A 249,237-nucleotide genomic window follows, 5' to 3' on the forward strand; every position below is an offset into this window, starting at 1 on the left:
ATGGGCGCTTCCATCTACCGGGCGGGGGAGGCCGGGGTGGTGGAGCCGGAAGATCAGGAGGAGGAGGTGGAGGAGGAGGAGGAGGATTGCCAATGGGGGAAACAGATCAAGAAGGAGAAAGAGAGGGTGGTAGACAGGGTGGGCGTGGTGGCCTCACAGACACCAACCTAGCCCACTACCTCTCAGAAGGGTGTGCTGAGCTGCTGCTGTTTGGTCTCATCGTTGCTCTCAAGTTGGGTTACGACCATCGTCTCGGTAAGAACCACCTCTGTTTGGCATGCTGTAAAGTAGTTTCTCCAATTTATTGTCCATTGAGTATTAGAATGCATTGCGGTATATTGACTGCACAAGTTAACACTGTTAGAAATAACATTATTGTACCAAATTGGCTGCTGCTTATTCCACCACAATTCAAATTTGCATGACTTCTGTCATTTGATTTCTTCATCACATTTGATTTTTTTTTTTTTATTCAGTTGTGAAAACAAATTGAATGAAAATGAAATGAAGCATATCATAGAAAACAAAGAAATGAAGTACAAGTGTATGTCTAAGGCTATACCATGTAGTATCTTTTTTTTTTTACCCATTTGATCTGTTTGATAGTGCCTAAATCGACAGAATAATATTAAGAGCAATATCTGAATTTTAATATTCTTTCTTACATGTATGCTGGGGGAGGGGAGGGAAAGGGGAAAGGAAATTCCAGTCTTTAGCAACTATCATGTAATAATAATACTCAAAAAGAGGTGAGGATCACCTCTGTTGCTCTTGAGCATTAATACTGGACGAGTCTCTAAGTACATCTTCTTGAGATAGAATTGAAATCATACCAGTATCTTTTTCCGATCTTGACAGAAATGCTTTTTATCTTGCTGTTCATCATTGGTCTGAATCTCAGTTTGTGCGCTATAGATGATTGCTTCCATTAATTGTACAAAATGTTCTCTGTGACATGGCTGTGTGACGTCTTTCCTTGTATCATCACCGTGTTCTATCCGTGTGCAGGTCTAACAGTCTTTCTGGGTCTAATTGGCACATTCCTACATCACAGCGGCAGTGTCAAACGAGAAATTGACCTGAAGGTAAGTGCTTCTGAATCCACACACAGTATGTCAAGAAGCTGTTGAATGATGGGAATAAAGAGCAGCTAGATCATGTCAGTTGTGTTAATAGCTACTGTGATGAATTTTTAAGACAGCTTACTGTATACGCGGAATATTTCGCAAGGTTTTTATTTTTTCTTATTTTGGTCTTCCTGTATGTCTTCATGTGATTCTTTGCTTTTACTTTGTGACTTTGAATGTGAATTTTTTAGTTTAATAAAATCATGATGAATAATAAACATGCAAGAAGTGCATATCACTAGACAGCTGAAGTTGTGTGCAACAACTTCCGTGTAGAACAAAGGTTGTAGCATCACTATTATTGCAAGGTTACTGTGCTTTTGTTACACAAATGAAATATTGTTTCTGCAGAAATTACCTGGCCATTTGGTCAGGTTGTCAATGCCAAGCAAGTAATGGTCAACTGACTCTACTTTGTATGAGCAGTGCTCTTACTGGTACTTGGCTGTAGCAATGTCTGTTTTTCACTTTTCATTTCCTCTCCTACACCAGGAGAAGAGGAGTGTTCCATCGTTACTGTTGAGGCTTGGTCTCCTTGTGGTCAACATCGCCTTCATCTACTACGTACTGGAGGAGCAGCAGCTGTACAAATGGTGAGTTTGTTTGTTTGTTTGTTTGTTTGTTATTTTCATTTTCCATCTGACAAGATGGCTGGATAGCCCATCTTCTGCTGCACTAGTTGGTCTGTGTTTGGCAGACATAATGGCCCACCTGCAAGAGATTCATGGCCCTCTGGTTGAGAAGCGCTGGTCTAGAGTGTATTTCATCAAAAAGAGGTGCATATGGCTGTGGTACATGCCCCCAAACTACCAGTATATCTAGTAATGTAGTAAAAAACATAAATCCTTTCGATCACCATGCTTCTCAAATTATAATAGTACAGTATGTAGTACTTGATGCACAATACTTGACTCAGGCCCTGGCAAGATTTGTGTTACTGTAATACTCTCCCATCCTCTCATTCTGTGTTAGTGAAAACAAAAACAAAAAAATTTTAGCAATAGCATTTTACAACTTATTCAAGGGTTTGTAGTCATCACATGTTTCTTGCATGCCTGATGTTTTTTCCTTTTTTTTTTCTTCCCTTTCTTTAGTTTGATCTTCCTGAATCCAAACATCGAAGAGATGACTCTGTGGGCCGTGCTGTGGTGTGTGGGCATCTCAGACTTTGTCATCAAGTACTCCACACTGTGTCTCAAGTGCCTTGTTACCCTCCTGCCCGCATCAGTACTCAGCTTCAAGAAGAGGGTGAGTACCCCTTTGGGTGTGGTCAAGCTTAAAGATCTAGAACTCCCCTGTGTGATTATAAAGCTTATGGGAAACACTCCTGAGGCATGCACACCATGTGGTTTCTATCTGGACGGATGAATTGCTGTAAAACGAGGAATGTTCGCATGCTTTTTAATTTCGCGAGAGCCAAGATTCGCAAAATTAAAATGCATGTGAAAGTTCTTGTTTACACTGCACACATTGAATGTTAGAGGCAGCTCGCAAAAATTTCATGCTGTGAAAATATCGCGTTTTACAGTATTCTGCACTGAAGATTTGAGGAAAGAATGAATCCTTTGCCATCTTAGGCAAGGCCTTCCAGTTCACAAGATCAGAGTCACCAACAGCTTTGGTATAAAAAAAAAAAGTGAATGGTATATTTCATGTATAGATCTTTACAGGAATGTTTCAAGCAGTTTTTATGCCTCCGCCACGAAGTGGTGCCGGAGGCATTATGTTTTCGGGTTGTCCGTCCGTCCGTCCGTCCGTCCGTCCGTCCGTCCGTCCTTCCGTCCGTCCGTAATGAATTTTGTGGACAAGGTAACTATCAAAACCCGTTGAGGTATCCTAATGAAACTTGGCATGTATGTGTATTAGGGGGTGAAGTTGTGCCTATCAACTTTTGGGTGCACATGCTCAAGGTCAAAGTTCAAAAGGTCAAGGTCAAATACATAAAATTTCACTATTTCCACCATATCTATTGAATGCCTGAAGATATTTTCTTGAAACTTACTGTATACATGTATTACCCAATTAAGATTCTCTGGTGAAAGTTTGGGTCATGAGGTCAAAGGTCAAAGGTCAAAAGGTCAAGGTCAAATACATAAAATTTCACTATTTCCACCATATCTATTGAATGCCTGAAGATATTTTCTTGAAACTTAGTGTATACATGTATTACCCAATTAAGATTCTCTGGTGAAAGTTTGGGTCATGAGGTCAAAGGTCAAAGGTCAAACGGTCAAGTAAAAATATTAAAACTTTTTTTTTCTCCATACCTTGGAAAATTGTTCAAGGTATCTTCATGGAACATAGTATATACATATACTGACTGGAAGTGATTATCTAGAGAATGTAGGGTTCATGGGGTCAAAGGTCAGGGGTGAAAGGTCAAGTGCAACACTTCAAAATTTTACTATTACCCTCCTATCATGCAATGCCAGCAGGGTTATTTTTTTACACTTGGTGTATGCATACATGTGTAACCTAATAGAAATTCTCTGGAAAGTTTTTTTTTTCTTCTTTTTTTGCCTCAAAGGTCAAAAGGTCAAAGATCAAGTGAAAGTGCTGATCTAACTTTTTTCTCCATATCTCGGAAGTGGCTCAAGTTATCTTGAAACTTAGTACATATTATGCATGTTCTACCTGAAAGTGATTATCTTATGAATTTTAGGGTCAAGGGCCAGATGAAAATGGTAACAATTTACTATTCAATTCAGAAATTGCACTTTTTCTCCACACCTGTACCTTGAAAATTACTCAATGCCTAAATGTATGAATGGGTCAAAGTCGAGTTAAAGTCCTTAAATCCCTAGATACATGCTCTCCTATTCATCCAATTAAACCTAGGTCAAGGAAGGTGAACATTCAACACATTTGTGACAAACTTGTCATTTCAATATTTTGCCAATTTTGTGAAAATGTAATCACACATTGTCCACATGTACTATCTAGACCTATTGGGAAAATCATGCATTATGGCGGAGGCATACCAGTCGCCAAAGCGACATTTCTAGTTTAAGTTCTAACTTTTGACAAACATTTCAAACTTTTTCTTCTGGTGAATTGTCTGCATATTGGTGATTCTCAAATTTTGATCCTTTGATTGTTTATAGATTCATCTTCGTGTAATGCTGGTTGCATTTGAAATGATCTTGAATTAAAAGAGCACTGGCTGTTATATCTCTTTTGTCTTTATGTCTATACATGTCTGTATTACCCATCCATCTTTCCATCCATCCATCTATCCATCTATCCATCTATCTGTCTGTCTATCTATCTATATATCTATCTATCTATCTATCTATCTATCTATCTATCTATCTATCTGTCTATCTATCAATCTATCAATATATCTATCTGAATCTCTGTCTATTCATTTTTTTTTTAATTGTCCATCTATTTATTCATCTGTCCATATCTGCATCTGTCTCTTTGCTTCACTCATTTCACCAACTCTTTTTTTGTGTGTTTTTTGTTTTTCCTGCAGGGGAAAGTGTATCTTGCCATTGAGGAGCTGTCCCAGATCTATCGCATGTTACCGCCGTTTCCTCTGTGGCTAGCCTACTTCCTAGATGACAGGGACTCACACTGGATTGTCAGCTATGTCCTAACCTTTGCATATGTTATTTTAAAAGTGAGTATGATCCAGCAGGAAATATTTGATTTATGCAACAATCGGGATGTAAAGGAGAAGTGGAAAAAAGTCTTGTGTGATTTGATTGATTGACGCTTGTGTTTGCATGTATTGAAGAGCAGATGGTGGCATTTGTGCTTGCTGAAATGCTCAAATTATTGCTCCAGAAGAGGCATACATATATTTTTTTTTTGTTTGCTTGTGTATGTGAGTTTGAAGAAGATACTGTGAAATTATATTATATTTGATTCTCAAATTGACACTCAGAAGTGTTCTCCAGTGGAATTTTTAGTCATTGTCCTTATATGAATTGGGATTTTTTTGTGTGTATTCTTTCTCTAAAAGCAGTATGGTTTTGTTTGCATGATATTGTTTTCATGACCACTAGTTAAGACTCATTATATGACAACCAGATCATCTGATTTTCTGCCCTTGTCCATTCCCGTTGCAGGCTTTTACTATTTACAGAAAACAATCAGAAGTGAGAAAAGCTGTGAGGAACATTTTTAGTGAAGTGGTGAGTTCTTACATTTATTGCATTCGGTCCACATTTTTTTCATAGTCATTCCATAACATCTTCCCTTTCTTGCTAGTTGTGTCACAGACATAACTGTATTATGCGGGAAAATATGCACATGGTAAATCACCTAGTTGATGTAACTGTATTTGCAACAAGTTGATTCCAGTAATGTCCAAGCCAGGGTAACAGCAACTTAGAGGAGTCCAGTTTAAACCATAGTTATGTGGCTCAAGCTGAGAATAAATTAATTATCTGTACTTCATGATTATCTCATGACAGTGCATTTGTTTTTCATAGACCATTGACATGTTTCTGGCAGTCAACCAGATTTGTTTGCATAGTTAAACACAGCTTTTATCTTGACATGGTGATCCTCTTGTATGGTAATCCCACTGATTTGTGTGAAATCCTGCTCTTCTTGCGTATGATGCAAAACACAGCAAAAGACCAAACAATTAAACAGTGACAGGAGTTTTGCAGATATGAGAAGAATACCATTCCAGTGCAGTGTGTTTTATCTTTTAACTGACTAAGGAACCTCAATAATCAAGACATAGTAATCAAAACTTGATTTACGTATTTGCTCTTTTTGTATGGTAGTGAACGTTTGTCTTGATTTGTGTGTTTGTGTGTGTTTGCGAAGGTAACTTTTTAATGGTGTTAATGATTAAGAAAAGACTAAAATTATGGTAAACATGAAATGAAAATTATGATTTGTAACCTGTTAAATGAAGAAAATAAAATAGAACTCCTGAAATGATATCCTGTGCAGCATTATCCATCTTTAGATTACTATACTTGTTCTCTGCATGATTTTTGCAGCTTTGTGTCACTGTGGTCAGTGCCGAAGGAAATGTGAGGAATTTATGTTGTAAAATCTATATCTAAAAAGAATTTAAGTTACGTTCATGAAATACATATTTATAACCAAAACTTCTGTCGGAACCCTTAGTAGCCACTGGTCTACATATATTTCTCACTTCTCCATAGCATTGATCCAGATGTTTCGGCGCTTGATGTTGAGTACCACAATATGAACGTCAAATGCTTTCAAATGCTTCAAAAAGCTGTCACGATAAACGTAATCCATTTCTTCCACTTTTGTTCTCTCTCAACCAGCAATACGGTACTACCCCCTCACAGGACCAGATGAGGAGAGTTGGAGAGGCTTGTCCCATCTGCCAAGACACCTTCCAGGAACCAATCCAGCTCGCTTGCAAAGTAAGAGTCAAACTATTATTGAGTGAAAAAAAAAAATCAACATGTATAGCTTATGAATGGGTATGAAACCAAACTATCGGAGCAAGGATCATAATGCAAAAGAAAAAAAAATATAAAAAAAAAACCAGAGAGATGTGAATTCTGTATGCAATTAGAGTATATGCTTGTCTGAAATTTAGTAGTCTTGGATACAATTTAAATGTCTGCATGAAAGTACTCTCACCGGGGATAATGCAAGAAATTAATTCCATGAGTGGTTTTATCCATAAAACTGGGGATGACTGCAGGTGAAACATCAAGGTTCCATTTCGTAAAAGATGTTAGGATAACATCATTTCCATGGCACTTGCCATCTCAGCAAGTGTTGGTAGCAACTTTTCATAAAATGGGGTTTAGAAGGTCAATACCAAACAGTGGTGGGCTGATGATCAGGGGACTCCCCCCCCCCCCCCCCCCCCAAGTTGTCTTTTCTTTTCTTGTCAAATGCTTTCAAATGCCTTCAGACTTGCATTACTGCCTGTCATTTATTGATAATTAGATTGGCCTACTCTATGTGCATATACCAGTCCCTATCATAACATTTTGCAATATTTCAATTTCAGTAGTTTTAAAAGAATATCAAATGCTATATATACTCCATTGAAGATGACCTGTAAAGGGAATAAGAATCATGATGTTGGCCATGTTCTTGTCAAACAGCAGATAGTTAGTATCAAGGATATACATGTAGATGGATTCTCTTTCCACCTCTCTGGTCAATATTATTTTTCAAATGTGAGAGAGGTTGCTAGGCTTATGCAGATACTGATGGAAAGAATTCATGAGTAATAAAGAAATTCTCCAACTCTTAAAAGTTGCATGCTCATGTGGTACACCTTGCTCGTACTGCCTTTTCCTCTTTCTTCCAGCACATCTTCTGCGAGGACTGTGTGGCGCTGTGGTTCGACCGCGAGAGGACGTGCCCGATGTGCCGCGCCCAAATCGCCTCGGCGCCCACGTGGCGCGACGGCTCCACCGCCATGTCCATCCAGCTCTTCTGAAGCGGAACTCCTCGCAATCGATGCCAAGAAATCAGCAGCTACTTACATGCTCATGTGGAAGGGGCAATTCTTTTTCCTCCTTTTCTGTCTTTTCCAAGAAAGACATTGAGCGACATGTAGCAAATTTGTTGCTATGGAGATGTTGACTGCAGTCAACCCTTCCAATTAGGCGTGCTGTTGCAAGAGTAGCATCCACTAACTGGCAGATTGTTTGGGCTGTCACCAAGGCTCTGCTTTTGCAGTCCACTTCAGACTACTACTTTCTCCAAAAAAACAGCTGTGGTAATTGCTTCCTTGTAATATTCCACGTGTGTGTGATTGATTGAAGCTGTGATGATGGACTACTTATACCGTACAATCAACGTCTCGCCACATGCACCGAGGGGTTCCAGCAGCACACTGGTGTGACGCCATCCAGACGCCATCCAATCAACCAGAGAAGAGTGTTAATAATTCTTAGACTGCACACAGTGAAATCACTAGATGAGGTGATGAAAAATAAGGATGTAGATTAACACTCTTATGCCCATATTTAAAGTGACAATGAGGTTTAAAGGGATAATACAGGATCGGTGGAGATGAGAATTGGGCTTTTAACTTTTTGCGAGATACCAAGAACACACTTATGACGTAGTACAGAACATACCATCTTAAGAGGAATTCAGTTCGTTTGATGAAGGTCAGGTTTGGAATGGTTGAAACATCCAAAAACAAAGTAAAACAAAGCGATTGTAATAAAGTGAGGGTCCCACACTTCATTAGAATCGCTCTTTTTTGGATGTCTCAGCCATTTCAGGACCGGTAGACGTTCAAGTAGACATTGAATTCCTCATAGAATTACATGCTCTTTCATATTTCATAGAGGTTTCTCATTATCGTACCAAAAAATGGTAGAAACCTGAAATTAGGTGACAACCAAAACTATACAATCCCTTTAACAGAAGTTACAATTAAACTCTTTGCAGACATGCTGAAATAATATGCTCGATGCGTCTTAAAAGATAAATACGAATACATAGCTATATAAAGATATTATATATGATATAGATATTTTTCCAGCAGTGTTTCTCTTTGTTTCCTATTTTCCGTTCAAGTTGATTTACTTTATGCATTTTCCTGTGAAGTAGCCCTGTCTAACTTGTGAATATGTATCCAGTAACCATACATGCTATGAACTGAAAGATCTGTGTCATATGTAGCAGTTTCTTATCACCAGATCCAGTCACAGAGTAGAGAGAAATCTTAATCTCATTCACTTCTCGATGGCTTTGTGGCAACGTCAGTGATGCGTTTACGTGGGCTTCCATTCAGCAGACAGCACCGTTGCCCTCATTCATGAAATATTAGTGGCATATGCTTTCTAGGCATAACATGAAGCCATTAATCTACTTGACGTCCTACACACTGATAATGTACAAGTTTCCATGATGGCGAAGTTGGAAAGCCTAAATTTGGATACTCCCTGCATTCATCCCCAGGGAGAAATGAGAAAGATACCTATCTGTTGACTTGCATTACCATCAAACATGAAGTATTCGACCAATGTAACTTCATTATTGCACCTCTCAGATCTGTGTATATCAACACCAAATGGTAAGCATGCATAGCATAGAAAAAGAGAAAACAGTTATTTAAAAATGGAAATTGGTCAAGCTTAGCACCTCATGTCTGTATCAGTTGATGTTTTCCTCTCAAACTGCTCTGTTAAGCAAGTTTCCAGATTCTTATATTTCACGTCGCTTCCTTTGCATTCCTTTTGTGTCAATGTGGAAACACACTAGACGTTTGCACTGAAACCTGGTATGTATTTTGTCGCATATTTGGTACAACTGGAGTACAAGTATCGTATTTAAGAAGATATGTATAAACCATTGACAATAACATGTAGTGCTGCTAGTCATAAAGAGACAGAGATATTTGGGTTGCATGTTGTTGTTTTCTTTTAACTTATAGAGCTTCCATGGGGAAGTACTATTGTAAGTATCGAAGTATTTAAAATGGTATGTTTCTCGCTGTCTGTGTGTGTGTGTTGGTACACTATGTCTATTTTCAAGGTGCTCAAAGTTATTTAAGCCGCTACTCTTAAAGGTGAAACAAACTTACAGTGTGACGCACTGACCATTGCTGCAATACAAAAAAAGAAAAAAAAAATACCACACTGGCTAGAATAGCAAATATTCAAGTTCCTTTATCTGTCAAAACATTCATTTCCAAATTCCATCCTTATTTTTTATAGAGAGTAGTGTAAGTGCTTTTCGTCATGATAGAGTGAATGCTTTTTCTCATTAGAAATAGAGAGCTTTTTCGATGCATTTATTGAATTCCTGGAAAAATGCAACAGATTGTTGGTACATACACACTCCTTAGTCGATAGTGCCAAAGGCAAAGTTGATCATGAGTTAGGAACACATGTACTGGGACGTGACCGTCATTTATTTAAAGGTAAATCATGAGATGCATGACTTAAAAACTGCTTACAGCAAGACAGAGTTGAAGAAGTGCAGTCTAAGTGTTCAATTTATTGTAGCTATGGCACGCTACTCATCATTACGTCACTGAGATTAGGAAGTAGTCAACTCCATGGATGTAGACGAGTATATTCACAGTGTACTGTAGAAGTGAAAATTTTTGCGCATTTCCCGCAACCAGAAACTAGCGTTAAAAAAAAAAGCACACAAATATTTTTACCCATATTGATTCCGTGGCATGAAAACGTTCCAATTTTCTTTTTTTTTAAATCATCTTACACAGCCATGCACGAAAAATTACTAGCATGAAAATATCCACTTTTACAGTACTGTAAAAGTGGATATTTTCGCGCGATTAATTTTCCGCGCTTGGCCGGTTCAGAAGAGTTTCGCATGTTTTTAATTCCATGGAATCTAGACATCACGCACAGGAACGTATGGCAAGCAAAAATATTCGCGGGCTTTTATTTTCGCGCTAGTTTCTTGTTGCGCGAAATGCGCGAAAATTTCCACTGTTACAGTAATATGTATATTTCATTGCACCCCAAATGGTGCAAAGCCAGCATTATGTCAAGCTCCTCCCACTAATGTAGGGGAATCGCCATCTAGTCATCTTTAGAGGTCAGTTTTGATAGGAGATTGTTAGTGTACCATCTTTCATAGAAGGATGCGAGTTCACAGAGCCAGTTTATCCATCCTAGATTGGGGCTTTGATAGAACATATGAATAATGCATTGCCCTGCCCATGGGGATTGTATTGTATCGTCTGTTGAGAATGAGAAGGACGGTAAGTTGTCCCGAACACTATGGGTTTAGAGGCAACTTAACGCCCTTATCATTCTCAACTGACGGTATGTTGTACAATGTGCATACCTTTTGGAAGTACAGGACAACTAATAGGCTGTAACTGCAAGCACACTGCATGACTGTTGTCACAGTTTTTAACACCATCTCAGACTGAGAATAAACGTGTGTGTGTTTTTTAATGCATTGTACAATGTAATTGTATTTCATCCCAATTCCTATGTAGTTCACACCTATGTCACCCTAATATTGGTTTAGTTTATACAATTACACAGAAAACACTACATCAATGTTGAAATATGGAAGGTCATGTTTTTGCGGATGAGAGAAAGTAATTGCTTTGTGGAAGATATAAATATATTAATATGTGAGATATGAAACCCATTGTCTTCAGGCATTTCTTCTTCCTTGCCTTGTCTATCTGTGTAATAGGAACCAGAGGGACGGTAGTGATCATCAATGAGAGTTTTGAGGAAAATTAGACAGTCACTTCAAATGTAATCAAAAGTTTCAAAAACTTGGTTGGAATAATTCCATGTGCTCCTCTCTCTTGACGGGAATTCTACAACAAATTCTGGTGTCACAATTCACAAGAAGATATAAATGCAATACAAATCCTAGTATCTTTTTTATTGGGGGGGGGGGGGGGTGACAAGTAAGTAGTACACAGTCCCTTAACCCATTGTTACCGAGATACGTTACGGCAAAATTTGTTTCCCTATCTTCAAGGTCAAGTGTTCTTTCGATATCCTACAAAAATCAAGTTTCTATACAATTTTTGTTGTGCTGTCTTGATCTTTTTTTTTTTTTTTCCCCTCCAATCTCCACATCTCAGATCAGCCCCACGTGCAATACACTCACCATGTCACACACCAAATATCTCACACTAAATAATGTGTAGAGTTACGCTGAATAAAAACATTTGCATCAAGTTTGTTTTTTCTTCACATTTTTTGTCTTTTTTTCGTAATTTGTGATCATTATCATACACTTCTACATTCAAAAGCAAAATGTTACATAGTTCAAACGAAGGTATTGGTTGTGTACACATGTAATGCATAAAAGTACAATTCCAAAATATTCACAGTTCCTTCTGTACAACAGAATCGGTTTTGCTTCTTTCACGGTTCAGTAAAGTAGAAAACAAAAATGTGGGTTTGTCTTGCTACAGTCCCGTTTCTCTTTCATGTTGTTCAACAAAAAAATTAAGAGAAAATATTGGGCAAGAAAACAACACACAAATGGATAATCAACACAACTCTAAATATGCAATCACACATAAAAAAAAAAAAAAGGTGTGACCATTTTGTCAATTCTCAGTATTCACGGGACATTGTACACAGTGTTTGAAAAGTGAACCGACAGGAGGAAAATGAACTTGACAGAATGCTGTTGTCTCGGTATGCTGGTATATCATTATGTTAAGAAAGTTTTCATAAATAGTTTTCTGTAAGGCACTTGGAACCACAGCGTTCTCAACATCTCGGGATCCTCCTCGATCCGAATTGGAGCAGTTCACTTCTGTCTCTGAAATACTACAGCACGACATTTGAGCACATTTTTCCATTTGTTATATTACAGCACTCAAGACATGAGAGCGCACGGGCGTGTCTTGCCCTGTGTCACTGTTTAGCAAACAAACAAAAAACAAACAAAAAACCTCTTTAAGCAGCATTGGTTTGTCAAAAATTTCAGATTCTATCTCCAAGCACATGCAAACATATTGCCCTTTACAATAAACCAAAAAAAAATCAACAAAACAAAATTGATGAAGTTTTCATTCACATGCCTTATCTGAGAAAAATTAAAATATACAAAAACAAAGTGGGCAAACAAAAGAAAACCAAAGAAAGGTTCTGTTAGTATTAAGGGAGGTCTTTCAGAAGAGATATGATGACCGTAAGCCTTTGATTATGTCATAAATACTAGCACAAATAAATGTGGGATGTGCACACACACTTCAACTGATCTGTACATTCCATTTACACATCCTGAATACAATTTAGAAAACGGCGCATATACACATTGGTACAAAAACAGAACAAAACAAAGGAACAGATTTATACCCTTTGAGATACCCCATCCACAATTGCAAGCTTGAATAAAGTCATTGTCCAACACTGTACATGATGAACCATCTGTACAAATGGCAAAAAGAAAAAAAAAGTAAGGGGGGACCAATAAACACCCCAAAATGAAATAAAAACTCTCTGAAGTTATATGGTGCCCCACCACTGTGCATTTCTGGTGAGATTGAGTGTCTGCTAAAAGAAACCTCAACAAACAGTAAGGACATATAAAATCCTGTGGTGCTTTGTGGGGAGTGTAGAGGCAAGCCATGTGAGGAAATTAGTCCCGTGACCATCGTCTGGGTGAATAGTCTTAAACAAGAGGATCATAGCCACATGCAAGTTACTGCATATAACAAGAGAATCATCGCAAAATACAAGTGAGTTGCACAGGGACTCCCCATACTGTCCTGAAAATTTGGCCAATACAAGTATCAACTCATGTTACACCCAGTGGGTACAATGTAGCTGGTTCCACCATTATCATACCTTTGCAATAAATGTGTAAAATTTAGTGTAATATTGTGAATTTTACTAGTCTTACACAGTTGTCACATACCGTGCACAAGTTCGGTGTACCTTTCATTCCTAGAGTTGAATGAATCAACGTACTGTGTTAGATCAACCACAAGACCCTACAGGAAGAGTTAGAATGTTTTGTTGTTTTTGTGTGTGTGTGTGTTAATGAATATTCAAAATAGAGATTGTTTATGACAATGATTTTCTTTCGTAAGTCATGAATGATAACCAGTCAATACAGGCCCAGCCATACAAGGAGTTAATACCTGTGAAACCCGTGTGCTTTGATTTGAAATAGCACTGATCACTAAATCAACTTGTGCGAGCAGAGTAATGGAAAAATTCGACAAGAAATATAACATCCGTCTATAAGATCGTGATCTGCAACAGAACCGGTCGTTTGCGTGGCGTTCTCATACACAGCGTCACTAACTTCACAGCGCACAGTTTCCCCCACTCCCAAGTAGTACAAGACAAAGAATTAAGGATATAAACATAGAATGTATCCATGGTTTCAATAGCTAAACTATGAGTCACAACAATATACTTTCATTTTTTCTCCCCACCCCCCCCCCTTTCTTTTTTTTGGGGGGGGGGGAGAGGGGGAGAGGGGAGGGGGAATATTGAATACACAGCAGAAAAATAAGCATTACAATGCAAATGCATGTTTAAGAATAACCACATCCTACTCTTGGTAATACTTTTTTTCACTCATGAATGAAGAGAAGACTCCGATTTTGAGGTCCTGCCTGAATTTTTAAATGATATGATTACGTTTTGATGGATGACACAATATTCACATACCAGGAACACAGACTTGACCCCTTAACACTTGCAGAGGTAAAAAGCTAAAACACTTTTACTGAAACCGCAACAGGATAGAGCTCAAGATTCTGACACATCCTATGATGGTGGGGAATGCTGGGCACCGTTTCACGACAAGTTGTCAGTCTCTGACAAATTCAGAAAAAACAAAACAAAAAATCCTTGGTTTAGATTGGCTGAGAAGCTCTGGTCACCGACTGTCATTATGGTACATTGTAATTGTCAGAGACTGGCAACCTGCCAGAGCTGACAACTTTCACGGAACAGTGCCCTCGTTTGACCCAAGACAGACTGAACAGTGCCCTCGTTTGACCCAAGACAGACCGCACAATAACATGATTATGATGCTCACACGGTCTTCACCCAACATTGTTGCGCACAAATATGGCTGACAGCATTCAAATGATGCTAGGATGTCAGTTTTTATAGGATCAAACAAGAACAATCAACGACACATAAAGATTTACATCTGATTTTTGGTGGGGCCATGAACCCCCCCCCCCCCCCCCCCCAAGGAAAAAAAAAAATGAACTGACCTCCCTAACTCCATAACTTGCATAATTGTCATGGTTTTGTTTCAATACATAAATCTCACAAATCTTATGGAACAATTTATGTCTAGCTTTTATCTCTGCTTATTTTTTTTTTTTAAACATGAGGGTCAAAATGTGGTTCAGTGTCTGAAGGGGAAAGGGAAGGGGTTGAGAGAGAATAAAATAGTCATATGTGACACTTATGACTGCTTTCTTTGATGAGAAATGCACAGAAAAGCATGAATTTGCAAATCAACATGCAAATTCCTTCACAATACCACCCACCCCACTAATACTGACAAAGAACTCCCCAGAGTTTGTCCTCAAAGACGTCAAGGTAGAAAAATGATCTACAGCACTCTCTTCGCAACGAGATCGCATTATTACCTATGATTACAATCCCTGCCATGAAATTCTAATTTTACAGCAATGCAGTTAATTGAGTACATACTTACAGATTGTATCAGCTATGCAAACATAAATATGTCCAAACACAACTACTTTCATGTTTTGAAAAAAAAAAAGAAGATAGACACACTGTACAGCAAATGCAGCAGAATTGCCTGATTTTTTTCAGCAAAAGAAAAATCATCAAGAAGTAAATTGTACACTGCATTTTGCAAACTGTAGTCTTGTTTCTGGCATACCGTCTTATGTTTGATTTGTGGGGTAAACTGGGAGAAACATTCATTTAGATAGAAAAAGGGGGGGGGGGGGCAATTCCATACATCTCGTCCATTTCAGTGAGTGAGGCACAAATCACAAATTCGTTATCAGAGTAATAACAGCTGTATACAAAAATATGGGGGAAATATCTCTACAGAGGCATTTTCGCACAGTACTTCAGCTCATTACATGTTTTCCTGTGCACACAGTTTGGCAAATATCTAAATTCAACATTTAAGAGGCCAACTGTATATAACTTCTTAACTCTTCCAATACTATTGGGTACCCATCTCTGTGTGATGTCTATGGCAGTATGCTGTGTGGTCAGTTTGGGGTTGTGAGAAGGTTACGTCTTCAAATTTGAGGATACCATACCACATTTCTCACTTTGGGGGGTGGGTTTAGTTGATCAATGGCATGTGAGGTTTGTGAAAGTTTGGTCTCACACATTCTTGTGCTTTGTGAGATGGACATAAATCTCTATGTTATACAACTTGCATCTGGCTTTATTTGGACATATTTAATAAAAAGCTTGAAGAACGTTTTGGAAGCTGTGCGGAAAACATGTTCAACTCGAGTTTGACTCTATGTCAGAATCACTCTGCGGGATGTTGAATCGACAATCCTTTCAAGAGTTTGCAATGCTCTTTTTGATTTTTCATGTTCCAATGGAAAAAGTGAACACTGATCTCAAATCCACAATATAACTGACATGCTATTGTAAACCTGGCTGTTGACATATCAGTTTTTGTTTTGGTTTTGTTTGGTGTTTTTTTATCCTTTTTTTTGCAAAGTTTCTCATGCTCTATGTTTGCATAATACTGCTGGTTTCACATGGTTTCAAATTTTGCTCTGTCCTTTCACACTAATAATATTAGAATACTTCTGTCTGTTGCATATTTAAACACTAGACCATCATCTCTTGAGCTACGAGACGTTCAGCAATTCATCACCTCATCTGATCTAATGATGGATTGCTACACAGTTTTCTTCTTCAAAGGTTTGCTTTTTGATTCTGTGTCTGAACCAAGCTGGTATGAAATGTAGTCATGTCCCAAAAAATTCTTTGGACAAAGAGGAATAGCTATGGAAACAGAATAATTGTGACACTTTAACTTCCAGCTTCATCTCCAAGAAGGGAGGGCTTAAGAAAAAAAAAAGTTTCAAGCCTTCGGGCATTCATGCAAAGAGACAAAATTGCATCCAGAGAGCAATAACTGGTGAGGATCTAGATTAGCACGTAGGCGTTCAGAAGAAAACACTTTGCCAAACGCACATGCTTCTGTCTTGATTCTTCGTAGACGTGCAAATATGGTGTGGGCCAAAGTATGCTGGCGTATAACTGCGGTACAAATGTAATTTTACAAAGCAGACTCACTTTTCATGCTTGGAAAGTATGTGAAATAGTGGTATTGCATCAATGACAATCAATACGGGATCTACCTCTTGTTGCATTGAGAATGAGTTTTTCATCTTTTGAGTTGCAAGTCTACCATATTGGTCCCCCCCCCCCCACCACCTACTTTTCCCTGTCCCTTGTCGATCAAATGAACCCACATTAATTTATTGCTTTACGGGTGGGTTGTCCATGTTCTGTTTTGCTGGTCCTTCACCTAATTTATTTCAGTTAATTTTTTTTTTTTGAGACTAACAAAATCTTACTCTCCACCCTTCAAAAGTTGTTCTACAAATATCTTTGGGATCAGTGTCATTCCTGAAAATACATGCCTGCATGTGTGACTGCGTGCACCGTGTCTCGATCGAAAACATCAAAACTTTGTGACGCCAAATACAAAGGGTTGCTCTCTACGTGACAGCGACAGTCTTAGTACCACAATATACACATCTAATTTTTTTCTTCTTAATTGTGCTTACTTCAATTGAATATATATACACACAAATATATATATATATATATATGTTTGTCTTTGTACAAATACCCAAACACACATTCATACAAATGTATGTGCAGACAAAATTATATGCACAAACATAGCAAATCTTTTTGCGCTAATGATTGATAGAAGAAAGAAGGCATGGACCACACGGTCTCCAACGACCATCGGCTAATGGAAACATGTCTATGGTGCCACATAACACTAGATATCCAAATCGTTGATCTATACAAGTGCGCGAATTACAGAGAGAGACACAGTAAGGGTCAGCTGTACAGAGATATCCATTCCCCAATCTCGGGTGAACTTGCAAACAAATCATGAAGTCAAACGAATACATTTCTTCTCTCCATCCATACATTACAAACAAAATCAACATTTTTTTTTCTTTCTTTTTGTCTGCATGATTCCCTGGTCCCCGACCACCCCTCCTCCCCCCCCCCCCCCCCCGCAACAACAACAAAAAAAAAACCCGACAACAAATATAACAAAAATAAACACAAAATATCAATAATACAACAGTAGTTGTTGAGAGACTCAAGTCGTAGTGACTACGCACATTTTTACAGCACATCTTTGTTTGCTTTGTACAATTTTAGCAACAGTACTGTACACATGAAGACACAAAAGAGACTCATATTAAACATCGCACAGCTTCCGTGTCAAAATGGGAATACTTGCTTCAACCTCTTTCTTTCTTAGCCGTCCTACACCTCACGAGCAAAAATATATTGACTGCACTCTTTACACATTCGCCGGAATTCTCCGCTTGAAGCTTGACAAATAAATGACATGCAAACAAATTTATACAGCTCTATTATCAGACAAGGTGGTGTACTTGCACTATCAACAATTCACATCAAGGGATGCCTTTGCATAAAATCTCTGACGGGCAACCCAATTGTGAACAGATATAAAGGGCATGCAACCAGTGCGGGGTTGTAATACCTGATAGACACATGTGTTGGACACCAGGCATTCCGTTACAATAATGAATATACCCCATTCTGACTCACCATGCACTCAGTCAAGCTGACTGTACACCCCCCTCCCCCCCCCCCCCCCCCCGAAAGAAACAACAACACCTGACTGTAACAACTGACTGTATTCTGAAAGCAACCCACATGGTATCAAAAAACACATAGTCTGTAACCAGTCAAGCAAGATCAGCTAAGTTCAAAGCTGTGCCCCTCCCACTTAAAAACTTATGGAGGCATAAGGACCAATCACAAATCACCTTGTCAGTTTTGAAGAGCAAAGCAACTCCCAAACAAAACATTCCACACTCCTTGAACTGACCCCAAAATGCAAGGTGGTGGAAGAATCTTGCAAATGGGGCCTTCTTTGAGTGCAAAGAACCATGTCTGTTCCTCTGAATGTTGAACTCTCTCATAGAGCTGTGTTTGTGGTAAAAAATCACAGGTTGACCCACTATCATTTACCTGAGCATTTCCTGAGGCAAAGTGTCAGAATTCAGAACAGAGTAAAATTGCATAATATGCACCTGAAGATCTTCAAAATACCTCCCCCTCCCCCAATGTTTCAGAAATTTCATGGAGAGAGAAGCCTCTGGAGGCCAGTATCCTGGCCCACTGCCACCTCACATTTGGTATCTGGACTGGGAGTGTGTTTTGCATACCAGTCATCATAACATAGCTGCTGCTAAAATGCATACAGTTTATCACTTGGGTTCAAGAGACCCATCAACCTCCTTTCCCCTCAACAATACATGGAAAGCACTGGAAACATTGTCCACCTTGCCAATAGCTGGTTGAGAATGACAGAAAACTCTAATCATGATAAAAAGAATGAAATAAATGGTGAGTTTCCCTGGCTTGTCATCATTCTAAATAGCTCTGTGCCACTGCTGACAATGAAATTGAATTAAATCTTTAATTCTCAGAAAAAGATAAGGAATGAAGACTTGTTTGATTTACGAAATGTCCTTGACAACACTGGGCCAAGCGAACTGATTGATGTACAAAATCATTTTTTTTTTTCTTTGCAGCAAATTGAAAGCCTTGAGATAATCAACAGGCCTAGTCATAACAAAACAAAGCATACATGTACATCTTTATACTGTACACACATGAAAACTGTCCTTTAACACTTTTCACATGCTGTAGATGACTTCCTCTCCCCCCATCATTCACAACCTTCCTTCTTCGTGGGTTCTATGTATGAAGTGTTAGTCCCATGTTAGTCTACTGCCACCTTGGTTTAGCACACACACACTAGGGGTTGGAATCCACTGCTAGAGAGGACTGTTGCTCACTCGACCCAAAACACAAGACAAATATTGACGACTGCTACCATTCAATTCTCCTGCCGTATTGGCCAGAATAACGTGGACTGGACTAAAACAGGGAAGCCACGGGGAAACTGAAAACAAGCACACTGATCTAGGTGTTTGCATCTTGCATTGACAGCATTAGGGATGAGTCAGAAACAAGGGATATGACGAATACAAATTATATAAATAAAAAAGTTTTGCAATCCCCGTCACTGATGAGTAAAAAAATAAATGAAGAGCAATAACAGAAGACATCTTCCCTGTCCAATCAAGGCAGGCGGGCAGGCGGGCAAGAGGACTTCTTTTGCCAAGTGCATCTCCTCATCTCGTCTTCCCCTCGAGATTCTTCGTAGACTCTTGGGCGAGGAGGAGTGCACCTGCATCAACAGGGCGTGGCTTTGGCCAGAGGGAGGGAGGGGGGGGGGATGCTTCTTGGCCCTTCCCTGATTGGCCCCCTAGTCGACCTCCTCTTCCTTGCGCGTGACGGCCTCCACGGCCTGCTGGGGCATCTGGGTGGGGTCTGAGAGGATGGAGGTGGTCCTACTGAGGAGGGTGAGTGATGAGAGCACAGCTGTGGAGGAGAAAGGGGGTTGGATGGGAGAGAGAAGACAGAAGCATGAATACAGTGAGGTGCTTTCAGGAAATCTTCCGCAAAACTTGTCCATTCTCACTTGTGGGTTCTTCTACAAACCTGCCAGATTTTGAACAGATGCAAACAAGTATCCATCGTGGATGATTCCATGACATTTGCTTCTGCGACGATTGCTCCCATGAAATATCTGCATGCTGAGACAAACATTAATTCTACCTACAAACAAACCCTAACATTAATAATAATCCTCACATCAAACTAAACCTAAAACCCCATCACAACCCTAACCTGAAGTCCTTCGAAAATATAAGAATGCAGCAATTGTCACAGGAGCAAATGTTGTGTCACCCCCACAAACACACACAGAGAAATTTTAATAATACCAGGTACATGTACTGCATCTTTGGTGCCAATGGAGGCAAGTCTTTGCAAAGAGCAAGGACGGTCAAAAAGAGCAAAACAGTCTCTGCATCACGTCCTATACTATCCACAACAAAATCTGTCTGTCTGTCCATCTATCCATCCATCTTTCCACCTATTCATCTTTCTTTCCACCTATCTATGTATTCTTCTATCTGACCACCTATTTGCCTGTCTATCTATTCATCTGTCTAATATCTATCTACCTATCTATCTTACTGAATGATATTGTTCTTACTCTGTATATCATATATCTCAGGTGATATTAACGTACATGACAAGTAAGAGATAGTGAGGGGGTCTTACTGGGTCGGAGGGTGAGTAATGAGCAGTGCTGATCCAGCCAGGACTTGACGGTCAGCGTCAGCTCCTCATGGCTCGACGTCGACACCGTGCTGTTGAACGACTCAAAGAGGGGACGGATGATGATGCTGAACTGGATGTCGGAGAGGAGGATGATTAGGATGATGATGAGGAGGAAGAGGCAGAGTTAAGGAAAAACCTCCTTTCACTGCAGTAATATCACATCATAATGTACATTGTAACAACAGCTTCTGCTGAAATAATAAGGCTTAAAACACTGTCGTATTCACAAACTATAATTACCCAAACTACCCATGCAAGAATTCAGAAATCCTACAATTCACATAGTTGCTGCCACAGCAAATAGGATTTCTATACTCTAGGTAACAATTTGAAACCCTATAATGTATGTGGTTGTTGCAATGATATTTGCAACTTAAACTATAGTTGCATTGTTTACAGATACTACACCTACATGACATTGCAAAGTGCACAATTGCTAATATGGCAAGTTTCATATGCAAAGAGCATGTGTATCATTTCCATGAATTCACTACCTAATAAGCATGATCGCTTTGTCGAACTCATTATCATACACAGACAATTGCCACAAAGAAGTTTTCAAACAAATCCCAACCCACACTCTTCCCTTTTTTAATCTGCTTTGATTCTTTGTCATTCCTTCACAAATCTATCATATTTCTTAGACTCCCGCCAAAAAGTCTGCAAATAGTTTTCTAATGATCCTCACTTCTACAGATCTTAATTTGCCCAATTTTGCCCTAAGGCCCAGTCCAAACTTTCCAGTAATTTTCTGACAACCTTCTGCAAAATGTCGCCTTCATCTTCGCATGGCATGGAAGCTGGATTTTCTTTTTCTACAATGATTCAGCGGACTCTCTCTTTATACCTACATGAATCCTAAAAGAAAAAGAAGGGTGCAATATCACCAATTTCCTTTCTTCCACAGTAATACCATCACCATGAGTTATTCTGAATAGTTAAGCCCTATAGAATGTTCTAAAGTCACTGGCAGTTTATGGAGCATGTCTTCAAAGGATACAATCCAGAATTTCCAGTTCTGCGTCGTCCTCTCCCTTACGTAGCTGTCGAAGACGTCTCGCATCATGTCAACACGCTGCCGCGTGACAGGTACTCCGCTGGCCGGAAGCTGTGATTGGCTATCACTAAGGGGGGAGGTAGAAGTCAGTGTATTCATTTTATGTCTCATGTACAAACAATATTTAAGCACTATGTGATGATATAACTCACATCTATTTTAATTAGTCATGCCCTTTCAATGACTACAACAAATTCTAACATGAGCAATCTATCTCCGTTGATTAGCAGCACTACTGTTTATTTTACACACTCCAAATTCATCTTTAATTTGATTATTTCATAATGACATATTATGATACTTGAGAACAGGCTCTTACCAATTATCATACTTCAATCATATTTTCTTCTTCGTGTCACAATCACTGTATATTCAAGTTTTCACAAAACAACAGTGCAATGTTTCATTACCACCTGAAACACCACATAAGCATATGGTCCAATGCAGCCATTTTCAAATCATGTTTGTAACCTGAAACTAGCAAACCGCTCCCTTTGAATGAAAACAGTTCATTAAGAAAAGAAAAGAAAAAAATCAAATACCTCTTTCTGTACCCAGGTAAAATGTTTATGGTGTAATTGCCTAAGGGCTATACAACAGATTCTATCTCAGCATGCAACATTTTTTTTTGTCATATCATGTAAAGCTGTGAAAAAAAAAAAAAAAGAATCAATAAACCAGGCTAAGTTTCCCCCAATCATCAGTACAAGAGGAATGCTTACTCCAGAGGGAAGCTACACAGGAGCTCAGCCCATAGAAACAGGATTCCAATCCCTCAGACAAACTCACCTGATGTCCGCGTGGAGACCCGCTATCTCATCGCGGAGGACACCGATCTCGTCCTTCATTTTCTTCCGATCCGCCTGCAGCTTCTTGGTGTACTCCACCGCTACATTGCCGAAGAAGGGAGAGACGTGGGAAGAAAATGAGATTAGAGTGGAATGATAGTGACAAAATTCACAGCGGGGCTAGGCTGGGATGGGCAAAACTCAACATGAAACTCCCGAGTCTTCATTCATTCTGCAATTATAAATGACCCTTCCTTTCTCTTTTTACAGCTTTTTGCCATCTTCTCAATTAAAGGCCCGTTTACATACATCGAGCACAGTAACAGCAGCGGTCCGCTTTTTGCCATGGTGCACCAAAAGGAACCATGTCTGGTTCTGTAACAATATGTTACAAAATTAATCTTCAACTGGTGATTTTGTTGCTCTTGATTTTGGCATAAGAATAAAATTTTGGGTGACTGTGCACTGAATTACTATTTTTTTTAATGTAACAGAACCAGACATGATTCCTTTTGGTGCACAACAGCAAAAAACATTACTGTTGCCGTTACCGCGCTTGGTGTAAACGCGCATTAACTCTTCTCTTTCTGAATCACCCGAGAGATGGAGAATGACAGACTGGAAGCTTCAGATTCTGGACAACTCTAAAAATGAATTTCCGACACCAAGCACAAACACAAAACACAAACACACACACACACACACATACACAAACACACACACACAAAAAAAAACCACACACACAAGCAAGCAACCTTCAAGGAGGATGGTGTTACCTTTCTGAAGCATGTTGGCCTTGCTGATCTTAGCGTTGGGGTTCTGAGCCAGGGACGGGATCATGGAGTGAAGCTGGTCAAAGCCGGACTGGAGGAACGAAAGACGAGAGAGAGCACAAGATGAGAGAGGAAAAAGAGAGAATGAAAGAGAGATGTCAAGATCATTTGTATGTATATATAAAGAGAGTTTGACACATGCAAAAATGTTTGGTTTTACAGTATACTGCTTACAGGTTGTTTCCTTTGTATTTTTTGAACACTTGACTTGGTAAATGAATATGAAAATTTGAAAATGATGGGAATATCAAATGCTTACTTTCAGCTTTCAGGTGATTTTTGTTACTAGTCATTTTCTGTCTAATACCCAAGGTCACTGATTCATGCAGTAACGATGAAGCTAGAAAATTCTTTTATCAAAGGGACGGTATTGTATTGATTGATATGAGGATTTAGCTTTAAATTTTTGCAAGATACTCAGAAACCACTATATGAAATGCTACAGAGCATACAATTCTAAGAGGACTTCAAAATTTATTTGATGAAAATCTGTTTTGGAATGGCTGAAATCTCCAAAAACAAAGGAAAGCAAAGCGATCCTAATAAAATAAAAGGTGGATCCCACCTTTTGTTAGGATTGCTTTGTTTTGGATATCTCAGCCATTTTAAAACCAATTGTCATAAAAAAATGTTAAACCTAAAGCCCTATCTGAACCGGAACTATACCGTCTCTTTAAAGCTACATGTACATCTGTTTTGACTTGTACTCCTATGTTGCTGAAAGCTGGTGCATTTTGTCAAACACTGGGCCATCTCTAAAAACAAATCCATGGACAGGCTTTGCTCCTTCAGAAAATTTGACCCAATTGCAGAGATGCATTTTATGCCTGAATGAAGAAGGTATGACTGGGTAAAAAAGAAAAAATAAACACAAAATACTAACAAACACACAGACAGACAAATTTACAATGAAACAAAACAAGCTTTGTCATGACTGACTCACCCTGATGTTCACTCTCCTCTTCTGTTCAGCTGAGATGTGAGACAGCTTGCCACCTTTCTCCTGCAGCAAAGAGACAGGAAACATAAAATTACATGAATAAAGAAAAACTATTTTTGTCACAATCATTCAAGCATGCAGAAAACTCTCAAAGGAAGAAAGAAAGAGAAAGAGAGTTTAAGAGACAAATACAAGTTATTGTAAGAAGGTGAGAATGGGGAGAGGAAGAAAGGGAAGAAGAGAGAGAACAGAGAAATATATCATTTGATGAATTCATCAAATCTACCCTCGACATACACAATGCAATATAGTGCGTGTGCACGAGCATATTGCCTATGGAATATAAGAGATGAAGCATACCCACAAAATCATATCACATGACAACCTATGATAACTTCATGATCAATGACAAACATGTTACAGCAAGTCAGAAAAAAAACAAAACAAAAACAAATCAAAATCTTTTCTTCTCACTACATCTGCCCAGATATACAAGTATAGCTGAAGAAAAGTTCTTCTATTGTCAAAGGAAGAAAAATAAAGATGATTCTTTCATTTCATATTGACAAATGGTTCTGTACACTAATGTAATCTCCAAATAAAACCATATGGAAATATGGTATAAGTATAGCTACAACAGACTCAAACTAGGGTGAGATGGTCACGCATCTGATCAATACGACCCTTCCCATTCAATTATGCAGCCACTATGTCAAGCACGACAAACATCACATATTGTACTGGCAACCGTTCTCGCTACTGAAATAGACTATCAAGCATATTGGGCAAAAGGTATTTTTACCAGCATTTAGGTGTAAATGAGAAATGTAATAACAATTCTGCTCATGTGTACCGTATGGCGCACATTGTTTAGAAATGTAGCATCATTTGATCTGTCATCAGACCACTATTCATGTGACTATCAGAGCTTTTGAATATATTTGGAATCACTGAAATGAAATACCAAAGTATGTTTCATACAAACTGTCATTCTGGTGTACAATGTCACACATGTTACACTGTGACTTTTCATTTCTTTGGTAATGGTACACCACCCAAAGGCCAACAGAATCAAACTTTTATGTTTGATAATGTATCACTGAATCAAGTCAGACAAGGAGTCCAAAAATAACCACATTCACAGAAACACTGCAAATCAGTAAATCATCAGAAAAGACTCAAGACAAGAAGAAGAAAAGAACAAGAAAAAATTATCCATCTTCCAACAGAAAAAAAAAAAGGAAACAAAATTTTCCTCAAATATATCATTATCATGCTGGAAGGCATTCTTTTTCTACTGTCTTTTTAATACAAACATTTTTTGTTTTTGTTTCATTGCGCATATTACCCATCACCAAAGCTTCAAACATACAGTAAAACCAGAAACTTTCTCAAATTTGGTGAGGAGCCATGATTTGCAGGAGTAAAATGCATGCCAAAGTTTTTGCCTACACAGTCCATTACATGAAGTGTACTCGTAATGTTTTCATGGTCGGCAATTCGCGAAAGTTTCATGCTGCAATTTAGTGTTTCTGGTTTTAGAGTAATTGACATAATGAGACTTTTCTAATCATGGGTTTGGACTAATTTGCACATAATAGCAAGACAATGAACGGTTTTCAAAGTTTCAGCTCTACTCATTCAATGCAAAGCTATGACGAATGATGCTTCCATATACATAGGGCACTACATTTCAAATCAACCTCACCGACTCTCAGCACCGAGTGTTTTAAAAATTGCTGCAGCATTCCAATTAAAATTGGAATTTTACAAAATGAAAAAAAAAAAACACCACAAAACACAAAACAAATGTCCTGCTTTAGACATAGGGATGAAGGGGTTAGTGGTGACTGGCAAATTAGTATGTTCATTCTTTCTTGTTTTATGTTTATGAGCAAATGCATGTTGTGTGGGAGGGGATGATCTGTATGGTTTATGAGCTGATCTACATACTGTAAAACGTGTTATATTCGCAGCAGTAAATTTTCGTGAATTGGAGCTGATGGCCTGTTTCGTGGCATGAAATTTTCGCGAATTGCCACTGGCATTCAATGCATAAAGTGTAGACAAGAACTTTCGCGTGCATTTTAATTTCGCGAATCTTGGCGCTCGTGAAATTAAAGTGCACACGAACATTCCTCGTTTTACAGTATTTAATTTTCGGGTTTCAATTTGTGATACTAAAGTTTTGAAGCTTGAATAACTGATTTTGAATTTTGTCTTTGGGCTCTGAACATGGGGATGAAAAGGTTAGCAATGACTGGCAAATTAGTATGTTCATTCTTTCTTGTTTATGTTAATGAACAAATGCATGTTGTGTGGGAGCGGATGATCTGTATGGGTTACGAGCTGATTTTGAATATTGAATTTCGAATTAAGAATTTTGACGTTTTTAATTTTGAATTTTGTATACTAAGTTTGGAAACTTAAATAACTGATTTTGAATTTTGTCTTTGGACTCATACAAGCACCCCTAAGTGGCTTCAAGCTCATCTGAGCTTCAAGATGAATAAAATATATCAGTAGTCTGGAACTGTAAATCTGCAAGGTGAGAAACTGCCCAATTCCACAATAGTAAACTTTAAAGGGATGGTACAGTATTGGTGGAGATGAGAATTATTGGGCTTTGAACTTTCTGAGATACCAAGAAAACACTTATGAAATAGTACAGAGCATACCATTTTAAGAGGAATTCAAACTTCATTTGATAAAAATCGAGTTTGGAATGACTGAAACATCCAAAAACAAAGTAAAACAAAGCGTTAGTAATAAAAGGTGGGTCCCACACTTTATTAGAATCACTCTGTTTTGGATATCTCAGCCATTTCAAAACCAATTTTTCTTCAAATAAACGTTGAATTCCTCATGGAATTACATGCTCTTTCATATTTCATAAGAGGTTTTTTATTATCGCACCAAAAAAATTTAGAAACCTGAAATTAGGTCTCAACCAAAACTATACGATCCCTTTAAATGGCTACGGAGTATCACAATCAACCAAACATGCACAAAAAAGAAACCAAGAAAAGAAAGGCTAATTCTAGCCTTCAGCCATAAGAGAAATTAATCTGATACAAGCTTTGAGAAACATGTCTATTTGCATTCTGTTTTATCAATATAGCAGCACAGCTTGTTTATTAGATTCATTTAGATTAGCTCACCAGTAAAGGGATTTGTTGAAGATGAAAAATATAACATATTTTCTTTCAATACATAGTAAATTTAATCATACATGGGATTCTTATTTCTAACACTCACTGACACGAAATAAATGCAGTCTGCCTATAATACAGAAAAGCATGAGATCCTAACCCCTAAAAACTACATTTTGCCAACAAATCATGTTGCTCATCAAACCTCATATTCATCTACAATTCTGAACCAACTTCTTGGGACGCAGAAATCTAGTGATAAGTATCTTCAACGGTGGCCCAGTGGCCCGGGGCCACCAAATTTCAGGGCCTTGGGCCCTCAAAATTTTTTGAAAAGTAGGGGCCTATGTCAATAAATTCGTAACTTTTTTTGCCGGAAATGCATAAATGCATGCAGTGAGTGTGTGACTCATTTAAAAAAACAGGACTTTTAATGTTTTTATTGTTTTGTTTTATTCGGGCCACCAAATTTTTCTCTCGGGCCACCAAAAATTCGAATTTGATGATTTTGGTGGCCCCATCAGGCCACCAAAAAAAAAGTTAGTGTGGAGCCCTGCAATACATCACCTATGTAACAGACCTCTCTGGATTCAACTGAATGTTCCTTGCACAATTAGTATTTTTCTATACAGATACTTTGTTCAATTTTGAAAAGGCAGGTGTTCTGATGCAGTGGCTTCAACACAATTGGGACAGGTAGGGATACAAACCTTTTTCCCATTCATTCCATACTACCACTTTAATAGGCAGTGGCCCATATATGGAACCGCGTAAGTCCCCCAACACGTCACCCATTTTAGTATGTAGGTAGGCCTACAATATTAGACTGCTGCATTTGGTCTGGGATATATGTCCAAACTAACAGAGTTGTGGTCCAAATAATAAGGTCTACTTCCTAATATGGGACAATGCGTTGAGATGATGACTAGTACTGGTCACCTATAGAGCAGACCATAAAGGGAAGGGATCTGTTGCCTGTTTTCTGGTAATAGGTACAATTATTCACTGGGTTTGTACCCTGCTCACTGTAAGAAACTCAGCTAGACTCAATGATTCTCCAACCCAAGCAACTTGATTGCAAAACACACACACTAGAGTCACCTCATCACCCAATAATGAGGTCAAAATAACACAATTTGCTGCCTGGAATTTTGTTCTACCTATTCATGTGTATCAGTGTGTATGTGTTAGTTTTTTTTTTGTTTTTTTGTTTTTTTTTTTGCTTCTGCATGTACGTACTATTCCTGCGGTATTTGCACTTTGATGCATGCTTACTAAACAATAACTTTCACTATTAGAGCATGATGAAAGTGTGCAATTATCATGTACACTTGAGCAATAGGGTGACATGAAAAGCTGATAACCTAATTCATGAAAATGATGTCACATCCTGGACAGCCAACTGCCAAGTTTTACAATGCATTGTACATAGTTCTCAGTGTGTTTGTTTTCCCGTAACCAGGACAGTCAACCACTGCAGATCAAAGAAACACACAGCAGAACAGAAAAAAAAAAAACACCAAATCTTAAGGCCATCCCATAAGCCCCCCCCCCCCCCCCCCAAAAAAAAAACACACACACATACGCACATATGCCATATTCGGTTTTAATAAAAGCAAAACTGTTTATGTCAAGTATGCCTTTTCGATGCTACAAGTAAGAGAACACATTCTTTTCAGCTTAAAACTATATATCTTATTCTTTACGAAAAAATAAAAAATAAACATGCTAAACACTGTAAAAGCATACTATTTCACAGCCCTGGATGTTACTTCAGTCCCTAAAGTTCAAATCTATCGATCTCCCTTCTGATTTCCACACCTGCAAAAGATATCTGCTGATCTGCGCTCACCGATACACCACAGGTTTGGTTTTTTTTTCTTTTGGACACTGTTGTAGACAGAAACCAATTCTCTACATAGTTTTGACTTTTGAAAGGATAATTTGCCAAGTCCAGATAAGAATAAATGTTATTCTTTTCTGACTTGAAAGCTAACTTTTTGCTAATTAACCCCTGCTCCCAGAAATAAACCTCAACAGTCTGGGACCATCTACAAAGAAATTATATTTTCCATACCTCAAGGTACACAGATACTGCACAAACTGGATTCTAGCTGTCATGGATCAACGAGAAGAATTCTGATAGATAGATAGATAGATAGATAAATAGATAGATAGATAGATAGATAGATAGATAGATAGATAGATAGATAGATAGATAGATTGATCCTTTTTTTCAAATTCTGATTTTGGGGGCAAGATTCATTGACCTTTTTATAAAGAGGAACCTTCTGAAAAGTATATCAAAAATATGATTCCATGTGTGATACCTGTTAAGTTGGGTGAAAAATAAAACGCCAACTGTACAGAATTCTTCAAGCATATCAAGGAAATACAACATCCATTTAATGCTCATAACTGTTGGCTTTTTGACAACCGCATTTGTGCCCAATCTCTACAAAGCTGTGGCTCAGAGTGACTGGAATGAACCCAATATGATTGAATCCTATTCCTCAATTATCAAAAGCAGCTTAACGTCACATACTTGGCTGGCAAATCAACTCTGGATCTAAGGAAGGACTATTTGGAAAATGAGTTGCAGAACTATTTCTTTTTTTTTTCAGGGGGGAAAAACATGGCAATCCTAAAGCCAATAAGTTTTAGTTGTAATTCACAAAGGCGCTTTCATTATCTCTCTCTCTCTCTCTCTCTAGAAATAATAAATAGATGACATAAAAAAGAAATAATTGCTCGAAAAGTCATGGAACCAAAATAAAAAAAAATAACGACAGGATGCTAATTTGAAAATCAACAGGTACAACTTGAATGGGGCACCATTCCTAGATCGATGATCCCCCATTTGGAAACCAATTTAAATTTCCCACTTTGATTTCCCAATCAGTTTGCTTTAATAGAAGCCATCTGTTTAGTGTCAAGATTACACTACGTCTAATATATATATATATATATATATATAGATAGATATATATATAGATATATATATTATATATATATATATATATATATATATATATATATATATATATATATATATATATATATATATATATATATATATTCCTGTGTATATACGCACAATGCTAAATATATGGCATGTGATGTGAGTCTTAGGCTCAGGTGAGCCATCACAGGAAAACCACATCCTGCAGCAAAAAGCCAATACATGCTCATTTGTCTGGCTTTCTTTCTCCGCTTACGAAACAAATTTGGATGCAATATAATCATGCAAACAAATGGCAATACGATATCTCAATGCAACACTGCCAAGGCTGATATTATGTTTAGAATATCATAGAGTAAAGATATTTTTTTCTCTTTGCAGTTTACCAGAGAAACACTCAAATGTTACGACAACTGATCACTCTGGGGCCTGTTTCATAAAACTTGTCATCAGTGACAACTGCCACATTTCTATGACAAATTTGCTCTCAGCCAATCAGATGCAAGGATTTCAGTAGCTTGTCACATCTATGACAACTTGTCACTGATGACAAGTTTTATGAAACGGGCCCCTGATGGCTCTCAATAGGAAACTCTCAGTGCAAAAAGGTACTGTACATGTAAAGAGGTGCTGATGTTTTGACCCTAACTGAACTAAACAAGGCTGGGGGTGTGGGGGAGGGCACTTCCACATGACCTATGACTTTTTGACACAAAATGTTGAGGAATTCTAAATTGCAAGCCAACAGATACTCAGAAACCAAATATTGTGCTGCAAGTCCAGCTTTTCTTCCCCCCCCCCCCCCCTCTTCGTTTGTGCATAGATGACATACAACAAATCTATAGTCTTACCCTCACTTACAACATAACCCTTCACTTTACAAAGTGTTGCAGTAGCAAACAAAACAATGTGTTCTCCATATTCCTTGTTGACCAAACATTGTGAGACACTGCAAGCATTGCAAATTTGAAAGGACAGGTTCACCTTCATAGACATGTGGATTGAGTGAATCCAGCAATATTCATAGAACACATCAGCAACAGTTTGAGGAAAATCGGACAATCCACTTAAAAGTTATGAATTTTTTAATTTTGTGCTTAGTCACTGCTGGATGAGAAGACTACTACAGCTTGTGATGTCATATGTGTACAATGATATAAAGAAAATATAAAGAAAATTCAAGATATTCTCACTTTTCTTGCATAATGAAAGAACACTTGACTTCCCTCTTTCAGAAGGCAAGGGGGAATAATATTACCCTTAACATACATCAGTGACAAGTCAAGGAAATATGCACTTTTGTCAAAAAGTAAAATTTTGTGAAATTCTCGTTATATTTTCCTTATATTGTTGTACGCATGTGACATCATACACTGTAGTAGTCTTCTCATCCAGCAGTGACTGTGCAGATACTTTAAAAATTCATAACTTTTGAACGGAATGTTCGATTTTCCCCAAACTTTCACTGATGTGTTCTACTAATATTGCTGCATTCACTCAATCCACATGTATATGAAGGTGGACTTGTCCTTTAATCTCTCTCCAATTGGCAGTCTAGGGAGACAGCTGCATCTTTTATCTCCTCCAATACAGAATTTGGCTTTTAATTTCAGTACACTGCATTTTACTGTACATGTGTCATTCCTCCTAAATCATAAAGAAAAAAAAAAGAAAAAAAGGTAAGTAAGATGCCATTTCTATGCAACATTCATAAAGACATGCATGTTTTCTCCGTCAACATCTTTTTATCCCAGTGAAACATAAGCCATAATAGCTATTTTTAGCATCATATGCCAATTGTATCACTTGACATTATCAAATACTGGCATGCCAGATTAGAGCAAATTTGGCATCGATCTCTTCATTATGTTTTCGAGATGAAAATTCATGAAATGGAAAAAAACCACAAAGTTCATCATAGTCATCACATCACTTGCTTTAAAACAACAACAAACAAGGTGAAGGGGAGACCCATCCCTCCCCTGCCAGTGCAGCTAGGGCCAAGAATTGATGATTATCAAGACATGTTCGCTCTATTCAAGAGAGTTTGATCATTGTAAGTATGACCACCAACTTATTCAAAAGAAAAAATTTGAATTGTCACACACACACACACACACATACAGAAAAAAAGGAGAGAAATTAGGCATCGACACGGAAATGAATGAAATCACCACAAAAAAAAAAAAAAAAAAAAAAAAAAAAATCAAATAGTTTGTGTTAGTGCACAGTATGTGATGGAAGGATTTTGACAGAAAAAAAGATGATACCAATCAAGAAGTTAGCGGGCAAACAAATCAGGACATTCACATCCTTAATTCATTGCCTACCTCTTCCTTTGACGACATGTTCACATCGCTCATGCTCTACGGAATGAGACAGAAGAGAGAAGAGGCTAAAAAAATCTCCTCTCTGCTGAAGGGAATTCAATCACATGTCTGGGATTGTCTACAAGAATTTCTCACAAGACTGGATAACACACATTTAAAGGTTGGACGAAAGGTGTGAAAAAATTTACTGTCCATAGCACATGCAAGGAGCCTATGATCTATGCAATAACTATTAACACTACTTTGTTTTAAAGAGGGCATTATTAGAGGGGGTGGGAGGGGATTACAATGTATTTTGAACAATGAATTTGTGTGGATCTGTTTTATTCCATTTATGATGTCGCACTGTCTGCAACCCATTGTGATTGGCTCGGAGTGGTACATCACGGATGTGACCCACCAATGAGAAACAATGACTAAATCTCCTTGGAAAGACTACTGGTACCGCCCCTCCATGGCAGCCACCTTAATGTGCTGCCCCTGGATTCTCACAAAATTTGGATTGGTATTCAAGCGATGATGGAACACTGTCAGAATGGCAAAGGCTCAATCTTAGATCACAAAGCCCGAGTCGTAAGGTTTCGTGAGAGATGATAAGATTTCTGGATTTACCATTCATTTTATTTTCTTTCAACTGCCTCTGCCTCGAGAAGCTTCTCTTCAAGTACAAATGTAAAGGAGTTATGAATGAAGAGAGTGTGGTTCTATGACGATATCAGATGATGCCTTTTGTCATATATTAGAGATGCATGGTGTTAGACTAGGATGGGTGACCTTCGACCTAAAGCTGCCCGCCCACTCTGTCTTACAAGGGCTCCTAGCTTTTGACAGGTGTTTGCCATTACTGGTAAACGTATAGCAGAATTCACAACAGTCTGAGGAACACACTTGTGTCGGCAGCCAACCATTTGGCACTGGCAGTCCAATTTCATGAGGTAAGAGGAGTAAAACTTTTAGCAGCTGAAATTTGAAATTCTTCATTTTAAGCTTTTCTTGTGGGGATGAAGGTGGATTAGTTATGCTGTCACAACAACAGGTAAGAAGCTCATGGATGGCCAACCTTAGCATTAATGTTCTCCAAGGAACATAGCATGTTGAGCTCTTAAAAAGCAGGTGGTAATGATCGGGTTAAGCTTAATCTTTTTGCCCTCCATTTCATCCATTGAACAGTACACTGTCCATCCATACAGACGGGGACTGTTAACCCTCATACTCACAAATCAACATCATGGCAGAACTGAAACCCACAAGTTTGTGAGCTGTTGAAAAACAGTACAAACAAAAACTTTTTGACTGTTTTGACGAGTAATTCCAATCTAAGACATTCATCAGTTCATTCAGACACCTGCTCCCAATTCTGCCCCCTTCCTCCTCCCCTCACCGCCCCCCCCCCCCCCAGCTCCCATCCCTCCAATTCCCCTAACCTGATCTACACCATATTTCCATGTATAGTGTGTAAATGGCTAGAATTTAAGGCACAACTTACATCCATTTCCTCCACGACAGACATAGGGCTGCCCATGGGACTGAGTCCCCCAGAGCTGGTGTTGATGGAGAATGTAGGCAACTTGGTTATCGTTTCTTGCGGTGGTGTCTCAAGTCCTGTGGGCAAGGACAAATGAATGAGAACAATGACATGAAAATAATATACAAAACTGATAATGCAAATTCCGTGCAATATATATCCACAAGAAAATATAATGAATAAGCTGTTATTTCCGCGTACAGATATTCTTGTGATTGAGGTCACAGAAATTTTCGTAAGATGTTGTTTTTCGTGAAGTGACATCAACGCTATCGGGTAAATGCGCTATTACCGTAGCGCATGGCGACATTTTCAAGTTTTGTTAAATTCGCGATCCAACTGTGATTTGCGAAATTTGCGAAAATTAAGCCCTCGCGAAAATAACAGCTTATATACAATGTACAATGTACTTGTACAAACACACATATTCGTGGGTGGGTGAATTTGTCCGGTACTTACTCGGCACAGGTTTGGGTGGGGTGATATTAGCAGCGGCAATGGTGATCACGGGACTCGGCGAACTTGAGGTCGTCGTCGTGCCAACAGGCGAGGAGCAAACTGAGGATATGGCCGACGTGAAGAAGCCAGTGGCTGGAGGCCTTGGTGCACTCGGCTTGGACGAGTCTTTGGTCTACAACACAGGGCATGCACCAAAGAGGTTTGAAGGTCACTCACCAACATGATAGACAATGGAATACTGTGTAATTTTCTTGGTATACACTTCATTTGTTCATTCAGAAAGAATTCAATGTATCACAAAAGAAAAAACTTACATGAGGCAACTGTAACACAATTTGAATGTAGCAATATATCTCTGATAGAGGTAAGGGAGTAGTGATAAAAATGCATAAACCCATTAATTAAAAACTCTTTTTTTTATCTATTAACATCAAAGCAAAATGATGTAAAATGAAGTACCATGAACATGCTAAACTGTACATGGCATAACGTAAAATACTCCCCAAACATTCGACTATGGAAGTTACCATTAAAAGAAAAGACTTGTATGTCTACAACCTGATTTTGCCGTAAAGTGATGACATGTACAGTAACTCTCCACCAAGTAATTTGAGAATCAGCACATTTGGCCAAAAATCTGCAGAAACTGTGTCACTCACAAAATCAGGTTTCCTTTAAGAATACATAATAATACCTTGACAGAAAAACAAACAAAAAAACAAACAAAAGAGAAAGAAAAGAACAAGAGACTCGCAAATCTAACCTCTCACCTGAGCAGTGCACTTTGCCTTGATTGGAACTCCACCTTAGGCAAACTATTTCAACAATCTTGTGATTCAGGGACTGCCGCAAGCCCCATAGGTACTGTAGTATCCTCTTAACTTGGGGTATATGGGCCCACATTTGGGGCCCCTTGGGGCACCAAAACCATTTGTACAAACTATTCCCCTAACCTAATAAGGAGTCCCTCCCAAGTTTATTCAAACTCTAGCCACCAGTATTCAAGGAGAAGATGAAAATGTAAAACATTATGAAAATTGGGCCCCGCAACATGGCCACCATTTGGAGCACCACCACCATCTGTACAAACTATAATTCCTTCCTCCTCATTCATGATTTCTAGTAAATTTGGTCAAACTCCAGCCACCGTTTTTGACAAAGAAGATGAAAACACACAAAAAGCTGATGCACGATGCACAAGGCCAAAGCAGGACTCATGCTGGATGGTGAACTGGAGAAATTTGGCTCAGGTGAGTTAAATGCGAATACACTATAAGTATAAATTTAGTACTATGAGAAACATTTCAATGAAAGGGGGTGTATGCACTACTTTCAAAAGAGAGAGAAAATTACTTTGTTCGTGTGCACCACACAATAATTCTCCTTTGACTCACCACCATGCTAATGGGGGACCCGCTGATTTTGGGTTTGACACTGGCCACTGCCTGCGAAGGGGCGGCCAGGGCAAGCGTCAAGGCACTGGTCTGGGGAGAGGGCGCCTTCGTCGTGCTCTGCGGCTCCGACTTGACGGACTGCAGCACCAGGGGGCGCACTGGGGTGCAGGTGCTGTTCTCAGAGCGAATTGAGATGCTGGCTGGCGATGTGTCATATTTTTCTGCACAGAATGGGGGAAAGAAGCTGGCTATTATAGGATAGGAGGTCAAAACAACACAACACATTGAGAAAAATTGACTTAGCAGTAGCTTATTTCTGGACTACGTATTCTGAAATTAATATCTATACAAAACTATAATCAATGCTACAATTTAACCTATACACATTACACGGTGCTAATTATTTTGGTTTGAATAGGCTGGAGTGGTTCACATACATGTGTATCTTTTTGCTGTTGTTGTGTTAATTGACCAATAACCAGACCTGTGCACTAACCCATTTTTTCTACTGGTTCAACCTGTCCCTGTAGGACCAATATATATATATAGGTACCCATTCTTCCCCCATTTTTTACAGGTCCATTTCTGAAAAGTTACTGGTCTGACAGTGATTTTTACGGGTCTGGACCATTGGACCAGTGCAAGTGTGCAGCAATGCCATAACATGATGATTTTTTAAAAATAAGACAAAAATAAGCACACAAGGCTTTGTCTATGAGCAAATGATTTGGCTTTAGTGATATTGCATGATATATGTTTTGAATATTGACTGTATATGACTTAACTTGTTATATGGCACACAAACACTCCTCACAAAAGACTGTCTGTATCTGTCTTTTGCCGATACCCACTCAATGGGAGAATTTACAACATATGAATGTCTGCACAATATGCAGTAAAACAACCAATAACATGCATGAAGCTCAAAAGAGTCTAATCACCCTGAAATTGACAAGCATTGTGATGAAAGCTTCACATACCTATTTTCTGAGCAAGCAGCTGGGTGAGCAATGCAGTGGAGGTGGTAGCAGTACTGGTCACAATGGGGCTCTTGGCTATCACTGGCTGGGGGTCGGGGGCAGGGGCTGGCGCAATCTTGGCCGGTATCTTGGGTTTGATCAGCTGCTTGGATTTCAGTGTCGCCGTCTTGATGGTGCTGCTCGGCGCAACCTTGGGCCTGCTCTGCAGCTTGAGGGCTGCCTTCGGTCTGGCATCCAGGATTGTGGGGAGGTCCTGCGAAGGCTGTGGCGGGACAGATGTGATGGTGATGGGTGTCGTGAGGGCAATCTGGGACTGACCCCCAGAGATCTGGATGGTCTGCATGGTCGGGATTGGCCGGATCTGAGCCTGCTGCTGTTGTTGCTGTTGCTGCTGTTGCTGCTGCTGCTGCTGCTGCTGCTGGGCTGACTGCTGTAACTGCTGAGCTGAAAAGAACCTCGCCTCAGCAAGGGTGGTGGGCTGATTCTGCAGGGTCGTCGCTGTGGTGATGGCAACATGAGGTAGTCCTGTAGTGGTGATAAAATTTCGTCCCAGGATCTGGGTTATGACGGGCTTGCTGTCGGCCCTTGCTTCAATCAATCCTTGCACTCTCGGTTGCTGCTGGGCCTCGTGCTGTGTCTGCTGCATCGGTTGTGGGACAGACTGTTGCACAGGCTGTTGCTGTTGTAGTTTTTGTTGTCTTGATCTCTGCTGGCGGGCTGCTTGTTGCCGCTGTTGCTTCTGTTGTGACAGCAGCTGCTGTTGAGGCTGTTGCTGTTGCTGCTGCTGTTGCTGCTGCTGCTGCTGTTGCTGTTGCTGTTGCTGTTGCTGAGATTGTTGCACAGTATTCTGTAACATCTCACTTGCAGACACATGGTTAGCAACTTTCTGCAGGAGTTTCAAGGCCTGAGTCTGTTGAGGTGTCAAGCCAGTAATGCTCAAGTTTCCACGACATCCACGGGCCTCCTGCTCCTGCTGCTGTTTCTGAACTTGAGCCAGTGTTGATGTAAGAGTGTGAAGCAACTGTTGAGCTTTTGCCTGTGTTTCATTGTTGACACTGGGAAAGTCCTGTGACTGAGGTATTGGAACCTGCTGCTGTTTTTGTTGTGACTGCTGCTGTTGCTGCAATGCGTTCTGCAAGACCGTGTCACTAGTCAATGTACTCACATTCTGAGTGCTCTGCAGCAGGTCAGCCAGGCTTCCCTGAAACACATTGCTGTCTTGGCTTTTGCTGGAACTTTGCAAGGCACCGGCCGACAAACTCCTACCCCGTGGTAAGGAGCCACCTCCGGTCCTCTGCTGCTGCTGCTGCTTCTGTTGCTGCTGTGTTCGGTGCTGCTGTTGTTGCTGCTGCTGAGGTTCTTGCTGCAGTTGCTGATTGAGGCTACCGACAGCTTGCAAGGACATGGGCGCCACACTCTGCAACTTGCCAGACCCGATGGACGTTTGGACGATGGTGTTCTCTGTGGCTGCCTGTTGTTGGACAGTAAAAGGTGGGCTGATCTGGTTGATCTGCACCTGGAGGGGCAGGTACTGGTTGATCACCTCTGTCTGAGGTTGAGGAGCTTGCTGTGAAATCTGTGGCTGTTGCTGCTGTTGCTGCTGCTGCTGCTGTTGCTGTTGTATCTGTTGCATTTGCTGCAGTTGTTGCAGCTGTTGCTGCAGTAGAATATTGCTCTGCAGGTTGCTCAGGGAGATGCCACCACCACTCACGGCACCACTGAGCTGCTCCAGGGTGTTCTGGGACAGGGAGCCAATCACATTCTGCTGCATCAGTTGGGCCAGTCCCACCTGGCTAGACGCCCCCTGGATCTGGTTTAGAATCAGGTTGGCATTGCCAAAGTCGCCGATGAGGCCGCCGGGAATCACGTTCATCAGGTTAGGCTGCGTCTCCCCCTGGATCCCTGCAGGGCTGAAAACTGGGAGCGTGGACTCTGTCGGCATGCTCTGCTGCTGCTGCTGCTGCTGCTGCTGCTGTGGCTGAACCTGCTGCTGTGGTTGCAGCTGTGGGGATTGCAGCTGCTGAAGGGTATCTTGCTGGTACATGGAGTTACTCTCACTAGAGATGAGGGAGGACAAGTCGTCCATGGGCATCGCATCCACCGGGTCCTCAGTGCTGATGATACCTTGTGTCTGAAATGACGGTATGGTGCTGGTATCAATGTTCATAGCGCTCTGGAAAGAGAAATGACAAACATACAATTGAGACAATTATTAAAAGTTATCTAAACTGGTTCTTGTCAACTGCCTTAAAGGCATTATTCACCATTTGCAGATGAAACAAAAACCCAGCTTTAGTGCTTTAAAATAGTTCTAAGGGATAGAAACAACAAATGTAAAAAATGTTAATCAGTCTAATCAATGTTTAGTGTTGTTAAATATAAAAAATGTGAACAATAGTTATAATAGAATTGTTTCTAGAATAAAATGTATACAGTTATGGTTTATTGAGAAAAATAGTGATATCTCCTTATTATTTAGGCTTCATTGCTGAACTTTTATATGGCAGGATGTTTTGTGATACAGCTGACCTACACTTGTATCAAATGTGACAACTTGACCATATTTAAAATCACTGCTCCCAATGGTAAAATAGTACCTTTAATGTCATTTGGAGTTCATCAGAGTGAAATACTTTTTTTTTCACATGAACATCCCTCAATTTACATTTATCTTAGTTGCCTGGATTTTGTATGGATTTGACTACAGAAGTCCTTTTGAAAATGCAATACAACCATTCTCTTTAAATGCACCACATTGTCAAATAAGTAAGTGATAGTACATAAAATCAAGTTAAAAACAAATCATAATACAAAAATAATGCATGTGTACAAGTATGCAGCCATCACAACTGCCTATAAATCTATGACAAGGCAGAGAGAAAATACACACAAAAATGTCCACAACAGTCAATGATTGAACTACATTCCTCCATACCACCAATTGACCAAAAACAACAGACAGGCAAATATACACCATGTATAGCTACAATTATTACAATTCATTTACACGGGCACTTTAAACCACATCTTTTTTTGCATTAACTCTTTATGCACCATGGTGTAAACCCTGTGTGCCTCACTATTTTGAGACTGCAACGTACACATGCTTTGGGTAAACTTTCCGTGTTTCCAATCTATGTAAGTTTGATAGGTTTTTGCAACGCTGGACACACAATGAGCAAAATTGTAGAGAAAATGCAAAGCTTTGCTTTGATGTAAATTTTTCATCACAAATCAATGATTACTTTCATTCGAATGATCAGTAGCTACATCATTGTCCAGGCATGACTTTGCACACAAAACAGTGTCAGAAACTTAGAATTTACTCACAAATCCAATATGTAACACCACTTGATATTTACTCACGACATTTAAATATGCAACCTACATGTGACAGGAATGGAATCGCGAGTGATGGTTTCATTGTTCTGTATCATGTGGTGATTTATCAATCGATTTGGGCGGGTTTGTGGGTTTGAGCAAAATATGCGAACTTGGCATGCCGTAAAATAAGTCGGGTGTGCGAGTGTGACACATAAAGAGTTAAGAAGAGAAAACAAACAAGTCCCTCCTCCTTTTTTTTACACCACCGACTTCACCAAAGCACCAAACAAAAAGCTTCTAGGTCACACTCTTGACATTTGAAATAAAAGATAAACATATACATACATATACCAACATAATAAACATGAATGCATGTTTACCCTTCCGTCATAATGCACGCAGCAATTGCACCATAAATGTGCTACATCAACATAAGAGTGAGCTTGATTTGCTATGCTATCTACTAGACGAGTATGAATACCATCTATATTCTCACTGACATGATTTTTGTTTTGTTTTGTTTTGTTTTGTTTTGTTGTATCAGTGGGTGGGGAGAGAGGTGACACTGAAGGGGGAGGCACGGGAAAGGATTATATCTCTCTCTAAAATCAAAACAAATCACAGTATAACAGCAAAACTAACACCATAAACCCAGTAACAGTCTGATATACATGTACACACTGTTTAAACAACCATACAGAATGCTTGAAGAAATTAGCATACAACAGGAACAGAGAGTCCTTCATTCGTTGAAGGGCAGGCACAAAGTCATTCCCTCGTATTACGACCCAAACATTCATCACCATGTTTTATGCACCAATGATGAACTGTCAATTTCCTTTCCGACAATGTGGCCAAAATCATACGGACAAGAATGACGATGATGCCACACGTAATCGTCTGTGTGTACATCAAGGGCACTGGTGAGACATGAACTCATTTTTATTTTGTAAAATTCCAGCTGGACAACTCTTCCGGTGGGCCCATGCCAGGGGTCCATTCTATAAATAGGGACTGTAGTCACTGCAAGTTGCAATATTTGTGGTTACCATGGTAGCAGCAGGGCAGTAACAAACCTGCTGCAACAGTTTTCAATTGTTACCATGGTTACTACCATCACTGGAACTTACACCCCTTGTAAACTTCTCTGGAAGCAGGTTAAAGAACACAGGCTGGGTGGGGTGGGGGGGGGGGGGGGATGGGGAGGAGTTGAGTGGGGGTGAATGGATATCTTACCTGCTGCAGAAGCTGAGACTGCGTCTGGTTGCCCGTAAAGACAAACGTGTTGGGTGGCGCATTGTTGGAGATGCTCTTCATGATGTCTATGGGAAATTCAAGCAGAGATCAATGCGAGGTTAAGACCAGATGGAGATGATCAAACATCTGCAGCATTCTTGCATAAACAATCTCTACAGAGGAATCTTCAACTATTAAATCCCTATCGAGAAATCTCTGCATCCAGTTGAAATGCCTCCAACAATTTGGATATGAAAGACTGTTCAATAACCTTTCATATCTTTTTTTTTTTAAATCATACACCCACAAGCTATTTACAAATTATGAAGACTATCATAATCAATATTACTGTATCATTTATAATTAGTAGTGTCACCATGATTATTTCCATTATCTTGTAATGTTTTCATGACAAAAATGAAAATGTCATTAGTTTGAAGCAATTGGTAATGGCAAAGACAGTATTCTGAAACCATGACTACTTTTCCACTTTTAAATTAATCATAATTATGCTTGTTTGAATTTGTTTCAATCTTTGGTCATTGGTCAATATATTGAGATATAGTCTTGGCTTTCTAAATCAATAAGAATGTAAAATCATGCACATTATTGCAAGACTGAAACAAGTATGGAGTGCGATGCTGATAGCTAAATTTCTTTTAATATGCCCAATGAAACTTAGAGCTTAAAAGAGATATCACAAGGGAGTGTGAAGTTATAGCAACCATTCGCTACCTCACAAGACTGAGAAGGAGGAGTCAGAAGTTTGATTGATGGATGACGCCATGTATTCAGAGTAAAATATGTCATTTGTTTGCTCTATTTGAGTAACATTTGATGGTTTACATGGGCGCTTTACCTGGGAGAGGCTCAAATGTATCCATAACATCATCCAGGGAAGGCTGGAGCTGAACCAGGCCGGGCTGAATGATGTCCGCATTCATCCCAGCGTGAGCTGAATGCAGGAGGAAACAAAATAATGGGTCAACAAATTATGCAATTATGAATAACAAAATTGAAAACATACAAATTGAACTGCACCCCCACCTCTACCCCAAGAAAGGATGTGTACAAATATATGAATATGAATATGTGTATCATATGAATATATGATACACAAATAGCACATTCAGACACACATACCTACATACTGTATACATACATATGTACATATAAAAACTTCCAAGGAACTCGCACACAATGAGTGTCGTAGCTCTAACTATCAGGCTTTGAAAATCTTGGCCCAAGCCGACTGGACAATGGTCAGTACTGGCACTCACCGATCTCCCGCGGGTTGGGGAAGGGAAAGGTCGGGTTCAGACTGGTGAAGAGGGTGTCAGAAAACTCGGACAGCAGCATCTCCTCGTCCATGATCATGGGTGTGCCCTCCTCCGACCCCAACAGGTCCTTGCCAAGGCTGCTGCTCTGCTGCTGCTCCATGGGATAGACATAAAAGAGAACATTATAATTGAATTTGAATTTATTCCCATATTTCACATGAGAACCAAATACAATACATGTCACTGGACAGAAAAAAAAAATGACATCAAAATTATTATGTTACAATACAAAACATGAAAAAACAATGTATTGCTACAAGACTGAATGTAATGATACAAGGATGAAAAGAAATCCACGTCAGTAGTGTATGGAGTGAGAGTGAGGGGGAAGGGAGAGGGAGAGGGAGGATGGGGGCAGGGAGAGGTTTGATCATGAAATGTCAGAATAGAAATATGAAAGGGACAGGTACTATTGTACAAGTTTTATTGACATATGGTAGCTTCAGATTTAATGATGATAATCTCATTGCATTCATGAAGCTTCTCTTTCTGGAAGGAGCCACAGTACTTCCCTATCAAAGTGATCCACTTTTGCTTCTGACAACACCAAAACTGAATTTGTTAAGTTATCTATACAAACCCTTGCATGGGGGAAGGGGAGGGGGTAGGGAGAAGATGGAGGGGTAGAAAAAGGCGAAGAAAGGAAATAGGGATGGAAATGTCCACACTTGGTTTTGTGCCATCCATACCTGTCTCCAATTTGGATACCAGGGGTCGTCCAGGTCGTCCTCGTCCAAGATGTCCGAGGAGAGCTTCTTCTTGTAGAAGATGCGCCATTTCTGGTACTCCTTCACCACGGCACACAGGGTGCGCTTCCAGTACTTCCCTTCAAGGATCACCGCCTGTTTGATTCAAAATTTTGTGGTTTGCAGAAAGGCATTTTAGGACAGATGGTTTGAACACATTATTAGAAAACGATGGGGCTTAATCATGGCACATGAATACAATCTGAACCATACATAATATACTGGTACACAGAATGCATCTTATAACTTTACTGGGGGTTGAATATCAGGTTACTGACATGTTAAGCTCTTTTATGCAAGTACACAACTGTAGGTTGACTTTAATACTACGGGATTTTGGCCAAACATTTCTGTCAGGAGGTTTTGCTGGCAATGGCAAAAATAGATATACTGCCCGTCCTGTGTAGCATACATCAAATCGCAACATCACATCATACAGAGGCTCCAAACTGAACTGGTAAGGGTTTGGAGATGTGCTCAGCTCTCCTGTCTATGCAAGACTACTGTTCAAGTGGTGATCTGTGTTGACCCATGTATATCACCCCACACAAAACCCATGTAGGTATGAGATTGGATCATTTTCATATGTAGTTGTCATGATAACACACTCAATATCTATATCAACAAGAATATAGAAATGTATGCACTGTAACATCAAGAGAACAATAATATGACACACCACTGCTTCTTCTTCTTCTTTTTTTTTTTTGAAGGATTACATCATCAACAACTTTTGTTTTTATTTATCTATTTATTTTTATGCTCTCAAAAATTAACCCACATACCATGTAAACATACAAAGTATGTCAGAATGTTTACAATTCTGAAAATGCTGAGGCACAGGCTACACTCATAAATATAAGGTGTGTTATGAAACATGACCCTATCAAGCAGATTTTAGTTTCGATGCAGTGAAAATATTCCATGACAGATCTTTAAAGGGAACGCAAACCCAAAGAGCAATGTGGATTGAGTAAAAGCATTAACATTAATAGAACACATCAGTGAAAGTTTGAGGAAATTCAGACGATCGATGCAAAAGTTTTGAATTTTTAAAGTTTTGGTGTTGGAACCGCTGGATGAGGAGACTACTAGGGGTTATGACGTATGAGTGGACAACAATACAAAAGAAAATATAAAAGGAATTCCACAAAAAAAAAAAAAAATCATTTTTATAGCAAAGTGAAAGAGTACTTGACTATCCGCTTTCAGAAAGCAGGGGGAATAAGCGCTACCCCTAACATATGTCAGTATCAAGTTGATGGAATGTGTGATTTTCATGAAAAATGAATTTCTGTTGAATTCCCTTTATATTTTCTTCATGTTGTAGTCCTCTCATACGTCATAACCTCTAGTAGTCTCCTTACCCAGCAGTTCCAACACCAAAACTTTAAAAATTCATAACTTTTGCATCGATTGCCCAATTTTCCTCAAACTTTCACTGATGTGTTCTACTAATGTTACTGCTTTCACTCAATCCACATTGCTCTTTGGGTTTACGTTCCCTTTAACAAAGAATTTACTTATATGTCAGCACAGATCCCCACTACACCAGTTCACAAATGATATATCATGTGACGACTACAACAAATCAAATGGTTATAATAATACAATATGGACTGGCCTTGATGGGGATACAACATTTACTGCCTGAAGTAGAATTGTATTGCCCGAGTCGAAGATGATGAGGGCAATATGATTCCAGTGAGGGTAATTAATGTCATAAATGCCATGAAAGCAGCCAGTCCATAATATTGTTATCTTAAATTATCATTAACTTAATAACAAAATCAGACATCTACAGCGAACTTGAAAATACTGACAATTAATGTTATCACATCTTGAATTGCATTTCAAAGAAGGAAAAACAGATAGACTATAGGGCAATTTGTTATTACTGGCTGCATGGATGGGCATCTCTTGCTATTATCGTGCATGACGCTTGCCAAGTGCGGGAACACTTGCCAACTATGCATGAACTCAAGTACGCGATACCATGTTTACAGCAAGCACCTATCCAACTAATTGCCCTCTAATTTTACACGCATATTGTCATTGACCTTTTTTTTTGGTGGGCAATAACAAAATCGTGGACCAGTCAATAATTGTGATGGTAAAGATGTCTAATACTGTTGATAATGTAGTCTTTCTTTTCAAAATAAGGGACTCTCCCTATCACAATCTGTATGACTTTGTTTGGGTTTTTGTGTGGGTTTCTGCTTTGCTTTTTATTGAGCTAGTGTACATGTTGTCTAGGGAAGTGGCCTTCCTACATTTGTTGTGCTATCAACTGGCACACCTGAATTTTCTCCCCTCGGGCCTAAAATATGAAGCTCTCTGCTTCAAGGGGCAATTTGAGCTTACAGTGCCAATGCCATACTTGGAATTTGGGGCATTTTTAAAACCTGGCAAAACTGTTCAAAATAATGTCTTGGCCCACTTCCAGCCTCATCCCCTTTGTTGGATCTCCTCCCCTCAACTAATTTGCTGCTACATGCGATTTGATGTTGCTAATCGCAATCAAAGTTCCTTTTTAGTAAAGAATGGAGTTCCTTTACATTATATTACATTACAAATTACATGCTGTTTCATATTTCATAAGAGGCTTTTCATTATCTCACTTAGGAATGTTCAAAACATGAATCCCCACCTCAACCAGTACTGTTTGGTCCCTTTAATGTATTGCAAAAAAAAAAAAACTCACATGAACGACAAAAAAAAAAAAAAAATCATAACAAATCACTGCTACTGATCAGCATCCTGCTGATCTCTAGCACAACTTTCCAAACGCTAACCTCGAACACAAATAGTTTTACTTGTTAATTCCTCTTTTCTATATCTACACGTACAATATTGTATACATCAGGATAATTATCCAGAGGGGTAAAAAAAAAAAAAAAAAAAAATTCAGGTAATTTTAATACAAAGAAATAACAAAATGTGTACAGACTTGAGAATTAAAAAGAATAGAAAATCAGAGTTAAAGCTACAGAACATCATGCCTGATAAAATGTTTATGCCTAGGATTGTGAATGATATTATGGCATAGGCAAACTCACACAGGAATCTTACCTGAGGTGAATGGTAGGTGGAAGCATCAACCAGGGGTGATGAAAACTGACAAATGAGAGGTTTCCGCCCCAGAATGACTGTGAGTGGGAGATAAAAATCAACAAAACATTATTTTAACATTACTGTCAAATATGCATTAACACACAATGCAGAGCTACTAACCTCTAGAAACTGTTTTGTTTTTGTTTCAGAGCAAGAGTTCAGTTCTGGCAAGGTAAGTCTGCATTCATGACCACCTTCAAATTCGGCATTTTATTTTTATGAAATATATGTTCTACTTGAAATTCGCTGATCATGTGCATAAACACAGGTTTTTATAGGTGTCTGTAGAGCGGTTTCATGGGAACATCAGTTCATTTCATCAATTAAGCTGCAAGAAGACCCCTAATCTACATTCAACATCCATTTTCTTCTTTGTTGACAATGTAAACACTTTTATAAAAAATAAAAACGACTGTCACATAGTCCATCAATTAATGTTTACAAGCTCTCAATAAGAGAATGCAAGCATTAGCTCAATACATAATGTAGTACTGAAATGCATTTCTTGACAATGTGGAGCTAAAACTTTCCCAATCAGAACCACATGAAAAAATGTTGGAACACGATCCATATATTCACAATGGCCATTTTCATTATTTATATGTTTGAAGCATATAACTTGGATGATATGCACTATAATGTGATCGCATCATCATCATTCCATTGCACAAATTAAGTTACAAAAATTGTATGTAGCGTATTGCAACACATGTTACAAAGGATGGTTACAGCTCCCAGGTACTCACTACCACAGGGGGTCTACAATGGTCGTAGGTCATAGGCACATGACCCACAACACTGATACAAACTCTGCATCTCACCACACTTATCAGATTTGATGCATGGCACAAAAGGGTATTCCTATCAATGCCCACCTTGAATACTACTGTAAAACCAGATATGTTTTAGTGTGCATTCTAATTTTGCAAATTTCACGAGAGCAGAGATGCGTGAAATTAAAATACATGTGAAAGTTCTTGTCTACACGTTATTCATTGAATGACAGTGGCACTTGGCGAAAATTTGATGCCGCGAAAAAGGGTGTCTGCTCCAATTCGTGAAAATTTGATGCCGCAAACATTTCTTGCTTTACATCATCTAAGACACCAGAAATATAATGCATTTTCTTACTCGGCAATGCAATTCATATTTTGTTTACAATTATGCAGAATGTGTGTGGCATGGTTCATACAGCATGTACATCATTGCATGATGATTTCACCCACCAAAGAACCTTGTATACTGACAAAATGGGGCCTAGAACCAGGTGGTACGCGGTTATCTTTGGAGAGCTATAGTATGACGATTTCCCCCCACCCCTGCTGACGATTTCCCCCCATCCCTGCGACCAGAATTCATTACCCATCACATATCACAAGGGTTGGTGGTAGGTTGAATCCAGGAATTCTACAATCTGTGATCCCTCGGTTGCATACAACAACAGGAATAAGAGAAAAAGATAGGAAATGTATCTGGAAATGATATACACTTGTTTCTTGAAGGGAGGTCAAATAGTTTCTTTCAAATCTACTGTCTCTCAGTGCACATTATACACACACAAACACACATACACACACACACAAAGACACGGGCACAGGTGATCACGCTCCCCACGCATGTTCATTCACTGGCATTCATATCAAAGTTGGGAGCGAGCAAGTTTACATACATGTCTGTATGAAGACAAATAAGGTCAAAACCAACAGCTCCAATACTCCAGTTATCAATTGTGAGTATTATGCAAATAAATAGAGTACAAAGTGTCAGATTACAGGTAGTGAGATCATAAAATCTCAGTTTTGGACAGCATATGTACTGCAGACAATACCAGGACCCTGGGTACACGAGTAATTGCTTTTTCTAGATGTCTTCACTGTATGGAACCATAATTTTTCCAAGGCTAAAGCAGATTGCCGATGGAAATGAGATGGTCCTCTATCCTGCGCCACAGAGTCAGAGGTCAAACATTTAGATACTGCCGTATCTTCGATGGGGGGGGGGGGGGGATGCTAACGGACAGAAAATTCATGTCGAGGGCTGTATACCGATTCATGTCAAATCAGTGCATATTACAGTAACATAGAATTGATAGTATAAAGAGAGACAAATATGAAATAGAATTCTGACTTGAACACCTGCTGGCAACTTCTTTCTTGAAATGAAATCTATATCTTTCTCTAAATCATTTCCCCACCCCCCTAGAGAACTGAATGACTCTTCACTGTGACATAGGAAGTGAGTTCTAAAAAAAAAAAAAAAAAATTCAGTCTCTAATTTGTAAAAAGCAATATAAGAATGACAGATGTACATGACATACTAACAAGTGTGTGGGAGTGACATGATCAAGACAGCTGTTTTTAAATACCACTCGTACCCCATATGTTGCAATGACTGATGACATGATCACAGTCAATATTTTTCTCAACATATGTCCAGTTTTGCTGAGAACTTTGATGATCTGTAGCCCTACTGTTTATGCTATGAATACAAAATAAAGAAACCAACACAACTATACACAAACAAACACGCACACATGTACACATAGATTGATCAATACCTGGCACACCCTAGCATATCCTCCTAACTTGTGTCAACATTGTTAAAAGTGCGCACAACTGCGCCATTCATCTTTTGGAGCCGACCTTTTTTTTTTTTATTGGCGTAGGGTTTTACCAGGTAATCGAGGAGCAATCAGCACACAAGATATGAGCATGGGGTTTATCTGTCTGACAACTACAAGTGCCTGGTAATCAAGTGGATGATGCTTATTGGGAATTACTGAAGTAATTGGTGGGGTAGACATCACATTCACCTCTCTAAATTTTAATTTGCAACTTGTCCCACAGTCTGTTCTAGAAAGCTGCTTGTCTACTACTGGCGTCTAATTCATAACTTCAGCACAATGTTCATTTTGAGCTTGTGTGTTTGTTTTACAATAGTGGTATAAGTGTAACATAGTGTTTGTGAATGTGTATTTATTTGGGGCTTGTGTGTTTGTGTCAGGGTATATGAGTGTAAAATAGTATTTGCATGTTTGTTTTGAGCTTGTGAAGCAATTACTGTTTGTCCAGTCACAAGTTTGCATGAATACAAAATGTATCTTTAGGACCATAAGAACCTCCTTGATGCATCAGGCTTTTTTAATCATATCCAGAGGTAAAAAGAAAGGAACATAATAGAGTCAGGACCAGCACTACAAGGAATTAAAACTCAAGTGCGATGGTGATTTTTAACATATTTGTACATGTATATGAATATCCTTGAATGATCATGTTTGCTTCTGTCCAGTATGCATACAGCAGTTTCATCACCATGTCTATATGTTTTCTTTGTTTTGCTTTGTTTTGTTTTGTATGTATGAGTCTTGTTTTCATTTCTGATACATTCATGCTGTATTTTATCCACACGGACCTGCCAAAGAACAGTCTCCGTACTGAAGTATACTCATGTGTCATGCTTGAATAAAGTAATGAACAAACAATAATATCTATCACCATCATCGTCATCATCATCATCATCATCATCATCATCATCATCATCATCATTATTCATGATCATGATCATAATCACCATTGTCGTCATCATCACTAACAGCAACAGGAGCACCTTTTGATATCAGGACATCTCCAGAGATCTGTAGTCCCCATTTCACCAATGTCTGGGATGAACTGCTGCTACACTACGGAATCAGTGCTGTGAAAATCAGATGTGATGGTACAGGCACCCGGTGAAAGGTCTACTTCAAAGCCATCAGGAAAAATATTTCTGGAAAAGGGCTTGGCACACAAACTAGTTGAACTCTATGTGCTATAAAATAATAGGATGTCTTTGTGTAGACATGTGTCCATACAATCAAAATCAATGGGGGGGGGGTGGCAGCCTTGGTGGGTAGGTGGAATATTCTTCTTCAACTATGACAGAATTATGGTGCACTATAATTCCATTGCTATAAATGAAACGGAAATTATGAAGTAGAAAAAAGAAAACCACCCCCCCAAAAAACAAAAACAACTTGTAGCAGAATAAGCGGACAATGTACTGTAAACGTGGACATTTTCGTGGTGTTGAAATTTTCGCGCATTTCGCGCAATCAGAAGTGAGCGCGAAAATAAAAGCACACAAATATTTTTGTGTGCCGTATGCTCCAGTAGTTGACGTTTTGAATCCGCAGAAATAAAAACACGCGAAACTCTTCTTACCCGGCCAAGCACGAGAAATTAGGCACGCGAAAATATCCACTGTTACAGGATTATATTCCAGTTCACACACATTTTTTTTTTTTTTTTTCTGACTAGGGCTTCTATCTTTAACTGACTTTCCCTCTTTCCTGTCATGACCTGAGGCATTCGGAAGGAAATCCAATGTGCCCATGTACTGTGAGAAAGGATTAAATCCACTGTGTATGCTGGAAAACCACAATACATATATGACCACAAAGTGTCAGGTGCGTGCCTGCCCACATGGTGAATAAAATGAGCATGTGGACCATCAAGATCGAGGCACGCCACAGGGCATGGGAGATAGGTCGCAATAGTTCACGTGAATTTTTGTCATCGGTAGGTATGAAAGAACTTCCCTTTTCGGACGCTATGCAATAAGCACTACAGCTTTCAACACAATTTGAATGCAGACATCGTACAGAGAATCTATCTTTTGAGAAAGCACATGTCGTCAGAGACATTTGATACACACAACAAAGGAAGAGTTTGGGCGGATGATATCATATGCATAGCCATGTGACCTTGAGAGCTATTTTGAGGCATCTACTAGGCACCATGTCAGATGACTTTTTAATGTTCAAATGGTTGCAGCCAAACTCTCACTGGCTGTTGTGTGTCTCACCTCCCTGGTTAAAGCATGTTTCAATGTATTTGCATTACATATCACAATAAAGACTGCATTTTGAATAATACTCTGCTCTCAACTGCTGTTAACTTGAAAATTGTTTCAGGTAAGGGCAGTTAAGTTTCTGGCATCGTTTATTGGTACACAACAGAAATTCAAGCTTGGTAGGTGTTATTAAAAGGAAATATTCAAACTTAGTAGATTTATTGCTGACTTTAAATAAACACTCCCCCTGAATTCACTCATGTAACAGGATACAAATCTTGAGTTCTGTATCATGATCCAAAATGTTTGCCTGTGTGGACATGAAAATCTCATCAGATAGCGGCAATCACTATCCAGATCCAAACCCAAGAAATCTTGCAAATTTAATACTTGGGAATCATTGTGATAATTAGAGATATAGTCTCAAGTAAAAAGCTAGAGTTTTGTTTTGTTTTGTTTTGTTTTTTGTTTTTTGGATCCTGTCCTGACAAATTATCACGATCGGCAATTAGCTGGATATTTCTCTTTGTCTTAACAGACAAAAAAAAAACAAGGAAAAGTAGAAATTACGCGGTGCGTAATATATGTCCCCGCCGGAAGTAGCATTTTGTAGCAAAATGTGCAATATAGGTAAAAAATCAAGGTCAAAGGTCAAAGAAGGCAAAGGTCAAAATTCTGTGTAAAAGTTTTGAAGCCCTCACCTAGTGCCATCACATAAAGTAAACGGAATCGAAATCGGGTTAGAAATGGCAAAGGAGTAGCATTTTATAGCCAATGTACAATACAGGTCAAAAATCAAGGTCAAAGGTCAAAGAAGGCAAAGGTCAAAATTCTGTGTAACGTTTTGAAGCCCTCACCTAGTGCCATCACATAAAGCAAACGGAATCGAAATCAGGTTAGAAATGGCGAAGGAGTAGCATTTTGTAGCCAATGTACAATACAGGTCAAAAATCAAGGTCAAAGGTCAAAGAAGGCAAAGGTCAAAATTCTGTGTAGAAGTTTTGAAGCCCTCACCTAGTGCCATCACATAAAGCAAACGGAATCGAAATCGGGTTAGAAATGGCGAAGGAGTAGCATTTTGTAGCAAAATGTAGGTCAAAAATCAAGGTCAAAGGTCAAAGAAGGCAAAGGTCAAAATTCTGTGTAACGTTTTGAAGCCCTCACCTAGTGCCATCACATAAAGCAAACGGAATCGAAATCGGGTTAGAAATGGCGAAGGAGTAGCATTTTGCAGCAAAATGTACAATATAGGTCAAAAATCAAGGTCAAAGGTCAAAGAAGTCAAAGGTCAAAATTCTATGTAGAAGGTTTGAAGCCCTCACCTAGTGCCACCACATAAAGCAAACGGAATCGAAATCGGGTTAGAAATGGCAAAGGAGTAGCATATTGTAGCAAAATGTACAATATAGGTCAAAAATCAAGGTCAAAGGTCAAAGAAGGCAAAGGTCAAAATTCTGTGTAGAAGTTTTGAAGCCCTCACCTAGTGCCATCACATAAAGCAAACGGAATCGAAATCGGGTTAGAAATGGCGAAGGAGTAGCATTTTGTAGCAAAATGTACAATATAGGTCAAAAATCAAGGTCAAAGGTCAAAGAAGTCAAAGGTCAAAATTCTGTGTAGAAGTTTTGAAGCCCTCACCTAGTGCCATCATATAAAGCAAACGGAATCAAAATCGGGTTAGAAATGGCGAAGGAGTAGCATTTTGTAGCAAAATGTACAATATAGGTCAAAGGTCAAGGTCAAAGGTCACAACTGAAATTCTGTGTAGAAGTTTCAAAGCTCCCATGTAGTGCTATCATATAAAGCAAACAGAATCAAAATTGGCTCATAAATGACAGAGAAGTAGCAAATTGAAGATTTTGATCACACACGGACGCACACACGGACACACGGACACACGGACGCACGGACGGACGCACGGACGGACGCACGGACGGACGGACGGACACACACACGTACGGAGCCCGTTTCATAGTCCCCTGCTCAAACTCGTTCGGCGGGGACAAAAATCTTGCTATTTGGATCACAATCCGCATCCCTCAATTTTGTCCACATGAATAAAACTACAGTTAAAATGTATACTACCTTGCCACCACAGTGCAATATCTTTCATGATACATACAATTAGATCTCAGTTTCTCACTTACTGTATACCTATTTTAGCATATTGTCAAGATTCCTTTGCAAAATAATTTCACAGAATTACTTTTCACAAATTTGCTATATCTGGACAAACTTCACTATCTGGTATTGCCAAAATTATGATGCAGTGGGGTAAATTCCCCGATGACAGAATATTGTACATATTAAACTAACACTATAGGGAAGTATGACTAATACCCCTTTCAGGTAATCGCGGTTCAATTATCCGCATCCAAATAATGCGGATGAAGTGATCAAAATCGCGTTCATATATCCCATGAAGTGCGCACTACTTTTACGAGCGCCCGTTCATATAACGGTGCGAAAGACGGGAGTATTTGTCATGGTTACTGCGCACGCCTCTATAATGACGTAATGTTTCCGGTGTATGCACAGCTCTCGCTCAAGCTCAGCAATCAGCGGTTGTGCGGGAAATCGAGTGACCTTTGACCGAACTGTGGAATGTTAGTGCGCATAAGTCGTAAAACGCGTTCATGTCTTCTCGATCAACTCCTCATGCTGCAATAATGCGGATAATAGCAGCATCAAAATAATGCACACTTTTTTACTCCTCTCCCGTTCATGTAATCAAAATTTTACAACTTAGTGCTCCTATTATCCGCATCCACGATTACCTGAAAGGGGTATAAATGTCATTCTTCAAAATCCCCCCCCAAAAAAAAAAAAAAAATTGCAATATTCACACAACCAAGGGAGGTGAACCTGACAGCAGTTTGCTACCACATAAAACCTGTTGCCCATCTCCCTTGAACATACTGTAAAACGGGGAATGTTTGCGTGCATTTTAGTTTCGCAAATTTCGCGAGCGCCAAGATTTGCAAAATTAAAATGCACATGAAAGTTCTTATCTACACTATATGTATTGAACGCCAGTGGCAATTCACGAAAATTTCATGCCACGAAAAAGACCATCGGCTCCAATTCATGAAAACTTAATGCCGCGAATATATCATGTTTTACAGTAACTGGGCTATGCAGAACAACTTGCAATACAATTTTTATCTTGATTATTTTTTTTTTACACTGTCCTAAAAGCATCTTCCAATCATTGAGATACTTCAGAACCTGACTTGAAAGGGGTACAAAAGGGGCAATCATAATACAAAGTGTACATCTCTGACTGGGGAAATGGCACTGTAAGTTGGTCAGGAAGCAGACGAATGATGGGTCTTTACTGGCTGGAGCCTAGCTGCTATATTTCTGATTCAGGAAGTCAGTCCAAGTTTGATATGGCCTCTCAATGAGCTTGACATGTGCTTGCTCCAAAGGTATCAGCTTCATTTTTGTGACAGCTAACTATGCTGATCATACTGGTAACAGGAGATTTTAGAAGAAGATCATTAGATCTGGAATAAACATTTCTTTCAAATGCTGCCTACACTGCATTTCATCATGAATATTAGTATCCTTCTATTTTCTGACTAACTTTTTAACAGTATAAACTCCCACCTTTCTCTGCAACATTCCCCCCCCCCCCCATTCCTAGGCTTAATTATAGAACCATGGTCTACAGTAATTTATTCATCTAATCATTCAGAAATGGGTACCAGTAGAAGGCAATTCATTAGTCTAATGGTATTTTAACATGTTCTAATGTTTCAGTCACCATTTGCGCTAATGCCCTATCAAAATTCCAACCTGTTAAAAGAGAGAAAGAAAAAAACACTTTCCTGAATAGGTCCTCTACACAGTAAACAATCACTTGCTTAAACAGACAATTTGAAAACAGTTCAAAACAGTCAGTTATAAATCAAGATGCAGGTTGTGAGAGTCTTTGATACTAGGATAAATGGATCGCATGACAAATTTTACATGTCTTCTCTAATATGTCTACAAGCATTCAATCTTGGGGAAATCCCCACTGTGCTGCATAGCACCTGACTTGTGAAATTCGCGAAATTCGCAAAATATTCCGCGTATACAGTATTGATACTGCTTACAAATCATATATCCAGGACAGATAGAGCCATGTGAATAAAAAAATATATATATATTGCAAAGATAAAAATAGTAGATATACAGTGTATGTCTGTGCAACTGTATCTTTCCCACTATAATGGACAAAAGAAAATCAAGGTTTTCATTCACCATCTTGGTTCTAGCAGAATCCACTGATAATCTTTCACAAAATATTATCATCTTTATCCTGCTCTGATGCATGTGAGGTGGAATTAGAATACAGCCACCCCACATGGCCACGATCTACTAATGACTACATATGATACCATAATCCCCCTCTCTTCTCTTTACCCAGTTTGTGGTTTATCAGGCCAGAAGGTGACTTTGGAAGAGATGCCTGTCAGTTGCCAGTCAATATAATCTCAATACACCCGTGATATCGACTGGGAGATAAGTGACTGCTTCCGGAAAAAAAAAAGAAAAGAAAAGAAAAGAAAAAAAGACTAAAGCACAGGGAATGAATATGAAGTTTCTAAAGGCACAGTGTGGGTAATACCTGGTTAAACAGTATCATCATACAGCATGTAATCTCTCCCCTATATAACAAGCTGTATGCAACAGCAGGCTGTATCAATAAAATTGTCATGAGAGGGGACAAAGCCATCCAGAAAAGACAATGACGGCATCAGAAGCTCATATAAAGCTACCCTTAATCAGACAAAGGCAACTCACTGGGAAAATGTGATAAAGCCATCTCCTATAGGTTGTGTGCATGACAATACCATGCACACAAAGTATGACTTACATCATGAATTTTTCTTACATTCTCCTATTGTTGCATCTTTGTCTTTTATTTTGTTAAGTATACAGTGTATACTATGTACCATTCCATTTCATCACGGGTTCATGATTTCTTTCGCCATACAAAGGTGTAGTGATAGTTTATTTTGGGCAGCAGAAAAACATCTTTAGAATTGCCAATTATGCAATTCTTAAATACAATGAGGGAAACAATTTCCTGTGGGTCACACTAGCTAACAAGGAGACATGGAGTTGTGTATATGGGACTATAATTTAAAGATTTCCATATCCATGTGTTTCAAAAGTATGTCAATCTTACAGTTGTATGTACATATAACTGGCATTATGTTCACTTACTAGCGAAAAGACTTTTCCATAATTTTATCTAGCAGTTTTCAAACAACATACTATGCCCACATGGCCTTCAGACTGACTCAGTAAACCACAACCACAATATTTACTCAGTCAAAGAGTCACAATGTGGAGTAGGTGGTGCTGTGACAGGGTGTGCAGGCAACAATCATTCAAATATACAGCAGCTACTTTGCAAGAGACAGAACTCCAAAATTAATGCTTTACAAAACAATTTGATCGCATTCTGTGACAAAGAAATTGACATCTTCTTGTCAGCATACAGTTGACTGTGGAAACACTAGGCACTTAAAAGTAAATCATGGTACATTTTCCTCGTGTACATGGTATTTGTAGCTAAATGTACACTAACTGGGTATAATAGCAAAGTCACACGGTATGAGAACATTAGTATATTATCATGTAGTATGCTAACAAACTGAAATTATCTTTCAAGCTACAAAGTAGAAGACATTACTTTGCGGACTACTTACAAGTTTGATAAATGATGATAAAGTATAGAGGAGATCAATATGAGAGAATGTGTTTTACTGTGTTTAAATTAGAGTACAATAGGAGTTAAACTCAGTTGTTAACGATAAACTGTATTAAACTTGTGGTTTCACTCTTCCCTACATGTGCCCTATGGGGCAGTGGATCTTCAAGGGAGTTGTGCTACAGTGTAGCTCTCCCAACATTTCTTAATCATGGTGAATCGTTTTACGTATGATAATGGGTTTTTAATGAAAGGTACTGTAAAACACGGAATGTTCTCGTGCAGTTTGATTTCCTGAATTTCGCGAGAGTCAAGATTCGCGAAATTAGAATGCATGCCAAAGTTCTTATCTCTACTATATAGATGCATTAAATGTTAGAGGCAACTCGCAAAAATTTCATGCCGTAAAAAGGCTGTTGGCTCCAATTTGCGAAAATTTCATACCGCGAAAATATTGTGTTTACAGTACTCATCACTTTTTGTTTTTGCTCTGCTTTCCTTTTTCCACATGACTGCTACTGTAATCATTTGCAAATTTTCTGATTTCATGTGATTGTGAAACAATGAAACATACAACTTAAACTAGAAATGTCGCTATGGCGACTGATGCCTCCACCATAATGCATGATTCTCCCAATAGGCGTATAGTACAATGTCTTCACAATGTGTGATCCATGACAGTTTCACATAACTGGCAAAATATTGAAATGACAGGTTTGTCAGAAATGTCTTGAACTGGGTTTGCTATAATTTTCTAAAAGTGCAGGTACACATATTTGGGGAATTTTGGGGAAGTTTATGCATCGAGTAATTTCCAAGGTATGAAGAAAGAGTGTGATGACAGTACAAAATAGATTTTTTTTTTTTTTTTTTGGGGGGGGGGGGTATTGAAACCTGGCCTTTGACCCTTAACCTTAGACCTTTGACCTTCTGGCTGGAAATTTCCCGCAGAATCTCCATTAGGTAATGCATGTATTAAGTTTTGAAACTAATAATGCAAGCATTGCATATACTAGTATATGAGGGAAATAGTAAAATTTTGAGGAGTCGACCTTGACCTTTGACCCCTGACTATTGACCCATGACCCCTAAATTCCCTAGATAAGCCCTGCCAGACAGTACATGCGTATGTACCAAGTTCCACGAAGATACATTGAACCATTTGCGAGAAAAGTGATATTGCAACATTTTCACCTAACCTTTGACCTTTTGACCTTTGACCTTATGACATGAAACTCTCTCTGGAGAATCTTTACGCAGTAGTACATGTCCACACCAAGTTTCAAGAAAATACCTTCGGGCATTGCATAGATATGGGGGAAATTGCAACATTTGTAGCATTTGACCTTGACCTTTTGACCTTTGACCTCTTGCCAATGTCATTAAAATCTACTCAACGAATTGTCCCATCATACATCATCCTTGGACCAAGTTTGGTAAAAGCTGCTTCATCCAGTTTTGAGTTATCACGTAAACAGATAAATTTTAGGATTTGACCTTGATCTTTGACCTTTGACCTCTGTCCGATTTCACTGAAAAACTAATCAAGTAATTGTCCCATCATACATCATCCTCAAACAAAGTTTGGTGAAATTTGCTCCATCCAGTCTTGAGTTATCGCGTAAATGGATACAATTTCATGATTTGACCTTGACCTTTGACCTTTGACCTTTAACCGAATTCAACCAAAATCTAATCAAATAATTGCCCCATCATACTTCATACTTGGACCAAGTTTGGTAAAATTCCAGTAAATATTACTCAAGTTATCGCGTAAACGAAAGCGGACGGACGTACGGACGGACGTACAGACGTACGGACGTACGGACGGACGGACGGACGGACAACCCGAAAACATAATGCCTCCGGCACCACTTCGTGGCGGAGGCATAAAAAAGGGAAATGGTGATGAGACTAGTATTACAAGCATAACCTCAAATTCTAACATTGATGATGGCCTCGATGCTATAAACATGTGTAGCATTATTCCCTGTAGCCATGAAATAAGTCATTTTTAATACATCATTTTGCAGTTCTCCTATTTTTGGGTGACATTTTTAAAGAGTATTTTCTCTGAAAGTGAACTGCATCAAGAAAGTTAATATCACAGACACATGGGAGATGGTGATAAGATATTCATATTTTAACATTTCTGATACGTACAGTACATGTTTAAATGATAGCTTAATACACTAAGTAGTAGTATTTCATGTTTTCAGTAAATAAAAATGTTGTTAGATAAATTCATTTTGCTGTGCCCTGTAATTTGGGTGTTGTTTTTATCGTGAGGGTGAACTACAACAGCCAAAAAGTCTAACTGGATGGATGATGCACAGCTTTCAATAGTGGAGCTACAGTGTATCTTCTTGTTGCGTCTAGTGTTTAAGACTAATGTTGCTGAGTTCCTCCAGTGCCACAATCTCCAATGTTTCACCTACATTTATGTGAATGTTTGTACACGTAGTGGTAGAGTAGTCAAACGTCCTTTATGCCTTGTTTTGTAAACATATTTATTCATATATGTTATTTTCACATGTACATGTACATTATCACTTATAGTTTTGTATTCATATATTGTAAATATGTTTGTACTCTCATACCCCGAGAGGGGGTCGATAGAGTCAGTAAAATCTTACAATCTTACAATCTTACAATCGTGGGTGAAATAATACAAATTTGTAGTTCCAGAAATGTAATTGTTGACAAGACTGATTGATAAAATACATGTTTTGTATTTTAAGCAGTCACTTTTGCACAAATGATGTTTCACCCTGGCTCAAAATAACAAATAAGATGAATATCAGATTATAACCCTGCTGATTGCCAAATGTTCATAAAGATAATACAAATTCATGAGGACAACATAGAGCCAACGATATCATGCCATTTTACTGATTGTTGTTTTGTGGCAGTATCACATCATGCAAACTTTCAAGACAATATACTGTATGAGCTGAAATTTTCGCGTACAGATATTTTCGCGAATTGCTACTAGGAGGACATTTTCACGTGTTGTTAATTTCGCGGTTGCGAGGTCTAACTGTACTTATCTATTCGCACGTTGCTATTTTCGCGTGTTGTTATTTTCGCGGTTCAAAGGCGATTCGCGAAAATAAAACCACCATGACAATTTCAGCTCGTACAGTACTCCACTGCTGCTGGAGGCTCCATGTCATATCAATCTTACTCATCTCTGATGAAGCACGGAACAGATCGCAAGAGCACACTAATGAATCTTTATACATCACAAGTAACGTCCGCAACATTTTACACAGCAAGCTTTGAATAGACTGTCCAGATCTCATACATGGTACCTATACTGCATTCTACATGCCACCTACAGTGTACTTACAAATGAAATATTATTAACTTTCTGACACTTGTATTAGATGAACAAGGCACATGTACTCAATATTTCAGTCACAGAAACCTTGTGTGAACAGCTTTGCCACAGTACTAACAAGAGACCCTGTCGCAGCTGAGTGGGACGTGCATGGAAGCAGTCCATTTGGCATGAACAATGGACACACCCCTCTCACACCCAGTGACACACAGTCTTTCTTAGACTACAACACACTAACAGTGAAGCACAGGACACACTGTCACTCTACTGCATGCACAGGCATTTGCATACTATATTGTGCAAATGCCCCTATGCTTGGACACAAGTATGTACGTACGCAGTGCATGTGCGCGCACACACGCACAGACACACACACATACACTGTATAGGCCTTATAATGAGTCTAATTTTATACAAAGCGGGACTTCCCAAGAATTTAAAGAGTGGCCAGATTTGCGGCAGTGGAGAATAGCAATTAACCAAGAAACACACATACAGTATACCACTCACATTCATGCTGGCATCAGAATTAATGTCTTTGTGTGTTCTAAAATTCACAAATAGCACCCGACTTGCAAGAAAATAAAAACCCCACAAAATAAAAACACTCGACACACACATAGACACATACATGGCAATCATACACCCACACATAGGCCTACACACAGTACGCACACACACACACACACACACACACACTGATTAACTCCATAGCCGCCACGCAGACAAGTCATAATACACTTCTCCTGATACGCTTGTTCAAGTTCACTGTATGATAAGGTAGGGGAAAACAACATGTGGAAATACCTCCGAAGCCACAGCTGTTGGTGCCATCTTGGGGAATGACTGGGATTTAGTCTGTGCTTGCAGACTACTCAACAGATTGTTTTGCATCAAAATACATTCAACCTCTCCTGTCAACTAGTACCAAAACAACAAAGCAACAAAAGAAATGGAATAACAGGACCACTCAGGCAACCCATTGCTCCCTTATAGAAAAGTGCAAGAAATTGTGAATCACGCAATCTTAATACACACTTTGTCCACTGACTGTGGTATACATAAAGGGAGATTGACAACAGAGTTCACACACGTGCATAGGCATGTGTGTTGCCCTGCCTTTACTATCTGTGGCAACGCAGAAGGGACATCAATACCTATGCCGTACCTTCACAGAGCTGACTGATACACATGTAACTTGAGATGTAGAAAAATATCCATCAACGATTTAGTACCGGTGACGTTCCTTGTACAGTGTAGCGTTAACCTCTCTGCTCTTTGATGGTAGCAGTCGATTTCATACAAATTTACATGGGTTAACACTAAGGCATCTTGTATTCAATTTCATGGAAACGACTAAGGAGAGTGGGGTGATACAGGGAATATATACATGCATGAACCAGCCAAAGAAATAGACAGTAAACACTGTCCATACTATAATCCCCACCTATAACACAAAAATACACACACAGGCAAACAAAATTAAAAAGCATACAGTTGAATATTGTATGTATATATGTGCATGAGCAGTGGCAGGCTGTTCAGTGAAAAGTAGCAAGAAAAACAAAGAAATTGACAAGGGCTTTACATTTACATCCCTATCAACATGAATGAAAAGCAATCGGTAGTCACTTCAAGCAGTCACAGCTGACTACTGTATACATGACAGTTTGTGGCTCTATTCATCTTGGTTTCAACAAACTCGCATTTCACTGCTGATTTTGAAGCATCCAAAGCTGATTTCTAAACACAGTGCCAAAACTGTTTGTCTTCCCCTATTAAAAAGGAAAAACATAAACAAACAATAACCAAAAAAAAAAAACCACTTTGTCTGTTTTAAAGACTGCATGCTAACACTTAGTCCCTTGATTATCCTCAACAACAGCACAAAGATAATGTCTCAACAGGACTTACAATATGTCACCCATTTCACCCATAACAAAATAGAGAATTCTGCACGAGCCTTCAATTCATTGGCCGGGACATGGCTCAGTTCTGGCAGCCATCAAATGGCATTAAACAAGTGAGGCATGACTACTTCACTGATACTCAAGCAGTCGCAACTGCCTTTGTCTACTTTTGCAAAAGTAAGCACTGGATCTGACATGGGTTATGGTCTGTTGGCTGCATCACTTCAACTTGGGAAGTGATACGCCTCCCTCCTTGTACTGTATTTGAGGTACACTTTGTGCAATCGCCGCTACACGACTACTGTGAGAGCACTGTATGTCACAGTGCCGAAATGGCAAAATCTACAAATCAAAATGAGTACTGAATCAAGCATGAAAGGGATCGTATAGTTTTTGTTGAGACCTAATTTCAGGTTTCTAACATTTTTTGGTGAGATAATGAGAAACCTCTTATGAAATATGAAAGAGCATGTAATTCTATGATGAATTCAATGTCTATTTGATGAAAATCGGTTTTGAAATGGCTGAAATATCCAAAAAAGAGCGATTCTAATAAAATGTGGGACCCACACTTTATTAGGATCGCTGTGTTTAACTTTGTTTTTGGATGTTTCAGTCATTCCAAACCCGATTTTCATCAAATCAACTTTGAATTCCTCTTTAAATGGTATGCTCTGTACTATATCATAAGTGTTTTCTTGGTACAACTGTATCTCACAAAAAGTGAAAAGCCCAATTCTCATCTCCACCAATACTGTACCATCCGCATGCAAGAGCAATCAATCTCAACACTTATTCACACAAGAATACCCTGATTATGAATTGCATGTTGTCAATAGGTGCTCATGACAGTTTTTAATTGCTGTTTCTTTATATCTCATATAATTTTATTGCAACTTTCCTTCTTGCCTTTAATGAATACAATGTACACTAAATTTGAGGTCATCTAGTGATCCGCTTCGTCTCACATACTCTGTTACTCGCACCTTAGCCGGTGATAGGACATTTACTGTGTCTGCTTCAAAGCACTGGAACAATTTACCACTTACCGTTAGACAGTCTCCATCAGTCAGTGTTTTCAAAAAAGCCTTGAAAACACATCTTTTTGGCAGCAACTAGTTCGCAGCTGTAACATTTATCCAATTACACATACTGACATACATGTTTTGAATTGATTGTAAGCGCTTTGGGCCTTGTGGGAAAAGCGCACTATAAATAATAATAATAATATACTAAACAGCAATAGGATGTGAAACCACATCAACAAATGGATGTATGATTGGTGATGATGTGTATTAAACCAAATCCCCTTCGTTTGCAAACCCAAACGGAAAAGACACAAGAAAGGCACAAAACGTTTCAAGCTGTAGAAATACTAAGAGTATTAAATGGCACCCAATTAAAATCCATTTTCAGTACAATCCATGCACCTGGGTGTTCTACACTGTACAACTTCTGCCATGATGAAGGTACTTGTAGATTTAGACAGACCAATTCTGACTGGATCAATTTCATTCCCACTTTGTGCACATTTTGATAGGATTACTGCTTTTATTATGCAGTTCAGTCTGCCATTTTCATACACCTAACCAATAAAAAAATCTATGGCAAAGTGAAAGAATAAGCTTTCACAGGGAAGGGCAGTTTGAAATATTCACAGGGAAAAACCAACACCTTTCAAACAAAAGCATTCACAATGATGTTGGGCAAAATAATTATGCCTGACCTGGGAAACAGCCAGACTGCAGGGCACACAACAGGGCAACCTGGCAATGCAGTGTGACACATGTGTGCAAGTATTGCAACAATTTTTACAAACTGTTCACTGACATAATATCTGAGTCAGTGACACACATACACACACAGAGTTCAGTACACCCTGTCTTGCACACAATTTCTTTTAGCGGATGTCCATAATGCACTTTGAGGACAAGGGGGTTGTTTTCCCCCTCTGTTCTTCAGAATCACAGTGCGTGGGCAGGAAAGATAGTCCCACCTGTACAATTTATTGCACGGGCAGTGATGCAAACAACCAACACTTGTTTTGTTGGCACAACCATTTTTTTTTTTAACCTTCTAAAAGTAACATTCACATTCTTAGTCACGAGCAACATGTTAATTCTTTTTTATCTTTTAATGGCACGTCCACATTGGCCATTTGCACTATGAAGAGCACACAGTGCTGATGTTGTTGCGCACAGATTGTGCAAGCTGTCCTCTCAACAATTTTATGAGTGGTTAAATTCCTGATCATGGAGTACAGTAAGGCCAAAAAATAAAAATCATTGTATTGGCGTAACCCGCCCGACCCTGAACTTTTCCACAAAAAAAAAAAAAAAAAGGAAATACATCGTTTTTACCGAGAGAGGGCGCGATACGGGTTTGCGAATTATCAAAAACAACAACAACAACAACAGCTGGTGTCGGAAAATGGCCGCGCAGTACAGCGTGTCGGCAACCGACAAGTCCGGTTCGAAGATTTTATTTAATATTATTCGGAGAATCGATTTGTCTGTGGCGCTGGGTGATTTAGCCCAGGAATTTGTTCGTTTGTATTCTGACCGGTATGTCATGACGGCTGTTAAAGTGGGGAAGGTGGAAACAGGTCCATTCAAAGATGTCATATTTCATCTCAGAGTACTGTACGCGACTTTTAAATTTAACTACGCAAATTTAGGTCCCGCGCAATATTTGATCCCCTGACCATACTGATAGACAAATTGGACTCCTAGAATAAACACGGCTACAAAGTATATAATGTTTCTATGATGTTTTATTTCACTCTATATTTTTCCATGTGAATACAGTAAAATATTGTCGTAACAAAAACTCTGAAATAACAAATGCCTGTCACAACATCGGGTGGAATTCTCGAAGGTGCCTTCATTTTAGACCATGGTTCTCACAGCCATGGAGTGGTTTAAGTTGGAGGCGAGTTCATTGGACCACTTTGAAAATACGCGCTTGATTTAGCACATATTTCAAAAGTGGTCCAATGAACGCATCTCAAATTTAAACCACCCCATGGCTTAAACCAAAACCACCTTCGCGAATTTCACCCCCCTATTTTGGGTGGACGCCTATACTTGTTCCCTATTTTCAAAAGACCCCCCCCCCCCCCCATCTAGGGAAAACATTCAGAAAATGACCCCCCTATCTACAGAAACTGACAAAATACCCCCCCCCCCCTTTTTCATAAATTTCTAGGGAAAATCTTCCGGAGATCAGTCCAATTTTTTTTTTTTTTTTTTTTTTTTTTTTTTGGGGGGGGGGGGGGGGCTCTGACCCCTATCTACGGAAGAGTTTTCAACAGACCCCCGTCCCCCCATCTACGAAAGAATTTTCAATGGACACCCCTATCTACAGAAAAGACTAAAAAACACCCCCCCCCCCCCTTCATAAATTTCTAGGGACAAATCTTCCGTAGATAGACGTTGAAAACGGGAACACGCATGCGGTCTCCTATGGGTTCGAGTGGGGGGCCAGGGTGTTTTTCCATGTCCAAAATATGATTCTCTTTTAATATTTATTGCTTTTAAACCAGTGATATAATAAACTTTGGAAGCAACAGACCCTCTCTATCAAATGGGGTTTTGTTAAATATGAGTTTTACACGTAAAATACAGGTAGCAAAAAAATAAAAAAAAATAAAAAAAAATCCGCCGCCCGACCCTAACGAACAAAGAAATGCATGGGTGGATGTTGCATTTATGTCCAAATCAATGTTAATAATTTTTTGCGCTGCTGAACTCGCAAAGAGCATCCAACTCCAGAAATTCACAAAATATATGGCATATCACGTATTCTCTGAGCTAAAAGTTTGTATTTAAAACAAAAGCCCCTTCCTTATACCACGACACAAGTTATCTATTCCAAAAAGGTCAACAACAATCATACAAATTGCATTTTTGTACATATGTGTATGTCCGATACAAAAAAACATAGTGTGTAACTGTAGTTTCAGTTTTGCTGGTAACTAACTGGCAAATATTGACATATGTAACCGTTTTCTGAGCTGTGAGAGTACAAACAGAATGCTTGTGAAAGTAGAAAATTGCTTTACACAGATTAATTTGCAAGAACAAAAACTTTGCCTACTGATTAATGTGTTTTTCTGTTTTTCTGTCTGTCTGTCTGTCTCTCATATTAAAATGTTCACATCTTAAACACAAGAATATATCTGCATGCTTGAGAATAATGACTGCCTTTCAATCAGAAATATCACAGTCACAGTTCTATAATGTATGTGTACCTGCTAAACTTACTAAGTTCTGTCATTCATCTACACGTTTACTGCACACTGTAAAGCAAGATATTTTTGAGGCATAAAATTTTCACGAATTGGAGCCAATGGTCTTTTTCACAGCATGAAACTTTCACTAATTGCCTCCGGCATTCAATGCATTTACACTGTAGACAAAAGCTTTGGCATGCATTTTTTAATTTCCGGAATCTTGGCTCTCACAGAATCCCAAAAATTAAAATGCACATGTGAACATCCCTCGTTTTACAGTATACTGGTAGTATAGATATACAGAAGTTGGCACCTGCAGTGTACTTGCTTTGATGTATTCTGATGAAGGTTTATTGACAATAGGGTCATATTTGACTTCAAGACAACACACACAAACACACAAGAGCTACATGTATTCCACATCTACTATACTTGAATGCCTATTCTACTTTGTCTTGCAGGCTTCAAACACAGGGGTGTGAGGATACTTGCAGAAAAAATTTAAGAATTGAATGAAAAATCTGAAATTTATGAAAAAAAATTATTAGTGGGAAACTGTGCAAAGAAAATGGGATTCCATTGAAAATGGGATTCCATGAAAAAAGTCTGAAATGCATCAAACTGTGAACATTTTAATGCAATTGAAATGCCATAAAGTCTGAAAAGTGACTTTTGGGGAGAATGAAAAAAAGTCTAAACTCAGGTCTCCGAACTCCCACATCACTGCAAACACCACAAGGCAACTACACTGTAGTGATAAACACAGGTGTACATCATTGTTTTTTCTTTGTGAAGAGCATGCAGTTTCTATTACTGTGTCAGTTGTCAAAGACACATTGACACACAGCTCCACAGGATGATAGGTCTAGTTTTTTTTATACTGTTTGTTTGTTTGTTTGTTTGTTTGTTTGTTTGTTTGTTTTACTTGTTTGTCTGTCTGTCTGGCTGTTGGTTGGCTTGTCTGAATCAACAATTTAGCACACTATCAATTTGGAGCTCCCAGAGGGTGTAGACTTTCTACTACCGTATGTCACAGATTCTGTTTAGTTTCACGCTAACCCTGCCCTATCCAATGTCTGTACAAGCTTTCAATCTAAATATTTCTCACGCTTCAGAACTCCCTTTTTGCCTAGTATCCAAGAGAGGTCCCACCTCCCAGGTATAAATGGGGTAACAGTCACTACCTGGGACTCCACACTGCTCTGAAAGCACATCAAGCACATCATTACCATTATGACTGCCCATTTTTTACAGTCATTAACCTGCCAAGGATGGGCTGAGTTTGCTACAACATGCATTTCCCATCTACATGTATAGACACTTGCCCGAGTATACTCGGGATTCTTCCTCAATGGGTTTAAATTCCAAATCTTAAGCTATGACTTCAGGAGAGAGATCGTACATATCAACAACAGGATGGAGAAGATATGGACTGTTCAGTGCAGGTCTCAGCAATTTTAGTTCATGCTCAAGTGCAAGCCAAAATAAGAAATAAAAAACAAACAAGAAAAACAAAAACATAATGCCTCCGGCGACACTTCGTGACAGAGGAATAAAAATGCAGCCATTCTATTTTCTTGATGGAGTCACTTCAAGATGATTCATGAAAATATGATGCAGCAATGTTCTGCTTTGTATCTATTTTTTTTCTTCAGAACTCACTATTTCACTGTGAGCTCCTGTCGCTTCTCCTTTCAAAAGAATGAATTGCTCTAGCCTTTTTCCTTAACCTGGCAGCCAAACAAAGGTAGAAATGAAACTGAAAGAAACATGCAGCATAATCATTCTGCTCAATATGACAATACATTTGCTTAAATAAAAACTAACAGCATTTGACTGCAAATAGAAACAACCTAACATGAATACTACTAGTAGTTAAAATGGCACCACATCCCTGGATCTACATGTATCTTCACTGTACCCTGCTTTGTGTTGTCTTGCACCCCCCCCCCCCCCCTTGGCAAAATAAATCAGTGCTATCTTTCAAAGCAACTGGTACTTGTCCATGACTTCATGAAAGCAACAGTGCTAAACCTTTAGTCCAGGCGCAGCGACCCAGAAAAAATGACTTCGTTCAACCCACCCCGCAGAAAAGGTTTGACTGCATGGGGTGGTCGGTTGGACCCTCTGGAACACCTCAAGGTAGTATGTGATATCAAATTGTGGTATCAATGAAATTTTACAGGCCATTTTCGTTGCGACATGACCATATTCTTCGAGGAAGCGTCTGCGCACACTAAGACTACTACACGTACCACTAGCACTGCTACAGGCGCCAATGCCAGTGGTGCGTGTTATAGTCTTAGCGTACAAAGACTTTTTCCGCGACAAACATCGGTTTTTGCCTGCAAACTACTACACAGTAACTTTTCACGCTAAGCTGGGGTCGGTGTAGTGTAGTTTCCAGACGTTTTTATTTCGTCTTTATTTCTCCGAGTTGAAGCAAGCCAAGTGAGAGTGCATACCCAGCGATTGTGACGCCCGAACCGTTTTTTGTGGCAATCATTGAGCATGCACCCTCACTCGGCTTAGCGCAATGTAGCGGGCTTCTGCACAATACACAAGCTGAAATAAAAACAGCTAGAAATTAAGACTAGGGTCGGTAACGCTTGTTGCTATTGTGGCACTAAAAATGACAAAATTATCACAGTTTTTGCATTTATTTTACGAAGGATTCATCAAAACGCCTTAAAACTATATATGTGCATGTTGCTAGTGATGTCAGCAATACAATGGGATACATTGTAAGGTATAATATTGTGCATGGTTACCATGGTAACCGGATGCATACAGGTGATTGGTAACTCCCAAAAATATCTGGAATTTAGACAGGTTTGTTTCTTTTGCTTTTCGTGCACATCACTCATTGAAGATGAGCTCTACACTGTAAAATTAGTCTGGATAAAAAGGGAAAAGACGCCCAAGATTTTTCCCCCATTCTCTCCTCAGCATTAATTCATTACTGCACGTTTTGAATAAAATTTACATATTATGATATTTCATTTCATTCTATATATATATATATATATATATATATATATGTATATACATTTTTTTTTTTTACAACAGCTGACGAACACAAAAGTACGCTTAATTCTTTGATGGATAATCCAGCGCACGTGTATATTCCTTCTTTAGAAAGGAATTTATCAGTATTCTTGAATAAGCTTCCTTTAAAGGGTGTGTACAGTTCTGGTCGAGGTGAAAATTTAGCGTTTAACATTTTGTGAGATATTCAGAAACCATTCTATGAGATTTCAAGGAGCATGCAGTTCTAAAGGGTATCAAAAGTTTATTCGATGAAAATCGGTTTTGAATGGCTGAGATATCCAAAAACAAAATGAAACAAAGAGATACTAATAAAGTTGGGGCATGTCGCCTTTTATTATTAGCACTTTCTTGGATACTTGAGTATCTCAGCCATTTGAAAACCAATTTTCATCAAATAAACGTTGAAACGTTCTTAAAATTACATGTTCTCTCATATTTCATAAGAGGCTTTTCACTATCTCACTTAGGAATGTTCAAAACATGAAAGCCTACCTCAACCAGTACTATACAGTCCCTTTAAGAACAAAAACAATCAATTGCTTTCCTCTGCTCTTTTCCAGGATTGTTTTGAATAACCATCGCTCTGTAAATACTCGAAAGAGCTACTATAGAATATTGGCTTTGCTTTCTGTATTCATCTTATTTTTAAGGGAAATTTGTGTCCATACATTATTAAAAACTTTGCATATGCTTTGAAGTCAAATTTGTGTTGAAAGTACGACGGATGCAACTTTTTCATGCATTTTACTATTCGAAAATGATATTTTTCTTTCAATGGCCGTTTATTATGCCTTTGCTTACAAATTTTGCTGTAACTTGAGAATGCTTCAAAATATTCTTCACATCTGTATGTCGTACACTTCATGCAGAAGGACGGACATGCTTATTGAGCTTTTTGAAATTATGGGCTTTAGTTTTTGAGTTATTGACAACTTAATTCTGATTGGATAATACTGATTGCCATGGCAGCAGGGAAAACTTTTTAATGAAAATCAAAAAAAAAAAGTGTGTGTTTCTTTTTATTGCATCTATAAGATTAAAAAAAAAAAACAATGTTTGCAGCAGCAGGAGGCATTTTGGGGGTTACCAGTCACTTTTAGGCATCCGGTTACCATGGTAACCATGCACAATATTATAACTTACAATGAATCCCACTGTATGGATGACATCTCTAGCAACATGTACATGTATAGTTTTATGCAGTTTTGATGAATTCTTCATGAAATAAATGCAAAAACTGTGTGAGTTTGTCGTTTTCAGTGCCCCAAATAGCGACAAGCGTTTACCGACCCTAGTCTTAATTTCTAGCCGTTTTTTCGTCTTTATTTCTCTGAGTTGCAGCTTGTGTATTATGCAGAAGCCCGCTGTATATATTGCGCTAAGTGGAGTGAGAGCACACACCCAGTGATTACGATTCGGTCGTCACAATCACCGGGTATGCGCTCTCACTCGGCTTGCTTGAACTCTTGAAATAAAGACGAAATAAAAACGTCTAGAAACTACACTACACCGAACCCAGCTTCGCGTGAAAAGTTAGTTTGCAGGCAAAACCCTTGTTTATCGAAGAAAAAGTTCTATGCGCGCTAAGACTACTACACGCAGCACTGGCACTGGCGCCTGTAGCAGTGCTAGTGGTGCGTGTAATAGTCTTGGCGTGTGCAGACTCTTTTACGTTTGTTCCAACAAATCATGATGAAAAGTGGCCAGTAGAATTCTACTGACACCACAATTTGGAACCACATACTACCTGGGGATGTTCATAGAGGTCCCATCTACCACCTTGTCTGGTCAAACCTTTTCTGCGGAGTGGGTTGAACGAACTCCTTAATTAAGCCTCTTACAGGAATTAGCGCCTTGACTACTTGGCCACAATGTGAATAAAACAGGTAAAATGTCAATGTCCAGCATACACAATACAGGAACTATGCAAGGAGATACATATCAACACTGGACAGCTGGTCGTAAAATGCACGTTAGATGCATGTAGGCCTATTTACGCTACAAGGTGCTGTAGACTTTGAACACTGAATATGATAATACTTTTATTTTGAAACCTAATACCTATATCCTGCTGGCTGTCTCGAGAGCCACTAGGAGTACAGCCTTTTGTCAAGGCCCTCTCACTGTATGATGGCTACAAATGTATAACGGGCAAGCAAAGCCAGCCAAGCCACGCACGACAATGCCAGCCAAGCCACGCACGACAATGCCAGCCAAGCCACGCGCGACAACGCGAGGGCCTTTTGAGATCTGCTTCACACATTATTATTCATGGCACACTGAACCTCATACTGAATAGTCATATTAACAGGCTACGGTCAACCAAAGGAATGGCGCGCTCCCCACAACCTCCTTGTCGGCGTTGTCCAGCCTGTTCGCATGCATCACTGACCACACGTGGAGGTGTGTGGCATGCACTCGCCGTATGCAAAGTGGGCTAGGGCAGACAGACTCACGGATCGGTCGACTTTTGCTCCCCACTTCGGGGAGCAAAAGTTGGTAATTCAAAGGCAGGGCTCCACACTAACTTTTATTTTTGGTGGCCCAAAGGCAAACATCCGACCTTTTTTGGTAGCCCGATCAGGCCACCAAATTCTTCATTTCTGAAATGTTGGTGGCCCGACGTGCGTTTTTGGTGGCCCCGGGCCACCGGGCCACCGTTAGTGTCGAGCCCTGTCAAAGGGCTAACATAGGGATGTGAATCAAATCTCAAAAGGCTCTTGCGCAGTCCACAACTCAGCTCACTTTGTTTGCCCCATTTGCTCACAACCATACAGCGAGAGGGCCTTGGCAAAAGGCTACTACAAATACTATAGGAGCTCAAAAGGATTATCTTTTCACTACCACCACCTTATGTGATCCAAGAAGTATTACCAACAAAACAAATTACCACTCAAAGTTTATCATCAGTTACCACTTATCAGACAGTTTCCAAGACACCTGATAAGAATGGCAGGTGTCCAATAGGTCTATAGCAATTCAAGACGCAACAAATGTTCACAAACACACACACACTCTCACATACAAAATCACTGGTACACATGACTTTTGTAAGTGTACCTTTACTCCCACACTGAACATACCAGGTATGGAGTGGGACATGTTAAATTTATACATTTTACCTTTGCAATCGTGTTGATAGTGGTTATATTGATATTATCGCTACATGTTGTCAAGAATCTATGCATTACAACCGGGCATATGTTTGATTTAGTTTGATATAAGTTTGAATATCTATAATGTAAATCTATCTCCATGCCATGGCCACACATTTTGAGCCTATAATGTGGCTGTTCTTCTTGGTTCATGTATATGGTAACAAATGCAATCACAAGACCATTTGCAATGTCAAAGTACAGAGTACTTTTTAGGTGCTGTTGACCTTTCATTCACTTGACTGCTCATACAATGTCCATCTAGATGGTCGTTGACATGGAGGCATATATTCACTGATAAGACTGCATACTATAACAAGCCTATCACCTCAGAAAAATAGTGTGGGGAGGGAGGGGTAATATGGGGATCACTTCTACAGTCAGACTGCTACAGTGGCTACCTGTGTACTTTTACATTGTAGTACTTCTTCATACATTTGGATAGCACAATGTGATGAGTTGATATGATTTGCTGACTACCAGTAGTGCTGGTGATCTGGTGCAATCAAGGTGGAACTACATGTAGGCGAGCACAATTAAATGGCTCGGCACATTCACCTGTTTTTTGGTATTACAATGCGGACTGAACCACTTCACCGGGTTTGCACCCTTCTTTTTGTGAGGAAATGAAGGGGTTTACACTCTGCTCTTTGCAAAGAAGTGATGTGGGACTTTTACTTACCAGAGTCGTGATTCCCTTACACATGGGACCACCATTTAGATTGTTCTTGCATCCCACTAGAGGAGACAGCATTACTACACACAATATTGCTCAGCTAAAGTATAACTGTAAAGTTCCGTGTATAAGACGCACCCGTGTATAAGACGCACCCCTACTTTCAGACCTAAAATTAAAAAAAAAAAAAAAACACACACACACACGCAAATTTCCACGCAAATATTGTGTGTCATCAGCTCAAAATTTCCCTAGAATGCAGCATGTATTTGCTCAATTTTTTGTTTCCTTTTAAACTTTCTTTTCACGGTATTCATCAGACATCGGTAAAATATGGAAGACGCAAAATGTGAGACTTGTCTCGGTACTCACTTGCTATTGTTTTGCCTTTCTATTGTGGGGTAGAAGGGTACGGTATCATCAAAGATCATTCTCAGAGTGTACGGTACGATCTTTGCTATCACACTCGCATATTGGCATGTGTCAGACTTGGAAGTACAATGTTAGAGGGATCGTACGCCGAGACGTACGGTGCGTACGGTTCACTCACTGTTGTTTCGCCTCAGATTACCAGCAACACATGTGTCTCTTGTACCATGCTTGTATGTACTGTAGTGATAGCCTTTTGCAATAAGGCAGCTCGCTATCAGCACACGCGCACAGACAGCAATGTAATGGACTTGAACGCGCTCCGATCCGATCACTGTGTGCATGCAAGTCCATTGCGAAAGCCTCCGCTACCTTTGCAAAATTAAAAGGCTATGTAAACAGCAAACGAACGTCATGGATATGCATACTTTTAATAGTACATGCTTGGCACCATCGTTCACATTTTACGGTGACATAGGGTCGATCCTACTCCGTATTTTACAGCTTTTGTCTATGGCCAGATTGATACTATTACATCGATAAGTTTTACGGTATCGGTAATTTAGTAATGATACCTGTACATCGCGTATTTACAGCTACACGTTGTACTAGGTTGGCTGTTGGTAGCTTGGTAGACTGATACACATCGGTAAGTTTTAATGATACATCACGTAATTACAGCTGTTGTCTATGGCCAGATTGATACATCGTTACTACACAAGGCCAATGTAAGTTTATCCCGTATTTACAGCTGTTGTGTGTGTCCAGATTGATACATCGCTCGTTTAACTCCGTACGTTTTAATGATTGCTTACCCTCCGGATGTCGATGGGCGTAAATGGCCCCAAGTTGACCTTATAAAATTGGGTGTAGGTCTATGTGACAGATTTTTTTCCGTGACTTGACTGTACCCGTGTATAAGAGGCACCCCCGATTTTTCATATTTTCTGACGGAAAAAAGTGCGTCTTATACACGGAACTTTACGGTACTAGTACATGTGTGTACACTCAACAGGACTCCAACGCAAGCCATTTGATTGCAAGGTAGATGCGCTACCCACACCTAATCGCCATGCTAACATGTACCTGTGTAGAATGGCCAACGTCTTGAACTGGTTTTATATTTAAAGAGCTCCCATTGCAGACTTGCATGCAATATAGCAGCCTGTCTTATGCAACCAGCAGCCACCAGTCTGTAATCCCTTGCCCAGTTTGTGATTGCAGACAATGGCCAGTGTTTTCATGCCTATGGGCGCAAAGTCATGATATGACACTGCTTGCACACAATAGGACATCTGCTTACAAAAGAATTTGGACTAACAGAAGTGTAAATAAAAAGATCAGCAGGTCATTCAGTCTGTACTTCAGCAGGTTATATCATATCAGCGTACACTGCATTCTTGCAGACATTGATAAATTTGTGCTATTGAATTGATATTATGCACGTACATACAACCTACACGTAGCAGGTACAATTGTATACACATCTATGAACAGTGTAGATGATACAACCGTGGTATGTTATCCAATAGTAGTGCATGAAGGGTCTGCTAACATATGAAAAACAAACCAGCACCACCCCTTCCAGAAGGGTCACCTCTCTGAAAAGGTCACTGTTGGGATATCCTTCCATTGTGGCCCCTATGGCACAAATTTGACCGTTCATGAACCCAGGGGAGGGGAAAGGATAATCGTTGCAGGAGACTTACATTGGTTGTGCCACTCTCTCCAGATGGCATTGTTGAGTCTTATTTTATCCTTCCACGACAGCTTCAGTCCCTTGAAAGTCTTCCACTTGGGCGAGACGATTATGCACCTAGGAAGAGGAGAAGGAAATGACACAAACATTTACTACTTAAACTAGCTTCAACAGTCCAGAGTTGCAATAGAACTTGTAGTAATAGAAAAACCAGTAGCTACAGTAGGGATAGTGATTACAGGGGCAGAAAATGGACAAGAATGATATTGGTAATAATGAATGAATGAATAATTGAGTTAGTAATTATCACAGCAACACTACCACTGGCAATTATGGAATAACAATAATGAAAAAAAGAATGTACTACAGTACTACTACTATCATTGCCACTACTACTTCTACAATTACTTTACTATCATCAACATCATCATCACCAATATAATTTAACAACAAAAGGAAAAACTACCATAAACTATCAAAATAACATTATAGTGCCTTCTGCTAAACTGAGACAGAGCTTAGCTTCACACTATTTGAGTATTGTAAAAGTTAAAATTTTTTTGACTAACCTCACAGTTGCATACATTATACTAAGCTTCCCACACACAGAGTCTGCACCAAACATACTATATAATTGTTTGTAGTGCTTATATGTGTACGTCTTCAAAGAATCATTACACCAGTGTCAAATGAAGACACAAACAAATCCAATAGATAATGCACAATCTGTTCAACATTTTCAACACATTATATAGATGATGACTGGTGGGGGAGGGAACATACCAAATGTTCCATCCGAAGGGTTTGAAATGCTATTGAGGGAGGTTATAAGTCCCGAGACGAAGTCGAGGGACTTATAGCCTCCCGAAATAGCATTTCATACCCTGAGGGTGGAATGTTTGGTACATGTTCCCGACAACCAAAGTCATCATCTGTTATATCATATGGGTTAGTCAAATACGATCATCTGTTATCGGTTGATATTATATTTGCGCAGAATTTTCCGTGGAAGCCATGTTCGCAGCGTCAACCACCAGCATAACGCACTCGATCGCTCGTGCAGAGCCAAATTCACTGTGCGCTGGTCATGGTATCGTTTGTCACTTGTTACGTGAAAATGTTTTCCCAGAGGAGAACATTACAAAAATGTTCTGCCCATGGGCGAACATAACCAATGTGCCTCCATCACATGACTGTGTTTAGCCAATCACTAACCAGTATTTGACTGACCCATTTAATAATTATATACACTAATATAGGGCCTACCCTACTCCTCACCCCCACATGTATACACACAAGCACACATATTATAAAACTATGCAGATGCTATGATTTCCCACTGACTCCTTGAGCAAAACAACACAGTCGACATTGTATGCCTGCCCCCAAATATAGCCTCCTGCAAGCCAATAATGTACAGTATTTCACAAATAATTTGTACATGTAGACTTCCCGCTTTTCTCGGTCTGGTAAAGACCTGAAAGCAGTATTTATTGTCAATAATACATCTGACTTTTCAAACTTGTTCCGGATCATTTGTGCTCTTGAGCATAAATGCTGCCAATCAGCAATCACCCATAACAAAAACCTATTATGCCGTGAAGGGCAATCCTCTGCATTGTGTACAAGTTGAAGGCTTGCTTTTAAAATGAGGGCAAGATACACCTGTAGGTATGGAGGTGATAACAGCAGGGAGGTGGTAAGCAATGTGCCTTCCCTGTTCAATGAATGCCTGCATGCCCCCTGGAATGACCCCAATACATCAGCCTCTCTTATTTTGTCTGCAAAATTCCTCCTCTGACTCAATACACCCTAATAACTCAGTATGAATGCAACAAATAAAAAAAAAAAAACAGCTACTCAGCTCTCCATCTCCAAATCCATCATCAAGAGTACAATTCTAAACATTTATCACGTACAAATGAAGCTCGATGTCAACATGACATGCCTGCAGAACTATATTTCAATGAAGCCTCTTAGTGCCTAGCACCATACACTGATACATTTCATAGGCTTCATAAAGTTCCAGTGTTTGTACACAGAAGTAGAACACATGGTTGAGAACGCCACAAGGTAAACAATGTTTAATGACGAACATACTGTATGTGCACTGTAAGCAATATTCTGTGGAATACATATCTTGAACAATGATTTACTTCTACGACACATGTAAACATCTTCCGACATGAATTTCTATGACACAACGTTGTCCCTTATCTCTGCACCTTGCTCAAGAGCATTTTCATGTATGGCTAATACAGCTATTAGCTCCCTAAGTACCTTTATTGGAAGAGCTGGCAGAATAAGCTACACAGTTCGGGGTTCCAGTTTGTGCATGAGCAGAAAAAAAAAAGTCATTTGTACTGAAAGACAGGTCAGTTTTAATATTCACTGAGATAAACATCTGTCTGTGATGTTCTAATCATTCATGTAATCCTTATACATGTAGATGGTGCTTGCCAGTACATCCACTAGACAGCAAGCCTGGTGTTTGGCAACATTGATATTAAAAGAAAAAGTTTGTTAACGCATTTAATACAAAACATTAAAATAGATGCTTCCCCCGAGTGTTGACTGACGAACCATTCTGGTCACCTGGTCGATGCAAGTTCATTCTTTGTTTGAATACGAATTCCATGAATTGCTATGTTGGGCAAGCTGAAGTACATGTATTATGTCGCTTTAAATCAAGTAAAGTGCCAAACCAGCTGAGAAAAAAAGATCATTTGTACCCAACAGCACATGAGCTATCTCCGAACTGGCTTAATAGTGGATATCGCGTCTCTTTTTTTGCTCAGTGCGTGGTATTGAACATTTGGAATTACATTGAAACAATTAAACAGTTCAGGCTCACCATGAATGCTCTTTAGCTTGCGTACAAAATATATACAAATGACACCAGCCACAGTTCTGACTCCTTCATGAAGGTGAATTCAAACAAGATAGAATATTGCACTGATAAGGCGAATGAAAGTGTACGCAACACTTACTGGTTAGAAAACAGAGAAGACTTAATGGCACAAATATTGTTGAGAAATCTAATGGATCTTTGTTTGCCAGTGATCAGCCAGGATTCAAATTGCATAACATCATAGCAGCTCAATAAAAAAAAAAGAAATCATTAAATTTTGCTATGTGACTGCATAATTATGTCCAAAATCAAAGAGATGAACCAAAACTCAAGCATACAGAAAATTCTGCAATAATGCTATCAAATAAGATACAAAGCTAATGAACAAACACTGTCATGTAAGAATAAATTGTTTTAGAAATGCTTCAACCTCCATACAAGTATACCGTCTACATGCAATTTCATTTATCAAACTATTCAGTAGGTCATTTTGTACAATGATTGCAACAAGTGGGCTCGGCATAATAGAGTAAAAATTGATTAAATTTGCCGAGTACTCCATTCATCCATCGACGAGTAGCCGGTGCCAATCTTACAATCAATATGTGCACTGTACTATGAGAGAGGGTACAAATCTTGCTGTGTAGATGCTACTGTGTACTTCAGGCACTACTATGATACTATTAGGCCAAGTAAAAAAAGAAAGTAGTTTCTCGTCCGCGTTTTTTGAGCAAGGCGATGAGGGAGGTCCTTACTATTTGATATCTTACTATTTTTTCGAGGATTGTCAAAATGAAAGTAACATGTGTTTCTCGTTCGGTAATTCTGAGAAAGGTAACGAGAGAGGGCTTTACTATTTTCTATATCCAATTTATGAAATGAAATATCACTCTGGTATGCGGTAGCTGTGTTATGAGAGACCAGGTCCCAAGTGTATGTCTTGCCAGCACTCTGTGCATTTTCAAACAAGTAGATATAAATATTATGTACCATACTTGAAATGAAACTTCATGCATGCAGAAATACATTTGCTTTTCTTTCCACTACAGATGTCAAGGGAAAATGACCATCTTAATACTGGTATTTAGTGTTGTAATGGCATTTCTGATACCAGTGTACTTGCAATTCTGATGTATTGTGCTAGTGATTGAAACAGGTATAAAACACTCTATCAACAAAATAATGTACGACTGAAATAAATTCCATGATATTCAAAACACTGCTTTATTAATCATTGGTGTTTGTGACTTTTTGTGTCCACACAGCTGCGCTGTGGGTATCTGCATCTCTTCACAGTACAATTGTAGCACATTCAACTGGAAACTGGCTGGTACATGGATGTCAAAATGATACTGTTATGGCATTATAGCATTAAACATTTAAAGATGTTTCTTCATGTTCTAAAAAGACATTTGATAATCACTCATCATTTGCACTGGATGATGAATGATTCAATCACACTACAGGTGATACGACTCACGGCCGTGTCCATGAATTTACATCGTATAGAAAAGTATCCCGCAGAAATACGAGACAAACCAGAATCCGTGGAAGAGTTATTCATTTTGTAGAGACACTCATTTAATAATTCTACATTTGCTGGAAAAGCGCATTCATATTCTCTTCAAAATAGAATACTAGTATATCGCTGTCAGATGCAACGTTACAGAGCAGAGTGTTTGGGCCTCCACACATTCGAATGTGTTTATGCGTGCGTGCAGACAGCTGACAGACCAGGGGGATGGGGACCCTGACAGCTGCAGACACGCATACGTGGCCGGCACGGCCACTGCACTGGCACCGTATACCTTCCGACACTGCGCACACATGCACATAGTCACAATGACATGAAAATGTAAACTCGATACAATCCTCACAAGCATTTGCACAGTACATGTACCATTCATCCGCTTAAAATATGAGAAACGGGGAAAAATACGAACAATGCGCGAAATATGCGTGGAATATCAGCGATTGTTCGAAAAAATGTTGCCGCTATCGCGTTCACAACATACCGAGTGCGCTTATACATCACAGCCCAGGCAGGCCCGCCGCGCGCCAATCCAACTACAGTTCGACTGCTTTGTGGGTCATTCCTTCTTGCCGAGCTCGCGCAGTGTGAAATGCATGCGTTTATATACACACTACAGAAGCTACAGCTGTACTAAGTAGAGGACGCAAGCCGTATTTAGCAATGAGAAATCACGATTGGTAGGTGAATTGTCGATATTCTTTTTTTTTCGGCGGCCGAAAAAATAGTAAATACCAAAAAAGTCGATGCGGGCGGGGAGCGGGCTGGGACGAGAATTATGAATTTCTTGGTATTTTCAGCGCCATTTTGAAAATAGTAAATAGTAAAAAAATCGATGCGGCGGCCAAAATCGATGCGGCGGCCAAAATCGATGCGCGCGAGGACGAGAAACTGGTTTCTCTTTTTACTTGGCCTTATACACCCATCAAAGATTGTTCTAAATGCAATCAAATTTGTAAGACAATGCATCTACTTAATAATGATCACTGTCCTTACAAAAATGTGTGTGTGTGTGTGTGTATGCCCCCGTATGTATGTTTTTTCAACAGCTCTTTTTTCTTTGTTTTGTTTTCTTCTTTTCCTTTCTTTACAGATATGCAATGTCTGTGACAATCTCAAAACAATGTACTACAGTACCTGGAACTGGCTATTTCACATTCTCATGCACTGGCTACATCTGGTTGTGGTGTACACTGCATCTGCTATGGAACAGTACAATGTACAGTAGGTGTACACAACCAATGTCAATGGGCACGGCTCTCTGGGAAACCAAAGCTTTACGTACAGTAAGAGGCTGCCATGGGTTACATGTACTACCATATCATTAAACATGAACTTTGTGGATGATGGCTAATGAGGCTTATCCGAGCCTCTCAGTACAGGGTGTCGTACATGTATTGTGCCAACCTGTAGGCCTACAGAACACTATCAATGTCTTTTAATAATGAAGAAACTAATCTGTACATTTTGTAATGCACATGAACTGAATTGTGTCATATTCAAAGTACAATGTACAATACTCCACTGTGTGGTCACATCAGGTCTACAAAACTGGCAATAAATGCACTTTTAGTCTACACAGTTCTAAGGAAATGCATACATGGAGTATATAAATGACTGTAAACCAAAGCATAGTAGTCTTAAACAAATGGGTACATATTGAGGTGAAGATGTCGCGTACATGTAGTGCACACTATTACTGGTGAGTCTTTTTAACCTCCTTCACAACAGTGAGTCCTGACAATCTGCCCTTCCCCTGATTCACCTGATGGCCTAATTCCGGGTCAGTGTCAAGGTTCCTTCCAGGCCATTGTTTATCCTGCTAACGCTATGGCCTGACTTGGCATTCCCATGACCCCATGGGTTCACCGGAATGCTTCAGAGTCTATGTGTGGCTACAGAGGAGAGTACAATCAAACAGGCATGCATCGCTAAAAGACAGAGAATCATCTACTTTTGTACATACATGTATAATTAGAATTTGGCACTTTGTGCTAAACCAATCAAATAAAACAGCAATAATGTGCCCTCTTTAAATGAAACTAACAATGCAGAAAATCCATTTATTAGAATGAAATATACTGCTGCATGCAAATTGTACAAGTACTAGTATATGCTGGAGTACAGTACATCTCATAAGACATCACTTAAGAAATTGTGATGACTGTAAATATGTGCAATAAACACAGTATACATGTACACTGAATTATAAAGTGCTTTTCATGCATATAATTAATTGCTGCACCACAGGAGCTTTCAGATTACAAGCCAATATGAACAAAATAACAATTGAAGACAATCATGCCATGAAAGACAGGCTGCCATCCTGATTCCTTGCACACACAGTAACACTTTCTGGATGACAACACACATAAATGGCTCCATCCTGTTTTTAAGAATGGACAGTACTTTCTGCCGAGATCTGTTTCAAAAATCAACAGGACAGGGGTCATTCAGCTTCTTTCCCCGCACAGATTGATATTTAAACTTGACATGGCATGCTTTTTGTGGACCATCCACCCCTGGCAATAAGTTCCTCACAATTGAGATAAAACAAAAAGGAAGGGAGCATATTCCTAGTAACCTTGAATTCTTACACTGTACTTTCCTAAATCTGTAATATCTACCATAGTACAGTCTATGATTCAGCCCCCTCATATTACATGCAATTCATTTACATGCAAACACTCCATACTTATCAACCCTCTATTGAAGTTTGAATGTAACAGATCCAAAGATGGCAAAATAAAATGATAGTGAATTACTTGGTACTAATCACTGATAAAAATTATGGCACTGCTAATGATAATGGTAATCATGATTATTAGTACATCATCATCGTAGATCAATCATACTGTAGATCATTACTATTATCACTACAACATATAGTTTGATAGTTCTTAGTCCTCTAGTTTGAATGGAAGCTACAGCTGCAGTAATGCCGTGTTGTCTGGCTCGCTCGTATAATTGCTATTGAAAGATACAAAGAAGCATGCACTGCACATACAGAAGCAGGTCTCAAACAAACATTGGAAACTTATGCATGAAGTGCTTTACCTTATGCTAAAAATAATTTCAATTGTACATGTACATATATGTACATTCCGTACATCTATAAATGCAGGGAATAGCACAATTTGTTTGTTGTGGTTCAAATTTATTTCAAAGTAGTTTTAAACCCCTTACTCAGAGACTTTGGTTCACTGTACTTTCCCAGTGCAAATGTGATATGCCCTTGAGAAAGGTCAAACCCAAGGCATGTACAATGTACCTGAGTAAAATGTTTTGTAAAAATTTGAAGTCTCTACTCATGAACAACCTCTTTTATCCCACATAACGTTGCTTTTTTATGAGATCAATCTCATGGATTTTAACGAGTGTTATTGATTGTGGTTACTACAATTGTGTAGTGTGGTGGCTCAGACAGCCTACACATGTACATTGTATACAGTACATTTAAGTTTTAGTTCGGGCTTGATGGCATGCCAGAGAAGTCTGTTAGCTCCTCTTGTCTTGACTTGAGGAATACGTCACAACAAAATGGTGTCATGTGTACGCCATCTGGCAAAGCTATGTACTGAATGTTAGACCCTCTCTGAATTGTACATGTACATCAAGTGCACTATGGACTCAGATTTCGGTCCTACTCAAAGCAGACTGTAGTGATACAGAAGGAGCATGGAATTACAGACTGTAGTAGACGAAGAAAGTCGCTATTACAAGACATGCGCAGGACCTCTTGTCATCAATAAAGAATACGGAATGATTATGATGAAAATAATGAATACTGGCATGTCAATGTGATGTCACTTAAAATCCTGCTGGTTTGATCAAACATGCTACCACATACAGATGTTTCAGGGCAATACTGAAGTCTTTATAACACCTTTCAGTGATTTTCATTGTATACCTTAAAGATAATAAAAAGTTTTGGTACCTCAAAAGTTTCCTTGAATTTCCTTGTCTTAGTTTGTGTTCCAGGTTAAAGTACCTTTCATATAACTAACACTGTGAGACTTACTCGCCCCAAAGTGCTCTCATGTCTTAGTAATCATGCAATTAACTGCGACCAGCAGCCCCATACGCATAGCGTAATCGGGCTTCGCATTGTAGCATTCAGGATCATGACAGATTTAGTATCGCAGGATAAATGTCAACTTCAAATCCCCAAAATTCTTCAATTTGAAGACTTACCAATTAAGGTGAAGTATTGAAAACAGGCTTCGGGCAACGTTTGGTTCTGCTTATAGTCCCTTTCTGTTCGAATTGATGACTGAATGTGACTCGGCCGAGAGGACCTTGGGAGAGCTACATACGCTGAATACTACAGCCAGTGCATGCGAACACATCACATGCGCACAAATTTCAAATCCATCAACGGATAAGATGTTTGTGGGCGCATGCGCTGGCCGTAGTAGTCAGTGTATGTTATAGCTCTCCCAAGGTCCTCTCGGCCGAGTCACATTCAATCATCAATTCGAACAGAAAGGGACTATAGGCAGAACCAAACGTTGCCCGAAGCCTGTTTTCAATACTTCAACTTAATTGGTAAGTCTTCAAATCGAAGAAATTTTTGGATTTTAAGTTGACATTTACCCGCGATACTAATTCTGTCATGATCCTGAATGCTACAATGCGAAGCCCCATTACGCTATGCGTATGGGGCTGCTGGTCGCAGTTAGCTATGCGTACAATGGGCTGGTTTCGTACAATATTTATCGACGCTGTACGGCGACGGCTCTGGTACGAAACCATTATTGCATGATTACTAAGACATGAGAGCACTTTGGGGCGAGTAATTCTCACAGACAACGTACTTTAACGTGAAACACAAACCAAGACAAGGAAATTCAGGGAAACTTTTGAGGTACCAAAACTTTTTATCTTTAATCAAGAACAAAATAATTGTGCACATTGTTACTTGATAGTACTTGACTTTCTGCTATGTAATAAACTATTGGTAGTTTTACGCATTTGGAATAAGTGCTTGCCTGGATCTACAGTCTATTTAAGATGGTGGATACACATAGTATGCTTACAAAATCATAAACTTCAAATGGAGGTTCAAAATGAACAAGACTGTGGATAAGACACATGTGGCTGTCTAATACACATAGGCCTACATGTACAACTGTATGGTATGTGATGCCACAACATGTTAAAGGTAGGGGATACCTTTTACAGACCTCCCAAAAAGCAGCAAAACATTAAATATGAACCTCAGGGGACTTGTTTACAACTGTAGGCCACTGCTGAGAAATTTGGAAGTCAACAGTTATCTAAAATTTGAATAATGCACAAAACTCAACTACTCAGTAGTTCTGTGTGTCAGCCACACCTAAGCCTTTTTGTTGCAGTCTTCTGTATTTTTTATCTATAAACACAAATCTAAAAGTATAAGAGCTGATGAACATATAGAGTGTGTGGCAAGAATGTAGGTTATATAGAGATGTTTGTAAGTTTTGATGAACTTTCTTCACAAAATATACATGATGGACACACATGCAGTGCATGGGTCTGCAAAGGTAGCCTAGTAATGTACTGGAATTTATGGTGAGCCCCGAAAAAAATTCAATTCAAAATCTTACGGTCAATAAAAATGTACTAAATGTTACCTTCCACATTCAATACTTTATGGGAATTTCTAAAATGATACTCTCTTCAACATACCACTGTATTTATACAACTCTTCATTTAAGGCATGCAAATGGGATTCCCTACCTTTAAATGACAAGTTGTTTACTATTTAACATCTAAGAACCATTAATATAGCACTATAGAACTAAGAAGAAATAAACACACCTGAAATCGACAAGTAACAACCCACCAGTAAGTGGGACGACGATAGCGACAATTTTGAGAGGATATACCTGGAAGCCTGACTGCTGCTACACAGCAATCTGCCAGTATTTTTGGTATAAAGGTAAAGGTATGACAAACATGCATCAGTACATAAAAAGTCTTTCAAATGTAGCAATGTTGTTATACAGGTACTTTAACAGCATTATTTTCATAGCCTTTAAACATATACCGTACAGCAACAATAAGGTAGCTCATTGTGGTCAGCTCCAACCAATTTTGTGAGCCATCTACTGTATTCAAATTCTGAGACATTTCATTACTAGAACTTCATCATTCTGACCATTATAGGACTAGAGACCAGTCTCTCTGATCTCTCTTCCTCTCTTCTACTAAGCATGGGCAAAGTAGCATATCTTTGAAGTTTATATTGAATAAATCCTTGAATGAATTAACACAACATACACCACTTCTTATGTAGGTTTAGTTTGATTTGAGGATTTGGATTTGGGTTATGGTTATGTTTTGGGGGAGAATTTATGTTTGGCTTAGCCTGCATATATTTCATGGGAGCAAATGTTGCAGTCGACTTGCAGGAGCAAATGTCATGGAACCTTCTCGACCGGACATGTGTGCCTCAAAAATATTTGCAGGAGCCAAAGTAGGCCTTGAGTTTAGAGAAGTAGGGCCATAGACTACATCAGGTAGCCAGAGCATGAAACAAGCAGCTTAGCAGGGGGTGAAAGCACACTCAGAGCTACTCTAGAAACAGAAAACGGCAGGAAAATAGAAAAGAGGCACTTTGAGGCAAGCTTTTACTCTGGCATGTGACAAAGGGGTCTCTGTCTTTGGCACGCAGATGTATCTACTCTCACATATCAAAAACGTAAGACATGAATGGTACCTAGTATTAGGTCTATTAACATCTAAATGATAAATCCAATTGATGCCAGAATTTCGTGACTTCTAAAACTACCCTGAAGTACAGTTTGAGGAAAACTGGTCAATCTGTTCATTAGTTCTTAGTTTCTAAAGTTTCAGTGCTGCCATGCATTGTTGGATGAGAAGACTAGAAGTATGTAGAAACTACTTTTATAAAACCATATATTTTTGTGGCATGAACCTTTCACCAGTAGGAGCCAACAGCCTTTTTCTTGGCATGAGATTTTCATGCATTGCCACTGGTATTCAATGCATCATGAACCACTAGAAGTGCACTATACTTAAAATCTTCCATGAATCTTCGCTCCTCGCGAAATTTGCAAAAGTTTCCTGCACAAGAACATTTCCGGTTAGACAGTAAACAGACTCAATAGACCCCTCTAATTCACAATTCATGACATCATGCATGGACGATATACTGTCTGTATAGGTCTACAGCATAGATGTCCATATTTAGCGGGTTTAAATTTTCACGAACTGAGACTTCTCGACGATTTCGCAAGTGGTAAATTTGCGATAGCACAGTACAGTCGATGTCTACTGAATGGAGAAAATATGCCTGCACGTCACATTCATGTCGGGATCAGACTATGATTCAGACTAGTGTTAAGAGTCAGTAACTTACACTACAGCTGTATCTAAAGCAATAACGTTAGACAGTCTATTCTTTTTGTGTCTTTAATTCGCAAATAGAACCTGACTCTAAAATTCATGAAAATAAAAACCTCACAAGATATTCAGCATGTGCAGTAAACACAATATAAAAAGCAGATTCTAAACAAAACTCCAAGTACGGTAACGTCAGGATAGATAGTGTGTCTGAGTGAAACATTCCCTCCTTTCAGTTTTCATTTTGTGTTTAATGTCAAGAGTTTGATTTAGATACCCATAAAACAAAGATCTATGACCATAGAGGTTTTCTTAAAGGGGATAATCAAGTACCTTTTTATTCCGGCAGAAAAACAAAACAAAAAAACAAAACAAACAAACAAAAACATGCTGAACTTCTAGCGTCTTACTCATGGTATGCCAGGCTCATGCATTCAAACAGTTTGGTGAACGATGCATCAATTTCTAGCGGTGCATCTTCGTTGCCAAAACGGTAACTCCCAGCAGTTTCCTTGTTAGCGTTATCAAAGTTGTAACCAGCACTCTTTTTCACTTTGTGTGGATTGCTGACCATGAAGTGGCCAGAGTGAATGGTTTCTGTGGAAGTCGAGGGACTCCTCGGCTCCTTGGGTGAGCCCAAGGCAGTGTTGCTGCTCGAGCTGGAACTCCGACGGATGCGTGTCGAGGCATTCCCAGAGACGTTCCTGCTTCTATCAGCGAACACAGCACCAGCTGCTGATAATCCCTGGTCATAGAGTTGATTTTCCCTCGCTGCTGAGGGATCTCTCCATCTCATTTCGTCGAATTGAGCCATTCCTGCTGTGTTGTGAAGCACGGGGAAATCGTCTCTAGCCATTTCAACGGCAAACATTTGACTTAAGTTGTCAGTCGGTCATTCCTAATATCAGATATATCCACATATGTCTACGACAAACACAGCGCCATTTTACGTGTTAGATAGTTGTGTTCATAACTCCAATGTGTTGTGAAGCTATAGCACTGGCTAGCCGTCACATCAGTCCATGGCCGTCGCCCATGCCATATGCATGCACAACAACGTACCGTCGATCCCTCATACACAGAAAACATGTATGCACAGTACATACGTACGGATACACACAGGTGGATGCCAAAGAACTGGACATGGAGGATTGGAGCATGTACCGTGCTATCAAAGTACAGTACGTGAAGCCATGGCCAGCTACTAGCTGGACGCGCGCTCAGGTCTCTTCACACATTGTATAATACAACGCGTTTGAGGCACCATAGCAATACACAGACACACACGCGTGGATGGAAGAAGCCATCCAGTCATAGATTTATTATGGATCGACCACAACTGAACGATAGTCGATACTATCGCGACAACTTTATCGCATATCGATACTTCGGAAAAACAACCCAACACTGTCCAAAGCAAAGAGCGTTGGGTTTCGGCGCTCTTTGATCCGAAGGCCCGTAACTGGGGAGGGGTTCAAGGAGTTCGTGGGAGAGGATTGTTAGAGGAATAAATTTGTACCCTTCCCCTCACCCACAAACCGCTCGGTCACTGTGCTTAGCTTGTTTTATATAATATATAAAAAAATATCGGATAACCAAGTTGTTGTCTGTCATATCTTTTAGATTGAAAATTATCATGCTCAAAAAAAGTGTGCACGAGATCGTAGAACTTCAAGCTCTCTCATGTAGGAGGGTGAAAAAAACCCGTCCATTTACCCCTCCCCCTGCTTACATGATTTTAAAGCAATATGATCAAAGGATTTAAAGAAATATGCAACAATTACAGAATTTAGTCTGCTCATGGATTTTTTTTACAACCTACATAATTAATTTATCAGACTTACCTAATGTTTTTATCAAAATTATCCAAATATGTCACCCGAAGTGTGCTTCTAATCGTTGCATTTTTAATATGCAACCCTTCCCCCATTATACTGTACCCTCCCCCTGCTCGGTCGTTGCACTTTGGGGATTTTCATGTGATCAGTAAATGAAAAGAATCATGCAACAACTGCATCTCCGGAGTCTGTTGTGTGTTTTTAAAGATCTTGAAATAAATTGCATATATCTTCTTATATTTTTTTTTATTAATAACTGTCAAATATAGTAAAAATCATGTTATGTTGCACATGTCGATTCTTCATTAAGTTTCCAAGTAAGTTTATGAGATGTGACTCACAACCAAATACATATATATTCCTGTCATCATGATCATAGCCTAATATTTGTAACTCTCAGGGGCCAATAACGAAATATATCATGTATGTTATATATAAATGAACACTAGAACAAATTGGTAATGCATTTTTGGCCAATAAAGCATGAGTTTATTCGACTCAAATTTTTGGCGTCCTATATGCCTTCTTCAGAAATCTTGACAAGACTCCTGAAGAAGGCGTTATGTTTACAGTTCTCACCCAAGCTTGTTGCCACCTTCATCTATTTTGTTTTCATTGGTAGTCTTAATGAACTTTTTTTTTTCACTTTAGTTGGTCTCTTCCATTCCTGTTACTCATATTGGTCTTCTTAGTTAATTTGAATATGTGAATATGTAAATACAGTTTATGCAAATTACTTTCATTGTTTTGAGTTTTGCTGGGGGCGAGTCAGCCTGAAAATAAACCAGTTCTCCTCAGGACTTGAAGTGTGCAGGACTCATGTTTACAGTCTGCGTCCCTGAATCTGTAGCTACCGTACAGTTAAAAAAAACACACAATTAAAAACCGATTTTGTGCATCATACAAATGAGAATGAAGTAGGCCCTATAATAATAGCCTTTGTGATGTCGACACCAGCAAGCAGTCTATTTAACAGTGTCGCCCTGTATATTATTATCAGCCACATAATTTCCGTCCCCTTTTACCTGTTTTGTAAAATTGAAATAATATATGTTGTTGCGATGTTCCTCACCATGACCCCCCCCCCCCTTATTGACTGGTACACAAAAGTTACATCTTGTGGGATAAAATCATATAATATTTATTGGCATAAAGAATGAAGATAATTTTACTGCAAGGTCGAACTTCCAAATAGAGAGTCCTATCCCAGTTTCAACTGTAGTTGATACATCAAAACGAAACTAAAACCAAAACCAAAAACAAAATAATAATCACTGGAAATTCCATCCCTCATATCATTTACTGCACCTGGAATTTGCATACTGATAATGTTATTTACATTGTCAGTATAATACCACCATAGCAGTCGATCACAGTATCTTATTTTCCTCGGCTATTTCACATTTTCAATGATCGACGATAGCTATGATCGATACCAACAACAAAATCCTGATCAGAGATGGTGCATCGACCCTACAAAACATGAGCCGTTTAATCTCGTTCATTGTCAATGTCCAGGCCGTTTTTCTGAAACTTTGTTGACACTAAAAATGTATACTATTATGAATTTGAAATCACTGAGTTTGACATATTTTACCTCTTCTTCGAGAAAGGTTCCTATATGTCATGTTTTCTTCAGAGCACGTGTCCGCCCGTGCGCTATCTTTGGTTACACAAGAGTCACGTTTCGGTCGAAGTGGTTTGTCCCGCCGCCCGCTATTGTCAAGACGGACAAGACCGAAATACCATTGGTAGCGAGCGGTTCACCTCTGCGTTGAAGCGGTACTTATTTATCCACAACAAATAACCAAGTGTCTACACTCACAGCTGAATGTGGTGGGGCCGCTGAGTGTGTGTATTGGTTTGGTTTCCAAAACTGAGATCATTTTCTTTTTCCAATCGATATGAGTGGTTTTAAACAAAATTAACAGAAAAAGGAGTGCGAAAGGAGCACGATTCGTGTTCACCGTCGTGTATCGATCTTTTTGTCATTCCACTGGTCCAGACCAGACATGTTACCTCGATTATTTGAAGGCGTTATTTCTTCCTCGAATGTGACTCTCAAACCAAGAACCAAACAGACAAATGGAAACCATGTAAAACAAACAACAGAAAAGTAAAATCAGGGAGATGGGATTCCCACCTGTCGTACATATCATATTTGAGTCTATTGCATTATTTGTCTTCAGCTGTTTAATCTTGCGTTGTCGATGCATGACCATCAAGTTGAGATATCATATTTTGGATTAAAAAAAAAAAATCTTTACTGATTGGTTGAAAGAGTGATTGCATCATGTGTTATCATTTCAATTACTTCAAAAAATTGGCATGTGTAACAAACCTTGGCACAAGATTTGGAAAATGCCGTAACTGTTTCTGACGACATTTTCTGAAATAGTTTACTGTTTGTAATTTTATCGCTGTCATCATGGCGCGCTGTATTACGCCCTATCCCCCCCCCCTTCCACAGCATCACACCAACCACATGACTTCTTGCCTCAGTTTTCCTATTTCTTTTTTATTTTTATCCAAAATATGAAACAAATCACTCTGCCTAGCTTTGAGTTTCTGCCTAAAACTATGGGCCTCTATGGTACTGCAGTCAGCTTCACGTGTATTTTCAGCTATTTCAGAATGTTGTCATGTTTGACACTGGCATGGCGGAGTACAGTTGTATTTGCAAAATAACGTCACTTTTATGACGACATTTTCTAAACAGTAGGCCAATGAAATTGTGAAATGATGTCATAAAGCAACTGTGACATCACAAAGCAATTCCGACATCGCGCGCTGCATTGTATCGCCACTATTAGCCCCCAAAATGACATCACAAAGCAATTCTGACATCGCGCGCTGCATCGTATTGCCAAAAACAACTGTGACATCACGCACCTGACAGCTTCGTACAGTCACTGTGCATGGGAAACGTATTAACATTGTCATTGATAACATCATTTTTTAAATTTTAATTTTTTTTTTTTAAATCAAAAATATAAAACAAATATACTCTCCCTAATTTCGAGTTTTGGGCCTCGGTGCCTCCAAAAGTACTATTCACTTCGGGGCTGCGCTCTTCACTATCATTGAATAGAACTATTTTGGAGTCAACTTTTCTCATAGTTTTATTCAGAAACTCTCAATAAAAGTATTTCGTACGCATTATTCTAACATAACATGATAAAACAAAATGTAGGGCGGTGAGCCCTCCCCCTCCCCCACACGCACGCACACTCAACACTTTCTATATTTCAGCAGCAGTAAATCAGCAGAACAAGAAAATAGATAAAAGCACAACATCCCGGCCCTGAAGTTCTTACGACCGTAAAGGGAAGGGACGGGTGACGTAGACCTTGATATGCATAATTATACAGATCGTTTACTTAGTTCTGGTCATGCTGGTAGACATGGGGGCGGTGCCCCTGTCTGTTCCTTCAAGGGAGCAGGGAGGTGTGTCGTACCAGGGAGGTGGGTCACCTCCCTGGTCGTACTCATAGAGCTCTACAGCTCTATGCCATGGTCGTACTGTAAACCCCAGGGAAGAGATACACCTGTCTGTAGTGTCGTACCTTCGAGACCTCTCTTTGTGTACTATACTCAGCTGTGTGTGTACATGGAGCTAGCCGAGGCGAGGCTAGCCTTTTGTCAAGGCCCTCTCGCTGTAATGGGCGAGCGAAGCGAGCCCAGCCGAGCGCGCCAGCGCGAACCCCACTCAGCCGGGCTCTCTTCACCATACAGCGAGAGGGCCTTGACAAAAGGCTAAGGCGAGGCAGGCCCACACAGAGCTCTACTCTGTGTGTAGAGTTATGTGGGCAGGCCACATGTAGTTTGCAGGCACAAACCCTTGTTGGTCGTAAAGGAGTCTGTGCCAAGACTACTACATGCACCACTCCCGCACTGTTCCATAGGCCCTGTGTTGTAGCTTCTCCTGGGATAATATGGAGAGGCTGCAGTGTAGTGGTGCGTGTATTAGTCTTGGCGCATGCAGACTCCTACGACCAACAAGGGTTTGTGCCTGCAATTAGGCCACATGCACGTGCTGTCGATCGTCGCGACGTACTGAGCTGAGTACGTACGTGTACGTGTAAACGTACGTGTACGTGTGGCTACCAGCAATACGAAACAACATGGCAAGTAGAAAGCATGTGGACGACGATGAAGGGCAGCGCAAAAAGCAGAGAGTCATCAAAACTCTGCACGACAAAAATCAAAGGAAGAGGCTTATTGTTGTTTTGGAAAATGCGTCACTTGAAACCATCAAGGTATTTCTCAAGCAAGCTTACTGTATTTCTGTTTTCATTCATTAAGTCTTTGACATATTTTGGTTTTCAGAAGTTCAGAACAATAAAACGTTAACGTTGTCCCGCATATCTGTGTTCGTGTAAGGTTTTTCTATTTTGTTGTGTCAGCAGCAGAGGTCGGTCAGAGCGAGAGCAGAGTAGATTCTAGACAGAAAGATCCGTCTGTCCGGAGGACTCTTTTATATTTTGCCATTGACGCTGTCCTCCGTAGACAGACGGAAGGTACCAGTAAACTTACCCATTGCTGTGTGGATATTCTTAACCACTGTCTCTATACTATGGAAAATTGGGTGAGGTACCTCACCCTTCTCGATTGCGTCTAATTCACGGCCCTAGGTCGGCAAATTTAAGCTTGTATAGTTGTATCAACTATTCAAGAATAGACTACACTCACCAGATTAATGAATAATCCAGGAGGGGATCCGTGAAGCCAGACGCAGTCTCCGCGGAACATTCCCCGACGGACAGATACAGACCGATCTTTCGGTCAAAGTAGATTCATGGTAGACTCGATAGTTTAGAGCTGGTGCCACTTTTCCATGGGAGGAACTGTTCCATGCAAGTGCACGTTGACTTTTATTGCATTCCTTCTAAACCATTGCAAACAGATTTGATAAATATGTGGAGACAAAAAAAAAAAAACACGTCAAAATGAATCCAGTGAGTATATTAGTGAGTTTAAACTAAGTTATGCATTGTTGGCACAGCACAGCACAGGCTAGGATAGTAGATACCGATAGATATAACTGTTAGATAGCACTCGACCATGACAGTATTAGTAGCTGGTAGATCTAGTAGTAGCCGACAGAAAAGTCTGTCTGTCCAGAGCAGAGGAGTTTGATAGCATTGTTTTACTTTAACGGTCCTGCTCCTTAAGGGATTCCTAGAAGCCAGATGTATTCTCTGTGGAACATACATTGTATGTATCCCCGATTATAAAATACACTGTACAGATTGATCTGTGGTCAAAGCAAGCAATTCAGTTACTGTTAAATTTGCTTTTTTTATGTGTAATTTTAAAATCCCTGTCATTCTCTTATTATTTGTCAATGATCATTGGACAAAATTGTCTTTGAAAAGACAGTGATACACAGTCAGTTTCCATTGTTTTGCAGACATCCAAGGGATATGAGTTGCTGAATTGTGACCATCACAAACATCTGATGAAGAAGCACAAGCGAGAGCCTTCAGACTGTAGGCCAGACATCGTGCATCAGGTATGATGTGCACTGTCTTTACAACCTCTGATTTAAAGACAGAAACTTTATAATTCTTTAAATTATGTGCTCTCTCCCTCTCTCTCTCTCTTTATCAGTATTTCTTTGCAATAAAGACTCCCTTCTTACTGTATACAGTTGCCCATCTTTGTGTTTTTAAAAATGTGTGGACAAAAGGGAAGAATGATTTTTAAAAGTAAACTCTGGTGCCGTATATTTACTTCTGTTGATCCTTTATTGACATATTTATTCATTTATCTGTTCAGTCATTAATTTGATTATTCCTTTGTTTTTGGTCTTGGTAGTGCATATGGCACACAGAACAATGTAATTTACATAAATTCTTAGGCTCATATGGCATCGTAGGAAGAAATCAAAACCTTATGTGCCTTTGGGTCATCAGGACAAGACCTTATAGAAGTAGCGGAAGCCTCTCATGGACAGCACTTGATGGTGTTTTAAGGAGATATTTTCGTCAAGAATCAAGAAAAGCAGACATTTTCCATCCAGATGGTTTCAGAAAAGTGTGGAACAATGCTGATTCCTTGAAACACAAGATCTATAAATCTTCTCCATGAGAGAATTTGTCCCAGTGCAAATATCATATGAGTGTGTTGCATTTTGTCTGCAAACCATGTACACACTGTCCCTCTTCAGAGGAGTTGAGCGCTTGCAAAAGGGAGCCATCACTCCAATGTGTCTTGTTAACTTTAATGGCGAATTCTGAACTAGTTAAAAGTTAGTCTGGAAAGAAAAAAATGTATTCACATTAGAGAAAATTTGATCAAAATTGGATACGTATTAGGATGTTGGACTTGGACATAATTGCATTTGAATGATATAGCTGGAAATACCAAGATTTTATGTTCAAGTTATGTGGCAAACTGTGAGGTGATGACAAACTCGTTATTTGCATATATTCATTTTGACTGTTATGAAAAATTAAGGTTACTCAGTTCACAATTTTATAGCTTCCCAAATTTTATCAAATTTCATGTTTCCTTCCTCTTGAAGATTCCTTCATCCACAAAGTGTCATTCATATACTCAATAAGAAAAAGCTTGAAGAAAAGCTCCAAAAAATAGAAAACATATTACTATATTTCCCCTAAGGATGCCTTATACACATACAGAAAACAAAAAAGACTCCTTAAAAGGACATAATGTCTCTTTTCAAAACCATGTTGCAATTTAATTGGCCAAAATCAACCTTGATAATAAATGATTTTAGATTTTTAGGGCTTTAGAAAGGACACAGTTTCAGAGATTAAACAAAAACACATCATCAGTTCAATGGAATTTAGATATTGTAGTTAAAAGCAAAAATGTATTTAGATCCTCCTCCACCTCACACCCCCCCCCCCCCAAATCACACAACTCAATCCTACACTAAATCTGGCAGACAGTGCTTTCTGATGGTATGTATGACGACATATGCATTGTAAATCATTAAGTAGGATCTGCCCACAAGTTCTACCACTTTAATCAAGAAGAAGTCCTGTCTCTTCTCCTCCAGTGCCTGCTGATGTTGTTTGACAGCCCCCTAAACAGGGCGGGGCTACTCCAGGTCTTTGTCCACACCCAGCGCAACGTTCTCATCCAGATCAGCCCCCAGACCAGGATTCCACGGACGTTTGACCGTTTCTGTGGTCTTATGGGTGGGTAAAATTTTCACTTAGTTTAATCCATTCCTAGAAGTTACCTAAGCCTGCAAGCACCCTAAACCTATGTATTTTGCTTAGGAAGCATTTTATTATACAGTGGACTCTCCTTATGACACATTTTTCATATGAGCATTTTGTTATATCATAGTTTACAAAATATATCACTTTATCATATTGGAATTTGTTTATATCATGGTTTAAATATACATCACTTTATCATATTGGAATTTGTTTATATCATGGTTTAAATATACATCACTTTATCATATTGGAATTTGTTATATCATGGTTCAAAGACTCTAGAATTCAGTGCAGCTTATGAATTTTTTGGTAAGATAAAGTTATGTTTGTTATGATTATCGAGAGATTTATAAATCAAGTCAAATGTTTTCATAAGGCAGAAATTCTAGAAAGTGTGACTAAAACGATATATTTGTTACCTATTTCAGTAAAAAAAAAAAAAAAAAGATCTCTGTCTGTGTGATATTGGGCTGAATTATGCAAATAAAACATGAAAACTTGAAATCTTGGAGGAGTTCTGTATTGACTCATTCATCACTCCCACCCCCATCTTATGCAGTGCAACTCCTTCACAAGCTGAGCATCCATGCAGCCGATGGACCCCAGAAACTCCTCAAGGTCATCAAGAACCCAATCAGTGATCACCTCCCAGTTGGCTGCCGCAAGCTTCTCACCTCCTTCAGTGCCGACAAGTGTCTTCATCCCAGAGAGCTGGCCACAGAGGAGGAGGACCCCATCGTCATAGTGATCGGTGCAATGGCTCATGGGAAGGTCTGTGCTCGGGGAATTTTATTACATTTTTCTGAAACTCCTTATATCAGTTTGCTTGTCCTGTGTATTGAATTTGTGTTGCACTCGGAGTACACCTTGTGTTGGTTGCCTTTCCTATCTATTGAATATGTATTTTACTCTCTAAACACCTTGTATTAGATTCCTTTCCTGTCTAGTTGGACACCAGCATATGACGCGATTTCCATGTGTAGATTTTAACATTAATGATCAAAGAATCTTGTATGAATTTTGTTGGACAAAAATTGATGAGCTTTGTAATATGCAGTGACAGCATGAATGTAATTTTCAAATTGTTGGTCGAGTGCTCTGAAATTCCCTTTGCTGTTCACTGTTTATTTTTTATGAACATTCATATCTCTTTTAATTAAACTGTATACCCCAAATTACTGCCATTCTCCACTTGTAGTGTAATGTTTGTATGTGAAGATTGAAACATGCCACAGATGTGTTCATGGGTTGCTTATTGCTCTACATCCTGTAGGTCAATGTGGACTACACGGAAGGAGAAGTGGCAGTGAGCCAGTACCCCCTGTCTGCTGCCCTCACATGTGCCAAAGTTTGCTCGGGGTTCGAAGAGGCCTGGGACGTGGAGAGCCTTGCGGGAACATGACCTGAAGTGCGGGACGAAAATTGGTCGAGATGTGGAACATTCCAGAAATACTTGATTCACAGGGGGAAGCCTTGTGCAACAAGGTCTACGACAGGACTTCAAGTTGAAACTGTTGCTGTTGATGTGTCACATGTTAATGTGTCACATGTTTGGGGATGTCCCTTTACTGACATATTTGCACTCGCTCTTCTGGAACAACAGTATTTCTCATACATTGTCCCTTGTTAGGCATGAACACTTGTGCCGTGCCCAAACTGTGGAAGAAATTTTCCAACAAAGTAGACATTCAGCATTACACTACACTTTCATATCAGAATTTGGAAAACATATTTCAACAACAAGATCGTGGTTATCGATTTCCACGACAAGATCGTGGTTATCATATAACATCAAGTAAATCAGGAGCTCTTGGAATGCAGTAGTATAAAATGTAGATAGTGCAGCTCTTTAACCACCAGATATTTGCACAAAGAATGTACTTCCAAGACAAAGAATTTTGTCATCAACTTCAAAACTGGTTCAGGAGAGCAGCATATGATACTTGTGAGCAGTATCGACATTACTCATGATTTTCTCATTTGTCATTAGTTGCTGTGTGGTTAAGACAGGCAAGTTGTAAAAATTTGACGATTTTTTACAGCTGCTAGTTCAGACACCTCATGAGGATAGCATCTTGTGCCCTACTCTGGCTGTTTGAAGTCATCTTCTGCCCCACTCTGGCTGTTTGAAGTCATCTTCTAAGGATTATGCTCAGTCATGGAACATTTACCAAAACCTTGTTCTTAGAGCTACCTTCTTCTGCTGCTAAACATTTCAAGAGAAACATTGTACCGTTTGTCAAGCAATGCTTTTATTTTTATTTGTAATACAGGCAGTTTTTGAAAACTAGAAATAGGATTAATGTAATACAAGGAGAAAATTATAATTGATATGAGAGGTGAAATTGACTCGGTTATTATGACTTCCCATCAATTTTCCTATGAAATTATGTTTTTTTATTGCAACCATTGCAATCAGATGGGAACGTCACAATGAACAGGCGTATTACCATATCTCCACTTGTGCACGTACAGGTTGATTTTGTTGTTTAATTTTCAACAGTTGGTGAAGTTGAATTTTTAGCTCACCTGAGCCAAAGGCTCAAGTGAGCTATTGCGATCGCCTTCGTCCGGCGTCCGTCGTGCGTTGTGCGTCGTGCGTCGTCCGGCGTCCGTCGTGCGTAAACTTTTTACATTTTCATCTTCTTCTTGAAAACCCCAAGACCGATTTTCATCAGACTTGGCAGGTAGCATCCCTAGGGGGTTAGGAACTCAATTTGTTAAAATGGGCACCATGCCCCACCCAGGGGGCCCCCAAGGGGGCCCAAACCCCCCAAAATTAAGGAATCTGTAAAAATCTTCTTCTCCAGAACCAGAAGTGATAGAGCTAAGTTAATACTATGAGTTAGTACATTGATGACTATATTTTCAAGTTTGTTCATGGCAGAATCAGGGGTGCCCCCCTTGGGACCCAGGGGAGGGGGGTGGGGAGGGGTCCTAATGGGGCCTAAATTGTACATTTTCATCTTCTTCTTGAGAACCCCATGACCCATTTTCACCAAACTTGGCAGGTAGCATCCCTAGGGGGTTAGGATCTCATTTTGTTAAAATGGGCACCATGCCCCACCCAGGGGGCCCCCAGGGGGGCCCAAACCCCCCCCCCCCCAAAAAAAAAAAAAATGAAGGAATCTTTAAAAATCTTCTCTAAGATAAGCTAAGATAATACTATGAGTGAGTACATTAATGACTGTAGTTTCAAGTTTGTTCATGGCAGATCCAGGGGTGCCCCTCTTGGGGGCAGGGGGGGGGGGGGGGTTGGGAAGGTCCAAATGGGGGCCTGAATTGTACATTTTCATCTTCTTCCTGAAAACCTCATGATGGATTTTTGTCAAACTTGGCAGGTAGCATCCCTAGGGGGTCAGGATCTCAATTTATCAAAGTGGGCACCATGCCCCACCCAGTGGGCCCCAGGGGGCCCACCCCCCCCCCCCCCCCCAATGAAGGAATCTTTAAAAATCTTCTCTAAGATAAGCTAAGATAATACTATGAGTGAGTACATTAATGACTGTAGTTTCAAGTTTGTTCATAGCGGATCCAGGGGTGCCCCTCTTGGGGGCAGGGGGGAGGGGGTGGGAAGGTCCAAATGGGGGCCTGAATTGTACATTTTCATCTTCTTCCTGAAAACCTCATGATGGATTTTCGTCAAACTTGGCAGGTAGCATCCCTAGGGGGTCAGGATCTCAATTTATCAAAGTGGGCACCATGCCCCACCCAGTGGGCCCCAGGGGGCCCCAATGCCCCCAAATTAAGGAATCTTTAAAAATTTTGGCCCTTATTGTACATTTTCATGTTCTACTTGAGAATGCCTGGTCAAATTTTAGTAAAGCTGTGAATAATTTAGATTAGTGACTGCGTGAAAGGTGAACTTGCGATACTCAGGTGAGCGCTAGACCCGCGGGTCTCTTGTTTTCTTTCTAAGTGAACACTGCACATGTCATTGTCAACTGTCGTGCTTCAGGTATACATTTTCCACCTTCATTACTCAAATGTGTTAGTGAAAATTGTTGAAAACCTTTGAATATACACCTGAGATGATAACTGAAGATATTTATATTCCCTTCTTGTCTACCTAGTGATGAATAAATAGTTTCAGCATACTCCAAATCTTGTGCAAAAATTAGATTCTACTCCTTGCAAACATACCTAGCAGTGATTCCTATATATTGAACAGATGCAAGCATAGTACACTAAATTGCCTTGTGGCAAGTTCAAGCATTGATTTAGTTGATAAACCTGTGATACAGATTTTTAAGCACACTTTATACTTATGTTAATTGTATTTGCCTGTTGAGAGTGTGATATGAATGATACTGTTTGATGTGAGCAGGTTGCTGCTTACCTGAATGCATGGGGCAGCCAAAACTCTTTGTTGGGCAGGTAATATTAATGGGTATGCGAGACTCTTTCGTGCCTTAATGACTGTTTGGGCAAGTGAGAATATAAATTTGTTATGTCTTGGTAGGTTTTTATTTGTTTATCCACTTAATAATCTTTGCCTGTATGAATAAATGTATCATGAGTATGCTTGTATGTATGTAGACAAGTATGTAAGTAGGTACGTGGTTATTAATTTTTGATCAATTTCAAAGCATCGTTATTAACATCGTTAGTATATATTTACCCAATCAATTAATCATAAGCTAGCTGAGTGATGGCGCGATCCCAAGAAAAAAAAAAAAGGTCTTTTTTTTTTTTTCGGGTGCAGCAATTCCCCGGATCGCACCATCACTCGGCTTAACGCTTATAGTCGGTGAAAAAAACAAACAAACAATCGATAAAAGGGTCCAGAGCTAGACATAACCAATTGCAGACAAGGGTTTGATTATACATGCTTTACAGATTCATGAACATGAGCAGGTGTGAGACATACTGGATGTGCGTATCGTACTATCATGGCAACAAGTTGCAAGCATATTATATACACATTACATAATCATACATACATTGGGAGAGAATTACACATGTATGCCTACAGGGGAACCTTGTTATGTTGGGGACCTAAAAACCATGACAAGTACCTTTTCATATTGAGTTTCTCACTCTATCATGATGCAAAATCAAAGAAATATAAAGAGTGTTCACCATCATATACATGTGAATTAAGAAAATGCAGCTATATTAATAGAACACAGTGAAAGTTTGAGGAAAATATTAGTGGACAACCCGTTCTAAATTGATGAATTTGTGAAGTTTCAGTGTCGCTATCGCTGGACTACTGGTACATGTACTACATCTTGTTATGTCACGTGTGTAGAACAAGATAAAATATGAAGAATATTCAACATTTTCTCACTTTTCTTGCTTAATAAAACATCACTTAATTTGCCTTTTTCAGAAGGCTGGGAAAATGATATTCCCCTTAACATACGTCAGTGAGAAGTCAATGTGTACTACTTTCAAAAATTAAATCTAGTGGAATTCTCTTTATATTTTTCTTATATCATTCTACACATATGACATCATACACTGTAGTAGTCTTCTCATCTGACAGTGAATGCGCAGAAACTTTAAAAATTCATAACTTTTAGATGGATTGTCCGATTTTCCTCAAATTTCCACTGATATGTTCTACTTAATTTGCCACATTTACTCAATTCCCATTTGTAAGAAGGTGAACTTGCCCTTACTTGTCGCTGATATTGCAAAAACATGCAGAGTAACACAGAATTACAGTATGCAATGTGTCGTTACAATTTATGTATGTAAATATACATGTGAGTACATACCAATGTGCATTGTATAGATAAGTGTGTGTGTGTGTGTGTGTGTGTATGTATGTATGTATATATATATATATATATATATATATACACATATATATATAAACATACATGATGCCATTTCCAGCCATGGGGGAAATGTGGAATGAATGATAGTTTGGGGGTAATTTCGATAAAAAGCATAAAGATAGAAAAAATGCAAATATTGCCCTTTTTTTGAAAAATTAGGTGTTAATATGGGCTCAATCAAGCAACGAATTGACAAGAGCAAAAAATGCATCTTATACCACTAAATTTTGTATGTTGATGAGAACATACAACTTTTTTGAGGAAAAGTAGATATACATGTACCTACATTCCCCCAATGACCCGTTTTCCATGCACATCGGATATGTGACCATTTTTTTTTTTCGTCGCTGACAATCTCCCCTAAATTGTAATGATAGCACAGTCCTCAATCTACACACACTGCACCATATATATATATATATATATATATATATATATATATATATATACACAGTATATATATATATATATATATATATATACATATATTTCATTTCATTTGCTTCATTTCCAACCAACAAAAAACAAAAATATGATGACAATAACATACTATTATTACACAAAATAGACACAACATTGTAGGCCAAAAGAGAGAATTACAATGAACTGAAGAACAATGTATAATCAGTGTAGCCTTGATGAAAATATAAATCAAAATGCCGGAATGGCAAGGGGGTTGTATTTTGCAGACTATGTATTTAATTTGTCGCCGTTTCTTTCTGTTAGGTCTCAGTAATTCACTTTGTTGTTTGACCGGGCTTTCGGTGCATGTGCTTTACCCTCTGAACCACTCGCCAGCCTTTTTTCAAAGCCTATAGCCCGGCCTATAAAGAGTGTAATATCACTCCATTAATGATTAACTTCTGTGGGATTCCTAAATGTTGACGAATGTTTTTATCAATGGCGTCACACATAAGAGCCCCGCATGCGGGTTTGTAGATAGTCCAGATACTGGACGATTTTTATCATCCGCAGTCCCCACACACTCGGCACCCACCCAATGCGCCCAACCGCTGATTGCGACACTCCACCAATTGGTACTCCCGAAAAAAATGTATTCAGGAGGGGTGAATTGTGTAATACAGTGTGTACATGCAGACACCATCAACGTACGTCCGTACACACGCGGGCACACTACGAATACAGTCCAGGAAGTGGACTAGTTTGTAGAACGCAGCGGAGCGCAACTTGCTTTGAAGCAGAGAGAGATCTTTCGCTTGGTTGATCGCTTCCCACACTGCCGCCACGAGACGGGAGATGACCGAGTGTATGCGTGGTGGGAGGTTTTGAACGCTGATCTGTCTAACAAGATGAACAACTTCGTGTTTGTAGCAATTCTGGCCGTTTTCGTCTACTTCATGCTCATGAAGTCGACCTTCGAAATTAAGGCTGGAATTTTCATTTACCAGGAGCCGAAAAAGGTATACGAGTCGATCTCAAGCATGGACACGATCCAAAGATTTCATCCCTTTGCGTGAGTATCCACCGGTGGTATAAACCACCTTAATGATTGACCATAACCCCACCAGAATCATGGGTGAAGGTACGTGCTGGGTATTGCTGGCGTGGCCCTAGCGTTGTAAACCCCAGGGGGTGTTATGGAGCCTCCTGTGTGTGACTTCAGTGATATTTTGATATCGTACACGTACAGTTTAAAGTTAAAGGACAAACTTTAAGATTTTTCTTTTGTGTCAATTTTGATGATAATTTGAAGAGGATAAAACTGAAAAGAGGAACCTGTGGCACGCAATAATTTTAAATCAATCTTAACTTTTTCAATTTGACTGAGTTAAATTCTTTGTCCCAAGGGCCAACAGCGTGTTGGAGCCAGTAGGACCGTATTATGGTATGCTATTGCAAAGCTCACCGATCGATCTCTAGAATTTGGTTATGTTTCTGTGTGGAGAGAAAGTTAATCTCTAGCTGTTTTTTGTCTCTCATCTATTTGTGTGTTTTGCTTTGATTTGTTAATAGTACAATACAAACTAACATACACACACACACACACACACAATATAGGGGCAGATCCTGGAATTTTGTAAAGGGGGATGCCTTTTGCAAAATATTTAAAATATTTATCATTCATATGGCCAGTGGCAATAACTATACATTTTTGTCTAGGCATGACTTTTGCACACATAAACAGTGACAGAAACTTTTAGAAGTAACTTGAAGTGCCACTCTGGGAACATCGCTTGATTTTCAATTACCACGCGCTGCAAGATACATGTGAGAGAAATGGGATGGCGAGTGGAATGTGGCATTTAGCCATTTATCGATCGCCTTGGGTGGGTTTAACTGCGACCGGCTCGAATGAGAACTGTACACAAAGGGGTTAGGCGGGGTTGTGTGTTTGAGCAAAGTACGCAAACTTCGGATGCTGTCGACTGAGTCTGGTGTACGAACATGTTTTCTGCCAAATGGTCATGGTGAAAGAGGATCTTAAATGTTATTGTATTCTGGTGATTATCCATTGAAACTATTGGCAGCTTATTGTCAGAAATGTATCAACGATGACTTTCATGTTTCATTGTCTTCCACATTCAGATTTGATAGATGTCATCGTTCAACCATAAAACTGATTAAGCCTTCGGAAGGGAAAGTTTAAAAGAATACTGCACTGTAACAAAGATGGATACAGTTGGCCTTGAAAAAGAAAAAAAAACTACCAATACATTTGCTTTGATCTCGTGATCATCTCTTTCTGCAGTGTCTCGACAAAGCTTGTGAGGAAAGAAACATCGCCAGAGGGAGTGGTGACAGAATTTCACAATATGGAAGAGCATATTCCAGTGATGTGGAACTGGACTTTTCCTCTTCTTTTTGAAGTCAAGATGGAATTCACAAAGTAAGTGGTGCGCTACAAATTGTACCTGTGTAGTTAGAGGATGTCACCATTATCAGCCCTATTCTAGCAGTAGGGCATGGGCAGCAATATGTCATCATCAGTGTTACTTGTCGCTGTCAGTGTAGCTGTTCACTTATGTTAGTAATACAAGTGTAGTGCTTAATGATTATCATTATAAGTAGTAGTAGAAGTAGTATACTGGTAATACTAGTAGACCCTTTATAGTCATCATTGTTATGATTATTATTAGGCATATTACCATTGTTGTTGCTATTATCAAAGTCTTTGTAACTGTTAATTATTGTTATTGCTGTTAAAGTTTTTGTAGTTGATCTAAAATCAAAAGTATGTATGCTGTAGTCAATCAAGCTATTGAGGAGAGATGAATGCAGTTTCCATTCTCGCTGGTTTTTTGTCTGACCAGGTTCGAAGTACTGTTTCTTTGACACAAGGATAAACCTAAAAAAGGAAAGGCAGGGCTGCACAGTAACCTATTTTTTTCTGCTGGTTTGACCTGTCTTTAATATATATATAAATATATATATATATATATATATATATATATATATATATATATATATATATATATATACATACATACACACTTACACATATACATACAGTGCACTCCCGTTACAACGAACACGGTTATAACGAAATTTCGTTATAACGAAATAAAACTGGTCCCGAAATTATCACCATTAAAGTCTATGGTACAAAATTCGCTTTTAACGAACACGATTATAGCGAAATTTCCGTTATAACGAAGTCTTTTCCGAGCGCCACAGACAAAGAAAAACAAGATAAATGTGCTCCGTTATAACGAAATGCGAATGCTTTCGAAAATACGTAGCGGAACAAGCATTTACAACATCTCTGCATGGGCGAATGCTTCACATCACTACGTGTTCGCTCCTTGTGTCACGCACAGTTTCTGAAGGGAGCGTTTAATATAGTAATACAATGATCCCAAGGCACATTTTACATAGCTTTCCAGTGTATGCTAAGGATTCAGCAAACAGAATATGATATATATGCATGGTTTCCTTGTTTTCGTTATATATTGTAATGTTGGGTTATAACGAAATTTCGTTATAACGAAAGAAAACTGGCCGGTCCCGAGCATTTCGTTATAACGGGAGTGCACTGTATACAATGTATACCAAAGAGCTCTTATTGGCAAGCTCTCTTTGGTATGCATTGTATATATATATATATATATATATATATATATATATATACTAAATATATATATATTATATATATATATATATATATATATATATATATATATATATATATATATTCATTTTTATCTTGTCCATTCCTGAAAAAGTTACTGGTCTGACAGTGATTTTTACTGGTCAGGGACAGTCGGACCAGTGCCATGCAGTGTGCAGTGCTGATTATGGATGTATTTTCCAGCTCCCTAGGTAAGACTTTGCATCAGTGAAAAATGCTTCAATAGCTCCTAGGCATTTTTCTTTCCTTTTTTACTTTTCGTGTGCAGACCTGACGAGGTCTTGACCTTCAGCTACTCCGTTTGGTATGGCACCGTGATTGGTCAGGTGACTTGGACGATCGAGCCGCGGAGGGGCACAAGGGCCCCGGTGTCTACTTGGGCTCCACCAGCAGGATAGCATGCCCATGGCCAACAAGCTCTTTCACGGAGCAGCGAGCCAAGGAATCACAAAATGAGATCCTGCAGCAAATAAGAAATGTTGTAGAGTACATGTCCAAAGTAGACTGATAGTGTGTGTATGTGTGTGTGCTTTTTTTTTGTGTGTGTATGGATGAGTGTGTGAGGGAGTGAGAGAAAGAAAATAGAAAAATCAATTTGTCCATCATTGTAAAAGTTCACCAAATACATCTGAAGTGATAATAATTGTTTTGTCACAAATGGTGCACTTTAATTTCACATAGCTGGATCTTAAAAAGAAAGAGCTATTTGTATGTAACTGAATTCATCAATAGTTATTACATCTGTAGACATTGCTTAATAACAGCTTCCTTTAACAATGAATGGATGGAGCTAATGACATGAACTAGTTAGAGTCCCTAAAATGAAGTTTAGAGTCTGTTTTTTTTTTTGTGCTGAATGTGTATTTCATCTTTGTATATTCACAGAATAATTTTGTGTTCATGAGAGCCTCATTCTGTTCCAAGAGATTCCTCTTAGTTCAAAATCAGCTTTACAATGTTCTAGTAGGTTATGAAATTTAATTCAATCCCTTTTCTACCTTCTATTAAAGGGGTGGTATAGTTCTGGTTGAAGTGGGGGCTTCATGTTTCCAACTTTTTGTGACATAATAAAACACCTCTTTGAAATGATTTATTATCAAAGAGCACACAATCCTAAAAGAGTTCAAAGTTTATTTGATGAAAATGGGGTTTGAAATGAATGACATATCCAAAAACAAAGAGGTGCTAATAAAAGATGACCACTTTGTTTTACTTTGTCTTTTGATATTTTGGCCATTTGAAAACCGATTTTCATCAATCCATTTTTGAATTCCTCTTAGAAGTGTGTGCTCTTCAATATTTCACAAGTGGTTTCTGATTATCTCGCAAAATGTTAAAACCTGAATCGCCCATCTCAACCAAAACTATTCCATCCCTTTAAACTAGCCACATACTGTAATTCATAGCCCACTGTTCAAGACATATGATGTAATCAAACTACTCAGGGGTGAAAATTGTGTTAATCATTCATTATTGATAACAATGAAATAGTGCAATACATGGATTATCACGCCCAAAGTTTTTATCTTGGACATCATTAAGTGCCTTGAGTGAAACCACAGAGATTTTGTAAAATATGCGTAAGACTTCTTTTTTTTTTTAGGAATGATAATTATAGTGTTATTTTACATCTTGTATTGATATTGAATCTTTACAAATTCAGATTGAAAGACAAAATTTAGTGCACCAACTTGTCAAGTACTGTGTGCTTTTGAGAAGTGTCAAAGTAATCCAGAGTTATAACTGAAGTAAGAGTTACATTCAACAGATGCATTGATTTCTTAACTGGCTCATAATAACTCAAGTTATTGTATCAAAGACATTTGATGCAAGGATGGCAAAAAGGGACACTAAGAATGTTATGCATTGTATACTACTATTTACACAAGTTATTTGCTAAGATTGAGAGTGCAATCATATTCACAGCAAAATACCAACTTTCATGGGACTGATTTCCCCCTTCAGGCCAGTTTCAAAAATTGTTTGTTTCAAAGAACATCATTTGTTTATAACATTTCAGATTTCTGCACCTAGTATTTGGATATGTTTCAGAAATGGTTACATGCATACCTGCTCTTATTTTTGCATTTCTTTGATTTGTTCAATGGAGTTCAAAATTCACAAACATGATCCACCCACAAAGCATTCCAGTTGTATCATGAAACACGCACAAGCAAGTTTCAATCTTGGACAGTGATTTAAATGCTTCGCAGAGCAGCGTTCACAGTTTGTAATGGACTGTATGTATTGTGAACCCCCCCCCCCCCCCAAAAAAAAAAAGAAAAAAAAAAAAGAAAAAAAGAAAAAGTGAATTAAAGGAGAACTCTGGATGATTTTCAGACTTTTACAATTGAACATCTCTTAATTGGTTGTGCTGGGTATTTAGATATGGAATTCATAGTGATTTGAATAAGGAAAAAGAATGTTTTCAAAACTCATATAGTGAACAAGGATGATGACCTTAGCTAGCAGCTTCACAAAAGAATGCATGTTTGGGTGCTCATTAAAGCAGAACAAAAGAAGAGAGCATGCATATATTCTACACAGGTGAAGTTGTAAAGCAAGTGGTATTGATGACATGGCATTGCTACACCAGCATATGTGAGCCTCCTATGTCATCCTTGTTCAGTGTATGTTTTTTTTAGACTTTGATAATCTGAATAATAATTGATATAATTATGAATAAATCAACTCTATATTCAAGGTCAACTAAAAGCCACAGCCATTTGCATATCAAGTTCATGAGTTTAAGTTATATATAACAATGTCAAAAGGTACATGCTATGCCAGCTTATCAGAAAGCTATGTCTTGCGGTTCTAACTGTTGAAAAATTTGGCAGAATGAGATTATTGAGCAAGTGTTTATATTACTTTGGTTTCTTTGTGTTAATGTGTTGGTCATGTGATTTTTTTTTGTCACTATTTCATATTTCATTTCATAATTAATTTATTCATGTTTAATTTTGTTTCAGATTCCATTGTCTATGGACACTGAAGTTTGTTGTCACAATAATAAAAATGAAATGTGTTTTGATAATAAACAGAAAAGTTTAGACTATAATCATGCATCATTGTGTAATTTTCTGATTTTTGGATGGAATATGCAAGTATCTCAACAAAGGCATGATACACCATGATGTATGTTTGTGATTTTATTTTGTTAAAACCTACTACCATTTCATAATGGGGATATGCTTCCATACCTCGTGTACCACTGAATTGACTCCATTGTACTCTCTAACAAAATCGAGTGAAAATATTCACTCTTGAAGGAGTGAATACAGAAAAGAGTGAATTTAGAGTGAAATTGGAGTGAATTTTGAGTGAAAATGTTCATTTTCACTCGTTTTAGAGTGACCTCAGGGATCACCCCAAAATCTTCGAGTGATCCCTGAGGTCACTCCAAAATGAGTGAAAAACATTTTCACTCAAAATTCACTCCAATTTCACTCTAAATTCACTCTTTTTTGTATTCACTCCTTCAAGAGTGAATATTTTTACCCGATTTTTTTTTAGAGAGTAGAAAAGGGAATATAATTTTTCGATATGTCAACAAATAAATTCTAATTTGAAATGACACAGATACTTCAGAGGATTTTACCTTGTCAAAGTCTTACGTAAGGATGCTCCACATAAATATACAGTCTAATCATGATACAGGTGTCCTACATAATACATACATACATGCATACATAAACCATTGTACATTTAAAAAAAGGGTATAAACAAACCTATACATTCTAAGACATATGGGAATATATATTCATATGTGTATATAATATATATATATATATGTGTGTGTGTGTGTGAATATCTTTCAATCATGTAGTTAGCTAAATACTGTACTTCTATGTTTTACATTGTTTTTATTTTCACAAAATTTTGAGAGTCAACTGATTTGTGAAATTAATGACTCGCTATAAAAGTATTGCCTCCCATCCCACAGGTGTGCTGTGTGTCCCATCCGATGTAGGATATTGATTCCTTTTCTAATGAAAAGGGAGATTACTTTTTTCTTGTTTATTCAACGTGGTTTTCAATCACAAACTCAATCACCTGCAAAATTTATCTTATATGTCAAATGCCACTCTTGGGAAATAAATGGTGTATACAGTTCAGGGTTTACAAACTCTGTGATTTCATCTGATGTTCTTCGAAAAACAAAACAAAACAGAAAGATGAAATCTACTGTTTTGCTTATTGGTAAAGCCTGACAGATTAAGATTCAGACGAGGATATAATGATGTGAACTGCAAAACTTGATCAAAAGTGTAGTAAACATGTGAGTAAAACATTTGCAGTCTACATGTAGAGGCCGTGGAACATTTTCAAGAGACAAGGGGGGGGGGGGGGCTGTTGGCCCTGGATGGGGAAAGGATCAACATCCCCCCCCCCCCCAAGAAAAATCTTTCTGATTTTTTTTTTTCGATTTTTTCCCCCACAGGCCGAAAGCGGGAGGAAACTGCAGTCCTCCCCCCCCCCTCCCCCGTTCCCGCGGCCCTTGCGCCCCCCCCCCCCCCCCCCTGTAAAGCGTGATGCATTCTTCTCCCAGGATAAGGAAAAGCATATTGTAGTTGGGTGTATTTATAGGGCTCCAAGAAGTGATATTGAATCATTTTGTGATAATATTGAAGAGCATATGCAAACGTTATCTAGGGAGAACAAGTTTGTTTATGTTATGGGTGACTTCAATATCAATCTGCTAAATTCTGATTATGATGATAGTGTGAAGGGGTTCTTGGATCTTATGTATTCACATAATATGTTCCCTCTCATCACTAAACCTACTCGCATTACTGACACCTCTGCTACCCTGATTGATAATTTTTTCACAAATTGTATTCAATATAATGTTGAGAGTGGTCTTATATTTTCAGACCTATCTGATCATTTGCCTATTTATTGTATAGACAAAGGAAAAGTAAGCATATCAAATGGTGAAAGAAGTATAAAAACTAAGCACGCAGTCAAGTCTGAGAACATATCTATTTTCAAACAGAAGCTTTTAGAAGTTGACTGGCATGACCTATATAGCTTAACTAGTGCAAATGATTCATACGATTATTTTATTAATGTATTTGGTGATGTGTATGACAAATGCTTTCCTGTTGTTAATCATGTGCCAAGAAGGGATGTAAGAAACCCTGGATCACACATAGTTTGCTTAGGTCCATTAGGAAGAAGCATAAGCTCTATAAATTATTCATTAAACATCCAACCTGGATAAATAAGAAGAATTATGTTGATTACAAGAATGAATTGACAAATGTTGTGCGCTTTTCAAAGCAAAAATATTTTAGAAATCTATTCCATGATATAAAAGGGGATATCAAAAAAACATGGTTCCATATAAACAAATTGATCGGAAAGGGGAAATGTCACAACCTTCCCTCAGAAATGTATAATGGTGATATTTCATTAAGTACAAATACGCAAAAGGCTGAACATTTCAATCAGTATTTTGCAGGAATTGCTGCTAAGATAAGTGAAAAGATCCCAAGTACATCCAATACTTTTCAGGATTATTTGAAACCTACAAAAAACAGCAAATCTTTATTTTTGAAGCCCACTACTGCATCTGAAATAATAATGCTAGCATTATCACTGAAATCCTCTAAGTCATCAGGTTCTGATAATATAGCTCCTAGGGTTGTCAAAGAGTGTATCCATAGCATTGCTGTCCCATTGTGTGACATATTTAATAAATCTCTGTCGCAAGGAATAGTTCCAGACAAGATGAAAATTGCCAAAGTAGTTCCTGTGTATAAGAAAAGTGATAACAGAAACATTGAAAACTACAGACCCATTGCCTTGCTGCCTGTATTTTCTAAATTGTTAGAAAAGATTGTATGCTCAAGAGTAAATAATTATTTAGCTGTAGAAGGCATTTTGATCCCCGAGCAATTTGGTTTTCGCAAATATTCTTCTACCAGTATGGGTGTATTGCATTTAACTAACATTATTGCTCATGCACTTGATGAAGGGAAATTTTGTCTAGGCATTTTCTTAGATTTGTCCAAGGCGTTTGACACCATTGACCACCACATTCTTATCTGCAAACTTAAATCTTATGGTATTCGTGGAGTTCCTTTAGACTGGTTCAAAAGCTATCTGCAAAACCGAATGCAGTTTGTGGTTGTCAATGGGACCAAATCGCTTTCCACCCACATTGATTGTGGAGTGCCTCAAGGCTCAGTGTTAGGCCCACTATTATTTCTTATCTATATCAATGATATCATCAGTGCTACATCATTGTTTACTTACTCACTGTTTGCTGATGATACAAGTCTTCTGTCCTCCCACAAGGATGCGTACAGTTTAATATCTTCAGCAAATGAAGAACTTAACAAACTTTATCGTTGGTTTTGTTGTAATAATTGTCACTTAATCTTCAGAAGACACAATGTGTTATTTTCAGAACAAGGAATAAGAGGATACCTGTAAACACCCCTTCTCTCAATATTGGTGGACATCAGGTAGCTACAAGCGAAAATGTATTATTCCTTGGTTTTACTATCAATGAATTTCTGTCATGGAAGCAACACATACTAAATGTATGTTCCAAAGCTTCTCGGGTGTTGGTGTGATGCATAAGCTAAAATTTATTGTTCCTAAAAGTGTCTTGACTACACTGTATAATAGCATCATAATGCCTCACTTGATGTATTGTAATGTTGCCTGGGGTAATACTTATAACAGCCATCTTCATAAATTGTTTATTGTACAAAAGAGAGCTATCAGGCTAATAACAAGCTCACACTTTACTAGGCCAAGTGCCCCCAGTTCTTACAGCTGTGTTGTTTACCTCTAAACGAGTTAGTGTGTTTTAACTCATTGGCATTCATGTACAGCTTCACATGTCCAGTTCTCCCTCCTTATTTCTAGATTTGTTCGTCAAAAACTCAGTTGTTCATTCCCATAATACACGACAGAAAAACCTTCTGCATCTACCTCGTGTAGCTACCAGTATTGCCCTAAATTCTTTTTATGTGTCTTGCATAAAAGAATGGAACATGTTGCCCTCAGATGTTAAAGATAGTACCACTTTTTCCAGATTTAAAGTGTTGGCTCGGAAGTATTTGCTTCATCGATATTCTCAGTCTCATTGATGCTGCTCCTTTTAAATTCTACATACATGACTTCATCTCATCGCTTTCCATTTGAGTAATATAGTCTAATGCCAATTATGTTTTGCTTTAAAATTCCATAGGTAGTGTGTGTGTCTGTGTGTGTGTGTGTGTGAGGGATAGAGGAATTCCACTAGAATTATTCTATGGCTTTAATGTTTGTATATAGTAGTGAGTTATTATATTACATGTCTTAACTTGCCTTTCCAGGGGTTCTCATTATACAAGCTTGCTTTTCTAAGACCCTCCACTTTACATCTATATGCATCTACATCATGCATTGTCAATTTATATTCAATTCTGCAAATTGTTTTAATCACATATTCAACAATGTATTCCTTGTTACATATTATTGTTCTTATGTAATTTTGTATTGTGGAAACTTTTAATAAACTTGAAACTTAAACTTGAAACTTGAAACTTGAAAACAGTACGCTTTATGCCTACACCACAAGGTGGCCTGTACTTCATTGAAAGAAGAGACTTTGCGATAAGTGAATGACAGAAATTAGAGTGTCTAAAAGCTAGACTAGTTCTTGTCATTCACACACACACACACACGTCTACACACACACACACACTGAACGAAAATATCGCGCGCTGTCTGTCATGACATGCATCCCATGCGCATGCGCTGCGAAGAAGTTTGCCGAGGTCGGAGGGAAGCGCGCGACTTTCAATTATAAAATTCGATCCGCGAAGTGATGGCTCCAGTGAAGCTCAAAAATGTCGTTTCTTTCAGCTCCCAGGTAAGTTTATTTTAGAAAATAATCCATCTGACCGTGGTCTATGTTACTGAGTGTCTATTTGGCAGATCATTGACCGAGTATACCCCATTAATTCTCACATTAATCATTTTGGGTTGTGTAATGTACGTGTAAATGAGTCTGGTTCTTCAATATTAGTCCCACCTATATGAATATCTGTGGGCGCACCAAGTTTCATTATGATCATGTAGGCCTACAGAAGGTCTTTTACTATAGTAACAGTTAGAGAGCAATATTATCAGTACCACTGGTAGGCCTACTTGAGTACAAAAAGTAAAAATCCAGAGTGTATAAATGTAACTTGTCGTCAGTCATACAAATTCCAATTTGTATGCTTCCGTTATAGAGAAAATCTGCTGTTTGTGATTGTGTTTGATGACCATGATGACTTTAATGAGTAGGCCTATGATTCTTAGTTAAACTTTTTTTTTTTTTTTTGGTCATCATAAGGACAAGGGGCACATTTTAATGTTTTTATCGTTAGGGCAATCAGAGTCCAGGGGTTTCCATAGGGGCCACACAGTCCATTTGTATGGACAATAATTGGATAGACAATGCAAACATTCTGAATTCTGTGCTTTCTGAGTTGCCATACCATACATCGTCACAAATTGTAGACATGGATTCACCTAACTGCGACCAGCAGCCCCAACGTACAACGTACAGTGTTGGGGCTGCGCCGTTTTGGCATCGAGATTTTAATGTTGTACCAAACGGGTGCCGTTCCGGCGCTGTATTTCCTTAATTTTTCAACAAAAACTACTAGGAATATTTACATGGGTCGATTAAACCTAAATGATTCTTATCGGCGACTGTTTGATGCATTTCATTACTTATGATGCAGAAAATGCTGTCTTATAAGGCAAATATCTTCAGCTCACCGATGCTCACTAAAACTCACAATCACTTGCACATGCGCACAGCATGCATTCAGTCGGTCCACCATTGACAGCTGTATCGCTCCCTACATGATGTATATTCATTTCACCTTATATGCACCGTGCGATGATGCATTATTCATATCCTTGAGCATCCGTAACAGTGACGTCACTGTTTACGCATGCGTAGATGCGTACAAATGGATATACACGTTCAAAATAGCAGCAAAGCTCCCCACTAGGGCAGGCCGCTTACTCCTAAAAAATGTGGAATATTTTGCAGTTTCCAGATAAATTGGTGAGAAGAAACAAGGCAATGGGGTAGTGTATATTTCATTTTTTATTGTCACTGTGTTTATGATAGAAATTTAGCCATGGTTTATTTGTGAAGTTGCCGTATATGTGGCAATAGGGAGTTGTTCGTGATTCTCACTTTAACGAAACTGCGAGGTAGCCGCCAGGACCCCGCCGCAGAGCGGCAGGTCTCCGGGGCTAGGATTCACCCAGCCCAAACCAAGCAAGAGGCGAAAGAGCACACAAGTTTCATACATGTTTAAGACAAGTCTCATGATAGTCATACTCCTTGGGGGTCTTTCTCACACTCCACATGCCTGTCAAGCTTTTTCTCACGCCTCAAAAAATGACCCCCCAAAAAAAAAAATAAATAAATAAATAAATAAAAAATGACAACAACACAACAACAACAACAAACACGTAACAAAAACATGCCAAACAAAAACAAAGGCAACAAAACAAAACATGGATTTTCAACCACCAATGGCAATAGAGTCACATTTTGAAACATTTTTTTTTTCTCAGGATATTAAAGTCAAAATATTACATTTAGTATGCACCAGATCACCTAAATACACTTAATGTTAAAGCTCCTTTACCCCCTCCCACATGTACCCTTACCCCTCTCCCCATTTTCTCGCTTTGCTTGTTTGGGTGGTGGTGACGCATCACAAAATATCACTCCTTGCTGCGATGCTGGTCTCTGGCCTTGACATCTCTGAAGTTTTCATCTCACAATCAAAAAAAAAAAGGCTACTAAAATAAAACATTGCTATGAAATTACAGTGTGTTGAGAGCAAGTTTATAGTGTCACCGTCAGTTTGAAAGAGGTATGCAATCACTACATAGCTGTGCATCACTGCTTGCCTTGGAAGTTGTTCGCTGTTTGTTAGAAAATTTTCTAGCACATTTAAAGTAGTAATCTGTCATTACCTAAAAGAATTAACTTTAGGATTGGAAAAGTTGTACCCCTTTCATCACTTTTTTCCGTCTTGTGATTATATATTTATTCATTTATTTGGGGGATAAAGATTAGCTTGTCTCTACTTATCAGTAAGTGTGGTGCATTCAGAATACATTGTATATGTTTCACATTGAATTGACATACCCTCGGCATTCTAATTTTTTGAAGTAAAGGAAGAAAGGAATTAACATTTATTTTGCATTTGATATAAAGAGTCTAAAGGAGAAAATTGAGCAGTGAGACCATCTTGTTTTAAAAGCAGTTGTTACTCTATTCAATATATATTTTTTCATCAATTCCAGTTTGTTTGTTTTTTTACATCTAACAATAGGATTCCATCCATCGAGCAGAAAATTTACTTGGACCGAGTCAATGGCGTCGTTGGCTCTGTGCACCAGGGGATCGATCAGGGTCAGTCCAGGTAGAACTTCAGCTGGAAAGGGCGGTCAAGATCGGTTTTATTGATATAGGTAAGGATCGGCTTTTCTTATCATGGCAGTTGCTTCAAGTGTCATTTATTTGGCTGGCATGCGCTATCTATCTTTCTCTGTCTCTCTGTCGTTACAAACTCATCACTTGCTCAAATTTGTTAGTACCTTTTAGGCCTTGGTATTCCCTCTACAGGTATACAAGGGGAAAAAAACCCCAAACACATTTGCCTAGAGGCCACTTAAAGAAAAGAGAATACATAGCAGTTATGGCATTTCAAGCAGTCATAATGCATGGGCTGAACACTGTGAAACCAGACATTTTCGCTCGCATGAAAATTTTGTGAGTTTTGCAAGGAGCCGAAATTTGGGAAAGCAAAATGCTCATAAAAAAGTTTCTTGTCTACACAATTCATTGAATACCAGTGGCAATTTCCAAGAGTTTTATGCCACAAAAAGGGCCATTGGCTCCACTGTAAGAAAGTTTCATGCTGTGATTGTTTCTGATTTTACAGTATAATGTGCAGAGAGAAGCAGATCTCATGGCCTCTATGGATTGAGTCATTCATTTCAGCAGTGTATTACAATGTTATGTCCTCTATTATATTTAGTTTTGTTTATTTTTCCCCCAGTGCAGGCTGGTTAGTGGTAAGAGTTATGACATTCACTTAATTTACCCTTTTATTTCTTAACTCACCTCCTGCTGTGCAAAGCATAAGTGTGACAACACTTTGTCATCCTTACCCATTGATATTCCAGGTAACTATGGCTCAGCCCTGATTGAGATCCAGGTACGAAGGTCATCTGCCGCTGACATGGACTTCCAGACAATAGTCCCGACCACAAGCTGCATGACCCCAATGGACAGCAAGCTGGGCAAGAACAAGACTGGGGTGAAAATGTTCACCAGAGGTAATGTCCTGCAGTGCATTTGAGTGCACAAAATTAAGTATTCTGAAGTACTGCAGCATGAATAAACTTTCTCATTCATTTTCATACGAGTTTTCCACCCATAATTTTATGACATGCAAATAAGTTTTGTGAAAATAAGGTATTGAAATGTTTGCTAATCGTCCCAGGTGTCCATAAGTCACATACCAGGTTTTAAAAAAAAAAAGGTTTGACAGTGACATTTACAGAAGATATCTAGGTTGTTGTTTTAAGTTCCCAGTTGTCATAGAAGTAGAGGTAAAATGAATTTATCAAAACAGGATTATCAATGTCGGTATAATAATCTAAAATGTTTTGCCCCAAACTAAATTCACTTGAATGAGGGCATTTTAAACAGGTGGCACCTGAGTACAAACATATGAGACAAAAAAGATATATGAGTTTGTCAGCATGTAGCAGGGCTCTGTTTTTATTGTGCATATATGTGCATTATTGTGAAAAGAAATACTTCTCGGTTATTTTGGTAATTGAGGAGCTTCTAACATAATTCATATATTGTATCACCTTTCTATGAGAGAAATATTCAAATCATAACTCCACTCAAGATATATATTCATGTTATATTTGACACATCATCCAAGACAAGGGACATCAAGTCCTATTTATACTGATCAACAGAAATCATAGTTTTCATCTCTCCAACTTATGAACAACATTGCAATAATTCTGTGCAGACCAGCTTTGTGCGGACGTGCGTGATGACTACTGGGATAGGGTGAAGGTCATTTGCCGCCAGCCGTTCAAGAAGGATGCCCAGTTTGGACTGGCATTCATCACGGTCAGCTCAACGGGGGACAGGACGGAGGGGTCAAAAGCCCCACGCCAATCACTCAACAACAGGGTGAGTGGACTCCTTGGTAGTCACTTGTATGCTGTCCTCTCTTCTAGAGCCAGAAGGAAGTAAGTCATTTTCAGGATTAATTGGGGCACTCAAATAATTAAGTTAGCACCTTAAGCTGCTTGATCTTTTCCTGCTTGGCTTGATTCTTTTGCTGTCATGCACTCTGTTTATCAGAAACTTACAGTTGGTGCTAATTAATAGATTTTGATTATTTGTGAAGGTCCAAGAGGGCACTAACCAGCAGTAGCAATTTGAGCCAAAAGGGATCTTGACAAAGGAATTGCCTCGCTAAATAGTTTCTCGCCAACAAAAGAAAAGAAAACTACACTAAACTAAACAAAGTTTCAAAGGTAACTGGTGGGTGTTCTTCAGGAATGCAAAATTCAGAAAATTCTGAAAACCATTTTCAGAGGATCACGCATATTATACTAGTGCTACTGCATAATATGTTGATTCAATCCTTACAACACAGAGCAGGAGGACACATATCGTCGCTGGGGCGACAAGACCTCTTACCTACAAAATGTCAAATGTTCAGGAGAGCCAAAAAACATGGCGGCCAAAGCACTGTGGCGAATGGGATAGCCTTTCCTTTGACATGCCGTGGTGGCTTCATTTTTGGAGTAAGACAGTTGGGATTTGGACAGGACATCACTTAACCCATTATTTGACCATTAATCCAAAAAAGTCATTTTCACCAAAATTGCAGATACAAGGTCTTGTCACCCCAGCGACGATATGTTCCTGTCCCTTCAAGTATTTTTATTCCAAAGAGGGCAAGCTGATGTCTTATGCATGCCTATTTTGCAGATTTTTTCTTTTCTTTTTGCAATAAACAAAACAGGAAACAAAGCAGTCAGTCCGGGAAGCTCCAAGCCTGCAGAAGAAGTCCCAACACCTCACCCCGTCGTGGAAGTCAAACACAGCTTTTAAAAAGACATTTGCTGCGATCAACAAAGGAGAGTAAGTGCAAGTGTAAGAAGTATCTATTTTCAGACAATTTGAAGTTAATGTAAATGCTATACCCTTGTATTTCAGGAATCATAACTTGTTAGACATATATACCGTGTTGTTTATCGACAACCACTGCGCCAAAATGAGAAATAAGCGTTGTCCCTTTTCAAGAAGTAAAGGTAGCTATTTCCTGCCCAACAGACAGTATTCACTGCATCTCTGTTGCAGGAGGCAATATTTTGGCATGTTGTTACTTCTGTGAATATCAAGGGAAGTTTAGGAAATGAAAATGTGGCATGGACAGTTTCAGCCCAAGCACTTTTCAGTAGAAGAGTTTTCAGGTGGTATGATGAATTGTTGGCTTTGTGAAAGGTGTATGGCTTTACTTCTCATGAATTACGTAAACACCCTGTGAATCAAAATTGCAGTCAAAAAGACCTTTTAGAAACTTTTAAGAGAATGTACTTCCTGGGTTGTGTTTCCAAAGTGATTCCATGCTTCTTGCGACCTCTGGATTTCCCTGATATTTTAAGCATATCAAGACTGTATACAGGGGAAGCACGACCACACATGCCAGTCATATCCAATGTTCTTTCCATGGGGTTCTCCTTTACTGTGCAAGCCATTAGACGGTTTCTATACTTTTGAGGTGTGTAGATGGTATTGTGTCCAATCCTTGATACTACCATGTGTCCATGTCTCCCTTTGACAATTTTTTTTTTTTTTAAATTAAATGTCTTATATTCCAGCATTGTTTTTACCCTCCAGTCTTTTGAATATTTTATACCCAGTTTATCCTTTTTGACTTAAACTTTTGAGTTAAAATGTTAAGTTTGTAATCAAGAATTATGACATTAATGTAACTTATGTGCAAACACTAGTTTCTTTTGCTGGTATAATTTTTTTCCAAGAGTGGACAGGCTCAATCTAATCACATTTATTACAATGTTGGATACATTCCATTGTTATAGTGGCAGAATCCCGTATTTATTTTTGATCATTTAATACTTGGTAGTAATAGTGGGACAATGGCATTTTTAGAAGGATGCCCTCTTGTGTTCATGTGCTTGTGCTTTTGGTTTGCTGAAATTCCTTTTCGAACTCACTCAACAGAAGTGCGGCAGCTGCTGACCTGAAGAGCCGCCTCGTCCAGATTGAATCAACATCAGAGGCAAAGTCCCTGAGTGGCCAGTCTCTCGGACGAGCCGCAAAGCTGATACTGGCAGCCTCGGAAAGAAAGGGAAGCCCAGGGCCCACTTCAGCTGCATTGAAGTCATCGCTGAAGGAGGAGAACGAAAGGGCGAAATGCGCAGCAGCAGCATCAGCACCGTCGTTTTCGCGTACATCACCCCCAGAGGTCAGGGCACAAGCTCCGACTGAAGAGACCGTCCCAAAATCCTCCCATTCAAAAGGAAGACGGGAAAAGAGATCGGTTCTGGATGAACCTCCAGACGAGGCCAGGAGATTGCTGGAGGATCAGCTTAGGGAGTTTCTGGCCCACGTGGGACCAGCCTTGAAAGATACCACACTGGCAGGTGAGACTGGTCATATGGGTTTGTGTTATTTATGTTTATGTGCCATGGAAAATAAAAAGTGTGAGAGGTGCATATTTGATCCGACACAAACAAATATTCAAATTTAGATGGCTTGGATGGTGTGTTTTTATTGTTTTTAGTGTGTGAAGAATCTTCAGATGCTGAACTGTGTATGCACATACCATTTTATTTTACAGAAATATAGAATAAACCCCTACAATATTTATTCTTTTTTTTTTACTGCATTATTTTCTACAAGACTATTTCATTGGGCTGAAGGGTTCTAATGATGAACTCTCAGAGATTTCTTAGACTAGGAGACATTTTATTAGAGTCTGCATGCACACACATACACACACATGAACACAAAAAATACTCATAAACAATGAACTACACCAACAAAGAACAACTCAAAACTAATAAGCTGTTATAAAACCTAAAGTTTCTCTTTCTGTTTACTGTAAAACCAGAAATATTTGCATGCACTTTCATTTTGCGAAAGCCAAAATTCATGAAATTAAATGCACACAAAAGTTATTGTCTACACTACATGCATTGAATGCCAGTGGCAATTAATGAAAATTTCATGCTGCGAAAAAGGCCATCGGTTCCAATTCGCAAAAATTTGCGAAAAATATTTTGCTTTACAGTAGCTTTTTTTTTTTTTGGGGGGGGGGGGGGGAGAGCTCTCTGTCAAGTTATCATACAGCATGCTGTTTTGCATGATGTGTTATTTATATATACTATGTGAATATGACTTGTATACTTGTATAGCCATATTTGATTTAGCGAATCCAATTTTTCACGAATTGGGACTTCCCGACAGTTTCACAAGTGGTTCAATTCGTGATTGGTGAAATACAGTCGCTGAATGGAGAAATGTATGCGTGCATGTCACATTCATTTCTGGACTAGAGTTAATATTTTTGCGTGTTTTTAAGTTCACGAATAGCTCCCAACTCCCAGAATTTGCAAAAATAAAAAACCTTGTGAAATATTTGCCGTGTGTAGTAATACCTCTGTCTGTCTCCATTCTCCGTAGAGCTGAGACCAAAGTTTGAGAGTTGCCTCGGAAGGAAGCTAGACAAGAGTGAGAGGGCAGTTTTCAAGCGGCTGGCAATCCATGCCGTTGAGGCCATAGAGGACCCATCCCGAAGGGAGCCACCTGACCTGGAAAGGTGGGATGTCAGCAACAAAGAGAACGGATGGCTGGCAGCCAAGCCAGGACCGTCCAGCTCTTCAAGCTCATCACCAGAGAACGGGAGATTAAGAAATCATGAAGTGTCGTCATCAAACATTGCCACCAGAACACTGCCATCCTCATCGTTTTCATTTTCAAACTCTACATCCAAATCATCAAAATCAAAATCGTTATCATCATCATCATCATCATCTCCGTCATCATCATTATCATCTCCTTCATCACTCCCCACCCCTGCATCTACCAAGTCATCTCCTCTCACTGCAGCAGCTGTGACAAAGAGAACTAATCTCTCATCCTCATCATCATCATCCTCGTCGCCATGGTTACACAGAGACAGGAGGTCTAGTGAGGAGGAATCTCCCAACGAGATGATGAGATTGCTGGAGGGCCAGCTGAGAGACTTCCTGGCACAGTTTGGTCGATCCTTGAAAGATGCCACTCTGACTGGTTAGAAATGGCAATACAAATTTTATACTCTTCCTGGTATATTAATTATAATTCTGCTTTTATGATGAAAGCATATGAAGGTATGCTGTCATAGAATCTTTATGAGTTCTGTTAGGAGCAATAATATGAGATAATATTTTTCCCAGTTATTTATAAATTTTGGAACTACAAACAAAACTAAAGCATTGTATGAACATGTCAAAAATGTTACTGTTCTTGAAAGAGTGAGAAATTTCAGGTGTTTGTCAAAATACATCAAGGCCTTTAGTTTATCCTTGTGTAGGCATTGCTAGTTAGTTTCACAAACCTTTCCTGAAGGAATGGTATTGTTCTCATCTCAAAATGAGATATGAAACCCATATTGTCTCTGCTTCTCACAAAGTAGTATTTAATAATACAATGTATAAAATCTGAAGCTTTCATTTCACTACTCTTGTCCCTTGCATGTAATTTTGTGTAACCAATGGTTTTGGCCTTTTTGTTATTCATTGACAGAGCTGCGTCCAAAGTTTGAAAGCCGCCTTGGAAGGAGACTAGATAAGAGTGAGAGGGCGATGTTCAAACGTGTGGCAATCGGTGCTGTGGAAGCGATGGATGACCCACCGGGCACAGACCTGCCAGACATGGGACTGAGGAGAACGAGCAACAAGGAGAATGGCTGGCTCCAGGCTAAGCCGACACCACCACCCTGTACTGGAAACAAGAGGTACAGTGCTTTAAACCTTTTGCTTACTGGAAACTGCTGGGTCCTGTACAGTTATCAGGCTCTCACGGGGAATGCATTAAACTAGTCACCCTGTTGGTTTGTCAGCATTCATTTTATGACATGGAATCTTATGTCAGAGCATCAAGCTTGGGGGTATGGAAAAGAAAGTTTGTTTCATCCAAGATTCTGATTGTTTGTAAGTGTTGATATTTTATAATCTGTATTGATTGTAGCAAGGAGGTTCAAGAGATTGGATTCACAACTGTTTTATTCCCTGTGAACCCATGTTCAATGCAGCCACTCAAAAATATTTGAAGTATGTGCCAAACTGAATCTGCTTCACAGATAGGAAGGCAATTGATTCATGTCTCATTGCATAATAACCAGCTGGTCTCTGAGGAAGATACGTCTCTATGATGGTAATTCAAAGATGAGTGATACATAATCTTTAAGACATGAGGATGCGTGAATAGAAATTGCGCAAATATTGATGAAATTAAGATCAAAATTACTTGACTGGGCATGACCCGGCGCGAATCAGATATATTAATCAACAGATCAATGAATGTGTTTTGTTGAAAAACTTGACAAATACAAAATATAGGGGCAGTCATGATGTCTGCTAATCAACAGGTTAAAGCTCTGTTCATGAAAATATCTTATATTTTCTCTTTAAAAATCCCCTCAAATTGCGTATTTACAGTTACCAGATCGAAAGTCTTCCACTCTCACTAAAGTGGATATTTTGAGTCTTCTCTAAACACCCTACAAATATGCTCAAATCAAATAGCAGCCTCATCACAACAGTTCTTTGCTTCCTGTCACATGATCTAAACTTGCAGCACTGGTCGTCAGCTCCCAGCATGGATGAACAGTCCAGTACCAGCCAGTCAAGGGAAACCATGTCCCAAGTGTCAAGGTAGGCCATCATTTTCTGTATTTAAGGGCTGCATATAAAGATTATCTTAACTGAAGGGCAAAAAAACCAACAACAACACAGTGTTCAATTCACATAGCAAAAACAAAATTATGCATATCTTTGAAGAAAATATGTGGGCACAACTTTGCTTCGCAGCTGTCTACTTCAAGCTAGAAGCAGTATAATTAATGAATCCATTTCTGCTCGAGATTTGTAACGTTTACTGCAGATAACAATTACACCTCCATCATTGAATTTTTGTTTGTTTGTTTAGGATTGTACCCTGCGTCCAGAATTAACATCCACATCTTAGATTGCAGAGGAAAGAAGCCGGCCACTCAACACACGCCACTGAACTCAGTAAACAATCTCAAGCGACATGCAGACAGTCCCAATGTACAGCACCGCGAGGTCTCCAAAGTGGCAAAGCGTAATGTAGATCTCCAAGGCCTCACACCAGATCCCTTAGGTGGGACTATGGAGGATGTACCCTCAGTTGGAAGGGGTGGGCGAGGGAGAAGAGGAAGGGGTCGTGGGGCTGGGAAGGTCCAAAGTGAAAAGAAGAGTCCTGATGGATCTCAGAGGGGGTCAAGGGGTAGGGGAAGAGGTAGAGGTAGAGGGAGGGGTGGGAATGCATGGGGTGGTGAACACACGGACCAGAACAGGGTTGCCACGAGGGGTAGAGCACAGGGCGGTCGGGGGAGGGGTTCGAAAAGGGGAAGGGGGCGAGGGAAAGCCCCTGCCATGAATGCCCCATCCTCCAGTGCTTGGCTTGATTCAGACAGTTCTAGTGACAGTGGCAACAAGTGGATCCCTGGAGGGGACATTGCGCCCTCGGGTTCGGCAACACCTCAAACCATTCCCACAGCAGGAGGGCGTGGCACTGGAGGAGGGAGAGGTAGGGGCAGAGGTAGGGGAAGGGGTCAGGGGCAGCGTGCTACCCATGACTGGCAAGATTCAGACAGCAGCCACAGCAATGAGAGTTTGCCACATGGTTTAAGTTACTTAGATGGATCCTTCAGTCTCACAGATGCCGCTGCAGATGACCCCATGACGTGGGGAGGTGATGGAGGGACTACCTTTGACCTCGTGCCCTGCCCCATTTGCATGGAGGAATACCCACAGAGCTGTATTGCAGTGCATGCTGCCCTCTGTGGCGAGACTGGGGGAGCTCCATCAATGCAAGACGCTGGCTTTGTGAGGGATGTCGCACCTGCAGTGTGGGTAGATTGATTGCAGTCTTGCATGTATCATATTAACCCTTTGTGTTCGATCTTTAAAGTGCCATTTGATGCAGAAAACTCCAGAGTTATGCACACTGTCAGAAGTCATTGGTACAGAAAAGATTAATAGCATGGCAGACTTCTTGTGCTATACTGTATATTAAGTGGTTATTTTCGCGAGGGTTTAATTTTCGCGAATTTCCCGATTTACAGTTGGATCGCGAATTTAACAACACGCGAAAGTGTCGCCATACACTAGAGTAACAATGCATGCAAGATAGCGTTGGTGTCAATTTGCGAAAACAACATCTCGTGAAAATGTCTGTAACCTTCTAATTCGCAAAAATATCTGTACGCGAAAATAACAGCTTATACAGTAGTATTGATGCTACGATTTCACTGAGCAGACACTGGAGAGATGATGACCATTGCTTTACACCACAAGTCTTTAGAAGAGTCATGTGGACTATATGTACACAGTGTGCTTCAAAATTATTTCATTTGACAGGTATGACTATGTATATCCATTTTGTGTCAGATTATAAACTGATTCCATGTAGTTTTTATAGGGTTTTTAATTTTGAGTAATGACTGTATTCAAACTTTGTGTAGATTAGATTAAGTGACTTGTGTAGACATTAATCTGCAAAATCATTAATTGTCATTATCAAAATTATGTTATGAAATAATTTTTTAGTGTCGTTTGAAATTGGTGTTGCCACAAACCAGATGAACTCGACATTGTTTCCATTGTTGGAGGGTATGACCATTACCTACATGTTGGTTATAAATAAAGGAGGCATCCATCTTATTCTGTATAGGGAGTCTTTACCAATGTCTGTGGTTGGTTATCTTGAAAGAGCATGTTCCCTTTTTCTTGAACTCCCTTCTCTTTTTTATTGCAGGTCATACCAATTAAAAGGAGATAACCCTCAACGCATGACTGAGTAATTGCCGTTTATATATCTTATATAATGTCATAAAAACCTCTTGCCAAAAGTGATGTCATGATGTAAAGGTATTCAGCATTCTAAGTCAACGTAAGACACAACATACATGTACTGTATACTAGTATGCCATATACATGTATTTAACCCTAACTAGGCCGGGGGGGGGGGGGGGGGGGGGGGCCTCCGAGGCCCCCCCCCCTCGACGTTCCGCGCGATGTATCGCAATCGCAAAAAGCTATCGCCGCGATGTTTCATGACTTTTTTCTTTCGAGTCTCCCGCATCTTTTGACACCAAATTTGCGACGCCCGGGCGCGAGGTTCCGAAGTTACGCATAAATACATACATGCATGTCAGACCTAAAATTGCTCAAAAACGTAAATTCGTGTACTATTTCAATGCAAACTGTGCTTGCTGGCAAATTTCATAAAAGCATGATTATTTTGGTTTTTTGTTGATTAAAATCAATGATTAACATATTTTCTTGTTCGGAGCGATGTCACGAACGAATTTCATCGAAAAAACAATGAAAAACATAAAGTCGAAAAACAAAGAAATACATAAGAAATTCAAAAAAACAATAAATACTTAAGAATTTTTTCTGATATCACAAATTTTTTTTATTACATTTGCTAAGGACAGTAAAAAGAATATTTACACAAAAAATGTGTCTGTTTTGATCTTTATTTTGTGATTTATTCCAAATAGTCTGATTTCATGCATCATTATGCATAAATTAGCATAATTTAGCATAAATGATAATTTTTTGAAAAATTAACTTCACGGTATTTTAGATTACATCATAGGCAATGTGTGTGCCAATTTTCATCGCGACTGCGCTGTCGACGGCCGAGATCTGGAGGGGGGGGGGCTGGGAGGCCCCCCCCCCCCCGGCTCTATCAACTACCTAAATAGCCCGGCCTAGTTAGGGTTAACAAAGTCTAATTTTTTGTGAATTGGGACTTCCCCATGGTTTCATTAGTGGTTAAATTTGTGACCTTGGAGTAAAGGACTGAATGGAGAAATGTATGTGGCATGTCACATTCATGCCGGGATTACACTCAATATTTTCGCATGTCTTCAAATTAGCAAATAGCACCTGACTTGCGAAATTCGTGAAAATGAAAACCTCACGAAATATTTGGCGTGTACAGTTATAGTCTAGACTGCACCTGTATTCTTTTAAAAGTTGTTTATGTGTATACTGTAAATAGCTGCACAAACATATACTACAGGCAGATCCCCTTTGGACTTCACAGATTTTTGTGTCGACAAAATCTTGTTAATTTGTATTACAGTTGTCAGTAGGTTCCTGCATGAGTACGCACATGTAGAAATTTCCATGCAGTAGGCCTTACTTGTAGGCGAGAGTTGTCACATTAGCATATTTGTTTGTCAGAGTATTTTGAAAAGTCAAAAGTAAATTTGTAAACATGTGGATCTACAAACTAATGGTGAAAATATCCGACCTTTTGGCATGAATATTTGGTGGATTTGTGGGTCTGTGAGTGTAAACTTCCTGAAGAAAGAGATAGGAGAGTTGTTGAGAACGTTATATGTGTTTCAAATGATATGCTTTCTGCAGGCCTAGATATCCTACTGCTACATACCCTGCAGTAAAGCCCGCTGCACACTATACGATCTGACCGGTCGTACGACCTGAAGACCGGAAGTGTGACGTCACCAGTCTTGCCAGTTTCCAGTCATACAACTGGGTCTTAGCGCCAGTCGTAGAGATTTGACATGTTGAATTTCCACGACTGGTCATAGGCTTTCGTGATACGGTACGAAATATTATGCAGAGCGTAGTGAAGCACAAAGCCCTGCGTGCGCTTCTATACTCACTGGCAATGTGCTGAAGCCAGAATGGTCGTAAGCCTAGTTTTGTAGTCTGATCGTATAGTGTGCGTTGCCAGGTCGTTTGACTGGGTGGACTCTCATGGTTTTAAGGTCGTATACTCTTGAGTCGTATAGTGTGCAGCGGGCTTTAGTGATACAGTAGGAACTCAGCATAAAGAGATCATTGGGGCCAAGACAATTTGTTCTTTATATCAGATATTTTGTTATATCAGTAGTAAGTAAACAATACAAAACAAAGAAAATGAATACACTGGGACTGGAGAGGAGAAATTATGTAGTTTGTTATATCAGGTATTTTGTAATTCCAGATCTCTTTATATCGAGTTTTCACTGTACATACAAGTGTACCTCTCTATTTACCAGACTTACTAGATGCAACATACATGTTTGTGTGTAACACAGTATGTATGACAGTGGCGGATCCAGAGGGGGGCACACCGGACGCATGCCACCCCCTTTATTTTTCGTTAAAAAAAAAAAAAAAAAAGACAGACAAAAAATGAAATAAGTGGCATCAGAAATATTAGTTGCCCCCCCCCCCCCCCCCCCCCTTTACAGAATTCCTGGATCCACCTCTGTATGAGATATGCATGTGATTGTGAATCCTGAAGGCATGATGTTTGAGCTTTTTCCTTTTTTTTCCCAATCTCGTAACCCATACAGCAACCAGGTAAAATAATAACAATTTATACCAGTAAAATCCTCTCAAAATGATGAAATCTTATGCATTTCAAAAATTATGTTGCTGTGAGTTGTGCCAAAGACGTGTGCTAATAAAGAAATGGTAGGCCCCTACTGGGGACAAATCCTTTTGTGATGAGAGGGTTCGGCCTGTATTTTGTTTATTTTGTTTTTATTGCTACTTTTCAAAGTACATGTATCAACATGTGTGTGATATATAGTCTTACAGTATATCATAGTGTCTATTATGCAATGATACAAGTTTATGTCTAATCCACCTTCTTCAGGTGCAAAACCTGGGGGGTGTCAGTCTCTGACAATTTCAGCAAAATCCTTGGTTTTGATTGGTTGAGACGCTCTTGTCACTGACTGTTACTATGGTTATTGTCAGAGACTGATAACTTGAAACATCCCCCTGAACGTCGCTGCATAGCAACTGTATATTCATGCAGCAGTCGTATGAAGTACAATAAAATTTTTTACATGTCTACCCTCATGCAATAATGCAACTACAGTGTCCTGGTAACACTTGTACACATTGCATGGAGATATTGCTTGGATGCGCACCACGGAATACCCTTACCATCATTAAAAGAAGCTTTTGCTTCTAGAAAAAGTCCACTCTGTGTTTTCAATCAGTTCTGTCATTTCCCAGTTAGCTGTTGTATATTGGGGCTATGAAGGGAAATCACACTGTACTGGTTACTGCATTCATATGATATGCTCACTGCCTGTCACAAAATTGTATTCTTCATTGTTGTTGTTGTTGATAATTTATTTTGTAATAATTTTTTTATTATTTATTTATTTAAATTATTCATTTAGTTATTCATTTATTTTTATCACTATTTTTTTATTTTCATTATCATTTCTTTTACATTTTATTTGTTTATTCTTATTATTTATTTATTTTGTTAGTTTGTTTGTTTTTTTGCTGTATATACTGCAAATACTAGAGACGTATCCTGCAACCTAAGGCTCTTTCATCTGACTTGGCTAAGTAAAATCTTGGACAATGTGGAGCTTTCATAGAAGTGTACACTTCACTTGAGGTCCCGATTACTGGACCTACAATGTATTTATACACAGGAGCATCTAGTAAATAGAACATGTACATGTGCACATGTTACAAATGCATGAACACACACAAGAAATAGATGCACAAACCAACAGAAGACACTGGCATCTTCTAGAGCAAAATAGTGTATTTCTGAAGATCTTACACAAAACAATGTGTACATGCATTAATAAATTCCTTTTCTGGCCAAGTCTAAACTTAGCACACATAACATTAAGTTCATCGATTTACACCTACCAGTTGGTACATATGATTTACAGTTTTTAGCAGCCCTGACAGTGTTGAAAGTCAGGATGACTTTACAAGTGAAGTATAAAGTTCATGTCTTGCATCATATAGTCTGGAAACAAGGAATGTTCAATTTTTGTGAAACAAAAAGACAATATATACTGTAAAAGTGGGAATTTCCAAGCAACCAGAAGCTAGTGGGGAAAATAAAAGCACGCTAACATTTTTACATGTCATGTGTTCCAGTCCTGATCCCATGGAATGAAAAACATGCGAAATTCATCTTACCCGGCCGAGCTCGAAATATTCCTCAAACGAAAATGTCCACTTTTACAGTGCGAGATTGCTACTTTGCATTGGCCGTATCGTCCGCCTGATTTGCTTTTAATACAGATACAGTATTTAAGCTTTCCTTGAACATTACTAGATTATCCTGAAAAACTATTTGACAGATGTTGTAGAATAATGTGTACTGAAAGTAGTAAGAGGGATCAGGTTAGTTTAGAAGAAACAAACACTTCTTGCTTAATCATACAGTATTTTTCTTTTCTTTCTTTTTAAGAACATTAACTTAAAATCACAAAGGAAACTCTTCTTTTCTTATTAACTCAGTTTTGGAAACATCACTGCTTTTCTGATATTGAAGCAGGAGTACCCTTCCCATGGAGTTCGAAAAGGAGATTTAAATCAAAGTTGTAATAAGGTTCATCCTGATGATACTAATTTCCACCATGCACACTAAGTCAGGTTGCTGACCCAAACTAATTCACTGTTCACACGTCCCAACTATTCTGAATTTGCACGAAAGAATCTAAATTTTGACTATTTCCAGCTCTCGTTTCAGTAGGAGTTTCCTATTTTTCTGGATAATTTTACTACACACTCCTATGGAAACTGCTGTTTCTTTCCTACTTTTAAACAAATATCATTGCGAATGATAGAGATGCATTCTACGTGAAGATCCTTTAAATTTAAAAGAACACACAATACAGTCACAGTATTACAGATACAGGAAACTGTAGACCTGACCAGCTTAGACAATACAAAATGAAGAGGAGCCATATCTAGCATACCTGTGCAAGGCTGACTGTGTATCAGAAAATTGGTATTGTATATTACATGTACTTAACTGCTTTATGTGGGAACCCAACTGATCATACATCACATAAAAGGCTTAGATACAGTGATCTCAGCACAAGTTACCAGAGTTAAATTGTAAAAAAAAAAAAAAAAAAAAAAAAAAAAAAAAAAAAAAGTTTGTTAGGCCCCATCACATATTTCAGTTGAATATTACGTCGGACGCTTATTCTCAAGTAACCGATAAATTCACCTTGTGCAAAATTGATTGTATCTCAGTCAATTTTTAATTCTCTTAATCTGATAAAATACTCTAGGATTTTGAAGGTGCTTACTCTGGTAGGCACTTTGTTTTCAAAGCATTATCACCTAGTCATAAACTCAAACATACAAAATTGTGTTCCGCATCAGTCTACTTTGTGTGCGTTCAAGCTAGTTTGTATTTCACTACTGTAACAAGTTGTCTGACAACTTTACACAAACACATTTACCCGTACACCATGCTTGTATAACTAATGCACGCAGAACTTTGAACTTGTCACACTAGCTGTCATGCCCCTTGAAAACCTACACATTACTAATACAGGTCACATTGCATTGCACATAAACATAAACATATTACAAGACTGCACTTCAGCAGTCATCATTCTGCTTAAAATTTTAAAAAAAGACATACAACTGTACAAAAATAAAAAAATCTTCCCCTAAACAAAGTTCTGCACGTAGAAAGAGGGGGGAAAACTCACTTTAAGCAAAGCACCGTGAGTGACAAAATCCTGCAAATGCTTGACAGCTACAATGCCTACTTTCCTGACTGACATCACCCGGACTTCTGGCAGGGAAGGACGAGACAATTTTCTCAGTGCTGTCTTTAGCTACATTTTATCCTGTGCGTCTCTCTCTCTCGCTGTGTCAGCGCCCTCACTCGCAACCCTCGTTGACATCACTGGAATTGTTGCTGCCGTCGCCGTCAGTTCGATGGGTCTCCATGTAGTGCTTCACCTTCTCCAGGATGTCGAGTGGCAGTCTGAACCACTGCAACTCCTCCAGGGCCAAATTGTCTGCCTCTCTGTTTGGCCAAGGATAGGAGGATTGGAGTTGGAGAGGGGGACGTGAAAGGGTGATGGGGTGTGGAAAGGTGGGGAGTGGGGTGTGAAAGGGTGGGGAGTGAGGTGTGGAAGAGTGGGGTGTGGAAGGGTGGGCAGGGTTACAGGATTGTCGGTTGGGTGTGGACTCGGGGGGGGGGGGGTGCAGAATTGTTGGGAGTGCGTGGAAAGGGGTGTTGCAGAATTGTCGGTTGGGTGTGGAAAGGGGGGGGGGAGGTTGCAGAATTGTCGGATGGGTGTGCAAAGGGTGTGCATGGGGGGGGGGGGGGAGAGAAGAAAGAGATGGATGAAGGTTAGTGCCAAAAGCATACACAGCTTGTCCTACTGAGTGTTACTAAAGGGGAGACCCTGGGTAGATATCTGACATTAACTCGATGCAGTCGGCTCTGCTTTACAGAAAATCTACTGAGACCAAATGATTAGTTTTGACTTCTACAATAACTGAACTTGCATGATATAATTACCACACACGTGAGATTGATGTAATTTCAAATAATTTCATTATAAGACTGACTGTGCCTGAATTATCAAATTACCTTTTCTATTATCTGTCTGTGCACAATGATTGGTCTGGAAGGAAAGTTACAGAATGTTCCATCTAAAGGGTTTGCAATGCTTTTGAATTTCCAAAGAGCGTTTCAAAACCATGACGTTTAGAATATTTTGCATATTTGTAACAGCAAAACACTTTGTCTCTTTTATCACAATTGGTTAAAAGACATTGAGAACACACATTTCTGTGTGGGCCGACAGCAAGCTTTAGATCTGCAGCAATTACAATGCACCTCCTCCCAGGTTGGACAATGGAAATCTCTGTCTTGCGCATAAGCCAAATAGTTGCCTCATAGGATTAGTGTTGCAGATCTAAAGCTCACTATCATCTCAGCAGCACCACCTCTACTGAACTTTGAAAAAAAAAACAACAACAAAACTTTGCATCACATATGATGCAATACAAACAAAACAAATGCCTCTAGCACAATTCTATGGTCTACCAAAGTGAATTAGCTTTACAAGTCTGCATTTCATCAACTTGATACAATAATGTGATTGTGATATATCGTCGCTGGGGTGACAAGACCTTGTATCTCAAATTTTGGTGAAAATGACTTTTTCGCATTAGTGGTCAAATAATCGGTTAAGTGATGTCCTGTCCAAATCCCAGCTGTCTTACCCCAAAAATGAAGCCACCACGGCATGTCAAAGGAACGGCTATCCCATTCAGTATAGTGCTTTGGCCGCCATGTTTTTTGGCTCTCCTGAACATTTGACATTTTTGAGATACGAGGTCTTGTCGCCCCAGCGACGATATGGCAGGGTGCTACATAACTCTATTTCACCACTTGCCCGGTCAGGCAAGCAGATTTTCAAATTGCAGCAGAACACTTGCTCGGGCAACTAAAATCAATGTTTTCAATCATTCAACCACGCACACTGTGCCATATGCTTGAATGAATGAAAACATTGATTTTAGTTACCTGAAAAGAAAGTCCAAAATGTAAGAAAATAACATAGAAGATCATGTGTAAGTCAATGGCTTAATAAAACACATATAGGCCCATACAGAGATGTACCATATACAATAGAAAGATTATCTACAGTCATATCTACAATCTTCTGACCTGTACTCGTCGGTTTCGGCGAGGTCTAAGACATCATCAAGCAGCAGTATGTAAGCTTTTCCCCCAGTGGCAGGCATGAGGTGTCCGTCGTATAGCCACTGCTTATCATCTTGGTCGCCGGCATACTATGTGTGAGAGAGAAAGAGAGAGATTCTTTCAGCACATACTGTATACCAAACTTCCTCCATAGCTAGTATAACTGTGCAATCTATACGCAACTGAAAATTCTATGCAAGGCACTACTGAGCTCATGGCTGGCAATGCTCTTGGCTATAGCATAAGCCCATGTTCAGCACCTCCAATACATCTTGCATGGCTATGACATTTAATGGGCCAATAGTGGCTTATGCTTAGTGGAGGTGGAATCCAATAAATCAAATCCCACAAATCCCACAAAAGACTACAGCAGCTACACTGCAGCATTGCAACTGACTAGTATGCCCTCTGCAATTACTATTTTTTGGCCATAAGGTATACGGCCCTTCCTTGACATTGTGATGAAGTCCATCGGCCTCGACCACTGACTTTGAGGATTGGCTCTCTCCACACAAAGCAAACATTTCCCACATTATTTCTATCCATTACAATAAAACACATAACTTGATTCCCTGTGGGAGTTAAGCTTGTTAATGACATTCTTTGTTAGATTTCTCTGTGTTCTTTGACCTTGACCTTTGACCCGTCATTTTTTTGAAAACTAACTGTTTCTTAATTTCCATCCATCCCACCATTATCATATTACAATTTACATTACCTTCAGGATGGAGGTATGAAAAGAGGAACCTGATAGGCATTTAGAAGTCTTGAAGAAATTGTGAAGACGACTGTAACAATGTTAAAAAGAAAAAAAAAATGTATCAATCATGATATTTCACTGTCTGTCACTGTCTCTTACCTTGAAGAGTTCTGGATGTTTGATGTACAGTCTGCCTCGTGTTGCACCAAGACCAAGAGCTCTGATCGTACAAAGAGGCAATAATTGGATATTAATTCAAGCAAGCTTATTTCAAAGGAAGCTTACAGTAATGCAATGCAAATAGATCATGAGTCAGACTCTCAAGTTGCAATTTCTTTCAATATCTTAAATCTATTTCCATCTTTGATTGACCGAAGGATACCTCATCTACATCCTCATCTTTGGATAATATCTGGAGAAATCTTTATTGCAAAACTACATTAATTTTGAATTCGTCAATTAGTGGATACTAGCCACCTGATCTCAAATTTCTGACAGTGATCAAATGTTAACTAGCAAATCCATGCCTTCTCTCTTTTCCCACAAACATCTTAACTTTCCTTGAACTACCATCCTTGAAATGGTTAAATTGATCCCTATATTAAATCTTTATATCAACCACAGATTGGTTTATCAAGCACAATGTTTTCTTCTTCACTCAGTCATTATAACACACCTACTGAAAAAAATACATACAATGTTATACATCTGTATGGCTTCTCAAAAAGAGCTCCAATGAAGAGATCCACATGTTAGTTTCAGAGAAGAGCATATTTTCAGTGACTACTTCACCAAGAAGGGAAAAAAAAATTGTGGGAAAAACATTCAAACTACATTCATGTAAATATAAAGAGTTTGACTGTACAAATAAACCTCAATCTCATTTTTTTTTCTTTTTTGAAGTAAAGTAATGATAAAATAGAGTAAAATCAATTTTTTTCAATGACACTGCACTTGTTACATAACAAAAAAAAATGAAGATATTATCAAATTCATCACATATATGAATTATATTCCTTATTTTTCAGCTATTAAAATCTCAAATATCTCAAATTGAGAAAAAAGGTAGCTATCATCTTATGCATTTAAACTCTTCTCATGTTGAGGGGAAAGCGTACAAGGTCTGTACTGATAAGAAGCTTACTTGTTTGCCTTGGCCCCCATGACAAATTTGGTGTCCGACTGGAGTCGACCGGGGTCCCACTTTGGGCCCTCTCTCTTCACTGGCTCCACTTTCACCTTGTTGGGCTTGTAGTTGCCTGATGACGTCGTGATGACGTCGGTGTAGTCGCGGTGATGAGCTGGTGGCCGGCCCTTTCTCTGTGGGTGGGTTGGAGAGAAATTATGATCAGTAAGAGCCACAGTGCAATGTTCATTAAGAGAAATTAGTACAATCTACTTGAACTTCATGACTATTTTCACCTTCATTTACTTCTCATTCTCCAATTTCCATGTACACATCACTCACCATCCTATAAACTGATCATATCAATGTCACAAAACTTCCCTGAATGAAAAAATACAGCGGTAAATGTTGCAGGAGACGGAATAGCATCCAGAATGGGGATGCATAGTATTCTATCGCACTAAAAGTCAAACACTTTCAATCTAAAGCAACACCACAGGAATCATATCAATATTACAAGCACATTTCAAGAAGGCAGTATTAAATAGGCATATAAATTTTGTTTTTGACTGCATTACTGTTCTAATCTTACCTTCCGTGTCTGAATCGTGGGAGTCGGCCTCAGGGAAAAGGTTGTTGATTCATCACTGTTGTACTTTGACCTCTGTGGAAGACACATGACTTGTTTCATTTCCTTACAGTTCTGAAATCATATCCTCTCAATAAAAACTTTGTTTTAATGTAATGTCATGGGCACATGTACTACAAGCAGTAGATTTTGATTTTTGTGACATTCTCACTACAAAAGAAGACAGAAGTATGTAGTTGCTGATACATATCCCAAGGTGAGTATCCTGTAACTTGTTGCTTTTAGGAATCTGATCTCTACAAAAGAAATTTGGTTCAACACTGTAATCCACTTGGTCAAAAAAAAGTCTAGTTCGGTCATTAATGTAGTTTGCTTTTTGAGAGCACCTCAATATTCTCGATTGGTAGACTTCTCCATTATTGGAATAATTAACATGTCCCAATGCTGCCAAAATTCACACAGCAAAAGTCAAGGAAGTAACAAAGACTATAAACCAGGGAGATGGTTGTGTATCACACACATCTTAACCCATTGAGGACAGACTGATTTTGCTACAACACGCATCCCCCATGAACACCTGCAAGAGTATACTCGCAACTTGTCCTCGACAGATTAATAGGCAAAGATGTTGCTAAAAGTCAAGGAGGCTTTCATATCCTCTCTTTTCATTTTTCTAGAAGCCTGCTGTAGAATCAATGAGACTTGTCAACTATGCTTAGTCTCCACAGGAGGATCTGTATTCATTGTGCCAAAGGCTTATTGTAAAATTTGCAGGAAATGCATGTATGGTCTAACAGCAATCATATCTTCAAAGCTTTCCCCTCATACGCACAAAACCATAAAGTGGCATGCATGCTGCGAAGGAAACAACACTCCAAGTTCCGGGGGGAGGGCTGAGTTCCAGGGGGAGAGTGGAGGGAGCTCACCTTTCTGTCGGGTTCATCGCAGTCGTCCTCGTCATTACGCCTGAGAGCAGCGTCTGTCGTCCTCATGCGGTCAAGGTGCATCTTAACGTCGTTGGCATGGTGATGCTCCCTGGCGTCCTTCCCTGACACATGCTTGGTAGGCTTGAAGAGGTCCTTAGCCTGGCAATGAGATGAACATTACTTCAATTTTAGATGATGGTCGCCATAACAACTCATATGAATAGGGCAAAGCTGAGGAAGGGGGATGGGGAAAAGAGGCAAGTAGAGAAGACAGAGGGACACAATATCAAACCATGAAACACTTATAATGTCAAACACAATCATGAGCCAGAGACAGACTGAGAGGGAGAAGATAAGAAAAAGAAAGAAAGAGAGATGGAGAAAATACAACAGAAGATATATCTATGACAAAGGGTGCGTTCCAGCGCTCTAAAGCGAACCAAAGTGTACCGTACCGAACTGTGCCAGATTTGAAGCGTTCGAGGGCTCTACTTACAGCTGTCCCGAACAAAGAGAATGATGTCTTTGCATTCTGACGTATGCACATGATACGCGCATGCTTTACAGCGAACTTTTGGTACGCTTTTGGAGCACATCGGGAAGTGGTCCACTTTTGGCTCGGTACAGTACGGTACGGTACACTTTAGGAGCGTTCGAGCGCTCCTCTGGCGCGGGTACAGTACGGTACAGTTCGCTTTAGGAGAGTGCTCGAACGCACCCAAACATGCAAGGTAAACGTTGCCTGGCTAATTGGTGCAACCAAAAACAATTCAGCTATGCTTCTGTATGAGCATAATCACCGTTTGTAGAGTTCATGCTTCACACTCTCCATTAGTACCTGTATCACAAGTCATTAGCCTGTCAAGGAACACATGCAAGCTATTAAACTTACCGCTTCCAGGCTGTTCCTGAATACAGTCAAGACATGTTCCTCAGTCACACTGTCAGTTCCATAGTTCTCTCTCATGTTCTCAACAGCCATGTAAAAGAACTGCAAAACACAAATTGTATGACAGGCACAATGTTTTAAGCTACTGAAATCCTTGCATCTGATTGGCTGAGAGCAAATCTGTTCTAAAAATTTGTCAGAGCAAACGCTTCATGAAATGTCCCCCGATTAACACAAACGAGAGTTGGGGAATCTTGTTCTCATGTGTCATTCTCCTAACATTCTAATATTGGTCCCTAATGAAGATAACTTATGGTAACTTATTCTTCATCTTACCCTTTGGCCCGAATTTACGAAGGTGGTACAAATGAAACCATAGTTTAAACCATGGACAAAAACCATGGAGCGCTAAGTGTCGCACGGAATATTTCATTACGAAATTGGTCATTTCGTCGACAAAATGACAGTTTCGTTAATGAAATTATCATTTCGTGGACGAAATGTTCATTTAGTTACAAAATGTTGTCATTTTGTTACAAAATAATCGTTTCATCGACGAAATTACTGATTTCGTAACGAAATATTCCATGCGACACTTGGCGCTCCATGTTTTTTGTCCATGGTTTAAACCATGGTTTCATTTGTACCACCTTCGTGAATTCGGGCCTATGAGTTTATGATGCATTAATTTCATGTTAAGTAAAGTGTTATACCCTACACATGTTCAAATAACATCAAATGCATGCCACTGCTCTAGCATAAATACAAATGGATGATACAGATAAAGAGTTCTCTATATCTATCAACCATCCTTATGAACTTATTTCGCAATAAATGGATGATGTATTGAAGACCACAGCACAGAAAAACAGTTTAACCTACTATGCAGATTTGGAAAGAAGAGCAATTGTTAAACAAGCAATATACTCGTAAGTTTAACTGGTCTTTTAGCACATGTACTTTCTACACTGCACAGAGCAAAACTGAGTATATTGGACAGAGTAAAGTTAAAAAAGTGTGAGCTTTGGTCGCTCCCAGCAATCAGCATCTATAGGTGTCCAGCACCCCTATTACAAAACTTCAAACTTGAGCAAAACTTTAGACCTTTTAAGTTTCCACTGCGGAAATGACATGAACTTGTTTTGTAGTAAATTAATGCCAAGATGTTATTTCTCTCACCTGGGCATAATACTGGAATATACAGTGGATGTCCTTGTTGATTCTCTTCTGCAGTGTTTCTCGCAGAATCTCCAGGGGCAGAATGGGTTCAAACACCACCCCACTCCTGATGAAAGTCAACAAATTAAGAGAGATCAATTACATGACTTATTTTCATATGATTACACATTACATTGCGGAAACAGAATAAAAAGCTTCAGGTGCATGTTTATTTTCGAGATGTATCATTCACTCACTAACTTTTACTACCAATAAGAAAAAACAAACAAACAAAAGGCTATAGTCTTTTCTGCCTCTGCCATAATAGATTTGCAACACCTAATCTTATATAGGAAATAATGACAATCAACACAGTGTAATTTAGAAGGCAAAATGCTAAATAAGAACATCCTTTGGGTGATCACTAACATACAAAGAACAGATGGGGGCCAAGTTATGTTGATCATCCAAGAACATTATGCTTCAATGTATCAATTACAATAAGAATACCATCTAAAGAAATATTTAGATGATAAACCTTATTAAAACTTGTACCTCATGAACATATCAAGCAATACAGGGTCCACTTCTAAAAGGCATCATATATTACAATACCAACAAGTCTTGACCTCTGACCTTGTTTTGAAGTTGACACCAGGTTGTCTGGTCAGTCTCTGATGCTTGCTGGTTGGAAACGTCTTCAGAGACATACAAAATGGGTTTTTCTGCAAAAGGTAAACATGAAAGGATAGTTGGAAAGAGACTTTTTTGCAGTCTTTTCATGATCTCACAACAAACTGAAAACTGCACGCGTAGTTCAACATATCCATTACAGTCTATCATTCTGTGTACCTCAGCACTAGCCATGGACTTTGCCAAGTTTGGTATGAGGGCAGTTTAGTTTTGCAAGTCCTTGTGATGAGATGTATGGCAATAGACATTACCAATCACTTAGGACTACACCTAGCTGGTTTTTCTTACAAAATATAAAGGGGAAAAATACTGTACCAATAAATGAAATTTCAGAATGCAGGTTGAGTAGTAATAATGACTGCAAAATAAAGTCTACATATGTACTCCCAACTGATGGTATGTTTTGAACTATGATACTGTATATATATGGCAAGAAACAGAGATATCCTATTCTTATATAACAGATGTTCTTTTCTGAGTCTCATTCCTATCATTTCACCACCTGCAGTTTTCCAGATATAAAATGCCCCAATTCAACATCACACTTGCAGTCACAACTTTTCTTTGCATGGGTGACAAACTTACATTCTAAATGCCTATATCTTGATCTTTAATTCAAATTGAAAATATACATCCCCTCCACACAGTGAGAATTATGTGCATTTAACTACATACCTTCTTCTTCAATAAACCATCCAAATAAAAATTCATATCTTTCTTTTGGAGTTTACACAGTTCATCATACTACAATATGGCAGCATCCTGTATCTTCTAAATATCATAAGTTATTGTTTTTCTCTAAGTGTGGTCCAGCTGATACAAGGGGGAAAAAATAGAGACACAGGGCTGCCAACTCTCACTCATTGAGAGTGAGACTCACTCATTTTGGTCCTTTCTCACTCTAAAATTTTATTTCATTTGCATGCATTTCTATTGATCTCACTCATTTTGACTCCTGAATTATAGCATTGGCCTATGGGAGTCTCACTCTCAACTAGTTTCCAATGTTGGCAGCGCTGGAGACATCTCTTGTTTTGCTGTGCAGAATTATTGCATTTTTGCAATACTTTTCTTCTTTAGGAACAAAAATAATATCTTATTCTAGGCTGGACAACAACAAATAATGTACTGTGGTGAGGGGGGGGGGGCTGAGAATCAGTCAATGCACAGCATCATGAAATTGACCATCCATAACCAAAACAAAACAATACATAAACAACAATCCCCTCTTGAATGTGAAGATGTCTGGCATCAAAGGTCTCCACATACAGTAGATAGTTTAGTGTCTACTTGGGTTTATGCAAAATTTCTCTATCAGCACGGGACCAGACTAGCCCACAGGGTACTTGCTAAACTGTAATATATTCTAGTATCTCTCTGTGCCTGAGAGGAAAACTTACGATTTTGTGGCGAAGGAGTGCCTTCTTCTTAGACAGGCTGTCATTGGTCCAATGAGGAGGGAGGCTTTCTACGAAACTCATCGTGAACTGTTGTTGCTGCACTCTGGTACTGCTCTGCAAAGAGGCCGGCTGGGGTAAAATAAACAAAAATTGCATACAAAAAAAAAAAAAAAAAAAAAAACAGAATTAGGCAAGAATAAAAAACATCAACAACAAACTCTGGTCCTAGAAGTCTACTTCAATATCGAGGTCTTTTAAAAAAGTTGAGGTATCATTAAACACAATAATCCTGCAGTGCCAGTGACCAAGTGAAGAGCAAAAAGGAATGCGATATCGCAATCGCACAGTGTTCAATGTGTCAGCTCCGCAGAAGCGCAGTGAGGGAGGAGGCCGGAGGCTGGATTTTTAGTGACCATATCACTTTTTCTGAATTACCTGTCAACAAACAGCGTTCCATACAGCAGGAGAAGCTCTCCAGCAGCTCAGTGCGTGGTGGTTCATAAATGGGACATAACCTTGGCGTACAGCAAATGAGGTAAATTACCGATAATATGGGGCCGTTAAGTGCACAATTGCCATCATATTCATAATAATGACATTACAATTTGTTAGTCACTATGCCTATGGCTATGGTCTATGCCGGGTATGGGAACCAACCCAACAAGAGTACCAAGCCAACAAGTTAGCCAGAGGCAGAGACACTACCACAAGTATATTGGCTGCAAGAGGTTTCTTGCCGTGAGTACACAAATTCACAATTTATACAAAGTTCTTATGATTTCTAACCAGTAACGTTAGCTTGTGTGGTGCAGAAGACTGCAGAAACGGATGAGAACGAATACCGGTAATGGCAAGTGTGAAGTGCCACACCACAGACTGCAGAGTAACTTCTCCATAAAACTATCGGTCTTCTCGGAAGAAAACCCTAACATCAGAGATAAACTTACCGAGTTAACACGCTCGGACAGATGAGTGGCCTAAAAGGAATATGTTCGCGTTGATTCTCGGGAAGTCTAACACTTTTGCGATGTCTGTTGGCAGTAGAATTGTCTTTTTAGCCGGCTGTCTGTATTTGTCACGTATAGGCAGGTCGTGCGTGGTGTGTAACATGTAGTCAAGTCTCGGATGGATCCCGGGTACGTTGCAGCAGCAGTGTTTTCGCCCGAGCTCTCTTGTCGTCGCGTCGTCGGATGTCCACTTCTTGCATGCACACAACTTGCACACAACTACACAATGGTTGATCACACCAGTACCACAAGAGGGCAGCCTACTAGTACTAGTAATTTGAGCTGCCGACTGACATGCAGTGTTCATGTTGCAATGTGTCCGATTATTATCAATTTTCTTGGGAAATCCCAATTTTGACAGTGAAGAGAAGAAAACATCCCCCGCGGAAGTCAACACCTATTCAGCGTTCAAGAGCTTCTCATCCAATGAAAAGTGCATTGTATCACCATGAGATGTTACGTCATACGGTACTTCACTTGGTATAAAAATTTATTATGTTTCTCGGAAAAACTTCTGGAACTACCATAAGAGGATAATACTTCATTTTTATTAGTACAGTGTATCAAAGAAACAAATAATAATTGAACAGAAGAAAAAAAAATGAAAGAAGAACCTGAAGGAGAGTAATATGCACACACAAATGGAGTACATGCTTTGACTTCTAGGAAAATGACAAGATAAAGAATGCAACTACTGTATTATCATTACTGTAATCATCATTGCTCATTATTGCCTTCTAGATGCGGTGTGAAGTTGAAACGGAGGATGCTTGAAGAACAAGGTAGTCATATTTCTTTCCAGAGAGCTAGCGTCAGCAGGGTTAAGAGAATTCCAGGTGGCCATAATCCAGTAAAACTGGTTATTTTTGTGCGAGTAATGTTTCGCACTTGGTTGGGTATGATGAATTTCACGTTTTTAATGCCACAAATCAAGACGTACCGGTAGTAGTGTACCATATGACATGCAAAAAATATTTGCATGTTTTCATTTTGGGTGCTGGTTTCTAGTTGCGCGAAATGCTTGAAAATTTTTACTTCAGTACACAAGGCTAAAACACACACACAAGAAACCTTTGAAAACTTAGAGAGAAAATATGAAAATTATTGAGATGGCAATGTCAAATATAACAGTTACATATCATACATGTGTCTATGTTTATTTATAATTCATGATTTCACTGAAATCTTAATAAAGATTTTAAAAAAAATGTTGATGCTTGACCTAATGTGTATAAATGCATGCATGCATGTGTGGCAATTCCATCAATCAGGAAAAGGTCGAAACAATTGTTTTATTTTTAGAGAAGCAAAATTAGAATAAAACTGATCTGTGCCACAGAAAGGGAATCACATCTTGACAAAACACACAAAGTGTTTATAAAATTTGTAGCAACATGTTCATATTTGTTAGGTAGGAGATGCACTTTTCATGCAATTTGGGGTTCTCTCTTTTCCTTCATACAAGAAAGCATACACAAATCAAGACAGTGAACAAATGTACTTAAAACAGGTTAAAATTGAACACCATGTACATTTATTAAAATATGTTCCGATTCAATTTTTCAAGTCATGACTGAAATATAAAATAACACTGAAAATAAAGCTTCACTCTTAAGCAACTTGCATGCATTCACTGTACAGTACATGTTCTCAACTCAGAATGTATTGAGTTTTTCTACATAATACCTGCACAGAGGATTTACAATTTTACCCTTCTGGTGGAGGGGGAACAATCCATTATCATGCAAAACAGAAATTACACATTCATGGCCTTCAGAACATCATCATTACATCAATTTTAATACATAAATAAATTTCTATGGTGCTACTCGATTTTTAAAGGGATGGTATGGTACTGGTGGAGATTAAGGTTGAGCTTTTAACTTTTTGCAAGATACTAAGAAACCATTTATGAAATGATACAGAGCATACAGTTCTCAGAAGAATTCAAATTTTATTTGATAAAAATCAGTTTGAAATGACTGAGTATCCAAAAACAAAGTAAAACAAAGCAATCTTTTTTTAAGGTTGGTCCTACCTTTTCCTAGTACACTTTGTTTCGATATCTCGGCCATTTTAAAACCCTTTGGCATTTCTCTTAAAATTACATGCTCTTTCATATCTTATATGAAGTTACAGTGTACTTATTATCTTGCCAAAAAAGTTAGAAACCTGAAGCCAGGTCTCAACCAAAACTATATCATCCCTTTAATGTGTCCACTTTGGGAAATAACAGTGTACCGGTACACCATCTGTGCCAGTCACAAAGGAAAGGAATACTACGAGTTGCTCATTGCGCCCAGTCCCAATGAGGACTCCGAAATAAGAGTTCACAGTACGTAGCTACAAAATACACCATCCACTAGCTGAAATTGTACAAACCAGTACAATTTCTTCTTCTTTTTCTTTAAACTTACATCTCAAATGTCACTTAAGATCATCAGCAAGATCAACACAACGTATCAAGAAATCTGAAAATTACATCGTAACAAATATACCGAGTGTCCTTGGCTAGCAGTTTGATATTAGAAACAAAGAAAAAAAATATGCTCACAGGTTGCACATATCTTTTTGCAAAGGACGTAACATGAAATTAGGACCGGTCATCTGATCAAGGTAGCTTGGAACGACAAACAACATGTTTAAGCCATTATCACTTTTAGGTATAGTGGCCACCCACCCTGATGCCTACCCTGACACATGGCCCGAATTCACAAAGGTGGTACAAATGAAACAATGGTTTAAACCATGGACAAAAACCATGGAGCGCCAAGTGTCGCTTGGAATATTTTGTTACGAAATCGGTCATTTCGTCCATGAAATGATTATTTTGTAATGAAATGACAACATTTTGTAACTAAAGGAACATTTTGTCCACGAAATGATAATTTCGTTAACGAAACGGTCATTTTGTTGACGAAATGACCAATTTCATAACGAAATATTCCGTGCAACACTTGGCGCTCCATGGTTTTTGTCCATGGTTTAAACCATGGTTTCATTTGTACCACCTTCGTGAATTCGGGCCATAGGGGTGACTTTACTTGCACAGGAATAAACACAAATAACCAATTCCATTTTCTCCAATTCGCAAATGATTCTGCTTTTACAGTACCTTGCAGATATCAATAACATTTAGTATTTTATGATAAATCCTGGAGGCCTTCACATGCAGTTGCTCCAGCAGCAAATTCTGCATGGCAGACAGCCAACAGAATGCCAGTATGCTGATAGCCCAGATTCTGGATGTCTCTATAATTTATAACCCCAGACATCTGCACATGTCAGCATGTCTGCATGAATAAGTGAATCCGACATAATCACTTATCATTCAGCTTAGCCTCCTTTATAGAGGACAATTCAACCCTTTCCCCATATTTTTAAATATATAGCCAGTGTGTACAACAAACACTAATACATGATTAATTACATCATACATGTACTTGCAGAAGACAGCAACTGGCATCAAAAGGAAATGACAACAGTCCATATTAATTGCCAAATATGAACACTGTTGGTAATCTTCATGGAAAAAGAAAAATACAAACAAACAAACAATACACACACAATTGTGCAGATTTCTTTTACTGCACATTCTGAAAACCATCAAAGACAAACCCTTGTCTCTTTCAGACTACAGCACACTGAAGATGTATGAACTTGACACCTAAAAATGTACCTAACTCATATCACTGACATCTCCTTCTGCCAGGAAGCACTTAAATCCACACCTTTTAAATCATACATGTATATCTATAAAATGCATTAACAAAAGGCCTCCCTATCAACATCTATCATGAATTGTGCAGAAGCAACAACAACAACAAAACCTTACCTTTTTACCATTAGGAAAGGAAAACTCTATCACAATTTATGAGTTCTCTATAAAACCATCATACAATACAGTTGTAAGGTGCATGTCACAAAAAGGGGGGCAAAGATCGACTTCTCGGCAGAGCACACTCTTTTTTTCTCCAAATCTTGATTTCCACATGAAAAATGACAAGTCCCAGTTAAACATCTATATGTGAATGGTGCATTATGAACACCACAATGCAAATCACTTGATACACATGTGCATCTATTTTATACATATGAAACACATCAGTTGAGCCTTTGGGGGCCCTTTGCAAACTAGACACTTCAAACACACATTTTCCTCATTTACCTTACACCAAAAAAATGAAATACTCACTATGATATCCTGTTACTTATGACTTCTGACACTTGATGATTAAATATATTTTCATAATATACTTGTACAACACACTCAAAACTCCACTAACTGTCACATATTGTAGGGGAAGATGATAATCACACAGAATTCTGAGGAAGACAAGGCTAAGAATAACAAATGCCATGAGCAACTCAACTTGTCAATAAGTCAAAAATTGTGAATGTTTTGCTCTGGATTATTGCACCAAGAAATATAAGTTAGCATGAACAGGTTAATGGGAGAAGAAGAGTTAGTGCATGCCTACATTTAAAAGGCAAAAAGGAAAAAAATGTGAGAGATCAACCGAGAGAGGAGAGTGTAAACAACATCTAGTAGGACCTCTGATCATGTTAGCTCTTAAAAGCATCCCATTTGAAAGCGCACAAAGCACAAAAGACAAAATGGCATCTTCACGGCTAAGTGATAGATTTTGACATACAAGATAAGCCTGAAAAGATAATTTATTATCATTATTATTTTTTTTTCTTTTTTGCAGACAGAACACAACACAGTGTGCATTCAAACAATGTTTTGATATCATGGATGTAGAGGTACACATGTTTATTGGACCATAGAATTCCCTTTTTCCTCTTTTTTTTTAATCCTTTTTATGTGGGGTCATTTGTAAGTTGCTGTAGTTTGGAGAGAAGAAGAGAGATATATGTGCAGACATGCACTAGTAAATTACATGGCAGGAATACTGTATTTGTTATCTAGTATCATTTCTACAAATATATAGAAATTATGTACAACTACTCAAGCAAACACACAACTGAGACCTATTGCTGGTTCAGAATGCTTATTATGCGCCTCCCTCTCATGGATAATGAATAAATCCTTTGTTGTTGTTGTGGAATAAACTGGTAGTACTGAACCATATCCCTCCAATTCATACAAAGGTAAGTTTGACTTACATTGGTAAGAAGACAATAAATCAGATAGAGTGCACTCCCGTTATAATGAAAACAGGAAAACAGTTTTCTTTGTTACAGCGATATTTCATCACAGCTGAACAATGAAATATGTAAATAAACACAGATGATAATTTGGGACCTGAATATTTACTTCATTGTCATGGAATTTCATTGTAACCGTGTTCATTATAACGGGAGTGCACTGTACTTGCAATGTTCCCTATGGGTCTATGAGTCTATGGGTGCTACTGGCCAGTCATTTACAGAGGTTCAGATAACAAAATAATTTTCCCAGACATTTAGTACATAATAACAAAAACCCTGTTTCTCCATGCGGTAAACATGAAAAAAAAAAAAAGCCTTTCCAGATATATCATAACTATATAAGCTGTTGTAAGTGATCATTACTGACAGACAAATATATAAATAATTCAAGGTATGTTATTCCTGTTGCTTCAAAAGCTCAGATGCTCTTGACAGAAATGGGGCTTAAAAGTTCTTTAAATATTCCCTACTTGCACTCACTTGAATACGGAGAATATTATTAAGGACATAATAGAGCATGGAAGCTATTGATATCGATGGCTTATACAGACTATCAGTGTTGCTTCAAGTAAAAACGCAGCAGCCTCTTCTTTTTTTTTTCTTACAACTTCTTTCTTTTTCTTGTTTCAGCTGGGTTGTTATTTTTTTTCTGCAGCCTGCCACTTGAATGCTTATAAAAACAACAACAACAAAAACAGTACGGAGGACCACATACATCATCATATAAAGCAATATCACCTTCAGATATGTACACTGTAATGTAGTATGCCTACTGGTGAACATTTCCATATACAACCTTCAGCGTCAGTATAAGAATATATTTGTGCAATATACCACTGAGTAGTGAATGATTATGATAAATACTGCTCACAGGGAGTCCCTTTTGTCTTTTTGAATGGATCGTGCACAGGGTCTTATAACCCTTTCATAAACTCATCCTCCTATTATCCGCATAAGAATAATGCGGACAATTCAATAAAAAAGGCGGATAATCGTCATGGTGACTGCACACGTCCCTCCTGCGGGAAAGACAGGTGACGTTTGACCGCACCCCGACAATTATCCGCATTATCTGGGTTTGCGTTCATAAACTCCAAATCTGGTCCCGATGCTGCTATTATGCGGATAATAGAAGGGTCGAAATAAAGCGCATTATTCTTTCCCCGCTCCGATTTTACGACCAAATGTTGCGGATATTATCCGCATTATTGAGTTTATGAAAGGGGTATTAGAAACTTACATTTTCAGGCCTACTGTCACTGTGTGATTGAAACACCAAGTGAGAATTCTGAAACAAAAGTCTCCCTGCTATCAATGTCCATTCATTGTAAATATTAGAAGTCAGTAAGGCTCACTTGAGCTTGTTTGAAATACTATTTAACGATGCAAGTTCAATAACCAAACCTAACCGAAAACAAACACATGGAGAATGGGATAAGCTTTACAAAACCATTGGCTTGAACAGCATGACTGAACACTGAGATAGAAATGAACTATAGGATTAAATATGAATACCCAGACACAGGTCTGTTCAGCTGGGTGGGTCTTCACTCACAAACACTGTCAGGATAGATTGCTTGGAGGTAGTAAACATTTGCATTAATTTTCCATCCCACTGTTTAACTACAATGTAAATGATAACTCGTAAAGCATAAGGAAGCAAAGTTCGATAAAATTGGCCCAGCAGGAAGTGTTAATGTTAGTAATAGAGCGCAAAACTTTCCACGCTTGTCGTAAGTCAGCATTAGTCTATATAAAGGTTACCTGTACATCTGACAATCATTCCTTATTGCACATTAATCTAATCTATTAGGACCTTTGGGAATATGACTGAAAGCCACTTTTGCTCCACCAACAAAACTTGTCAATCTTTGGTCGTAGAATTTACTAACATTGCTCTCCCAATACACTGTACGTATCCAATCATGATGAACTGCTGGTCTCTATGAAAGGGTGCTGACGTGATTAGTATGTACTGCAGTGGTCAGCGGTCATATGCCCTATACGGCGGGACTGCAATTTGAGGTCACATGTAACTGGTTAATGCCAGAAGCATAGCAATAACAAAGCCATTCATGGCTATTCAGATCAACAGTGCTTCTCTTGGCACAGCATGGGAGAGAATTAAAGTGTCGCGCTTTGCCATACACAGTGAATACTTCATCAACACACACACTGAAAATATTTAGAATGTTTAACATTTTCTCCTCAAGCTCTACAGAGCTTCTGTGAACTTTATGAGTTATATGAATAAATAAGTCCTTTAAAAAAAAGTCTCAGTGCATGTATACAGGCACACAATGAACATTCAGGTATGATACACTGCTATTAGTTCACATCCACTTTCAGTACATGCAAGCTCAAACATGACATACCTCACAAATAAATTATCTTATCACTAAAAAATAGACATTGTGAAAGAATAATTATTGGGTTGCTTCAGAATAAAAGAGAATATCAACATACCACTTCAAGAGGATAAATATAACAAGGGTAAAGCACCTTGGTCTGCACACACATACACATGGAACGATAGGAATAAAGTCAAAACATTCTTATAGACTTTGTCATTATACATAACGGTGATATGAATATAATAACAAATGGCTAAAAGATCACAATTCCATATGCAGTGTCCAACAACAGCCTCATTTAAAGGAGATAAATCAAACTGTCACACATTTTTGTTTGTTTCAAAGCTAGAGCGTAGAATGACAGTATGATGAGATTCATGACAATATAATGGCAAAAAACTTCCAACTTTGTCAAGGCAAACAATATGCAATTTTGCCATATAACTCCACTTTGGTGATAACCTCCCAGACTTAAAAAAAAAAAAAAAAAAAATACTGTGGATCTCTTTCACTGCACATCTATCGAACCAAGAAAATTAGTGCCATATTCCCGTTCTAGACTTCAGCACACTGCAGAATGGCCAATGCATCATTTGAAGTTATGTGCAATATGAAAAACAAAAAATTGTAAAACAAAATTACAGGCATAGTATCAATAATTTATCTACAAAAATAGTCATTCTCAAGAAGTTCCATGGTGTCCAATTGATATGCAGTTGTCTTCTACAAGTTCAAAGGAAGTAAAAGCAGTTCAATCATTCTAACCAGAAATAATTCTTATGTGAGTACCACCAGCTAGAGGTCAGGTGGAAAGTTGACCCAAACACGTTTCAAAAGTCCCCCCATGACTCAAGCCCCACTAATTCCGAAGAATAAATGAGCCATAAATTCTTGTGACTGGCATACGCCATCACCAGTTGAGAAGATGCACGGGAGGAGGAAGAGGTTGCGGATGTTGCCATGGAGACGATCATGGTCGGTGGAGCACCTCCCCCTGCCTGACCCGCCTCTTCAGCTCCTGCCAGAGCAGCTGGCGCTCCCGCGTCACCCCTTGAAGCATCCCGCTGTTCTCCTGTGCCCGTCGTGACAGGTAAGGCAGCACGTCGTCCACTGGGCCATACGGGACATACTTGTAGACTGCATAGCCCATCTCTCCTGTTGATGGGGACAAAGCGAGAGAAAAAAAAAAAGAAGGAAAAAATCACTTTCTTGTGTCTGTGAAAGCCAGTACACATGCTGTGACTGCAAAGGTCTGTTCAAACTTGATACAACTTCCTTTTGCTTTTCTTGAAGTCAGAACCTTTCTTTATGTGGAAGTCACAACTTGGTTTGACCATGCGTTATATGATGGATTTGATATTTGACAACCTTCTCCTGAATATGACAAATACATTTACATGTATGATAGTCACCCATTCGTTCACTAGAAAAGTGCAATGCCTTGCCAACTAAATAAAGGGTATTAACAAGCACATGTCACATCTCCCTCCTCAGACAACAGATGCATGTTTCATAGACAGATTTGTAATCATTGTAAGCTGTAATAACTGGAGACACTATGAGTGGCAGCCTGCAAACAAGCAACCTTTTGGAAGCATTCAAGTTGTTGCCATAACAATTGCAGCTATAGATTGTAATCTAAACTATTTGCAGACTTCTCTGTAAAACCGGGCAAAAATGCTCATTAGTCCAAAGGCTTTTTTGGAACAGATTCAACACCTGTCAAGAATGACACTCCAAAAGAATAAACTCAGTGTACATGACATGATGAAGCACTATGCTGGCTGCAATATCTACAGACTGCACAAGTGTGCTCGTGTGTCATGTTAAGTTGGATCTATGATACAATAGACATGGCAGAGAGACCTCCCCCTTTAATAGTGAATGGAGGTTGTTAAAGGTTGCCTGGAGCTCACCTAGTGGAAAAGACACCTGGTCACACATCCCTAGAAGCTGGCCAAAGTACACCAGCCTGTCCCGGGGACCAATGCCTAAATCTTGCATCCTGTAACAAACAAGCACACACAAAAAAAAAAAAAAAAAAAAAATGAAAAGTAAAACTATTGCCTTTGCCTATTTGCATCAGTGTCTTAAACTCAGGCTTGCTTTTAATTTTCAAGCATATTTTCTATTGCTTTCTCTTTGACAGGGATGCTATCGGGGTTTGTTGAAAAATTCGGAAATCAACATTTGCGGGTGATTTTGATACATGGTAAAAGCAAAATGTTTACAGACTTGAGAAAAAAAAAATCTGAATCGGATTTACATCTACAGAATATCATGCCTGTTTGATGAGACAGTGGATGCGCATCTATGATCTGCTTATATTTTGTATGGCATCATAAAGAAGTTTATTCTGAAGTACTCAAGGATTCCAGTACGGGATTGCTGATCATAGATAGACAGTGCATGAATTGATCTGATCGGTATCAGTGCAGAAGGGATTTATTAACTCATGCTTTGTCATTCATGTGAAATTCTACTGAAAGTGCTCATTGACATTGTAAAATCACATAGAACAGTGACAGTTTCATGTCAATTAGACATTAAGTAGGAACATTAGGAATTGTTTAGATTTTCATGTGTTTGCACAAAACCTGGATACCAGTCACAATATATGCATATTGGGTGTGGTAGTGATGTCAATGGTTTACAACAGTCCCTGTAGACTTCACACAAATTTTCCTACCATTTCTTTTTGTGTTTAATGACTTCAAAAAGGAGAAATTATCATCTTTGATAAAAAAAAAATCATCCTAGAGTTGTAATTAAATCATTCTACTGATGTAATTTTCAAAGAGAGACCTTATAGTTGCAAACTTAATGACCCAAAACTGTGATTTGAAGACTACCATTTTGTACAAATATGATAATGGTTAAAAGTCCCACTGACCTTTCAACTGTGTGCTGAACGGTGTCCTCGTTGTGTGAGGCGACCATGATGTTGATCTTGCGACCGGCCCGGATCAGATCCAGCACCGAATCCAGGCAGCGCGTGTAGCTCTCGTTGGTGGCATCGTACGTCGGGTTGACAGGGTCCTCGTAGCCGATGTCTGCCGCCCTCTTGCGCTCCTGGTCCATGTAGGCACCGCGTACAAGCTTGGCACCGAAGTAGAAGTCTTCCCTCCTTGCCAGCTCCAAATCCACAGACATGGTGTTGTATGTTTGCTGGTGGGTCACAAGAGGTGTTTGAAAAATCATTTATGTCAAACAAATGAACATAGTAGGCCTCTTGACATGATTTCTGGACATCTTCTACCAAAAGAAGAAATATCTTGAATGATGTATGAATGATAAATACATAGAAAAGTACAAATACAGACAACATGCGTCATCTGTAATATGATCTGAAAGAATGGAATACCGGTAGTAGATGATGGGCGTGGCATGCGGCCTACCTTGAGATAGCACTGGTAGGTGTTGAAGATGATGGGCTTGCTCTTGTTGAACTTCCGCATCATCTCCATGGTGAGGCGGCTGATGGCTGGCTGGAAGTAGGTCTGCTCTGCATCCACCATCAGACGGACATTCTGGTCTCGAGCACACTGGGGAGTAAATTCATTTTTAAATTGAAATCTTAAGTTAATAGTTAGCCATTAAATGCATTATTTTTTAAATTCTTTTTATATGTACCATCAATGTCAGGAGCTTCAATGAATGGAAAATCACTGCCTGATATGTGGACATTTAAAATAGCAGAAGTACTGGATGACATTCCTGTTCTCTCTCTAAAGGAAATGGGATAGGATAGGAGTAGATAAGTGTACAACATGGGTCTGCCCTCTTCAGGATTGTAGGATGAAGATGTGGAAAAGTTCATTTACCTTTGCAAGTTCGTTGACCCTCTGCAGCATCCTCTTCATCTGCTGTTCCTCCTCCTCTGTCAGGGTGAACTGAAGGAGCTCTAGTTTGTCCCCCTGCATTATTGACAAAAAAACAAACAACGAACACAAGGTTCAGATTATTATGACTGGAGAATTGGTATCTCTCACCCCTCCCTTCCCAGTCATGTTGGCAGCCCTTCTGGGTCTCTTTGCTCGCATCTCCCCCCCCCCCCCCCCAAGAAAAAAAAAAAAAAAAAAATGTTGGCTGAAGTTCTATGCATTTCTGATATGTTGTTTCTTGTTTTTGTTTGTTTGCTTTTACAAGAGACAGGTCTTGCCAGTCACTGACAAAAGGGAAACAAAGGGAAAGGGTACAGGCTTCACAAGAACACAACATACACACACACACACACACACACACACACACCAAGTTGACAAGTTTGATATCAGATTACCTCTGAGACTTTCCATTAAAAAATTCACACAACCCTTGGCATTCTTTCCACTTTTTGGGACACTTCAAAGATATCTTCCCGTATGGGATACTTCAATCATTTGTCAGTTGAGTGTTGGATCACTGTTGTGCATCTTAGGCCAAAAAAAAAAAAAATTGTTGCATTGGCGTAACCCGCCCGACCCTAAAAATTCCGCCGACCCCATTTTTTTTTTTTTTTTTTTGCTATCGATATCAAATATCTTGTTGATTGCGATCGCGATCGCACAAACCCGGAAGTGGAAACGGCTCTGGGGATATCGGATGTACGAGGGAGAGATCGAGCGCCTCGCATAAGCCTTCCTTGATCAGTACGTCATCTGTTTCAAACACGGACACGTACTCTAACAAGATTTATTGAGTATTCAGTGTATACGTAGCATTCAGACTGCGATGTATTGTGCACAGTTTTGCCATAGGTTTCTTGTGTGGAGAACTTACACGAATCTGTATATGTGGGACTGTAATAGAGATCGCCGTGTGCGATGAAAAGATCGTACATATGGGTCAATTCGCATATATCTTATCTAAGTCAAAATAGTAAAATATGAAGTGAAAACATTCAGGATAGGGATTTCAACATCTTTAAATTCTGTGAAGGGGTATAATTCCAGTAATATCGGCCTCATAAATGATTTGTAGAATAGATGAACACAGCACATTCGGTGCAGCAGTTGTAACTGTTTACTGAGCTGAGCACGAGTTTTACACGTAAAATGCAGGTAGCAAAAAAAAAAAAAAAAAAAAAAAAAATCCGCCCGACCGACCCTATTTGAAAATCTCATGTTACGCCAATGCAACAATTTTTTTTTTTTTTTTTTTTTTTGGGGGGGGGGGGCCTTATATTGTGATTTCTTTACCCTATGGGTCATCCAGTCAAAACTATGATGTCTATCAAACACATTTCCTTTTAAAATCTCCTTTCCCAAACCATCATGCTCACCAACTACAGTGTGCCTTGATAAAAACACATCAGGGAAACTTTGAAGGGAACTCATTCCATGTGAATATTTCTGTGTATGAAGCCGAAGAAGATATCTAAGGTGATGACGTCATCACATCCTTCCAACTGCAACATGTGATTGTGATCACTACCAGCACTTCATCACAGCATGAGAAAGTTTAAAAATAAATATGATTTTATTCATACACTAAAGTCAACCTCAACATGATTGTTGATCCCCCACCCTTCCCGAACAGTGTGCACCTTTAAGTTCCTCATACCTCTAGTCTTGGAGCCTTGAGGATCTTGGACAGCTTGAGGTCAGGCTGGACAAGGCACTCCCAGTCCAGCAGGTCAATGCAGCTAAAAAGACAATAATAAAAAGAAACAAACAGAATTAAGAGCATACAATTCTACCATGTTCATAATGCTGCAAGAATGTCTTGGCATAAACGAGACAGTAACATAATTTCACTTGGTATGTAATTACATTAAATATCTGTGTTGTACTGCTTCACACAGCTAAAAGGCACAATTTTAAAACTGACATCGAAAAGCATAAAAATACTTGGTGATGCAAGAATGAATATAATGCCATAAACCACAACATCCATAAACTTAAAATGTGCGTAAATGACAGCCCCATGTATGCATTCACATTTCCACTTCGTATCTATTCCCTGTCTGATCCTGATTTTGATGGCCAATTTACACCTCAAACAGTAAGCACAGGAAGCATTACATCTGTTAATCAGATTGTTGCGTAATGATACACAAAGTTGTCACTACCCCCTTCCATTCCACTATGATGACCGGATATATCTCTTCACCTCCCGCCAATCAATGACCCCTACCAATACTCTCCACCTCCAGTGAGTCACCGACCTTTATCATCGCTGCAGTATACATCTAGCCACCTAATTTATAACCAGGTTGAGTCAAACCCAAACATCCTGACCTTCCCCAACTGATTACTTAGAATTGTTGAAGAATCTAAACCCAAGAATACTACCTCTTTTCTAAAACCAGTCCCACCTTCGTTTCTATTACAACCACAGTTGTGCTCAATTGAAAGCCCTTACTTAATATGAAGACTCCACCCCCATTCACCCTTTCATAGTACAGTGTAAATATGACACCCAATGTGTATCATTCAATGTATGAAAAGAAACATATCATTCAAAAGGACTTGCAATCTGAGAGCTCAGAGGAGATTGCTCCCAAAAACCTCTCACAATGCTCTCCAAAATATACTGAACCGTGTGCCATGATACTTCATTAAATGTACCTCTGTAAACTAAACTAGTCCCAATACACAACAATATCTTGTATCTCAGCAATGTCAAATATTCAGGACAGCAAAAAAAAACAAAAACAACAACAACCCAAAAAAACATGGCAGCCAAAAGCACTATGTGAAATGGGATCGCCTTTTCTTTGACATGTCGAGGCATTTTTTTTTTTTTTTTTTTTTTTTTTGCAGGTGAGACTGCTATCAAAGATTTAGACAGGACACTGCTCAACTGATTATCTGACAATAAATCCAGAAGAGTGATTTTCACCAAAATTTGAGATACAAGGGTCTATCACCCCAGCAACGATATATCTATGCTATATACCTATACATCTGTGCATGAAATACACATTTTTGCTAATGTAATTTTCAGTGCATCTAAAAATGTAAGCAACTGCTTCTTTGAAGTATCCTCCAGCTTTCACTGAAATCAGCTAGACTCTTATTACCAGTCTCTTCATTTCAATCTTCATCTAGTACTGGTATAATGAAATCTCTCTCAGCCATCCTTTAGTGGTCAATCTATTTGTATAATTCATTCTTCCAGTCTGCATCTGTACTGCTTTACTGGTTACGTCAATATACAGCAAATGGTACGTACACACTTCCTTGCATAACAACAGAGCTTATCACACACTGGTACACACAGAGAAAAGACACACACACACACATGACAGAGCTTTCTCCTGCATGACATCACACAACAGGGGATCACATGCCCTATATGGGTTTTTACCGTGTTCAAAGAGAATGGTAGCAGTATTGCTATACTGCCTGCCTTTTCCTTTGCCCCAACTTCACATGCCATTGAGATATCAACTCTTAGATAGATCACTAATATCTGACAGATTTGATGGTAGTGTGTAAACACAATACAGCAAGTAACACTGCTTGTGACAGACAGTAAAGATGAAGACCATCTGTCATTGTGAATACACATATGCACACACACACACACACACACACACACACACACACACACACAGACACATACACAAAAAGACTTGAACAGACACACACAAACAAATGCAAAGACCTTCTGCCAATGTATCACAGGCTCATAGTGATTGTCGACCATCACTAGTCAAAAAGGGAAAACTGAGTCAAAACAAAAACTTTGTGGTATTCAAATAGAACTGGTGACAGGAAAGAAAAACAGATGACTATAAAATTGCACCATTGAGCAAGATGCTAAAAATTCACGCAATCATCTCATGGAGAACTTTACAATGAATTCCGACGGACAAGCTGAAATGGCGGTTTCAGCCATATCATAGGAGATGGCTAGCGTTGGTTGGTACATTTCATCACACTAATCTTTGCCCCCTTCCCCTCCCTGGAAAAAAGATCATAGACCCCTATGTAAACCGTGCAACTTTGCTAGTCAGGGTGTACCACCCCATGAAGTGGAAATCAATTCTATTGTCACAAGGTCAGGCGACATGCAATTGAACATTATACGCCCTAAAACAGATTATGGCAAAAGATGTTTTGTATATAAAGGTGCTTCTTTATGGAACGATGTAGTTCGACATGTTTCTTTTGATATTTCCCTTGATACGTTAAAAAACAACTAAAATAGTAAATAATATAAAAATATTAAATAAATAAAAATTGAAATTGAATTGAATTCGATTTCACGGTTCCACATCACTCACCCGTCTTTGTTGCCATCGACCCACGTGAACCACTGACCGCACTCGTCCCGCGAGGTGATGCCCATGGACTCCAGCTCGGAGACGAAGCGGTCCCGGGTCAGGAGGTGGGACAGGAGGTCAACGTGCTGGTCCTCCTCCTCCCCCATCATCCTCAGGAACATCTGGCGGGTGCGCGTGATCACCTCCGACAGATTCAGCTGGATGTGATGCAAAACAGTCACATGAGAAAGACAGGACTCAGTTTAGGTTCCTTGCAGACACTAACCCTTGAGCATGCAAATTGTGTTTCTCTCTTTCTAATGGACACGATGGCAAATGGCACTGATCCTGGTATATATGCATTTGAAATGTTCGTGTGCAATTCAATTTCGTGAATATCGTGAGAGCCAAGATTCGTGAAATTAAAATGCATGCAAGTTCCCTATTTCAATATGCACTGAATGCCAGTGGCAATTCACAAAAAAAAAAAAAAAAAAAATGCTGCTGCGAAAAAAGGCTGTTGGCTCCAATTCGCAAAAATCTCATGCCACGAAAATATCTTCCTTTACAATAGATATTGCAGAACATATGTAAAGTGATGTAGTAACATGCCCACTTTACTGTATAGATAGTACTGGTGGAAAGCTGGAATATAGTAGCTTTCATACCAAGACATGTAATATAAGTTTATGGAGCAACTTGCCCATTTTAGTGTACATAGAGTTTGTAGAACCAGAAAGCTGGAATCTATTCATTACCAAGATACAATAGCTGCTTGGTACACAGTGTATTATATAGTGCCACCACGCAACCTAAAGGTTGAATGAGTTTATGAAACAAAAGAGGTACTGCCACCCTACTTGAATAGTGGATTTAGTGGCAATGCCTGGACAGTGGCAATGACTGGACAGTGACTTAGAGAAAACCACATAAAAGTGGCTGGTATTGTTCTATGTTACTTTGAAGTTTGCCACCCTGTGATGCCGTACAAAGAACCAGAGTACAGCATGCATGTAGAATGCTTTGTATTAAGTTTCTTTCTCAATCTCCCTCTCTCCCTCTCCTATCTCTCCCTCTGCCTCTTTGTCTCTCTCTCTCTCTCTCTCTCTCCCTTACCATTCATGGTCAGTTTTTGTATAAAGTTTTTGTATAAAGTTTCTTTGAGAAGGGTTAGTCAGGAAAGCTTGGGTATGCTTCAAGAGATGAATATTATGGGATAGTAGGAACAGGAAAGTATATATAGCATATATTGGAGTTGATACAGGGTCAGTCTCTCTCCCCAAGCCCTGTGAAGTGGAAGGACGTGTTCCAGTTTCTCCGAGACCAAGCTGTTATACTTATATGTTTTAGTGGAGAAACTCAACGTTTTGCATTGACACGAAGTTCCGTCCTGACATAACTAAGTCATGTCCACTGTACATCAGTTCAAGTTGATTAGATGTTTTGAATGATATTTTATGGACGCTTTGCTGTACATTCGAAACGGTCTGTTATATGTTGGTCGATTTAAGGAGAAGTCAAACGACTACTTAGTGCTTTGTGGACCAGACATGCAGCTTCAAGAATTTGCAGCAAGCCCAAAGTAACCTTCATTTGGACAAGGACCCCCCCCCCCCCCAACTGTGAGTCAACTCAACGCAGAGATGTCCTCTGGTCATCGTTCGCGGACCCTCTTCACTTCATGAACTGAGCGCTCCAACGAGATTCGCCATCAGTTAGCATGTTAATTCGACCGCGAGGACAGTATCTATGAGCATTTTGCGCGAATATTGAATGGTAGAGACCAAATCCCCTTCATTGAATATCAGAGTGGACTTATATGTGAGTACATTCTTATCTCTGTCATTTGTATATGTATAATAACTCTTTTTATTTTTCATGGTTAAAAGAGATCAAACTGGTTGCTCTGATGCCTGACTTTGAATAAATCTCAACACCAACAAGGTGATTAATGTAATCCAATGTGTACTACATCGTCTTTGTCACTGCTTTGACGCCCACATATTTAGTTTGTTTAATGTTTCTGTGTGATATATCCATTTGGATGAAATTATGTATTCGGGGTGAGAATAAGCCATCCTGACAAGTGACTTTATTCTACAACACACACATACACTAACACCCCCCCCCCTTACACATACATGCCACAAAAATGACTCATGAGACGTGAATCCATAATATTTATATATGCCATTGCCACTTATTGACAGAGTGCCTGAGAGTATCACAGACAAGCATCAATTATTCTGTGTTTTGATAGCTTGATATTCTAGTGGATATGATGTGTGTCTAGTAATCATATCCTTAGTTCAAGTCCAAGCTGAGTATGTATAGTATGCCCATAATTTTTATCCTGGAAGTGGGTACTATACTAAATCAATTGGTGCTTACTGAAATCAATGTAGGGCAATTTGTCAATCACTAGCAATAAAAAACAAACAAAAACAAAACAAAAACAAAACAAAAAAAAACCCAGCTCGATGCATGAATTCATTTAATTTCAATTATATGTGTCTTATCAATTTCTTCACCTGACACTGCTGTATACAGGACAAATTGGATATGTATGATTAACCTTATATGTGGGAGGGACAGATGTTACCTACCCTCTTACAATGACAAAATTGACATGATGCATATCAACAGAAGTAGTCATGCTTCACTCTATTCCACTTGATATTGTATTTAATGTTTTGTTTGTACTCTTTTCACTTTCCCCAACAGTCATGAGTTATTATTTCTATTAAAGAATTAATCCACTACGAGCCACATTAATTTCCAGGCAAAGGTATGTGTATGAAATTTGTGCATATTTGCCTCAATAGCATAAAAGGGTTAAAGTGCTTAGCATTAACTTTCAGTTTCTACCCTCATAAAAATGGCATATCAAAGCGGTCCATCTGCACTTTGTTCATTTATTTCAACCACAAAAACAATATAAAGAAACATACATAGAAAGTAAAAACAGAGCTAAAATATTCTTTTACACATTGAATGAAATTTTCTCTTTTAATGCAGTTTTTTTTTTTTTTTTTGCTTCTTTTTTTCTTTCTTTTTGGTCATCCATCTGTTGTTGACTTGGTCATATCAAATTTTCCCCTCTTTTTTCTGCAGTTTTGGTTTGATTGTGTTTTCTGTTTTTAGGCCATTCATCTATCATTGACGTATTCCTATCAAATTCCCTCAGTTGTGTCTGAAATTATCTCTGACACATCAAGGCTATCAGCGGGCGCAATAAAAATGGACATCTGTGCCAGGTTTCAACCCAGCAGACTGAGACATTTAATAGTCACAACCTGAGAAATATTAACCCATTGAGGACGCGGCTGATTTTGCTACAACACGCATTTCCCATAGACACCTGCCTGAGTACACTTGATAGGCCTACTCATCCTCAACGGGTTAAGAGTTAGTCTGAAACTCACCAAGATCTGAGGTCTCCCAAGTGCCGTCAGCTTGATGGCAGTGAAACCATCGTCTGATGTTGCACCTATTTTAAAACACAAAGACATATTATATTCAGTAAATGGTGCCGCCCTCTGATGTATTGCATATTCTGATATTCATAGTCATATCATGGCCCTCCCCTCTTTTACTGGAATAATTTGTATCGTCATAAAAGATATCTACCTCCACCATGAGTTATATTTTTGTAGGCATTGGTTTGTCTGGCTGTCTGTCTGTCTGTTTGTAAAATATACCTCAAAGTGGTATGAACATTGATATTAAATTTTCAGGAAAATAGTGACACAAGGATCAGATGAATCAAACTGGGTAGTGGTCTAGATCACCGTGGGGATCCAGGATTTTTTTTTTTTTGAATTTTTGAAGGATTCTTTATCAATGGGAAATCCCAATATGGGAAGGAATGAGCAGCTTGGCAGATGTCTGTGCTCTCCTAGCGCTTTTCTAGTTTATCTTTCTATTCTACTCTATTTATTACTGAACTTTCTTTTTTTTTGCGGTAGTGTAAACCCCCTGTGTTCCACATCATTGAGACTGCAACGCATGCATGCCTTTTAGAAAAAGCTACAGCTATGACTCCATAACACAACTTATTGATCAGTTTGTGAGCGGTTGGCATTTGATCAAAATATCTGAAGTTGGCAAGCTCTTGAAAGAGTCTGGGTGCGAATGTGGCTCACAGACAGTTAAAACTAACTGGATCGCAATACAGAATCTCACTATAACCCTAGGTATGTAGTATCATTAAACATTGTTGGACTTACCTGCTACTCGGATGCAATTCATCAGGGTCTCCAGGTTGTCGTCACATTTCTTCTCGTCAGTGTAGAAGTAGGTCCTGGCACTGGAGACGCCCTCGCGGCGATCTCCAAACTCGCGGTGGGCCTGGAACTGTCTCAGATGCTTGCTCTCATCTATGGGAGGGGGAAAAAACCAAAATGACATTTTTTTTTTTTCTGAATCATCATTGAAAATATTACACATCAAGTAGTTTTGCTGTGTAGATGGGATTATCTATTTCGTTACCTGATTATACTGTTAACCAGATTACCTGAGGTCAGACCATTCCTTTGCATATCACTGCATTGCAAACGCAGGTCCCACTCAAGTCAATACACATCTTTAATGTCCTTGTAAAATGTTCAACATGTGAGAGCACTCTCATTCAGCAAATGTCTGATTTGGCAAATCGTCCCATCTCTCACAGGATATCCCAGCATTAACTGGTATCATCTTACACCAGATTAACTGAAAGATGCCTCACCATTACTGAAAAACAAAAACAAAAAGTGATACCATTCCGTGCCATTTCTGGTTTACCAGATAAGGCTGGTTATGCTACAGTACCATCAAACCTTGAAAAGTGGATATGACTCAGAATTATCATCACCGAATGACGTTTTCATCATTTTTAGAAAACTGCATCACCAGGACCATGATTTAATGGATTTAACTGCTGTATGTTCACAAAATATGGAAAAAAATGATTAGTGTATTATGACTTTACAGATTCTTACAAAGTCAAAGGGACTGTACAGTACTGGTTCAGGTGGGGATTCATGTTTTGAGCATTCCTAAGTGAGATAATGAGAACTTATGAAATATGAAATAGCATGTAATTGTAAGAAGGATTCAACGTTTATTTGATGAAAATTGGTTTTCAAATGGCTGAGATATCGAAAAAAGTGATAATAATAAAAGGCGACAGGCCACGCCCTTTATTAGGGTCTCTTTGTTTCACCTTGTTTTTGGATATCTCAGCCATTTCAAAATCGATTTTCATCAAATAAACTTTTGATACCCCTTATAATTGCATGCTCTTTGACATCTCATAGAGTGGTTTCTGAATACCTCACGAAACGTTAAAAGCTAAATCCTCACCTCAACCAGACACACCCTTCAAAGTCAGAATCATTTTAGCTGATTATTAGCTCAACTTAAAACTGTATTTCTACTCCGTTGTTAGACAATTGTGATGCATTCTATAATGTTTGTATAGTTTTTCCTGTCCTACAGTGTCTGATGTTGTTTGTTGTTTCAGAATATATTTCTTACAAGAGCTTCATAGGACATGTAACATTCACAGGTAAAGTTATCAAAATCTACAACAAATATTACATCAATTTCTGGCTCATGTCGTATTGTACGCCAAAAAGGCGTTAATTCTAATGTTATGAGATACCCTGGTGGTATGACTGATCTTCACAAAGGTGACAAGGAAGGAAAATAGTCATATATAGAAGGAAAGATGAGAAATTCCACGAAATCACCAAAACACAAGCCAAAGAATATCCATCACCTGCAGCTTAGGAAGATTTTTACCCCAAGTAGTGCATTATTTTGGGACTACAGCATAAAGTCAGAGCCAACAAGTTCAGATATTGACAGAAATCATAAATATATATATATATATATATATATATATATATATATATATATATATATATATATATATATATATATATATATATTTTTTTTTTTTTTTTTTTTTTTTTTTTGGGGGGGGGGGGGAGTTGCAACCTTTTGGGGCTTTGACATGCCTCAGTGATCTACCACTGTGTGCTGTTGGGAATGGCACAATAGACACTCTGTTCAAGTAAACATTTATCTTGCACAGAATTCCTTTTTTTTCCCTTGTGTTGAGATGCAGCTGATTGTCTTTTTTTTTCTTTCTTCCTTTTTTTTTTTCCAAAGTGACTGTGACATGCATGTCATATTAAGGTTACCATGTTCACTTCTTATTCAAGAAATAAATACTTATAGATGGCCATCCTGAGTGTTATGTACACTCTGTAATCACCATAAACAAGCTTGTGATTATCTGGTAATCTCAATGCATTTCAGGTTTATATACCTAGGTACAGAGTAGGAGGCTTGATTAGATACAAATATGACATCAAAATAAAACAAATGAGCAGTCTTAGCAGTCACACAACTCAAGGTGTTATTTTATTGTGCCAAAAGTTGCCAAATTTGATGGCCTTCAATGTGTTGAAACATGCTTGATATTCTCATTGTCTTTCCATTTTGACAGTTAATGTTCTCACTAATCCATTTCACTTATTTCATCTTTTTAATCTTACTCTTGGGGTAAAAATTCTTCTCTATCCATTCCCAAAGTATATGCGAGGAAAATGCAGAGGATACATCCAGCCCCCAGCACAAGGAAAGAAAATAGCATTATTGATGATGTGTGAGACAGAACTAATGTGGTTAGTAACCTAAAAGCTACAACATGATATCTACATATTTCAGGAAAATACAGGAGTACAGATCAATATCAGTCTAAACAGATCCGTATTCAAGGCAGACCTCATACCAACTGTGACACAAACTCTATCAGAAATCTAAATATGCTTGAAGATGTATCACCGTTAAGAGACCAGCATGATTATACATGTAGGTATGTTATGCACATATTAGAAAGAGCATGTCATATTAACGACAGAAGAGAAAAGAAAAAAAAAGAAACAGAACAAAACATCCTTTCCTACTCAGGAGCTGTAGGCCTGCACATCCTACACAAGTGCAGTACACATCATACATATTATGCAGGGACTGTCCCCACAAAACACTTGGCAGAATTCTGCCAGTTGTTCAAAACACCCCCCCCCCCACCCCCCAAGGCAAAATCTTAAATAAAACAAACTAAAATATTGACAAATTATGATCATGATGACGGTAATCCTACTCGCCGTGAGCCGCTCTGAAAAAGCCCACAGGAAACCAGAAACATGTCATGTACAAAGGTGACTTGCAAGTGTCAACGAAATATACAGTGTCAATGTCATGGTTGATGAAATATGAAGGCTGCAACCACCGTGCAGATCATGAGACATCACACTATTAATCATATAGAGCCACCCTCTGCAAAGAGGGGCTGATACTCTGTCAAGGAACAAACAAATACAGGTATTAAAATAAACTGTGCAGAGAACTATTACAACATACTACTTAACCCATTTTGTGCCCAAAATTATCATCTAATCCTTATAAAATTGGCAACTCTGATTTTTTGTTTTGTTTTGTTTTTGGGATAACCCATATTGTAGAAAGACTAGATGGAACCGGCTGAATTAATTACTACTATGTAAAATCTCACATAAAAAAGATAAATAAATGAATAAAAATAAGAGAGAAATGCTTCTGAGACTTGATAGGCTAATGGCTAAAACTGAGAGGCATATTAAGCTGTGACATAATGCTGCAGCAATAGCCGCTAACAAATGGAACTTCCCTGGCCCCACCAGCCAATGTCCTTGTGACATACTATATGTGCTGAATATTTCACGAGGTTTGTATTTTCATGAATTTCGCGAGTCAGGGGCTGTTCGTAAATTCAAAAACATGCAAAAATATTAATTCTCATCCCGAAATGAATGTGGCGTGCACAAAAACATTTTTCTGTTCAGTAGTGTCCTCCATAATCATGAATTTAACCACTTCCAAAATTGTCAGAAAGTCCCAATCCACGAAAAATTAGACTAGCTAAATATGTGGCGTATCAAACAGTAGGCGCCTACATGTAAAGCACAGACTACAGGGCATTCTCCCAACTACATTCCACCCATTCCCACTGGAACAGGCTCTCAAATGGTTTGATCACAGCACAACAAACGAATACCCTGTTACAGAGCTGTTAGCAAGAGAGATAGCCATGAACACAGTGCTTTCTAAAAGCATCTATATAATATAATCTACTAACACACAAGATTAAGCAATGAAAGAAAAAAAGGGGGGGCAAAGAGCTAGTATGTTTGCAGCATATATGTGGGTATAATGTAACATCAAAAGCAAAATGAAACATGCAGTGCTCTGGACATTACTTACTGTATTCAGCTTGAATTTCTGAATATTGTAGAGGAAAAATCAAGGGTTGCAGCAAACGAGGAAAAGGAACAAAATCAAGCAAATGCATAGCATCATGGCAAAGTAATACAGGTGAATGAGAATATGGAAGGAAACATATATGCACACACACACACACACACATACATGCACACACACATACACTCACATACACACATAAAAAGAAATAAACCTTTAGATGGGTAAAACTGCAGGATTTTTTTTTTTTTTTTTTTTAATGAGGATGCTGCAGCCAGAAATTATGTGTATAATTTAAAGGCCAGGGGGGAGGGGACTTTTAAAAAAAGGGAAGTCCATCCTAATATTACAGTAACATGTATATTGCTTTGTGTGATAACAGAAAAATTCAGAGAAGTCAATCATTGAAAATTTGGGGGAACGAAAAAAAAAAAGTGTCATACAAAAGAAGTTACATCATATGAACTGATAAAGTTTAGAAAGACCAATTGGCAACTCTGTGAGATGTAATTGTTGAGCAGCTCTCCATTTGTTTTGTCTACAAAATTTCTTGAATTTTTCTCAAATATTTTGGCACAGACAGAACTTAACCCTAGAGGGTTATATGCATGCACATATTACTCTTACGTATGTCACACACAACTGCCAAGTTGCCTTGGTCTCTAGTTAATTTAAAGAGTTCATAACTTTTTAAAATGTTTTATTCCCCCCCCCCCCAAAAAAAAAAAAAAAAAAAAAATCACTAATCTACTTTTCTGATTCTTTTGTTTTCATGCAAAGCAACATATCAGGATGGAATTCATCTCCAATGAATAGAGGCAAATCACATGCAAATCTGGTCAAACTGTGTCATGCATTGTTTGGTACAATAAAAGCCAAGTTTTAAGACCAGTAAATCCAACAACTACTGTATACGCCGAATATTTCGCGAGGTTTTTATTTTAGCAAATTTCGCGAGTCAGCTGCTATTCGCGAAATTAAAAACACGCGAAAACATTGACTCTAATACCGATATGAATGTGTCGTACGTGCTAACATTTCTCCATTCAGTACACGACTCCACGATCGCGAATTTAACCACTCGCGAAATTGTCAGGAAGTCTTGTTTCACAAAAATTTAGACTCGCGAAATATATGGCGTATACAGTATGTGCCTAACATAGACACTGGACAGGTAGCATACAAGGAGACCATGATACATGTATGTATCATATCTATATCCTCCACTACCAATATCCTGTGCAGTACTGAAATTGGTCTGCACAGCATCATTCATGGTATAGTGCAAGTTCTACATCATATAAGTCATCATAATGGATTTATCAATGTTTGGGGTTTTTCATATATCATGTGTATTGATATTAGTGTCAGCCTAATGGACCACTGTGTAAATCATATATGACTATGATTAGACTTTATGACATTTATGGTAATTGGTAGATGAAGACATTTGTAAAATTTTTGGAGGAATATCAAACATGTATATCAGGCGCTGTTTCAAGCCACTAGTGATATCATGGATACAGTGTACCTCAGCGAGAGATAATTTAATAACAGTATTTTCTTGGTGCTGTGCTATTCCTGCCACAGTCTCTCATTGCATATTATATCTGGTGAATTTATTTTCAATGAAGCCTGCATTCAACACGCTTGACTAAGTAATATGAGTCGTCCTTTGCAAATTCCTGCAATAGACTATTTTTGTAAGCAGGGTCCACACGCAGATATGAACAGATGGGACTACACATGAAATAATCCCACATTACTCACTAAAACTGTATCACTACGTAGCCTTTGAAGTCAAAAAAGCACCATAGCTTGCCTTTCTCCTACATTTTACTGCATGAATGTTACAGGAGCTTTTTTTGTTCTTTCTTTCTTTTCTTTTTTTAGAATATTCCTAGCACCAGAACTTTGCAATTTGTGACGGACAGCCAAGTCAACACGAGGCAAAATATCTGCTTCTCCCAACTTAACTGCTCAACAAGTTGTGAGCAATATTATGCAGAACATATCAGTGAAAGTTTGAGGAAAATAAAGACAGTCAATTCAAAAGGTTAAGTGCCATCATAGCTGGATAAGGAGACTACTACATTTTATAATATCATTATGGACAGAGTGACAGGAACAAAGAGAAATACAAACCTTCTCCCTCTGCTCCGGATATGCATGACCTGAAATGAAAGAAGACAAAAGGGAGAATATGTTTCACGTGAGAGACACATCACTGCATGGCTGATCTGTGGGCAGTGAATCTTCCAAATTGATAGAGCAGCTTATTATACAGTAATGCTAGGTAAAGGCAGAATACAGCTGAAAATATATCATGGGCAAAAAAAAAAAAGGAAAACCAAAAGCGATGTCTCGGCTGCATATCACTATAAAAAGGATGAGTATAGTGTTTCCCGATGTACACTGTAAGTTCAGTGACATTTTGACCTTTGACCCTGTCAACGTCACCATTAATATTCAAACCTGACCAGCATCTTTATAGGTGGTCTACCTGTGGCGTGAGTTTGGTGGTCATATAGCTCAAAGCTGTGGAAAGTTATTGAGAGTACACTACAGTACTAGGAGTACAGGGCTTTCAGAGCATTTCGCTTGAATCCACAAGCTACTCAGAACCTCATGAAGCATGTCACTCACTGTTTAATTCTACAATGGACCTTTATTTACATCATGCACCAGTGGAATTGTTTATTCCATCAAAGTAAATCCCAAAGCAGAAAGAAGTTATAAGGAATGACAGATGCATGCCTGCCTGTGCAAAAACAAAAATGGTATTTGTGTAAGTTTCTCTCCGACAGCACACAACATTCCTAATTGTTGTTTACTATGATGAATTTGCTATTCATCACAGCCAATAGTTTGGGTTTTCTTTCAAGTTTTGTTTTCGGTCGGTTTGTTTGTTTGCTCAGGGGTATTTTTTGTATGTGGTATGCTTCCTTATACAATTTGTACATTCCTGCTGTACCTCATTTAAATCTAGCCCTCACTTTTCCGCATCTTTTTATTACAATGTATCTATACATGGGCTGGCACACAATTGTCTCTGCATGTTCAGGAGCGTTCATCAATACTAGGCAATCAAAAAATACCTCCCAACCATAAAATGATGAAAAATAACATCCACAATGCTATCAATACAAGGAAAAGCATGCAGTTCGTCTGCTAGTCTGATCAGGGAGATGGGAGAGGGAGACTCCCAGGTTTGATTATATTTGTACCACGTGTCAGGAAACTCAAAGAAACAAAAACTCATTACAGTAAATGCCTTACTCCATCTCAGCGTCCACAGCTTTGTTGTGCGGAATGTCCTCCTCCACGCTGTAGTCCAAGATGGCACCCACTCCGTAGCGGTTCAGCCGCGCCACGAGGGGCTGAATGGACGGCTGGTCCTCCCCGGCTACAAAGTGTCCGTAGAAGGTGGCCTTCATCAATGCCTCAAATAGCCGCTTGCCCAGCACCTTCCTAGACAGGGACAAAAGCTGGGGAAGAAATTTGATAAGCAGAGTGAGAAAGCCGATACTTTCTGTATGAGTGAATGGGTCAGAATCTAATGTGTACATATATCAGTTAGTTTCCCAGTCATTAGCTACATTGTGTATGCCATATTTCAGCACACAAGTACCCCCTTAACAGCAAAGTACAGTAGTGACTAGATGTAGAACCCACCATGTGTTTCACTATATCCCTAAATATTGGCCGATGTTCGTACAAATTATGTTCCCAGGACTAGAGAGTAGCAACTTGCAAACAAATGTCACGAAAGCACTTTTTAAAGATCTCCTTCTCTTTTAGTTTTTGAGTCAACAACACTAATGTGTAATCTCATCAATGAGCAGAATATTTTGTGTTTACATTGTAAATTCAGAGCACATGTATATGTACATAGGAATTGTCCAACAGATGCATGGAGTGATTAAAGTTTAAAGGGATGTACAGTGTAAGATCTGCTTGGAGAATTATTAGAGTTTAGGACATATATTCCTGATAGGATCCTACCATGAATCAGTGTCTACTGCCATCAAGTAGCTATGTTAGGCACATCCATACACATGAATAATAAAAAACGTAGAAATTCTCTTAATCCCAAAATGCAATTTGCAAAGTCATTTTAGTAATTTTCTTTATGACACATGTTATTCAGCAGCAATGCATTTTTTTTTTTTTTTTGGATATGAGTGGGACTATTCTAATTGGCACTTTAATTGTGACATAATAATTTCTAGGAAACAAAATTATCAACAAATAACCACACTTCTTTTTCCTTCAATCTGGTATTTCAGGTCACATGTATTGTGAGCCTGGATTTAAGTTATCAAACAGGAAAGAAATGTTGGTGCTTCATACTGTACATCACACAATCACCGTCTGATCAGCAAACAATGACTGGAAACCCCCACTACAAACAGTGCAATGATAAGAAAAGTTGCCCAGACATACTAACAATTTAATCTCTGAATGAGATAACTGCCATACAATAGCTGCTTACACAAGATAAGCCTGGGGTGAATTCATGGTAGATCTATTAATGTAGACGTTTTTGTGTTGATATTTGCATTAATTGTAAGTTTGTTTGCTTGACCAGTCCACTTGTTTGACTTTTGTTTGAACACGAAATCACAAATCTTGTCCCAGTAACCTTAACATAATCACGACATTAAAAACCAATCAAACAACATTCCAGGTGGTATCTCTTATATAATCTTGAGATTATGAACTGCTTTCCCCACTAAATCTCATGCAATTCAAGCCAAATCTTTTAACATAAACTGCATGCAACATTACAATGTATGTCAACCAAGTGATTTGGTAACAATACTACATGTAACAGTCACTGTTGAATACCAATGTGTCCATTTACTTCAGGTTTCAAGCGAAAAGTAGCCATTGTTTTAGGGAACAATAAAAAACATTTACACAGCTGTACTGGTATTCTATCCAGGGAGAAAGGGATCACTTAATATTCAAATATTGAACTCTTGTACCACTGCCGTTTTCTTCCTCAAGTAGTCATCTATCGACTCATGGCTGATCAAGGAAGGCCAGTCTTTCTTTACTTTATGTTTAACATTAACAGGCTGTTGGATTTATACTAAGAGAGCAAAACAAAGCAGAAAGTACAAATGAGTTTGTTTGTTTGTTTTGTTTTTTTCCAAATTTCAGGTTGGTGCTGGTGTGAGCAAAATGTGGATCTTTGTGTTTGGGAGATGCTGGTAAAATTTACAGAGATTTTTGGCAATCTCATCCTTCTTCTTCGTCTCATGTCTCAAATACAATATTTGTGGTTGAATCTTTTATACTTTACTTGAACCAAACATACAGTGGTTGTAAAGTTCTATGGTGTATAACTATACACAGCCCAGTCGCTGTACATGGTACGTCGCGACAGGGCTGTACGCGCGCGACCACCAATCACTAGGAGAGGCGACGTAATCGTACACGATAGCTTTGACTTTTGATACTTACGATCATTTTTGTCACCTCAAACTCATCGAGTATACTCTTCAATATTTACTCTACATCTGATGCTATATATATTCAAATGTACGTAATGAATCTTACCGAAATTGATCATCATATCCAGCATGTCCACACCGTACACAATCTTTCACGCCAGGCCAAGCTCAGATATCGGGTGGTCACGTGATGTGAATGCCCTTTCAAGCAGCGTACGCACGGTTACTAGTATAAGGTATACAGCTATAAACTGTACTGGGTTATTGTGTCGCAGACGCCAAGGTTTGTTCGACACTTTCAACGCACACGCGCTCGCTCTGGAGCACATCCGGTCACGCATGCGCATAAGTCAAGGCGCCATTTTGAATCCTGCAACGACGAAGCCCGGCGGTCAGGAATTGCGCCAGAAAGTGTCATTTATTTGTTCCACGGACTTATCGCAAGTGGTCTCCATGGACCCAGTGTGGCGAACTATTCTTCTGTAGCATTTAACGTGAGTAAAGTATTCTGTTTAAAGGAGAAAAGTATACATGTTCCTAAGTTTTGTAGTTGTGTTGAGGTTCCTCACTTCGAGGCTGCATGCCGTGCGTGTCAGACGCTGTTTTCGCATAGCGTAACAGTGTCTGGTCGGGCTATATGGTGTAGAGACATGGTGCAAGACATTAGACATCAAATGTGAAGAGCTCAATTCATATTCAGTACAGTGAATATTTGGGAGATAATGACACCATGCACCCAAAGATAGTATAGAGATAACAAGATACGAAGGCGCACAATAAAGATGGACATAAAATGGCTACCCTACATGACGATACAAAAGAGAGCTAAGTACAAACTCAGTACACCTACAATGTCGGAAGATCATTCATTTCCAAAGGCAGTTGTATTCTTATTATCTTAAAAAGATTTAAAAATTACAGTCGTAGCTTTTTTTCAAATTAAGGGGATTATTTTGAAGAACAAGATTTTAGAATTATAAGGATTATTTCGTGGAGGTAAAAATTTGGCAACAGCATGATCTAAAAACAATCAAAGGCACTTGATAAACAGCAACAACAACTTCAAAGACAGCGCGTCTCAGGTGATGTGCGTATACGTTTGAGACCGCGCACTGTCCATTAACTTCAAATACAGCGCGTCTCAGGTGACGTGCGTAATATGCTTGAGGACCACGCGCTGTCCATTTGTTTTGTACAGGACTAGCGCGCACTTTCCTGTCTTTTTAGTTAAGCGTCTTTGCCATGCACCAGAAACAGTGCAAGCACTGACTGAACTTAAAATCATCCACTGCTTTGATTGTCAAAAAAAAAAAACCCCAACAACAATAATCCCAAAATAAAAAAAAAAAAGTACATGTAATAGTTTATAGGCAACACTGATTTTACTTAGCCTCTAGAGAAATTTCATTGCATTCTTTTTTTTTTTCTGGGAAAAGGGGGGGGGGGGAGGGAATACACCACAAATGTTCTTCATCTCCAGTACCAAATTCTTGTGAAAGACTTGATGTTGCATCTAGTGTAAATTCCTGTCTAGACAGCCCTAGTATGAATACGACAAAGAGCAAGTGACGCATAATCACCTGTTTGTTGTGCTTGATGAGGAACTCGAACTGGCAGAGTTTCAGGACTAGCGCTGCTCTGCATATTTCTGCTGTTGTCTTACTCCGATATGCGGTGACAGGACAAGAAAATGAGAGGCTCTTCTGTGAAGTGCAATCCACCTGGGCTTGTTTTTGAATTTGTTCCTTGCTTACATCACCTTCAACTCCAGCGTTGGCAAGACCCTGATCTTCTCCACGTCTGCTGTCTAGTTCAACTTTTGTTTCCAAGTTCGTGGCGGGAACGCTCTTATATCTAAGACTAATATTAGAGTCTACACTTCTCATACACGGATGTAAAATTCCAGATCCATGTTTAAGGTTCCAGAAAGTTTGGGGCAGGGCGCATCCACGTCGCAAAAGAGACACCACACGGCAAGCCATTTTGGTTGGCTACAAGATTACAAGACAATTGTGATCCGTGTACGACTACGAGTACGAGTACACGACTCCGAGCCGAGGGGACCGGGCAAGGACTACGTAAGTCAGTGGAAACGTTTTCCTCCCGGAAATGTCGTAACTTGGGCAATATCTACCAAATTATTTCTCCTTTTTTTTTTTATAGCCAAAAGATGTGCGTTGCCAGTAATACGGTATGGATTCCCAAGTAATATCATATGAATGCCTTGTCCCCAAGTTACAATGTATATGAAATGTCTCGAACCATGTCGAGAATGGTCTGTTGTGTAATCATAACAAATAGAAATAGAGCCTACAATGCGCTATAGTAAGAGTACACACATACAAGTACCGTCCCGCCGTCCAGATCCAGTCGCATATCGCGATCGTTACTGCACAGTGCAGTGGGTAAGTCGTGTCCTTGAGTTGAGTCCTGCCGGTAGATTTCCGACAGGCTTTCGACAAGGACGAGTGATGAGATAGATGCTCCTCTTCGGCGTTGCAACTACTTGTTACTTGTTGAAATAATCCCCAAACTACGCTGTAAAATAACGTTGTTAGCTGTGTACTTGGGCCTGATGCATTGGGTCACTGCGTTCTCATAATACATTCTGCACGTCTTTGCATCGTAGTAAATTCGAGGAATAGTACGCAGTGCATTCTTTCATACACAACATCGATTGATTGAGCGCGCGAGCGAGCGCTGCCGGTGTAGACTGGCGGATGGAAATCGGCGGCCCCTCACATCTCTCACGCCAGTCGCTGCTGAGCCTCATCTCATTGAGTGTATGACGTCACTGATAGCTAGTTTTTGCACGCAGGATGTCAAAGCAAGTTTTCATCGCATTACTAAGAGTTTTGTCACCTTATTAGGAAAGACAGCACAATGAATAATGCAGGAAATAGATATTGTTAAAATGATGGTTACTCTTTATTTTTGAGGTACAGAAACGATCGCAAAAAAAATCCTTGAGTGTTGTTGACCATGCATCAACGCTCTGTATTTTAGACTTGCAACATCAGCCCCGCCATTCCAACGAGCTGATTGGTCCACAAAATGGGTGTGAGAGGGGATGGTGCTATGTTTGTTTGGCTTTTATATTACCACTGAACTCCACAGTCTAGTAGTAGAGTTCAGTGGTTCATACTCATTCGTATGCTCTCGAGAATACGAGTGCCTTTCGAAGGTCACGACATGCAGAACGCTGTTCAAGTTCCTGCATACACACACGTTCACATAAACAAACACAAATGATTCTTCAGTCTTCAATTTTTAATTCCTAACCACCCATCTAAATATATTTATTCATCTATTTATCCCATACCACCTACCTACATTCCCTATTACCGGGGCGCATCCAGGAATTCCTAAAGGGAAGGTGCCTTTACAAAATGAAAGGGGGGGGGGCGCTCGCACCCTCCATTTTTTCCTTTTTAATTCTTTTGTTTTAACAAAAAAATAAAGAGGGGGCGCATTGGGTGTGCGCCCCCCTCTGGATCCGCAACTGTATTCAAACACTGAGTAACACTCGCAATTAAAGGACAAGTTCACCTTCATAAACATAAGGATTGAGAGAATGCAGCAATATTAGTAGAACACATCAGCAAAAGTTTGAGGAAAATTGGACAATCGATGCAAAAAATATGAATTTTATAAATTTTTGTGTTGGAACTGCTGGACAAGGAGACTACTACAGCTTGTGATGTCATATGAGTACAACAGTATAAAGAAAATGTAAAGAAAATTCATTTTCTTTTCATTCAAGAGAGGTGCATGTTATTTTGTTATTGTTCTTTTCAAATTTGTTTTCGCATAGTAAAAGAGCATTTGGCTTGCCTCTTTCTAAAGGTAGGGGGAATAATATTACCCATAACATATGTCGGTAACGAGTCAAGGGAATGTGTACTTTTTTCAAAAGATGAAATTTTGTGAAATTCTCTTTATATTTCCCTTATATTGTTGTACGCATGTGACATCGTACACTGCAGTAGTCTTATCATCCAGCGGTTACTGCACAAAAACTTTGAAAAATCATAACTTTTGAACGGATTGTCTGATTTTCCTCAAACTTTCAATGATGTGTTCTACTAATATTGCTACATTTTCTCAATCCTTATGTTTATGAAGGTGAACTTGTCCTTTAAACAAGCTTGCTTTTGTAAGTCCTATCATAATCTCCCTATATTTCTTTGGTACTCCCCTCATACATGTACTATGTCTGTGAAACTTCGGTTCATTGCATTTATGCTCAGCAAGAGAGGTGCATGTTATGTTTTGTTATTGTTATTTACATGCATCTTTATGTAAAGAATCATAAAATAAAGAGAAAATGAAATCCCCCCCCCCCCAAAAAAAAAAAAAAAAAAAAAAAATGCATAGCTTTATCTCTGCAGGAACTTTTCACTTGTGTTTAGATATTTGTTATTTATGTACCATGTTTGTAATAAAGTCTGGAATTCAACAGTTGGAATTAATGAACTCCTGAATTTTTAGACAGACTACCATTTACAACAAAGGCAAGTTGCTGACAAATGCAAAAGCAATAAGCTCCATGTTTTCATTGTGTAAAACAACCACTGCTGAAATACCAGAGGTAAAAATATTAGATGGATAAACATATCATGTGACATGAAAATATGCCAGGGGTAATGCAATATTTCAACTGGTATTTGTGTTTATATTATCAAAATGGAAATTTCTCAAATTCTTCAATCTCAGCTCAAAGACATGATTGTTAGAAGTCCTTAACTTTGTAGATTGTTGGCATGTTACAGACACTGGTATACTTTCAGGTAAACAACATAATGTGAGCAAAACAATGTAATTTTGTGTCAATTTTGCATTATCAACTTGGTACCTGAAATGCACACAAAATATCACTGTAAAAGTGCTCCACACTCCAGTATCAGTAGGCAGCATATGTGGCCGTGCACAATACATACTGAAGACACACCACCACTACTGTAAAACTAAAAACACTTTGTAGCATGAAAACATTAGCAAATTGGAGTCAATTGCCTTTTTTTGCAACATGAAACTTTCACGAACTGGCAGCTGCCATTCAATATATTATGTAGACAAAACCTTTAGCCTGTGTTTTACTTTTTGTGGATCTTGGCTCTTTGCAAAATTTGCATAAGTTTCATGCACGCAAAAAATTCTAATTCTACAGTATACGGTATATGCCATATATTCATAGTCAGTCAAAATTTTCGTGAATCAGGAATTCTCAATTTCACAAGTGGTTAAATTCCCGATAGTGGAGTACTGTACTGAATGGAGAAATGTATACGTGTGCATCACATTCATATCAGGATCAGAGTCATTATTTTCATGTGTCTTTAATTTTGCACATAGCACCTGACTCGCAAAATTCACGAAAATAAAAACCTCGCAAAACATTCGGCGAATACAGTATTCTACCTAATCACATCCATTACACACATCACCACTTGAAACACAAGCCAAACAAATCGATGTTTGTTATGATGTATAAATTCCTCCTTTTAATGATAATTTCCATATATCTTGGCATTCTCTATGCTCCTTCCTTTTTATTTTCTTTTTTTCAATAGCTATTCTTAAGATTCACATGCCCTACGACATCCAATGTAAAGTGACAAGTTAAAAAGAGATACACATTATCTTACAAAGTTCTTCCAGCAAATTTGTAACAATCTGAGATGTATTGCTCACATAACTGTACAATATACAAAAAAAAAATGAACATCCTCATGCAAAGAGATGAAAATTAGATGACAAAAGAAGGAAAAAAATCGCATGAGCGTCCTTCTTCAATACAGTAATTACAGTATGCAGTGCAAAGCTTTTCACAGAAGTCTCCAAAAACTGTAATCTCTCTACACTTCAGTCCATGAACAAATAAATATTATGGCAACTTTTACATACAATGATCACAAGTCAACAGACTTATGTATATATGCAGTCCTATGACTGCAATGGCTCCATATGGAAATAGAATTTTAAAAAGAATCAACCATTTCATCACTGATTACACTGCATGACTTTTCTGGAAATCATAAATGTAATATTTGAAATATTAATGAAAAAAAAGTGTTAGACTGACTTTGTACATGCCATATATGCTTGGGGATTTTTCTTTGAAGGATATACAGTATGTATCATATCTGGGTCTGAACAGAGTGGTGTTGCAAGACTAGTCCTGGACATTTTCCCCACTGCACTACCGGGGAAAATATCACTGGCATATACACTGTATTCATGACCAAACAAATGAACATCTTAAATTCTTTCCATCCAGGAGGGTGATGTGAGGGGGAAAAATAATGTAATATTACTTGTCTTTGAAAAGAAGTCATGAAAAAGAAAAAAAAAAACACACGAGGAGCAGTCATTCGGACCATTGCTCATATTGGCATCACCTATATCCAGTGGCATACTCTGACCTACTCATAAATACTGGATACGGATGTTTTCACATAGCTCTCTTTTCAAGCCCAGCTTAAGTCAAGATTCAAACAAGCATTTACCAGAGTTTCTTCACATGTAACTACAATCTCAATTATGTTCTGAGTCCCTTTCATTTTTCTTCTTTATTTTTGACAAGCAGAATTGGAAAGGCAGAGAGAGAGATGGAGAGGGAGAGAGAGAAAAACATTTTTTTTTTATTGCACATATACAGAACTGAAGTCACAGAACTCAACATGACTTTTCATCTTCACCACAAACATAGTCTATGCTATATCCAGGTTAGAGGAGTGTCAGAATTCATTCTAATACATACTAATAGATCATCATGACAATGTGAATATTACAACCTACCACAAATATACTCAAAGGAAGCAAAATTTCAAATATGAATGTGGATTGGGTGAAAGCAGCAATATTAGTAAAACATCAGTGAAAGTTTGAGGAAAATCAGACAATCAATTCAAAGGTAATGATCTTTTTAAAGTTTGGTGTGGTCATTGCTGGATAAGGGGACTACTACACTTCATAACATCATTTTAGACAACGATATAGAGAAAATATGAGAAGAGTTCCACAAAATATCGTTTTACATGAAAAGTACATATTCCATTGACTTGTTACTGGCGTATTTATAAGGGAAATATTATTCCCTCTGCTTTCTGTAAGAGGTAAGAGAAGTGCTCTTTCATTATGCTAGAAAGTGAAAACATGTTGAATTTTCTTTTCATTTCTTTATATCGTTGTCCACAAATTACTTTAAAAATCTGAGATCTGACATTCTATTAATATGAGGCAATGGGGAAAAGCATGTGGCTGAAACTTAACATTCAAAGCTTCAAAAAGTGAAAATCCAGAACCTAACTTATCATATTCATTTCTCATAGACGGTGAGGCATTTTGTTCAAAAATCTTGAGTAGTAACAGCACAGATATCAAAACATTTGGATGGTCAGGTGTTTGTTTTTCTTTTTTATGCATTTGAGCAGTATTGTACAGCACAATCAGAAAAGTGGAGTAGTTTCTGATGCTGAGCCACCACAATGTTTCACTGTCTTTGAATGCACAGGGGCTGAATTACACCAATGCTTTTGTGTCCACCTGCTCACAGCGTGGTGAGGTGAGTATTTCCTTGACAGGTTAGCCCCACAGGATCCAGATTATAACCAACCATGACCCCCACTGAGTGAGCCTGTGGATATTAGTGCCACGGGCTAAGCACCCATCAAGCGAGTCCTACCCATAATACAACCTCTTACAACCTGTTAGCTTTCCATTAAGGGCGCCTACTAACAAATAAGTATTCCATTAAGAGTTGAGACGCTTGAATTATTTTCTCCATTTTATATTTACCTCCTGGAAACAAAGTGACTTTAAAACTGAATCCACCATGATATTTATACTTTTATCTTTAATTAGTCATGGCACTCATGATTTGGATAAGTTCATGACCTTTGTATTGTATCTTTGAATTGCTGAGTATTCTTTTGTTCTGCACCCGCATGTGATCAGTTTAAACTCATGTGTTGTCATGCAGGGGGGAAAATCTGGATCTGCAGTAAAGAGCCACATTGTAATATGCTTTTACAGCACACTTCGAAAGCTACATGTCCTACCATGATACCAAATCATAAAAGCTGACTGACTGTTGATATGTTATCATTGGAGTCATTGTACATTTTCATTGGTGCATATCGTCCTTGTGGCAGGACCATGAACAGTTCCTTTTGCATCAGTTATTTCAATTCAGACTCATCGAGCTCTTCATGATAGGATTAAAGTCACAATGGCTTTGGTTTTATCGGAATCACACCAGAGAAAGTAATATCTGATCCACCTGCAAAGAGGAGTCAGGCTAAAACATACAGGAAAGAAGAGGTTGGTTGTGCTGTGGTCATTAATGATGTCATAGATGATGTCATAGTAAAAGCATGAACTGCTTAATTTACATCCTGAATGGACAGATGGCAATCACTCTGTTACTTACATTATCATTCTAATACTTTTGTATATTAAATGTACTTAGTACCTTTAAACTTGCTGATTTGAGACACATTCACTTCTTTATTTTTTCAGCATACATGTATATAGTAGTGGGGTCTTAAAGGGGAATTCCAGACGATTTTCATAATTTCACATCATGTTGTACATAAATCAACAGCTCCATGTACAAATTTGTGGAATTTATTGTGGTGTTTGAGCAGAGAAACAATACTTTGAAAAACCTTAAACAAATTACACTGAACAAGGATGATGACATAGGAGGTTCACATATTTCAGAAATGTAGCAGTGTAATTCCATTACAATACTGCTTGCTTGCGAGTTCACCTGTGTATAATCTATGCATGTCTTCTTCTTTTGTTCTGCTTCCTTGAGCCCCAACTCATGCATTCTTATGGTGACTCTGCCATGTCATCATCCTTGTTCATTGCAATTTGTTATAAATTTAGAAAATATTCTTATTCTTCATTCCAATCATCATAAATTCTGAAACTCTGTCCACAGTACAACTAATTTATAGTTGTTGAAATGTAAAAATCTGAAAATCATCCGGAGGTCTCCTTTAAGCAAATGGTACTCTGTGTGTATAATTATATAATACTTTGTTAAGGAGGGTCTCTCCACACAGCAAAGAACCTACTCATATGTGAAAAGACTGTCTAAATGATATCAAGTAGCATGTATGTGCTATAATACCTCAGGAAACTACATTGGTCTGAAATAAGATAGGAACAATCCACAAGCAAATAAACAGTCACATAATTTTACAGCTTATTTGGCCATCATCAATAGTCCCCTTACTTTACATGAAATCTAATTTCCATTTGAATGGATTGCCATCCATCCCCTCCCCCTCCCCCCCCCCCAAAAAAAAAGGGGGGGGGGGGAGAGAGAAATAAACATTCTATCCAACAACATATCATAAACAGTCAAGCAATGGGACCAGGCAAAATAAAATTTACGCGAATGAAATGAACATCTGACTTTGTGAATTGACGTATGTATGTTTCCTACGCACAACATGTGGCTTGCCAGGCTCGTTACATTAAAATGTGCTGGGGGGGGGGGGGGGGAAGAAGGTGAGAGAGAGAGAAGGACAAGTGACAAAGACACAACTAGGAGTAATGTATAGTTTGATTGAGAGAGAGAGAGGAGGAAAATAACAGAGCGAGGGCGCTATACCAGACAACAGCACACACATTGGCACTTTCTGTCTGCCCAGGGCATCACAGCTTATCATAAATAAAGCAAAGTATAGTAAAATGTACAAAAGCAATATACATTAATACACATGCAGACAGAACATAAAGTCTTTACAAATATTACATCATGAGCAATTTGAAAAAAAACAAAACAAAAACAAAAACAATATGCAGATAATGATATTGCATGTGAAGTGAAATACAAATGCTTCTTTGTACATGAACAATATATATAATTCATATCGGCTTAAGATCATACTATCAGACAGAAAGACAAACACAAACACACACACACACACACACACACACACACACACACACACACAATGGCTTGGAAACATGTATGATTTCAATAACTTGGAGAAAACTATGCACTCTAGAACAGGAATGTTAGCCACACTACTAGTGTCACCAAACCCCGGTACTTATCTTTACTATCAAAGCATTTTAAAATTAAACTTGAAATTTGACAATTCTTCTTAAAACAGCATCAAAACTTCCTCTTTCTCTCGGCAAAGAAAATTTAAACCTCTCCAGCTGCTGTTGCATACATAACAGCCCCCTCACATAATGCTTGAGTTCAAACAAAAACCAAAGAAGCAAACCTGGCATCTTGTCACTGTGCACAATCTGTAAATGAAGAGCTTGCTTCCAAAAGGTCCTAAATCAATCGTTTTTCAATGGATTTAGTGCCTTTTAGTTGAAAGCTCTCAAAATAAACTTACAATTGCAGACAAGCTTTATTGGAGATAAGCTTTATTAAAGACTTTATACTTCAGTGTAGAATAATAAGTATGGTCAGAAGGAAACAGTCCACGCCATATTTCTTTATGTCATAGAAGACAGCATTTGATAAGGATGAGTAATCAATGATATGCAACAATAGTGAATGGTCCTTTTCAATTTCCTTGATATCTCTTTTTCCTTATCATTCCATTGGCACTGGATTCTTACTTCATTGAGCTACCCATTTCAACTGGTAAAAGATGATTTGGTCATGATATATCACATAATCCTATAAGACTGGGTCAAATGAGCTTGGACTACCACATATGGCTAGATGGGTTACATGACAGTCAAGATATTGGGTTAAATATACTGGTATCTATGTGGGTACAAACATCCCTTAACCTGATGAGCATGATGCTTTACACTATGCTCATTTCCATATAACTGAAATCTCATACATTACACGGGGCTAAAATCTCGTAAATAATACCACAACAGAGAGAGAACACTTGCTTACTTTCTCTTTGTTAAGACATCCAGTATAAGTGGTCTTCTGTATAAAACTAGATAATTGAAGAAATGCAGAAGAGTTCACCATAAAATGATATTGTTTGTAATTGCTTTCAATGAAAATAAATAACATGGTGAAACAAAAGCATTTTTCATGCATGATATTTAACAGTATATTGGGCTCAGAAGGTTCAGTGTCCAAACTGCTTACAACTAGCCCCCAATTCCTGTATATTTCATTTAGTGCAGGACAACAGCAACTCTTGGTCAAAAGTTATACTTGATTGTACTGAGAAGGAAAAAGCAGCTACGGAACATCAGGGGAAAATACACAAATTTCTTTCTTGAGGCTGCCAATGACGCTAACAAAGGATATCAAGAAATGGGTCTCATATTTGTTGTCATAGTTGCTGCAAGTGCTGACTTCAATGATAACAACGGCACTGGCATTGAACCTACATAACATAAGCAACCTCACATCTCGGGCAACTCTCAGCTATCATGAACAGATTTCTGTCGAAACACTTTAATGTTTCCCAAAATGGTATAGAGCTTTGAACAACATCTATACAGTCTTTGTCGCATAAGATGTCTCAATGGCATACCGCAGTCAAAGGAAGTTTATGACACAAATAAAAGTGAGTTTGTCCTGCCTGCTGTAAATATCTTCTTGCTACATTTAAGAGAAGTGCAAGAGGAGAGATAAAGAGAGATGAAGATACAGCAAGAGGAAGATATATAGAGGAAGCAAGAGATAGCAAGAAAAAGAGACAGACAGGGGGAGAGAGTTAGATACAGGGAGAGGGAGGGGAAAACTCCCCAAGACAATGAAGTTTAGACACATCTCTGGATGCATGACATACATACAAATCTATGCTCAAGTAGAAGACCAAAGCTTTTCAATTGAACATAGAGTCTGTCTCTTTCTCTCCCCCCCCCCCCTTTATCTCTCTCATCTCCTTTTCTCTCCTTCATTAAAAAGAAAGAAAAAATATAAATATATACCGGCATATATATGTGCACATCGGTTAGGAACATCTCCTACTATATCCCAAGCTATTTCTATATTTCTCCACTTCCATCCTTTGATTGGCAAGATGTTATTTGTCCATTACTTGGTAGCACTGCTACATTGATTTTTGAAGAAAGAAAAAAACCAAGAGAAAACAAAATAAGAATTGCACTTTTCCCCACATGTACTCTAGTAAAACTTAAATAGCTTTAAAAATTCCAAACTCTGAACATTTGTCAATGTGATTGTCACAGACAACAGCAAGCCACGTTTTTTCACTCTCTTGGAGTAGCCTTTGCAATAGAGTACCTAAGTGTTATTTGATAGCCATTCATCGCCATGGAAACTGATTCTAAACAACCTCACCTGGCCTGAGTGTTTTATACACACACCTGGCTCCAACCCAAGCTATAACAAAAGACAGTGGCATTATCACTTCAGTACTCCATAGCAATTGGGACGACACATCGTTAGACACATTGTTCATAGAGATCACCACAGCTGCTGCGATTCATCAACATGCATCATTTGTAATTTGGTACCTCAGTTGCAAGAATGTCTATAAATGGAAGAAAGTAGCAATAGATTATTAAAGTGTGATGTCATAGCCATTCATCGCCGTGGAAACTGATTATAAGACAACCTCACCTGGCCTAAGTATAAATGCGCACACCTTGTTCCAATCCAAGCTATAAAAGACTGAGATTATCACTTCGTACTCTATGCATTCTATCTTTTGTCTTCAGATGCAAAAAAACTGTCTTGCCCTCCTTTTGGCAACTTCCTTTTATCATTTCTTTCTTTACACTCCTACAGCCGACTCCCTGGTGACCTCTAAAGAACATTTCTCTCCTCCATTTTTTCTCATTGCTTTTGGTTCATTGTTATCATCATTGTGTCATTATCATATCATTTGGATGCTGAGCTCATGAAAATATGGTATTTACCCTAACCTACAGTTTGGGGTACTCATATTGCCCACTGCAGGTTGTTCCACTCCTCCTTTTCTGCACTGCGTGTGATTTGGGGCAGATCACTTCAAACAAGAAAACATCACGAAAGACAATGACCATAGTCTCAAAACAAATAGAGCAAATACGCAGTGGCAACATAAGAAATTTTCTACATGCTTACTGCTGGTACTTGAAGTATTTCATGCAATCACACATAGGGAACAGTTTGGGTGTTTCTTACACATGATCACAGACTTTCACTAAAGTCTCCGCAAATTAAACAAGCCAACTGCTGATTTTGTTTGTACTTGTTCAGTTTCTTCTGTACAGGTGAATGACAGTGCAATAACACTGTGCAATACAGTACAATGCAATGACACCGACTCAAATTTCTGACAATGTTGGTGGGTGCATAAGAGAATGCATAAACTACCCACTGTATCATACCTGAGGTAATGGGGAATACTTGTCATCAGAGTGGGAGACAGTGACCAAGGGCGTCGCCTCACAGATCGAAACTTTGCATTCTTGCAAATCAATTGATGCGTCTGTGCACAATATATGACACATTCACACAAACACACACACACACACACACACGCATACATACAAAAATACATATATAACCTTGAGGCAAGAGAATTCACATCTTAAATTGGGGGGGGGGGGAGAAACACAAGGGAACATCACTCCAAGTCATTCACAGCATCTCTCATTCCCTTTCAAAATCTGCCTTATACATGTATCTCTATCTTCTCATTAATACATGTCCTCTCATGTGAGTAACACTACAGTTGCCCTTAATCAGGCACACAAAATTACAAAGAGTGCCGTTACATCCTACCACTATCCTGACCTCCTTCATCTCTGTGAGACACAATATTGCCTGGCACAGCGATATTATCTAGACAAACAAATGAAAATAAAAATGACTACACATGATCTACATACATCGTTCTGGATAACATGCTGCTGATGTGATGTCTGTAATGGTGAGATCGTACAATGCACACACACTTGTATATTGTACATGTGCTTGATGACACAAGTGTGATGACGAGGAAAAAACTTCTTCATGGGACACATGAAAAGGGTAACAAAGATTTCACTCACATTTGTCCAATGCTTTTTCTTCAGGTTAAATAAACTACATGTATACTTTGAAGGCTTACCTGTCTATGCAAACATCAATGTGACAGCCACATTAAATTTGTAATACTTAATAACACAGAAAAAAAAAATAATGCCTTCTCTCAAAATCATAAGGTAGGGATTTCTTCATAGAGGGTATGTGCATCATTTTCCCCAGCCATTACAAGAGCATAAATTGTGACAATTTCCCATAATGAAACTGCCTAGAACACCTGTGGAGGACAATACTGATGCAGTCTACAGTATACAGGATGGTTACCTGTCTGTAAAGTTTGGTATATCGCGTCTCCAGCATGCAACTTCTTTCAGTGAGTGACGTTTGCTCTGCCTCTCCCATATATGTCATCCAACAACTGGCAATCGTACATCCTATTCAGTGGTCCCACTTGGCTATCTGTGGTATCAGCTCCTTCGAGGGATTTGAGGATGCAGGGCATGGTGTGTTTCACTGACTGGACATGAAGACTTAAGATGGAGATCACCGTTATCATACTACATTGAGAGCCTGATATCAATATTGCGCATTGTCAAGAACTGCCGCGATGCACTCACAACATATTAATAGCTCGTTGTAAGCAACAACGATTTGTTTGCGTCCTTTTGTTGTGCGCTTCACTGTGTAACTCCAGCATCTTTTGAACTACACTGCACCTGCTGCAGGGGAAAAATTTTGTCCAACTCATACTTTGTGACATCATACTGTCGTTCCATAATCAAGGCTGTGATAGTCTCTTGTTTGATGCCGCATCGCCCGCTCACTTCGGCCAGTGTCGCTGCTTCCATTGCTCATGTGTGCAATGCCCCCGCCCAAGTCTGTACCGTTGGAGTACGAGTGGGGGATCCTGCCCCCACTGCCGGCCTCTTTGGCGTCCTTCACAGGGCTCGATGGTTCCGATGTTGGAGAGAGTCGTCGCTTCTCCTCCTCCACTCGCTCCCGAGCTTGCTTCTTCTTGAGCAGGTCCTCGTAGCTGGGGATCTCTGGGATGGGGCCGATGTTGGCCATCCCGTTCCACTGCTCCAGATCCTCCTCGCTGTAGATCAGCCCCCTGCGCTTCTCGGAGCCATGCTTTGAGTTCTCTGACGGAGTCTTCCACCGCTCCACCACCTCGTAGTCACTCAGGTTTGTCGGTGAGGATAGATTGCCGTCGCTAACATCTTCCGGCCTGGTGGAGCCATTCGCTGCATCAGATTTGGGCTCCTTGTCTTTCTTCTTCTTGCCTTTCTTGTCTTTCTTCTTGTCCTTCTTGGAGACAGATTTGATGGACTCCGTGTCTCCTTGCCACTGCTGCTCCGATTCCGGTGTTGCACTGCCATCTGCACTCGAGACCATGCCCGGTAAGGAAGATCCAATACTTCCATCGTAGCTCTTTTTCCTCTTCTTCTCTTTCTTTTTGTCCTTCCCCAGGGAGCCGTACATCCTATCGTCGGGCACTGTCGTTATACTGCTGGCATCGTCCAACCTCGCCTCGAACACCATGTCCTTGTCCTTGTGTTTGCCTTTGCTCTTCTTCTTCTTCCCCTTCTTCAAGTCGCTCAGGTCCACCACTCCCTCTGGTGTTGTCACCACACTCCCGGCATCCTCCGCCCCCTTCTCCAGGCCTTCTAACTCTTTGCCCTTACTCTTCTTCTTCTTGTCCTTCTTTTTCTTCTTCCCATCCTCAGCATCCAGCATGTCCTCACTGGTGTAGTCCCTCTCAGAGGATGTTCCGTTGCGTCCCTTCACGCTCTTAGTAGGGCTTGCCGAAGACATGCTCACCCGGTCCACGATCTCAAACTCCCTCTCCAGGTCTGGACTTGACAGATCCTTACTAGTCTTCCTCTCTGCCACCCACGCCGTGTTAAGCACCAGCTTGTCTTGCTTTTTCAATTTCTTGTCCTTCTTCTTCTTCTTCTTTTTAGAGTCCTTGGAATCCTTCTCCTCCCCAACGCCGTTGCTCACCAGGTCTAGGTTGGGGTTCTCCAGATCCTCCTCCTGCTCGTCCAGCAAGTCCATAGAGTTTGTTGCGCTGGTCACCGACTCCGTGTCGAACTGCCGGTTCCGCTCCTTCTCCTTGCGCTTCTTCTCCTTCTCCCACTCCTTGGCCGGGTTCTTGACCTTGGAAGTCTTCTTCTTGACCTCGATGTCACGGGCCATGGCAGCGGCCTTCTCCGAGGAGAGCTGCCTATCCCTGATGGCCTTTCTCCTGGCCAGGGAGAGCGAGTGCTCAGCTTCCAGGTCCTTCTCGAACACCTTCATCCTCAGCATCTGGATAGTGGGGGACAAAGTCACAAAGAAATATATAAAGGAATGTCTGCAATTAAACATGCCAAACTTGTCAGCTTATCATACATTGATAGTTAGTGACAGGAGTGATGACCACAATATAGATTTAGCTGTCAGAAGGTAGATTTCTGGCAATAAGACATTGAGGTTATTGCCCACTTGACTAATATTCTAATTGCAAACAACAAGAAAAGTTTTTGCGGTTCGAAGACACACAAAAAATGTACAAAAGTTTACAGGAAAGGGTGGTTTCTCTCTAAAACAATTTTTAAAAATCATTTTATCAGTTTCATTTCTTCAACTTTTCAACTTTTAATTTTTCTGTGATATATAGTAAATAGTATGGCCTCATCAACACTAAATACAGTACAAGAATGCTCATTTGATTTCAAAGCCACTTATTCCATACACGTAAGTAATGCTCCAAAAATTATTTCAAACATGAAGAAAGCTCCAAACAACACTCAAGAGATATTTTAGAAAAAAAAAATCTACATTCACGACAGTCAAACTAGCATGCACTTTGATATCAGATGCAAGAAAAAGAAGAAGGAGATAATCAAAGCTAGTCCAATGCTAAATCCTGTGCTACAGATCCTAGGAAATCATATAGATATCATGCACTGCCTAAAGACCCTGTAGTGGGGATACCATGGAGTGGGAAGGCTGGCCCAGCTTGGATACATTCAAGAATTCCCTAAACTGATTGTGTACAGCTTTATTATCAATCTCTATAATTATGTAAGTACACACCCAGCCAAAGAATCTCAACTGAAGTCAACCTTTACCAACATGCATACTCTTCGATGCACATATTTGCTGGCCAGTGCTATTTGTGGTTTTCGAATGTATCCTGGTGGGCAGCGAACTTATCGGGTCACCCATAAATCCCCCATGAAACCAGGGCCCTATTTCATAAAACTTGTTATCAATAACAAGTTACGATAGTTGCTATAAGCTACTGAAATTCTTGCATCTGATTGGCTGAGAGCAAATTTGTCGTGGAAAATGTGGAAGTTGTTACTGATAACAAGTTTTATGAAACGGGACCCTGGTCTTTAAGATATACACGTACTTCTCCTAAAGAGTGCCAATAATGAATGGGGTAACAGACAACATGGAAAAACCAAGTCATCAAATGAAAGAAAGGAAAGAAAATGCTACAGCACAGATATTCCCCGTGCTATTCTCACTACCTCTCCAGCGAGGAAGTCCTCCTGGACCACGGCGTCTGGAATGTGCTTGAGTTTCTCCATGGTCTCGTAGAGTCCCTGGCTCTCAGCCAGCTGCTGGGGCGATCCCACCGTGTGCTTCAACAGGACCAGGGCCACTCTAAACAGGATCTTTACACCTGTATGGGATTGGGGGAAGAAGGGGGAGATGGCATAATTCATTGATAACGGTGTTGATAAGATTATTGCCAATTAAAAAAAAAAAAAAACCAAAGATCAGGATGGTGAACTACAAGCTGAGGGAAAAAGAAAGAAACAGAATAAGAAGAAGAAAGAACAGTGTCAAAAAGCAGTTTCCACTGTTTCTTTAGTATATCTTCCTTAACTCATTGAGGACAAGTCCTGAGTATACTCGGGCAAGTGTCTATGGGAAATGCGTGTTATACCAAAATCAGTCTGTCCTCAACAAGTTAATCCTGCCATTCATTTGAAACTAAGGCGATAGTTTCACACATTAACTCACTTGGAACCACAGTGAAACTTCACATAGATTGTTTTTTATTGAAAGACTTCAGAATCATAATTTTAATAGTAGAAACAAGACACTTGTATTAATAAACTGAATCCTTCCTGATGGTATCTACAGAAAAATGTTGAGCCATAAAATATGTTTCTGATTGAATTCATTTCCAGTCTTTTGATATCTCAGGAAATATCCCAACAAAGTTGTGGAAAGGTGGGAAAGTGTGATTGGACTGACACTTGCTTAACAGATGTTTGACATCATCACAAATAAAACATATCCAATGCAATATCTCACCTTCGCAGAAGAACATGTCCCACACGCGCAGCACAGACGTCCACGGCAGAGTTCTGGCAAAGATGCACATAAACCACTCTGTCATGTACAGGATCGGCTCTATCCTGTGCTTTTTCTGTCATGCAATAAAATATAAGACAGAGTAGAAAAGCTGTAGAATTAAAAACCTTTTTTTCTTTCCTCCCTAGTTTTACTCTTGACCCGCTCAAAACAAAATTAGCTAGATGAGATAGTAAAAAATATTGTGTTTTACAGTACTTAAGGTGTGAAAGACAAAGGAAATGAGAAAAGGAGAAAGCAAAACAGAGAGAGAGAGAAAGGGAAGAAAAAATGGGGGAAAGGCAATGACAATAACACACATGTTACAACATAATGACTGCAGAGAACCAAGCATAGCATTACAGGTGTACATATGACACAGAAATAAATAAGGCAGCAAGTAAGGGGGAAACAAAGAGGGCAGCAAACAGCATGAGACAACCATTACTGATTGACTGTGTGTATACAGCCATACAGAGAAGACCACTTACATATTCTTTTTATATGCTAGAAAGCTTGCAAGAGGCTTGCCCATCATAGCAACAACTAAAGTATACAAGCTGCATTTCAACTATTGAAATACATCGCAGATGTATACCAGTGGAAGGTGGATTGACATGCTTGATGATACATGAACGTCTTTATTAAAAGTAAACATTACACTCAAATACACTCATATATGTGAACTAGCCTGCTGATATTCCCTTTTCATCCATGCTGGGTAGCTGTGGTGTTTCCCAATCAACACCAGCATTTGATGAATATTCCAGAGTGCCCTTTGTATTAACTGTAGTCATCACTGCCCGCATGAAACTGCTTTCATCACAACGGCACCTCTACTGGAGTACACTGCATTGATCAGAACTCATTTAATCTTAGCATATAAATTTGACAACTTACTGTGTGTTTCATTGTACAAGTAACAACATACTGCAGGAACCCCCCCCCCCCCCAGCAAAAACAAAAACAAATAAAACAAAACAAAGACAATTTTTGAAGCAACAACATGAGTCAAATTTCAGAGCAATATTGTGTAAAAATATTATCTTACTTTCTACAGGAGAACACCAAAACAATGCCTCCCCTCATAAACACTGCCTTTATTGGAGTTTTACATGTCTGTTTTCCTGATTGACTGTTTGCAGAGGAAAAAACTCTTGAAATAACCTGGTGACTCATGCGGTATATAGCACTGACATTGTGGAAAGTATTGTTCCACCTTTTACAGAACACAACACTTTTAATCTTGTTCTATCCTGGTCTTCAGGGGCACAATGCCACAACAGTTTTGACGGACAAAGCCGTGACTCACATGATAACAACTTCTTCTTTTTTCAAGCCCACATGTCCCCTCTTGTGTATTCTAAACATACTATTCATTTCCAGCTACTATTTCAAAACACTGCACATTGTTTACATTCCATGTGTACATCTCATCTAAACATTGCTCTTGAAAGTCGCTGATTACCTATGGAAGCAAACCTCGTACCGAGACGTACAAAGAATTGTATCTCAATCCTCATGTGAGCTTATTAGTATATTCACATTATTACTGTCTGCACAGTAACTAAGCTCCCTTTGGTTAACATTTTCTGCTTAAATTGGCAAAATACACAGGTGACATTTTAACATTATTGGAGAAATAACTGTGCTTATTTGATAAATTATAGTGCTGGGTGAGGGGTAATTATCCAACGATGTCATAACAACCTGTGCTAAGAATTTAGGTTGTGATTTTGTTGGCATTGGTTTTTCTGTGTGCTTGTCTGTCTGTCTGTCTGTCTAACTGCAAATAACTAAAAAGTTACACATGGATTTGGATGAAACTTACTGGAAGAGTTGATAATGACACAAGGAACGAATAATAAAATTTTGGTAGTGATCCGGAAAACCTTCTGGATCCAGGACACTTTTGTTTCTTTTTTTTTTAAGGATTATCATTGGCAAATCTATAGGGTGAAAAAAGAAGGAGTTCAAGCTGCGCATATTTGAGGTGTGCACATGCGCAAGTGAGCACGCACTCGAGGCGCAGCGTGCAGTAAGCTGCTGAAGAGGTACACAGGTACACACAACAACAACAAAAAAAGCTTCTTTATCAATGGGAAATTTGGCGATTTTTAGCATGCGTGAATGGGTATCAGGGTGAAAATGAGCTGCTTGGCGGTGGTCTGCGCTCTCCGAGTGCTTTTCTGGTTCTTATAAGTTCCAGTGGGATGACCACAGATTCCTTGCAATCAACTAATTTTTGCCTGGGAAATGGCAGCATGATGTGGCAGACATGTAACCATATGGTGAAAGGGCAGCATTCTGTTTTTAAATCTTTCTTTCTTTCTTTCTTCTGCCCTTCTTTCCTCTATTTGCTTTCAATATCTTTCCCTTCTTTCTACTCATGTTTTCCTTTGGCCTTTTGAGTTTGGTTGGCCGACAACCAAATTTGGAGACGGTGGCTACCCGGTATTTCAGCTGCCCGACTGGACTACAAGCAAAAGGGGGTTCAGCATGGGTACTGGCATTAAGAACAGTTCCTTTCAAGAATGTCAGTCTGGGAGATTAAACGAGGAACTCGGCGAAAACAAGAAAGAGGAATGCAAATTCATGAGTCAGCTTCCAGGCACGACAGGAATCACCGTTTCAAATTTAGAAGTCACCAAGCACGAGACATTGTAGTGTCATTTTAATCCAAAGGGGCATCCATAGTACGCTAAAATGTCAGCTAACCACTGCAGTGTACACGTATATAACTTACAGACAGTCAATCCGCTGGGTCACACTGAGACATGTTATTTACTTGATGTCTAACAGAACTGGCTGGTGATGATGTTCTAAAACTGACTGCATCATACACTTTTATGTAATGATAGTGTGCTTTTATAAGCTTCTTGAGTATCTTTGCATTTCTTCTGATAAAATAGGCCTAAATAGGCCATTAATAGGTAAATAGGCCATTAATGGGTAAATGCTGTTAAGATATGGAAATGACATTTTCAACAGCCTTTAATTCATGTGCTAGAATTTGACTTGACTTCACACTGAAACTGCTTTTGTAGTTTGTATTTTATTGGGGTTTGAAGGTTAGTCATTCTCCTTCAGTTATCTTCAGTTATCTATTGAGATGGAGAAAAATAAGTTCAATTTCCCATCTGGAGGGCCGAAAGTTTTTTGATCCTCTTTTTGTATATGGGTAATGCTGTAACTCATGTTGCCATACACTAAAGCAAATGTTCAGTAACACGGTGAAAGTAATGATGCTACATCTTGTTTGATGCAAATAGATAAACACTCTTTATATTTGTTCTTTTTTAGAGATAAGCCTGGCAAAATAGACTACTCAAGACTGTGGTCAAGAATACAAGAAACATAAACTCATCAGTCTTTCAAGACAAAAAAGGATGATGCCATGTTATATAGCACTGTGACATATTAGCTGTCAGTGTCTCGGGAAAATCACTGTCAGATAGATGAGAAATAAAAAAAAAAAAAAAAGACTAGAAATATCTGAAAAAGGGAGCATTCTCACGGAAAACGTACTTCTGAGCGGACAACTCCCATTAGTGATTCACAGTGATTCATTCCAAGCCTGTGATCACATTTCCAACCCATTCAATATGAGAAAAAAAAAAAAAGTCACTTCCTTTTAGTATCATCGCACTTGAGATTCATGAATGTACATGAATTCACATTTGCTCAATTTGGCAGGTTTGACTAGGAAAATCTTACGAGAGTCCGTCTCCTTTTTCAAATTTCAAAGGCAAGGCTAGCATGAAGTTGGGTGATATTGGGTTTCTCATCGATGAAAATCTGAGCCCGCATTTCCTGTTCCACAGCAGCTTTTATTATTTTCTGGATGTCAGGCTCAAAGAATAAGCAACTATCCCGGGAAATAACTACTCAACAGATATAAGCAACAGAGTTCTTCCAAGAATGTAGTATGGTCTGGATAATCTTGTACAAATCAAGAAATCTAATGCCCCTAAAATGACAGGAAAAAAAGTTCTTTTGGAAGAAGCTTGTTCAAGATCAGCACACTTTTTTTCTGATGGAGGAAAACAATTCATAAAACATAAAATATGACATTCAAGACTAATGAACCTGAGCAGGTTACACTTTGTAATGACATGTCCTCCATATAATCATAAACTCTTCCTCTGATCAAAACAATACAGGGAATAATTTTACAACTTGAATTTGATAAGGAATTTCAGCTGCTGAATAATATTTCAAAATTAAATTCTGCACACTTCTATGGAAGAAAATTGCAAACAAAGGACAGTTGGTCTCACACCTGCTTTAAAAAAAAAAATGCAAAGCAAACTGCAACACGATACTAGGAAAATTATTCCCTGAGAATACATCAAGAACAAACAAAGTAAAAGTAACACAAAACAAAACAAAACTGTACCATGTGTTTGTGGGTCGCCGGTAAGACCTTCTTGATGAGACCAAACAAGACTTCTCCGTCCACCTGGACTGCCTCTAGGCCAGGACTGTAGTACCCTGTCAGGTAGCGCTCACAGATCTGGACCAGACACCAAAATGCCTCCTACAGTGAAGAGCAATAAAAGGATATTCTTTGGGTTACAGTCTTTTCATCTCATTTTACACAAAATGCTATTGCTAGTCTTCTCATCATGTTTCATGTGGTCTGTGTATCTTGCTTCAGAATTCTTCCATTCAGTCTCTTTGTCTTGCTTCATTGAAAAAAAAAAAAGTGGTCTCATAAAATGAATGTTGCTTGTAACTATTTTAATAGCAAGGACAGACTTGGAAAGCAGAAAAAAAAAAGAAAAGATCTCATGCCCACTTCTACCCATGTGAGATGAATGTAAGCTTGCCCGTCTTGACAATAGAACATATAATCTAAGCACACAAATTCAATACGTTGATTCATTTTGTATACATTCTTCTCTTTCTTATTTTCCTTGTTGAAGAACTTAGGAATCATAACACTCAGAGATGCAGTTTTCATATATCTCTCTTTAATGTGTGCACAGTTTACGAAAGACTGAAATGAACAAATCATATTCACGGAAACAGGGAGACTTGCTTGCCCTCTGGCATTCCATACAGAAGTAAATACTATTTTACATATATCCAACACAGATTAGTTACATTCAGACTGTGATCCTTAACCTCAAGGATAAGCGAACTTTGAGGATAAACTCTATGGGACACCAAGTGTCACACGGTCAATTTCGTTAAGAAATCAGTCATTTCGTCAACAAAATGACTGATTTTGAGATGAAATGATTGTTCTGTTGACAAAATGACTGATTTCGTAGCAAAAGTGGGACACTTGGCACCCCACAGAGCATATATCCTCTATGTTAAAAATCACCATCTGAGCATAACTATCGAAAAGAAATCGAGAGTAATTGTCCATCTCATGCATTACATAATGTCTTCATATGATACACTAACCCACTCATCTGGATCATATCAGTCAATATGAGTCACACGGATGCACAGGGGATGCTAGTAGGCACGTCATCAATTTTACGATGAATAAAAAAAGGTGTGACAGCTGTAGCTTGTACTTTGCACTCATGTGCTAATGTATGACATCATGAGTGACTGTCAAATTTTCTGTTGTCTTTGTATTCAATGTTGTTTGTTGTGATTTTGTGGTGGTTTTGGTTTGTTTTGCAGTGGCAAAATCTCAACACAATGACCTTTTTTTTCCCAAAAAATTCTCTGGTCTGTACAAAGATCACTGACATTCAAGCATTAGTGATACAGACATATCATAAGACTTTGTGTCTGATGCTCACAAGTATCCTGAAGGCTTTTTACGGCCAGACAAATGCTGCAGACAAATGCTGAGGGCATCAAAAGACCCTCAAAAGATACAGGCCATCTTCCACACCAAAATGCCATCGATAATGACTATCTCTTTCCCACTCTCGGCGCTGTTTTATAACAAATTGCCTTCCTGTGGCTCATATGATGTGAGGTACTTGTCAAATTATTACCGTCACACTTCGGCGTTCCCTCGACCTTTCACTCTCAGACTTGACTAGATTCAGTTTATCAGCTCTTTGTTACAGACCACTAGATGACCCCATAGCACTTTCATTACAACCCACCCTACAAAACATGTGTAGACTTTTCTATTGAGTTTGTACTTCTGTTTGGAAAAACATATCTTTCTATAAACATTGAAACGAGTTTGACGAGAAAGCAGTCTTGAAGAAAATGTAAATCGTTATCCCTTGTCATTCACATACATGTGAAAGTTGCAGATCATGACAATGTTCGCAATGACAATGATGAAGCAAATGGCATAGTTTTGCTTCTAATGTGGATAATTACGTGATGATGGGCCATAAATACTAGCGGATGTTGAAATGCACAGAAGGTGATTCCTTGACGACGTGGTCATAATAACATCACCTGTCACAATCAATCACATCCCAATACTATGTACTCCATACATTCTGCATGTATGATATTTTTATGGATAGACCGGTTCTGTAATTTATTCAGATTTCATGCATGCTTTGTCCACAAAAGTTGCCCTTAACAACCGCAAAGCTTGTCGGAGGCTTGCCCGACCTAGCAACAGCTAGGCAAATTCCTGCGTATGGAACTTATTACTGGGAAGGAGTAGGTGAATGAAATACTTTGTTACTAGGCTGTAGGAAAATAAACATCCATAAATTGTAATAAGTTACAGAAACGGTCTACTGTAAAAGTGGATATTTTCAGGCAACTAATTTTTCCCGCTCAGCCTGGTAAGAAGAGTTTCGCGTGTTTTTAATTCCGTGGAATTAAGACAGTAAATATGGGAACATATGGCAAGCAAAAATATTTGTGTACTTTTATTTTTGTGCTAGTTTCTGGTTGCACAAAATGCGCAAAAATTTCAACACTACAAAAACTTCAACACCGCGAAAATTTCCACTTTTACAGTATCAGGCATTATAAGGAAATTTCATGAGTAGTTGAAGCTATGATCCACAACTACACGACTGTATCATTGATGGAATAGGAAATAAGTGTCATTCCTTTTCAAGACAAAACTAAGGCATTCCCCCCCCCCCCCTTGGAGACTACATACTGGTAGTGTTCCACGGGGCACTATAGTCATGTTGTAGATTTTGTGATTATTGGTGGATTCATAAAATTTGCAAATGTTACACACTGCAAAATGTACCAACAAACAGTACTTGGAATCAAGTTTGCATACATTAGTTGTTCCCTTGTCATCCTCTAAGCTTCTCTACTTGAAAACAGATCTATTCTACCAGTAGGCGGTATGCATGCAAATTCTATGCATATCTTTCATAAACATTGTTCCTTACAACCATGGAGCTTTAACGGGGCTTGCCCAATGTAGCAACAACCACTGGTGAATGCATGCTGAATTTCTTAAGTAATGAAAGAAGGAAAGAATTATGAATTTTAACAGAGCAATACCCATGAAGTCTGATGCGTCATTCATACTTTTTATCCCATCATTATGTACGATGTCACTGACAGTGCACTGATCACATTTCACTTGTAAAAAGTAAAATAACTCAATTGACCTGAATGGAATCAAATGTTCCATCATGAGGTCCTCAGGGACGACGAAAATGTCTATCGTTGTGGCACACTTATATGCCACACTACTACTGCCTTCAGGTAATGTGCAATATATTCAGGCAGAGAACAAAGAGTAGATAGCCATTCTTCTTGCTGGGGGGAGGGGGGGGGGCAGGGACACAGCAGGGGAAAAGCCTGCCTTTCACGCTGGTATCCCACTTGATGGGGAGATGATGAATTAGTGTCAGGGCCGCAAAGTCACGTACATGACCTATCACATGACTCTCACTATGTACTCACTCTCCGCTATCAGCGTTTTCGAGCCTCTCCGCATCTCGCCTAGTCTGCTTCATCAGACCCCATACTTTACAGACTCTTTGCCATGTCGCCAGCAATAATTGGTGAAATTTGTATGCATATGCACGTTTTTGTGTGTGTGTGCATGTGCGCACATGTCTAGATGGGTCAGTCTAGCCACATGAGTTGAGGACAGCCATTTGAATCATAGAGTATCTGAGAATTGGCTCTTGATGCCAATTTAAGTGCAGGGCAGATTTTCGGTGCTGTATTACCAAAGTATGAATGAAAGCATGAACTGGAGATGAATAAATCAAATACTGCAGCAGTATTTCTGTTGAATAGCTTCAGATATATGGAAGCATATGTCGTTGTTCATTGTTCCCCTGATTCATTCTTTTTTTTTTTTCGATGAAAATACCATTGGATATAATTACATCCAATTACAAGTATAATCATGCCTCTTTAAAATGATAAATCATTCTTTTTAATCTTTTGGATTCATTCTCCCATTTTTGGTTGGAAAGGGGGAATTTATTTTTTTATCTTTTTATTTTTTCTTATTTTTTTTTTTTAGGTAGATGTGATAGTTGTCCTTATCAACTTTATTCAACAAATGAATAATAATAATAATAAAAGAGTGGTAAAAACTTGATTATGACAACAGTTACAAATCTTGCTTGACATCATTTCTAGGTTCATCAACAATGGTTTCTCAACTTTAACCTGATGGTCCACTAATAGCATTCCGACAGGGCTACAAAAACCTAAACCAGCCAAAAATTCATTTTCAAGACCTCTGTAGCTTAGCAAGTGCCTACTGGATCAATAGGTTTCACTATATCTTTCAGACATAGCATTTGAATTGGCTCAGTCCAGATACATTGCTGCATTCATTATTGTATAAAGCTGAATGTAAGAGGAGGCACAATGCACATAATTCAAATCACTGTCCCTATCACCAAATGATCAATAAAAGCAGACAAAAAAAATCCCAAAGAACACTATAAAAGAAATCCTGCTCAAATGTGCAAAGCTTCAATTAGATAACGAATGCACAAAGAATCTGAACATACGCTCTCTGTAACCAGCAACTCAGATGTATGATCGTATGATCCTGTGTGAATTAAAACAGCTTTTGTCACAAATCCTCAGAACAAAATTTGTCTTTTCCCATTCTTCTTCCCCTGTCACATTCTTCACGAGTCACTTTGACTCACTTCACAAGGCACTGTACATGTAGTCTGGCCTCAAGCCACACTGTCATGATTTTTTTTTCCCATTTCATTTTCTTTCAAAGTCTGGGAAGATAGCAATAATCCAGTAGTTCTAGTGGCATGTATACCAAGGAGCACTTGTAGTGCACAAAATATTCCAGACTCATGTATGATAACAAAGAGAGAAAAAGATTCCTACAAATCCCAGCCCCCCCCCCCCCCAAAAAAAAAAAAATGTTAATCAGTCTGGTACCAAAGCTATACTATGAGTCGTTAAACTAAAAGCCCAAGATCAATTTCCAGCTTAAATGTGGCTGTAGCTTCATGAATCATGGGGGGAATGTGTCTGATCCCACAGGTAAAGGCCACGATTGCCATACAAAATTTGCTCGTCTACAACGTACGTATGTGCGCATTCTCTGACTACATTTTGCAAGCATGTGAACGCTCAACTCGAAGTTGGAACCGATTCCACTGATGCCAAAAATAGCTCTCAGGGTAGAGGAATGCTGAGATATGTGTACATTTCCCATTTTTGTTCTTTTATTTTGAACGACTACACATGCCGTTATCCACCAACAGCTTTAGCAATAGCTTATAGCAATGCTACTTATTTCAAACAACAACAAAATTCAAGCACATGATATGAATTCAAACAAATTTTTGTCAAACTGATACATCATATAACCATTCATTACAACTCCCAAAACAAACTCAAATTCATACAACTGCAGCAAATAAGTTGTTGCTTGAGCACATGCACTCATCTAAAATTAGTGACTGGAGAAGGGTACCCGAGGACAAGTCGTCATATGATAGCGATTCGAAATAACCCGGTAATCCCGCAGATTACCTCTAGCTGAATCATAAGCCATTTCCACAAAATATCAGCTGATTGATATGCAGATTATGAAAAACTGAAGTATGGAAAGCCAAGCATCAAATACACTGAGCATCTTGATATAAGTAGGTATGTGCAATACGTATAAATGCATACATACATACATACACAGTGCAATTCACAATTTCCTTCCTATGTTTTGATGAAAAATTAGAGGTATTAGCACTGGTTGTTCTGTTTTGATAAAGTATGGACTTTAAAGGAAGAAAAACAGAATGTGAGCAATAATCACAACAGAGACTTTTTTTCCTCCCCTCTATATAAATCACAGACATGCAATAACACAGAAATATTAAACTTGTATTTGTTTGAAAGAACAATCAACGTCCATTACCTGCCCAATGAAGTGGTGTATAGGGCCTACATAGCAAAACTAAATGACATTTTAGAAGCACTGAATTAATTATCACCTTTCTTTAAAAAGTCCACATTTTAGTTTGTGTCAATGAAATACTACAGTATTTTACATCACATTAACTCCACATCCAAAGGCTCAAAGGATTATCGGTATATTGTCTGAAAAACAAGACAAATTTGAGTTTGTATTTTGGGTAATTGTGGCAACACTGCAAAATTTGGCAATAGCTTGCATTTCCTGCAGTACACTGTATGACTCACAACTGGCTTGACATTTGAATCCACACAACTCTATCAACTACATTGTACTTTTGATAGCCAGTTTCAATTTATTCAAGGGATTGCACTTTTTATGGAGGATCCTGAAACAAATTCTCACAGTGTTGCATTGCATAGTATATTACGAGCGGTTTACAGCTATCACACGTGAGCCAATAAACTTTTGCTCCGGACACACGGGTAATACACGATGTCTCTACTCGTACAACAAAATTTCAAAGTAACACGAGACTTCCATGTACATTCATAAGAGTGTATAATGAGTTGTACCTCCACAGGTTTGATCACATGCATAGATATTCTCCTGTATAGGTATTTACTACAGTTGGTATTTGACACGGAATCTTTGAAGGCACGCCATCATTTTGATGTTACACATAGGAGTAAAGACATTACTTTTTCTCCTTATCTGTGATTTCTCTCTAAAGTCATCTTGTTAATCTTCTTTCAGCCCCATTGGCAACATGCTCAAAATACAAACTTATTAGGATTTTCAGATGGTAGCATTTGGAGAATTGATTTGTAGAACACACTTGTTGATTTTTTTTTCTGCTCTAACTCACAAATGATACACACTAGTATATCATAGTAGAGAGTTATTCCTCTATCCCTTCACACTTTCTGAAAGCAGACTACTGGTATCTGAACAGTGCCACATGACTACAACTGTGTGAGATTCTAACCATGTATATTGTTCCTCTCATGCACAGAGATTCCAACCCCAAGCACCTTCTGATCAGGAGATTCTCCAGCCTGAAACCCCTAGCAAATGGGAGACTCCAATTTGATGTGCGCAAAGCGCGAAGTTCCTATCTAAGGCTTATTCTTCAACATACAATGATATCAAGTAAGAAATCATTTCAAACGGGAGACACAGAGCCAGGGCGGGAGAAATTAAATCTCAAGTGGGAAAACGGGAGATTTTGCAAAAATGGGCTTTCGGCGGGAGATCTCCCGTCGAAAATGGGAGAGTTGGAGTCTCTGCATGCACCACGTGTGAACACAGCCCTGGCTGAGACTTGTGGCTGAGCATCCTCCTCCCCTCCTCCCCCCCCCCCCCCTCCCCCCAACTATCCTCCCTGGGGAGAAACAACAGCGCTGGTTATGTTGAGCGATGGCTGGTACCCTATGGCTAGACATGTGACTATGTCCTAACATCAGACAGGTTATTAATAGAACTGATGGGGGGACACGATGCTTCAGTGAGCTCGGCTAACCAGCGGAGACTAAGGAACGAGTTACCAGCTGTCTTTCTTACCTTCTCCAAGATACTAACGCATACACAAAACAGACTGAAACACACAATGCATATATGCAAACACATATACACATATGATACCCACTCCAACACACTCACACACACATAAAACATGCACAAACACAAAAGTACACATGCACACAAATACACACAATACCTTCTCCAACATACAGTACTCACAAACACAAAATGTGCACATACAAATACACATGTACACACACATCCACAATACCTTTTCTTACTTACAAACACACCAAAATCATACAAAAATACAAATAATCACAACCACAGTAATACATAGTATAAAAGCTCAGTATTTACAGTGAATAAAGCACAAAATGCATACTTTACACACTATTCTCCACACTGAATAAACTGTACACAATTACACTGTTTCTTACTTTGATTAGAAGTAAACCATACAGTACATAATTCAGAAAAAAGTTAAAAATATTTGCAATTTCTCCACAAACTGGGTACATGTCTGAATAAAGTACATTTTCCTAATGAACATCACTGATCTAACTTTACATCATTAATAGTCTGCAAACTTGTTGCTTATCTCATCACCCCCTCCCCCCCCCCCCCAAAAAAAAAAATCATGTGAAAATTTTGTCTCATCCAGAAATTTGTTGAGCCCACCCATTACTGAAATAGACCGATCAGCCAAGTGATTAAAAAAACGACAAACAGCTATCTATCTTAGTCTAGCTTTATTTTAGTGCTATGCACATTTCAGAAAGAGATGTGTGATGTCTTTCATCTTACTTGAGCATTTTTTATTTATAACCTTATGAACTCTGGCCTACCTTATTTGCAGCTGGTATTGTAAAGCAAAATATTTTTGTGGCAAGAAATTTTTATGAATTGGAGCCAACGGCCTTTTTCGTAGCTCAAAATTTTTCAAGAATTGCCACTGGCATTCAATGCATGTAGTGCAGACAAGAACTTTCTTGTGCATTTTAATTTTGTGAATCTTGGCTCTCGTGTAATTTGCAAAATCAAAATGCATGCGAACATTTCTGGTTTAACAGTAAGCCGCACCTTTTTTTAAGTTCTCAATGGGGGGGGGGGGGATGGGGGAAAACCAAGATAATATTTGAGGTGAAAAGTGGAAACTCAACCTCAAATCTGAGGTTGAAACCTTTATGAAAGTCCATGCAAATTTCTTAATCCTTCAGATTTTTTCTTCATCAAAGACTTTCCATTTTTGCAGTGAGTACCAGCACATGTCCTAGTTCTACCCAGCTGCAGTGCCATCAAAGTGGAAGCTGTGATTGAGAGGCCATTGGTGTACATCAGCTTGAAATGAGCAAATGACACAGAAATAAGATATGCTAGCAAATACGGTATATTTTATCCAGGTGATTCTATATCATCTTGAAGGTAATGAGATGACAGTCTGCAATAAATTAATAGGAACACACAAAATAGATACTCTTATCAAATGACAAAGCCTACATGCATGCATGCACACACACACACACACACACACACACACACACACACACAATTCATTGTAGTGCATAAAATGTCAATCTCTACTGTAATCTGCTGTTCCAGTATTGTCAAATAACACTGGATCTATTAACCCGTTGAAGACGAGTCCCGAGTATACTCGGGCAAGTGTCTATGGGAAATGTGTGTTGTAGCAAAATCAGCCCGTCCTCAACAGGATAAAGAGTCATCTCTCTATTTTTGTCTACAATATTATTCTAAATCTGTGCTTCAGCATGGGATGGAAATAATATGGGGGCGGTATGCCATTTTTTTTTTTCTGAACAGAAGTCAGTTTACCTCAGTACAAACAAAACCTAGCAGTACCATAGTTAAATTGTGTCCTGTGTTGCAGTCTACATTTTAACTGCATTGTATGCTGCACAGAAAAGCACTAAAGGTACATGTATCTGAAGCACTTATCAATACTACATCACTGTTGTTGGAGTTGCAAATGATTGCACTTGAAGTGTAGTCTGGAATTACATAAACTTTTGATATCTCATTATTAAGAGCAATCTACTCGTGCCTCTGAGAATGACATTAAGTAGATGAATTGGGGAAACAAAAGGCCGACATCTTGGGAGTTACCAACAGGCTAGCATTGCTGTGTCTCCGGTGACATCCCGTGGTTTCTGACATTAGATTCATTGTGTGATTGAAAAGATAGATGTACAAAGTGTTTTTACTTTCTAGCATCCACAGCCAGTCTTGGCAGGAGTAACCACAGATACCTGACTTTGTTTCGCTCGCATTCATGTCTTTGGTACTGACTCTTGGCTAAGCAATGGCATATTAAAAGCACCAACTTCCAGTTCTGTATGGATGGAACTTCGCTCTCTCTCTATAATGCTGCCACAATGCATGCAATTACACTTCAAACTCTTGAAGCGTGTCTCAAGTGTTTTACGTCTACCTGTAACATTTCATGTCTCATTTTTCTCGTCCCTTCCCTTTCAGCCTATTTCATGATGATTTTACAATGATGGTGATGATGATGATGATGTAAAGATGATACTGATAGTATAGCACCCTTACACTGATGAGTTCCATGGCTCTCTTTGTAGTACAGTTGAACCTCTCGTATCCGGACAAGTCGGGACCGGGGCTCATCCGGATAAGGGATTTGGCCAGATACGGGAGACTCAATGCTTTATACATGTACATAATACACATGTACTGATGTAGCCCATTGTAGTACCACATGTAGTAATGTGTATACTGCAACCTTTTCATTGTTACATTTGGGGATGTTTGGGGATGTTAAAATGTCTGAGGGTAAGCAATATGGAAGGAAATTTGATGTAATGTATGTTGATCATGTTGGAAGTAATATGTAATTCATGTGTGTTTGTGTAGGAGTTCTCAAGGAGTTGGGAATCCCCCTTTCCTCACGTAATTATTCAAAAAAAAAAAATCACGGCGAGATTGCATCCGTATAATAGAGAGATCCGGATAAAGGGAGGCCGGATAATAGAGGTTCAACTGTATATTATACTGGGAGTGGGGAGAGGAAGGAATCACTAGTAAAATTCACACGTCTCTCTTCTTTTCTTTTGTCAATCTATAACAGAAGACGGAGAAAGGAAGAAGAAGAGGTAAAAGAAGGAGGAGGAAGAGGAAAAGAGGAAGAAAAAGATATACTGTAAACACTGATATTTTTGCGTTATTAAGTTTCCCCTTTGAGTGGCTCAAAACATATTCACAGGTTGTTGAATTCACCATGCGCAATTGTCAATCCATTAACAATGCGCACAAAAAATTGCAAAGATATTTTCTTGGGTTTTAGAATTCACGCTAGCCAGAAGTAGCACGAAATATGCAAAATATTAATGTACCGCAAACATTTCTGCATTTACAGTAGAAGAAACAGGACCAAGAGGAGGAGAGGAATAAGATGTAGAACAGCGATGATGCCATAGAAGAAGGAGAAGAAAAACAAAATAAAGAACAAGAAGAAAACGAAAGATGAATTGGATGAGAGGGGGGAAAAAATATAGAATACAACAGTAATGGCGAGAAATACGAAGGGAGAACAAAAACAACAACAACAACAAGGTAACCACACGTAGAAGAAGACAAAAACAGAAGTAGTAGAAGAAGAAGAAGAAGGAGAAGAAGAGAAACAGATTGAGTGTCGCATCTTCTTCATCCCTACCTCTGCAGGCATGTGCATCAGTAAGACTGCGGCGACGGGAGCCTGCCCCTGGCAGTAGCCGTCCCGTGGGTTGTAGATGCTGTAGGCCTTGAGGATGCGGAAGAGGTCCTGCTGACCATTGCCCCCCTTCTTGGCGAACATCTCGTGGAACGGGAACTGTCGGTCCAGGTCCTTCTCGATGACGTCCAGCCACTTGGTCTCTCCGGGCAGGGCGTCCAGTTCCTGGCCACACACACGAATGGGACGAGAGAAAAGAAGGTATGAGAGGCAGTGACTTCACAATTTGGGATATGCCACAGTTACAGGCTGTTATATGCCATGATATTGGAAACTAAGTCAGATCTGCTGGATCACACTGAATACATTTTGGGTCATTCACTCTTTTTAAATATACAATTAAGGATTTCCCACAGTGCAATGTATATTCCGTTTTCCATTTCATTTCAGCAAAAACACAACATATTCACTAATGTTCACATATATTTAAATGCGTCTTCATATCTTTCTAGAAATATTGTAAACTAGTTCTAAAACAAAGTTTTAGAACTAGTGTGTGTGTGTGTGTGTATGTACAACCCATGTATGGGGGTGGGGGCGGGAGGGGGAATAGGTTTCCCAAACTCTTTGATGGGCCCTTCAGAAAAGGTTCCCTGTACTTTAATTGTACTTTAAATGTACTTTAATTGTACTTCGAATTGTAACTGGAAATCACATTCCTGCTAGCACAGGTGCCCACTGGTTGGTCAGTTTCACCACAGTAGTTGACCAAAGCATAATGTAAGAATACACTCATGTCTGTCTCTATGGGGTTTCCTGTCCACATAGGCAACCTGCCTACATCTGTCGCTTTGTATTCTCTCAGATTTGTCCCAGTAATGCAGTAACTTTATTTGCAAGGGACCATATGTCATAAAGCGTTCAAATGGCCAGACTCAAGCTCACTGTCACTTGCACGTAAACTTTAAGTACACACTAGCACACAGCATTAGAACGGTTAACTCTTTATGTGCCACGTTCGCATGTCCGACTCAGTCGACGGCGTGCCAACTTCGCATATTCTGCTCAACAAACAAAGCCGCCAAAACCGATCGATAAATCGCTAATCCTGCGGTACAATCAAAGCGTTTCTCGCGCTTTTGTTCCTCTCACATACGGCTTGCATTCTATGTGGTGAATGACTATCAAGCGGTGTTCCCAAATATATTTTGCATGTACACTTGAAGTTTCTGTCACTATTTTATGTGCAAAAGTCATTCCTTTTCAGTAATGTAGCAACTGGTAATTCAAAAGAAAAATTGAAAATAGAATTGTTATACATTGTATATGGAAGCAAAGTTTGGCATTCCTCTTTAACTTTGCTCACTATTATGTCCAGCTTAACAGAAATTTGTAGAAGTTATACAGATTGGAAAAACAGAATTCTCTCTCTAAGCATGACTATCTTCGTGTCTCAGAATAACGTGGCACACAGGGGGTTTCCACCATGGCACATAAAGAGTTAATACAATTATAAACGGAGTCAGTATGACTGTATTTATATGAAAAGTAAGATCTCATGGCGTGAAGTCTATAAAGAAGAAAGATAGATTGTGTACTACACAAACTGTACCATTCTGATATCAGACTTCATTGATCACAAGACTTGAATATGTGACCTCATAAAAGTTAAACCTAGTTACGATGGGTGTGTAATCAATTATCTGAAATGCACTCTGCCATCTTTAACTACCGCATAGAATAATTAAACTGCCACCGACAGTCGACTACAATGCCTCCACTTCTCAGGCACTGTAAACGCGATGTATTTCACAGGATTTTTAAATATTAGCTCTGATCCTGACTGCTACATGCGTTGCTGTACTCTACGATCGCAAATTTAACCACTCACAAAATTGTCTGGAAGTCCCGATTCACAAAAAAAAAAATTAGACTCACTAAACACTCTCTGCAACAAGTACAAAGCGAACAGCTCTCAGATCCATTTCCATTTGGATAAAGTTCATTGATTTTAAACACTGAACAAGGATTCTCTGTTGGAAGGTAATATTTACCAACATATTTCTTTCTATTACAACAAAGAACATCATCACTGATGACTATTTCACAAAGGGATTTGAAATGAGTGAAATTAGCTTTGACTGTGCACAGTTACCACGGTAATGACTCGAACAATAAAATCTGAATGGCGGCTGCATAGCTGCTGCCATGGAAACTACAACTTATATTATGAAGAGCTTTATGGAATGGGGCCCTCAACTTACCAATGGATTCTATTGCAAGAAAATAAATTTTAACTAAATTTAGACAATTTTTTACTTTGACCACTGACCAACAAGCATTTATTGCACCCTCTTGTTTAAATTTCTATCCTTTTTACCCATTAATGTTAATTTACTCCTGATTTACCCTTCCTGAAAGTTTATCACCACTCAACATTCTTAGATGACACTACAGCTGAAAATAAAGTTCTTAGCCAAAGTTCTGGGAACTCTGGCCTTTGACCATGAGGAATTTTCAGCCAAAAATCTAATCAGCTCATCTTCTCCTTAAATGTAGCATGCACGATCAGAAAATTCATAGCATTTCTTTATTTTCTCCTTACGTGCAATGACAAGTAGATAGGCAGATGAATGGACAAGTTGAGTGACCTATAATATGATGCCTCCATCATCCTTCTATGGTATTGTAGGCAGAGGCACATAATCAAACAACAGTATACTGAAACAAATTAGATTCACTTGCAGTTCTTCTGATAATGATTTCTGTAGAATACCTAAAGCCAATGTTAATTATTTCGAAGTATGGCCACAAACCACTATTAAGTGCAAAAGTCTCTATTCATATCAAGTCATATGTGAAACTAGGAATATGATTTGTTGTTCGAACTTTCAGTTGTGCTACAGAACTGCATTCCAAGTATCAGTATATCAAGCCTCGGTCACGATCTTGCCGTACTTGCATGCTGTCTACTTGCAAAAACGTGGGCAAACTTTGGGGATCCGTACATAGTAAGTACCGTCTCAGTACAGATTTTGGACCAAGCAGACACGCCGTAGCACTTCTAGGACACAAAGAACTTTCGCTGCGTTCGGGCTACGGATTCATACTAAGTACAATGTATCGCATACGGGTTGACGTACTCCCTCTCTGCTCTTGCACTCCCCCCCCCCCCCCAACGTTTTCAGAAAAAAAAAAAAACGTGAATGCCGTGGTCTCCACCAAAAATGTACGGACTATAAACAAGCACGGTGGGTTGTGACCGAGGCTACACTTGTTCTGCATACCATGAATATTGTTTAACAGTTTAACTGGTCAACTGTTATCAGTTGTATACAGGAAGCGAGAAGAAAAAAAAAAATCATTTGACTGTATTCTCTTACTTCTGAAGCCAGAAGATAATTAAGAGATTTTTCTGTAACTGAAATACATGTTGTACAATACAATCCCTTTCATTTTCTATTCACTCCAAATATCATGTATCGAAACTATAAAACAACAATAATTATGGAAACGCAGACTGTACAGTATCTCCTCAAGTATACAGCAAAGAGATAGAGATCATCACTAAGTAAAATGTCAACTGCAAAACCTGGTTTCTTCAATGAAAGTACTTTAGTGAACACGAAACTGAATGATGTTCCTCCTTTCTAGAGATGTTGCGTGGGAGAGATAAACCCACGATGATACCAAATAGGTCTTGGATGCATGTCAATGATTGGGGGAACTTGATAGTTAACAGCGTATACCTCTATCTGAAATGAAGCACGCCATGCCTGTGTTAAATTTAGAGCATTTGAGTATCTGAGACAGAGGTTTTCTGTGTCAAACAACTTGGCCAAGAACTCACCTACTCTGAATTGAAAATAGACACTAGCTTTTCTGCCAGGAAGGGAAAATGTTACGGCCAAAATGTGTGGACATGATACATGTACATCTGTTCAGTAGTATCTGCATTCCATTTACGCTGTTGATAAATCATGTTTTCATGCTATACAACCTATGCATAAATTTGCATAAATTACAAAGAGATTTCACTCTTTCTTTTAACACCTCCCTGGTTTGATGCTCTGCCCACTGTATGAGCCAATCTCCCTACCTCAAGTGTACAGTCAGAAGCATCCATCTGAAATGGGTTTATTTTTGTTATAATATGGTCACCATGTCACTGCAACAGGTGCATCACAATCACAGACAAGAGAACCATATTTAAGCTTGGATGACTTACAAACATGGCAATCAGTCTTCCTTTAAACAATTAGGAGGATAATTGACTCTCTCTCCTCATTACAGACTACATCCAATCCTTGTCTCCTCACATCTCAGTTTCTTCTTCTTCTTCTCCTACCACATCTTCCCACCAACTGGGTCAGAGCCCTCAGCATGGCATCCAAAACATCCCCACCCACTTAATGATGCCGACTGCTGGCTTGGGGCAGTTTCAGACTTACCACAGCACTTGCTTTGAAACGTATATTGATAAGCATGTTTCATGTTAATTAATGTAGTGATGTTGGTAAGTGCGAATGCTCACTAGAATCGAGTTTCCTCTAAACATTATTTTTAAATCATGTTTGGTCAAGTTTGGTCAAGAGGTGTTTTCCGACTGATTTCTGTAAATACCAGTATATGAAATGTTGCTTGCCAAGTTATCTAGCAATAGGGTATGTGATACAGCCATTGTACAAAATGTTGCTTTATACAGTTAGCAGTCTGTGAGGAGACAACTCTCAATGTCTGCATGGCATCATGGTTCTGAATAGAAAGCAATCAACAGATGATGTGATTGCACGCAAAAATCTTGTGTCGTGTGAAACTCTCTTGATCTCCAGGTGCAAGGAGAATGTTTACAGCAATCCCCACACCAGACGGCGCATGTTAATAACCCGCAGACACTGAGTGACTCATTCCACTCATTGATTGCTTCAAGGTACGCACACACACATAATCACACACACCTACATGCGTATATAGGTCACAGCATCCTTCAGCTGTATCCATGAACCATGTGAATTGATACTTGTGACAAAAACGAAGAATACTGGTTACGGAAGACATAACGAGGTGTGATGAACGAAATTTATACGAGGACATGAAATACGCTCGAGATTGTACTTTGGGGTTTCTTTTTCTTATGGGGGGGGGGGGGGGGGAGGAGGGGCAGGATTAGCTATGTACAATACACATGAACTGCACCTGTACGATGTATTACAAAATCCAGCTGTTGATTGAAATCCAACAAAAAGGAGAGCTTTGTATGCGATCCTTTCTTGGATTCAGCTTTCTGTTTGTTTAAAAATTACTTCTACCTGTATGAGGAGACAGTCAGTATTTTCATAAAGCTATAAAAAGCATATGACTGAGAATACTGCAAGGATGTGTCATGATGTCAAAAGTTATACTTATTCAGATCTTGATTTCATGCAGGTAGAATGTATTTGTAAGATTACATAATTATATGAAGACACAATAGCACATGAAAATTATATCATGTATTTGTTGTTGTTGGTTTTTGTTTTGTTTTGTTTTATTTTTGCTTCCTGTGTTGTTCTTCTTTACTATTTTTTTGTTTTGTTTTGTTATGTTTTTGTAGAGCCTCAAAATACCGAAAGGTCACTGTATTTCACATTTTAAAATCGCTGCTGCTCAAGTCCTATATCTGGGCTGAAATCCACTTTGTGCTGACATATTTATTACGGTTCATCCAGGGTCATCTCTTCCTCTAAAGCTATCTCCATTTCTGTTTTTTTTCTTTAACTTTTTTTTTTTTGAGTCAGGTTAACTTTTGTTTCCCCTATAAATGCAGGGCAAAGTCCTTACATAGATTTACAGGGGGTATACCTGTGACATTTCAACATGCAGACTGACAGTAAAGCATTACGAGGAAGTTGAGACCTTATGGGTGGCACTGTAGAAAGGCACCAGACACAGGCCAAAGTAAATAATGGAGGAGTCGTGATGACTTTTACAAAGGTTGCAGCCCTGATATACAGGGGAAAGATTGTCTTCTGATACACCGTGCTCCTTGCATGCATGATGAAGAAAGCATTATACTTGATTGTAGCAAGGTTCAGCACAGTATACTGTAAAACCAGAAATTTTGGCAAGCTGAAAACTTTCAAAAATTTCATGAAGAGCCAAGATTCGCGATTCAAGTAAGATGCAAGCGAAAGTGTTTATCTATAGTTACAATGCACTGAATGCCATCAGTGGCAATTCGTGAAAGTTTCGTGCTACAAAAAAAAAAAAAGGCATTATTCTATAAAGGCAGGAATTCACTTAGCACGTAGCTAGGTAAGGCAAGCCTCCAGCAAGCTCTGTGGTTGTTAAGATAGTCTTTTGTGATGGAATCATGCATTGAGTTTTAATACATTGCAGAAATGCTTTATTGAAAGTAGTATGCGTACAGTCATAATACCACTCTGGAAACTTAAAAAAAAAAAAAAAAAAAAAAAAAGACGTCTTCATACCCCTACTTTTAAATATGCAGGTACAAAATTAGGTAAGAAAGAAATATTCTTTTCAATAATAAGATGTTGGTATTCTAGATTTCAGTATTACACAGTATGAATACTACACAAGTAAAGATTCAGTCACTTGCAACATATAATTACTTCACAAACTCATGAACATTGGACGAGGTTTGAAGCAAATAATCTTCTCCTAGTCTAAAATGTGTAATTTTCACCCAAAGTCCACAAGGCGTAGACCAAGGGAATTGGACAGATTTATCACCAAAAACAACATGGGACAGTTTAAAATCGAATATTCTGAACTCGCTGAAAATATGTGTGAGCTACGACACTCTCTGAACACGTGCCCCTTTAAGGGCTTGGTATGTTTGAACATTCCAAGCCATTCTATGAATGAAGTACCTGTTGCAATTTAACTTCTGGGTCACAGGCTATGTATCTTTCAGGTGCATTGGAATATAATAATGCATATTGTGACATCATCATCTATAAATGCAGAAAAAAGAAGGTATGGCATATCTCTCTGGGGATTATCCTGTTCTCAAAATGCCCGCTTTTTTGGCGGTTGCAGCTTGCACTCAATGTCAATTCTTTGAATTATTCTCACCTATTTAATACAATTATAGTCTACAAACTAAGACAGAGGTATTCTGACATTTTGAGGGACACAATACCGTGTAGTTCTGAGTCTTGAGCCACAAGGTATTCAAACATTTGTGCAGTGCAAACTATAAAGAAGAATGTTGCCCTCAAGAGAGCAGCACCAATTAGGGTATTAATGCTTGTCAATTCTGTATCTGATTTGATTTGATATGATTTAGAGGATTTAGAGGAAATATCTGATTATAGCATTGCTGCCCTTCTGTCTCTAGACTGAACACACCGTTCCTTAATCGCTGCCATTACACACTATCGTCCCCTCATTCATGAATCCTAATTCTTTCCAATACAGGTTGTGGCTCCGTCACATGAATAAACCCACCGCCTCTCAGTCCCAAGTGAGTCAGAGTGGCCCAAACTTTTTCTGTGAAGTACAGTCACTCCCACTTTAGCGAGAGATAGGCAGGGAACCCTGTGAGGGAGACCTGTGGATCAGAACAGTTATGAACCTCTTCTGCCAAAGTGCAATCGTTCCTGCTTCAATGGGACAGGGTTTTTTTTTTCTTTTTTTCTTTCTTTCTTCTTCTTCTTGGCTGAGAATTGTGGGCCTGAGTGGGTACAAACTGTGGCTTGTCCTCAAAATCATTATAATCATCCTATTTCAGTTGAACAGATTTTATTTTCAGAGTGTACACAAAGGTTTATGGTCAACATGCAAAAGACATTACAGTGTAAAACCAGACATTTTTGCATGCATGAAATTTTTGCAAATTTTGTAAACAGCCAAGATTTGCAATTTATGTGAAATTCATTTTAAAGGTTTTGTAGACCCAATGCACTGAATGCCAGTGGCATTTTGCGAAAGTTTCATGCTGCTTTTAAGGCCATCGGCTGCAACTTCACAGAAGTTCCCCCTTCTTTTTTTTTTTCTCATCTTCTTTTCTCTCCCATTACATTCTTTATTGTTTTCATTCTAATATGACATTCCCTCAATAATTTCACATTCATATGGCAGTGGAATAAACGGCTCAAAACATTATGTATATTTCTCTTCCTGAATGTCAACAAGCTATACCGATTTAGTTTGGGCGTATGGGTATCTGTAGGCACCTTAAATAAGGTTGAACTAAAATCAAATGCTCATAAACAGGGTTTATAACATTTTATGATTTGCCCATATAAATCTTTATATCTACATATGAAAAGTGCATCATGGGAAAAGAGCAGAATCTTTTCCTAGATTGAGAAAAAAACAACTGTGCATGTGACTACAGCTGCACAACAACAATGACAAGACATGTCATAAATAACTTAGAAGGGAAGGACAGCCAAAGGCTACTGTACACTCACTCCAGCAACGTGGAGGTTGAGGATCAAAATAATCAATCTTGATGACTACAGGAAACTCCTGCACACACCGGAATATAGCTCCTAACAGCCTCTGCACACTCCAAACAAATTTAAACTAGCGTAGGTGTCACAGCAACAAAGTGATAGAATACAAGAGCAAGCCACATATATGTCGACAGGGTGGGAGCGTGGAGAGCTCGGAAGCTCGGCTATTTTCGGCATACTGCTAAGCTTTAGGATGACAACTGGAGACCTAAAACTCTCGCAATCGCAGGAAATAAGACACTTCCTCGTGTACAGTCGACTGCACTCACACAGTAGCCATCCACCAGTTTAAAGCTCTGTTCTTGCTGAATTGATTTCTGACAGTTGATCTTGACATACTTTCAATAGTTATTATTATTATTATTATTATTTATTCGGCTTTCAATCACAAATACATTTTTCGAAATCAGAAAATTGTACATTGGAGTGGTAAGGGGGCACCAGGTTGGGCAGCCCGGGTCTGGAAAGAGCCAACTAAATGACTTAGGCCCTCAGGCCATCCTCCCCAACCCACCTGGTGCACTCAAAACAGTCAGTTTACAATATAAAATATACAAATTTCATTAACAGGCATACATAAAAAACAAAACAACTGTTTCTTTGTAAGTGTCAATTTGAGATATGTGAACCTACCAATCTTTCTTCTTCCATTCAGATATCAGAGGTCATTTTCTAAATAAAAAACTAAGAAAAAAAATATGATACATTGCATATATGTATGTCAGCTCTTAAATGACTACCGACATCAAAACCTATACTGTGTGTAAAAATGCATACAGTTAGTGAACAATGTATGAATTTGAAATTTCCATGTAAACTATATTCCCTTGCAACATTTCATTTTAACTTCATTATATTTGGACAGATAATAAAACAGAACTGCGAGAGAGAGAGAGAGAGAGAGAGAGAAAGAGCGAAAGATAGAGAGAAAAATAATAAATTCATAGATAACTAAAACTATCTCTCAACATGAGTAACACCCCTACCCAACACCCATGGAGACAGCTCAACCAGTAATAATCATCTGCATGTTTTCTATTGGAGAAAAAAAAAAAAGAATACCATGGCAATTTGCCACTCAACATTGAACAAAATGTACACTCTGCTCACTAATACAGCATGTAGTCACGTGTGCCATGTATTATCTCAATTCAAGTGCTCATAACCCGAGTAAGGTATTGGAATAAACAATGATTTTCATTAAGGAATGTTGTTAGCATGGCAACACAATGTTTGACATGAAGAAAAAAAAAATATGGGGAAAATGAAATTTGCACAACTACTTAATATATTTCGTAGCTGTCACATGTGCCAAAATTTAAATGAAATTGCTCAAATGCTGAGGGGGTTAAATAAATTCACAATAACATTATGATTTTCATTCAAAATATGCTGTTAACATGGCTACACATTTTGTAACAATGACAAAAGATCAATTTTGTACAGGCAAATAGTATAGTCACGATGTGGTAACATGGGCCATATTTGATACCCTTAGTAAACACAAACACTGTATCTCACATACCTTATTCCACACAAGCAACACTAACACCAGGGAGGTGGGAAGAGTCTCTTCCCACCTCCCTGCTAACACCGATGGAACAGACCAGACTAATCCACACACAATCACACACATACACCATACACATACACCATGTACATTTCACAATGTGTTAATGCACAGTTTTGTATGTCAAATACCAATGTACTGGTAGTGCTGCTGCTCAAAAGTTTCAAAAACATTATTCATTAATGGGAACTTTATCCCAAATATACATGTGGATCCAGCAAATGCAGAAAAATTAGTATAAAGTAGATAAAGTGAAGTGGCGAATCAGCACCAGTATACAGTGATAAGTGATAAATACAGCTGTACAAAAATTTCTTTAGATACCAGTAGTTTTTAAACAGAGAACATGGTGCGAAGCTGGCTTGCCAGCACTAAAGGACCAACATACGCACCTGGGCCCTGTTGCGTCAAAGCTGAGATCAAACATACAGTAAATCAGAAAATCACACATGTAATAAGTCTCTGAATACTCAATTTTGATTCGCTGATAACTGTCCTATGTTTGATCTTTTGATTTATGTTTTATGTTTGATTGCATCTTTTTATGAAACAGAGCCCTGTGGCTAGATCTTTTGAGCAGTTGTGCATGATGCATTTCATGATATCAGATTGACATTTCGACATCCGTCATATTCATGTATACATGCTTCATGAAGCCCATGAATTCTACTATGGCAATGACTGAATTGGGATCTGATGGGACTGATAACCTTCGACCTGAGATTCAATGAAAAATGCCTTCAATTTGACATCAATACAAATGCAGCAATTCATCCAAAAGTAATTCAAGCTCAGCGAGATAGTTTTAAACTCATAATACACATAAAGGTGTAGCAATGCAGAACCTCAAAATAACTCTGTAATAGCCCTGTAATGATATCATAAACCAGCATTCAGATTTTTTCCTTGTAACATTTAAGTAACATCTCACAACATTCTAAAAATTATAGAACATGAGCCAATATTCTATAAACTTTTTAAAGACATTATTCCTTTTTGCTCTACTTCTATCTTTCTGGGCTCTTTTTCTTACGACTTTAAAGGGTACCACTGAGCATGGGCTGTTTTTCACTCCATAGAATGACAGATACACCACTCATATATCACAACAGCCGTTTCATCTATGTAAAAAGTACCCACCGACTCCATACACAGACAACTTTCGTGCAGTATGTTGCCAAGTTCATGCTGCATGATGATACATTGATCACTCAATACAAGGCACTATCACTGGCCCCTGCATGCACCAGTCGCAACCACCGCTTGTGCATGCATGGTGATATACCATAAACAGTACCTAGTCTAGACCAACTGTACGGATGTGCATACAGCTGACACTCTTTCGTTATCGATTCAGTGGACCTGATAATTTAAAAGCAATAAGCATCCAATGTACGAAGCATTTCATTCAAATGCACTAACAGATGAAAGTCGCACTTGGAATTCAAATACAGACCTACTCAATCAATTCTGTAAACACCATGAATACATTCTTGGTCATCTTCTCTCCACAGAAATCTAGAGATATTTCATTGGCACATATTTTTAAAGCAAAACATAAATGAGAGTCTTCATTGAATCAACCCTGCAGTACCCTGTAACATGTCTATTGATCTATCTTGCTATTTATTCATTACCTTTATATCTATGTATATTTCTATCTGTCCTCATATCACTGTGTCTACACAGCTCTGTACAATTGTACATCCAATGTCCCTTCTTGCCCTGTTGTATTATTCCAATCATCAGAATATGTTCCTTCAATTCCACTTTGCTCCAACGTGTATACTATATGCAATCATTTGCACCAACCCAACATGGCTGTTTGCGTTTAATCAAGTTTTCCTCCCCCCAATATCGGCAAACTTTCCTCTCAACCAGGCATTCCCCACTGTCAATATTTGTGGAGGCCAGGGGACGACTGGCCCAGCTGTGGTACCGATCAAAAGGAACCACATCCCGTGTGACCTTATTCGGCCCTATATGATTGATACCGCTGTACTGATGCTCATAAGAGTTATCCATCACCACAGAGCCGCGATATATGCATTCTCCAATCATTATCAACGTTGTCACGCGGACAAGAACGGCGCGTCCATGGTGCAATTCACAGATTTTTGTATTCTCCATGCACTCATTGTCAAAAAAGCATCAATCGTGCGAGTGTTCTTTTCCAATGACTGAGCTCTTTACTTTTTTTAGTGATATCATCATATTATAATAATATCACATTTTCATTTCATTTCATTTTCATTCATTTCATTTATTGTCCATATCATGGATATTTGTTTTGTCCACATGCTTTAAAAAAAAATACAATTACATAATCAACATTTAAATGACATATAAGATGTAGCAGAGGCATTATTTTGCCAACATTGTAAAACATGATGGAACAAATATCATATCACGTATCTTATATCAACATCAATGTTCAAACAGTGATGTATCTTTATTGAGATACAGGGTGAAACTACAGCTCCACCTCTGCAATAGACTGTTTCTGAAATGTATTCAAATTCTATGCGCGCTAGATAAAAAAAAAAAAAAAAAGAGTGCCACAACAACTGCTACAGCTTGCTGGAGGCTTGCCCTACCTTGCAAGAATTGATAAATGCTAAGTGAATTACTGCCTACTAAAGAAACTTCGCTGGAAGGAGCAGGTGAACAAAACGGTTCATTACTTGGCTGTACATACGTAGGAAAAGAAACATCCTTGAAATGAATAGATCAATACATTACAGACTATCATACCATGGAGCTACTGTAGCTTCATGATTATACCTCAGAACCAAAAGTAAAACTATTCATACAATGCACAACCTTGATTGTGGTTTTCTTGTGAAAGATGAATTCTGAGAAATTTCTGAAATTGCTTTTCTTCTGCAAAGATGACTATAAGTTGTCAACACAATCTTGCACACACACGCACACACACGCACACACACACACACACACACACACACACAAAAGAAACAAAAAACACCAATGATTAAAGGAGCAAATGCAATCATAAATGTAACCACTCAATTATCCTCATAAGATGCATACATACATGTATGCACTGCAGGAAGGACATGAAATATTGTAAATGTCAAACATGACACAACACACAACTTGGTATGACAGGATTCAGCTGTATGGAATAAAGGGAATCACATACAGACATGTGAATAGCACTGGTATTGAACCACTGTATGAGGCAGGACTGTCAACATTCACACATCATCCACATCAAAGATATTCCACAAATACAACAGGGAAGATACAGTACATGTATCTTCAATTGGCAAAAATAATTCTCGAATCAGGATGATTTCCGTTTTCTCTTGTACAGACATGAAGAGGTATTGATGTTTTAAAGCAATGGATGGTATACTGTAAAACATTATATATTCGAGGCATGAAATCTTCACGAATTAGAGCCAACGGCCTTTTTTGTGGCATGAAATTTTTGCAAACTGCAACTGGCATTCAATGCATATAGTGTAGACAAGAAGCCTCGTGTGCATTTTAATTTCGCAAATCTTGGCGCTCGCAAAATTCGTGAAATTAAAATGCACGCGAACATTCATTTTACAGTAGTTTTGGTTGAGATGGGGATTCAGACGTTAACTTTTTGCGAGATAATGAGGAACTACACATGTACAAAATGAAATATTACAGAGCATACAATTCTAAGAGGAAATAAAAGTTGATTTGATGAAAATTGGTTTTGAAATGGCCAAGGAATAAAAAAACAAAAAACAATGTGGTCCTAATAAAAGTTGGGACCTACCTTTTATTAGGACCACACTGTTTGGTTTGGTTTTTGGATATTGTCAGCCATTTTATAAACGATTTTCATCAAACAAACTTGCAATACCTCATAGAATTATAAGTAGTTTCTCATTAACTCGCTAAAAGTTAAAACCTGAATCCCATTCTCAACCAAAACTATACCATCACATTAACGACGCCGTCTCCAGAAGCCGGAAGACTTGGCAGCTCTGTATAATGTATAAGATTCAAGTATTTCCCCTCATGTCGGTCGACTTTGCCATAATGTAAAACCACGGAAAGGGAAGAGATACAATTCATATCTCTTCCTTTTCCGTGATTTTGCATTCTGGCAAATAGCTGCATGTTTGTTTAACAGCACTCTAGCAAGTGTATTCCACAAAACATCCTGTCATATTAATCGAAGTTCAGCTTCTTCACAAGTATTTTTTTTTCAATGCAATGCTACATATTCAATTCTATACTTTTTTCTACTATTATAACCCATCCTTGCTTTTGTATTGTATTGTTGTGGATTGTAATATTTCAATTTTAAAAACAAATTGTTCTATAAATTGTAAACTGCATTTTAATTGTTTTTGTAAAGCAGTTTTTATGTGATGAAGAGACTACCCTATTTCAAGAATATATAATAAATAAATTAACATACAAAAAAACTTTTATTTGTTTACAATCTATTTTTGTTCCTCCTTGTGTTTTGTCAATAAGCTTCACAAATTTATAACACCTTATATATATTTATCCCATTTTTCTTTTTTTTTTTTTCTTTTTTTTTTTTTTTTGGGGGGGGGGTCATTTGTCCGGCAGGATTTGCGTCATGACAGAAGTACTGACAGGAAGGAATGGACAAGGGGGTGGGGGGGGGGGGGGAGAGACAAGGAAGGAAGTATTACTAACAGGGATGCATTACTAAAACTACTACCTCCACAATCCCATTTCAAACCAAAATAAAGCCATCAGTGATGAAACATTTATACAGCTTTACGTGCACACATTCAGAGACAATCACACACACACACACACACACACACACACACACACACACACACACACACACAAATATAAATCATTTACACATGTATACTGTACATACTCGAAGAGTATAATCAAATACATACAAGCCCACACACAAAACACACGTGGCACATCGACAAAATAAAGTCATCTACACACACATTACATACACAGACATGTAACACAAAAATTAAGTACAATCACATACACAAAATACACACACACACATAATACAATCACTCACACACAGACACACACACACACAATACATTATAGCATACAGGAAAATGAGGTAACACAGCTTATCATATTCAAAGGAAATCCTTGATTACACAAGAGGAGGGAAAAAAATCTGTTTGAATCCCCATTTCCAATGCTCCCACCACTTACAAAACACAGAGCATGATATAAGTCAGCATTCCACAAGAACAAGTCATTGAAATGCAATGGCTGCATGCTGTACAACATGCAAACACTAGTCTACAAAGTATGTTGAAGATCCCATATTGTCCATATTTGAGGCAAACTATTATAAATCAATACAATGCTGCATAATGTGAGTTCTCTCATATTTCAGTGTGATTTTTTTAAAATATTCTGTTTATTACTAGACAGCTAGATTACTTTTATACTATCACTTTAATATTCACCCATACCTAGCAAATGAACAACTTGTATACAAGAACATGAGTTTTACCTGATGATGCATAATAGGACACTGCCATGTCATATTTCACCTTTTAATTTTTGAAACAGGGACTATGTTTATACAATATTCTTAGACAATGATAAGCCTATAGACTAGAGGCTAAAAAAAAAAAAATCCTATTTTCTTCTCTCACAATCAACCGAGAAGCTGTCTTGAAAGCTCCTTTGTTCTATACACAGTATGTACATGAAAAGTTATTCCATGCAGTTAATCTTCAAACCATGCCACATGCACACTACTGAAAAAGCTCTTACTTTCTGTGAGGGTTTAATTTTCACAAATTTTGCAAATCATCGTTGCACCATAAATTGAACAAAACATTAAAATATTGCCACCTGATCTTGATCACGTAAAGTTTCGGAGTAAATGGGCAGGAAGAAGTGCACTTACGACAGCCTCCGTGTCAAATTATGAAAACAACATCTCACAAAAATGTCTGTGAACTCCTCACTTGCGAAAATATTTGTTCATGTGAAAATAACCGCTTTTACAAGTTCTTATGCCTACTCATGACTCAGATACATCGTAGTTATCGATCTTCATCGGTAGATCTGCTTCCTCACACCTCTCCAATACGCTCTCAAATCTCTTTGTTTCTGTTTCCCTTTCATATCTACTATCATCTCCCACCTTCTTTCTCTTTGCCAATGTTTGTTTTAATCTTCCTTTCTGTCTCTGTGCATTTATCAACACACTTTGAATACCTGTCTACATGATAAATCATTTCTCTTCTTCCGGTTAAAAGTCTCTCTCTCTCTCTCTGTCGATTCAGATACCTGCAGCAGTCGACCCGTCTGTCTCTTGGATGTTTGTCTGTCTCTCATTAATCCATCCCTCTCTCCCTCTCTCTCGCTCAGGCTCGTTAAGACCTGCAGAACACGTCCCTCAAGGCTACACCAGTGACACACTCCCCAGCAGGTTTTTTTCCAAGATGAAGGAAAACATCCTCCATCCTAATTAGAGTTTACCCAATCAACTCTCCCTGAGCCAGAGTAATAACAAGAGACTGCCATGTGTACACACTCTTCATCTGACATCCCACATATCAAACAAAAAATTTTGAAATGATAATGACTAGAAAAACACTCAGAGAGCACAGACCTCTGCCAAGCAGCTCATTTCCACCCATACACACATGTTGAAAATTGCCCAATTTCCCTACAGCTGCATTCACACATAATACAAAATAGCGAGATAACGATTGTGATCCACATCTCGAGATTTGCATACCTGTGAATCCCACTAATGATAAAGAAGCCTGTGCTATCTAGGCTGCGTTCATGCAAAACTAGAATTGCTTTTCTAAACGCGTTTTCATGCGATTTTTCCATTTAAATGCGTTTCAAAACGCCGATCTGAAACTCAGAAAAAAAGGGCGTTTTGAATCATGATTCTGCCAGAATCACAATCGCAGAAACCGCATGAACGCAACCGTGATTTCAATCATGATTCTGGACGTCATTGTGCGTTGTGCGCATGCGTGTCTCATGGGGTATCCCACAGCTTCTGGTTCTGTTCACGTGCTTGTGTACGTCTTATGAATCGTGTGTTTCGGTACCATATCTGCACTAGTTTGCATCAACACCATACACCAATTCTATGATAGTATCTAGCTGTTTATCATAATAATACATGTAATTACTCTCCGATTGAGTTGATAATATAATGGCTGCAGCTGTGTCTACCAAGGGAAACAATTGGAGAGACAAAGGATTAAGATTATTCCTCGATCTGTGGACAGAGCCTGAATGCCACAGCTTATTGGAAGGTACTGTATTCACCGAAATAAAAACGTTAAGGCCTACAATAAACTGACTGATCAGTTGGCAGAAGGATTTTAACAGGAGGTCAGGCTCGAGTTGCAGAGACAAGGTCAAACTGCGCAATGCGCTGCGCAATGGCAAAGGATGAGCTGAGCCAGAATCAGCGTTGTGCAAGCCCGAACGAACGCTCTTCCGCGGAGACCGTGATTTGAAATGCCGTTTTGAATCATGATTCATGTTTGTGATTCTGGCTACGAAATTCGCATGAACGCGCCCCTAGTAACACATCAGCTTCCTGCGTGCTGCATGGTGCCTCAAGCAGAGCAAGCACTTTATTGCGCGTATGCAAACCTTGAAATAAGCGCAGCCTGAACTTCAGAGTTCACTGACCCTATTTGCCAAGAGACAAAAACTCCTTCAAAAATTCATTAAAAATTCCTGCATCACTATCAAAATTCAATCATTTGTTCCTTGTGACATTATCAACTTTTCCTGCAAGTTTCATCTAAATCCGTTCACAACTTTTTGAGTTATTTTGCAAACAGGCAAACCAACAAAAACATAACCTCCTTGGCGGAGGTAATACAATACATACACTCTTATCTATCCATGCCAGCATCTTCAGTGTTGGCACTGCTCTACCAGTGGGTCTTGCCCCTAAATATCAATTACCAGGTACTGTGAAACAAGAACTTTTTGCATGCACGAAACTGTCGCAAATATCGTGAGGAGCCAAGACACGTGAAAGTAAAAGTAAACCCATAAAAGCAATGTAAGCTGTAAGCTAGCCATAGTACTAGGGCTATAAAAGAAACACTCTTCCATGCATTATAGGCATGGCATGGTGGTAGAGATAAAGAAATAAATCTCGCCTCACAAAGAGCCTGAGGTTATGGACGAGTCATCACCACTAATGACCGCATACTCTCCATTATCAGGCTGACATTAGTCTGGTCTTGTCCTTGAACTTCTCACATCATAACTCCCCATTGGCAGTGAATGAGATTGCTATGAATTTAACCATGCACATGAATCATGCCAGAACTGCCTTACACAGGGCTAAGGCTCCATTTCTAGTTGGTCTTTGTCACAAAATAAAAATGCATGTATACATGTATGATATTTTTTTTTTCCCCACAGGCATAAAATACCCATTAACCATCATTTATGATCTACATAATGTTAAAAAAAGTCTCAGTACCTTTATTCAAGACAGCATTTTGAATACATACTGGTACATACTGGTACCAATGCTGATTACCATCATTCCACACACGAGTGTAGAATGACATTTCCTGGCAGAGTCAAAACTGTCTATTCATAGGGCCACTCTACAGTACAATGTGGTTCACACAGCAGGTGGCCCTTAGCTACAAGACACTGATTTCAGCATTTGTCTACGAGCTCAGTTTATTGCTCTCTAATGCCATGACACGGCCTGAAATAGGTCCATTTCACACTAAATGTATTCAAATCCATGGAGCTATTGTTTCTCCAAGGAGTATCTTCCTTTCACACTGCATTCAATGGTGAACTACCACTGAATGCACCATTGAATTAAATGGTGGTTCACATCTAAAAAACTGTTGAATTCACCATTAAACTAAATAAAGGTTCGCAAGTGAAAACAACCGAATGTGGCACTGAATGAAACGGTGGTTTGCAGGCGAAAACTTCTAAATTCACCATTTATTCACAGGTGAAAACTTCTGAACTCACAGTTGAATTATAAATGGTGCTTCACTGGTGACAATTCTTTTCATATTGAAGAATGTTCCAATGAATTTGTATCTAACACTGCATGAGAATCCTGCCATTGATAAAACCACATTACTTGGCTCACTGACAGCCCTACATTCCCAAATGAGGATAAACACAGGTCCTTAGCAGACAAGGTCTTTTTCTTTTCCCGCTTGTTTAACTGTGCCATCTTAGTTTCAGATATTTGGTTTTGATGCACTAGAGTTTATTGGGTATATAAGTTTTAGGTTTGGACTACTTTATGATACTGGAGCTTTCGTGGAATGCTGTCGTATCGTATCCAGCCAAGTCGGCCAAAGTATCACTGAGCTCTGTGTTAGCCTTTGCTCACTGTGGAACTGCAGGAACAATGTTTCCTCTTCTTTGCCCCTTCTTCTTCTTCTTCTCCTTCTTACTCCACAAACCAGTTATGGTTGTGAGTGAATGCAGAAAAATTTAAAACACATACACCTTACACATTTTGTAGTCTGTACATACAGCGTACATACTACAAGTACAATGTACATGTGGATCAATGAAATTTCAAAATGTGCATGTACTGACAAGCACGAAAAGTGCGTATGACCAGAAACAAAACACACCCTCCAACAATCAATAGGTATTTTGCCAGATGTTTCACCTAGCCACACCTTTGATTGGTAAACAACAACTACAATTTCACTGTTTCAACAGTTGGAGGGTAAAATCAGCCAAAATTGGATGGCTACTGTACTTTCACCTGTGTTTCAACCAAGTTTCCTTTCATGCTTGAATATTCATGCAGGGCACTCAGTGAAAATCTCCCTAGTGTGAAAGGGGTGCTACTTTATACTACTCCTAGCGAATGCATCCTCATATATCATGCAAACCATTTCAGATGCATAACTTGTTGCCATGTTGTGTCAAGCCTCCTGGTTATCGAGATCAACTTTTGTCAAATTGGGATATATATGCATAATATGTCCACGCTAGGTGGATGCTGAGAGAATCTGACTGACTGAAAATTGATGCCCATATCTTGAGGGCGACTGAAACAGGTGTGGAGATAAACTAAGGTTAAGAGTGCATTATGTGTGCAGGGGTTGGGTGGGGGAACTTACCGCGAATCTGTCCTTGTTCACCTCTACCAACTTCTTGCTGCCACAGAGGAATTGCCATGCCCTTCCCCTGAGGGAAGATGGGATACCTTTCCGGCATCGTTCTCTGACCTGATGACACACACACAATATATATACAAAGGAAAAAGACAGATGAAAGACCTCAAGCTCAGAAAGTTAAACTAACATAAATTTTTCCCTTTTAATATTTGAATTTTGGAAAAAAAAACAATAATAGGAAACAAAAAAATACACTCATTTTGATTTAAAGACATCTGTGGTTGCCATGGTAATTCTGCTGTTTCTTTTTAAAAATCAACCAGTGTGCATGCTTTACAGGCCCTGCAGGTGATCATGGAAACAAACTACACTTGCTAATGTACCGGCTGAGTATTTACACGCAGAATCAGCAGAATTCAGATTGATAGGCCCCATACTGTTCCTATGGCACAGGAATGATCAAGGTACAAATGTCTTCCTCATCTGACGCCATCCATAAAAGAACCCAGATTTGCCCCCATTATTGAAATCTAGTCCAATACCAGCTGAATCAATTTGATGCAACCATGCTGTGTCGCTTCTGGAGCTGGAAACGGAGGATTCATCAAATCAAATCATTTTGTTGTTTTGCAGAGGAGAGAAAAATACCCAGCCACCACATAGAGCATTCAGTAATATTGCATGCCATCTGATATTGACATGTCAGCTGTGTGCTGATTTCATCAAAACAAAAGCTTTACAACAGGTTGTGTTGCATCATGCATCGTATCATTGAATACGATCTAAGATACAAAATTAAAGACACTACTTGAAATGCAATACAGTGTACTTGTGATTAAGTGCATGAAACATTAGATTTCAATTACTTCAGAGATGTAAATGATACATTTACTACTTAAGAATTTCCATAGCGACTCCCAGGTTACACCACATAGCTTTACATGTATGTTGATTCTTCTCTCTTTTTTCTTTTTTTCTTTTTTAAATTTCTGACTACCAGGTAATGTTTATGCAATGTAAAGGGTTGACACTTTGCTCTTACAGCTGTATCATGTGTATGCATTGGCTAGGCAGGATATCTGTGCTAAAACCGATTACAGTACCTTGGTTAACGACCGATTTACAGAATAGAAAGATTAGTCTCTTTCAGGTTGGGGAAATCCCCAATTCTTACCTTCTTTGGTTTTTTGGTCATCCACTTCTCCCAATCATCAATCATGTCCAGCCACTTCATCTCTCTCTTCCTCAGGATGTTGATCGGCACGCCGACATCGCTGATGTGGAAAGACACAAGGGAGGAAGGGAGAAAATTACTTTCATATTGGTCAATTTAACTCTTCAAAACATCTAAAAACAGTCACTCTGGAATTGCTTGTGCACTGTAGTTTATACCCCTTGAGGCACCTAATTTTCTCGGGGTTAAATGTTTGTAAGTACTGTATTATTAATTCAATCTAAAAGTTATTGGGCAAATATTCAATGAACAGTATATATTTGAAACAGCAAGCCTGTTGCACTGTAGGAATGAAGGCAATCGATGTTTTTCAGAGGAGGAGTGAATGTGTGTGTGTGTGTGTGTCTGGACTGTGTGTGTGTTTTGCGTGTAAATGAGTTGGTCTCCTTCTGCAATACAAAGACCACACTGCATTAGAATTGACTATCACTTTGTTTCAAAAGACAATCAGCATTACCATGATATAAAACCAATTCCTCTCTTCCCATACATGATGCCAAAAGTATGGGATATTTACAGAGCACTTTAACTTGTTTCCACTATTACAGGTTCTACGTTAGCACTGATTTGAGTTATTATTAGATTTGATTTATGTATGTGCTAATTTGGGGGACTCTTGGTTTCTACTAAAAATTCAATGAGATTGCACTACATGATACATGAAAACATGACTAATGCAGAAAAAAACAAAAACGTGCACACACACACATTATTGTACAGTTGGATGTACAGTGTAGGCCTACATGTACAATTTGACTGTATACCTGGTATACTGCATGTACTGTATACATTATGTATGGCCCTATGAATGTAGTAAATTGTTTATTGAATATGATATACACAATATGCAATGCATTATATCCATGTTCATGGTTGCATTGGTTTCTTTTGTACAATTTTCATACTGTTATTCATCGACACATTTTATCATTTCACAGAGGCAGAGTCCCATTACTGTAAAAGTGGAAATTTTCGCGCATATCGCGCAACCAGAAGCTAGCGCGAAAATACATGTAAAAGCACGCAAATATTTTTGCGTGCCATTATGTTCCTGTAGCTGCTGTCTTGATTCCGCGGAATTAAAAAAACACACGAAACTCTTCTTATCTGGCCAAGTACGAAAAATTAGTCGCGCGAAAAAATCCACTTTTACAGTACTACAGTGTACGTGTACATCTACTGTACATTTATGATTTATATACACTTGTAATCAGTGTATTCTCATCTATTTTTTTTTTCTCAACAATTCAATCATGGCTCTGTTCCATTTTCAAGGAAATAATGAAATGTGACTATAATAATGGGATATGATTTTGGTCACTTGATACTGATGATAAAATAGGGATTGAAAACATTTATGCAGACACATTAAAACAACCCATCTAAAAGCTGGATCCTTAGAATGGTGCTGGGGCTGCAAGTATGTTAATCTTATAAGCATTTTGTACTGATGAGATACGCACAGTATCCAATTTTTAAATGTAGGCCTACAACGTATGTCATTTCACGAGAAAAAAGACACCCTATGCATACAAATGTTGACAGATTCAGTGCCACTGATACAGCAAGTAACTGATCTATACACAGCTCATCAATATCACAAAAATTATAATTGCCATTCTTGAAGTGTTTTGAGTCATAAATTCAGTATTAACACACAAAATATACGGGTACAAAAAGCACTACCCCCATATGTGCCCAGTGTACAATGTACAATTGTACATGTGGGGCTGCACAAGTATATGGTATATGTACAGATCAATGTATAGAAAAACATTACAAGGTGTACCTTGTACAGTACCTGTATGTGGGTACATGGGCAAATTGTACAAGAAAAAGTGCAATTAATGTGAACAACGGATATTACAACTTGTACAGTGAAGCCCCAAACTCTGCCTGAGAGTGTGACATATCTTCCTTCACTTCACGCTTCAAGTGCAATGTAACCGATACTCAATGGATTTAACACAGCTGTGATTAGTTTCAACACAGCAAGCAATGACGGCTGGTGGCAAGCTCTGAATTTCAGCTGGTATGGGGGGGGGGGGGGTTGTGACATCATTTTGTCAAGGTCGAAGAAAAGCGATTTCGCACATTACAGCTGTATATGTACACAAGTTGGTAGGTTGGAAGTCTAGTGTGCACACTACATTGTAGGTTCAAGTGCTGTTATACAGTCTTCATTCATTTCATACTCAAGCCCTTCAAATTACATTATATGGCATGATAGAGCAGCTGTAAGTACAGTGTACTACATGAATATGTACACCATACATTTGTACATGTAATTCATTATTTTATCCGTACTGATCAGACATCTGAGCATGGCAATTCAATAATACTTTATGGCCCAAGTTTTGACCGTCATCATTATTGACCGGTCAATAATTTTGTTATTGCCTGCTCAGAAAAGTCAATGGCAAACTGCTTGTTAAATAGCGGGCATTAAATTGGATAGATGCTTTAAACATTCTATCGCGCACTTGTACAGTATCAATGAAGAGTTACAATGTACTCGCACTTGCCAAGCCTTTGTGCACTAAGCAAGAGATGGCTAGCAGTACCGTGCATAACAACTTGCCCTGCGCTCTATTCGTTTTCCCCTCTTTGGAATGCGAGTGAAAAGATGTGATTACATTAACTGCTGATATTTTCAAGTTGACTCTAAAAAGATGTCTGATTTTGTTTAAATCTATAATAATGATATCAATGGACTGGCTAATCTCCGGGTATACAGCATCACTTGCCCTCACTAGAATCATACTGCCCGAGTCAGGAGACAAGGAAAATACATTTCTAGTTCAGGCAATAAATGGAGTATCCCCCACAAGGCCAGTCCATATCATATTTATATTGCCCTACAAATACTTTTTTATTGTGATGTACACACTTTGTATCCATACACTGTCCTCACACAGCAGTTGGTGAGAAACTAAATGGTCAATGTAATGTCCTTACTCCACGGTACAAATGACATAGAAACACTATGGCCAACATTCACAAAGGTAGTTTAAATATTTAATTGTTCATGGATTATTCAAATTTTGAGTGCATGCTGGCAAATACACATGACTTCTTTACATCATGGCTTACACCAACAGACACCCAGCACCAGGTAATGTGTATTGACATGCTCAAATGTGTATGGCACAAGTGTACCCTACTTTGTAGTCCATGAAGTAAAATTAAATCATCGATTTGATTTAAATTGAATATAAAAAAAAAAACTACAGAGTGTACACTGTATCTTTGTGAATTAATGTATTATATCGTCGCTGGGGTGACAAAACCTCGTATCTCAAAATTGTCAAATGTTCAGGAGAGCGAAAAAACATGGCGGCCAAAGCACTATAGTGAATGGGAAAGCCTTCTCTTTGACATGTCATGGTGGCTTCATTTTTGGAGTAAGACAGTTAGGATTTGGCCAAGACATCACTTGACCCATTATTTGACCATTAAGCTAAAAAAAATTTTTTTGACATTTTTGAGATACGAGGTCTTGTCACCCCAGCGACGATATGGTCTATAAAAAAGTTTTTTACTCTGTCATCATACTTCATTTCACAATTCATCTCACAAAGACCTCACGAAGCACAGTCCACTACCACTATAGCTGAATATACATGATGCTGTACATGTGTAGTGACTGCTGGCTGTCTTTATAGAAAAGATGTCCTATTTTTCACTTGTACATATAAGATGTGATTTCTGGGGTACCCAGGTGTGGGCAAGTAGCCATTTTGGATACTGTTCATCACAGGTAGCTCTGAGAAACTGTTACACAGTAAGAACCTCTTTCGAATGTTCTTCATCACAGCAGCGACAGTACCAGTATAAATCATTTGCAGATCATGAAATACATGTAAGAAATTAAACTTGATGTTCTCTCTGGCAGCATTTTCCGCCATACCACAGAATCTTTATCCTTGAGAGGACTACCAACCAGTCTGGTAGCCTGTTGTCAAACACATTTTTAGGGGTCCATAGAACAGGGCATTCATTATCTGGTGGATTTGGTACATGTACATAATATGATCATGTTTGAGGTGTTTGCACATTGTAAATGTACACTGTACAACTGTACGTTAAAAATTAACAAGGTGATGAAGTCAGATGCCTTGTGCTCAGCTACATGTCTGCAGAGGCACACATGCACACATACACACGCAAGTAATACCTGGTACACAAAGTTAAACATTTTCATGTCCTGTGTTTGACTACATGGCCATGTATGACACATGGTGTGTCATCCACAGTGTTCAATAAGCAAGCGCTCTGGATAAACTGTTCAGCACACAGCTTGACAGACACTGTAGTTACCCCATTAGCAAAGCAGTGCCTGCTTTTTCTACATTAGGCCTACACTATACCGGTATTTGCTAGGACAAACACCTGTGTACAGTAATGAGTACCTGGTTTACAATGTCTAGTATTTTGTATTGTACTGCCCTGCAAATTAATGTTTTTAACTGTGAAAATCAAACCTTATCAGGTGTCATTGGATAAACACAATGTGATTCTTGAACAAGTCCTCATACAGTACATGTCTTATAGTGTAACATGTTCACATAGTGTGCATTACCCTGCAACACAATAAGATTTGTATTTGCTTCCATGAGACATCATAACTTCGCCCCTATACTGCTTCAAAGAAGCAATCTAGTATAAAGTATTGTCCAAATGAAAAATTTTGGTGATATACAGTATAACACTTTTTGTATGTACAGGCATCTATGTAATAACATTGGAGGGTGAAATAATGAATGCTCATAGAAAATGTTTTTTTTTTTTTTCAACTGAATGGCCTAAATACATGTATTGTAATACTGATAAGAAAAGATAATAATAGGGAGTCTCAATTCCATCTGAAAATAACAAATCTACATCCGTACCAAGTGAAGAATTGAATGCAATGATATTCCTCCATCCCAAGAAATGTTGCTCTGAGCCATGGTGAGCTAAGGAGGTTACAGAAACCTCCTTGGGTGAACCAATGAACGTACTATGGTACATACAATGTACAAGTACATTACAATGTATTCTCTTCAAACACTACATGTATGTCATGTCAGCATTCAGAATGACTTTTCTTTCTTAGAGAGATTTTTGTTTTTCCCTTTTTTTTTGGGGGGGGGGATTGCTGTTACTCTCCATGAATATTATTGTTTGCTCAATCTGCAACATTATGAACACCAAGTGAAAAAGAAGAAATTACATCATCTATTGTACATGTGTAGCTTGGGGTTTGAATCCGCGTCATCTACAACTGTTGTACACTTTTACATTGTAGTACAATGTACATTGTACTGCTTGCCGGGCAGCAACACTACCAATGAGATGAAGCTTTGACTTTTTGACTTCTTCTTCTTCTTCTTTTTTTTTTTTTAATTCAACAAATGCGTTTCAGAGTCCAGCCTAAAACAATTCTGTGACTAATAACATGACATCCTCAAAGTTGCATGGTATTACCTACAAACTGTAAAGTGACATAACACTGTACAGTAAATACTGTCCTGGTATGTACAGTATAATGCTAAATGCTGGTAAGCACACATGTATGCGAATACAATGTTTATGTTGCAGTGTTATTGCAAAACATACTGTATGGTGATGTTGTCCTCACTAGACAGAATGGCTTTTTAATTGCACAATTTGAAATCTATCTTCTGGGCTATTTTTACACTGTACGTCACTTGATTTGTGTGGGCTATGAAGTACGTACAGTACACTGTATACCCAGTCATTGGGTGTCCGGACAGGTTGTGGGACTGGACGCGTACTGTAAAGTGCGTCTGGGCCCCATTTCATAAAGAGTTTATTTGATGACAACTCTTTGCTGGAATGACTATTGTCATGGTAACGACAAGAATCCAGCTTCCTGATTGGCTGTTTGCTTTGGAAAGTTGTCATTCCAGCAAGAGTTGTCATCCTAACATCTTTTATGAAATGGGGCCCTGGTTTGACAATGACGCGCCTACATAAACAGTTGTTTGTCAGTGAGGAGCTGTGCGTAAATGCGTATAAATAAGCAAGTCAGTAAGCGAGAATCTTAAGTGTCCAGACACCCAACCCCCCATCCTACATGATCATTCTCTCGTTCTACACTGATTGGGCCTCTACATATGTATAGATGGGACTAAAGCAGTCATCTTATTCTATTCATGTTCTGCAGCTTCTGCATTAGTTTGTCCCTTTTTTTCAGTATGAGGGATAAAAATCTTAAAAATAACCTCAATGCTCTTTGAGGAAATTTGTCAGCTACAAATATGTACGGCATCCCATTACTGCACTTCAGTCAGCCCCTTTCTCTGGGAAGCCATATAAATGAACGATATTTCCAAGGGACGTTCCTGGCTTCAGTCTGGGTTATATAACACCCATTCCCTGAAATAGAAACATGAAGTGAGCTGTCCTGAGCTTCGGGTGCCCAGTTCTGTTACAAATTTGTCACATATCGATTGACAGGACAGGTATTTATTCTGGACACCATTATCTAGTTACTATTAAGAAGGAGAAACTTGATGAGCTCTGGCACATGTGGTAAGCATGGCAATCATGGAGTGACTTTGTGTCCCACTTTTAAAATGCAGCAGACATCATACCTTTCATGCGAGTAATATTTCACAAATGAGAACTTGTAAGATATTTTCATGTGGTTGAACATGCAACATAGATGCCAAGTTCAAAAAAATTTTATGAGTGAGATTTTCGTCTCAGCGCGCGCGCATGTGCGTGAGCGAGGGAGCGAAACGACTGAGCGAGGGGAGGGTGTGGGAGGGGGGTGTCCGCCCTCCCATGGTAGGGAGCTTTTTCAATTTTTAGCTCTTAATGGTGCAAGCTGGTGCATATTACTGTACGAGCTGAAATTTTCGCGTACAGATATTTTCGCGAATTGCTACTTGGAGGACATTTTCGCGTGTTGTTTATTTCGCGGTTACGAGGGTCTAACTGAACTTAGTTAATCGTACGTTGTTATTTTCGCGTGTTGTTATTTTCGCGGTTTGAAGGCGATTCGCGAAATTCGCGAAAATAAAACCACCGCGAAAATTTCAGCTCGTACAGTAAGTGACTATTTTTTACTTATTTTGAAAGACAAAAGGGAAATATGCTTTCAATTGCAACTCTCACTTTAATCCTTTAAGCTATGCTCCCGATGCGTGAGAAAAATGGGTGACATGCGTGAGATCGTGAGACGGACCCTAAATGCTGGAGTCTCACGCAGAATGCATGAGACTTGGAAGCTCTGATGCAATTGACAGCCACAGTGACAGAATGAAAATGTTATACACATCTGCTGTACAAGGTATTAGCCTGATTCAAGAGGAGAAATTTTTCGATTTCCACTCTTGGAGACAATAGACACGATTGTACTATGCAATTTCGTTTTATGTGTCGCAGTATTTGCAGAAATTGTTAATTAAATGAAAATTAGTCACCTTGTGAAATTTAGAAAAATTAAAACATTGCTGAGTACTGTACATGTATGGCATATTACAGGGGGTACAGTAAGAGTGGAAATTTTCACAGTGTGGACATTTTTGCACATTTTGTGCGGCCAGAAACCAGCGCAAAAACAAAAACACAAGAATATTTTTGCACACCCTACAGTATGTTCCACTAATGAATGTCTTGATTCCATGGAATTAAAAACACGCAAAATCCATCTCACCCCGCCGAGCTCAAAAAATTACTCGCGCAAACATAACCGCTTTTACAGTAGACTGTAGTGCTTTGGCAGAGATGCCACTCCAGGTACACTGTATTGATGTGTAACAAATTGGGGCCGTGTACAATTGTAGTGGCTCATTCTTTATCACCTACAGAAGGTGGCATATTGGCCATCATTCTTTTGTGGCAATGCCCAGATTTCAACAGAATTAAATCACCTTGCACTTCAGTTATCATATGCTCTAAATATCATCATTATCAGTACTATCATATTTTTACTATCGTGATATTATTATATAACATAAAATATAATTGATATCATTATGATCTGATAATCATTTTTACCATAAATTGTATGAGAAATCCATAAACTTCTCTACAACAAAGTGTATGTCACCACATGTTATACACAGTGTACTGTACCACACCTGTTACTGTACAATTATGTATATCATTATCATTTATTTCTAGAATTATGTGTTATCCTTCAAGGGTATTTCACGATTGGTATAAAGATAAATAATCTCTAAAAAATCACTGTCAAACTTGAGAAGAGACGAATTCTTTCAAGTATTAGACTGTTTAGACAGATCATGGAACACTGCAACTTCCTCTATCACACAGACACAATGTTCAAGCAAATGCTGACTGAGTGAAAAGTCTGTTGCCTGTACACCCTCCCGACTCTGAATCAGAGCCCTGCTAACCCCAGGGAAGCATTATTTCCAACGCATCACAGAGGCGCTGTATGCCCTCAGTCGCCTTCAACTGTTCCACGTTTAGATGAGTCAGTTCCTACTGTACATACACTGAAACATACACTGTACATGCACATTCATGGCACACATACAGTGTACCATGTACCAAATTTCTACATATATGTACATACAGACTAGCAGTATTATCAGCCAGAGTTCCAAACAACAATGTTTGTGTAAAAATTCTACAAATGAAGTCTTAGCAGGGAGGTATATTCTTGTACATAGTGTACAAAGTACATTGTAGGTGAGCATTTTTCTGCTTGGTCTCAGGATGTGATTGTATAAACCATGCACAAGCTCAGGTAAAATGTACATAACTATGTGTAGAATTATGTGGTTCTTCTTTTTTTAAAACAGTGATTTTTGCATCCTTTCCCTTTGACTTTAAATTTTGTTTTCTTTCGTATCTGTTGCATTCATTTTACAATGACTGCTGTTAAACTGTACAGAAACATTGATTCCTTTCAAACTATCTTCTAGTGTTTTTATGGCAGTTTCATAAACAAGCATCACATTTTCAATTTTTTGCCTTTCCATTCAAAAAAAAAAATGACAAAGACCTAAGAGGTGCTCTTTGTTTACAAGTTTTTAAAATAAATAGGGTACTTTTGAAAGCATCTCAAATAATATACACTGCAGTGTAAACCATGCCATATTCCTTTTAATACACATGGTTAGTCCAAAATATGTAGACTATGAGCCCATAACGGTAAAGGAATCTACAGAGTCGCAAACTAAGGAAGACCCAATTTGTGAGGTGCTGGGTGGGTGCTACTCTTTGCACCTGAAGGAAAGTGACTATTAGCCAGGATAACCCCACTATAAGCATGACTCGATGACATGGGATTATTCTTGTATCTCCCTCCATGGACTGATACACTTCAAAGAGATCTTGCACACGTTCCTGTAATGAGCTGCACTGTGTAGCATTACTGTACAGTTTTATGTAGCATAACTCATAAATCTGGTCATTTGCAAACTGCATCCAGTTTTTACTGCAACCTAAACATGGATCCCAACATATAATGTTGACTTGTTTGCCCAAGTATCATAAATTTGACAATCACATCAATTTTATGAAACCAGCAAACCAATGCAGAAGATATGATTTTTGAGCCTATGATTCCTCGTTCTGAAGGTATTATGCCATTACCAAAATCCACAGCTGCTACTGAGCGATTTAACATACAATGTACAAGATGTATATGCAAACTGGAAAGAAAGTACTTTTTTTTTCTTAAAGGGCCTGTACAGTACTGGTTGAGGTGGGGATTCATGTTTTGAACATTCCCAAGTGAGATAATGAGAAACCTCCGATGAAATATGAAAGAGCATGTTATTTTAAGAAGGATTCAACGTTTATTTGAGGAAAATTGGTTTTCAAATGGCTGAGATATCCAAAAAAGTGATAATAATAAAAGGCGACAAGCCACACTTTTATTAGGATCTCTTTGTTTCACCTTGTTTTTGGATTTCAAAACCGATTGTCATCAAATAAACTTTTGATACCCCTTAGAATTGCATGCTCTTTGACATCTTATATCTAGAGTGGTTTCTGAATATCTCGCAAAACGTTAAAAGCTAATTCCTCACCTCGAACAGAACTGTACACACCCTTTAAAAGGTACTAGCCCACATTTGCAAACCCATGAAAATCAAAACTGCATAAAACAGGTCCAATATGACTTCAAGTACAAGTTATAACAGTAATATACCTCACCTGTCGCTCTTTGTCTATACCATTCGATAAAAGAGAGAAAATCATCGTTTTAAAATCAATTTTCAAACCGGGTCAACCCGACCCAAAATCGAATTACGAGCGCGGGCTATAGCTACGTACATTGTACATGTACATGTAACACGTACGTGGACCGGAGCTAGCGAGCGTTATACGCATGCATACGGATTACGGTGCATTTTCATTTATTTTTATGAAAGTAATGGACTAATTGGAACGAAATTTTGCACAGGTGTTACTGCAATCATACCCAAACTCCGTGCTAACTATGAGACCAATTGCTGCAGGTTTACAAATGTGGGCTAATACCTTTAAACAGGGAGTGGACGTCTCTTACACAAATTTCTGAAAGTTGACACATCCTACATGTATGTGTAGTAAGAAAATGTACAGTTAGTGTATTAACAGAAAAATGCTGCTGCCGCAATTAGAGAATATCTTCTGCCTTAATGTGCATTATATGTATATACTCCTTGAATGGCACCCTCTGCGGGATTTAAGATGTAGCTCTAGGCCTATTGCTAGTCTCCTGCATCAGGGTGAACCTGGAGGGGTTGCCATCATTCGCCTGTTTTTCTGGTGCTTGCACGACCACTTTTAACACAAGGTTTGCATTCCGTCTTTGTGAAACAAGTTGAGACATTTTACTTGCCTGAGTTCACAGACATTGTGTAGCTGACAATATTTTGGTATATATGGATACTATTGCAAGGGATTACAAATTTTATGCATACACTGCATACAGAAGTAGCTTAACTTCTTTTTTTCTTCTTCTTCTTTCTTGACTGTACAATCCTCTTCGTAGAGGATGTCATACGTTGGCGAGGTCGCAACCATGAGAACACACGACACTGGGTGTAGTATCACAGAACTAAACTACAGTGCAAGTAAAAAAACAAACAAACAAACAAAACCATCTCATCTGAAGAGCTAATGAAGGATGAGTGGTTGTGCAAGGCAGCTCCGGAAAGAGTGGATTAGGAGCTGAAACCATTGTTGAGCTTACAAAGTACGATGTACGTACATACACCAACATTGTACATCAACAGCTCCATGCATAGATTTGTAGAATTTATTGCATGGTCCTTGAGCAGAGATCTATACTAATACTCTGAAAAACCAAAAACGAAACATAAAACAAGGATGATGACATAGGAGGCTCACATATTTCAGAAATCCACTACAACTTGCTGCAACCAAGTCACCTGTGTAGAATTTATGCATGCTTTCTTCATTTGTCCTGCTTCCTTGAGCCCTCATCTTCATTCATTGTGATTTGTTATAAATGTTGAAAACATTCTTATTCCTCATCCCAATCACTATAAATTCTGAAACTCTGTACCTAGTGTAAAAACCAATTTATACACATGTAGTTGTTCATATGTAGAAGTCTGAAAATCATCCTGAGGTCTCCTTTAATGCCTGTGATAGTTTGAAGAATGCATTTCACAATGCATTATTCTCCTTAGAGAATCAACATAGCACAGCTACATTGTACAATCCCAGTATCCTGGCCAAGTAATTAATGAGGGATTTGATTGTTAATGTATTGTGCTTCACCTTCACAGACCCTGGACCCACTGAACTTAGAAATCTGGGCCCCATTTCATAAAAGATGTTAGGATGGCAACTCTTGCTGGAATGACAACTTTCAATAGCAACAGCCAATCAGGAAGCTGGATTCTTGTCATTACCATGACAATTGCCATTCCAGGAAGAGTTGCTATCATATCAAGTTTTTATGAAATGGGGCCCAGGATTTGAGACTTACTCTTCCGTGAACTGCTTTCCCCCAGTAAATCCATAACGATCCACAAGCGGCAAAGTGGGGTCTCCATCCTCCTCGTCACTAAGGTCACTGTCTTCCATGCCTCCCGTGGCCGAGCCATTCCCTATCGACGACGCCCCGCCAAAAACCTTCATCTCCCCATCCTCGTCGCTGGACACCCCGGGGCCGATCGATGACCCTTCCTCGTTCTCAATAGACATGACCGTAGATTCCTTTGAAAAAGTCTGCACGCTCCCAGGACTGTTTGTGTGTTTCAGATACAGGCGTGTCTTTATCACAAACTCTGAATAAAATGTTTAAAAAGCAGCATAAATGGATAAAGCAAGGATCCTAGTCCTAGAAACTCGAGAATCAGGGGTTTCTGCAAGAAACCCTATCTCAGCTCAGAAGACTTGTGGTCACTGGTGGTGCACCATTTTCAGAGAGCAATGGTGATGACATAACTGAGGAATAATTAAATCTTTGCGAGTACATCCAAATTCCAGCAGGAGTGTATTGGCTGTTGATCCTCTTCATGGAAGCCCTAGTAGAACTTCCAGCCTCAGACGAACTCCTCAGTTCTGATACCGCGGATTCCAATCTACATAGAATTTGAATTGCATGTAATATTAATCAATTTTGCTTGGTTCTATACTTGTACCTAGATTCTTCACTGTATAAAATCATGACATTTTTAATAGTACACTGATAGGCCTAGAATTTAATACAAATACTCAATGTTTACTGTAGGGTCCTACATTAATATTTATTATGATTTAGGTAGTTAAAGTACACACACACACACACAAAAGAAACAAATAAATGCTGAAATAAACTCAACTGAAAAGGACAACTCTGAGTTTGACTGTAGGATATCAACCTACTGACAGTAGACCTACAGGGCAATATGTACAGACTACGGCATTCTCATAAAAAATCGGACAATGTAATTACAATACGCATGTTTGACCACCTACTGTACAGCTGTATTCACACTGGTGAGTTTGTAATGTAGTGCTCTAGTGGGTACTTAGACACATGTTGAATATAAAACAGTTTGTATCTAACATAATTTTATCTAGACATACTTCTAAACCTTGAGAACCAGTTTTAATGACAGTAAATTTTGGACCCAGGTAATATGACACTCCACTAAAATTTTGAAGACTGAACTTTCTAGCAGAACTAAACAGAGAAGGTAAACATTTTTGGTAAAAAATCATACAACAGTTAGTTAATTTAAGACTGGACTCTAGGAGTCTAGTCCATAAACGCGTAAAAGAGCAATCTAGCAAAGCTGGTCTCGACTCTTGTCAACACTAACACTAACAGAACACCTGTATGAAGGAGAGAGAATAATAAATTATTAAATACAATAAATTTCAAGCCAGAGCCGAGGCACAGCAAAGTCTTACAGCAGAACGGAGATGTGATTGTATCTTACATATCAAGTCGGCAATAATCAATCACATATCACCTGTATTTAGCATACTAGAGTAGTTACAGACTGATGTTCTACCCCGGAAGTCAAGAACAACACATCCATTCTCGTATTGATCGACAATACACTGCACATGTAAGCATTCCTTCTGTGGAATGTGCATGCAGGTAGAGACTTCAGACAGCACAAGTGACCACCACAACAACAGACATTTTCCATAAACATGATAAATGTTGATATTCACAATCTACGAACCACTACAGTACTGAATCCGTTGGGCCACGGCATTTATCCAACTCACGTCCACAAATCACATCGCACCCAGCGTCACTTTCTGCAACGCTAGTCGTAATTTAACTGACCTCAGCCTTGTCAATATTCGGCTATGCCTCGACTAAAATATCCCACGATACGTCCACCGCGCGCAGACACGAGCCCTACTTGCTACCGGCCGAAGAGAGCGGTCGTAATGCTGGTACGCACTGTATGTGGTGGACTAACGATTTGACTTCCATTGTTTTGCATAGGTCAGCTGGGTATGGGCGATAGATATGTGCGCAATTCCGGACCATCAGAATACACACACGGCGAATAGAAAGGCGCGGACTGCGTACGATTTGCCCCACACCCCGGGCGCCCCGGGGTTCACGATGAGGCCAAAGGGATAATACGTGCACCACTATGACACGCGCGCTCGATAGGATACACGTGTACATACAGTATCAATGGAGACTTCAAATAGACGGCCTCGTACACGCGTATAGTACACATGTGCACATACGGATCACATGCAGGAAATGGACGGAACAGAATTCGTCAATTCGTGCATACAGGGGACAGTCTTCACGGCGAGACAGCGGCTGATTAAAAAAAAAAAAATAAGAAAAAAAAATCTGAACGGGGGGCATTCCCCTATGTTTTGCACCGTAGTTGCTACGCACTTTGACATTCGTAGCAAGTCCTACCTATTCATCTACTTAGTACCTGGTACTAGTACATTGTAGGTGAGCCTAAATGTTTCACAGTGAGCGTGATGAGTAGTTTGAAAGCGTGAATAGTGGTCTTACATCGACCTAAATAGGCTATAAAAAATGTCATTCTCTGCTAAGCGTCAGTTGGAATTATAGATTAAAAAAAAAGAGTGGACTGCGTGATCATGATTTTCAAGGCATAACCTCTAAGAATATATAAAGTGGTTACACAGTCCCTGATGACAAAATACACTGGTTCTTTTCAGTATTATATTTGCTGTATGTCCTTCATCGAAATCTTACATATACTTTCTCTCCATCTCTTTCTTTCTCTCTCTCTCTCTCTCTCTCTCTCTCTCTATATATATATATATATATATGTATATCTATATCTATATATATATATATATATATATATATATATATATATATATATATATATATATATATATATGTATGTATTTATACACGTATGTTGTAATGATAGCATACATTGATGATAGAATGTTGTGAATACTAGCACACTTTTTCAGTTCAGTTCAGCTCAGTTTATTTTCGTCTTTCCATTTTTTAACCAATTCATAAACAGGTAAGAATACAAAATACAAAATTGAACCATGCCTTTTGATTGCAGCAAATTGAAATATAAAACATACTGACCAAATGTTAATGGTCATATCATCATGGTATCAAAGGTGTCAGAAATAATGATGGGGCCTACATAACAGTTAACTTGTATGTAGAACAGTCGTATAAAGTGTGGAATTATCACGGAGATTGGATTTGAATGTCTTGACCAACTAAATTTATTCACTGATTAACTGATATAGACCACATGTTGCTTGGACATATCATTTGAATGCCGGGAATTCGTACATTTTCCTGATGTGTGAAAATGTGTTACTCATCGAACAGTGCTTATAAAACAATGTACACAAAACGTGGATTGCACCGTTGGATTGTAGTTTATATTAGTGTGAAAATAAAACGATATATAAGATTACCGGTATGCAATAACGGAGCGACAAAGATCAGTTGCCACACCCCAGAGACTATAGTAAATGGCAAGGAAGATTAATAACGATAAATATTTTAAGGATTATGAGCTGAGAGTCAACTCCAACGCATGGAAGAATGCTTGATTGCAAGAGACTAAGAATATCAAAAGAGTCTTGTTAAGTGGCTGGTATAAGGGTGTATCCACTAGAGCTGAGTAATACTTGTTCTTGTTTGCGTTTGAAGGAGAATAAGGATAATGATTCTTGAGGGCGGTCATTCCAGTACAGTATCTGGGTTTAGGAATTGGAGTGGATAAAACTGAAGGAATTACGGTTTCTTCTGAACATGTGAAGAAAAACAAGTGGTAACTCATGGGTTGATAGTTTTACTTTGTATATATGCATTAAAATTCGGAGATTATAATATGATAGAATAAATCCGAGATTTTCAAGATTCTGTCTTGCTTGAAAAACGGTTTGTAAGAGATAAAGATTCAGCGTGGTTGATAAATCTTAAAACACGTTTTGGATACGAAAAAGAGAATATAGCAATAAATTAAATAAATGAATAATATTTTATCATCCTTGTTATTATTACTATTACTATTACCATCACCAATATGTCATGGGATAGAAGTAATTCTATAGTTATGATAATGATTATTGTTATTAATCACTATTGTTGTTATATATATCTATCACAGAATGCAAAAAAAAAAAACACACACAAATAGACTGAAATTCTTCTTCCTGGAAAAAAAAAATATATATATATAAAAAGATATACAATATTATGTCAGGTGGTAAGAGACAAAGTACTAAAAATATTCCTTGGGTGAATAATATTTGCCAACATTGTGATAGGCAAGGTTTATAGGGGGAAAAAGATAGATTGATTTCCATGTCGGAAACGGTAAACCCAGTTTGTATGACGTGGAACATTCTGACAGACAAGGACAGATAATCATCAGTTTTATGGACGTGTTTCATTGTGCGTCGATCTGGCATCTCACCATAACAGGCCTATAGGCCTATCGCCATGTATTCATATATCATTATTTTCAATACAGAATGATTTGTGATATCCATATATGCATGCCTGAATCCCGGCCCTGTATAATGTGTGATACTGTGTGTTATGATGCGTGTGTGTGTGTGTGTGTGTGTGTGTGTGTGTGTGTGCGTGTGTGTGTGTGTGTGTGTGCGTGTGTGTGCGCGTCGTGCGTGTGTGTGTGTGTGTATGTGTGTGTGTGTGTGTGTGTGTGTGTGCTTGTGTGTGTATGCCTGTGTCTGTGTGTGTTTTTTAGTATGTGTGTGTGTTTGTATATGTGTGTGGGTGTGTTATGCATAAAAGTAGGGGCCTATTATGTGCGTATATGTGCTTGACGAAGTGTTCGTCATATTCGCTTCAAAGTTATGGAACAATCGACACAAGGAATAACGAATCAAATTTTTAAATTGAAAAAAAAAAATCATTAGTTTAGAGTAAATATTCATGATGCACTTAATCTGTCTATACACGTTGTATGTACCGTTATTACTATTCTTTCAAATGACTTTTAGTATAAACAATCTAATTTGATAACAATGGGTATCCATGATTAGTTACAATCTCTTGTGCAATGAATCGGAAATGTTGTCAAGGTGCTTTTTAGAATCGTGTCATGGTCAGGAGTATTCTCCAACACAACAGAACATTTTATAGTGAGGCACGACCCGCCCCAACTAGGGTGCTGTCGTGTGAGTTCCTGCGTGAGGAAAGGGAACAGGACAACATCCGTAATGTTCTTACTTCAGCTACCACGGTTGGGTTGGGCGTTCGCTCAACTTTATCACCACATTCTGCACTGACTCCTTCCGCCAATAAACCTCATTTATGACATGATATCAACCACAATACCACAGTTTTCTATAGCCCACTGCCCTGAAACAGAGACATGACATCAGTGCATGACATCTCAAGTTCAATCTGCCATAATACAGCTGTCTACTCGTGTATTCCTCACACCCACGACATTCCCTCCGTCCTTTAATGGATAAAGGGGCAAGTAACACTCATTTCATCTGTTCATAGATAATGCGTCATGAGTAGATTTGTTGAATTCATTGATTATGGCTTATTGCCATTATGGTAATAGTTTTCATAGAATAACCGAAGTGTAATAATGGATGATATTTTGATTTTGTGTAGTGTAGTTTTAGGTTGATACAAATTTGCATGTTAATTTTGGATATACCGAGTGTGTTTTCTTCTGGACCCCCTCGGTAGAACAGCTCCACCATAAGGGCGGAACTGAGTAGGCCATCCAGCTGCAGTTTCATGTACTTTTTTGGTTATTTCTTTATATTATTCAACAAGAAGTGATGTACATATTTTATCTTGCGGAAATAAAATCAATCAATCAATCAGTCAGTCAATCAATCAATCAATCAATCAATCAATCAATCAATCAATCAATCAATCAATCAATTAATTAATCAATCAATCAATCAATCAAACAATCAATCAATCAATCAATCAATCAATCAATCAATCAATCAATCAATCAATCAATCAATAATCGGAATCAAAATTGCAATCATAATTGGTGCTCATTGAACTATCCTACGTGTCAGGACGCATAAAATATTATGAATACAAATAGGTCAACAACCGAGGTAAATCATAATAAATCACGGCAAATCGACCTCCGAAAATGACGTATCAAAGAGTGGAATATTAAAGCAGCGAAACACCCAACAAGTTACACGCTCAAAGTGGAAAATGTTGGTTCGTTAATTAAAGGGATGGTTCAGTTTCGGTTGAGCTGTTATGGGGCTTGAGGTTTCCAATGTTTTTTATAATAATTTTTCAAGATAATGAGAAACCTCTCAAGAAATACGGAAAAGAACAAAGTTCTAAGAGGAATACAAAGTATATTTGATGAACATTCGTGTAGAAATGACTGAGATTTCGACAAAACAAAGCAATCCTGATAAAAGGTGGGGACCCACCATTTTTTAAAATCCGCGCTTTGTTTTACTTTGTATCTCAGCCATTTAAAAAACAATTTTCATGAAAAATAATATTTGAATAAAGCATCCTCTTAGAATTAGTTATTGTATGCTCTTTAACATTTCTCACAGTGGTTTCTAAGTATATCTCGCAAAAAGTTAAAAGCCAATTTAACCGTCAACCAATACAATATCATCCCTTTAATGCTTAATTCGTGGAAAGAAAAAAAAAACAGCAATAATATTACATTCTTCAAGAAATGTGTTGGTGCATGCATACACCATCAAGCAACCACGCCGCATTATGGACTATTATTAAGGTGCATAGTTTCGTGCCTCGTTTATAGTAGTTGAAATCCCTATACATCCATTCCCCAATTACGTAAACGGCACAAAAACGGAGGGTATAGTGTTTTTGTTTCGTTTTTTGTTATGTTGTTGTTGTTGGGTTTTTTTTTTGTGTGTGTGTGTGTGTTTTTACAATCCATATATTATATCACTGCATGGAATCATGGGCGTGTATAGTTTCTTGTATCACGAAGCACATGTGAATGCAACATTTCTTTCAACCATGGCTGTCCGGTTAATCAATGACACTTCGGCTGGCACAAAATATCACTATGACAACTTTGCATGTCTTATACATTGCACAGTTGCATATTAGTTGAGTTGGTATCCGTTATTCCGAAGGTTTGTAAATCAGTGCACGGAAACTATATACAATTGTGTCTGGTTAAGAGTTCGTTTATCCAGTTGAAGACCTGAATATAAAAACGACCCAAGTCTAATTTTTGGCTAAATTCAGTTTGACATGGGAAATTGTAGCTAATAAACGGCCCAATGCATCATCTTGTACATAAATGGTAAACCCTAATTACCCCTAGAAGTGCCTAAAATGAATGAATGAAATCTTGTATGAATGTAAGAATGACCCATTTCAAGTCAGGACCCTGTTTTATGAAGACCTAAAATTGATTTTATATTTCTATCATAAGTCTATGGCAGCCTGTGTGGTGACAGAGGGAATTTACAATCGATTATCATCTTTAAATAAAACAGAGCCCAGGGTCCCGTTGCATAAAACTTTTTTAGCAACCTTAAAAAATTCAGGTTGGGATTTGCCCAACCTGAATTTTTTAAGGTTGCTAACCTAAGAATGTAAAATTCGTTGCATAAAAACTCTGGTTGGGAGCTTCCAACCGGAATTTTGTGATTTCAACCGGAAAAAAATCCGGTTGGAGTTTTATGCAACAGGCCCCAGGACTTGTGTCATTCACATTCATATTATAGCGCCCTCTCTCATTACTCCTTGTCCAGGCCTACAATTCTTGCATACACAAAACGAACATGACTTGTTGGAAAGTGATGTGAGTTAGGTTGAGGAAAAAAGGAATGAGTTGTAATGGAAGCTGTAAGTAACAGCAAAAGGCCTCAGAGCAGCGGAGGAAAGGTACAAAAATTACAAAGGAACCAAGTTTCTGTCATTAATATTTTGATTGATAGAAGTATCATGTGGAATGCCAGTCAGTGTAAAGCCGATCTGAATTTAGGAGTTACTAGAAATGTAGCAATCAAGGCATTTTAGAAGATGGAGAAAGTAGCGAAATGAGAGCATTTTACCTGACAAATGGCCAAAAATATTAAGAGAATCAATGTCTCGTAATGCATGTGAAAAAAAAAAAAAACTCTATGAAGATACATTCCTGCACTGCATAGACATGGGGAAAATGGTGACAGTTAGAATTCAAGCTTGACCAATGTTTTGTCCCTTGACTTTGAGCATGTGCGCCCACAAGTTGATGGACACAGCTCTATCCACTCATTCATACCATGTGCAAAGTTTCAAGTGGATATCCTTCCATTGCCCAGATATTATCGCCTGTCTAGAGACAGAAAGAAGCTCCCCTCATTTAACACATGCACATTGTTGCTCCGTGCATACACAAATAAATGCACACACAAAGATACACACAATGATGAATTAATTAATATCGTGATGAGGGACATTGTGCTATGGTAGGCAAATTGTAGGCAAATTGTTGGTAGGCAAATGGTAGGCAAATTGTTGAAAGCCGTACGGACTAGTGTAGTGAGCTGGGAAAAATAACACAACTCTCTTATATATTCCTTTTGCCATACTATCAATATAGCAGGCTATCCTGTACTATCATTCAAAGAACGACAAAAGTCCATATGATTCAGAAAACGACCCAAGTCCATTCAATAAAATGACCTCTTCACAATGATAGCCTAATTATGATAATAATATATGTAATAATTTTGTATTTACACTGTTGCCTTCCCATCATAGTTAAATGGAATATTATTGGACAAATACAAAATATATGAAGTTTATTTAGTTTACCCGAAATGACCTACCGTGGATTTGGGTCGTTTTTAGATTCTGATACTCAATTTTTATTGTAGGCCTGTTAATCCGAATGTCCGTTTCCCCGCATATGGATTATATTCGGATTAACAAAAGGCGATTCTATCATTTTCTTTTCCATTTTAGTAACAAAAATTGACGAACCTTCAGTTACTGGCAGCTTCTTTGGATATCTCAAACACTGTGGGAATCAAGAGTTACTAACAATACAATCTTTTCAATTATTCACCATCAAATCTTTAATCATAAGGCCTACTCATGGGAATTTCAATTTTGGCGGACATCTTGAATTATTACTATCTCAAAAGAGAGTTGGTTGTGCATCATCCTGGTTGAAGGTTCGGATTCAGCACGCCCGAAATGTGTTATCCTTCATTTAAGAAAAAAAAAACAACAACACTATAATATAACGAAATATAAATGAATTTCTGATTTTCCAGGCCACTTTGGCGGCCATAATATCTCAAAATCCTCAAGGATGCAAGAGTTCCGACTATGCAGATTTGGATTCAGCACCCTCGAAATAGGTCAAACCCGTCAAAAACATTGGGCGGACGGTAAAACAAGGTTGTGTTGTTTAATTATGTTGCTCCATGGTTCAGCCTCTGGCACCCAGACGAGTAGTGTAGTACTATACCTCCTTGGTACTAGAAGGCCTTATACCTGAGATGCTATAATACATTTTTGAAACGGAAAAACTTTAGACAGTAACAATGCATAGGGG

The 249,237-nt window shown here is 38.7% G+C and overlaps 7 protein-coding genes and 1 pseudogene across 7 annotated transcripts in view; 4 read left to right on the forward strand and 4 right to left on the reverse strand.

The window, feature by feature from the left end:
* The window catches only part of LOC140226883 (E3 ubiquitin-protein ligase RNFT2-like), an 8,721-nt gene extending 313 nt beyond the window's left edge, over positions 1-8,408 (forward strand). The window contains exons 1-8 of the mRNA XM_072307311.1: positions 1-255; positions 1,009-1,085; positions 1,620-1,720; positions 2,222-2,375; positions 4,606-4,752; positions 5,204-5,269; positions 6,392-6,493; positions 7,402-8,408. The exon at positions 1-255 is cut by the window's left edge and continues 313 nt beyond it. Of these exons, the coding sequence (XP_072163412.1) occupies positions 1-255; positions 1,009-1,085; positions 1,620-1,720; positions 2,222-2,375; positions 4,606-4,752; positions 5,204-5,269; positions 6,392-6,493; positions 7,402-7,533 (1,034 nt within the window). The 3' untranslated portion in view covers positions 7,534-8,408. The remainder of the gene's footprint in view (positions 256-1,008; positions 1,086-1,619; positions 1,721-2,221; positions 2,376-4,605; positions 4,753-5,203; positions 5,270-6,391; positions 6,494-7,401) is intronic.
* Positions 8,409-19,733: 11,325 nt separating this feature from the next.
* On the reverse strand, positions 19,734-88,834 carry LOC140226884 (uncharacterized). Its single transcript, XM_072307312.1, has 19 exons — positions 88,283-88,834; positions 76,151-76,257; positions 47,122-47,198; positions 43,993-44,145; positions 43,244-43,394; positions 42,823-42,918; positions 41,964-42,049; positions 38,756-39,576; positions 37,404-38,695; positions 36,424-36,644; positions 35,030-35,201; positions 34,532-34,647; positions 33,046-33,081; positions 24,605-24,664; positions 23,605-23,692; positions 22,830-22,929; positions 21,984-22,107; positions 20,924-21,053; positions 19,734-20,176 (listed from the first exon to the last, which is right to left on the reverse strand). The coding sequence occupies exons 1-19, from the start codon at positions 88,741-88,743 to the stop codon at positions 20,061-20,063; spliced, it is 4,407 nt and encodes a 1,468-aa protein (XP_072163413.1). The 5' UTR covers positions 88,744-88,834; the 3' UTR covers positions 19,734-20,060.
* Positions 88,835-93,833: 4,999 nt separating this feature from the next.
* Positions 93,834-100,304, forward strand: LOC140226885 (ribosomal RNA small subunit methyltransferase NEP1-like). The gene is made up of 5 exons (XM_072307314.1): positions 93,834-93,969; positions 95,124-95,225; positions 96,741-96,882; positions 97,469-97,680; positions 98,183-100,304. The coding sequence occupies exons 1-5, from the start codon at positions 93,835-93,837 to the stop codon at positions 98,309-98,311; spliced, it is 720 nt and encodes a 239-aa protein (XP_072163415.1). The 5' UTR covers position 93,834; the 3' UTR covers positions 98,312-100,304.
* Positions 100,305-103,987: 3,683 nt separating this feature from the next.
* LOC140226886 (uncharacterized) lies at positions 103,988-107,512 on the forward strand (annotated as a pseudogene).
* A 7,101-nt stretch (positions 107,513-114,613) lies between these two features.
* Positions 114,614-127,066, forward strand: LOC140227626 (uncharacterized). The gene is made up of 11 exons (XM_072308044.1): positions 114,614-114,664; positions 117,150-117,288; positions 118,006-118,158; positions 118,872-119,038; positions 119,883-120,001; positions 121,106-121,527; positions 122,570-122,808; positions 122,977-123,178; positions 123,674-123,884; positions 124,727-124,803; positions 125,078-127,066. The coding sequence occupies exons 1-11, from the start codon at positions 114,620-114,622 to the stop codon at positions 126,034-126,036; spliced, it is 2,733 nt and encodes a 910-aa protein (XP_072164145.1). The 5' UTR covers positions 114,614-114,619; the 3' UTR covers positions 126,037-127,066.
* Positions 127,067-132,090: 5,024 nt separating this feature from the next.
* Positions 132,091-143,221, reverse strand: LOC140226887 (deoxynucleotidyltransferase terminal-interacting protein 1-like). The gene is made up of 11 exons (XM_072307315.1): positions 143,091-143,221; positions 142,144-142,272; positions 140,687-140,775; positions 140,072-140,177; positions 138,896-138,994; positions 138,004-138,162; positions 137,081-137,152; positions 136,507-136,682; positions 135,522-135,582; positions 134,627-134,751; positions 132,091-132,967 (listed from the first exon to the last, which is right to left on the reverse strand). The coding sequence occupies exons 2-11, from the start codon at positions 142,222-142,224 to the stop codon at positions 132,820-132,822; spliced, it is 1,116 nt and encodes a 371-aa protein (XP_072163416.1). The 5' UTR covers positions 142,225-142,272; positions 143,091-143,221; the 3' UTR covers positions 132,091-132,819.
* Positions 143,222-149,434: 6,213 nt separating this feature from the next.
* On the reverse strand, positions 149,435-174,578 carry LOC140226888 (proline dehydrogenase 1, mitochondrial-like). Its single transcript, XM_072307316.1, has 12 exons — positions 174,205-174,578; positions 170,442-170,650; positions 169,308-169,336; positions 163,100-163,249; positions 162,296-162,360; positions 158,892-159,088; positions 156,221-156,302; positions 154,504-154,596; positions 154,078-154,224; positions 153,573-153,847; positions 152,596-152,684; positions 149,435-151,834 (listed from the first exon to the last, which is right to left on the reverse strand). Exons 1-12 carry the CDS (start codon positions 174,508-174,510, stop codon positions 151,650-151,652), a joined length of 1,827 nt encoding a protein of 608 aa, XP_072163417.1. The 5' UTR covers positions 174,511-174,578; the 3' UTR covers positions 149,435-151,649.
* A 12,465-nt stretch (positions 174,579-187,043) lies between these two features.
* LOC140226889 (uncharacterized) lies at positions 187,044-240,315 on the reverse strand. Its single transcript, XM_072307317.1, has 8 exons — positions 239,724-240,315; positions 227,726-227,825; positions 226,555-226,662; positions 206,414-206,635; positions 195,325-195,465; positions 190,887-191,001; positions 190,091-190,245; positions 187,044-188,876 (listed from the first exon to the last, which is right to left on the reverse strand). The coding sequence occupies exons 1-8, from the start codon at positions 239,939-239,941 to the stop codon at positions 187,326-187,328; spliced, it is 2,610 nt and encodes an 869-aa protein (XP_072163418.1). The 5' UTR covers positions 239,942-240,315; the 3' UTR covers positions 187,044-187,325.
* Positions 240,316-249,237: the final 8,922 nt, after the last annotated feature.

The sequence above is a fragment of the Diadema setosum genome, chromosome 4 (assembly GCF_964275005.1).
Source record: "Diadema setosum chromosome 4, eeDiaSeto1, whole genome shotgun sequence".
Lineage (NCBI taxonomy): Eukaryota > Metazoa > Echinodermata > Echinoidea > Diadematoida > Diadematidae > Diadema > Diadema setosum.

What these genes read in the sequence shown, in the direction of transcription:
- LOC140226884 (XM_072307312.1), bottom strand. Translation starts at nt 88,743, where the DNA reads ATGTTTGCCGTTGAAATGGCTAGAGACGATTTCCCCGTGCTTCACAAC. An exon ending in GGTCCCCCATTAGCATGGTG is followed by an intron (nt 35,202 to 36,423) that starts GTGAGTCAAAGG and finishes CCTGTGTTGTAG; the next exon opens with ACCAAAGACTCGTCCAAGCC. An exon ending in ATTACTCACCCTCCGACCCA is followed by an intron (nt 20,177 to 20,923) that starts GTAAGACCCCCT and finishes TCTCCTCCACAG; the next exon opens with CTGTGCTCTCATCACTCACC.
- LOC140226885 (XM_072307314.1), top strand. Translation starts at nt 93,835, where the DNA reads ATGGCAAGTAGAAAGCATGTGGACGACGATGAAGGGCAGCGCAAAAAG. An exon ending in CGTCACTTGAAACCATCAAG is followed by an intron (nt 93,970 to 95,123) that starts GTATTTCTCAAG and finishes ATTGTTTTGCAG; the next exon opens with ACATCCAAGGGATATGAGTT. An exon ending in GGCCAGACATCGTGCATCAG is followed by an intron (nt 95,226 to 96,740) that starts GTATGATGTGCA and finishes CTTCTCCTCCAG; the next exon opens with TGCCTGCTGATGTTGTTTGA.
- LOC140227626 (XM_072308044.1), top strand. Translation starts at nt 114,620, where the DNA reads ATGGCTCCAGTGAAGCTCAAAAATGTCGTTTCTTTCAGCTCCCAG. An exon ending in TCGTTTCTTTCAGCTCCCAG is followed by an intron (nt 114,665 to 117,149) that starts GTAAGTTTATTT and finishes ATCTAACAATAG; the next exon opens with GATTCCATCCATCGAGCAGA. An exon ending in GGTGAAAATGTTCACCAGAG is followed by an intron (nt 118,159 to 118,871) that starts GTAATGTCCTGC and finishes AATTCTGTGCAG; the next exon opens with ACCAGCTTTGTGCGGACGTG.
- LOC140226887 (XM_072307315.1), bottom strand. Translation starts at nt 142,224, where the DNA reads ATGAGTTTCGTAGAAAGCCTCCCTCCTCATTGGACCAATGACAGCCTG. An exon ending in TCAGGAACAGCCTGGAAGCG is followed by an intron (nt 138,163 to 138,895) that starts GTAAGTTTAATA and finishes TCTCATTGCCAG; the next exon opens with GCTAAGGACCTCTTCAAGCC. An exon ending in AACATCCAGAACTCTTCAAG is followed by an intron (nt 134,752 to 135,521) that starts GTAAGAGACAGT and finishes TCTCACACATAG; the next exon opens with TATGCCGGCGACCAAGATGA.
- LOC140226888 (XM_072307316.1), bottom strand. Translation starts at nt 174,510, where the DNA reads ATGAGAAGTGTAGACTCTAATATTAGTCTTAGATATAAGAGCGTTCCC. An exon ending in GCTGTGGACGCTGAGATGGA is followed by an intron (nt 169,337 to 170,441) that starts GTAAGGCATTTA and finishes CTTTCATTTCAG; the next exon opens with GTCATGCATATCCGGAGCAG. An exon ending in TCAAGGCTCCAAGACTAGAG is followed by an intron (nt 154,597 to 156,220) that starts GTATGAGGAACT and finishes TCAATAATGCAG; the next exon opens with GGGGACAAACTAGAGCTCCT.
- LOC140226889 (XM_072307317.1), bottom strand. Translation starts at nt 239,941, where the DNA reads ATGTCTATTGAGAACGAGGAAGGGTCATCGATCGGCCCCGGGGTGTCC. An exon ending in GGAAAGCAGTTCACGGAAGA is followed by an intron (nt 227,826 to 239,723) that starts GTAAGTCTCAAA and finishes TTTCCACATCAG; the next exon opens with CGATGTCGGCGTGCCGATCA. An exon ending in AGGACTTCCTCGCTGGAGAG is followed by an intron (nt 188,877 to 190,090) that starts GTAGTGAGAATA and finishes CCCACTATCCAG; the next exon opens with ATGCTGAGGATGAAGGTGTT.